This window comes from Pituophis catenifer, unplaced genomic scaffold, assembly GCF_029215685.1.
Source record: "Pituophis catenifer annectens isolate HBS135680 unplaced genomic scaffold, rPitCat1.0.hap2 SCAF_2, whole genome shotgun sequence".
Lineage (NCBI taxonomy): Eukaryota > Metazoa > Chordata > Lepidosauria > Squamata > Colubridae > Pituophis > Pituophis catenifer.
In genome coordinates, this window is record NW_027256882.1 from 225,809,143 (window position 1) to 226,097,500 (window position 288,358).

A 288,358-nucleotide genomic window follows, 5' to 3' on the forward strand; every position below is an offset into this window, starting at 1 on the left:
TAATTGTGCTAATTGTATAATGACTCAGCACTGCCGATTTCTGAAGAGTCAGCAGACTTTGGAGAATCAATATTGCCATTTTAGTTCTCTGGGAAGCAAAACAGGCTACATAGCAGCAGCTAACAATGTATTTTTCAATGCGTATGCTAGTTTAGGAAGAAAAAAAATGTACTGACCAACAGACCTGAATGAATGAACAATGCTCCATTCATGAGCACACAGTACTTCACTAATACTGAAAATGGTGCTTAAGATGACCCAGATAACCACTATAATTGTAAAATTTCTGAGGTGCTTGTTTAAACTTGAAAACCAGAACATTTCTCTCCCCCAATGAACTTCATTGAATTCCTGCTTCCCTGCCCCCACCGGTATAACCAAATTAAGGACTGAAAATATTTGTCTTCATTTTTTTAATTGAATTTTTCTTTCACGAGTTGATGAGAAGCTGATTGTGCAATGGGTTTTAATTGCTGATGTACAGCAGGCATTAATCAAAAGCAGTTCTGAATGGGGCTCCAGCCGCTCAACCAAATTTAGTTCATTTTTTTTTTTAAAAAAAAGCACATTCATGCTAGAAAACATTACAAAAAACTTAGAACTAAATTAATGTACATTAATTATAAAAAGCTAGGCAGAAAAACAACCACATGTGTGCATTTCCTGAGCTTTTGTTATAAAAATGTCTCAGTGATACATTTCCGGCACTGAAACCATCCTCGGTTTTAATGGGAGATTAAAGTATAAAATATATATTTATATTAGGGGGACAACTATGAATAGAACTATTTATAGCACAATGGGATAAATACTGTATACAATTATCTATGAATGGGATCTCTTCAATCAACCGCTTTTTGAAGTCAAGCCTCTTATATTCAGCTACACATAGTGGAATATCCAGGTTTATTATATAGACGGCTGGTTCAACTTTCAGAGATTAGCCATTGCAGTTCAGGGATTCCATAAACTCAATCCATTTCCTTCCAAAGGAATTACAATATGATTAGCACTTTAATAGCGTACTACATGGGTGTCAAACTCACAGCGTCATGTTGCTGTCACGTGACGTATTGCAACTTTTTTCCCTTTGCGGAGCTGGGATGGGAGTGGCCTGTGTGTAACACATCCAGCCATGGGCCACCAGTTTGACACCCCTGCAGTACAACAAGTTATGAATTTATACTTTCAGAGTAGGAATGGCTAGGGAATTCTGGGAGCTGAAGTCCACATCCCTTAAAGTTACTGAGGCTGAGAAATACTGGGGTAGGGGAGAGACACTGAAGTGAGGGAAGGGAAATATTTTTAAAGGCCTAACATCCTACATTTTACAATAAGAAATATTTCTTTCATTTAGTTTTGTAACCTGTTTTGTAAGGCTGCTTTTACAGGCAGTCCTTGACTTATGAACACAATTGGGACCAGAATTGATTGCTAAACAAGAGGGTTCAAAGTGAGTACCACTCAATTGTATGACCTTTTTGGCCACAGTTGCAAATGCAGTTGTTAAGTGAATAAGGTTAGTCATTAAGCAAATCCGGTTTCCCCTGTTGACTTTGCTTGCTGGGAAGGTTCTGAATGGCAATCTTGCGACCTCAGATTATCTCAACCGACATAAATGTCAGTTGCCAAGTGCATGAATTTTGTTCACATGAATGTGGGGATGCTGTGATGGTCATAAGTGTGAGAACGGGATAAAAATGATTTTTTTGAATGACTTCAAATGGTCACTAAATGGATGTTTGAAAGTCAAGGACTACCTGTAATGGGTCTCCACCTGGTCTGATATATTGGACTAGTAATTCTGCTCCTCATCAGCCCATTCTTTTCCAGCTTTTTTTTCAAGTGAATGCCATATCTGGCATGACATACTTGGCATGATGCTGCTTGTGCCCTTCTCAGAAGCAGTCTTCCCAACCAGTCTCATGACTCAGTGATGAAGCAGACCTATGCCACCACTGCCCCCATTTTGTCTCCCTTTCATATATTTTGTTCAGCATCCACAGCTGTTGTAGCTCTGCCTATTTGAGGCCCAGCAAAAGGATTAGCATGAGATCAGGTGAATAATGCCATCCTTATCTAGGGGTTGTCACAATAGATTTTAAAACACTCAGGAACAGATGTTAGTCTCATGCTCCATATGTCCCTGATTAGCAATAACCATGCAAAGGATCATAATCAGTTAGGATCAATCTTGCACAGAGGCTGTTTATTTTACTCACACCCATATAGATTCCTCATTATACAGGGTTTTGCTGCTGTTGAGATTTGATGAGTATACAATTCCACCTTGAGGATAGAGATACTGGAATAGAATGGGCCACTTGATGGATCATAACAATGATATACAATTAAATGTTTTATTGCAAAGAAGCTCCATATCAGACTCTGTTGTCATAGCCAGAGAGTCAAGGTTGTCATCTTCCAAATTAAGTATGTGTTGTTTCAATTAATTGTTCCAATTAGTCTCTATTTCTTTTCAGTTATGCCTTTCTATAACAATCTCACCTGGGATGTTACTAGAAATTGGAACTGCTCTGAGGGTCATATATATTGCAATTAAAAATCTGACTATTTCTAATTAGTTTCTCACAATAATTTCACTGTTACATTAAAAACTGGAGTCAATATAAACTTGTCCTCATTGTAATAAATGGGCTCTGCATTTAGCAATTTGGTTATTTACTAATTTTGAAACTTAAAGTATAGCAGACAATTAGCATAGCAATCCTATGCATAATTACACATTGATAATTCTATTTATTTATGCAAATGTATATGGTTGCTCATCTTAAAAAACTCTAATAAAGCTAATAAAGGCATAAAAAACAAAAATACACATAAAACCAGTAAAAGGAACAATAATCTACACTAATCAATAGAAAGTGACTTATTTCTGAATAAATTTCCATTAGAGTGGTATAGGCTGAACCCATATAGACAATCTCAAGAAATAAAGACAAACATACAGTTTTTAATCACTGTATGCCCTATACCCACATAGACTTTAACTCCCAGAATTCTCAGGCTGATATATATGATACATATGATTTTTATCACATGATACTGAAAAGGGCCTAAGCAGGAAATCTCTGGCATTACAAGGATTTATAACAGGGTATCAAACTCAAGGTCCACGGGGGTACTTATATCTGGCCCACAGGGCCGCCCTGGAAACAGCAAAGGACCAGCCCGCGGTGCCTCTGCCAACAAAAACTGAGCTTGCGCCCCCCCCCCGGCACCATTTTCGCTGGCAGAGGCTACAGGACACCATTGCAGCCTATAACAGAGCCTCAACAAGCGACATCAAGCTGGCCACACCCCCTGGCTCTGCCCCGCCAGCCCGAGGTCAAACACAACCCTGATGCAGCCCTCAATGAAATTGAGCTTGATGCCCTGATGTATAAGATGACATAGCAGGCATTTCTTTCTCTTCTCTTTCTCTTTCTATTTTATTCAAAAAAGGTTAAAATACAAAACTCAATTTTTTGAAAAAACAAACAAAAAACAAATATGACATCAAAAAAGTATATTAACAAAAGAAAAAAACCTAATACATATACACATATGATCGCCCCTAGTTACTGATTAATACGTTACTACAGGGGTGTCAGACTCAATTTCATTGAGGGCCACATCAGGATTGTGTTTGACCTCGGGGGGCTGGGGTGAGAGTGGCCAGGGTGGGCGTGGCCAGCTCAATGTCACTCGTGTTGGGGGCACCTATGGTGGCCAAGTGCTAAGGTAGGACTTCCCTCAGACCCTCCCTCACTACTCATTATAATCTCCCTTCCTTCCTTCCTTCCTTCCTTCCTTCCTTCCTTCCTTCCTTCCTTCCTTCCTTCCTTTCCTCTTCTTTCTCCTTTCTTCTTCCTTCCTCTCTTTATTTTTCCTTTCTTGTTCTCTTCCCATCTTCCCTTCTTTTTCTTTGTCTTTCCTCTTTCCCTTTCTCCTTTCCTGTACCTTCTTCTTTGCTCAAATGCAAAAGGGGAAACATTTCTCCTTTTGTTTTGTTTTTAATTTGTTTGGCTAGCCCTCTGCCAGCCGAAAATGGAGCCCGTGCGTTTTCTTGTGTGGCCCTCTTGTGTTCCATTTTCGCTGGCAGAGGCACCACGGGCTAGTCCTTTGCTGTTTTCAGGGTGGCCCTGTGGGCCAGATCTAAGCACCCCTTGGGCTGGATCCAGTCCGCAGGCCTTGAGTTTGACATCCCTGCATTACTACAATATTAGTTTCCCCCCCTTGAGAAACAGGGCCTCCAAATTTTTTAAACTACTAAATCTGTTTGCATATTATTATTAACCTGTACTCTATATACTATATTAATGACAAAATAGTTAATGAGAAGAATAAAAAAGCAAGATTAAAGTTTCAAAACCCTCTGTAAACAAACTGTTCTTGTAATCAACTTTTAAATTTACCACAGCATCTTATTTATCCCAAATCGCCCCAAGAGTTAAGAGTAATTCATCCAGACTTCGCAGGCAATTCTGTATATGGCTTAGTTATCTATAGACTGGTGAGAGGAGAAAGACACAGATAAACCCAGATTCCTTGATTTCCACACACACCCAGGCAATAGTGTATTGCTGGGGTGTCAAACTCACATCGTCACATTGTCGTCATGTGACGTATCGCAACTTTTCCCCCTTTGCTAAAATGGGGGTGGGGTGGCCAGCATGTGACGCATCTGGCCCGTGGGCCATGAGTTTGACACCCCTGGTGTATTGGGTCAAAAGATAGTTAAAATATAGGTGTCATATTGCTTGTTATGAGTACAATAGGTTTAATTGTCTAATCATACTTGTCATATGAAGGATAAATGATCTCTTTTCGCTATTGGTAAATGCTGAAAAGACTGCTTAAACCTAGCTTTAGTTCAATGCATTGTTCAACAGTGTGTACTAAAAGAGATTTGTGATGCCTTTTGAGGAGTAAGTCACTCATAAGCACCCCAAATTTAATATGAAGATAATGAGATAACATCTGGCCATGTTTAGAAATATAATTTCTGTTACTTGTTGAAAGGGATAAGACTTCTGTAGGAGTTAGGCTAAGTTCCTACCTTTTTCAATCTTGCCTATTCTGTCTGATAGGATCTAGTGGTGGAGTGAATCCTTTTTCAAAGGTCCAAAGAGCTTTTGGATAAACTTCATCCATTCTGGTTACTGGAGAGGAATGACCACTAGATGACAGCAGAATTAGAGGTCTTGTACCTCTTTGCTGTCATCTATTGGTTATATTTATTTTTGCAGGCCAGATTGGGTAGCCCTATACATAATTTTTCTTAGAAACAACAAAAGAGAGGTTAGAGGTTGATTTTCATGTAAAAATACTTCTTCAAAAGAAATAGATTGTCTATACTCATTTCTGACTTCAGACATATGATACCAAAACAATTTTGGTTATTTTGGCTGATGATTACCACTAAAAGAATTATTTTGTTGATTATCTTGAATTGTCTTGCTTAAATGCAGATGCAGGCAAAAAAAAAGTAGAAAATTAACAAGCAAAAGTAGAAAATGCTAGTTTTGATTTAAGTCCATTGCTTTTGATAGAATTTACAAGAGAATTTAGTTGTATTATTTAATTTTGAATAGTGTCAGGAGTTGAAATAGTCTAAGATTTTCCTTTTAAAAAACAGGCTGATTTCAGATTCAGCAGTCTTCATATTTCGATAAAGACAAATAAACGATTTTATAATAAATTACACATTATCATTACAGTCAAAATTTTTGCCTGCTTTCCAACAAACCTGATGCACTGAGAAATATGTGCATTCATCTATGTCAATTACCCATTAAAGTATCTGTAGACTTGCTACTATTAGCCCTATTGATTTCCCAGGAAGGAAATCTCTAATAAAATAATCTTTTGATTAAAAACTCAGTCAGTGCAAAACTGCTTAAAATTCATGAGACATCAACACAATGATGCATTGTTCCCACAAAAGTTCCTTTAAATGGATCAGTGAAGGAGCACCAAACACTTATAGTTCCACCTTAAGGCTGCAGAGCTTCAGTGACTCAGATGTCTGTATAAGATGTATACCTTAGCTGTGAAACAAATTTTATGCTCCCAGATCTCTGCTCTGCTGTACAGGCTTCCTATCCATTTTGTAATCTCAGTTATGCACATTTCCCAAATGTAACTCTGAGACTTTCTATAGTGGGATGTTTTTAAAAAGGCCCATGGCTGCCCCACTTGATCCTTGACTTAAGAAATAAAACGTAAGATAGAGAAAAAATGCTTTTAAGAATAATAAACCTGAAGATGATCCAGGTGTAATGGTTTGCTCCTGATAGGAAAACTGATATAGTGGTGGACTTCAAGGAAGTAGACAAAATTCTCTCTGATCTTTGCTGATCTCTGCCACTTGTGCATTGGCCCTTGCCCCAACGACACAGGAGGGGGTAGAAGTTGATCCAGGCCAAAGTAAATGCTTTTAGGGGAAAGGGACATTTCAGCACCCCTGACAGAGATGCTGATCCACCCATTCATCAAAAGGCCTGGTAGGATTCAGTGGGAATGAACAACTCCCATCCTAATCTCCAACCTTTTTTGTCTTGGGGAAGGCTCCTAAGGAAGGTTATGGAGGATACAAATTAACTAGACATATTGGTAGTCTGGATTCAGGCCTGGAAGCGGGACAGAAGCTGCATTGGTCACTCTCATGGATAACTATTGATGGGACTGGGATGGAAGGAGAACAAGGGTGATTGTTCTTGTCTCTTGATCTCTCAGCAGCCTTTAGTGCTGTCAATCACAGTATCCTTCTGGGCCACCTGCCAAGGTTGGGAATTGGAGGCACCATTGCAAGTGTGGAGCTAGGGCAATTGACCCATTGCTTCTGCTCCTACAAATATACCCTGCACTATGACATTGTGAGCAGGACTGACCTAAACTGTACTGTCATCAGCCAGAATATACTCTAGTCTCTTAGGTTGATATATCTGTATATATCAAATAAATAACACTGCTGTTTATTGGCAGGGCTCTTTTGGGTTTCAGGGGGCTTAGAGATAGTCTACATGTTAAAAATGAGATCATATCATGGCTCATTATATTACATAGAAAAAAATGTTCTTCGGCTTGAGAAAAAAAGACTTAAAATGCTGAGATTTTGATGGAATCTAGAATGGCCTTTAAATCACTACTGTTATTTGGTTATTTTGTGGTGCCTTCTCTTAATCTCATGTGCTACAGTTGGTCTCCATATCATATTTTCTGCACTGATTATGTATACAAATTCTAAATAACGAGAATTACATTCAATTACATGCTGTTCAATTATACTTTGTTTGCATTTCTGCACTACAACCTGTACTAAGAGTAAGTGGCACAATTGTTTCCAGGTGATAATGAACTGATTGTAACAGACTTTGTCTGGATTGTGGACAAATGGGAATTGATTATTAGCCTCAGAAAACAAACATCTATAAAGACAGCAAAATGAACAATTGGCTTCTTTATTCAAATTGGGTTGTTTAAGAAATACTTATTTCATTTTTAAAAAGCCATGGTACACAAGGAGTCCGTTAATGAAATGCATAAACTTTCTGAATCATTTAATAAACCACAAAATATACAATCAATATGAGTTAGGGAAGCTGACTATCTTTCTTAATGGGAAATTGGCATATATTCATACCTCCAGCAGTAAGCAGTCCATCAACTGAATATATGAAAGACATTTGCTGATTTCAGCACTGCCTATTGATTCTAGCAATGCCTGTCTTTGTGGAGTGCCATGAAGACTTGTCTTCAATGTAACTGCTTCATGCAATGCATTTTTGTAAGTCAGCAAAAATTTCTCATTTGTGTTCCATGAGAGCACAAGAGAAAACTTCTTGTTTATCCATAGGTTGTGCCAAGACCTAAATGTTCTAGCATTATATATTGTAAGTAATAAATAGGGAGGTGGCCTAGATATTTATCTGTTATTTTGAGAAGTAGAAAAATGCATGAAAATAAAAAAAAATTCTCTCTTGCAGCTAAGCTAGACTGCTGGCTAAACAAGTGTGTGTGAAAAGAGGAAAAAACCCACACAAGAACATTCTGCTCAGGGAACACAAGTGTAAAACGGGTGGGATCAGAAATACAATTTCCTACACATTAATCATGGCACATGGCATTGATTGGCTGACATGGGATGACAGACATATTCAGGTGCATCTGAACGTGGTGCACAACACACAGCACATCCAAAAGGAAACACTTTCTTTTGTGCTTATGTACCTTCCTAACCTGGTTTGCTCATATTATTTCCAAAACAACTATTAAAAATACTCTCACTTCCTAGCCATCAGATCTACTTTCAGGGATCATAATCAGAAAAGCATTCATTTTCTCTGTATCCTTGTGGTCCAGAAGTAACACAAATTTCCAGATCTCTTTTCTGAAGTCCCCAAAGGCCTCTGGAACTGCAATATCAAGGGAAACTCAATATTTTATGAAAAGTTGGAGAAGTTAAAGATTGTTTTCCAGCAGATTATATGTGAGGCTACGTTGCTGCAGACACCTAACTTTTGGTTTCATAGGTGATTAAAAAATAAATAAAAATTGAATTATCTTTCTGCAATGCCCTTCCAAAAGGAGTGAATCATGGCAGAAAGGATTGCATCTTGAGTAGAAGAGGATGTGATATACTGTCTCTGCCTCACTTATCCCATAGGAGCTGACATGATGCCTTAAAATATTTGCCCATCCAGTGTGCTCCAGGTATTACTTCAGATATTTTTGCATTCAATTTACCTTTGTATGGGCTCCTATGTGCAGTTAAGCAGTAATTATAACTCAACCACTAGTATTTTCCTTAATGCTGGGAAGTTTGATTGCAGAGCCAATAACAATTCAGGGCACAGGCATTCATTAATCCCACAGGCACTTTAATCTTTTCTGGATCCCTTCCAACACTGCTTTATTTGATAAAAAAGGACTGTTTACTCATTTAAATATCTTTAATTAGTGTGCATTGTTAAAGAACTATTGCAGGAGATTGCATTACCATAGATAGTTAAGAACAGCAGTTGAATATAGCAATTAAATTCACCTTCTCCCTGGCCCCTGTGCCTTGCATAAAAATAGAGGAAAATATTGGGCTCCTGTGAATTCCCTCATTTTCCACATTTCTCTCTCTCTCTCTCCCTCTCTCTCTCTCTCTTTCTCTCTCTCTCTCTCTCCCCCCAATCCTCTCACCTTTCATTTTTCATCAGGATGACATAAGTCAAGAGAAGGTAGTGATGAGGAATAGATTGCTGATATTGCTAATATGAATACTGAATAATATTACTATATCATTTTACACTGATGTGGCTATTCATAACATAAATGAATTTACAGTTAAATAATTCATCAAAATATATAGTTAGAGATTTTCATTCAGTGCATAAAAAATAGCATAATTAATTAGATGGGCTCATTAAGGATGTTCATGTACGTTATAAACATTGGCTTTATCCACTAAAGCAGCCCTGCAGCAGCCTCTTCAACTTTCTGGAGCAGCATTTTTCAATGCTGGCAACTCTAAGATGGGTGGACTTCAACTCCCATTATTTCCCAGGCAGCATGCTCCCTGGGGAATTCTGGGAGTTGAAGTCCACCCGTCTTAAAGTTGCCAATGTTGAAAATTTTTGCTGTTTTAGACAGATTTCTGCTGTCATGGAAGAAGAGCTAAGGGCAGTAGGGAACAGTGGTGAAATCAAATTTTTTTTAGTACGGGTTCTGTGGGCGTGGCTTGGTGGGTGTGGCAGGGGAAGGATACTGCAAAATCTCCATTCCCACCCCACTCTGGAGGTGGTATTTGCCGGTTCTCCGAACTACTCAAAATTTCCGCTACCAGTTCTCCAGAACCTGTCAGAACCTGCTGGATTTCACCCCTGATAGGGAAGTATTCTTTCTTAAATTGTGACCAGTTCAGCAGTGCCTGTAAGCACAGAATGTGTCTCTTACTCATTCATTTCTAGTATTTTAATAGTTCAATAAGGTTCTGAATTCAGCCTTTGTTCATTTTCTCCAAGGAGTCAGGTTTCTTCCTATTTTATCATGCCATGCAGATACTTGTTTTCCCATGATCCACAGGAAGCCTTTCATCTTGACAAAGTATTACTAACCTATCCTCCATGCCTCATTTCTCCACTGGAAGTAATGCAGCACCAATGCACGATATCTATATGGATATTTGCATACTCCGTATAGATGGTTGGCTTGAGCAGCTCTATTATGCACAATTAGGTGAGATTTAGAGAGGGCTCTTCCTTCTTTTATAATTCATAATCACCCAGTGAGCAGCTTTCCATTTTTTTATAAAGCTGGCACAAACATTGGGGGGTAAAAGCCATGCATGGACGCATTTCACATATGCTTCGTAATCCAGCATTCACTTAATAAGATTGCCTATAAAACTGGTGTGTGTGTGTGTGTGTGTGTGTGTGTGTGTTTTAGATTTCAAACAAACAAATCATAATGAGGGAGCTTACTACATTTTAGCTGGAGGGAGTTGTCATGTCACCACTGAGATCTCGTTTTATCTCTTATTCTTCCACATGAAGATACATTTCTCAAAGTTATGTTATTTTTCCAGATAACCTTACTGAACACAAGAACATTGTTACTGATTATTTGTACTTTTTTGAGGGTTTTTTTTTTTGCAATCCTTTTTTTGAAGTGCCCTGATGCCAGAGATAGTTTATATCTCTGTATTTATGATGTTCAGGATATCCATCTAATTAGTATCTCTTTCTCACTCCCAAATGTTTCCATTCCACCATATTCCATAACATATTATATATGATAATTATGGTATGGAGAGTCCTTGATTAACAGTTAGTTCCTTAGCAACCATTCAATGTTATGACGGACTTCCCTGAGCTACTTCTGATCCAGTTCCAGAGTTCTGATGCTACACACACACACACACACACACCTGTCATATGATCACATTTTGGGCACCTGACAACCGGTTCATTTTTATGGCTGTTTGGAGCATCCTGTGTGATCATGATTTTTGGGGTGGGGGGGGCAGGTTTGCCAGTTTCCAGCATTTATTTCTGGTTTCCAGGCAAAAAAATCCGCCCATTCAAGAAAATAATTCGGTTAACAACCGCCATGTTTGTAAAAAAAAGACCATAAAATTGACCACAATCACAAGGTGCTCTGCTTAACAACTGCCACAAATTATGACCATAATTCCAGGCTCAATTACTGATGTGAATTGAGGACTACCTAAAAACAGATCTAACATAATTCCCACTAAATTGTAATAGATTGGTTCTCTCAGAAAAGTCTTGTTTATTACTACTAAGTTTTATGGTTCTTCAGGCAGCTTGTAAACCTTTTCGAAGAGATAATTTCCAAATCAATTTGAATTAATTACTGAGGGATGATGCAGAAAAGTGTCAATTTAAACATATAATTATCAAACTGGAAGTCAAATTTGCGATGGTTGCTAAACATCCATCTCAGAGCCAGCGGGGTCATGATGAGATTGTTAATAAGCTCAGATGGTGGCTGATACATCGAGAGAATAAATTTCTCACACCTGACAGGTCAAGCTGAAATGAGACACTGAGAGGAATAAACAGATTTATAAGCAGAATGAAGGAAGAATGAGCAATTTATCTTGCTGAGCTCTGCAGTGAACATTCTACAAAGGAGAAAAGTATCTGAAGGTGAACTTCAGCACATGCGGGAAGACAGAAGAAAGCCATAATCAGGAGATTCCAGGAGTCTCCAGTAGATAATTATTTGGTTTTTGTTTAGAAAGATATAATAATGTTAGCAAACTACCCTTAGAAAATCTGGGAGCTGTTATGTCAATACCTTTGGAGGGTACCAGGCTGGCAAAGATGGGTGCGTGATCACCATGAAAAACCAAAAGATAGATGATTTTGAAGTGCTATTTTAATGTATATTCCCAACAATTCAAAGATATTAAAACCTTCATTAAAGGCTGCCTGACAAGTAAACTTCTTAATTGCCACAAAGAAGAAGGAGTAAACTATTCTCCAAAGCACGTGAGGGTAGAACAAGAAGCAACGGGTGGAAACTAATCAAGGAGAGGAGCAACTTAGAACTAAGGAGAAATTTCCTGACAGTTAGAACAATTAATAAGTGGAACAACTTGCCTGCAGAAGTTGTGAATGCTCCAACACTGGAAATTTTTAAGAAGATGTTGGATAACCATTTGTCTGAAGTGGTGTAGGGTTTCCTGCCTGGGCAGGGGGTTGGACTAGAAGACCTCCAAGGTCCCTTCCAACTCTGTTATTCTATTCTATTCTATTCTATTCTATTCTATTCTATTCTATTCTATTCTATTCTATTCTATTCTATTCTATTCTATTCTATTCTATTCTAATCTTCCACTGTCACATGAGTCATAAAAGATTGTCTGGGCATGTTGTAGGTGATTTCCATTTCTATGTAAAGATTAATGAGTAGGAAGAATCTCTATTGTTTTTATTTTCTCTTAGAGCCCATGTAGTATAAATTACCCAATTTTTAAATAAAATCTTCTATTGCTCTTTATTTGGGAGGGTTATTATTGAGCATGAGATGTAGTTTATGGAATTGAAAGATAGCCAGCCAAAAGAATAATCCTCAAGCTTATTTTGCCCCATTAAAAATGACTCACGCTTACTTATAAACTGCAAAGTGCAGCTTCAGGGCTGTGTGCTTCCAATTTTCTGTAGGAATAAGGTGAGGCTCTTGCCTGTTTAATATCTACATTAAACTGCTTGAGATTGAGGTCACCTGTCACTTCAGGGTTTGGTATGATCAGTATTCAGAGGACATTCAATTGTACATCTCAACACCAGGCTGTGTAGATGATGCTGTCAGTGTGCTGATCCAGAGTCGGGAGGCTGTTTGAGTTTGAATGGGGGGGGGGAACAAACTGACTCAACCCTAAAAAGATTAAAGAGTTCTGGCTGTTTGGGCCCCCTGAGTTGGACTTTTTTACCTTTGGCTTCAGATTTGGCTGCTCTTCCCCATTTAAGTCTAATTTACAACTTGTGGGTGGTTCTCCTGGGCTTGCAGTGGATCTATGACTATTCATCACCGCCAACTCGCCACGGCCAACTCGCCAATTCACTGCAGGACAACTCACTGCGGCACTAGAGTTACACCAATATCAAAGAAATAGTGGAATAGAATCATTAAAGAAAGGATGCAAAAGGAGGGACAGAAGGAAATGTGAATGGCAAAAATTAAAATATTTTTAAATTTTATTTATTTCTTTATTTCTTTATTGATTGATTGATTTGATTTGATTTATATGCCGCCCTTTTCTGGAGACTCAGGGCGGCTTACAATGCGTTAAGCAATAGCCTTCATACTTTTGTATATACCTGCTTAGTAGGGCTTTCGCCCTCTCCCCAAAGCGGTGTTCTTTTTTATACAAAGTCAGCTTATTGTCCCCACAAACAGGGTCCTCATTTTACCTACCTCGAAAGGATGGAAGGCTGAGTCAACCTTGAGCCTGGTGAGATTTGAACTTGCAGTAATTGCAGGCAGCTGGTGTTACTTAACAGTGCTTTAGTCTGCTGTGCCACCAAGGCTCATTTTAGTTTGTTTCCTTGATTGTAAGACCCTTCAAATAGTCATTGACATTGTAATCATCTCATGATTAGATTACCACAATGCCCTCTAAATGGGGCTGCCCTTCAAAACCATATAGCTGCAGCTGGCTCAAAATGAAGGCATGGGCAGTTTTTATGACCATTGTCTTACCCTGCTCCACAAACTGCATTGGTTACCAGTGGCTTCTGTGTGCAATTCAAAATATTGGTCATTATCTATAAAGCCCTTTATGGCATAGGGCCCGGTTATTTGAGGGACTGCCTGCCTCCAATGGTTTCTGCTGTCGGGTGCATTCAGGCAGAGTAGATGTGCTTTAGGTGCCCTCAGCAGATGCACCTGACAGCAGAAATCAATTAAATACTGTCATCTTACAGGGCTGAGGAACAGCATTTCCCAGAGATCCACACCAATCCCATTCTCCAAGCATTCTGGAAGTCCTTAAGGTCTGGCTCTCTTCCCAGGCCCGAGCTTTAGGGTGGCTGTGGAACACCTGTTGAGTCTTCTTTTTTTTTTTAAACGTTGCAAATTCTGCTTTAGTCTGGGTAGTCATGTTATTTTAGTTGTGTTTTTGACTTCTTGCACATATTGTAAACTTTCTTAAGAGTTGTTGTAATCTTAACAAATCTAGATAAGCAAATAAAGTCTGTCCATGTATGACTGAAACATATGTATGCAGATTTCTGAAGGACTCCAAATTCTACATTTCAGAATTGCAGAATACATGGAAATCTACATGGATAGATTTCATGTACAAAAATATTATGCCAAAAGCAGGATTTCTCAGACTGGACAACTTGAAGATGTGTGGATGGTAGCTGGGGAATTCTGGGAGTTTATTTATTTATTTATTCAATTTATATACCGCCCTTCTCCTATTGGACTCAGGGCGGTGCACAGCCAAGGATAAAAAACATACCAATACAAAATTTAAAATCAATTAAAAGAATTATACAGCTTTGACCCACAATTTGAAGTTGAAGTTGAGTTGAAGTCCACACATCTTCAAATTGGCAAAGTTGAGAAGCGCTAGCCTAAATTACAGGCAATGGTATTCTCTGAACATGCTTCTGTTCTGGTAGCCTACAAAAATAAATTAATACTTGGCAAAATCTCAGACACCATGATGATGACACTATAGGACTGTGAATGGAAGAATATATACACTATATATGGCCCCAAAATTCTTTTTGCTAGAACCTCCAAAAATTGCACTGCTAAAAATCACTACAAGGGAGGCATCATATGAAGGTTGGAGAGTTTAGATTTTTTGATACAGTGACTGAAGACAGAATACACACCATGCTATCTTTATGGGCATTATTATATGGCCATTACTGACCACATAATACAGCGTGCCATCTATAAGTCATCCTTCCATCGAAACCTGAAATACACTGAATTTTATTTTGCTGAAGCAGAAGAAAAACATTCTTTCAGCTGTCATTCAGCCTTGGACACATTTTTTTATCCAGAATGTTGGGCTGTCACCAATAAACAAAATGAGTTGGCAAACAATTCAGTGAAGCAATCCTGCAAGTATCAGCATATTTGCGGAAAAAGAAAAAGGCTGGAATCTTGGCATTGTTATTTCATCCCATTTCATGAGCAAGAGGAAATAATAAATACAGAAATCAGTCATTATATACCACTACTTGTAAGCTGACACACACCTTTGATAAATCATAAGCTAGTTTTATTAATTTCTTGTCGAGGCACAACCATATTGTTCTAGTCCAGCAAAAATAACAGACTATTGTGGCACCATAAAAATTAAAAAAACGTATATTACCGTAAATTTACAACCCTTTGAGTGTCACAATAATCCAACAAATTTTAAAATACGTGAGTGGATTTTGAAGCTGATCTCGGTATCATTTAGGGTGCATTCCAATAGACATCACATTTGTAAAAGTCAAGAGGCTTTACATGGAGTCTCTACAATTACACAAACTGCACAGCAGGAATCCTTGGTGGAATCCTTTACACAAGGAACTTGCATCGAACAATCTGCATGTTTGCCTATATACTGAAAGTTTCTTTCAGAAGGCAGAATACTGAAAATGCATTTGCAAAGCATGAGAAGAGTCTTCCACAATGCATTCACTGCTCATTAGTTCAGTTGGTAAATCTGTTCATGCAAACACAGTCCATATTTTCAAGGACACTGTTTGCAAAGTGGAATGGAAATGGACAGTGAAGTATACAGCAGATGTGAGCGTGTGAGAAATCTAAGTGATCTTTATCCGAGCTATGCAGAAGACAATCTGGGTTTTACAGAAGAGAGAAAAGGTCAATCAATACATGTATTAGGCTGGAAAATCTCTGGTCCAATTTTATCACGTTGTGCTTTTGGAGCCTGTTATTCCTACAGTTTGGATCAAGTTTTCTACAACGCTGAAAAATTATTAGGCATCCAGTTTCAGTTAACAAAACGGTAGCTGCAAGCGCAATTTCTTGAAATTAATGGCAGAAATGTGGACAGAAAGTGTGTGTGTGGGGGGGTCTTAAGGGTCCATGTCTGACATTATTAGAATTGGAACTTCACATTTAAAGTAACATTTATGATGTATTTTAAATTGCAATCTCTTAGTTCTCTTACCTAGAGGAAAGCCTCACTGAATTTTGTATGACCTATTCTTATATTCCTGTATTCCAATGAGTCTTCCTTGGGTTAAACCAACAGTCCATAAAGTTCTGACGATGGCCATCCAGAGTCATCACAAGTAATAGGGAAATGATTTACAATGTAGGGGGCAGTGATTTCCAAGGCATGAAATTTTTAGATATATAATAATAATGGCAGACTTCTATCTGCTACAGCTTCATGAAAAGCCATCAAAGAACATTAAATGTATAATTGAAATACAGGCAAATTTCTACTTTACCTTTTAAAGAAGATTCTAGTCATTGATAGTTATAATTATAACTATATCTCTGAACCCTTTGAGCAAGTGAATGAAGACCAAATTCAATGCCATATTGTACTCCCTGTATGATAAGTAAAGCCATAAAAACTCTACAAGATAAAAGGGAGAATAATTTTTGTACAGTACAATGTGTACAATATGCAAAATGTGTGGCAAGTTTCAGGGTTCAGCTTTTTTTAATTATTTCATCCAAATTATCTGGATGAAGAATTGACTATTTTTTTTTTCGTGGATTATCCAAAATCCACATTCTCAGGAAAGAATATGTGTGTTTGTGTGTATGTGTTAGAGAGAGAGGGAGGGAGGGAAGGAGAGAGAGAGAGAGAGAGAGAGAGAGAGAGAGAGAGAGAGAGAGAAGAGACCCATGCTAAATTTCACAGATATTCAACATACTAAATTCTTGACATGGTGCTGCTTCTGGCAAACAAACCAGACAGAAGCATGAATCACCATGTTCTGCTTATTAATATTCACTGACTGAAATGAATATAGATGATTTACTTGACCCTTACTCGCTAAGGGTTAAAAACAGCCTGTGTCAACAACTCTCTGAATTTTCCAGGCTCAAGACATCTGCTGACTGACCTCTGGCAGCTAGTCCATATGCTTGAAAATAAATGCTCACTTCCCCAGTTCAAGTCATCATTCTTGTGGTTGAAAGCAAATGGTAAGGAGGAAGGGAAAGTAAAAATGTTGTCAACATTTTGTTAGTTAAATGCATCATTTTAATTAATGTATACAATTAGTTCTAGACTTACCTCAGTTGAGGATGGAATTTTAGTTTTAAGTCATTGTGGCCATTAGGAGACCACAATCCCAACTCTCCATTGTTAAGTCACCGCACAGCAGGGGTGAAATCCAGCAGGTTCTGGGGAACCGGTAGTGGAAATTTTGAGCAGTTCAGAGAACTGGTAGCAGAAACTTTGAGCAGTTCAGAGAACCGGCAAATACCACCTCTGGCTGGCCCCAGAATGGGGTGGGAATGGAGATTTTGCAATATCCTTCCCCTGGAGTGGGGTGGGAATAGAGATTTTGCAGTATCCTTCCCCTGCCATGCCCACCAAGCTATGCCCTCCAAGCCACACCACGCCCACCAAGCCACGCCCACAGAACCGGTAGTAAAAAAATTTGGATTTCACCACTGCCGCATATGGTGCTTTGGGATGGGGCAGGCCCAACGGTTGCATGTCGAAACCTGCTGCTGGGCCAAGATGCCCTGGTTGGCTAGACCAACTGGCACAGGGGCCTCCTCCCTCCTCCTGCTGTCCCTCCCGAGAGGCCTGGGCCTTCTCCCTATCTCACCATGGCCCAATTCATTTCCCTTTCCCTTTAGCTGCTAATAGGCACACCCAGTCATGCGAGACTCAGTTAGAAAGCTAGCAAAGGCAATCTTGCTCAAGCCTGGCCAGGAATAGGAAGTCAGTCAGCAAAATCTGTGCTCCTGGCCAGCCTTGAAAATGCTTGCCTCTCTAGCTTTGAGGAAGATTTGCCTTTCCTAGTGTGTCTCTTTCCAGCCTTGACAAAGATCGCCTTCGCTAGCTTTCTGGCCAGAAAGATAGCATTGGCAATCTTCCTCAAGGCTAGAGAGGCAATCTTCCTCAAGGCTAGAGAGGCAATCTTTCTCAAGGCTGGCCAACAACAGGTCAACCAGGGAAGTTCCTGTTGCTGATCAGCTTTCAGAAAGGTTGCATCTCTAACCTTGAGGAAGATTGCCCTTGCTGGTTTTCTAGAAGCACCTCTCATTGGGTGGGTGTACCTGTCAGCAGCTGCAGGGAAAGGGAAAAGGAAAGACTCAGACATGGTGGAGAAGGGAGAAGGGCCCAGGTCTCTTGGGAATGGGGCAGTGGTGGGTTGCCCCCGGTTTGCACCGGTTCTATAGAACCGGTAGTAAAACTGGCGGGAGGCTCCGCCCACTGACCCCCAACATCATCAAAATGTTTCTGCGCAAGCGCAGAAGAGTGCACATGTGCGTGAGCACGCGCAAGCGTGCGCGTACGGCCCCATTGCAAACCGGATGGGGGGGGAGCGGTAGTGCTCCCACAATCATAAGGGCAGGTGTGTTACCTAGTGCCCAAATTTTGATCATGTGATCACAAGGAGTTCTGGAACGGTCAGAACTTGGGTCAAGGGTATTAAGTTCTTTTGTTCAGTGCCATTGTAATTTCGAATGGTCACTGAACAATCCGGGGTCATAAATCAAGGATTACTTTACCAGTCAGACAAAATAACAAAAACTGTTGATTTTTCCTAAAATTTCAGCTTTCCATTGTCTAATTACAACATCCTTCATAATATATTAATTACCCATCCCTTGTGGGATGTATTGTCTAGATGTTTTTCTATTGATTGACTGGATTCCCATCTTGTTTATTGTATTGTATTTTTATTATTCATATTAATATTTTATTCCACCTTTTGGTACAGGTAGTCCTCGAGTTATGACCACAATTGAGCCCAAGATTTCTGTTGTTAAGTGAGACTTTTGTTAAGTGGGTTTTGCCCCATTTTACAACCTTTCTTACCTCAGTTGGTAAGTGAATCACTGCAGTTAATAAGTTATTAACCTGGTTGTTAAGTGAATCTGGCTTCCCCATTGGCTTTGCTTCTCAGAAGGTCGCAAAAGGGGATCACATGACCTTGGAACACAGCAACTGTCATAAATATGAACCAGATTCGAAGCATCTGGTACATGATCGTGGGGGTGCTGCAAAGATCATAACTCTGAAAAACAGCCACAAGTTACTTTTTTCAGTGCTATTGCAACTTTGAATGGTCACTAAATGAACTGTGGTAAGTCGAGGACTGCCTGTATTTAACTCTATTTTAAAAATATACATACTAAGAATTTTACATGAAATAAAAGACAAACCTGAAGAAAAAAGTAAAGCAAGAAAAAGAGAAAAAGGTGCAAGAAAAGAAAGAAAAGATGAATGTCCAGAGTCTTTTGGGAATTGGATGGTACTTACATTGAATAAATAAAATTAATAAACATTGACATTTCCTCATCAAGATACAGAATAAATAATACATTTTATGTGAATATTTCATTTTTAAAAAGTGGTTTATGTATAACTCAAACTTCCTAAGTAAAAGGTCTTCTATTCTGGCTTAGTTTTTAGACCTTTAGACCTGCTGATTGGCAGGTGGATCGGCCTCCCAGAATACCCCCAATCAGCTGTTCCCAGAGGTGAATTTTAGCAACAGGTTCCTTGGTTGTGAGCTCTGTGCCTTGCTTTTTTTTTTTTTTTTTTTGCTTTTTTTCCTGCCTCTGAAACTCCTGAAACTCTGTTTCAGAAAAAACTTTTTTTCCTGCCTCCGAAACAGAGCTTCAGAAAAAAAGCCTCTGAAGCTGTTTGGGGGCTTCTTTCCTGAAGTTTCGTTTCTGATGCTTTTTTCAGCCTCTGAAACCTCCATTTGAGAAGCTGGATGGGGCTACATTCGGAGTATAAGATGCACCCAGATTTTCACCCTTTTTTGGGGGAGGGGAAAGGTGCGTATTATACTCTGAAAAATACAGGCATCTTTAAGGTTTGCATACTCTATATTTTTGCCTTTGAATCCGAATTACTGCCCTGCCTTAATGCGTATTTAGAACAGGCTTTATCTCTCTGTAAATATCTTTCATTCTGAGAAATGAAAAAGCACCTCAGGGAGGCTGTTTGGTTATTGAACCGAGATAGAGTTGACTGGCAGACTAATACAAAAGTCATGCTCCATGGAATCACTAGATATGGATATCATGCGTGTTCTCTAGGGGAGACTATCTGTCTTAAAAGGAGGGGCATTTTTTTCTATAAGGCTTTGGGTTGTTTACAGTCTTCCTCTTGGGTAGCTAGCTCGGTGGTGATCTGGCAACTTAGTAGGTATTTGCCTGTATCAGCGATATAAAATGGAAGTAACTCAGTTTAGTGCAGAAAGCTTGTTATTTTTTTTCCAGTTTTAACACCCAGAAGAAGCAGATAGATTTAATTTTTGACTTCCGTGCAAGTCTCTGAGATAATTGGTTGCACCTCTTGCTTCACTTCTCCGGCCTACCCTCAACTGCCACAGCCTGGGGCTGAGTCCTCTCATTAAAGGAGGCCCATCTGAGAGGTGTGCCTCAGAGCCTAGTGAGTTCTACTCATATCCATAAATACCTACACACTGGCATTTTTAGGTAAGCTGCAAGTACAAGTTTATTTATGCTACAAGAATTACCAAAGAAAGAAACTTGGCTATGTGAATGCAAGTTCTGCATTCCAATAATAGCCAGGTCCTTGACTTATGACCACAACTGAGCCCAAAATTTCCATTGTAAAGTGAGACATTTGTTAATTTAGTAGTGGAATTGCCCAGGCTTATAGTTTTGGGGACTTCTATCTGCCTTGTCTAGGAGTGGAATCTAAGGTAGTTCAGGAATTCATAGCTATTGTGACAGCCATGGGATTATTCCAGGTCACCCAGGGCCTGATAGGGGGCAGCAGTCTCACACAGAGGTCTGGGTTTTTATTATTATTATTATTTATTTTATTTATTTGTCAAACATGTACGAGATAACAGGTATAAGTATAAAGATGAATATGAACACAGGAAATGGATACGAATAAATGGGGACAGGGGGACAGTAGGACAGGGACGGTAGGCACGTTGGTGCGCTTATGCACGCCTCTTACAGACCTCTTAGGAATGGGGTGAGATCAACAGTAGACAGTTTAAGGTTAAAATTCTGGGGGTTTGGGGATGGAACAACAGAGTCAGGTAGTGCATTCCAGGCATTGACCACTCTGTTGCTGAAGTCGTATTTTCTGCAATCGAGTTTGGAGTGGTTTACCTTGAGTTTGTATCTATTGTGTGCTCGTGTATTATTGCTGTTGAAGCTGAAGTAGCCACTGACAGGTAGGAGGTTGTAGCAGATAAGTTTGTGTACTACACTTAGGTCAGACTGTAGGCGGCGTAGCTTTCCTGTTAGAGCAGTGGCAATGTGACCTGGAATGAGGGGAACAGCTTATCAATGGGATCCTCTCGTGCACCTATCCACTGCGGGGAGGCAGGACCTTAATCGATCCTTGGCAACTGATGGACTCTGATGGGTTTCAAAGGGAGATGGGAGGTATTCCTGCTAGTCTGCTGCATATTCCATTTGAAACCTTGGTGGCCACTAGAAACAAGAGGACCATCAAGGCTTTGGATCAGATCATGCCTATGCTACCTTTCCCCTCTCATGGATCCTGTCACACTCTAGGGTTCATAGAAGAATTGAGACAGATGATAGAAGAAAAGAGACATGTAGAGCACTGCTGACACTTGATAGCAATAGCACTTAGGCTTATATCTGCTACAGGAATACCAAAGAAAGAAACTTGGCTATGTGAATGCAAGTTCTGCATTCCAATAATAGCCAGGTCCTTGATTTATGACCACAACTAAGCCCATAATTTCTGTTGTTAAGTGAGACATTTGTTAAGTGAGTTTTGTCCCATTTTATGACCTTTCTTGTCACAGTTGTTAAGTGAATCACTGCAGCTGATAAGTTAGTAACCTGATTATTAAGTGAATCTAGCTTCCCCTTTGACCCCTTGGTCAGAAGGTTGCAAAGGATGATCCTATGACCTTGAGACACAGCAACGGTCATAAATATGAATCCATTGCCAAGCATCTGAATTTTGATCACACCATCACGGGGATACTGCAAAGGTTGTAACTGTGAAAAACGGTCATAAGTGACATTTTTTTCAGTGCTGTTGTCACTTTGAACGGTCACGAAAATGAACTGTTATAAGTCGAGGACTACCTGTACACAAAAAATGATTATTTGGACTCTTACTAAAAATGCAAGCTTATCTACCTCCTTTAATATTTTCAAAATTAGGTTTCTTGGAAGGAGGTTTTACTACATTTCCCATTAATGCTTACTGAAGGTTTCCTATTATCTAGCTGCAGTGCAAGTTTAGTGGTCCTTTTTCTAGATTCTAGATCTTGAGAGCAAATCAGAATATGGAGTAGGTCAGTGGTGAAATGTAAAATTTGTTACTACCAGTTCTGTGGGTGTGGCTTGGGGGGGGTAATGTGACTGGGTGGGCATGGCCAACTTTTTTTTTTTAACTTTTAAAACCATTTTTTCTACAACCACTTCAGTCGAAGAGGTTGTAGAAAAAATGCTTTAAAAAAAAAAAACCTCTGATGATTGCGCGGCTCAGCTGGGCATGGGGGGGTGGGCAGGGATTTTTGCTACTGGTTCTCCGAACTGGGAGCATTTCACCCCCGGAGTAGGTGCAATTATTCACTTTTCTAACATTTGCTAATGGGCTGCCTTTTGCCACTGCATAAGAAGGTGGATTGAGAAGAAGCCTCCACGCTGAGCTGTGTGGCTCTGATAGGAGCATTTCCCTTTGGTGATCTGACAGCTTTTTTTTTTTTCTTGATGAGCACTTTGAGGGATGGCTGCCTTTCAGAAACCACTTGACCTCCTTTTATTTTTAGCCTACCCTAATGAATAGAATAATGCTGGGTAGTTAATGCTTAAATGAAATTGAAGAACATATCCTAGAGGCACAAGGGCCAGTCTAGAAGACTAACACAATGTTCTCTGCCATTCATCAGCCATTAATAACTGACTTTCCCTTCTGGATATTTTTCTTTTCATGTCAATTTTAACCCTTTTTCTGACATTGAGAAATATTTGCTTTGGTTCATTTTATTAAAATTAGATGATCAGATATGGGATGGTGGTATATTTGTTTCCCCTTCCTTCTCCTCTTCAATATAAAATAAAATCAAAATGCCTGCTTGAACTGCCTTCCGACAAGTCTTCAGTGGTGTCTAACAGCATGTAGTCAAGATGGCGGATGGAGCAGCATATAGTTAAGCTGTGAATTCATTTCCACACGAGGAATGTGATTGTATTTTTAAAAAAGATTGGATAAATTTATGGAGGACAGGTCTACCAAGAGCTTTGAAGAATCAATATTATCTCTAGCTGGGTACCATATGCAAAGAAGCAATGGCAGGAGAAGGGCATTTGTTCCTATTTGTGAACAATCTAGAAGTATCTGGATGACCCACTGTGAAAAACAAAATGGTGGCCCAGAGAGTGGCTGCACCTGATTCAGGCTTTCGTAACAATCTTTTCAGTATGTTCCCAATGACTAAAAGGCCTTTGATCTGACCCAGGAAAATTATCCTAGTTCTATGCTGACCAATGGTAAAACAAGCCATTGCCAAGTTAAATATTTTCACTGTAAATATGTATAGGGAACTGAATTAAAAAAGAAAGTTGAGACAGGAAACATGTAATCTCTTTAATTCAAGAATTAGCTTCAGGAAATGTTATGTTTTATAGTTCCCCTCTGTTTGTCAATTGACAATTTGGGGGCTCTTTCTGTCACGACATTTTTAATACCTCTGCTTCTTCCAAACATAATCTGTGTAAAACCATTGTGAGGATTTTACACAAGCCAGAGCTGAGAGAGATAAAACTATTGCCTACCTTTAGATATGCTCCAATTAGATTGCAAAATTAATCAGTTTTGGTTAACTGCTTCTGAATAATTTTACTGGAACCCTTTGAAGTTTCAAAGCTGAATTTGCAGTACAAAATAACTCTTCTGCTAAAGCCAAATGTGTTTCTTTCCACTGGTATTTTCAAGCAAAAGTAAAGCTTCATATTAGAAGGTAACGCAACTGATAGCTTAACATGTATAATCAAAATAATATAACTTGCCTTATTTCAGTTCTTGAAAAGTCAAAGATTATAAATCTTTCATAAACCTTCAGTTACCAAATGAAAATATTGCCTCAATTATGTATATATAATGCTTAGTAATTTCCTCAGAAAAAGAATTAAAGGAGCTTTCCTTAATGCAATTAGATACGCAAATATGGAGAACAGTTTACTTGATATTAACACTGCAAAATTGAAAATCTCCGTTCTTGAATAGTTTTGCAGCAATTTGTAAGCAAACCAGACAGTTGGCTTATGTCTGAGTAAAAAGTCTCATGTTTTTCAATGTAGTTCATTATTTTTTTAATGTTCTGATAATTCTTTGTTTGAATTTTTGCAGCAATTTTTCAGAATTGATATACAGATGTGAATCATTTGAATCTGTATTCGTACTTCCTGACACATTGAACCAGAAAGGAGGAAGAGGAGAAAGAGAGAAGGAGGAAAAGGAATAGCAAAAAAATAGCTTTGAATTGGATAAATAAACTTTCAGACCAACAATAACTTTCCATGAAAGGAAGTACTTATAGAGGTAAAACGAATATCTGAAATTCGGATGTATCATATCGTTTATCATGCAAGATACAAATAAAGTCTCTTTAGAGTTCAGCTTAGTAGTGGAATTGCTAAGGCTTATGGTTTTGAGGACTTCAGTCTGCCTTGTCTGTCAAGGAGTGGAATCTAAGGTAGTTCAGGATTTCATAGCTACTGTGACAGCCATGGACTTATCCCAGGTCACCCAGGGCCTGATGTGGGACAGCAGTCTCACACAGAGATCTAATTTTCCTGTTAGAGAAGTGGCAATGTGATCTGGAATGAGAGGAAACTGCTTACCATGGGATTCTCTCTTGCTACGATCCCCTGCAGGAAGGCAGGACTGTTACATTAGTGGATCCTTAGCAACCGATGGACCATGATGGCTTTCAGAGGGAGTTGGGAGTTGTTCCTGCTAGTCTGCTGCACATTCAGAGGTGGAATTCAGCTGGTTCAGACCGGTTCAGGCGAACCAGTAGCACTGACAATCAGTTGGCCCAGCCCACCCGCCCCGCTCTATCCTGTCCTTTATTTCCTGCTTTGTAGCTCATCTCAATCGCGCAGCATAGCTGATTTCCCTGCCCCCTCACTGTTCTACTTACTGTTGCTGACCTGGAAGGTAAGCAGATGAGCTTCTAAATGCTCCATTTTCAGCGCTATGTGCAAGCACGCACTCACCGAACCAGCTGTTAAACTGTCACATTCCACCACTATGCACATTCAATCCAAAGCCCTGGTGGCCCTATGAAACAAGAGGACCATCAAGACTTTGAATCAGATCATGCCTATGCTACCTCTCCCCTCTGATGGAACCTTTGTGGGTTCATAGAAGAATTGAGAGAGATGATACAAGAAAAGAGACTGCTGATATTCAGTGAGGGATGAACTTGACTAAATATGCTAAAGCCTACCTCAGGTCAGCAAGGGCAGCAAAGTAGCAATACTACTTTATCCTTATTGCATCCAAAGATAGCCATTCTTTCCTCCCTTCTTTCTCTGGGATCAGTAGAAATCAATGGCGGTTTAGGAAAAGATATCTGACCATTCCTGCACAGAGTTTGATGCTCTCTCTTCTCTTCAACACTACCATGAAACTGCTGGGGGACATCATCTGCTGCCATGGAGTGTATTAATATCAGTGGTGGGTTGCTACCGGTTCACCCCAGTTCGGGCGAACCGGTAGTGGCGGTGGCGGCAGGCTCCGCCCGCCTGCCCAGACACTTCTGAACATGCACAGAAGCATTGCACGCACATGCAAGCGTGTGCGCACCCACAAGCAAACCGTTAGTGATGGGTTTTGAAACCCACCCCTGGTTAACATGCTGATGATATCCAATTACATCCAAGTATATCTTTCTTCCCTTGATGGACTAAGTGATGCTGTTGATGTTCTTTCCTGGTGCCTGGAGGCTATGAGGATCTGGCTGGAGAACAACAGGCTTCACTTGAACTCTGGCAAGATTGAGTGGCTCTGGGTTTTGTTGAGGCCCTCTGGTTTGAGGACTATGTCATCTTTGCAGTAGATGGGGTTACATCACACCAAAGAGATCTAGTGTGCAATCTGGGGATCTTCCTGGACTATGATTCCTGCTTGAAGCGTAGTTTGTAGCTGTGGCTAGAAAGGCCTTTGCACAGCTTTGTGTTGTGCATCAGTTGCGCACATTCCTGGACTGGGAGGCTCTCCTCATAGTCACTCATACCAGAGGTGGGTTTCAGCAGGTTCTGACCAGTTCTGGAGAACCAGTAGTGGAAATTTTTAGTAGTTCGGAGAACCAGTAGTAAAAATTCTGACTGGTCCCACCCCCATCTATTATCTGCCTCCTAAGTCCCAGCTGATTGGGAGGAAATGGAGATTTTGCAGTAACCTTCTCCTGGATTGGGGACAGAATGGAGATTTTACAGTATCTTTCCCCTGGAGTGGGGTGGGAATGGAGATTTTACAGTATCCTTCCCCTGCCACGCCCACCAAGCCATGCCCACCAAGCCATGCCACGCCCACCAAGCCACACCCAAAGAACCGGTAGTAAAAAATTTTGAAACCCACCACTGACTCATACCCTGATCATTTCCTAGGTAGACTACTACAAAATGTTCTACATGGGACTGTCCTTTAAGTGCATTTGGAACACTCAGCTCATACAAAATACAGCAATGCTTGTAGTTAGATGTGTCTCTAGAATGGCTTGTGTTACACCTCTGCTCTGCAAGTAGTGTCAGGTGCCAATTTGCTTCCAGATCCAGTTCAAGGTGCTGTTTTGACCTTTAAAATCTTTCCTGGCATGGGTCTGGGTTCCATAAAAGGCCGCCTCCACCCAATTACATCTGCCTGTCCCATTAAGTCTGAAAGAAGAGGTATGCTATAGGACCTACCTGCAAATAACTTACATTTGATGGGGCCTCAGAGTCAGGCCTTTTCTGCCATGGCTCCCACTCTGGAACATCATTCTCACCAAGGTGAGACTGGGCCTATCTCTGACATCCTTCTGGAAGTCCTTTAAAACAGACTTGTTGTGTCATCAGGCTTGTGATCTCAAGCAAATGGTGAATGAGATGGCTGTATTGTATCAGGATAGCTCTCCCTGCTACTCTGTTGTTGATACCTCTGACTGGTGTTTTTAAATATGGAATGCTTTTTGAATTGTTAGTTTTTATGATATGTTTTTATTGCATGCTGCCCACCCATACACATTCTGTAAGATGATATAAGTGATAGAAATGTGATAAATAAACAAATAAACTTCATTCCTGGAGAGTTTGCAGAATTATGTGCATAATGGTTCTTCTTGACAAAATGGTTGGCCATTATCTTCTTTCTGCATACTTCTTTTTTACTTCCTAGTTCGGTCTGCAGCTCTAGTATTTCCTGATAATCTCCCACGGAGTATTTTTAAGGGTAACAGCCATTAGTGGGGGACACAGAGTCATGAAATTTATCATTAGGATTTCTCCCCCTCTTGCATTTTTTCAGTACAGTAAACCTCTTTGGACAAAGTTGTAGGAAGATACCAATAAATTTATATTTGTCATATTGGATTTCTCTCTAGCAAATTTGTTTCCCTTCATAATAAATTTATAGCATGGAAGGGTTTTACAATGCTAGTATGTGTGATAGTAGATTTCCTGTCATTTTGTTCTACACAGAAGAAAGTGGATAAGGGATAAAACTTTTTCTCACTTCACTCATTTTTATTTGTACCTATCATCCATCATGTTGTACTCTGCCAGAAAGGGGTAAATCTAGAGAGCTCATCAGATGTTGCCATTGAACAATATTTGGTAAGTTATCTATGCCAGTTTACAAATTTTCTATTCCATTATTTTGGAATTTGTATCAATTAGAAATTTGTTTAATGAGAAACTTCCTCATGCCACTTCAATTTATGTCTTTGTTCTGTCCTGTTCTCATGAGAATTAAACCATCATATTTCAAGCAGGAATAAGTCAATGTAGTCCCTGACTTAAGACTATTTATTTAGCAACTGTCTGAAGTTTCAATGGAACTGAAAAAAGTGACTTATGATCAGTCTTCACACTTATGACCATCACAGCATCCCCACAGTCACATGATCAAAATCCAGGCACTTGGCAACAGGTATGTATATTTACAACACTTGCAGCATCCTGTGGACACATAATTGCCACTTACCGTATTTTTCGGAGTATAAGACACACGTTTCCCCCCCAAAAAAGAGGGTGAAAATCTGGGTGCGTCTTATACTTTGAATGCAGCCCTGCTCAGCCTCCCAAACGGAAATTTCAGAGGCTGAAAAATGCCTCTGAAAGAAGCTTCAGAAAAAAAGCCTCAGAAAGGCTTTTATCTAAAATAATATGGCAAGCAACAAAAGAAAAATCAGTAAAGGTTCTAACCAAACTATGCTAACAAATCTGGAGAATGACACAATAACCAACAGATCAGAAGAGGTTAATCTACATACCAATACCAAAGAAAGGAGATTGAACAGAGTACAGATAGTCCTTCAGAATAAAAGTCTCTGAAAGAAGCTTCAGAAAAAAAGCCTCCAAACAGAGCTTCAGAAAAAAAAGCCTTTTTTTCTGAAGCTCTGTTTCGGAGGCTTTCAGAGGCAGAAAAAAAAGTTTTCAGAGCTCACAATCAACAAACCTGTTGCTAAAATTCACCACTGGGAACAGCTGATTGGGGGTATTTCGGGAGGCCGATCCACCCACCAATCAGCTTTTTTCTTATTTTCCTCCCCAAAAACTAAGGTGCATCTTATACTCCGGAAAATACAGTACAACCTTCCCAGGGGATTTCCAACAAAGTGTGGGAAAAGATGGATTCACTTAATGAACACCTGTTTTATTTCATAATTACTGTGATTGCTTAATGACCATGGCAATATTGGGCCTAACTCATTTAATGACCAGAATGGAAGTTCTGGTCCCAAATGTGATAAATTGAGGACTACCTGTATAGATTTTCAATGAAAGACCAAAGGAGTCAAAACAAAAAGCTGTTATATTTTTCAGGACCTTGGACAGGTCCCAGAGAAGACTACTATACTGGATGGATCAGCTGCTGGAATGCTGAGCTCTCATAGTAAATGACTATGGTCTCTACCAAGGGCCCGAATTTGAATAGAATATGAAGCAAACTGGAACTCAATTGCATTTTCTTGCTCACGTTTCTGTATTTCGCATAGCAATTCGCTGATTAAATAGTACATACCAAGGAATGCATAACATGGAAAACCAAAGTGCTGGGATAGGATGAGATGGGTGAGAGGATTTAATGAGGGACTGTCCATTGGAAATTTGCATGCATATTTTTATTTATTTTTTATATTTGTATATTTTTATAAAATATATTTTATATTTTTATATTTTAATAAATAAATAAATAAATAAATAAATAAATAAATAAATAAATAAATAAATAAATGTAAAGAGGTACATAATGGGGAGAAACTTTTGCACAGTGGGAACTATTCAGAAAAGAACCTGCATGAAAATGCCGATGAATTTTGTGCATGTAAACATGCCCGTGACTTTTCAACACAACATAAGCTGATATGAAATTTAGGAAAACAAACATACTAAAAAAAAAAGGTAAATAGTATAGCAAGCCAAACAGATGGTGTCGTGCAGTTTTCCTGACTGGGTGCACATTCAGTGATTTAAAAAAAAAAAGTTTCCCTTTTTCCTCCCCCAAATACCTGGGAATAACTGAATTTTAAACATGCTCCTGAATAATAGAGCAGCTGATTGCTAAAGAAGCCAGCCATTCTTCAACATTATAAGAAAGAAAGAAAGAAAGAAAATCAATATTCTTCAAGCATTGTTCCTTCTTTTTTTTCCAGCAACTATTTTGTGTGAAAAAGGCACAAACAAGCCAGCCATTTAATTGTCTATGAATGTTCGGGCACTGTAGCATGCTAAACAAGATAGACGCTGAATGGATTCCAGCTCTCTTGTGTAAGGAACAAAATGAGCTGGGAGGAGTACAGGTCTCAAAACTGCACTCCTAGCAGCCTGCAAGATAATGTTCGGTCTTTTTTCCACGAGAGTAATAAAAGAAAAGCCACTGTTTTAACTATTCCATGAATAACATTTTTGGTCCAGTTGGCAACAAACGACAAGGACTTGTTAACTATATAAATATTTTCAGCAGGCAGTCTGCTATTAAGCCATTTTGTTCTCTGCTTGCATTGTTTGCTTTGTGTTCTGAAGCAAGTGTTAAAGACTTAATGACTGCTCTATTATGCCAGGCCTTTTCTGTCCAGCTGCCAGGAGAGGCAGGGAAGTTCCCATACTCAGGGCATCGGGCTTGCTGCTGCCCAAAAGAGCTTGCGAGTTTGCTCTTGATATAACCCGATGGAGAATAAAACGACTTGCACGTATATCTGAAAGCCTTGACAATGGGCCATCGGTCCTAGACGGCAGGCTCTTTTCTATAAAGTGTTAAAATACTTCTGTAAAGTATTAAAATAGTTTCCTGTTGGAGGCTTGCACATAGAACCTAGAAACTCCTCAGGAAAGAAGTTTGCATACTGACAAAACACAATTAAGCAGAAACGGCTTAACAGAGAACACTGGAAATGGTATTGTGGACAGCCAAGAAAAAAGAAATCAATAAAACATTGAACACATCAACTCAAGAGTTCTCATTTGAGGCATAAATGACCAGGCTTAAATTATCACATTTTGGATTTATTATGGAAAGACCTAATTCTCTGGAGAAAGCTCTAATTCTGGGAAAAGAGGAGGGAAAGAGAGGAAGAGGTGGCAGCTCAGTGGATAGACTCAGTTACAATGCGCTGCTGGAAGATCAAAAGGCCAGTTTAGGGACAGATCACCTCAAGCAGGTGTGTCCAACCTGCGGCCGCATATGTTATGTTGTTGGAAGAAATCTCCTTCTAGGTTCTGCTCCAAGTGGGGAAAAAGACACTGGAAACATGGAGACTGCTTGGAAAGATGGTTTAATGGTGGACAGGATCACATGGCTTGAGTTCCTGAACAGAAAAGGGGCAGATACAGTAAATCCTCGGGTTTTTATGCTCTCTCTGGCTCTGCATTTCTTGGGGCCCTGAAAGAGTATCCTGATTGGTTGTCAGACTCCCAGGGGGTGGGGGTCTTATCTAGCCTTGCTGGCTGATGGTCACATGTGCTTCCCCGGTCACATGTGGTGAGTTTCTGTTGCTATTGTGTAGAGGGCTAATCCTATCTTTGTTGGATCTTTATCAATTCCTACTATGGCTCTGCCTGAAGGAGGTAGATCTTTGTTATGTAGAATAGACTGGCCCAGGCCTTAATGGTCCATTGACAAAGGATGGGGGCAGGAAGATGGGAGCTGCTTCAAAATATGCTTATCCATTTCTCATCCAGGGAAATATAATATTCTGCCTTTTTCATATTTCCTAAAATATTTCACTCTTCCAGGAAAGGGGTGGGTGCTAACTTCCTACAATGTTATGTTATGTTATGTTATGTTATGTTATGTTATGTTATGTTATGTTATGTTATGTTATGTTATGTTATGTTATGTTATGTTATGTTATGTTATGTTATGTCAGTGGTTCTCAACCTGTGGGTCGGGACCCCTTTGGGGGTCGAATGACCCTTTCACAGGGGTCGCCTAAGACCATCGGAAAACACATATTTTCAGTGGTTTTAGGAATAATTTTATGGTTGGGGGTCACCACAACAGGAGGAACAGTATTAAAGGGTCGCAGCATTAGGAAGGTTGAGAACCACTGTGTTATGTTATGCTATGCTATGCTATGCTATGCTATGCTATGCTATGCTATGCTATGCTATGCTATGCTATGCTATGCTATGCTATGCTATGCTATGCTATGCTATGTTATGTTTATTATATTTGTATACCGCCCTTCTCCCGAAGGACTCGGGGCGGTGAACAGCCAGCAGATAAAATACAGAAAATACAAAATTTAAAACAATATTAAAATCCAATTAAATTAATTTGGCCCACAGTTAAAACACCCCTATATTAAAACCCATAATTTAACAATTTAAAATTAAAACCATTTAAAAAGTTAGGTCAGGTCAGCCCGGCTTGATGAAACAGAAACGTCTTTAAGGCACGGCGGAAAGTGCGCAGATCCGGGATCCGCCGTATCTCCGGGGGCAACTCATTCCAGAGGGTAGGTGCCCCCACAGAGAAGTGCTCTCCCCCTGGGGGCCGCCAGCCGACATTGTTTGGCCGACGGCACCCTGAGGAGCCCCTCCCTGTGGGAGCGTACTGGTCGGTGGGAGGCTACTGGCAGCAGAAGGCGGTCTTGTAAATATGACTATGACTCTGGACAATTAGTAATGCAACTGCATAGGATTGTAAAAAATATTAAAAAATAAAAGTTGTTATTTATATATGTAGGAAGTTAGCACCCACCCCTCTCCTAGGAAAATGAGATATTTTGGGAAATATTAAAGGGCAGAATATTTCCCCTAAAAGGGAGGTAGAAACTCAGCCTCCCCCCACCTTTGTCAATGGGCCATTAAGGCCTGAGCCAGTCTATTCTACATAACAAAGATCTACCTTCTTCAGGCAGAGCCATAGTAGGAATTGCCCAAAGCCTTTTCATTACATCATCACCCAGCAAGAGTCAATCAAGCTTGGGACTCAGGACACCCTACAGAGTTGCCCCAGCATGGCCCGATGGGAGTCTGACAACCAATCAGAATACAAGTTCAAATTCAAAAGCCCAGAGAGGGCATAAAACCAGGGCGCTCTCAGCATCTCTTCCCTTTTTTTCCCCCAGGACCTCAAACCATGTGGTCCTGTCCACCATTAAAAACCATATTTCCAAGCAGTCTCCATGTTCCCAGTGTCTTTCTTCCCTACTTGAAGAAACTGAACCCAGATGGGCATTTCTTCCAACATATACATTAACAATATTATATATTTTATATGTGGCCCAAGACAATTCTTCTTCATTCTGTGCAGCCCCACGAAGCCAAAAGGTTGGACAACCATGCAGGGTGGGGAACGATGGCCCCCTTATGACTTGTGGACTTCAACTCCCAGAATTCCTGAGCCAGCCATTCTGGGAGTTGAAGTCCACAAGTCATAAAAGGGTCATCATTCCCCACATCTGATCTAAAGCATCTGTTCTTTGGTGAAGAATACAGAGAATATCGATCGGTACAATTGCTAAGAGCTGACAATGACATGATGGCATACAATCAATCAATCAGTTGATCAATCACAGTTCTGAATCGTGTTCATACCTCTTTTGAATCTTTAGTCACATCTGGACCATGGAACTCCTGGACAGTTGAGCCCTGGTCCCTGTCTGTCTCTCTCCCCACAAGAGCCTTCTAACAGATTTGTTGGAAGAAATCTCCTTCTAGGTTCTGCTCCAAGTGGGGAAAAAGACACTGGAAACATGGAGACTGCTTGCAAAGATGGTTTAATGGTAGACAGGATCACATGGCTTGAGTTCCTGAACAGAAAAAGGGAGGAATACAGTGAGTCCACGGGTTTTTATGCTCTTTCTGGCTTTGCATTTCTTGGGGCCCCGAAAGAGTATCCTGATTGGTTGTCAGACTCCCTGGGGGTGAGGGTCTTAGCTAGCTTTGCTGGTTGATGGTCACATATGCTTCCCAGGTCACGTGGTGAGTTTTGGTTGCTAGATGGGGCCCATTGTGTTAGTTTCTGTTGCTATTGTGTTGCAAATGTCCTTTGACAAAGGATTGGGTTTCTGCCTCTGGCCCATTAACAAAGGATGGGGGGCAGGAAGGTGGGAGCTGCTTTGTCTGTAAAACATGCTTCTCCATTTTTCATACAGGGAAACATAATATTCTGCCTTTTTAATATTTCCCAAAATATTTCACTCTTCCAGGAAAGGGGTGGGTGCTCACTTCCTACAGATTGTAAAGCATTGCAGTAACTATTTGGCTAGCAAAATTATTGCTATTTTAAACTCACTGCCTTTCCCACTCATTGTTTTTCTACTGTAGTTTCCAGCATGCGTGTGTGGTTTTAAAACTGTTATTTTAAACCACTAATTTGAAAAATATTTCCAAGCCAAATTTCTGCTACATAAATACAAAAAAATACCCAGCTGTCTTAGTATTACTGACAGCTTTACCCTGGGAATTCCTAGCAAAGCTAAAATTGCATAGGATGATACCTTTTATCGGCCCAATTTCCTTTCGTTTTCCTTCCAATAAGCTCTTCTTCAAACAAATGGTATTTAATATCAGAGCAAGAGAACTGGTCTGCCTAGGGAAAGCGTTTTCAAAAATCTCATATATCAGACTATTTATTCAGAGAGATGGGAGAAACTGTCCCAGTTTGTTTAAGTTAATGCAATTATCTTACTCCTGTGCTTTGATCTAGCTGTGCTGTCAGCTTTTCAATTTTAGGTGGCACAGTTTTTCCGCCACTGTTGAGAAAAGAATTTGCAGAGATTTATTGCACCTTACCATCTATAAGCATGCGAAAGGCAGGATAAGTTGTACTTCCCTGAAAGAAAGCTAAAAACACTGGGTACGTTCCGAGCTAGATCCAATCTACAATGCAAGGCTTATATTAAATGCTGCCCTGCAAGTGATCCAAGAAATCAATCCTCAGAGGATCATCACCTGTTTCTATTGTAGAAGATCTCCTTGCTACAGAAAGTGAATTTGCTTCTGCCTGACTTACCTTGTTACTTTGAAGTAGGTCACCTGGTACCGGAGGGAACGTTGCTAAAGTAAGAACTCAGTTGCCACCAAGGGAGTGTGGGGGAAGTCATATATCTGTTCCCACTTTGTGACATTCTGTTAAATTTAATTTACGTTGTGCAATGTCACTGACAACCTGAAAAAGTCGAGAATTACCTGAGAAACCAAAGCTTCAAAAGAAGTCAAGCATGCAAGCCCAAATGACTAATGCTGACAACCTGAGTCTTCCTGTTATTATGAGTTTGAGAAAAGACTATCCTTTCCCAAATCCTGCTCTCTGGTTAACTTGGATTTATACAGGTAGTCCTTGACTTACAATAACTCATTTAATGACTGTTTGAATTTACAATGGCACCGATAAAAATGACGTGTGACTGTTTTTCCCACTTACAACCATTGCAGCATCCCCATGGTCATGTGATCAAAATTCAGATGTTTGGCAACTGACTCACATTTGTGACGGTTGCAGTGTCCTGGGGTCATGTGACCACCTTTTGCAACCTTCTGACAAGGAAAGTCAGTGGGGAAGCCAAATCCACTTAACAACCTTGTTACTAACTTAACAACTTCAGTGCTTCCCTTAATAACTAGGGCAAGAAAGGTCATAAAGTGAAGCAAAGCTCACTTAACAAACGTCTCACTTAACAGCAGAAATTTTGGGCTCAATTATGTTCTTAAATCAAGGACTGCCTGTAGATTATATTTATGGGTGCGTATTACCATGCTGATTAGAATTTTTGACGCATCATGATTTTTCTAAAGAGCATTTGTCAACTAAGAAAACTCACTATGAGAACTACCTCTATATAGCATCAGGAAATAAGAGGGCTATATTGAATATAATGAATTTGATATATGCCAGATTCAAACTACTATGTTATATTTAAAAAAAAATAATTAGATTATATTAAGGCTGGACTGTCAACAGAATTCCCCATCTTCTTCATATTCCATGGTAAACAAGTCCACAGAACTCAAGTTCTGGCAAGCTCTTTCAAGGCCATTTGCCATGAAGTAGGAAAAAATAGCATTGGGTTAGACAAATTACTCTCTTCAAATATACTTTCCGAGGGAAAATAAATTGATAGCTCAGTTTTAGAACAAGGAGAGATCTGGGAAACAAAGACACCAGATAACACTTGGGGGGAAAAAGTAGTATCTAAGCAGAAACATATTCTTAGATCCTTCTGGTCAACTCAGGAAAGCTGTTTTTTTTTAAAAAAAATGTTTTTATCTTTTAAATCTTAGTTACACCTTTTAAATCTTAGTTTACATCTTTTAAATCTTAGTTTACATCTTTTAAATCTTAGTTACACTTTTACAGCTTTCCAATACCAGCATTTTTAGTAATATCCAATTTATCTTTCAGCCAACTACTGTATATACATACACATTTTGTTTGTTACATACTTATTCATATAATCAATACATTTTATATACATACCTACTACACATTAAATATGACATTTCATTATAATATCTTCTCTTTTGCTATACACTATCCACTAATTTAAGATTCCTTTTCCAACCAATCAGACCATCTGTTCCATGTTTCATAATAAATCGTTTCCTCTCTGTCTCAGGAAAGCTATTGTACTCAGCATTACTTACCTCACCATTCAAATCTCACTAACACACGAACTATAATCCAATCAATTCAATGCTGCACTATACAACATACATTGCAATTGGTACATATGCTATCTATATAGAGTGGTTGCATCTTCTCGCCTTTTAAGCTTATTTTTTCACCTCTGTGGAAGAATAACAATCATAGCCATAGCTACTACAAAATAACATTTGTATCTAGCCTTCATGGAAACAGATCTGGCAAATCTATTCTATTGCAATAAAAACCAGTGCTGTAATAAAAGGAAACCTTGATGTTAACAGAAATAGATGTGCCTACTGATCAGTGATTTTGGTAGCAATATATGAGGAATGCAAATATCCAAGAAATGAAAATCCCAGTTTTACAGGAATCCCTCTAATGCCAGGGCTGTGTCCTGGCTTGTTGCTCACATCCAGGCAGTCTGAAAGAAACTCTTCAATTCTTTTGGACATTTCAGTTTAAACTCATCCTGTCGTAATAACAATTTCCACTTCCTTGACCTGGGGATTTCTCAAGATTACTCAATCTTATAATTATTCAGTTATGTCCAAAATGGTATTGGGTCTCCTGCCCAGGGGTGGGGACTACTTACCTTTATTACTGGTTTGCAACGGGATCGCGCAGATCACCGATGATGACATCCGGGGTAGTGGGAGGGGCCTCCCGCCAGTTTTACTACCGGTTCTTGCGAGCCAGTCCGAACTGGGGGCAACCCACCACTGCTCCTGCCTGAGCAAGGGTGTGTGTGCTGCCCCTCTCATTCACACACAGATGTAACTGTGATTTAGTGAGTTTATTAATATTCCCCAGCAATTCCCTTCACCAAAAACCCAAAACTGTCCCAATTAAGTCCAGCCACGAGCAGACCAAGGTTAGTGCACAGAGCAAGAGCCCAATAGTCCACAAAGCACTTGAAACAGAGGTGAAATGCTCCTGGTTCGGACCGGATCGCCTGATCCGGTAGCGATGGCGGTGGGTGGTTCGGAGAACCGGTAGCAAAAATCCCTGCCCCCCCATGCCCAGCTGAGCCGCACGATCATCAGAGGGTTTTTTTTTTACTTTTAAAAGCATTTTTTCTACAACTTCTTCCACCAAAAAAATGCTTTTAAAAGTAAAAAAAAAAGCCTCTGATGATCGCACAGCTCAGCTGGGATCTCAGAGGCTTTTCAAAGCATTTTTAAACCACCTCTTCCGCTGAAGAGGTTGCAGAAAAAAATGCTTTAAAAGTCTCTCTGACAATCCCAGCTGAGTTGCCTGATCCTCAGAGAGACTTTTCAAAGCATTTTTTAAAACATCAGGCAACTCAGCTGGGATCATCAGAGAGACTTTTAAAGCATTTTTTTCTGCAACCTCTTCAGCGGAAGAGGTGGTTAAAAAAAATGCTTTGAAAAGGCTCTGATGATCCCAGCTGTGTTCCTGATCGGCAGAGGCTTTTCAAAGCATTTTTTTGCATTTGCAGAAAAAATGCTTTGGAAAAAAAAAAAAAAGTTGACCACGCCCACCCAGTCACATTACCACCACCCCCACCAAGCCACGCCCACAGAACCGGTAGTAACAAATTTTACATTTCATCCCTGACTTGAAAGTTGCTCAAACAAAATAACTCCACCAGACAAACTTAAATCCACCTGGCAAAACTTAAATCCACAGACAAGAGAGCTCATGGGGCAAGAAAAGTTCAGAGTCTCCAAGGCACAATTCCAAACACGTGAAGTCAATCCAGAGTGAAGCAGGAATCATGACGATCAAACAAGCAGTAGAAAACAAACATGTTCCCAGCAACACCTCCATCTGTCTGCTGTGATAAATAGCCAGGTTCCAGTGCAGTCCATCAAGACAGGCAGAGCCCTCTCCTCTTGAATAATCTGGCTGACCTTCTCTGCTCCTGCCTTTTCTCTGCCCTATGTATTCTTGGATGAGTTCAGAAGGCAGTTCCTCCTCCTCCTCTTCACTGGCCGTCTGCCACTGCAAACTTTCCCCAGCTGAAGCGTCCTCCAAATCCCTTCCAGACAGCCCATTCAGAGCCATCAATCAACTCAGCTTCTTATGTGCCAGGAATGGGCTCATTCTTCCCTGACCTAACATCTGAGGAGGTATCTGGAGAGTCGTCCAAGGGAGACATCACAGGATGGTCTAGAAGACCTCCAAGGTTCCTTCCACTCTGTTGTTCTATGTTTTATGATCTGGGTATGTTGGTGGAGCCATCTCTAAATCAAAGAAGATAATCAACAATGAATTAGAGATCAAACACATTATTTGTCCTTGAACTCTGCTAAATTACCTTTTAGAGGGACAAGGTGGCCCAGTGGCTAAGACGCTCAGCTTGTTGATCAAAAGGTCAACAATTCAGTGGTTCGAATCCCTAGTGCCACATAACGGTGTGAGCTCCCATTACTTGTCCCTGCCAACAAATAAGCTGACTTTGTATAAATATACAGAAGTATGAAGGCTATTGCTTAACGCATTGTAAGTCGCCCTGAATCTCCAGAGAAGGGCGGCATATAAATCAAATTTAAAAAAAACAAACAAACCCTAGCAGTTCAAAAGCATGTAAAAAATGCAAGTAGAAAAATAGGGACCACCTTAGGTCGGAAGATAACAGTGTTCCATGCGCCTTTGGCATTTAGTCATGCCGGCCACATGACCATGGAGACGTCTTTGGACAGCGCTGGCTCTTCAGCTTTGAAACGGAGATGAGCCCTGTCCCCTAGAGTCAGGAACAACTAGCACATATGTGCGAGGGGAACCTTTACCTTTAAGATTTGTGGACTGAAGAATAGTAAGATCATTTATTGATGAGCTGAATATAGATTTATTGTTTAGTTCTGCAGGATCATATGAAGGTCTTATCCAAATTATCTGGACAAAAGTCAATTAATTTCTTGCTACTATCATTGGGATTCAACTTTCTGGAATACAAATTGAGACGTTGGCGCATGTGGTTTGGATATTAGCCAGTTGCGTTGATCACTTCTTATCACAGAGTATTTTTCAAAAGAATTACAGTATATTTTGTAGCCATTCACATATCTATCATTCTTTTAAACTGCCACTCGTGATCAAAAGGAAAGATCGTTTTTAAAAATCATTGTCAAATGAATGTGAATTTTCAATATTCCCATTTGAGTGTTTTGTTCTCATTTTATGAGATTGCAGCTGATTTGAAAGCAATTGCTTCCGGCAGCTGCAGATTCAAAATTAAATGACAGCTAAACAAACAATTTTATAAATAATGTCTTCATCTTTAATACATTTTGAAGAAGAGGAATTCCAGATATTTTGCAGCATCACAGTATAAGCTCTTTGGGGCTATTTGTGGATTCATTAGGAACAACTGACTAAAGGGTAACATATAGAAATTCCTTCTGTCTGGCAATGTTCCCATTTGTAAATTTCAAACCACTCAGTTTTTATGTCATTTCATTGGTAATTTTGGCTGGATTCAGGTGCCTTCCTGAATAACAATAATCTTTTTGTGATAAACAGCCAGGTGCAAGGAAAGGATAATAGGATTTGTCCTTGATGCTCTCTGAACTTGGTTATTTTGTTACAGACATTTTATTACCCAATTAGATAACATTATCAGTGCTAGAAGGATGAAGGGTTTGCTCTCTTTATGGCTTGCCAGTCAGTGTTGATAGGGATGGTTCTTGGTAGTTCTTCAATTAGACTGTTGTTTACTGTTTGATAGTTTGTCTGAGTTGATGGTTTCTTGATTGGAGTGTTGTTTTATGGAAGGTTCCACTAGTGCCACATGGCAAGTTTCTAAATATCCCAATTATGGGCTGAACATGATGGTGACAGAGAAGGGATAAAACATTGGCAAAGAGAGAAAGGATAATATATATTATGATTATTCTATATATAAGCCAATATGTAAAATCTATGAAATGAAACCAAGCTAGCTAGCACGACTGTCTGTTTAGACAAGCATTACATTATTTGTGTAGTATAAACATGGGATCTACTCATTATTTCTTCCTATAAAGATAAAGATTCTTGCCAATTTGGAAAATGTCTACGCTTGAAGTAGAATACAATGTTCTGTCCCCGTCTCCACACACACACAAACACAGCCAGCCGAGGGTTAAGAAAGCACTTGGCACGCACACAGGTAGTTATCTAAACTTGGCAACAAAACAAGCACCATCTGCCAAGAGCTTTACTTCAACAGATAACATAAAATACATACAAATTGTAAATAGTCCAGCTCAAACAATATCCCTTCGGCTGATTTACACATTGTTCAAGTGACTAGCCAGAGTTAGTTTTTCTTCGTCACAGAGTTTTCAACGGCCACCACACTCTCTTATATAGTCTATGGGGTGTGGTCCAGTGACTCAGTTATAATCCCTGGCACGCCTCCTTAACTGCTGCAACCGTTTATCACGCCTTCGTTGGCGTGGATCCAGGAACGACAGATCACCTCCCTCGCTCTCATCGGAGACACCTGGCTCCTGGCTAATCTCCTCTTCCTCGGCCGGCACTTGAGACAGTGCCAGAGGGGAGGGGCCTGGAGAGGGAGGCCTGGCCGACTCCTCTTCTTCATGTTCGGAGCCTTCTTCCTCCGATGCGATAGGCTCGGAGAGCGGGGCCACAACATACAAATGAAATCAATGAGTAGCAAAATGGACTCTTTTTTTTTGAATGACCGAAGAAATTTTAGCTACCTTTCCAAAGAGACATAAAAGCTTCCTACTTATGAAAAAAAGTTTTATAAAAATACCCTCAAGCGAGGAAAGATGGTATGAAAAAATTGGGAGGACAAGAGAGCTTTGAAGTTAAAATAAGCTGATAATCAAAGGTGAATACAGACAATAAAGGAGAAAAAGCAAGGATGTAAAAATAACAAGAGACAAACTCTAGATTTACTAGAAAGTAAATCAGTAAAAATTGCAATTTCATGATAAAAAAGAGATACAATAAAATGAGAGAGAAAATAGAGCAAATTTTAGAAATATCCGATAGAGCACTCAGTCTATTTTTTAATAAAGGGTGATTTTCATCGGCTTGTGTGTTCTGCGCTGTCAATCTGCAGCTGAAACAGATTCTTCATTTTCATAATAGAATTATCTTCCCAATTCATATCCACAAATCTGGTCCAGAGGGCTGTGGAACAGATGGGGCTATTGAGGGCAAGAGAAAGAAATCCCACTTCACAAGCATAACTTTTTGGGGAGATAGGATGTAGCTATTTGTACCTCATTCCAAAATTAATTCTGGCGGAATGATTTTGAACCACTTCCAAAAAGTCTACTTAAATGCAAAGAGCATTCCCAAGTGAGTTGCAGCATGCTTGGGACAGAAATTTCACAGCTGTGGGTCCGGCTTATCGTTCTGCCTTTCAAGGCAAGCTATGCATGTATCCTTAATGAGAAAGCAAAGCATTTAAAAATTCTTCTCCATTCCCTAAGGTTGTAGGAAAACTGTGTTTGAGCACAGTTCAGAGATTTAGCTCACTATTGCACACATTTAAACTCCATTTAAAGCCAATTCAAAGCTGTAAAAGACATCTGCTAATCCCTTCCTTCCTTCCTTCCTTCCTTCCTTCCTTCCTTCCTTCCTTCCTTCCTTCCTTCCTTCCTTCCTTTTCTTCCTTCCTTCCTTCCCTCCCTCTTCTATTTTACAATTTTTGTATATGACCTCATTTCCAGTATTTTGATGATTCAGGTATTGGCAGAATACTTTTTAAACAAACACATTTCTAACAAATATGGAAAATACAGTAGAATATTTTATATAAAGTTGGCTTCAATGATAGTGGCAGCATTAAAAACATAAATATCTAGAACTGAACAAGTTAGGGCAAAGATGACATAATGATTGTGGCCTCCAGTCTAACATGATAATAAACATTCCCAAAGAACAAAATTGTGTGTAAACTTTATGTAATGTTAACTATATCTTATTCCTGTTGTTTGCAAAGTGATAAAATAGGTTTTCTCAGAAATTTTCCTGTTTGATTTTTTTTCTAAATGAATACATATACATGTACCCTAAAATTATGATATATCATATTAGTTTTAGTAAAAAGAGGGAAAGGATATGGTATATAATAAGATGAGATTTCCTTATTAAAAAAGCAGATGAAAATGTTGGAAACTGTTGATGACATATTGGTTTTAGAAAATGACAGACATGAGGAAAAAATGAAATGGTATATTTTATTGAGATAATAACAATACAAGAGAATGAAGAGGCTTATATTCTTTAGAAAGCAAAAGATAATTAATACTCAATCATGACAGTAATACTGAACTATGATTAAAACCATAATATTCCATATAATATCCTGGTCATAATTCCTGACTACATCCTAGCAAACTGTAACAATTGCTTCATTATTTTTATTTTATTTTTTGCCTTTTATTTCTAGTATTGCTTACTACTGCTTATCTTTTCCCCCGAATGTTTATATTGTTAAGGAATATATGCATACATGTATGTATGTATGTGTATGTGTATGTGTATATGTATTCACACACACACACACATTATGTTTGTTTGAGATGGCTTTGAGTTAGTGTTGACTCCTTGGACCAGTCCCTGCAGTTTTCTTGATAGGAATTTTCAGAAGTAGTTTGCCACTGCCTGCTTTCTAGGGCTGAGAGAGACCAAGGTCAACCTGTTAGATTTGCGCCTATCAACCAGAACTCCCAGTCGCCCAGGTTCTAGCCAGTATACCACTATTCATAACTGAGTTAGATTTTTTCCCCTATCACTGAGAAAAGGAATTTAAAACAGTTCCATTAACTACTAATACTGTGGCATACACTACTGTATCTTTAAAAAAAAGTCTGAAAAAGACAACAGGACAACAACTGGAAACATGTAAAAAAAATCAGTGTTCAATGACACAGTATCTCTCCTCATTGGCCATATAGATTGAGGCAGTGAGGAATTATAGTACACTAATGTTGTAGGAAAATCCATAACATTCATAGAGTCCTCCATCTGGTGCAATCTATCTGAGAAAAGTGTGTAAAAACTAACTTACGGCACTCAGAAAATTGCATCACAGAAAATATGAATCAGTCTGAGTTCTATAAAAAATATTTTAGATTGATCTGTTTTTTGCCTTTTGGTCCACCAAGACCTTCAGATGGTCAAACTTTAGTCAAATAGAGTCTGTTTTGCCGAGTGTCAGGGCAGCGATGGGGTGCCTGGCTAAGATATAGATCTTGTAATGCAAATAAGGAGTTCTAACTATAGGTTTATGGTTTCATCCTCTACGTACATTTAAAGGTTGTTTTCTATGAAAAGCTCTGCATGTGCAGGAAAGCCTCTGTGTCCTTTCCTATTCTAAAAAAAAACACCATTCACAATGCTTAAAGAACATAACCAAAAAGCAAATATTCCTCCTTCGTTCTAAGAGGCAAAAAAAAAGGCAAACCTCCCATTTTCAAACCAAGATTAATTTCCAGACTATGAGGACAAAGGAAAAAAAAATCACATATGCTATTGCTTCTATTGGGTAATGTTAAATCAACCCTGTCTAGTTTAATTTGATTGTTGATTCTGGCTGTCTTTTATCTTTAGCATACCAAGGGCCATTTTAATTTCAAAGGGAATAAGAGCAGTATTTTTGATCGCTTTCATCAGAATAAATTTCAGCAAGGGTGGGCAGTGTCAAGAGGAACCGAAGCCCTCCAGATGTACTGGAAGCCACCTGAGTCTCTTTAACCAGGCTGGCCATGAAATCTGGAGATCCAGCATTCATTCACATGTCTAAAAGGTCAGGTTGGGGGAAGCTGGTGTAGGGGATGACCATATTGTATCTTATAGCTGAATCCTTATGCTATTAAAGTTCATTCCAATCTACAGAAAATAAGCAGGCAAGAAAAGAATCTCCTGTTAATTTCTCCATGGTAGAGTACAGTGGTGGGTTTCATAATTTTTTACTACCGGTTCTGTGGGTTTGGCTTGATGGGCGTGGCATGGCTTGCTGGGTGTGGCTTGTCGGGCGGGTCAGGGGAAGGATACTGTAAAATCTCCATTCCCACCCCAATCCAGGGGAAGGTTACTGCAAAATCCCCATTTCCTCCTGATCATCTGCGACTTGGGAGGCAGAGAATAGATGGGGGCGGGACCAGTCAGAATTTTTACTACCTGTTCTCCAAACTACTCAAAATTTCCACTACCGCTTCTCCAGAACTGGTCAGAACCTGCTGAAACCCACCTCTGGTAGAGTAATAATCAAAGCATTAGAGCAGATCCAGAGGAAAAAAATAACATCTGCCATAGCCAACCTGATGCTTTCAGATATGTCAAGGCTATAACTCTCAAGGTTTAACCAACATGTCCATATGTTAACCTGCCTGGCTGAATTCTGTGTTCTGTGATTAAACACGACTGGGGAGCTCTAGGTTAGGGAAAATATTATTATATTATATTATATTATATTATATTATATTATATTATATTATATTATATTATATTATATTATATTATATTATATTATATTATATTATATTATATTATATTATATTATATTATATTTATATTATATTATATTATATTATATTATATTATATTATATTATATTATATTATATTATATTATATTATATTATATTATTATATTACATTACATTACATTACATTACATTACATTGTCCTATCCTATCCTATCCTATCCTATCCTATCCTATAGTATAGATAACTAAAATTGCCCTTCTCTAAGGGAGATGGGCAGTTAAGAAATATGAAACATAAATATATTTTTTTAAAAACTGTTTCTTTACACAGATATTCTTTTTATTCACATTTGTCTGTCATGAAGAATTTTTTTCATAATGCAGTGGAAAAAAGATTCTTGCAAAATGACAAGAGAGAAACTAATGCAGTAAAAGATGTAAAAATAACCATAATACTGAGTGATGTCACTCTAAATTCATAACAGTGTGAATGTATAAATCTCAACTATCTTTTTTTTCTGCTGCGATATTTTTTGCTTGAGTTTGTCCAATAGATTTGATCTCATATTGTCTCTTAATTTATAGGGTTTTCATCTTGAGCTATTCAAATTAAATACTTTTCATTCTCTTATTGCTGTTTAAACCATTTAAACATGTTTACCATTAAAACAAAATACGTGAGGAGAACACGTTATATATTCTCCTGGCACAGAATTTGGCTTTCCTTTCTGCAAGCATAATATCAGTTCATTCAAACGTTTTGAGGAAAAGTAGCATCTTATTTCTAGTTCTATGGGTTTAGTAACCAAGAAACCAGATTGAGTTGGGATATCTTTTGTTAAGAATCAGGTTTTGACATACAGCATGCTGTATTCCAGGAGTGGGCAACTATGGCCCCTTTACAACCTGTGGACTTCAACTTCCAGAATTCTTGAGCCAGCATTCAGGAATTCTGGACCTTCAAGTCCACATATTATAAAGGGCCCATAATTGTCCACTCCTGCAACCTATTAAGTAGTAGTATTAAGATAATACCTACTTTAGACTATGAAGGTGTTGGAAAAATATACAGGTCCAATTCCAAGCCGGGAGAAAGGCATTGGAGACAAAATGGAGGCTGGAGGCTGATTGGAAAGAGGATCCATTTATTGATGAAACAGAACCACCAAGCACGTGTGATTCTGGGTAGCTGACCACATGAAGCTGAGAGTCTTGGGTTTTGAACTTGAGCTTCCTGTTCCTGTGCAAGAACATGTATTCTATTGGCTGTTATCAGACTCCCATGGGGCCATGTAGGGGTCATGTTTGTCTGTGTAAGTTTGGTTGAAGTTTGCTATGTGATGCAATGTCCTTAGGAGATTGTGGAATGTAGTGACCTCTGCTGCTAGATTGTAGTGGGTTAATCCTATTATGTCCTGAAAGGTCATGTCTTAATCCCATCATCCTGAAGCTGAAGGTCTTTTGTTTTGTTGGCCCAATCTTTCTCAATGGGCACAAAATATCTGCTAGGGGCAGGGAGCTGGGGCTCTGAGTTTCTGTCTCCCTTATGATTTTTATTTCTCTTTTAGGGGAAATATTTTATCCTGCCTTTTTAAATATTTCTCAAAATTCAAATTTCATTCTTCTAGGAGGGCGGGGTGGGTGCTATGTTTCTACAGAGGTATTCAGAAAAGTTAAACTATCCTCAATTCCACTACTAGGGTCAGAAATTATACAGTTTGCAGCTCAAAATATCTGGAAGGTACCAGGTTTTCCTATCCCCATTGCAGAAAAGGAAATCTATGTGGATGTACTGTATCTTCTCTGTCTCTCATTTCTAGGCCAAATAATACTTTGTCTGCTTTTGGATAAGCACATAAAGTGACCATGTGGGAAGCTGTGGCCTAGTCACACCCTAATTCTTCACAGATAATTATATTATTACACTGATGCTTGACAGCAAGCATCAGGTACTTCTGACAGAAACTCACATACTGCTACATAGATCAGCAGCAATATAATTGCTGTCAAAACATTTAGTGTGTTTGAACGCAAGGGCTCTGCATATTTCTGGGAACAGAATATTAGCAGGAATTGGGAAGAAAAATCCATACTAGCGATCCGAACATCACAGATATAGAATAATCACGTTTGCAAATGTCAGCATTGTTATGAAGATTCACTGAAAGGCCACTTAGATAATGAGAAACATAGATCCTTCTAGAAGGTTGTCTTAGTTGACCATGTATAGCTTTAGAGTCCCCTGACTCCTTCCTTTCATCACCTTCTTATTTAGTTGAAATATTTTGACCCAGCATTTTATCTTGCTTTTCTATATGAGAATAAACTAAGCAATCTATAAAGATAGAAAAGGAATAATAAGCACTATAAATACTACATTGTCCAGGATCTCCAAATAGATGATACTATATATTTGAAGACAGTTCTGCTGTTAAATATACAGGTAGTTCTCAACCTACAACCATTTGTTTAGTGACCATTCAAATTTACAATGGCTCTGGAAAAAGTGACTCATGGTCATTTTTCACACAACTGTTGCAGCATTCACATGGTCATGTGATCAAAATTTGGAAGCTTGGCAACTGGCATATATTTATGACAACTGTAGTGTCCTGAGGTCATGTGATCACCTTTTGAGACCTTCTGACAAGCAAAGACAATGGGGAAGCCAGATTCACATAATAAATCTGTTACTAACTTAACAACTGCAATCATTCACTTAAAAACTGTGGCAAGAAAATGGGACAAAATTCACTTAACAACTGTCTTGCTTAGCAACTGAAATGTTGAGTTCAATTGTGGTTGTAAGCCAAGGACTACCTGTGCTTGTGAGAAGGATGGAGAAACTGAATGGAGATTTAAATGTTATTAGCCGTCAGGTCCCATGGAACTGACAAACCAGTGAAGACCATACAACAGAGATTTTGAGATTATCTTCAAGCTGGTCTGGGATAAAAACAGATTCTTGAAAACTGAGATTGGCAATTTTACAAATAGGGGAAAAGTGACTGTAGAGGTAGGTAAATTGTCCTTGACCAAAATCCTTTAGCAAAAGTTTCCCAAATGTCCCAAATTCCTGCCTATCTGTCTCTTTGTTCGTTCATTCATTCATTCATTCATTCATTCATTCATTCATTCATTCATTCATTCATCTCAAATCAAGGCTCCTATGTAAAACATGGCCAATTGCAAAGGGCAATTGAAATAGAGAGTTCACAAGTTCTGCTACGCCATTTATGAAATCATAAATTAGACTCATTGGTTTTGTTTTTTTAAAACAAGTGGGTAAAACTCCCGGATAGCATACAAAGCTAGAAGAACTTTCTGAGCCAAGGAGGCAACAAGACAATTCAGGGAAGGAAATGCAACAGGATAATTCAAGAACAAAACAAGGGCTAAGCCATTTGCCAGAAAGCACGGTCGTGCCAAGAAAGGACCACAAAGAGCTTTTTTGCAGGCCAGGCAAAACCCAAGTTAGTCTTCCAATTTAGCTAAAACTCACGAACATGCCTGGTGCCTAGGGCGAAACCAGAGGGCATCAGGTGCCCACCCTCAAGAATAATGATACAACTCCAAACAAACACAAAAGATGAGATGGCTGTGCAATTGAAGCTGAACTCAGGGTGGAATCAGGACAAGAGATGGAAAGTATTAGTCTGGGGGTGGGGGGGTGGGGGGAGGGAGCCCCCATGGAGTCCTGGATAGCTGAGTCAATTAAGGCAATACAGCACAAACTACTTGAGAAGGAAAGCTAGTCTTGGCACAAGCCGTCCTGCCCATTCTTTCATTCTTGGCACTTGCCTTTTAAAGAGAGATTCTCTCATTTCATGAGGGTTGTAAATCCTTGAATTCACAAGAGAATGTGCCAGATCCCTTCCACTCGGATGTACTTAGAGGCCACAAATCCTCCCCCTCTGACTCTTTAACAAGGAAGGCATCCTATACACATACAGGAGTGTTAAGAGACTCATCAGAAACACCGGCTAATCAAAAATATCAAATAGGTAGAGCAGAGGTCTGCATGCATGAATACACATCACACGTAGGTGTGACTGTGTGAAAGGGGCCAGTTGGCAAAGAGGGTGGAAGAACTATCTTAACCTGTTCTAGCATGTGCCCTGCAGAGTTCACGCTACCAACTGGCCGATACTTGGCATCAGCAACATTTAGGCCAATCACATACAAATTATCTTAATTACAGAGAACTGAAATATACTTTACCCACAGCTCATTTGTCTCTGCGGTAGCACAAAGGCACATTGTTGGTTTCTGATTTGACTAGCATCCAATAATTATTGTGCAGTTTCCCAAAGGAAAATAAATATGGCAGTCGAGGCAGTAATACCTCGGAGGCTGCTCATCTCATCCCATCTGCTGTTTATTTCATTAGCAGAAAAACAACAGCCTAATCGTATATAGACTTCCCTGCCACCCCCCCCCACCCCAACTCCTTTGCCTCTTGAAGGAATCTGTCGTTGATGAGTAGACAATATATTTCCCTCAACCGTATCGTTATTTTTCAAGCATGACTTGAAATGTAGCCCACTTGGATGGCACTTAGAATTTTCCATTTAAATGGGGAGTCGTTATAATAAATAATTCCAAAATGTATTTCATCTCACTTAAGCATCTAAACCAAAGCTATGCAGGGCTGAGTTCCAGAACCTGCTTTTGTTATGCAGCTTTTAATACAAGACTAATATTCCTTCATTTGCATAGTTACCACCTACTAATAAAGAATAATTTCTTCAGCCGCATGAGCATCTCTTCTGAACGTTATTAAATCTATTCTATTGTGAATGTATTGGAGGGGAATGGGAAACAGGCAATGCAGAACAAAATCTCCCCCATTAACTAATTTCAGCAACCAGAGTATAACAAATTACGGAGTTTTTGCATCTTGTGTAAACAGTTCATACATTTTCAACGAGTGGTGGAACATGCTTCTGAATTATTAAGTTCACAGGTGCAGTGATAAGGGAACAAGGATGCATCTTCAGCCTAAATACCGGTTAAATCCAAACTGACACCATTTGCATCAATTTGTCATTTGTGATATACATATGTATGTATGTGTATATATGTATGTATGTATGTATAAATATACCATCATAAATGACATTACTTACCTCAATTTAACTCCCTATTGATACAATAAAGCCTCTATTTTAAATGAAAGTGGATCCAGATAAACATTTTTAAGATTGAACCCAGAGTCTGCTAAACTGAACTTTAAATGTATATAGGTAGTGCACTGTATATTTGAGGATATATCCAGTACTGTATGGTATTCTGATTGACATGTATGTTGTTTGCCTCCAGATAATGCAATTAATCTTTTTCAAAAAATAAATTTTAGATTTTCTTTAGATATTATAACACTACATTTTAGATTTAATGTTATAATATGTACCGGTTATTGACTTAGTTTTGCAACCATTACTTTATTTATTATTAAATTCTTTGAACATGAATAAAAATGACATTCTTTCTTACCTTTTTACATGCGTATTTTATCTTCAGAGGATATATAAAGAAGCCTATTCCTTCTCCCCAGTTTTGCAAACCTCTACACTGGATTACCACATATACTTCTCGGGTATTTTAAGCCAATATTTCTGAAGACCTCAGGGGTGGGTTCTACTTACCTTTACTACTGGTTCGCAGCGGGAGCGCACTTGCTTGCTTTGCTCGCGTGCACACATGCGCTTCTGCACATGCACAGATGACCCACGATGACGTCATGGCAGGTGGGCGGAGCCTCCCGCCGGTTTTACTACCAGTTCTACAGAACCGGACAGAACCAGGAGCAACTCACCCCTGGAAGACCTGTGAACTTCAACTCCCAGAATTCCCCAACCAGTATCCTATTACGGTCTTTCAATGTTTACTGATCGGTTAACAGTAGTAATCTATTTAACAATGGCCACATGCCAATGGCATTATCCCTGAAACTTTTTGTCAGAAATGCGTAGAGACTGCTTTTCAATCAATTTTCTCAACAGCAAAGAGGCTTCCGGAATTAATAAACAGATCTCAGATCTGCTGGTTTTCATAAAAATTTATCCATCTTCAAATTGCAGTGCTGCTAATTAATTCACCCAACTGATTTTCTGGAAAAGATCTGGCGTTAATGCAAGAATTGCAGAAGTCCTAACATCTAATTATATTGGAGTTTTCCCTGTGTGTCTGTTTCTGACTTAACAGAATAACAGAGTTGGAAGGAATGATGGAAGTCTTCCAGTCTAACTCCCGGCTCAAGCAAGAGATCCTATATACCATTTCAGACAAATGGTTGTCCAATCTCTTTTTAAAAGCCTCCAATGATGGAGCACTCACAACTTCTGAAGGCAAACCCTTCCACTGGTTTCACTGATAAATATATGTCACTTGTCAATTCAAAGAGCTGGTGTGATAAAAAAAAAAATATATGCATAGGTGCCTTTAAAAAAAAAAAAAGCATTAATGGCCACTTACAAGATTTACAGGACCAGCACTAGACTGGTTTTTATGTGTACCAATCTGATACAGAAGGGACAGAATGAAGCTTTATCTCAAGAGAAAACTAAGGATGCATTGAGAAAACTGCAAATGCTTGTGCATAACCTTGTGACCCCGAAGCAATACAGAGCATTCACAATGGTCTATTTCAGCGCTCTGCCCTCTCACTGTTGCTTATGGAAGACAGCATAACATTTCCCTTTCAGAATGACTTTACCCAGATGAAGCTTTGTAGAGGCGGCTGAAAAAGGGAGACACGTCTTTTTGCATTGTGCATTCTTTTGTGACATCCACTCTGTTCCTGTTGTCCCTTTTAGTGAATAGGCTGGCTAGATCTTCATGTGATTCATATTTAATTTCAGCCAATCTTGACACATCCGTCTCTCTCATTGTTATAAAATGCTGTCTGGCAGCCTCAGGAGAAAGTTGGCCCTTGGTTCTTGTTATTTGTTCATTCACATTCCTTAGGTAAATGAGGTTTCTGATACAAAAAAAGTGAAAGGTAATTTTCATGCTGGCTAGCTTGTTTTTACATGACTATAGGTGGTCCTTGACCAGGGGTGAAATCCAGCAGGTTCTGACAGGTTCTGGAGAACTGGTAGCGGAAATTTTGAGCAGTTCGGAGAACTGGCAAATACCACCTCTGGCTGGCCCCAGAGTGGGGTGGGAATGGAGATTTTGCAATATCTTTCCCCCAGGAGTGGGGAGAGAATGGGGATTTTGCAGTATCCTTCCCCTGGAGTGGGGTGGAAATGGAGATATTGCAGTATCCTTCCTCTGCCACACCCACCAAGCCACACCACATCCACCAAGCAACGCCCACAGAACCGGTAGTAAAAAAATTTGGATTTCACCACTGTCCTTGACCTACAACCACAAATGGGACCAGAATGTCTGTGACTAAGCAATGCCGTTGTTAAATGAGTCACAACAGATTTTAGGACTTTTTGCCACAGGTGTTAATTGAATCACCACCAATGTTAAGTGAATAATATGATCATTAAGCAAATCTGGCTTCCCCTATTGATTTTCTTTCTCAGAAACCCTGATGGGAAGGTCACAAATGGCAATCCCATGAGTCTGCAGCTGGGATAATTACATGCCAGTTGTCAAGGGCCTGAATTTTGATCATGTGACCTTGGGGATACTGCAACGGTCGTAAATGTGAGGGCCAGTTGTAAATCACTTTTTTCAGCGCCATTGTAACTTTGAACAGTCGCTAAGAAATAGTTATAAGTTACGGATTACTTATATAGGTAGTCCTCGACATACGACCACAATTGAGCCTAAAATTGATGTTGCTAAATTAATTTTGTCCAATTTTATGACCTTTCTTGCCATAATTGTTAACTGAATCACTGTAGCTGTTAATTTAGGAACACAATTGTGAAGCGAATCTGGCTTCCTTGTTGACTTTGCTTGTTGTGAACATTGTAAGTTGGTTTTGAATTTAATAACAGCTGCCAGGTTACTGGTGGCACAGTACTGGAAGAAGGAAGATCCACCTACCATTGAGGAATGGACATTAAAAGCTGTGCATCTGGCTGAGATGGCAAAAATTTCATCATATCTTAAAGATCATTCAAATGAAAGATACATATCAGAATGGAGAAGATGGATTGACTATATGCAAAAAAAGTATCCGAACAAGAAGATTCATATAGCTTATGAATGAAATATTTTTAAGTAGTTTATGTTTATAGTTCTTGAGTTATAAGGAGTTAAAGATTTAGGGAGAATATGAATGCAATAATTTGTTAGCATATCTTAGCTTTATGTTTGTGAATGCTATACCCTGTGCCTGTTCTGGGAAGTCTAGGGAGGGGGGTGGGGGGGAAGGGGGGAGGGGGAAAGGGTAGGGGGGAGAAAATGTTTGTATTTCTTATAAAACCTTTTAATTAAAAAAATGGTCTTAAGTCACTTTTTTCAGTGATGTTGTAATTTCGAGCGGTCACTAAATGAACGGTTGTTAAGTCAGGGATAGGTGGATATGCTACAGCAGTGATGATGAACGTTTTCAGCACCGAGTGCCGAAAAGGGAGCACGTGTGCAGGTGACATGGCTCCACTTCGGGCACACATGCCATAGGTTCACCATCATGGTGCCACAGTATGACATTCATCACCGTTTATGTATTGGAAGTGTGGGTTATTTGCTTAGTTGCATTGGAATCCTGTTTGTTTGGTCAAAGACCAGTGGTGGGATTCAGCCAGTTCGCACCACTTCGGGAGAACCGGTTGTTAACTTTCTGAGCAGTTTGGCAAACTGGTTGTTGAAAGAGATCATTAGGGCAGAGAACCGGTTGTTAAATTACTTAAATCCCACCACTGTCAAAGACCATTCATAAATATTTACAGCATTACACCATGAACCAACAAAAGGATCTCCTGCGCTAAGAAGGATAAAAGAGGAGCTTTGGCCCTTTGCATCCATGCATCACAAATCATTAAGATTTTCAAAATGCATTACAGAAATCTGGGAAAACTTGGAAGGAGTTCTAATGGCTTCTGCATGAAAAGAATAGGAATGGTGTCTTCTTGGAGAGTTTTCCCCAGTAGACCTTGGCTTACAACCACAATTGAGCCCAACATTTCTGTTCTTAATTGAGACATTTGTTAAGTGATTTTTCCCATTTTACAACCTTACTTGCCCCAGTTGTTAAGTGAATCACTGCAGTTGTTAAGTGAATCTGGCTTCCCCATTGACTTTGCTTGTCAGAAGGTTGCAAAAGACGATCACATGACCCCGGGACACTGCAACCCTCATAAATACGAGTCAATTACCAAACATCCAAATGTAAATCACGTGACAGTGGGGATGCTGTAGTGGTTGTAAGTGTGAAAAAAGGTCATAAGTCACTTTTTTCAGTGCCCGTGTAACTTTGAATAGTGACTAAATGAACTGTTGTAAATCAGGGACTACTTGTCAGGGTGAAATGCTCTCGGTTCGGACCAGTTCGCCCAAGGGTTTGGAGAACTGGTAGCAAAAATCCCTCCACTCCCCATGCCCAGCTGAGCCACACAATCATCAGAGACTTTTTTTTTTTTTTTACTTTTAAACGCATTTTTTCTCCAACCTCTTCGGCCAAAAAAAATGCTTTTAAAAGAAAAAAAAAAAGCCTCTGATCTCACGGCTCAGCTGGGAAAGCTGGGAAAAAAAGCCTGATGATCTCACGGCTCAGCTGGGATCATCAAAAGCTTTTAAAAGAAAAAAAGCCTTTGCTTATCAGGCAATTCAGCTTGGATCATCAGAGGCATTTAAAAGAAAAAAACCCTTTTTTTCTCTTAAATGCCTCTGACAATCCAAGCTGAGTTGCCTGATCGTCAGAGGCATTTAAAAGAAAAAAAGTCTCTACTGATCAGGCAACTCAGCTGGGATCTCAGAGCCTTTTGAAAGCATTTTTGCAGAAAAAATGGTTTTAAAAGTTAAAAAAAAAATGACCACGCCCACCATCACATTACACCCCCCAAGCCACGCCCACAGAACCGGTAGTAACAAATTTTAGATTTCACGACTGCTACTTGTATTACATTCAGAGTATTACTGAATGCTTTTTATTGGCCAATATGGTCAGTTTAATGAGACAGTGTCCTTCAAGTTGAGCTTGATTCTCACTGACTTTCAACGTGCTGTCTTCTTGAAAAAGTTTAGCCATAGGAAGGCATTAAATTAAACAAATGTGATATTTAGAGGGAAATTGATTAACAGCCATTCCTTTTCCAGGTATTGGCCTGTGCATATGGAACCGATTTATTGCTTAATGGATTTTACTTTCTTATTTTGTTTCTTCAGACACATCATGTAGAAATGTTTCCCCTCCACTGGAAATTACAATAGTTTTACCGTACTTCTACATTATTCATTTGTGTATTTTGGAATGGTTGTTTGCCAGCTCTTCTGACATTTCTAGATCAATGATTTATCGATTAAGAGATATTTAAGGTAATTAATCAGCAGAGAAAACACGTTTTCATGTCTGCTTCCTTTGGACTTCCAGGACTATAATAAAACTTAAGCCAGTGGAGGAAGAAGGGTCATCCTGAGCATTAAAATGAACAAAATGCAGTGGATATTCTCTATGCACACATATTTTACACATACATATTTCTTATTGTTATTAATAATATTAGTACTAAAATATTTCAAGTTGAGCCATGTCTTCCTGATCATTACTAAAGAGATGCAATTCATAATACATATTAACAGTATAACCTTCTTTTTCCTGGGAGAATGCTATGAATGAAGCTATGACCATACTATATATGTTTTTCTCAAATAAATGACTGAATTGCTGTTCCTAATACAAACACAACATAGCTTTCAGCAACACAACCCTCTGCTGACGTCTCTTGAGCTTTGCCGTGTGCTATTACAGCTGTCTTCAGCTGGAGTCATTTTTATAGTTCCCAGTAAACTGACATAACATCCAGATTTTCACCATGAATATATGTCAAACAATAGTTTAAAATAGTACATGTAACATTTGGATGACCAGATCTTCCAAAATGATTATATCCATTAGTGAACCTTGTGCTGGATACAAGGTTAGATTCATGTTATTTCTTTGCAGTGCTACATTGAAGACAGCTGTTCTTTATAAGGATTAAAGTTCCCATCCGTATTTAAATACACATTCACAGGCTCAGAAAGACTTCCTGCGTACAAGACACTACATAAATCACTACACTCTAAATCACGGGTATCCAACTTTGGCAACTGTAAGACTTAAGTACTTCGACTTCCAGAATTCCCCAATCAGGATGACTGGCTAGGGAATTCTGGGAGTTGAAGTCCATAGATCTTCAAATTGCCAAGGTTGGACATCCCTGTATTCAATGATATGCTCTTAGACTTTAAAAATATGTTTGTGAACATGCATTGAATATCAACCTATGACCCACTGCAGTTTCTTCTGTTCTGTTGCTTTAACACCAGTGTTTACTAGGTCACGTTCAACCTTTCATAAATCTCCCCTAGTGACATCTGAAATTAACAAAACCTTGGTGACCATTGATTTTATGCCATCTGTGATTGATCTGAACATACTGTATACAAAGACATTTGAAGCCACATGGGCCAAATACTGTCTATCACCGTATCACAAGCACACACTAGAAGAAAAGGAAGAGATGTAACTCTTGTGTCCTTACAACTGCCAATTTCAGGCTGCAAAAATCAAGACCACACTTTAGATCAGTGGTTCTTAAGCTTTTTCTGGACACTTCCCCTTTCTCGGTCTTGAATAATATCGTTAACTCCCGCTCCCCCCCAGAAAACCCCAGCTGTCCCAAAACGGATCCCCAATCATAAACAAGCAATTAGAAATTGCTCCACTATAAGTCTGTAATGTAATTACCCACACTTTAAGAACCACGTTCTAGATGGCAGGAAACCGCTATATAACATTTTTTAAAATCTCTGTTGCCATCTAGTGGTTGTCTGTATTTCTGCAGCTCAGATTTTGTAGCTCTATGTTTCTTCATTTCCTAAAGAGGAATAATGTGATTCAATATACCAATTTTATTTCCTGTATTTTCTGATTTTGTATACTGCTGAACTCAGAAATGTTTTCAGCATAATAAATGAAATTTGTAATATTGCGAGTACCCTGATAAGAATGAATATTTATGACTCTGAACAATTCCTAATCTCAAAAGATGCCAAGAAGGGCTGCTATTATATACATTATTAGTTAACCTCATTATAGAAACAGTAGTGGTAGCTCTTCTTAGCAAGAAGGAAATTACAGGGATAAAGTAAGAGACATAACTTATCTATTAAATTTATTTGTGCATGGTATATTAACTTTTTCAAATTTTGGTAACATAGCTTTGTAATTACATTAGGATGGAATTGAAGAATTTGCAAAAGTATATCAGGTTTATTAGTATATTATCAAAACGTGCAACTAATGTTGTTCCATACCTGTTCTAAAATACAAAGAGAGCTAGAATTTTAAATATTCTGGTAGAAGGCAAGGATCTAAGGAATTCGTCCCAAAGGTGCTTTTCCACAAAGCAACTGGACTGTCATGTTTTTTTTCCTTGAAAACATTTTGTTTTTCATTCAAGAAGCTGCTTCAGTTTTTGGATGACAGTGTTGTGGTCCACCAGCAGCCTCCTGAGCTGGCAGTGGAGTCAGACAGTGAGGTGGCTGGGGAGGAACATGGGCCAGTCCTGGAGTCTGGGGAAGGCCCAGATGAGGGCTCTGCGTCAGAGGCAGAGATGGGGCCAGGGCCATCTGGGAGTGATGCACAAACTCCGGAGCCTCCAGAGTTGGACAGCAGAGAGGCAGAGGAACAGGAGGAGCCTGTTCCTAGTGCATGCATGCACAGAGCTGCCAGAAGGCACGGACGGTTAAAACAAAAGGGACGACTCAGGAGTAAGGCCTGGAGATGATTGGCCCCTCCCATAAGGCTTAAAAGAGGAGCAAAGGCATGTGGGCACTTTGCAGGAAAGCAACGTTGTTAATTCTGTTCCCAGTTGGCATCTCTGTTTGATTCTGGAATCCGTGTGGCTTTGCCAAGTAGGTCTTTGGCAGAGTGTCAAAGGAAATAAAGGTTGGTGATTATCCTGAAGGACTTCTCCCGAAGGACTAATTGGGACTCAGCTGTGAATGAATGTAATTCACAGCTGTTGCAATAAAAGAGATTTTTGGGACTACTCATGTGTTTTAATGACTCAGGAAGCCTAGGTCACAACAGAGAGGCAAAACGTTTGCAAGGAAAAATCGAAGAAAATCCAGTTGCCTTTTGGAAAAGCACCTTTGGGACAACCATGACCTGGATGACTGAAAATCTCCATAGATATCTAGGAATTCATAGCACTGAAAGCTAAAACAAACTGTTTAATAATGATTTTATCCCAATATGAAAAGGAAATAAAAAGAAATAAAAATCTGGGACAAGAAATAACATGGGTTGAACTGTAGCAGCTAAAACAATTTCTTTTTAATTTTAAACTCTTCCAACAGAAGTGCCAGAGAAAATATTAATAAATTAACACTTTGACAAACAAAAATTGTACTTCATGGTTTCAACACGAAAAAACTAAGAATAGAAAGATCATATATAGATCTCAGAAACAAGGAGAATGGGAGTTCATTTTAAAAATATTATTAGTGAGCAGATTTGGGACATATTATTGCCTTCACATTAGGAGACCCAAATAAACAATGGATTTCATTAATTTAGTATAAATTGTATGTGTATATACAGTTTAGTTTAACATTTAGAATCTAAGACTGAATTTTCTGGGTTATTATCTTGCATTTTTGTTTTCCTTCACTTGTAGAATATTAAAAGTAATTAAATAAATGAATGAATTCAGTGTGATCAATGCTGTATCCATCACGACTGTGTGAATTTAACATTCTGAACCCAAATTTTTTCCCATGTTTCCAACATCACTGGTTCTGCAAAATTTTGTGCCCACTTAATCATACAATCTTTAACCAATTCAGTTTCTGAATCCCTTTCTAACAAAACATTGTAAAGCCTTTTAATATGCATTGGACCTTTTTCTTTTATATGTCTAACCAATTCTTCCTCATGCAACATAATACCAATTTTTTGGTCCTCTTTCCATCTCAATTGAAGTTGATTATACTGTAACCAAGTTAAATTAATCCCTTCGTCCAACAGTGTCTCTAATGTCTTCAGTTGCCATCTGCCCGCATCTGTAAAAAGAACCTCTTTATATAAAACCCCCCCAAGTGACATTATATTTGTATTCCACATGATATGACCAAGATCCAGCCATAGCGGTATTTTGTAATCCCATTTGAGTCGGTGCTTCTTCCAAACTCTCATCAAAGAGTCTCTAAGTATATGGTTTTTAAATACTTTATCCACTTTGTTTTCATAGAATAAGTAAGCATGCCATCCAAATTCAAGATCAAAACTTTCTATATTCAATATTCCAGTCTTTTTCCTTCCAAACCAATCGCTTGCTTGAGTCAAGGCTGCTGCTTCATAATATAACTGTAGGTTTGGAAGTTTAAGACCTCCCCTTTCTGGAACATCTTGCATAATTTTCAATTTCACTCTCGGTTTTTTCCTCGTTCCAGACAAACTTATTCACTCCACTTTGCCATTCTTTCAGTTGTTTATCACTTTTAAGCACCGGAATCATTTGAAACAAAAATCTCGCAGAATCTGAGGGAAAATTTTTATAAAATGTTTTATAGATGGCATTTAGATCCTAAGAAATTGTCGTGTATGTACCCTAATGTTCAGCCAAAATGTTGGAGATGTGATTGTTTAGATGCTACATATTATCATGTTTGGTGGACTTGTAAGAAAGTTAAGGCTTTTTGGATAAAAATTTGGTGGGTCATGCAGAATGTTTTGAAGAAAAAAATTCAATTTTCTCCACAATTGTTTTTACTGGGTATAGTTAAGGGTTTTACATTGGATGAAACAAAGTTGATATTGTATATGATAACAGCAGCGAGATTATTGATAGGTAAATACTGGAAAAATGAAGCTTTGCCCACTATCGAGGAATGGACTTTGAAGATGGCCAGCTTTGCAGAGATGGCGAAGATTTCAGCATATCTAAAAGATCGCTCACAAGAGACTTATGAATGGGAATGGAAAAAGTGGATAGATTATGTGCAGAACAAATATCAAACTAGGAAGTATCAAATAGCTTTTCACTGACAGTATTATATAAAGATAGAAATATTTGAATTTTGTGAAGATGAAAAATTATATGGGGGATGGAGGGGTTCAAGTTTTATATAAAGGGGATTCTGATGGGAGTATATTCTGTGGAAGTCCGGGGGGGAAGGGAGGGTTAGGGGAGGTTTGGGAGGGTTAGGCTGGGGAGCTTGGGGTGGGTTGTGGGGGGGAAATGGGGTGAAAATGTAATTGTAAAACTTTTGCAATAAAAAAAAATGCTGTATCCATCACATTACCAGGTCTGGGCAATGCACTTTGTCACATACCCATTTGGACCATCTCCTCCAAGATGGAGAGATAGATTACAAAATGATCTTGGTCCCAAGTGGAACACCACTGAAAAATCAAATGAATATAAAGATCTGTTGAAGTCCTTGCTTCAGATATCAATACCATTTGGATGAATAAGAAAGCGATAAAGCCAGCAAGTGAAACTGATCGGATCTAAATCCAGACTGATAATCTGCATCCGCACTACAAATTATCTATTTACCTAAATAAGACAATGCGCTTCTTGACTTGTTCCAGAAAGAAACTATTTTGCTTCTATAAAGGAATCTAGAGCTGATATTGGGAAGATATAAGTAGTGGCTCAGTGGCTAAGACACTGAGCTTATCAATCAGAAAGGTCAGCAGTTCGGAGGTTCGAATCCCTAGAATAGGTCTCCTGCGTGAGCAGGGGGTTGGACTAGATGACCTCCAAGGTCCCTTCCAACTCTGTTATTGTTACCCTTTAAAGTAGGCCTGAAGGAGCAAGTTTTTAAGGCAGGGATGAGCAACAAATGCTCTTTACAACCTGTAGACTTCAACTTCCAGAATTCCTGACCCAGCATGATTAGCTCAGGAATTCTGGGACTTGAAGTCCACAGATTGTAAAGGAACCATAGTTGCCTGCCCCTACCTTAAGGGGATTTGGGACAGAGATTAAACAGTCCTGAGATGGAAGGAAGGGCAGATAGAACAAAATTGATTTTATTCAGCCAGTGAGGAAACTGGACAGGATTTCAACTTCCGCTTTTCTATTTTACTGTAATAAAGGCAACTCCTGCTATTCCTGCTTTTACAGGCCTCACTAAGCATGGAGAAAAGGGATGAGGCAATAATCACATAGCTGTGGTTGACATTGTGACTTTTTTGACCCCAGTGGACTCCTCTGAGCTTACAGAGCTTGCAATTCACCATTTAAATAACTTCATGGCATTGACACCCTTCCTTCCTTCCTTCCTCCCTCCCTCCCTCCCTCCCTTCCTTCCTTCCTTCCTTCCTTCCTTCCTCTTGCCCATCTCAGCAAATGATTCTTGGCAGCTCTTAATTCACAACATATATTAAAACAATAAAAATAGTAAAAAAGCATTAAAACATTGTGTGAAAAACATTAAAATGTCTAATTCAAAGTACTTACTTGAAAACAACTCTCAACTCTTTATATGAAGCATCCAGGCCTTTGTCTTATGAATCACTGAAGCAAAATATTGAATTATGGACTAATAAATAAAATTGTAGCTACTCACCTCCAGCAAGGCCGAGGCCTAGTCTTAAGGGACTTCCCAAACTCCACTGCCAGGGGTGGGAGGAAGCCAGCTCCCTACAGTTGCACCTTCTTCAGTGGATTTTTTAATTCTAATTTTCCCAGTGGGTTGTACTAATGAATGCTTTAATTGCATGAATTAATCCTGCACTGCCTTGAAGGGATGGCATTTACTCACACAGATCTTGCCAATTTTATTTGTTTTATTCTCCTAGGGATATGTCTCAGGGGGAGTTTGCGACGGAGTGATGATCCAACTGAATATAAAGCAATCACAATTTTGCTAGGTGGTTCCTAGCAGAAATCCAACATCTATTCTTAGATGCTGCCTTCCTTTAGGAACACCTTTTTTTTTTTTTTTTTAATTTAATTTGTATACCGCCCTTCTCCCAGAAGGGACTCAGGGAGGTGAACAGCCAAAATTAAAAAACATACAAATGCAAAAGTTAAGATAATTAAAAGAATTAAATCATTGGCTACCCAATTTAAAACCCCAAATCCATAAAATTTAAAATCCCAATTAAAAACCATTTAGGCTAGGCCGGCTTGATGAAATAAAAACGTCTTCAGGGCTTTACGGAAGGTCCGGAGGTCCGGGATCAATCGTATTCCAGGAGGCAGCTCATTCCACAGGGCGGGTGCCCCCACAGAGAAGGCTCGCCCCCCTGGGGGCCGCCAGCCGACATTGCCTGACCGACGGCACCCCGAGGAGGCCTTCTCTGTGAGAGCGTATTGGCCGGTGGGAGGTTATCGGTAGCAGCAGGCGGTCTCGCAAATACCCTGGCCCTAAGCCATGGAGCGCTTTAAAGATGAGAACCAACACCTTAAAGCGCACCCGGAAGACCACCGGGAGCCAATGCAGCTCGCGCAGGAGAGGTGTTACGTGGGAGCGCCACGTCGCTCCCATAATCACCCGCGCAGCCGCATTCTGCACCAGTTGGAGCCTCCGGGTGCTCCTCAGGGGGAGCCCCATGTAGAGAGCGTTACAGTAGTCCAGGCGTGGCGTAACCAAGGCATGAGTGACTGTGCACAAGGAGTCCCGATCCAGAAAGAGGCGCAACTGGCGTATCAGGCGAACCTGATAAAAAGCCCCCCTGGCCACGGCCGTCATATGCTCTTCTAAAGACAGCCGTGTGTCCAGGAGGACGCCCAAGTTGCGAGCCCCCTCTGTGGGGGTCAGTGACTCGCCCCCAATAGCCAGCGATGGCACCAGCTGGCTATACCGGGACGCCGGCATCCACAGCCACTCGGTCTTGGAAGGGTTGAGCCGAAGCCTGTTCCTCCCCATCCAGACCCGCATGGCCTCCAGACACTGGGACATCACTTCGAGGGCATCATTGGGGTGGTCTGGGATGGAAATGTACAGCTGAGTGTCATCAGCGTACAGATGGCATCGCACCCCAAAACCACGGATGATCTCACCCAGCGGCTTCACATAAATGTTGAACAGGAGCGGCGAGAGGACCGACCCTTGCGGCACCCCGCAAGCAAGGCGCCTCGAGGTCGACCTCTGCCCCCCTGCCAACACAGACTGCGACCGGTCAGAGAGATAGGATCCTATCTCTATAGGATCCTATCTCTATAGGATAACCTATCCAAATGGATCAAAAATGAGTGTAAACTTTTGAGGATTTCAGAGTTCTTCATGGGAGAAAATGCTACAAAAAAGTGCGTGAAAGGAGTGAAAATTTGCACCCTCTCTGCGGTCATTTTGGTCACTATCAATCTTCAGAAAGAGAGAAGGAAAGAAGAAAGTTTATCTCAGAACCAGTTTACTGGGTTCCTTTTTTTTTAGTAACTTGACTATTTGTTGTACAAGTAGTCCTTGACTTACAACCATTTGTTTAGTGACCATTCAAAGTTACAACAGTGAAAAAGGGGACTTATGATCATTTTTCACGCTTACGACTGTTACAGCATCCACATAATCATGTAATCAAAATTTAGGTGCTTGGCAACTGGCATGTATTTATGATAGTTGCAGTGTCCTGGGAAGGCAGATTCATTTAGCAACCGTGTTACTAACTTAACAACTGCAGTGATTCAGTTAACAACTGTGGCAAGAAAGGTTGTTAAGTGAGCTTTGCCCCATTTTATAACCCTTCTTGCCACAGTTGTTAACTGAATCACTGCAGTTGTTAAGTTAACTTGCTTAGCAACAGAAATTTTGGGCTCAGTTGTGGTTGTTAAGGTGAGGACTATCTATCCAAATTGCCGGCTAGGACAGTGACCTAATGCTTCTTGAGACCACAGCTGGACACCAAGAAAATCACATTTTGTTTGGGATTTTGCGAGCGGTTTTGAATTTAGGAGAAGGCCAGCATCATTAAATTCCAGTCTCATTATGTGTTTTGTCTGATTGTTATTGGAAAATACTTTGGATATTTCTCTTGGGGCCTTTTAGGAAGGCTGTTGCAGTTGAACCTTGATAATGGCCAGCACCATTGAGGATTGGAAAGAGCGAATCTAACACTCTGCTGACATTAGGAGTGAAGGATTTTCAGGAAATGACCTTGGAGTTATTGCCTCGGAAACCATGGCAACAGCACCGGTGCCTGCAAAATAATTTCTGGTTTCAGGGTTCGCTGTTATACATCTGAGACATTTTCTTGAAACTCTGCAGTAGATTCTGTCTTTCCCCCCCCCCTTCCCTCTGTTGGAATTTATAGAGTTTGTGTTGCAGATTTCCAACTCAATTGGAGATGCCGCATGCCCAGTTCAATCTCTCCCAACTTGATCTCAAAGGAAAAGGAAAAAACCTCTGGATGGAGCTGGCAAAATACTCCTTTAACAAATGACTGGTCATTGGTTTAATTAGGAGCCAATTAATGACAGGAAGTGTGTTTTTTAGGAGTCTGATGAGAAGCTTTTTGAACTTGGTAGCAAGCAACAGGCAGCAGTGATTCACCTTTAAATACATTACGAGATTAAAATGGAAGATTTCTGTTGTTTTCTTCAGATAAGCAGTCCATAGGGGTACTTTTTCATTTCAAAGTTGTACTTTGAAGTTCACCTATTATTACCAAATCTGAGAATTCAGGAGGTTTGAACCTCCTTCATTAATAGGATTAGCCTTGCTCTGTCACTTTAAGGAAATTAAAAACATGTCCTGTGCCATTAAGAGTCAGTACACCACTTGGTCTGTTGTGTGGATGTTTGGTGGTTTAGGGGTGAGAAATTTGTGGTGAGTGGGGGGGGGTGTTTGGGGATTGTTATGTGTGTTGGACTGGTCTTTGGGTGTTAAGTGAATTTCATTGTATGGGTATACTGTGTATACACGTACAATGACAATAAAGTTATTATTATTACAGATGTTGTGCATATTGTCCCACAAAAACAAAGGGATTTGAGATGCAAATTCAGTTTATCATCACTGAGTTAGTGTTAAATATGGAAATGAGGAGGGAAACCTGAAGCTAAGATTTCCCTCTGGTCCGTCCAAATAGTGGGAGGACCAGAAGTTTAAATTGATTGGCTCCCACGATTTGGAGGGAAATTCAAGGAAGCAGAGTGGCGGAGCTGTCAGGCAGCTCCCCTTTAAAGGGAGCTGCTGAATAGCTCAGTCTCTCTCTGTTATTGAAGAAGTCTGAAATAAACAAGTTGTTATCAAGCTGGGAGTCCTGCCTCATTCTTGACCCACATTTAACAGTTAGAAAATCAACACAATTTTACCCCATAAGGATTATGTTGGATCATACCAAAGCCCCATTTTCTCCAATCTTGGCAACTTTACGATTTGTGGACTTCAGCTCCTAGCCTCTCCATGACTGACTGGGGAATCCTGGGAGTTGAAGTCCACAAATCTTAAAATTGCCAAGGTTGGACACTCCTGACTTTAGGGGTGTCAGATATTTGGGAGATATCACAAAGTATTCATCTGCTCGGTGTTATGACAGTCATATGCTGTATGCTTATAAGAGAGCGCAGGGCAAAATCCATAAGCAGAAAGGAGAGCGCTATTTGTGCATCAAAACGAACTCTCACTAAACAAATTCTATAATGTGAATGAAAGCATATGTAATATACATTAGCACAAAGCATTTTCCTGAGATAATTAGGTTCTGTTTTTTTGTGTGTTTCATTGCCTGGATCAATTTGTCTATCTGTTTAATTTATAGGCCTGTGATGGTGAACCTATGGCACGCATGCTAGAGGTGGCATGCAGAGCCCTCACTGTGGGTACGCGTGCCATCGCCAACTCCTCTTCTGGGTTCCATCGTGCGCATGCGCGCTGGCCAGCTGGTCTGTGCATGAAGATCTGGTCTGCGCAAGTGCTCCGGCACGCATGCCAATTTCGGCACTCTGTGCCAAAAAGGTTAGCCGTCACTGTTATAGGCTGTCCAACTCCATAATACAAATGCAAACTATAACAATGATAGTGTACCAGTTCTGGACAGAATGCAGCCACACAGAATAATAGAAAGATGAAGGATTTTGTTCAGAGGACTCTGGTACAGGTAGTCCTTGACTTACAACAGTATGTTTAGTGACCGTTCAAAGTTACAATGGCACTGAAAAAAGGGACTTATGGCCATTTTTCACACTTATGACTGTTGCACCATCTCCATGGTTACGTGATTTACATTTGGATGCTTGGACAGCTGGTTCATATTTATGACGGTTGCTATATCCTGGGGTTGTAATCACCTTTTGCGACCTTCTGACAAGCAAAGACAATGGGGAAGCCAGATTTACATAACAAACGTGTTACTGACTTAACAACTTCAGTGATTTACTTAACAAATGTGGCAAAAAAAGTCATAAAATGGGGCAACTTAACAAATTTGCCACATAATTTTTGGGTTCAATTGTGGTCATATTTTGAGGACTACCTGTATATATTTGGGGATGGCTTTATTAATGTGTTCTTGAATTTAAAATTAAGTAAACTAATGTTTTAAAGCATCTCCCAGGTTGAGTTATTCCTTAAATTTCTCAAATAGTGTCTCATCATCTCAGATATCTATTTCTGAAGTATATATACTTCCTTTTCCTGTAAACATTCCATGAATGGTTATTAAACAAATTTGTATTGTAAATTTTTTAGCGTTTTGACTCCTAACATTTCTACCTACAGCTGTTCATATGTGAATACGGGTACAGGCTGGTTCTTCCAGATATAATTCAACATCAGTGTTTATGTTTGGATTTTTTTTGCAGCAGATGGCAGAAGTTGGATGGGGGCCTACGAGAAAAATCCAGGACTATCTCTACAATATTGAAAAGACATTTCAGAAAGAGGTAATGGCTAATGCCTCCTGTGTTGTGGCAAGAAAACTACACACACATGGCTATGTAGTTATCAAAAATATAGCTCAATTTGACTTTTGACTTTTTAAAATTATAGCAAAATGTTGCCTTTAAAGTGAAGGTGGTTTACTAATTTTAATAAATTAATACATTCTGTGGAGAGCTGAATCTGCCGGAGTTTCTTTGGTGATTATTCTGTGTACACTATGATAGATTTTTTTTTTTAGATTCTCCCTTTTTCTAAGGAAGTTGTGATTTATTGTGTTACAGAGTTCATTATTTGGCACTAAGATTACATGATTTAGTAGTACAGATTCCCCTGAAAAGTTGATACCTCGCTTCTTCCCTCTCAAATTTCTCTCTCCCAATTCAGTTTGCTTTGTATTCCCTTGTCTGGAATTCCAGTACTACTGGTTACGGTAGTCCTTGACTTATGACCACAATTGAGCCCAAAATTTATGTTGCTAAGTGAGATATTTCTTATGTGAGTTTTGCCCCATTTTACCACCTTTTTTGCCGCAGTTGTTAAGTGAATCATTGCAGTTGTTAAGTTGGTTACAAGGTTGTTAGTGAATTTGGTTTCCCCATTGACTTTGCTTGTCAGAAGGTCACAAAAGGTGATCACATGACCCCGGGACACTGCAACCGTCATAAATATGAACCAGTGGTCAAACATCAGAATTTTGATCACGTAATCATGGAGACACTGCAATGGTTGTAGGTGTGAAAAACTGTCATAAGTCACAGTCACTTTTTTCAGTACTGTTGAAACTTTGAACAATCACTAAATGAACTGTTGTAAGTCGAGGACTGCTTATATTTTCTGCTGGTTTCCAATTAAAGAAATAAGTTTAAAACTGGGACATTGTTCATTGCCTCTTATGCTTATTTATAGGCATAAATAGGCCTCCCTTATGCTTATTTATGGAACGTTTCTTCTGGAAGGAACTGATTGCTTCCTCTTTCTTTCCTTCTAAACAAGATTTCTAAATTGCATTTCTGCCACAGAGATGCCAAAGTCAGCATAACATGTGACAAAAATATATGAGGTTAAAACCCTTAGACACTCAACAGCATTTTTACAACATTCCCTTCTGCCAGATACAAATCAATAAGTAGGAATAATAACATTGAAATAATATAATACAAAAGCCAATGGAATAAAAAGTTTCCAGGGAATGAAAAAACAATTCCTCTAATATTAGCAGAGAAAGATCACAGCAAAAATAAATTCAGAAAATCACAGAACAGCTACCCGAACAGTTCTTTTCTAGTTCACTTAAAAAAAAAAAAATTTGGAAAAAGAAGGCATTCTGTGTCCTAGGTAGATTATGGATGGATATTTACACTGAATTAGAAATTCCAAATTGAATTACTTGTATTAGAAGGTAACTAAGTTTTGAGATATTTTCCCCATGTCAAGATTCTGTTAAGGTCCACTTTAACTAACTTTATCACAGATCCAGCAATTTTATTGTATTGAATCATGTGAAGTTGGAAATCCATGGGTGATATTTCACACTATATATATGAGATGTAAGGGCAGTTCTGCAGCACCATTCTGAATGGAATTGTTGGATGTCATAAAATATACATGGGACCTGTTGCAAAATGTTGTGTAACATCATCCTTACTAAAAAGGTTGCTCCTGTGAACGTTTCATCTGTGGAGCATTTTAAGAAGAGGTTGGACAGCCATGTCCTAGGAATGATTTAATTAATTTTCCTGCATATTGCAGAAAATGGGAGTAGATTATCCTATTGGTTCCTTCCAATGCTACATATTTTTGAATCTGTGAGTCTAGTCCAGTGGTGAAGTCAAAAATTTTTTACTACCGGTTTTGCGGGCGTGGCATGGTGGGCATTGTGTGGCTTGGTGGGCGTGGCTTGGTGGGCGTGGCTTGGTGGGCATGGCAGGGGAAGGATACTGCAAAATCTCCATTCCCACCCCACTCCAGGGGAAGGATACTGCAAAATCCCCATTTCCTCCCCACACCTGGGGGAAGGATATTGCAAAATCTCCATTCCAACCCCACTCTGGGACCAGCCAGAAGTGGTATTTGCCAGTTCTCCGAACTACTCAAAATTTCCGCTACCGGTTCTTCAGAACCTGCTGGATTTCACCCCTGGTCTAGATATGGCAGCATTAATTATTTGAGGTCTGAATTTGAAAGAGTGAGGCTGGTTAAAAAAAAAGTGTAAAGCTGTAGAAATCATGGAAGGAAACCACACAGAGATTTACACACAAAGGCACACTAGCAGAAATCCTTGTAGACACAGGTGGAGAAATGACTGGCACATCACAAAAAGCAAACACCAGCTGTTCAAAGGCATGGAAAAGGGGCAGCTTATTCTCCCTGGTTCCTTTAAGCAATCTGAAAATGAAACGGACTCTGGAACCTCAGCAGTTCAATCTACTTACTTTTTTGGCTTAGTTTTATAATTTTGATGGGTTTTTAAAATTTAGCTTTTTACTGTTTTTAAGTCACCCAGAGTTACCTTATTTACCTTAAATGTAAATGGGCCGCATTTACATTTAATAAATGAATAAATAAAAATAAGCAAATAAAAACTCCAAAGCAATCTTCAAAATAAAATGCCTAATCCAGGAAGAGAACTGTTCTGATGGCAACAGATGGAAGCTTGGTCTCCTGCTGTCTCAGGAGCAATCTCAGTAGACTTTCCAGCCTCACCTGTAGGTTATAAGCAGCTTGTGTAGTCTTTGTCATCTTTTCTTTCCACTTGAAAATGACTTTTCAGTTTAAGGAAGGAGCTCTCGTCTGCCTAGGCCAGAAGTCTTCAAACTTGGCAGCTTTAAGACTTGTGGACTTCAACTCCCAGAATTCTCCAGCCAGCATAGCTGCATAGCTGAATTCTGGGAGTTGAAGTCCACAAGTCTTAAAGCTGCCAAGTTTGAAGATCTCTGGCCTAGGCAATGATTATGTCAAAACTAGACAACAGAAGAGTAGAGGAGTTCATTTGTACAGGCGTGATAAAGGTTATCCAGTAACCCTGCCTACAGCCTATTCCTCAATTTATGATCAAAATTGAGCCCAAAATTTCCATTGCTAAGAAAGGCAGTTGCTAACTCGAGTTTTGCTCGATGTTACAACCTTGTTTGCCACAGTTGCTAAGTGAATCACTGCAGTTGTTATGTAAATCATGCAGTCATTCAGAAAATCTGGCTTCCCCTATTGACTTTGCTTGTCAGAAGCCAGTTGAGAAGTGAAGGGAAACAGTAATAAGGATATAATAAATAATACTAGAATATGATATACTGGTATACTAGAATTAGTAGAAACTTGTTATTCTGTAACCATCAGGTTCCTGTAATACATATATAGACTTTGTATTTGTATAACACACATATATTGTACCTTTATATCTGTAACACAAATATGCCTTTGTATTTGTATCACATATACTATACCTTTATATTTGTATCTCCTGTAACAAACACATTCTGTTATTAGGCCTCTGTAATGTATCTGGTATTTGTCAAACATATGTTCCTGCCATTTGATCTGAACCCATATCAATCTTCTTCCTGTTTTTCTTGTGCCATCTAAGAGCATGGTACATATCTCAGTTGGAACTGCAGATACCATCCAAGGGAAAATTTACACTTCAGCCCTAATTTACACCTTTGATCTGTATAAACTCGTTCCTTGCAGAACCAGGGGGCCAAATGAGCAATTGGGAGAACAAAGGAATGCTCAAGGAAGAGATAACGCTAATTGGAAGGCTTCTATTCCTTTGTAGGGCAACAAAGAATATACAAACCTAAACTAAGAGGCCAGAACTGGGTACTAAACTGATGTCTCTGACAGCGTAAAAAGGAAGCCATATCTTCCCCAAGGTGTGGCTATCTCCTCACGTGCATTGTATCTGTATGTTCTGGATATAGTCCCACCCAGTATTTTGTTTTTGACCATAAATAAAATCTGCTTCTTTTTGCAAGCCTTGTCTTGAGTCTCTCTTTTTGGCATTCGGGTATCTCAAGTATATTTTGGGACCTTACAGAAGGTTACAGATGGTGATCGCGTGGTGCCAGGACACCGCAACTGTCGTAAATACATGCCGGCTGCCAAACGGCCACATTTTGATCACATGACCACAAGGATGCTGTAATTTGAATATGAAAAATGGCTGTAATATGAAAAATGGTCATGTCACTTTTTTCAGTGCCGTTGTTAACTTCAAATGGTTACCAAGCGAATTATACTTGTAATATTGTATAGCAGTGGCCCCCAAAATCTTTGGGCACCAGGGACCAGTTCCATGGAGAAAGGTTTTTGCAGAGACCGGAGGGGGCGTGGTTTTGCATGCTGCCTGCGTTCTGCAGATGGGGGTTCACTTGTTTGCGTGGACCGGTTGCCAGTATGCCTCAGAGTGCTGCCGCTCCACGGACCAAGAGTTGGGGATCCCAGACGTATAGATTCCTTTGTTAACTTCTGCCATCTTCCTTCTTTTCCAGTCTCCACCCCATCTCCTTCTTATGAGTGGTCTTTATGTTCAACCAGTACGGAGTCTGCAAACACTCATTGCCCACTGAGTGGCTTACTCATACGGTACAGAGACTGAGGTTATCTGTTCAACGCAGCTTCCATATCTTAGAAGTCCACACATTAACGTTGACGACAGGGATAGGATCAAGTCATCATAGGCAAGGCGAGAATTGTGGCTCTGGGCCTCTGTACTATGCCTTTACTTTGCTCCTATGCTTTGTGCTTCTTCCTTCCTCAAAATGACGGGAAACCACCTCAATGATTTCTAGCAATTTGTGCATACAGGAAGTCCTCAACTTACAACCACAACTGACCCCAAAATTTCTGTTTGTTTGTTTGTTTGTTTGTTTTATTTGTCAAGAACGTATTTGGTAATAAGTATAAGCATGGATTGGATACTTAAAATAGATACAAATAGAAGAAACATTAGGACAGGGATGGTAGGCATGCTGGTGCTCTTATACACGCCCCTTATAGACCTCTTAGGAATGGGTGAGATCAACAGTAGACAGTCTTAGGTTAAAATTTTGGGGGTTTTGGGATGAAACCACAGAGTTAGGTAGCCCGTTCCAGGCATTGACTACTCTGTTGCTGAAGACATATTTTCTGCAATCGAGTTTACCTTAAGTTTACCTTAAGTCTGTATCTATTGTGTGCTCGTGTATTGTTGTGGTTGAAGCTGAAGTAGTCATTGATAGGTAGGACATTGACAGGACATTGACAGTAGTCATTGACAGGTAGGACATTGTAGCAGATAATTTTATGAGCTAAGCTTAGGTCATACCCAAGGTGGCATAGTTCTAAGTTTTCTAGCCCAGAATTTCAAGTCTGGTGGCATAAGGTATTTTGTTGCGAGCAGAGGACTCTTCTTGTGAAATACTTCTGGTCACATTCAATTGTATTAATGTCTGATATGCAATGCGGGTTCCAGACAGATGAGCTGTATTCGAGAATTGGTCTAGCAAATGTTTTGTATGCTCTGGTTAGTAGTGTGATATTACCAGAGAAGAAGCTACGCAAGATTAGGTTTACAACTCTTAATGCCTTTTTGGCGATGTTACAGTGGGTTTTGGCACTTAGATCACTAGATATGAGTACTTCAAGGTGCTTGACAGAGTGAGGGTCATCTACAAGGTCAAGTCCACTCAGCATGTATTTTGTGTTCTGGGTTTTTTTGCCAATGTGTAAGACAGTATTTGTTGGTTGAGAGTTGGAGTTGCCAATTGTTTGACCATCCCGACACAAAGTCAAGGTCTTTTTGAAGGGTAGCAGCATTGTCGGTGGTGATAAATATTTTTACATCATCAGTGAAGAGAACATAGTTGCTTATAATATGATCATAAAGGTCATTTATGTATAGTATGAAGAGTGTTGGTCCTAGAACACTGCCTTGGAGGACACTGCTATTAACAGGTGCACGATTTGATAGGGCGCTCCCTATTTTGACTTCTTGTTGTCTGTTAAGACAGGAACGCAGCTATCCAATTATGTAGGGGTCCGGAGATGCTATAGGATTTTAATTTTAGAAGTAGTTTGTCATGTACCACTGAATCAAAGGCTTTACAGAAATCTATGTAAATTGCATCTATTGCTTTGCCCTGATCAAGATTTGTAGTCCATATGTTTTTGCGGTGTAGAAGTTGTAGATTACAGGTTATTTTTTTTCTGAAACCAAATTTTTTATTAGAGAGTAGGTTGTTTGTTTCTAGGTGGAGGGTAATGGAATGGTTATTGATTGGATTGACTGTTGCTAAGCAAGGCAGTTGTTAAGTGAATCTTTCCCCATTTTATGACCTTTCTTGCCACAGTTATTAAGTGAATCACTACAGATGTTAAGTTAGTAGCATGGTTGCTAAGGGAATGTGACCTCTCCACTGACTTTGCTTGTCAGGAGGTCACAAAAGGTAATCATGTGACCCCAAGACACTACAACCGGGACACTGCAACTGTCCTAAATATGAGTCAGTTGCCAAGTGTCTGAATTTTGATGATGTGACCATGGAGATGTTGCAATAATTGTAAGTGTGAAAAATGGCCATAAGTCCCTTTTTTCAGTGACTTTATATTGGTCTTACACATTCTTATATCTCACATTTTACCTTGTGGGAAGCAGATCTTTTCCTCCTTGTTTAAATGATGGATTCATTGGGGAAAAGACTATTAGTGTAATAAAAATGATTTTCATTCTGTTATGGATTTTAAAGGATTATTTTTTTTATTTATTTGAAATGGCGTCTGCTGAGGATATGGAGAAAAATTGCAGTTTAAATTGCAACAAATATAATCAGTCATAGAAACTGATGAGCTATTTCATCCTTTTTTATAGCTTCTATTCATTCATGGTTTATTGATTTTTGATTTAACTGAGCTATCATTGCTCCCTTATGTTCTTATTTTTTTAAAAAAACACATTCAGCATTATCCCAAAGATTAGTGGATTAGATCTGTGTAGAATTGAGGTAATTATGTTTTATAACATAAGGACAAAAATGCTGTTTGCCAACAGAACAAAATTGCAGAAGTAGCATTAAAAAGAACAGTCCTTCTAGCTAGTGTAGGAGCACCCAGGATTAATGCGTTTGAATGCAAAATTATATGCTATTAAAAGCAGTTTTAAATATAGGAACTGTTTAGTGTAGATGAATCAGGAAAATCTTATTGAATACTTAGAGAAGCCCCAATTGATTTTTTTTCCTAGCATGAATGAAATTGTGAAAACAAAAGAAATTATTTCCTAAATAGCATTGGCTAAAACACTCCCTAAACTTTTATTAGAGGCAGTAAATGGTCAATACCAATAAACTATTGTTTCTGTGATTTGAGGCAATTAATGAAAGTTACAATCCTCTGGTTCCTATCAAAAACTATCCAGATGCTGAGAATATTATCTGTTACCAGTTTTATGTATACCTAAGGGTCAATTTCAGAGGTTATTCCTCAACAAAAAAATATCCAAATCCTTCCCCAAATCTGGTTTTTCTCAATTTAGATGATAAAAAAATGAAACATATTTAAACAAAGCACAAAAGGATAGTGTGGGAGAAAAAAGGATGCAAGAGAAACTGAATTTTATCGATATGATCTTCCATGAACTCAACAGGAAACTAGAAAGTGTTATAACTCCACCTAATGGAAAAAAGGTGGCAAAAGCTGTCATGAAATTTGTGAATTGTGGTTAATAATAAAGACCAAGGATGGACAATTAATTTTTCCAAAGGGTCACCTGAGAAATTGGTACTCTTGTGGAGGGCTGAACCAATAGGGCGGTGAAGGTGCATAGGCATGCACATAAATTTGTAAATTAAAAAAAGAAACCAGTTGTTTTCAAAATAAAAGTAATGCAGATACTTTTATACTTGTATTGCATGCAGACCTGATAAATGTTATCCAGTAACCCTGTCTACAGCCTAGTCTTCAACTTATGACCACAATTGAGCCCAAAATTTTCATTGCTAAGAAAGGAAATTTCCATTGCTAAGAAAAAAAGCAGTCATCTTCACAATAAAAGTACGCTTATTTACATTTGATTTCTAATTTCCAATTGACCTTATGTGGACTGGACTGGAACAGCCAAAGGGACAGGATATGGCTTGGGGCCCATAAAATGCCCATGTCTGATATTGTCTTTCAGAAATCAATCAAATTCAACCAGTTCCTCTGCACCTTGTAACATAGACCGAGTATACATTAAGTAGCAGCGGTGTCAGGCCTGGAACCAGGGGTGAAATGCCCCCGGTTCGGACCGGATCGCCCGATCCGGTAGCGATGGCGGCGGGTGGTTCGGAGAACCGGTAGCAAAATCCCTGCGGCCCCCCCCCACCATCATGTCCAGCTGAGCCGCATCAGAGGCTTTTTTAAAAAAAAAACTTTTAAAAGCATTTTTTCTACAACCTCTTCCGATGAAAAAATGCTTTTAAAAGTAAAAAAAAAGCCTCTGATGATCGCACGGCTCAGCTGGGATCATCAGAGGCTTTTCAAAGCGCTTTTTTTTCTGCAACCTCTTGGCCGAAGAGGTGGTTAAAAAAAATGCTCTGAAAAGTCTCTGACGATCCCAGCTGAGTTCCCTGATCAGCAGAGAGGCATTTTTTAAAAAGCCTCTCTGATGATCCCAGCTGAGTTCCTGATCGGCAGAAAGGCTTTTCAAAGCATTAGAAAAAATGCTTTGAAAAGTAAAAAAAAAAAAAAAGTTGGCCACGCCCACCCAGTTACATTACCCCCACCACCACCAAGCCACGCCCACAGAACCGGTAGTAACAGATTTTACATTGCACCCCTGCCTGGAACCATCTTTTACATTGGATTTTCAGGCCTGCCACATTTACTGCTGTGGGAAACTGGGAGGGGGGATTGTATGGAGCAAGGGTGATATATAGTCATAACAACATTCCTTTCTCAGAGAGTCAAGGACATCGTGCCCTGGACCTGGAGGTCTGGAACTGGGAGGCATCTCCAGTTGGGATGGTGCTTTGATTAGACCATGTGATGGAAATGTGGGTGCTGGGCAGGGACTTGGACTTTTCTTTGGGTGGGGAAAACCTGGAAACTTTCAGATTCGGGTTTTCCCAGATGTGCCAATATGACATCTCTAATAAAATGGAACTTTGAGGAACTTCAAGCCTCGGAGTTTTTTTTTTCATTGGGGGTGTTATTTGGAACCCTGACAAGCGGCTTAATACAAAATTGCTTTATTATAATAATTATTAAAATAGTGTTTGATTTTTTTCTGTACTTTGGATTCAAAGTACAAACAAGTACTTTGGAGTTGTAAGTCATGAGTGTAGCACCTGGGTAGCACCTGACTTGACATTTCTTAAAACAAGCATGCCTTCCTTGAACCACATAGCCAGGGTCACCTTTGCAAGTCTGCTTCATGGAGCTGAAGAAGGGACTGCATATGTGCCCCCCATAATCTCCAAAGCATCTTGTTACCTTCAAAGTACTGCAGAGCCACGCTGCTTAATATTAGAAGATCACATCAATCATGATTTCAGTTCCTTATGGTGATTTAAGGATTTTAAATCTCAGTGGAGATTCTCGGTCATCCAGGTCATGGTTGTCGCAAAGGTGCTTTTTCAAGAGGCAACTGGACTTTCTGGTTTTTCTTTGAAGATGTTTTGCTTCTCATTCAAGAAGTTTCTTCAGCTCTGACTGGATGGTGGGGAATGGAAGGATTTATACTCCTTGCAGCTAGCTGGTCATTTGCATTCATTTAACAAGTCATTAAGGCCATCTGGAGATTTATCTGTGTTGTCAGGATCACCTGAGCGGTGCAAATGGGAATGGAGTATTCTTGGAATTGTTGAAAGGACTATGTTGTAGATTGGAGATAGATGATGAACAGACCACTCTCAACAGAGGGGGAGAGATATTATTATTATTATTATTATTATTATTATTATTATTATTATTATTATTATTAATAATAATAATAATAATTTATTTATTGAATTTGTATACCGTCCTACTCCTGAAGGACTCAGGGCGGTGAACAGCCAAATAAAATACATATAATACAAATGTTAAAAAACCATTAAAATGCAATTAAATAATTGGCCCGGAAAACGAAATTTAAAACACCCCAAGTTCATAAGACAAATTTAAAATTGAAGAATTTTAAAATTTTAAAAAAGTTTAAAAGAGAGGTTAGGCCAGGCCGGCCTGCTGGAAAAGAAATGTTTTGATGGCACAGCGGAAAGCGCGCAGGTCCGGGATCCTCCGTATCTCCGGGGGGAGCTCGTTCCAGATGGCGGGTGCCCCCACAGAGAAGCCTCTCCCTCTTGGGGCAGCCAGTCGACATTGTTTGGCCGACGGCACCCTGAGGAGCCCCTCTCTATGGGAGTGTACTGGTCGGTGAGAGGCTACTGGTGGCAGAAGGCGGTCTCGTAAATACCCCGGTCCTAAGCCATGGAGCACTCTAAAGGTGGTAACCAAAACCTTGAAGTGCACCCGGAAGACCACCGGGAGCCAGTGCAGCTCGCGCAGGAGGGGGGTCACATGGGAGCGCCCCGTCGCTCCCATAACCACCCGTGCGGCCGCATTCTGGACCAGCTGGAGCCTCCAGGTACTCCTCAAGGGGAGCCCCATGTAGAGACCATTGCAGTATGACATCATCTATCCCCAGTCTACAATACAGTCCTTTCAGCAGTTCCAAGAAAGCTCCATTCCCATTTGCACCGCTCAGGTGATCCTGACAACACAGATAAATCTCCAGGTGGCCTTAATGACTTGCTAAAAAGAATGCAAATGACCAGCTACCTGCAAGGAGTATAAATCCTTCCATTCCCCACCATCCGGTCAGAGCTGAAGAAGCTTCTTGGATGAGAAGCAAAACATTGTCAAAGAAAAATCAGAAAGTCCAGTTGCCTCTTGAAAAAGCACCTTTGAGACATTTAAGGATTTTCTTTGCATAAAATTTGGGGCAATTGTACTTGTCTCGGTTCGCTTCTCATCCAAGAAGCTTCTTCAGCTCTGACAGGATAATGGGAAATGGAAGGATTTATATTCCTTGCAGACAGCTGTACGTTTGCATCCTTTTAGAGGGTTGTTGAAGCACTTGGAGGTTTATCTGTGTCCTCAGGGTTACCTGAGTAGTGCTCATGGTTCCTGTAGTCTGCAGTTTTTCCTACTCCCACACCATTCAAGGGTGTTCATCCCAAATTGTATAGCTAAAAGTCTGTAGAGATTCTCAGTCATCCAGATCATGGTTGTCCCAAAGGTGCTTTTTCGGGAGGCAACTGGACTTTCTTGTTTTTTCTTTTGAAGACGTTTTGCTTCTCAACAATGATGAGAATGAGGATGAAAAGCGAAACGTCTTCAAAAGAAAAAAAAAAACTTATTTTCCAATCCTAAAGTAACAGTAGAGGGCTGTATCATTAAGGCAATACTCTAAATCAGAATGTCCAACCTTGGCAACTTTTAAGATTTGTGGACTTCAATTCCCAGAATTCCCCAGCCAGCCCTGTGATTCTGCAGTTCATTGTGATTCCAATACATCTGGAGACAAAATGGATGTTTATCAATACAGGCTAGCGATGTGTGTTAGGCTTATCTAGAAGAGAGGTCTAATCAAACCCAGTTAGTATTTTATTTCCCATATTGATGCACAAAGAGCTGGATTCATAGTTCCTGTTCCAAGACTTTTGCATAAATTCATCTGGTGCAATGGTTGTATCTGATTGGAAGGCCGTCTGGTTCTCCACACCCTAGTTGCCTTATAAATGGACTACTGTAATGCATTCTACATAGGGCTTCCCTTAAAGACCACTGGGAAAACACATCTGGTCCAGAATGCAGCAGCATGCATAGTTTTGAGCATGGACACTGGCCTGGGTCACTACTGTTGCACAAACTGCACTGGTTGCCAACAGATTTCAAAGTACTACTTCTTTTTTTCCTAATTATTATATTTTTATCCAGCCTGGACACATGGTCATGCACATCTGATACATTAATATTTAATAAGATTCCCAGGGACTTCCTTTTAAAGACAGGCCCTGCTCTAAAACGGTTGTTTTGGAGGAAAAACTAATGTGAAACAAATTACTCCTTTATAATCCTCATACAAATCCTGTGACATAGGGAAAGATGCAAGATAAACCGGATGCGTATGTGTGGTTTGGGGCATTTTAAAGCAACATGGATAGCAAATGTTGCAAACCATTGAACCCACCCTCAATCAGTTTTTCCTGTGGGCGGGAGGAAGTTGTCTACAAAGCTGAAGACATCTATTATCTTTCTTTAAACCTCTCCCATACAAAAAAGCAGAGCAGCTTATTTCAGTTCTAATGTTGCGTTATTATCTGCCAATATCTTGAATAGAATAGAATAGAATAGAATAGAATAGAATAGAATAGAATAGAATAGAATAGAATAGAATAGAATAGGAATAGGAATAGGAATAGGAATAGGAATAGGAATAGGGTAGAGTGGAGTGGAGTGGAGTGGAGTGGAGTGGAGTGGAGTAGAGTAGAGTAGAGTAGAGTAGAGCAGAGCAGAGCAGAGCAGAACAGAACAGAACAGAATAACAGAGTTGGCAAGGACCTTGGAGGCCTTTTAGTCCAAGCCCCTGCTTAGGCAGGAAACCCTATACCATTTCAGACAAATGGTTGTCCAATCTCTTTTTAAAAACTTTCAGAGTTGGAGAATTCACTTCTGGAGGCTGATTGTTCTGTCAGGAAATTTCTCCTTAGTTCTAGGTTGTTTCTTTCCTTGATTAGTTTCCATCCATTGCTTCTTGTCCAGCCCTCAGGTGCTTTGGACAGGCCTCTTAGGCCCCTCCTGGCACAGTGCCTAGCATGAACCCTGAGTAAGTTCCTATTTGGCTAAGCCCAAGGACCACAGAGAGCAATTAAGCCAGAGTTTATTCTTTATTTGCTTACACACAAGACAAAATTCCCGCCAGCCTAAATCCTAACTACTCTCACCCTAATGGAGATACCATGAGAGATTTCTACGGAATGCCTATCTTTTCTCTTTTCCTCTGTTTCCTATCCAACTTTGGGCTGGATTGGCTCCTTTGCGCCCCCCCCCTTTCTGGAATGGGCTTCCTTCTTCCTGAGAAATTGCCAGTTCACCATAGTCCATTGCACTTCCTCCCTCTCCATGGGCATCCTTTCACAGTTCTCCAACATTGGCAATACTGCTTAAACCCAGTGTGCCTAACTAATCCAGAAATAACATAATGATGTCACTCACATTTTCTTTTATTTATGGAACTCAACTTTGCCTATTGATTTATTAAGAAAATTTATTTCGCTGTCCAACCCACTCATGGTAACTTGGGCCACTTACAAAAATAAAGCACCAATACAAAACCCAATACATCCCCACTGCCCCCTGACAACAACAATCAAACCAAACACTTGATGGGCTCCATATCACTCTGGAGTACCCAGCCCCATTGGCAACACCATGTCTTGAGGACCTTTAGAAAGAGTGTCAAAGTGGGGACTCATCTTATTTCTGCAGGGATGATATTCCACAGGGAATGAGCCACCACAGAGAAGGCCCTTCTTCTTAGTCCCATCAATGGACCTCCTTAACAGAGTGGACCTGTAACATACCCTGCCTCTCCACTCTGGTGGGTTGGGTAGATATAACTGGGAAAACAGGGTCCTTCAAATAACCTGGCCTAATTGTCTAATTGGAGAATGGACGTTGGCTTACTTGAACGTCCTTTTTCAGGGCGCTGCGACTACATTCCATGGCTGGGATTTTCACTTATACGTAGCTGACCACTGGGTGTTAATTATTCAAATTTCTGCTCTGGTCTCTGCCCCCTTTTATGCTGATTACTTCAGTCTTTTCTCGAAGGAGCTAGAAACCAGGAATCTACAAGAAAAAACAAACAAACAACACAAACACCGCCAACAACAAGCCGGACAGAGCAGGAAGCCGGAACAAGGGCGGGAATGGAATGTAGTCGCAGCGCCCTGAAAAAGGACATTCAAGTAAGTCAACGTCCATTTTCCAGTGCGCTGCTTCCTACATTCCATGGCTGGGATATACCCAAGCTCAACTATAGGGTGGGAGGCTGACTGCTCTCGGCCTCCCCGGCAGAATGGACTTGTTGAAGCACTTGTCTGCCAAATGAAACCTCAGCCGAGGCAAAGGAATCAATTTTGTAATGACGGATAAACTGTGAAGCTGAAGACCAGGTAGCAGTGCGACAGATGTCAGTGATGGAAGCCTGAGTAGCCCACACAGCTGTTGTCGCTGCACTGCGGGTAGAATGAGCAAATATCCTGCCTGGAGCCGGCCTGGCCTGGCGTTCATACGCCAGCGAAATACACGCCTTGATCCAACGACCCACAGTTGAAGAGGACACCTTGCGTCCCATGGAAGCAGGATGAAAGGACACCAAGAGGGACTCAGTCTGCCGAAAAGAAGCAGTCCGTTTAAGGTATCGTCGCAGAGCCCTGCGTACATCCAACGTATGCCAGCGCTTTTCGTGAGGATGGCGAGGATCCGGGCAGAAATCAGGCAAGACTAACTCTTGAGCTCAATGAAACCATGAGTTCACCTTTGGAACAAATGATGGATCCAATCTCAATACAACTCTGTCCGCATGGAAGATGCAGAGGTCCTTGAGCGCAGATAATGCTGCAATCTCAGAAATCCTCCGCGCAGACGTAATAGCCAACAAGAAGGCCAACTTGAATGATAGAAACTTTAAACTGATGGAAGCCAAAGGTTCAAACGGGTCAGATGTAAGAGCGTGAAGAACTAAAGGTAAGTCCCAAGAAGGGTAACGATGTACAATAGGCGGCGAGATGACTGTTGCCCCCCGAAGAAAACCTCGAATCCTGGGATCATGAGACAAAGGCCAAAGAGCATCGCGAGAAAGGACTGTGGCCAGAGCTGCGACCTGTCTCTGCAGTGTTGCCAGAGCCAACCCTTTGTTCAAGCCTGCCTGAAGAAACTGCAAGACCTCCAACACATCGGCCGATGTGAGATCGACATGACGCTTAGAACACCAGACAGTGAAGGCTTTCCAAGAAGCCTCATAGATACGAATCGTCAACGGCCACCTGGACGATTGAATGGTGTGTATCACATCATCTGGAAGGCCATCCTTTTTCAGGAGCACCCGCTCAAGCGCCACACGGTTAACCGGAGCCACTGAGGGTCTGGGTGGGCGATGACACCTTGGGAGAGCGACACCTTGTGCGGAGGAAGAGTCCAAGGGGGAGCTGTGGAAAGATTCACCAAGTCTGCGTACCATGCTCTGCGCGGCCAGCAAGGGGCGACGAGAAGGAGTTCGGCTCGTTCCCTCAGGACCTTCCGGACGACTCTCGGGATCAATGGCAGAGGAGGGAATGCATAAAGCAGGCCTGAGGGCCACCGACAACGAAGAGCGTTGTGACCTTCCGCTCCCTCGCAGGGAAACCGGCAGAAGAACCTAGGGAGCTGCGTGTTTTGAGGCGTGGTGAAAAGATCCACCAGGGGTGTCCCGAACCTCTGAATTATGTCCTGAAATGTCCCTGGGTGAAGGCGCCACTCCGCCGGATCGAGCTGTTCTCTGCTGAGCCAGTCCGCCCGAACGTTGGCTTCTCCAGAAATGTGATCTGCCCGAATCGACCTTGTGTGGCGTACTGCCCAAGACAACAGTTTCTCCGCCTCCATCATCAAGGGTTTGGATCGAGTCCCCTCTTCTCGATTCACATGGGCCTTCGTTGTTATGTTGTCCGTGAGTAATAGGACATGTTGAACTTCCAAGAGGGGACGAAACTGTCGAAGGGCCAGATGCGCCGCTCTCAGCTCCAACCAATTGATGTTGTGCATCTTCTCCTCTGGAGACCAAAGACCTTGGACAACCTCGTTCAGTAGGTGAGCACCCCACCCTTGTAGCTCGCGTCTGATGTTACAACGAGCCGGTCTGGTTCCAGAAAGGTGCACCCCTTCAACAACGCTGGCGAAAGCCACCATAGGAGCGATGCTTGAACTTGAGCTGGGAGAAACACAGGCGTCGTGGACGTGCCTCTCCCCAACTTCTGGAACTGCAGAAGAAACCATTGCAGCTGACGGGAGTGTCTGTGTGCCCAAGGAACGATGGCTATGCATGACACCATCTTCCCCAGAAGTTGGGAAAGCAGCAGGGGGGACACCGCTCTGTGTGATCTCACCTGAGACACCAGACTCCAGAGGCTGCGGATCCGTTCTGGCGAAAGAAACACCTGACCCTTTTTGGAGTCTATGATCGCCCCCAGGTGAAGAATGCGATTGGTGGGTGAGATGACTTTTCTGCAAGTTGATGGTGAAGCCCTGCTGTTGGAACACAGTGGTCACAGCTGTTATGTCGCGAGTCGCCTGTTGTGGAGAAGAGGAAAGTACAAGAATGTCGTCGAGGTAACACAGGATTCGTATTGGTATCAGGCGGATCTGTGCTGCGACTACTGCCACTAATTTGGTAAATGTTCTTGGAGCAGAAGATAGACCGAAGGGCATTGCGCAGTATTGGAAATGACGGCCATTGTACTCGAAACGCAGGAACCTGCGATGTGCTGGATGGATGGGCACATGTAGATAGGCCTCTTTGAGATCCACCGACTGCAGAAAGTCGCCCTGTCTTACGCACGCCAGAATTGACTTCAAGGACTGCATCTTGAACCTTCGATAAAGTATGAATTGGTTTAGAAATTTCAAGTTCAAAATGCCCGATGCCTCCCGAGGACTTGGGCACCAGAAACACTGTGGAATAAAAGCCCGTCCCTTCCTGGGACGTGGGAATTGGTTCGATGGCATTGATGGAGACGAGATGACGGATTTCTGCCTCCATCAGTTGTCTTCTTGCGGGAAGCGGTGATACCTGACAATGAATGAAATGGCTTGGAGGGGTGGAGAGAAATTCTAGACAGAGACCGAAGGTTACCGTGCGAAGGATCCATTGCTCGCACGTGGAGGACTCCCATTGATGATGAAAACCTTGGAGACGACCACCAATGGGAGCCAATGGCCTTGAGCCACTTGCCTCGTCTGTACGGTCTGTATCCGGATCCCCGGAAAGGGCGTTTAGATTGGACATGCGGCCGGCCTCTGTCCCGAAAGGACTGTCTGTCCGAGGGACGATCCAATCCTTGAGAATAAGGTCTTTGTTGATAGGCCATCCCTGATCCAGTGAACGGACGAAAGGATTGTCGCTGCCCGTATGGCGCATACCTGCGCTCGTGTCTTCTGTAGGATGACGGAAGGATCTTGCGTTTACCCTTGTCCTCTACTAGCAATGGCTCTAGTGCTGCTCCAAACAACTTCGAGGCTGTGTAGGGCGCCGACGCCAGCTTCCATTTGGTCTTAGCATTGGCTCTCCAATTACGTAACCAAAACATCCTACGAGAAGTCACTGCTGATGTCAAAGCGCGTGAGGCAAACTTAGCAGCATTCAGAGAAGCGTCTGCTGAATATTCCACAGCCGCCACCAGTTTGTTGACATCATGATGTAGTCTGATGTCATCAGGAGGCAATCTCTCTTGTAATTGGCGCAACCAGAGTAAGGAAGCTCTAGTGAAGAAGGAGGTGGAAGTGGCTACTTTGACCGCCCAGGCAGCCGCCTGGTGCATCTTCCTGAAAGCCAATTCTGCCTTCCGATCCTCTGCTTTAAGTCCATCCACAATGTCAGTTGTAATGACAGACGATGAGGTGAGAGCTGCAACTGGGGCGTCAACCGAGGGCAAGGCCAGAATGTTCTCCAATTCGGGAGCCGAACAATAAAGTTTCTTGTCAAGGGCACTGGGAGTGGTCAAAGAGCCGGGTTGAGCCCAACCACTTTGTACAACTTCGGCAAACAAGGGTGGACAAGGGATAATATCCTTGTCCGGTTTGGACACCTGAAACAAGGGATCATGTAGAGAAGACTCCCTGGAGGTGTCAGCAGGAGCAGAGGACAAGCCAAACTTTGTGGTCACCTTGGCCTTGTGAAGGAGAGATCGGAAAACAGACTGTCTGAAGAGGCCTGTGAAAACTGGCTGCTCAGGAACGAAGTCCTCATCTTCTGACAATTCCATCTCCTCAGGAATATCTTCCTCCACCTCAGACTCATCACTGGAATCATAGCCATGATGCGTAGATGTAGAAGGTCTTTCAGACAAATGACCCTTCCGCCCAGGAAGTGGCACGGGTTGTAGGCCAGGTTGCCCACCTTACTGCAGGCCTGTGGACAGAATCCTTGCCAAGACATCTGACAAGATAGCCTGAATATTAAGTTGTGGCTCAGTCACAGCAGAAGGCCCCGCAGAAACAGTTTGAAGAGGTTCAGTATGAGAAGCAGCGGATTCCGCTTCCACCTCAGGATCAGCTTCCTGAGCTTGATGGACCAAAACAGGGACTTCAATGGTAGGAGGTCTGGTCACTTCTTGTTGACTAACACAAGTTTCTTGGGCCACACCAGACATCTCTGGAGGAAGATGATGAGGCAAATTCCCAAAGACTGGAAGAGAAGAGACTACAGGATCAGGAGAGATTTCAGAAGGAGATCTCACTTGAGAAGATTGTCTAGCCCTGTTATATTGGCGTTCTAAGGCATTGTGCCTCCTAAGAGCATATCTATCCTTAGCAGGAGCCTTTCTTTGAGAAGATTTGCGAGACTTGATCCCTTTACTCCTGTCTTTGGCTTTAGAGCCCCTGGGGGGGGATGCTGGTAAATCTCTGGGTGGACTGCATTCCTCTTCCAATTCAGAAGAAATGCCAGGATCAGCCATGCCAGCAGAACAATTGCAATTCTGTAAAATAGTGAGGCAAAATAATCATTAATATATATAAGGCCCAAAGACCAGACAATAACCCAGGGATCCTAGCCTATCCCCTAATAGGTTTAAGAACAAGATAAGTCACAAGCTGGCAAGGCTTAATATAATGCCCAGAAACAGACTCCAGTCCCACAAACAGCTCCAGGAGCCAGGGTGAAATGCAATAAATTATTAATTCTATTTTTGGCAGTGACAACATGGCAGCCGCCATGAGGGCAAAACAAAATGGCGCCCGCCACGAGGGAGAGTCAAAATGGCGGCCACCAATAATTGCAGTCAAAACGGCTCTCTATGGGCGCTCCCGTAATGAAACGGCACTCCCCAAATCAATATTTCTTCAATCCGGTCCCCTCAGGGAACACCGGTCCTCAATTAACAACTTCTGGCTTGCTGCTGCTTCGTAGCGTGCAAGCCACCCAAACCGCTCCAAAATGGTGGCCGCCATCCTTCCGTACCTCAGAGTATGCCTGGAGCCTAGACATGGACTCCGGAGCCGCTCTGAAGGTTTCTTTAACGAAACCCAGCTGGGACTGAGGCGGGAGCGGATGAACCGGCTCACCAGTTGCCCAGCAGCACCGCCTGCGGCAAATTGCATGCACATAGCAGCCCAACAGGGCTGACTCCGAATGGCTTCTGAATTAAAGGAATTCAAGAAAAATTCAAAGGTCTGGGACACAGAAACTCCAAACCTGTAAGCAGCAGTTGCAAATTGTCCAATACAAGAATAATACAGTCCCAGCATAACTAGAAATGAATTATTAAATCAACTTAAATTAAAAGAACTTAAATTAAATCAATCAATTAATTAATCAAGTGAATTAAATTAACTTAAATAAATTAAATAAATTAATTAAATTAAATTAAACCGAAATTAATGCAATAACTCATGAAGTAGAACACAAAGAAAACCAAAACACCAGTGTACTCAGCTACTGAGTGAAAAAGACTGAAGTAATCAGCATAAAAGGGGGCGGAGACCAGAGCAGAAATTTGAATAATTAACACCCAGCGGTCAGTTACGTATAAGTGAAAATCCCAGCCATGGAATGTAGGAAGGAGCGCACTGGAAAAATGATGAATTCCCATTGAGTGCTTTCAACATGGGATTTCAACATGGGATCCTCCCTTTGATGTGGTTTCTTAACAGTTATTCTTGCTGTTATAAAAATCATTTGTTTTGTTTTAAAATATATTTTTATTTTATTTCACTTACCACGGACAAGGTATTTGTGAAAAGCCCTCGGAATAACAACAACAACAACAAAATGTAATGTTGAAAAGTATGTAAGATATAGTAAGTGTAATTAGGGACACATCTTCTGGAACAGAGCAGCAGCAATAATGAATGTCTGTGAGGTTGACCCAATCTCAGCACCTTGGTTATCTCTCAGTACTTGCAAATGGAGATGGGGATCATGGGCACTGCCTCTTCCTCCCCAGCCCTGCCCTGGTAAAGAAAAGGAAGGACTCTTGCTTCAAAATTACTGGAATTTTATTTGCCTCAGGCTTATGAATTGCAACCAAAGACATTGTGCAAAGAAAGCAAAGATAAGTACACTTTGAGGAAAGGTAACAAACCATAAATGGTAGCGCAAAAGAATCTGATGAAAAAAGCCATTCATTATACTATAATCGCAATATTTAACAGCATTTTAAATCCAACTTTTTATAATCGGGGAAAAAAGAGGAGGGGGGGAAAAGTAAAGTTTACAGTAGACATAAATTTCATGTATACAGTTCAAAAAGCATTTCTTTTTCAAGAGATTATGGAGCATAAACTGAAGCAACAAATGGTATAGGGTGGGCGAGAGACTAGCTACTGTACATTTAGAAGCTATTAAACAAAACTGCATATTATGTAGCACAATGTAAAACAGATACAGAACTAATAAAACTTGGAAAATTGCCTGATGAAAAATAAAATCACCAGTTGCTTTTAATGGCTCCTGGTTAGCAATGCTACAAAAGACTTTTTTTTTTTTAACGTTCTTGATGCCGGTTGAGAGCATCTAATCAAATATCGAACCCAGGAATTGTCAAATCATTAGTTAGCTAAATCCAACCCATAGAAATATACTATCCACCCATGTTTTTCCCATCAAAAGGGGTTTTTTGTTTTTCCTTTGAGGCCTTTTTGGTCACAGTATGTTACATTTTTTTTACACCACAAAATATGTTTGTCTGATACTAACCCTAAAGTTAATTTATAGATGATATAAATACAGAAGCACCCCGATGCCTCTCTGACCAAGTGAATTCACTGGGTGTAAACCGAGAGAAGAAATTTTGTCTTTACGAATATTTAACTGTGTGGATCACTCGTCGTCACTTCCACTTACTTCCGACTGGTCCTAAATGTAAGAGGAACAGGGAAAAAGTTAGAATATTCTCAAAATAATAATGAGCAAAGGAATGGCAATAAAGAAACGAGGTGGAAATCTAAGTGGGCATGCAGGTTCTACTGAACTAAATGTATTTAACTCCTTATGACTACTTCAGAATAATTTTGTTGGGTCCTTACAACCATCTCAAGGCAGAGAGCTAGGGGAGCCGCTAAAGGTTATATGTTGTCCATGCCACTAAGCCAGTGGTTAAACCAAATACAAACCTACGCTCACACAGGAATGTGAAGGAGATTATACCTGGCACTGTCATGAATTACAAAGTTACTGGATGGAGCTGATCTGCAAGAAGGAATCTTGTTTCTGTTAGTGATTCGAGGATTCAAGAAGCACCACAACTGCAGGATTCAGAGCAGGGGCTGCTATTCCACTTCCATCTTTCAGAAAGCCTGTCTTGTAATGCAGGAGTTGGCTGAACATAAAATGGGATCTTTAGTGGAGCACCAAATATTCTTGGCTCCCATTCATTAACAGCAACAAGACAGTTTGATTTCCCTTCCCCTTATAAAACAGGATGCCAACACAGAATCAATTTTGGAGGAAAAGCTAAGAATAGTTTCAATTGCGACTTGGTGTGTTTTCAGTTCTAGAATTGAACATAAATCCCAGGCTTGTGCTTGTATTTAATGGTAACCTGATTTCTTAATTACAAAATATGATATACTGTATATATGTTGCTGCATCTTGGAATAGATTAATTAATTTAGAAGATGCTTGACTCCAATTGTGAGCGTCATACACTAGTAAGCTGTAATCTAATAAAGCATAGTAAAAATATAACCTCCCGCTCACCTCTATTTCTTACAGCAGTGAGTTCTTAATACTTAGCTTTTGTACTGACAGACTGAGATTAGAGAGCTATTTTATGTAAACTCAAGGCTTGGTCATACTCCATAGGATTTTTGAAAAAATACATTGAGATATAATCCCCTGGGTGATTTGCTGTCGGCTTGAGAACTACAATCTATTTTGGTGTTCAGGACAAGCTGCACATCACTTTTGATATTTTGTCCAAATATGCCATAAATGGATAGAAAGCAGACTGCAAACTTTACTGCTTACTTCTTTTTTTAAAATTTCGATACCCCCCCCCCAATAATATTAACATGCAAAGATTAGTATGTGTAAGACCGATTGCAGTGAAGAGTAAAGAAGAGAAAGGAAAAGAAAAGAAAAGGTATCAGTGATTCAGTAAGGCCATACTTACATTTTCATCTTGATCCTCATCAGTATCATCATCACTCACAACCGGTTTGGCTTTGACCCGAACCTGGCGTTTCTTGCCTTTCCCTTTATCTCGGTTTTTGTCCTCTTTCTTGTTTAGCTTAATTTTCACTTTCACAGATTTTGCTGAGAAAGCAGAAAAAATTGTTGAGAACTTGAATGCCAAAATTTATACTCTTAAAACAAACATGTATGTCCCACTCTGTAAGGGATTTCCTCACTATTCCTTTTTCTGACCCATAGATTTACAAAAACCACAGCTAAGCCATAAAAATATATTACTTAGCTTGAAATAATCTGAATGGTAAAAATTCTCTTTTTATTGTTATTTTATTGGCCCAAGTGGCACTTTCTCTAGTTAGGTCTTGAATGGCAAAGACGGTCCGTTTGCCAAAAAGACAGATTGCTTGTTCTTGCTTTTGAATGAAAGACTTACATTCAGATTCTGACTCGTCTTCCTCATCTTCGTCTTCCTCGTTGCTGTCTTCCTCGCTTTCATCTTCTTTGGCAAGCTTCTGCCGTGCACTTTTGAAGACGGACTGAAGAACAATGGAGTCCTCATAGATCTGGAGCATGAAAGCAAATGTGTGTCAGAAATGCAAGCTGCGCTTCATCAAAAATCCACAGCATGGAAGGTTGTTTTCCATTCAAACCCACAGAGAGCATGGCCTCTTCTCTCTCTGAACAAGACATCATTCTTCTTACATGCATTTTATAAGAAATAGCAGTGTTAATTTTTTATGCACTAAATTAAGTGAGCTTCCATATTATAGTGCTTTTCACATTTCCAACCTATTTTTATGCCTAAATTATTTAATCGTGCAGTACTAATGCTATTAAAGTCTTCCATGGAAAGCTCTAATTAAGATTTAGATTATAGTCTATATTCAACATGAAATAGGCGCAGTTCTTGGGTGCTAATTATGGCAGAAAAATAAAATGGCTCTTATTTGCTGGTAACAGAATCTTTATGATATAAACTGTAAGTATCTAAAGTGCTCAGCCATAGTTGCTGTAAAAGGTTATAAAGTATTGCAGTATCCTAACTCCAGTTCCCCTCCCGAAAATTCTTTTGGCTTATCCAGCAAGACCCTGAATCACTATTTAAGATTTATATCTCTAATGATTTCAACCTAGTTAATGGCCAATTGCTGGCTGGGGAATTCTGGGAATTAAAATCCACAGATCTTAAAATTGCCAACATTGGACACCCCCTAATCTAGGTAATTACACAAAGGAAAAAAATGATTTTTATGCACAGAACCTGTGGGGCTAGAGGGAACAAGTACTTGATCTTACAGTCAATTCCTGATCTCTCAAATTTTTCAAAGGATTTAAAAAAAAAATTATTTTACTTTATCAGCTCATATCACTAAATGACTTAAAGATCACCTTTGGAAAAAAACCCCTGAGTTCTGCATTAGATTACTTTTTTGTATAACGGTATTTGCAAAAGAAGGTTTGAACATTAATCTTCCTTCTCAAATGAACTGGTACTATTGCGATGATTAATATGACTACAATAACTCAAAGCCATTTTATAAATATGAGGTCACTTAACTTGCATTTCAGATGATCACAGATAATAGGTGTAAACTATATGGTTTATTGCTTTTAAAAGTAGTTTGGGATTCTTATTACTTTTAGGCTTCCTTGTACAATAAACATGCAAGCTATAGTACTAAGACTATAGAATATTCATTAGGAATGATATAGTGTCCCCACTGTCAATAGCATTGGACAATAGTCTTCTTTGAAGACTATAAGATTTATAAGATTTCTCTTTGGAATTCAGCATTATTCCTGAAGAATAGCAATGGCAGGTTGAGAACTGGCTATTCTAAATCTCCCTTTTGTAATACATGTTGGGTAGTTGCATATAAAACAGTGTTCCAGGGATTCTCAAACTGGTCACTTCAAGGGATAATTTGCTCTTTTCTGAACATAAATCTTTCAAAAGTGTTGATTGTGTTCCAGTGTTGGAGAACTCTTATAGTTCTCCAATCAGTCCAGGAAGTTGAGTTGCATCTTTAAACAAAACAAAACAAAACAAAACAAAACAAAACAAAACAAAACAAAACAAAACAAAACAAAACAAAACAAAACAAAACAAAACAACCCCCCCAAACTTTCCACTACAATTTAAAGAATTAAATGAACAAATCATTCCCTTTCACACTGTTTTTCAACTAAACAGAAGCAAGATATAAGATGCTTGATTCTGGGGAAGTCTACATCCTGCTCTAATTTTGCAAAATGAAAGCAGCATGCATATATGCAGTTCCCAGCCCTGCCAGCTTTAGATTCTCCCTTAACCTTCTTTATCCTCTAGGATTGTGTCCTCTTCCTGGCATCATGTGCTCAACTGATGATCTGCAATGCAACTTCACAAGGATTCTGAGGCCTTCTAAAAACCTTGCGAGAAGGCCCTGACCTTCATTCTCCAAATTGTACATGCTATTCTTGCGATGTTTCAGAAGACCTGTGGAAAGTTCCAGTGCCTTAGAAGCCTTCCAGAGCATTGTGAGAATGGGGTGTGTTATTTGGACAACTGCAAAAACAGTCTTGGAAAGAAGACTCATAGTCAGCGGCTGCTTCTCATAGGGCCAGACTGGTCCTATCTTGTCAGCAGTGGGAGGAAGATGGCAAAGGTTAACTAGGCATGGCTGTGGCCTGTAAAACACAGGATGGCAAGGACTTTGTGTTGTGGCAGCTGGTTGTGGCAGAGGCCATGGAAGCCAGCTGAGACTGCTGAGGGCTGTTGCTGCCAATGAGGAGTGCCATTGTGCAGAGTGGCCAAAAGGGCAGAGATGGGAAGAGTTGAAGTATCCCTGCAGTTATAAGTGCAGATGAGTTGCCCAGCCTCCAACTTTGATTGGACACTACAATGGTTGTAATTTTGGGGACTGGGCATAAGTACCATTCATTCAGCACACTGTAACTTTGAACAGCTGCTGAATGAATGGCCGTTAAATGAGGCCCACCTCTAAGTTAAAACAGAAAAAAATAGATCTAAAATTATTTTATATGAAATTATTATGCACAATATAGACCTAAGGTAACATTTTTAGTGCCAGTATTTCCTACTCACATGCCCACTGAATAGCAGAGTGTGGCAATCCAGCACCCTTCAAGTGTACTGACTTCAGATCCCACTAAGAATTGGAAGTTGAAATTTCAAATTGAATGGCCCAGATTGGCGAAAGGAGCCAAATTGTATACTGTATTCAATGCAAACACATACATCAATGACCCTAGAATCAGAAATTATTTGACTCAAACCTGTGATCCTTCTAAGTTGAAGGTCTGGGCATTGTGACACAACAACATGACATCCTTCTCCAAGTCACTGAGACTCCGATATTTATGATTACGAATTCTTTCCTAGAAAGAGTAGATTTTTAAAAAGAAAGGGCAGAGGAAAAGATTGAAAGGGGATAAATCACACATAAAATTAATAAATTAGCAACATAACTCAGAATAAAACAGATGCAGTTTTGTTCTAAATGATTTAAGTACTATACTCTGTCAACTAATTAAATAGCACAAACATAGCAGCCCTTATTCAGAAAAAGCCAAAACTCTCCACACGTTGGATGAAGAACAGAGAATAACATTGAATGAAAAGAAGACTCACAAATGATACTTCAAGAAGCTATGTGTCTAATTCAGGTAAAAATTTATACATGCTGGAAAAATAAAAATACTAGAAACTTTAGTGGCACATACCCCATTGATGTACCTAAAGCTGCTATGTACTACAAGGAATTTAATAACCTTATAAAGAATATTTATGTCGTTACTGTTTACATATACATCACAATGTGAGAAAATACAACATTCAAATTCACTAAAACGAAATGTAGCTATAATGAAATCCATGGGTTAAATGCAATGTTTATTCCATCAGTAAAAGCAGTATCTGAGTTTTGTTGGTTATTTTCCATCTCACATACTTCAGCAACGCAAGTACTAGCTTCATTTCAATTGTTGAAGGCTCTCCAATTATAAATTTCAGGGGCCTCTCAGAAATGGGAGAAAGTGATAAACCATTGAAGATAACACCACTCCTTTTCTGTCAATGTAATTTTCCTGATTGAGTAGAAGCTTCAGAAGAACCATCTGCTTCCCAGAAGGCTTATGCTGGATACTATGTTTAAGATAACTGAAATATTCTGCGAAGTTGGCTCTTGTTTTATGCTCCATCATTCATCTCAATAAAGGTTTTTAATTAAAAAAAAATGGATTTATTATTAATAACCTGGCCATTTTAAAAAATCAAACTTCTAGAGTTTGTGCAGATGCTGTCAGGAACAAACAATCAGACCCATACATGTAGAATTCAAGTTATCTACTTTATTGTTCTTTGCCTATAGTACAGGAATCTCCTCAGGCTGGCAGCTTTCGCCTGGGAGGCTCTAAGGCGTTCGGGGGTGGCATGTCAGACCTAGACCTCTTGTGTCAATCAATCAATCAATCTTTAGTATAGTCAAAGACTAGCAAATAAAAACATTAAAACAATAATAGTAAAAAATAAAACAAACAGAGTAATATATTGCGATCGGTGGTGGATTAACAGTGTGCAGTTAAAATTTGCCTAATTTTACAAACAGCATATCATTATTTGGCCATATTCAGAGAAACTACTTCATACAGATCCGATAACCTCTTGTGTTTACATAATGAGTCTAGGCTGATTCCTCGCTTGAGCCCTACTCCCATCTGGGATGGCTGGTCTCCAATAGATGCCTTCAACAACTTGTTAGGCTAAGTTATATTCTCAAAAATTTGTTTTCAATAACTTATTCACAATTTAATATTACATATGAAGATTCATAGCAAGCAATATTTTTATGTTCATTGTATGGAAATATTTACATAATAATTTTAATTAATGACAGAAACACATTCAAATGCAATCAAAATTATACTGACCTTAATTTTTTTGAAGTCCACTGGTTTTCTAATTAACTCATAATATTCTGGGTATTCTTTTCGAGAAGGCAGCTGAATGAAGACTTCACTTAACTGCCGTCCTGAACTGTAGAAAGGAAGGAAGCAAAACATCAATACAGACGAGAAGCAATGCACTGATTCTATTCTCCATGGGCATTCTTAGACCGTGTCCTGATAGGGATGAGAGCCAAGACAAATACTGGGAATTTAAACTACCAATTACTAGGGCCCCATTCAAAAGTAATTTTCCCTGGGAAATTGCCAGACTTGGCATTTAATATGCAAAATATCTTTTTAAAAACATTTTCAATGCAATTATCATTAAGAAAAGATCCTGCTGTTTGGCATTTCAGAAGCATGGTAGCTTTTCAGTCATAATATTCATAATTTACCTCATGGATTTGTATCCCAGCAGAAACAAATAATCATTTTTAGCATCTGAAGTCACATCCAAACTATCCAGAAATGGCAGGTTTTAATGAATTTCAATGCAAGTGCAGCACAGCTGTACATCTTTATTATTTTGGCAACAGGACATAACTGCAGACTACAGTGCCAGTCTGGGATATTTTATCTGCAATTCTTTTGCTTATTTACATAACACACTTTGCCAATAAGCCGGATCTGTGCATGAAACAATCGTAGTCTAACAATTCCTAATGAAGTCAATTTGGGACAATCTTCATTCAGTCAAGTTTTAGGTGTTTTCTGTTGTGGTGTTACTTTGTGAGCTCTTTATGCTTAAAAAAAGGATGGTTCTTATGTTTTAATGTTCAAGAAATATATTATCAATGCAATTCTTTTGTAAGGAGGAACCTGAATTTGCCATAGGCTAGTTTTGTTTAATAATGTTTTCAAAAGCGCTGAACAAAGGTATTTTGTGAAAGATACAGTAGTGCCTTCCTTAATGTATGTTCTTACACCAGCATCAAAATATTGAATTATGTCCTTAAGGGAGAACCCCCTCCCCACATCCATTGATTTCTGTGCTTCACAAAAAAGATGTTATATCTGTCTTTGTGTGTAAATGTATATAAAGGTTGAAAAAATAAATCTATTAAGCATTCTTCTAAGAAGAAAAATGTAATGGTTGCAATCAAGGATATGCTAATCAAATTACGATTAATATGCAGGCTAATCCTATTTTAATATGTACATTTCTGTTTCAAATAACATCTTTTAGACACACACATGCACACATGAAAGAGGCAGAGAGATCTACCAAACATAAAAAATCACGTTCACTATTTCTCTTTTGGTTGCCTAGCAACTACCAGATTATATGCTGAAAAGCAATAGGACCTGCATAAATTAATGGAATGTACAGAAATATGAGTGGCATTTCAGTGTTATAATTGCAGTGGGTCCCACTATTTTTCCACACAAACAAATAGAGACTGTGACTTATATATTTATGTGTATTTATATATACTATACAAATGTCTTGCCATTCCGGAAGGCAATTCTCTTATTTCAAAAACACCCTATGGGATAAACAGGAATAAATTTGAAGTTAAAATGTAGACGCCTCTCACAACTGTGCACTCAAAGGGCCTATCAGATTATTTTTACTGAAAACTCTGGTAGAATTCCATTATTAATAATTCAGTATCAATTCAAAATTTAAAAGGAAACAAATACAAATAAATATGATGTGTTTATGGCTTTGTAGCGATTAGTCCCATAGCACTAGCTAGATACAGGTAGTCCCCAATTTACAACAGTTTATTTAGTGACCATTAGAAGTTACAATGACACTCAAAAAAGTGACATGACATTTTTCACACTTATGACTGCTGCAGCATCCCTGTGGTCACATGATCAAAATTCAGACGCTTGGCAATTTTATGACAGTTGCTGTGTCCCTACCTTATGTGATCCCCTTTTGTGACCTTCTGACAAGCAAAATCAATGGGGAAACAGATTGACTTAACAGCTATTTTACTAATTGAACAACTGCAGTGATTTACTTAACAAGAAAGATCGCAAAATTGGGAAAAACTCAACAAATGTCTCACTTAGCAACAGAACTTTTGAGCTCAGTTGTGGTTGTTAAGTCAAAGACTACTTGTACCTCATCAAAGAGAGATTTTCAGATTACGCTACACTGATATTAAATGAAATGTTCAATATTGTTAATTATGATCAATGCATCATTAACTTTCTAGGTTGCTACAGAACTGGCAATAAGCAAGTGTAGAAGCAAAATTCTGAAGCAAAGTATGAATCTAAAATGCACATTTCTTATTTGCTAAGTTCAACAAAGGAACGGCTTTAACAAGTGGCATCTCCGCCTGAGATTTGAGGATTCCTGAAACTATCTTTCTCCATTTTCTTAATACATGCTGAGATGTGGAATAACTGTCCACATAGTTATCCTCAGTCTGGAATTAAATGAATTCCTAAGCAAAATCTATCAACCTGTGTCAACAATTGGGAAGCATGGGATACCTAAACACAGAGAATACACCAAGAATAATACTTAACTACAAAACAAACACCAACACTTAGGAACCACCTGATTCTGCAATCTCTAGAAAAAGTAGAGAGAGAAAAATGGAAATATTTTTTACTGTTATGAACAAACCCACATGGATCCAAGCTATTAAGATAGGAAAATTATTTTACTAAGTAACAATTTACTGTATAATCTGTCCTCATTAATGTAATTATGGTATTACAAAATTATTTTCCTCATGAGAAGTTCTAGCATAGATGAGCAATCATAAAAAAATCAAATTCTACACTATATGCATTTGATAATTTTGGCTTCGGACTGTACTAACACAGGATTCATATTCTTGTAACCACAATCTGAAAGGCAAAGTCAGACAGAGATCTGAATTTTACAATTGATGGATAACAGAACAAGGATCTTTTACATCTAAGTCTTATTCCTAGGAAAGGCATGCTTGACAAAGCATTAAATGCAGTGAAGTGTGAGGTGCAATCAGGCACCATTAATGCCAATGGACATCCTATAATAAAAAGGAATGCTTTGATGTATGAAATGTGACCTACTCACTGTGCTAAGTGGAATGAGAAAAAAGAAATGGGGAACGGATCAATCCCTATCTTGATGAAGTTGCTTAAGCCTGAAATTTAGTTTACAATGTTCAAAGGTTAGAGAGCATTAGCTACCAAGTATTTTTGTTCAAAACGTTGCAACATTTGTCCTCTTTAAAGCACTTGTGAAAATTTATTTATGTATAAGTATCATATCCTCAGACATTAATGTTCACTGGGTAACTTTGGGTTAGTCAATCCACTTCCACCCAACCTCAGATTGCTGTTGTGGTAATCAAAATGGAAATAGCAATAGCCTTCTAAAATAGGTGGAGATCCACAAAGGAATGAGACAACTTGCCTCAACCCCTCTCCACAGCCACAATCAACTCACCACAGCTAACTCTCCATGGCCAACTCACCACAGGACAACTTGCCATAGCCAAGGTACCACAGGACAACTCGGTGCAGGACAATTCAATTTAATTATTTAAAATAATTTTAAAAATATTTTAATTTTTGTCATTCACATTTTATTTTGTCTCTCCTTTGGCATCCTTTCTTTAATGGTTCTATTTGACTATTTCTTCGATATTAGTGTAACTTGTCCTGTGGCAAGTTGGCGGTAGCGAGATGTCTGAGGCGAGATAACTGTGGGGAGTTGTCGAAGAACCTATGTACTATGTCTGAGCAACTGCTTGAAAGTGACAGTTTATGGGACTTGCAAGGCTGAATAGGTTTTTCTATTTTTTATTTTCTATTCTATTTTTTTTATTATTTCTATCTCAATCTTTATACTTTAATTTTGTGTCCATTATACTGAAAATTACTGGGAACTATGACAATATCTAAGTTGTCCCAATATAATACTGCTTAAATCATGTACTTTCTAGATTTGAGAATTATTGGCTGGCAGGTAGGCAATTTTACAAAGATCCTAAACCACAACAAGATCATTTCTTTTTGAGAATTTGTGCACATATTCCTCTGCAAAGGAAGCTTAAGAAGAAAACCAGTTATGTGGCTGTATTGCCTGAAAAACTCTCTTTCTCCATGTCTATGGAGATTCTCAGTCATCCAGATCATGGTTGTCCCAAAGGTGCTTCTTCAAAAGGCAACTGGACCTTGTTTTTCCTTGAAGACGTTTCGCTTCTCATCCAAGAAGTCAATCAGAACTGAAGAAACTTCTTGGATGAAAAGTGAAATGCCTTTTGAAAAAGCACCTTTGGGTCTCTTTCCCCCCCCTTCTCTCTTTGTTTAATATAGTTTTATAACATTCAATATATCTTTTCATACCATTCTAGTAAACCATCCTTAGTTGCACCACATCAGTAAAGTGATTCATTCATTGCCTTTTCCTATTTTAGCTTCTCACCACTTTCTTTTCAAGGAACTCATAAAAGTCCATCCACCCACCTCTTTCTTAGACTTCTCCTTCCTCTTGACCTACTCACTCTTTGTTTATTTGGTTTGCGATGTCATTCTTTTGTGGTATATTATCAAATCAATAAACGTCTTTTGTACTGGTTGTTCAGTTTTATACTTAATCCACATTCATTCAGCCCCCATCGTTCTTTATCCTATTTCTTCTCCCTTTACCACATAGAATTCTGAAGTACTCCATTGCAACTGTATTAATATTTATATTTCTCACAATACACGCAACTCTCACTTCTAGAAACACTCTCATAATGAGCAAATGAGCAGAAACAGGGTGGCATGCCTGTTTATTTTATCCTCTTGTAACAATTCCTTACCGGAAATCACACACATATTTTTATTAGTGTTTATATTTCTTAACATCTCCATTAATTCGCCCTTCTTTAATAAAAATTCTACAAAGGGACACACATTCAACAACTTGCTCTTTGTTGCCATTTATGTATAACTTGTAATCGATCACTATATTTTTCCTATCAAACAGTATTATCTTGGTCTTTCATGTAAGATACATGATTGTCATTGAATTATATAAGCTAATCTAACATTTTCTGCACATTATTTGGATTCTCAGACAAAAATACATCATAGGTATATAATGTACACATACCACATTTTCCGGAGTATAAGACGCACCTTAGTTTTTGGGGAGGAAAATAAGAAAAAAGCTGATTGGCAGATGGATCAGCCTACCGGAATACCCCCAATCACCTGTTCCCAGAGGTGAATTTTAGCAAAAGGTTCCTTGGTTGTGAGCTCTGTGCCTTGCTTTTTTTTTTTTTTTTGCTTTTTTTCCTGCCTCTGAAAGCTTCCGAAACAGAGCTTCAGAAAAAAAGCCTCTGAAGCTCTGTTTGGGGGCTTCTTTTCTGAAGCTTTGTTTCTGATGCTTTTTTCAGCTTCTGAAACCTCCATTTGAGAAGCTGGACGGGGCTACATTCGGAGTATAAAACGCACCCAGATTTTCACCCTCTTGTTTTGGGAAAAAAGGTGTGTCTTATACTCCGAATAATACGGTATTTCCATTATCAACCAACATATGTTTAAGACAGCTGTTCCTTATAAATTCATACATAAATACATTAGACAACCAAGGAGACTTCACATCCTTATCTTACTACCTGCTCCCATTTGCTAGACATTTCATCTATTTTTGAAAGCATACTTCTTTATTTCAACCATATATTACTTATAACATCCAGCAGAATTTTAAACAAAATTTTAAAAGAATTTTAAACAAATTTCTGCCCAAGTATTTTCCTAGGGCACTTAACAAACAGTCTTTCCATATACTCTTCCTGACTTTCCCTTTGTATAGATGAACAAGCATTATTTCATTCATCAGGCATAGGTGAAATCTTCATGCACACATTAGCAAGTTGTAAATCATTCCATAAGAAAACCATTTCCATATTTAATGTTTCTTCAGTTACACTAGCTACACCGGCAGCCTTACTATTTTTGACAATCACACATTTATAATTGCCTTTTTATAATTTTTTCTTGAACACTAATATTTAAAGCAACTGCTTAATTTCTAGACTTGAAATCGCTATCCTTCATATTATAAATCTCTAAAACACTCTACCCAGCTTTCCCTCAATTGTGTTTCATCACTTTTATTTTTAATTCCATTCACTCTTCTGAAAGCTTCTTGTTTAACCCTCTTCGCTCACTTCCAAAACAATAGTTATTTCTATCATGGCAAGTTCTTTTTTCAGTTTCTCTTAATTGTTCCTTGCTCTCTTTAACTATGTTCTTATATCCTCATTTTTCACAGCAGTCTCTCTCTTTTGTGTATTTTTTTTTGTTCATCTACAATCTATTTTCATTCTCTTCAGCACAAAACATGCATTTCATATTTTCCATTAGTATAATTCTATAAGATTATTTTGCGGCTTTTGTAATATAATTCTTTTCACTGTGTGGCAAGCAGATTTCACGCCCTGTTTTCTTAGCTCCATAACTTTACCAAAAAGTCCCTGACCACTCAACCCAATACAGCACAACCAACACAAGCCCTAAAAAAGAATTACACTGCCATATATCAAGAATATCTCAGAAACCATCAACAGATTACTACAATCACATGGAATCAGCATAGCACACAAGCCAACTAAAGCCTTTCAAAACATCCTAAGCAGACCAAAAGACCCAACAACCCCAGAAGAAAAAACAGGAGTCATCTACAACATACAATGTAAGGACTACAACAACAACTATGTAGGACAAAATAGGCAGAAGACTGGCAGAATGCATCCATGAACACTAGCTAGCAATCAGAAGACATGATGAAAAATTTTTAATTTCACAACATATAGACAGATTTAACCATAGTTTCAATTGGGAAGATGTGACCATTCTAGACAAGCCAAGTCCAAATATGCCAGGGAATTTCTAAAAACCTGGCAATCTGACAAATCAGCCATCAATAGACACATAAGCATTAACATCTATACACTCTGCAAAAGAGACACTCACCCAGCCCAAAAAAGAACAAAAAACCCCAAGCACCTCTCCACCAGCAATCAGCATCGATTAACTCCAAGGTTAACATCAGATCAACAATCAAATAAATAATATACCCCAATCAAGAAGCTGCCAAAAAAGCCAACAGTAAACAGCTCAACCAAAAACTCTCTCAGACCACCCCCACCAACACTGACAGGGCAAGCCACCAGATTATAAACTGACAGCAAACCCCACTCCTTACTAGCACTGTTGATGTTACCTAGTTAGGGTAATGAAACTTCTGCAAGAAAACAAGCAAGCTCAGAGAGCACCAAGGACCCTTTGTTTCTCACATTTAAAACCTCTCATAATAATTAGAGATTTCACTCATTCTCTAAATCTTTCAGCATAAATAATCAAATCCATCATGCTTCCTTATTTATTTTCATTCTTGTAAATTATGCTTTAATCATGTATTTCAAACAAGATTGTTTCCTAACCAGATATTCACTAACCATTCTCATTCCCACTTGGACCTCTGAATGGTCGTAACTTTTTCTGTAATTATCTTGTTCATTTAAGTTATCCAAAGAATTTTTCCCTTGGATTACACTTGCTCAAACATTGAACCATTTTCCCTAAATTCATATTTGATTTTTCCACTGGAGCATAACATGCATCTGTCATTATCCTACAAATTACTAGTTTTGTATATAGCCACAACAACCTATATTACAATAATTTGAACTTCTGATTTGCATTTTAGGCCTTCTATTCATAACTAAAACTCCAGCTATATTTCTCTTAATGAATTCAACTATTCCTCTCCATTAGATCATATTACTTTTATTCATATATATTATATTATATTATATTATATTATATTATATTGTGTTGTGTTGTGTTGTGTTGTGTTGTGTTGTGTTGTGTTGTATTGTATTGTATTGTATTGTATTGTATTGTATTTATTTATTTATTTATTTTAATTTGATTTATATGCCGCCCTTCTCCAGAGACTCAGGGTGGCTTACAATGCGTTAAGCAATTGCCTTCATACTTTTGTATATTTATACAAAGTCAGCTTATTGCCCCCACAAACTGGGTCCTCATTCCACCTACCTTAGAAAGGATGGAAGGCTGAGTCAACCTTGACCCTGGTGAGATTCGAACTTATAGTAATTGCAGACAGCTGGTGTTAATCACAATGCTATTAGTCTGCTGAGCCACCAGGACCTTGTTCCCTTTTAAGTTTCAAAGACGTGCAATACATACACACACATACACACACACACAATGTATGTTATATATATATATATATATTTGTGTGTGTGTGTGTGTGTGTGTGTGTGTGTGTGTGTGTGTGTGCGTGCGTGTGTACACACACACACTAGCAAAATTTGAGGACTGGAACATCACTGAGAGACTGCCTGTTCTGAATTCTGCAATGCAGTTCCTAGGCAAACAACTTGTGTTACAGTTCTAGCACACACACACACACACACACACACACATGTATGTATGTATGTATGTATGTATGTATGTAATTTACATAAACTATGAAAACTATACATAAAATAGACAGAGACAGAAATCAGACAAAGCAAACTTGTAACTAAATAAATATGAAATGGTCACATGCCAAACATATGCTGATTTGTCCACCCCTGTTGATTCTCTTTAGGATTGCAGCTAAAATTGGTTTAATAATTTCACACGGAGTCATTCTTCAACTTGTGAAAACTACGAGTTCAATGTACTGATTTATTATTTTATATTATGGAAAATATTGTTTGCAATATCAGGCACCTTTAAACACTTATTCAAGTCATTTCACCAGAATTATTGAAAGGTTTTGCCAAAAAGCTCTTATTTGGAGAACTTTACTCTACAATAGAACTGCAAGAGTTAGCCCACTGAGTGAAGTTTTGTCCTCACAAAAACTAGCAGAAATCCCCTGGAAAAACACTTACTAATTCAACAGAACAAATTGAGTTATTTCACTCACAGTTAATTTTTGTGGATCCATACCTAGTGGCACCATTTTTTAAAGTTTCTATGGAAAAAAAGTAAAGTCCAAGAATATCTATTTCTTAAATACATATAAATAACCTTTGTAATATTATCTCAAAAAATGGATTTTGGAGAATCTCAAACAAAAGCCAACTTAAAGAAATGCAGTTAGTTCATTCTGGCAAATATCTATATTAATATGAATGTTTTAAATACATAGCATGAAATGTATAAAATAATATTTTATGATTTCTGTCTCTGTGATATCTAAGGTCAGAAAACTGACCAAATGACTATGGTCAGAAGACTGCATTAGCAATGAAGTTACTAATAGAAAACAAAGTTCCCTCAACGGCAATAAAACCATTGTTAGAGTGTGTGTGTGTGTGTGTGTGTGTGTGTGTGTGTGTGTGTGTGTGTGTGTGTGTACACACATACATATGCACACACACATGTATACACACACACACACACATACACACAAGTACTGTCTGTTTTCTTGGGTTTAAATTAGGTTGTGATGTCCAACAGGTCTGCACAGTTTATATTGTAGTTTGTTCAGCCTTGAACATAACCCAGAAATGCCTGCAACATGCTTTGCCACCAGAGTAAACATTCTTTTTGATTTTCTGAAAAATCAATGTGAAAGGTTTAAAATTCACTGTATAAACTCTACAGGTAAGAGTCATGTATTTAGGGGCGCAGTGGCTCAGTGGCTAAGACGCTGAGCTTGTTGATCGAAAGGTCGGTAGTTCAGTGGTTCAAATCCCTAGTGCCGTGTAACGGGGTGAGCTCCTGTTACTTGTCCTAGCTTCTGCCAATGTAGCAGTTCTAAAGTACGTAAAAAATGCAAGTAGAAAAATAGGGACCACCTTTGGTGGGAAGGTAACAGCATTCCGTGCGCCTTTGGCGTTTAGTCATGCCGGCCACATGACCACGGAGACGTCTTCGGACAGCGCTGGCTCTTCAGCTTTGAAAAGGAGATGAGCACCGCCCCCTAGAGTCGGGAATGACTAGCACATATGTGCGAGGGGAACCTTTACCTTCACCTTAAAAGTCGTGTAGGTAAACAGAAGGTTTAGCAAATATATCGTTGAAAATCCTGAACCATGCCATTATTTCTGTGTCAGTTAAAAAAGGTTCTTACTAAGTAAACTTGAACAAAATAAGAAAGGGAGCTACAGGGTTTCTAGTCTTACATTAAAAACCCATGCACTTCACCCTCTGTAGAAGGCTGCTTGAATAGTGCGCAAAGCACAAAACGTGCCAGGCATTACGTTAAGTCCTCAACTTAAGGAGTTCATTTAGGGACAGTTTAAAGTTACAATGGCACTGAAAAAAAATGACTTATGACCATTTTTCATTCTTACAACATTGCAGCAGCCCCATAATCCCATGATCAAAAGCCAGACCCTTGGCAACTGACTCATATTTGTGACGATTGCAGTGTTCCATGATCACGTGATCCCCTTTTGCAACCTTCTCACAAGCAAAGTGAATGGGGAAGCCAGATTCACTTAACTTTGATACAAACTTAACAACTGCAGTGATTTACTTGACAAGTGTGGCAAGAAGGATCGTAAAATGGAGCGAAGCTCATTTAACAAATGTCTCAGGTACAGAAATTTTGAGTTTGATTGGGGTCGTAAGTCGAGGACTACCTGCATTTAGAAAAGAGCATGGATAGTCTACAGAGGTTTTCCCTAAAAGCTTCCCTTCTTCAACACCCAATTTGACAGAGATCTGTTGAAAAAACCCACATCAGACCTATCTCTAGCTTTTGCATAGGACACTTTGAGGAATACCTCAAGAAGAAAGAGCGGAAAGGACCTGTTTGGGCTGAAATTTAGCTACTGTCCCAAACATTATCGCCCTAGAACTGTATTTAAATGGGGCAGTTTTATTAGCTTGCATCCTAAGAATCATCCTCTTATAGCCAAATACAGGGGATTGGTTCCTTTGCATCCTGCCTTAATTTTGCCCTGCTATTTTCCTTTATTGCAATGTACGTATGTAAAATAGCTGTAGGCGATGGGCAGCCCCTCACCACCCTTTAGTGTCCGTGAGGCGTGCCATGCTACTTCAAGATACCATTCAGTTGGCTAAAGCATCACAGCAGTTTCTTCAGTTATGAGAGAATTCCTAAGTCAATGCTCAAAAGAAAATAATGCAATTCTATGCGAAGTATCATTCTTCAGTACTGAAGAGCTGTTTGCAGATATGCAATGATTACTGAAAATGTACCAGCTCTTGAAGAATGGGAGAAGGGCCAATTCTTTTCCCAGCCAAGTGACAGTGTTTCAGAAGCTTCTGAACTAGCCTCACAATTAAAAGATTAAAAATATGTCTCTAAATAATTCTGAGAGAATTTGTTTTTAAAAGTAAAACAAACAAACAAACAAACTTTGTTAGGTGATCCCAAGATTACTTTAAAACGTGTCAGACTAGTCTACTTTCCTTGAGAGGGAAAGTAGAATTCACTATTTGGACCAAGAATACGCAACCTTGGTGGGGTTTATTGAAGGCCACATCCAATGGGGGAGTTAAGGGTGAAATGATTGCCTGCCTTGCAAAAAATAAAGAAAAAAATGGCATCATCCTTTTGTGTGAGAGTCTGATGGTGACATTTGGGCTACCTTTTAAATTACATCCGTTTGTGGGAACAAACACAGAGCCCGGGAAAGTCTTGATATCTTGCTGGAATAAATAAATTGAAAGCCTGACTATTGTGTTCAAGATACAGTAATATAACCAAAAAGGGCAATTCTTTTATCTGTGTTCTTTGTTGCAGTTATTTTATTTATTTATTTGAACTCTTGTTTACTTGCGCAGTTTCCAAAACAGGATAATCATCCCACAAGGAACCTACTAAATCTACTGCTAGCTATGCAAAAGTTCCAAGTTTTTCTTTATGAAGTCTCCAGAAGAAGCTTTAACATTAACTTTCTGAAGCACTACTATAGGACAGAGAGTTTCTTATTTTTTTAAGAAAAGTTTTTATCTGGATGAAATATGAAACTATTATTTAAGTTATACAATTTTTCTGTACAACTTTATATATATGGCAGACTGCTTATATTGATTGAAACAAACAAACTTTCTTCTTTATCTATCCATCCACAAGCATATATGCAGCGTGCACATATGTACATACATACACACCTGCACCTATTTATACTCTCATTTTAGGACAATACTACAAATATTTATCTTGAATTCATAAGCAGAGATACAAGAATATGCACAAATGTTTGTCTTTCCATTATGTTTGTGTGTGTTTGTATGTGTCAGTTTATGCATGTGGGTCTGTTTGTGTGTGTGTGTGTCTCTCTCTCTCTGTGTATACACACAAATTCAAATTTGATGAAAGTTTTATATGAAACAAATTTCTAGAATTCTATGCAAACTGTGGCATGATGAAAATTTGGTAACTGCAATTTGCTCCAAAGAAACTAAAGCGATGATTAGGAAAAACAGTACCTTACCTGTCCTTATAGTTGATCACGGTATCAATTATGGCATTCATTTGCTTTGTCAGTTTAGGTGGATTGGGTGACAATTTTTCAGCTGGAGGCCTTCCTCTCCTCTTTTTTGCCTTCTCACCGTCTTCTTTGCCTGAATCCTTGTCCACATTTCTTCTCCTTTTACGTTTTTTAAGCCGAACCTCCTCTTCCATTTCTTCCAAATTGCCGTCTTCAATTGCCTATTAATTAGGAAAACAAGAAAATATATACAAATATGTAAAGATGCGTAGAATAAATATATATTCAATGAAGTCTAAATGTCACAAACAACTTTGTAGTGTTTTGTGAGCTGAACAGTTTATAAGTTCAAGTTGAACAAAAGAATTTTAGGAACCATCAACTGTCTTTAGAAACACAGCAATATCATTGTTCATAAGTACTCTGATAGGAAAGTCAACCCCAAAAGGCATTTGTTGCTGCAACTGTATACACTCAATTAAGTAATGATCTATTGTAGTCTTTAAAACAATTACCCTCAGACATCATTTTAAAGGTATCTTTATATACAGGGCAATTTTAACAAAGCCAAACAAAAATTCCTTCAAAATATATTCACACACATTCCTCTTTTTGCAAAGGAGTTTACAAACAATTTCAAAAAAAATGTTTCAGTATTATACATCTAAAACAACGTGCTTTTCCTTAATACAATGCCTACTCACAATGCAGAATAGCAAACAATGCATTGTTTGATATCTAAAGAATAGTAGCGTTATGGGGTGAGGAAGAAACAACACAATTCAAACACATTCAAGCAACATTTACTAGTTTAAAATTTACCTGCAAATATGAACCTTAAATCACAGCCAACAACACTATACAATGACAGAATGAAAAATGCTGCAAAACCAGATCTGATTTAAAAAAAAAATTATTCACACTCTCAGAAATATATGTGACAATCAGGGAATTTGAACTTCAAAAAAATAATAATAAATAAACAGAAGAAAAAGGCAAAGATGTGAGTAGTTCTGCTTTACAAACAGCTTAAAATTAACAATGTGTTGAAGAGAAAAAGAAAAAGGCAACCCTGCTTTTTAAAAATAAATTACATCAGCCTTTATGATGCTTTCTCAAATCATAAATGTTGACACTGTCCCTTCTGCTCCCCTTTAATACCTAAGATACATGCAAATGTGAATCAATCTTTTTCTGAGCTGAAACAGCTCTAATCGTAAGGCAATTACCTTCATTTTTCCACAGCACCAAACATGGCTAATATTTATGATCATGTGAGTGTAACAATCAATATACAAAGAGTGATTACATCCCAGACACAATTCCTTTCACTGGGTTATGTTGCTTGCAAAACATTTTGTGAATAAACCTGGTACATCAGACAAAACAGGCTGGCATGTTAAAAATGCCAGGGAGATTTCAGTCTCTGTTTCTTATTCATCCTTCGATGTGCAAATCCAACGAACAAACATGAACACAGAATCCTGAGGGAGAGACGCTAACCCAGGCCTTAATAATCAAAAGACAATTTCCACCATGCTTCCACAGCGTTCAGCAAACCACTATGAAGGAGCTTAAGATCTGATGAGTTAGGTGGGAGAAAAGAGAATATGAATATATCTATACATATCTATCTATATATGTATGTATATATCTGCACACACATTCATTAATATTCATTTGACTAAAGCAGGACACCCACTACACATCACAGCAGCTTCCGAAGATTATGCAAAAGAAACTGTTCTGCAAATCTGGGAAGCTAGAAATTCTAATAATAAATACAGCATGCAGGGCTGTCAACAGTTAATGTTATCGCTTCTCCTTAAGCACTCATTTGTACACAGAAAAACACAGAGAACATCAGCTTTTGATGTGTTACACACCTACACATGCCTGCGATGTAGTTCTACTGAATCTTCAAGACGGCAATGAAAAAGGATATTTACCTTACCACTATCAGCAGGCCGGCTATCGGAAATCACAGTTAGTGGGGATAAAATTAACAAGCCAGCAAAGCAGCGAGCTGCTAGTCTCTTCATCAGCTGATCAGGAAAAAAAAGAGAGCTGGGGAAAGGCTATGTTTTCATATACAAGTAATTTTATTTTACTGAAAAGGCAACACTGAAAGGAATGTAGATACTCAAATCTGCCGTTTCATTCTACTACCTTCCACAAGGCCCAAAGCCTTCTCCCTTCAAGCCTCTTTAATAATGACAACTACTTATCATATTTCCCTATTATTATTCCAGGAATACAAATAAAAATTATTTTTCAGCAGACTAGTTACTGATTCCTGGAAGCATTTTAATTATAGTATCAATATTTTAAAAACCCAGATATATAAATATATATATATATATTTTAAAAAGAGAAACAGTGAAGTCTGTATTTTAAGGCTGTATAGCACCCAAGGCTGCTTCATTATTCACAGATAATTTTAATTTACTGGGATTACTTTAAATACCAATTCCCTCCCCCACTCCACTAATTTTTTTAACCTTGGTTTAACATGCTTCTGAAAATGATTTTTTTAAATTAAACAAATCAAATGGTCTATTTTTTTCTCTCTCTCTCTGCTCACAGATAAGCACACCACTGGTCTATTAATTTTCACATGCCGCACCTGCTTGAATTTGCCTCTTACAATATTTTTTTTGTAAAAATGATATTGCAATGGAGATTACAGATTTTCATAAATATTTCCATTGTACATTTGTGTGTGTTTTATAATTTTGTGAATAGCAGACAAATGCTGCTAAATTATGAAACATTATTTTTTTTAAAAAAAACCCAACAATTTGAATAAAAATATATTCTCTGCATTTTGTGAAACATTCGTGAAAATTCATACATTTGCGTTCATCAAATTAAAATGCTGATGTACCAAGTGTATAATTTTAATCAGATGAGGTGGCACCCAGTTTTAATTTGTGATTTGTATTAATTACGTGAACAGTCAATTTAAACCTTTTAAAATTGACAGTAAAGGAGCATATGTAGTTTTCTAGATATGTGACAACATTTCATGTATTTCAGTCTCCAAAACCTATATTTATTAATGAGTCTCAGCAGAATCTAGATTTTCTCTGAAATAGATGCCATTGTACCTAATTACAAATTTCTATAAAATAGATGCTATAGTACCTAATTACAATTTTTTAATAACACTAACTTTCCATCCAGCACCCTGTGAGCAAGTGTCTACCTTTTTCTCCAAATCTTTCCCAGATCATTTAATACAGTTCTCCAAAGCAGACTCCAATGATGTATAAGACTGACAATGCTGGACTTCACTAATATTAATAAAACCAGTCCTAGAAGTACTTATATCAGATACAATGATATGTAACCAACATCAGTAAATATAGTTGCAGCACACTTCCCAGTTCTACTGTTTCAATGTAACACAAAGAAATCAGTGATGTCAGTGTGACAAAGTCCTACCAGGCTGAGATAATACTGTATATCTCACAGAAAGCAGTAAAAAGCAGCAAACCATCACTTATTTACTTTTGACTGGAAAGGGATGGAAACTGCCATTTGAATTTTTTCACTTGAGCTCAAAAATGTCTGTAGTTATAGAAAGCAAATTGGTTGCAAGCACTAAACCAACCCTTCCCTAAATCCCTTCCCTTTTACATTAGCAACCTTTTTGTTAAAATGGGGGAGGCAAAAATGATACCTTGGGTGCTTCATAGCACAAACACATATTGCTAAATTGATCTCTCTGTTTATCTAACTTTATTCCCGCAATACCAATCTCACAAAAGTTGGTTGGTTAGTTGACAGAAAGTTAAGGGACTCCAAATTATATAGTGTTATGTTGAAACTTGAACTCGAGTCTCCTTTGCCCAAATTCTATATTGGTTTTTAATATAATTAGATTAACTCATTTTTTTAAAAAAAACAAAGTAATCAAAAGTCAAAAATCCAGAATCTTTCACATTTATGAACTGCTAGGAGCCTATCAGCTCTTTCAGGTAGACCAGGTCAAAAACAAATTCCACAAAGACTACCAAAACTCTACTTTATTGCTTTAGAGTACAAAAAGAGAATCTTGGATGTCTGGTAAAGTTTTTTTCTCTCTTTCTCTCCCCAAATACATACCAAAGAAAATCAGGGTAAATCTTGAGTTTCTTTCTCTTAACACCTTCTATAATCTGTCAAGCGATTAAATCACTCCCCATCTTGCTTTACTATACAATACCATAACTTATTTATGTTAGATATGCAAAAGCCTCTTCCAAAAATATGGAATATGTTCTCTTGTAATCTAAATATAATCCCCAATCTCTGTGTTTTTAATCTAATTTTGCAACATAGTAGCCTACGTGTATTTTATATACCTAGGTGTATATGAAATCATCAAGATAGTAAAAGAATTGAAATGGAAATGGGCTCGTCACATAGAAGAGCTGATGGCAGGTGGACCAAGGCAGTCATAGAATGGATCCCACTTGATAAAAAGCGTCCACAAAAGAGACCAAAAACAAGATGGATCGATGACATCAGCAAGGACTGCGGGCCCAATTGGCAAAAGAAAGCTCAGGACCATATAGGTTGGAAACAAGAGGACTTCATCCTTCTGCAGTGGACAGACAATGACTAAAATGATGGTGATGATGATGATGATATACCTACATAGAATATGCATTTTAATTATTTTGCTACCTTTTAAAAATATTTATTAGATGGTAGTACTCCTGTAGGTGAGTATAAATAATTTATTTTCCTGAAAGTATACATGATTTGTGATTAGACTATTATGTGATGATAATGATGATGGTGATTATCTGAAATTTTCTCAGATTATTGCATTGTTGGTTCCAGTCAGCCAGATGTTTAGATTGGATTGGGCTTTATCCACCTATAGTATTATTTATTATTAGCACCACCACTAGCAGCAGCATGCTATCTTTCTCATAGTTAATGTATCACAAGACATATACAAGTTGTTTTGATTCCACAAGCATATACAGGTAACATCAAGTGAAGAAATTTGGCATCTGTTTACTTGTATATCAAATTTCTAAGGCAGCCCAATTCCATAAGGATTCTGGGTGATGTACAGCATTAAAAATAGTTTTACTTTGTTGTTCTGAGGCTAAGCACACACTTTTCACATAAATCTCCCAAGTACAATCCCTCATTTCTCCAGAGTAAGGGCAAGAAAGACTGAGTTCTTCAAAACAAACTGCAAGAAATCTTAGTGGAGGTGATGTATAGTCCAGCAATGAAGGGAGGGATAACCGTGAAGTAGAAATACCACAATTTAATTTTTTAAAAGGCAGCTTCCTATGTGCCTAAGGGATGAGAGGAATCACAAGTATTAGCTGAGCTTGCAAGCAGCTATTTTCAAATCATTTTGGATTCACTACTTCTGGAATGCTGCCATGTAGGTCAGTTCTGTTTATATGGCAAGTAAAAACACTGCTTTTTGCTTCTGCGCATATATCCCAACTTCTATTTTATTTTAATAGCTAGCATTTCTTTGTCTTTTACTCAGTCTCTGATAAAACCACCTTTTTTAGACTTGTAATTTGGGTTGAAATTCTCCCCATATCAATCATGCAATCTACATCAAGCACCAGATCGACCCCAAGCAAGTAAGTCCCAGATGTTCCATCACAGAATGCAATTGACAGGCAAGAGCATTTGGGCATATTCCAAATGACAAAGATTCTCAGAAGAATTAAAACATCTGGTGAGACAAGGATATAAATCTTCATGGCTCATTGCAAATGTTCATATTTTTGGATTTCAGGATTGTTTAGCAGGGATAAGAAAATGGAAATACGGAAAGAATGCGTTTTCCAACTTCTAGGGATATATAGATAGTCCTCGACTTACGATCATAATTGAGCCCAGAATTCCCATTGCTAAGAGAGACAGTTATTAAGAGAGTTTTGCCACATTTTACGACCTTTCTCACCACAGTTGTTCACTGCAGTTATTAAGTTAGTAACACGGTTGTTAAGTGAATCTGGCTTCCCGTTTGAGTTTGCTCATTTGGTTGCACACTGCAACTGTCATAAATATGAGTCAGTTGCCAAGCATCTGAATTTTGATCATGTGACCACAGTAATCCTGCAGTGGTCAAAAGGGTGAAAAATGGTCTTAAGACACTTTTTTCAGCAGTATTTTAACTTAAAACAGTTACTAAACAAACTATTGTAAATTGAGGACTATCTGTATTTATTCATTTCCCCAAGAAGTGATATTGTAACAATGGTTTTTTATATCACAAGAAATTGCATCCACTTAAGAGATGTAACTTATTACACATGATATAGTACACAATCCGAACAGAAACATTTACAATGCAGACAATATAAATACCACCCCGTATCTTTGCCCAAAAGCTTCCTCGTTCACCTCTGAGCAACTATGTGAACTACTTGAAAACTACTGAACTTAACTGCAGTAAAAAAAACTTCTTCCTGGATCAAGTTATTTATTCATCAGCATAATTACAGCTAACAAAAATTTCTTCCCATCAGCAATACAACAAAATGGACCATCCAAAGGCAAGAGAATCGTTTCTTTATATCTGCGTCCATATGCACACAAACACGCAAACAAACACACATAAAGGAAGGGAATTAATATGAAAATATTTGCATCCGGAAACACACCTGCCTGACTCTCTCTCCCTAAAAAAAATGTGAGGCACATTTACATCCTCTAGTCATTCTGGTGCTCTACATTCTAGTGCAGAACAAAAGAAATGGGAAAACATTCCTCCAATCCTAATTCATCATTCCTTTATCAACTCTTTAAATTACTGAAGAGGCAAAGTCCCTAACAGAATGAGTATGTTGAAGTAAAGGTAAACTCGTACTCCATCAGCTCAAATGTCTCCTTCCCAATCATCCTGTGCAGTTCTTCAACACCACTCAATTTAAAGTTCTTCAGTTCCACTCAATTTAAAGTTAGACGAGCAAGTTTCTACTATTAAATCCAAAACCTCAAAGGTCAACAATTTTAGTAGTATCTGATAGGGAGGTACCTCCAATTACTCGTTCACCTCAGAGGGCAATTTCATTTTATTCTCCAGTTTGTATTCTTGTATCTTATAATTAATACTGAAAAGAATAAGTTTTACATACCCTTAACCACTGTTTCTCTGTCAAAGCATCACTGTAGTCCACATCCCGACGCTGACGGGACCCTCTCCCAAATATTTTTTCCTCCTCCTCTTCGCATGTAAGTCTTTCCACTTCAGCATCGTCTTTGATGATCCAAGATGGCAAATCGTCTTCCTCCATCAAGCGCGGTTTGCGTTTTGGGTTTCGAGCATCCTCCCTACGCCTATCCAGGTCCATTCGCTGGAGAGGTGATAAATATGATATTTAAGAAAGGTGATGGCAAAACAAATGCTGGCTTTGTATTTTCTCAATAAAATTATCTGCCATGCATACTTTAGCAAATGACAAACCTGGATTCTGCAACACCACCATGAACTAGAAATATTTGCTGAACAGGAAATGCAATTAAACATCCACTCTAAGAAGCATATCTTAAATATAGTAAGCTATATACATCAGCTGTTCTAATATTGGATTTTAGCCAAAATGCAAGCACCAAGAAACAAGAGGAAATTATCAGGATGACTGAGAAATAGAGTTTGCAGAAGTACAAAGACCCTTCAACAACAAATTTAATTTATTTATATATCTTAATAGTTTTAAGCATCAGTTCTTCCACAATAATCTTCTTTTAAAGTAATATCAAAGCTAAGAGCTACGACAGCTTTTGCTATCACCCAGCTTTTCAGCAATCTTTTCTATAACCTGATTTCCAAGTAAATTAGGCTACAATTTAGTAGGACACCAAGTGTACTCCTTCGCTTTCCTTTTCCTGATTTAGCTGACACTCAATTTGGCAACAATTTGGCATCAATTTAGCTGATGCTCAATTTGGCAATAAATGAAAATTGGGAATTACCATTTAAAAAGAAATATAAGTTTATTAAGCAAAAAAAATCTCAAAGCAATAATTGCTTAATCTGATTTGTTTCCTACCATTTTTGTTTCCATACAATAGTAAATTAAAGTTTAACCACAGTAAATTCTGTTCTTGAAGTTAGGTGCAAGGCAGAGGGGTTTTGGGTGCACATATTTCTGCCTATGCACAAATTAGCGTTTACATACTAATTACCTGAACACAATATGAAAAACCATATGGATGTATTCCATTCTAACCATTGTGAATTTTGACTTCAATTCCTTTTAATCAGCAAAATAATCAGCACAGACTGCACACAAACTCCTAATGTGTCATTGTCATAAGATCTACACATAAGTAAATTACAGAATGTTATTTTTCTACTGACATTTCTATAGCAACATCACAAATGATGAGCTTAGCTTTAAAAGTTTTAATCACATCCATTCCTGAAGAAATGTTTGAGAGTAATATCAATCACTCAGCCTAAGACATTGGTCAATTAAAGTGTGACATTTTCATTAATAATGAAGGTGAGAGACTCTTTTATTTTAATGAAAAATATTTACCCAAAACACTCTATGATAATATTACATCATTGCCCTGGGTCTTCGGAGAGGGGCAGCATATAAATTGAATAAATATAAATATATATACACACACATATATACATATACACATATATACATATATACATATTACTTTTTTTCTATTAAAGATAAGAGTTTTTAACCCATGTATCTGCATGGATCAATACACTCCTAACTCACTGGGATTATATTACTATCCTAAAATTTTATTCAGTTTATTTTGTCCCAATATACCATAACATTGGCCTTTTAGAGGGCTTTGGAGGCGGGGGTTGTCTGATTACAAGAGTTCACAATAGGACACATGGAAGAGGAGGGGATCTCCAATAATTTTGGTGAAAAAGAAGACTCTAGCTTAATGTGAAAATGGGCCAAAACTCCCAGTATGACTACAGTCTGTGATATTATTAAGCTATACAGGCTTCTATATACATCCCAAGTCTACCTTCAATTAAATCTAAAAAATATATTGGCTTTAGAGAAACTGAGTATGTTCTTCACTTCTGACTAATCCATCAGTCTTAAAGTATTTCCTGTATTTATAACTAATAAAAAATCCATAAACATTAGGTTTCTAATCATATAGAGCCTTCGTTTTTAAAAATATTTTTTTATTACTGTCGATGGTCTAATATTACTATGTTGGAACGTTCTTTTAATCTGCATGTTTTTAATAGCGCTGTATAAATTTAGTAAACAAAAAAAGTATATAGATAACAAACACACTTCAAAGAAGCCTCATTGCTTTTCTACTGTTGCTCCCTCTTGCTTTCATTACTTCTGATCAAGATCTGTCAATAAGAATGAGGAGAAAGACTAAAAGGCAGCCAACAAATAGAACAGGTGAAGAAGAGGGACCAGTTGGATTAGCAGCAAGTATCATAGCAGCCTCTTGTGGCACACATAGAGAAATGCATTTCAAGACTAGTTATTAATCTAATAGAGAGATTAGTGTTTTTTAATCCAATAAATAGATAAGTGTTGTATTTCATTCAGGTTTTGTAGAAAGACATAAAAAGAATTAATTTAGTTTATGTTGACTGATATATATTGAAAAATAGCATGATTTGTTTCTTTTCAACTTGGTCAATGTATATAGGTCCAAAATTCACAGAGGGATGAATAATAATTTTGCTAGTTAAAACAATGTTTCAATCTATTCTGTGTTGAAATGCTAGAAATGGCATCCACACTTATTATTTAGCATAAAGAAGCAGTTATAATGTTTGATTATGGAAATGGACATCTTCGATAGGACATAAAAGATGCAATTTGTTAGTGTCCTTTTGTTTCATACATTCCGATGTATTAGGGATTTCACAATTTTCTACCTTAATGAATTCATCCCTAGATTAAAAAGTGAGCTATAAAGGTTATCAAGGCAACAATTCAATCCACAATTAGAAACATGCATCACTACCATGAAAAGATCGAATTCCTCTTCATTTCGTGCAATCATCTGATTCAGAGTCTCATCATCAGGAACTTCATCTTCTTCCTAAAGATGGAAACAAAAATGTTTACAATTTTGTTTTCATTCATTCATTCATTCATTCATTCATTCATTCATTCATTCATTCATTCAATCATGTCTGAAAATCAAGAGACTGACTGGAAAAGTCTGTGCAGTTTTCTTGACATCCTGTGGGAGAGATTTGGGGAAGCAAGCTTCCGGGATGCTCCTTCCTGGCAGCCCTGGGCGACCAGATTAGAAGCCCCAGCGACTTGGCAGGGAGGGGGACTGCCCAGGAGTACAGACACTCATTTTCATTTGGCTAGCCCAAAATTGCGCATAGCCAAAAGTCGGCCCTGGCCATCTGAACAACTCGCAACGACGCCTACCACCACGTTGCTGGGGGATGCCCTAATGGGGGTAGACCAGGAGGTCCCTAGTAGGCAGGGTCTAGTAGTTACTGGTTACGATGGTGCCCGGAAACAGGAGGATTCAAGTAGAGGGGATGGGAGGGATACACAGAAATTGTGCCAGAACCATGCTGTGAACAGAACCCCGCTATCTGAGATGATTCGTTGTGGGACACCATGCAGGTGATACACGTGTTGGATGAACATCTTTGAGAGTTTCCTAGCTGATGGCAACTCGTTACATGGGACAAAATGAGCCTGCTTTGAAAAGAGGTCGATTATGGTCCAGATTACGGTATGTCCATTGCGTTCAGGGAGGTCCACCACCATAGCGATCTCCTCCCAAGGTTCCTTAGGATTAGCCACTGACTGCAAGAGGCCCAAGGGCCGCCCAGACCATGGTTTAGACATCGCACACATTGAGCATTCCTTCACATATTGTTTGATGCCCTTACGCATTTGTGGCCACCAAAACTGGCGTCTAGTCAAATGTAACATTTTGAGGAAACTGAAATGACTGGCCAGCTTTGAGTCATAACACCGCCGTAACACTGACTGGCGTAATGCCGCTGGCACATAGATTCAAGACCCCATCCATGCGATTCCATTTCGGTGCATTAAGATTGACTTATGTGTGTTAAACCAAGGGTCCCTGCCTGTTTCGTGACATAGGTCCGTTTGCCATAAGTGTTCCTTCGTATGTAGGCAGTCTTCGCCTGGGTCCTTAAGTATCATAGCTTGGACAACCTCCTCTCTCTTGCTATGAAACTGAGGCATTTGCGATAAGGTGTCCGCTAGGAAGTTCTTTCCTCCAGGCACATATTTCAGGTCGAAGTTGAATTGCTGGAAATATTGTGCCCAACGTACCTGTTTTGGGGATAATTTCCTTGGAGTTTGGAGGGCCTGCAGGTTTTTATGATTGGTCCTTACTTCAAATTTGCTACCAATCCCTTCTAAAAGGTGTTGCCAGGTCAGTAACGCCCACCGGACCGCGAAGACCTCTTTCTCCCAAATCGCCCATCCTCTCTCTGTCGATGTTAATTTCCGGGATGTATAGGCACAAGGATACAACACCTCATCCTTCACTTTCTGCAACAGCACAGCACCCACAGCAACATCGCTGGCATCTGCTTGTACGATGAACATGAGGTTCGGCTCCCGAGAGAACAGAGCTTTCAAATGTTCGAATGCTTGTTGACATTCAATCGTCCACCTCAGAGCTTGGCCGGGTCTCGCCCTTACTCCAGTATGTTTGGTGCGTAAGAGGTCTGTTAGAAGCAAGGCTACCTGTGCAAACGCTGGAATAAACTGCCTGTAAAAGCTGGCAAAGCCAAGGAAACTCTGTAGTTACTTCCTTGTTGTGGGCGCTTGCCACTCCAGGACTGTTTTCACTTTATTCGGATCCATCTCCACCCCGACCCCCAAAATGCGATATCCTAAATAGTCCAATTGTGTACGATGGAATTCACATTTCGACAAGTTAACGAAGAGGTGTGCAGTCAACAGTTTGCTCAGCACTTGGCGTACCAACTGCACGTTCTTCCATTGTTTTAGTGTATATCAAGATATCATCTAGATATACCAGCACTCCTCGATAGAGATGCTCATGCAACACCTCGTTAATGACCTGCATGAACACGGCCGGGGCACCCTGTAGTCCAAACGGCACCACCCTGAACTTATAACTACCCAATGGGCAGTTAAAGGTGGTTTTCCATTCATCGCCTTGTTTTATGCGTACCCGGTAGTAGGCTTCACGCAGGTCGAGTTTTGTGGATACCCTTCCGGTGGACAACACTGCCAGGAGGTCTTTGATTAAAGGTAGGGGGTATAGGTATTCTACACACACAGAATTCAAACCTCGGAAATCCACACAGAGACGTAGCCCCCCGTCTTTCTTTTTTCTGAATAGCACAGGCGCAGCCATCCGTGACCTGCTGGATTCGATAAAACCTCTTGCCAGATTTTTATCGATATACCGTCGAAGTTCCTCCATCTCGGGTTGTGTCATGGTGTACATTCGGGGTTTTGGTAGTTTGGCCCCTGGGACCAGTTCAATCGTGCAATCTGTTGTTCTATGGGGGGGGCAATACCTCACTCTCCTCTTCGTTAAATACCGTGCTTAACTCCCTATACACATCAGGGAACCCCCCGAGCCCTTCCCCCTGCCCTCCGGCTCGCTCAGTCTGTTCCTCTGGTTCTGGCTCTGGGCCTACGAGAAGCCGTAATTTTCGATACCCCCCTTCCCACCATATGTGGGGTTTCAATTTGTCCAGCCATGCCAACCCCAGGATAAGGGGCTCGACCATCCAGTCTACTATAACAAACCGTAAGGTTTCTTTATGCTCCCCTATCCGTAATTGCACGAGTTCGGTGATGAGTTTGGACGGGGGGGCCCCCCAGAACAGAGCCGTCCATTTGTTCGAATCTTATTGGAGTTTTCAATTGTACTGTACGTAATCCCAGGTCATCCACTATTGCTCTGCTCATTAAACACCGGGTGCAACCGGAATCTATCAATGGCCCCCGGTGACTCGCCTGGGACATACGTGGGTTCCGCACAACGACTGGTATGACAAATGGGTGTACCGGTGCACTTACCATGGGGTCATTTGGGTCGCTTTCTTCATCATCATTCGTGGTTATGGACCCTCCTTCCGGTACGATGGGACTCTTCACCTCCTGTGGAGTAGGATGTGGGCTGCCACGTGGGGTTTGAGCGGCTAAGCGGGATTGGTCTGCGCTTAAACGAGCTCGGCCCCTCGGTGTGCGGCCCGTTGCTGTCGGCTGTGCCTTGGCCTGGACGGGAGGTAAAGGGCAATCAAGGGCTCGATGACCTGGTTGGTCGCACCGGAAACAGCGGAATGCACCTCTGCCTGCTGTTTCTGGAGGGTGAGTGGGAAAAGAGGTGTTCCATCCAGGACCCCTAACAGTGGGTGGATTCTCCACCTGACGTCGTTGCGGTGCAGTGTCTCCCTCCCGGGGTTTGAACTCCCGCAAACCCACATCCAGGTCTACAGCTGCTTTAAACCACTCTGTTAGACAGGGTGGCAAGCCTCTATAAACACAGGCTTGTCTAATCTCCTTATCCAACCCCAGTCGAAAATGGTGCACTAACAGACGTTCCGGCCAGGCCCGGAGCCGTCCTGCAAGGGCCTGAAACTCTTTTATATACTCTCGGATGGATCGTCCTTTTTGTTTTAGTGACACTAACTCCCCCTCCACCACTTGGGTATGGGTGTCATCCTCAAATCGGCTTCTTAATGCTTCCAAAAGCAGACCAATGTCTACTAGCTCCCTCGCGTGATCGCTATGGAGGTCTGCAACCCAGTCGGCAGCCTCCCCTATCAACACATTAGTTATCGCAACCACCATGGACCATTGGAAGGGATACAGGCATCCATAGAGGTCTAAATAACTAAGCACCTGGCTCAAAAAAAGGGATACCCGATCAGCACTACCAACAAATGTGGTCTGTATTGGAGGGGGCCCCCAAACCTGTTGCTGAGGCCAATGTCCTGACACCCATATAGGGGATGGTCCAGGTGGTGGCCGGGCTTCCTGTGTATCCCTCCCGTCCCCTCTACGTGAACCCTCCTGTTTCCGGGAACCATCGTAACCGGTAACTACTAGACCCTGCCTACTAGGGACCTCCTGGTTTACCCCCTTAGGGCATCCCCCAGCGACGTGGTGGTAGGCGTCGTTGTGAGTTGTTCAGATGGCCGGGGCCGACTTTTGGCTATGCGCAATTTCGGGCTAGCCAAATGAAAACGAGTGTCCGTATTCCTGGGCAGCCCCCCTCCCTGCCAGGTCGCTGGGGCTTCTAATCCGGTCGCCCAGGGCTGCCAGGAAGGAGCATCCCGGAAGCTTGCTTCCCCAAATCTCTCCCGCAGGATGTCAAGCATTGTGGACCCTAGGCCAGTGGAGTAACTCCACTCCCCGTCGTCCTCTTCTATCCAGCGTCGCTCCCACCAACCTTGAAAAGTGGCTTCCAAGGTTTGCAGAAGTGGTTTGCTATTGTCTCCTTTCTATGTTTGAGAGAAAGTGGCTGGCCCAAGGTCATCTAGCTGGTTTTGTGCCTAAGACAGGACTAGAAATCACAATCTCCCACTTTCTAGTCCGATGCGTTAACCATTACACCAAACTGGCTGTGATGACCTGGAGCACGGCACAGAGATAACACAGCTGGCAATCCAAACTGCCCCTTTATTGCTGCAAATTTCCCCACGTTTCTGGCAAGTCCCAGATCAAAGTGATGACAAACTCCCACACACACCTCAAGCAGCCTCTGGCTGCAAATAGTCCAGCCCAGTGCTGTATACACCATGGCTGCACAGCAATAAAACCAGCAGGGCAAATCAAGGAATTCAGAAGCAAAGGATCCAGGTAATTAGTCCAGAAAGCCAGAAAGAATGCAAGCACTCTTGGAAAGTTCAAACGTCGGCACTCAACATTTCAGGAATTCAGAGTTGTTCCCGACAAATGCCCTTCCCCAGTGTCTCCTTAAGTCTCATTCTCCAGGTGTGCCTTGTGAAGAGGGGCGGGGGACTCTTCTCCTGAGTAGTCTGTGCTGTTCTCGCCTTCTCTCCGATCAGGAGGGGGTGGTCTTTGCTCCCTGCCTGAGCTCTGTCTCTCATGTTCCCTGCTTAGCCTCTTTTGGTCATCCTGCCCATTCCTCCCTGCCTACAAACTGTCCTAATTCTGAAAGGCCCTGGCCTGACTGGCCCTGCCCTTCCCCATTTTCCTCCAAAGCCAATGAAGCCGCCCCCTCAACCTCTGTCGGCTCCAGTTCCAGCTCATCTTCCCCCACAGATTCAGGCTCCGACGGGGGCATGACACTGGTCCTCTACTATAAAAAACCACTAGAGAGAGTCTATTAGAGAATATAAGCATGTGCCTATACGGGTAGTCCTCAGGTTACAATGGCAATTGGGATTGGGATTGCTCTCGCTAAGTGATATACAGGTAGTTCTCGACTAATGACCACAATTGGGCTCAAAACTTTTGTTGCTAAGTAAAACAGTTCTTAAGCGAATTTTGCCCCATTGTACAACCTTTCCTGCCACAGTGGTTAAGTGAATCACTGCTGTTGCTAAATTAGTAATACGGTTAAGTGAATCTAGCTTCCCCATTGACTTTCCTTGTCAGTTGGTCGCAAAAGGGGATCACGTGACCCAGGGACACTGCAACCATCATAAATATAAGTCAGTTGTCAAGTGTCTGAATTTTGATCAAATGACCACGGGGATGCTGCAATGCCCGTAAGTGTGAAAAATGGTCATAAGTCACTTTTTTTCCAGTGCTGTTGTAACTTCAGTGTCACTAAATGAACTGTTGTAAGTCAAGGACTACCTGTAGACATATAGGGCAATGTCATGGGATTGCTGGGGTAACTCCAAAATACATGAGTCAATAAGTGAGTAGTAGCCAGAGAACCACCTAAGGAGCATGGGGATGTTGCAGGGAGGCCCTAGGAGACAGAGACTGTGCACAGGCTGGAGTCTGAAGGAGCAGCTGTATATGAATGCAGGAAGGAGGGCACGGTTAAGTGTGACCCCAGGGAGGCTGAGGGAAGGAGGCCATGGTGAGAAGAAGGCCATGGTGAGAAGGAAGCCGTGGTGGTGGTGGGACTTACCAGACTTGCAACTTCCCTGCTGCCTTCTCCATTGAGTTGTGATAAGCCAGCAGGGAGGGTTGCAAATGTCAATCATTTGACTATGGGATGCTGCAATCATTCTAAGTGGGAGCTGGTTGCCAAATTGCAGTCATGTGACCGCAGGTGTGCCTGGATGGCCAGAACTTCAAGGACCCATCATAAGTACCATTCATTCAGCATCGTTGCAACTTTGAATGGTCACTGAACAAGTGTTAAATGAGGGTTACTTGCTTGTTTTACATCACAAATGGCCAACATTTTAAGGGTTTGATACAGCTTCGATTCAGTCAAGTCTTTTGACTTCATTTTTATTTACAGCTACAAAACAACTGTTGTAACAAGAATAAAGACTCAACTCAAAGCTATAATAAACCTCATCACCTTTAACCAGTGAGTCTCTTGAGAAATGACATATCTATGTTCCAAATATGTGCCATTTTCATAATCCATTAATTAGATTTCACACATCTCTTTCTGCAGTTTCTGTCAATGGTTAGAGCTATCAAACCTGGATTGCAAAAATATATGTGGCCACCAGAGGGCTGCCACATAACATCATAAAGTTTAATATTTTGCTGCCTTCTAGGGGTCATCCAGATTCTTGCAGCATGGTTATTTCAAATCTGGTGCTGGTAGTCTGCTTTGCTGGGATGGCCCCACCTCTTTGTTCTGATTGGTTGGGAGTCCCAGTCTGTGTCTATTGGCTTGGCTTCGGGTGTATGGTTGGTTTTTCTCCACCAGGTGGCAGGGCTTCATCTTTGTGGCTGGCTGGAATGTGATTTCCCTGAAGGTCTCGGGGTGTGTGTGTCTGGCTTCTGGGGTGTAGATCTTTCTGTCTGTGGGTACTGGGACTCATTTGTTGACAAGGGCTAGTTTCCAGATGTCTGATAGGCGGGAGGTATCATCACGTTTATTCATGTTATGGGGGCATTTTTCTATTTCAATGGCTTCCATAATTATTCTCTTGTTGAGGTGTTCAGTTTTGGAGATTAATTTGGTTCCTTCAAAATCAATTTCATGTCCTGTTGCTTTAAGGTGCTGGAAAAGGGAGGAAGTTTTTTCTTCTTTTCTGACTGCATTCTTGTGTTCTGCAATGCATGCATTTATTCTATTAGTTTGTCCAATGTATGTGGCCACTCCCAACCAATCAGAATGAAGAGGTGGGGCCATCCCAGCAAAGCAGACTACCAGCACCAGATTTGAAATAGTAACGGCAGTTGCTGCAGAAGACCCCTTGCATGATGGCAGATGAGATTCTGCCGAAACGTTGCCAAAGTGCTCTCAATCTTACACGGGAGAAGACCCGAATACATCAAGACTTGCATACCTGTACCCGTGAAAATCTACGAAAACAAATATATATATATATATAATATGGATATATATAATAATATATCCATAAACTTGGATGCTTAATCTAATCCTTTAAATCATAGATCTTTCTGAACAGCAATATTAACAACAGATGTTCTGTGATTTTCTTTTATCACCATTTTGTATGCTCTAGGGAAGCTCAATTTCTCTCCTAAGAAGGAAGATCCCACACCAAGGACACATAGAAGGATGATATATAGCATAAGACAGAACATACAGTCTAAGTTGTATCAGAACATACTGTAGAATACCGTTTATTTTATTTTAATACCCTGAATCCTTTTGATTAAAAACACTTAAAATTAGAAGACTCCATTTGATAATGCCTTCCGTTTAATCAGAAGACTTTTATTATTCAGTTTCTTAACCATGAAATCTTGCTATAAGGTTTTAAGGAGAATGAAAGGAACCTTGCAGAATGGCCTGCTCTCTTTTCCACAAGTTACAGTTCAACTTGTAGCTCTTACAATTGTTCCAATTGTAAGTTCCAATTAATGAATTCCTGGATCCATAATACAATGATTTAAAGGAAGATGAGTGTCTTATTATACCAACATCTCCCAACTGCACGGCTTAAGGGCAACTGCATCACTTGACAAGCCTCGGATTTCCTTCCACTCTGACAGTACCTAGCAGAACAACAGCCACTTCTGGGTTTATAGGGGTCTGGGGCTTCTGCCAATTCAGAGTCTACCCCTTCTGTTTCTGTTGGTAAAGCCTCATTCCTTTTCCACTTTTGGTGGAACTAATTGTGTTTCTTCAGCTCTGGCTAAGATTGATGGTCAGGGATGTTCCTGGGCATGATTCAATATTCTCTTATGAACTAGAGCAAACTTGTGTCGTCACAGCATCGTCACGTGACATATTGTGACTCCCCCCTTTGCTAAACTGGGCGTGGCCAGCGCGTGACGCATCCAGCTTGCAGGCCGCGAGTTTGACACCCCTGAACTAGAGCATGAATCAGGAACTAAGTGAATTAAGTGTAGAAATACTGGAATTGGGAAGAGTAAGAATGCAATGCACATCTATTTTTAACAGAGATTTTTGTATAATACCTCATTTTCTTCTTCATGTTCCAATATGGCTTGGAGAAAAGCTCTTCGTTCATGGCTTGAAGATTTTTGGTCAAACATGCCAGCCTGAATAACCTTCTGATCCACATTCAGTTTATATTTTGCGGCTGCCAAGATTTTCTCCTCGACACTGTTCACTGTGCACAATCGTAAGACTCGAACTTCGTTCTGCTGCCCGATTCGATGAGCTCTGTCTTGTGCTTGCAAATCCTGTAGAAAATACGTTTGGTACACTTCTAATATTGGAATAATTGGGCAAAGCAAAACAACATCATCAACATTTTACATTCAGAAAAGCACTACAGACTATAATCAATATTCCTAAATCTAGAGCTTCTTATACATTAAGCTCTTTAAAGTTCCAATTAATGAATTCCTGGATCCATAATACAATGATTTAAAGGAAGATGAGTGTCTTATTATACCAACATCTCCCAACTGCCAGCATAAATCACACAATCAGATTGTGATACAGTTACTTGAATGTTATTCTATCATAACTGGTTTGCACTTGTTCTTCAATTTTAATTTTAATTAATTTATGGTTAATATATCAGATTGATGACTGATGTATTTTAGAGCTCATCTATGTTATATTATTAACCTCAAGAAAAGATACCTCAACTATTAGTATTTTAAAAAATCTTTCTCTGGAGTTTGGCTGTAATACTCAACTATCATCACCAGAATATAGTTTGCCAAGGGGGCATCCTAATCCATGGTCATTGTATAAGAACTTAAAATATAATTTTCTCAGATCCTGAATTTGGAGCTCTCCTTCATAAATGTCTATGGAAATTCTCAGTCATTCAGGCCATGGTTGTCGCAAAGGTGCTTTTTCAAGAGGCAACTGGACTTTCTGGTTTTTCTTTGAAGATGTTTCGCTTCTCATCCAAGAAGCTTTTTCATTTCTTCAGCTGAAGAAGCTTCTTGGATGAGAAGCGAAACATCTTCGAAGAAAAACCAGAAAGTCCAGTTGCCTCTTGCAAAAACATCTGTGGGACCTCTTCTTCATAACTTCCATTTCCTTGCTATCAGAATGTTCTGCTTTCCCACCGGTTTGAGAAAATTTGATGTTGAGTATATCATTAATTAAAATGTAAGCATTTAGCTCATTCTTTCTCACTAATTTCAATCCATTACATATATGCCTGTTCATACAGCATTCCACAATAGTTTATATTAATATCATAATTTGCATAGCACTTTTAGGGATTTCAGTAAAAACTATTTATTAAGTAAACAAAATAAATAAACAGTAAAAATTAATATTTTTCAATAAGCATTTTAAAACCAAAAATCTATGACAACTTTGATGGCCTAGCAGACTATTTAGAACAATAGTAATAATCAGCTTGCTTTCCTTTGAATACTATTTTCATCTCTGATTTTGAGGAAAAGCCAAAGATGAAGCAATATGACATTTTATGTGATCAGGCGGAGATATGAAGCTTTTTATTGGCTAAATTATGGGTACTTAATCTCAAATTGGCTTCATATTTATAAAAATAGGATTAAAATTTATAAAATTCATCTCTAACAAATGGTATTAGTGACAGTCCTTGACTTATGACAGCAACTAGGAAAGGATTTTCCCTCACTAAGCGATGCAATTGTAAAACATGACTGCATTGCTTAGTGACATCAATGCCTGCAGTCTCAGTTATCCTAAGTGGTGGGAACCATAGCAAATTTTATTTCACAACCCGCAGCCAAATTGATAGTGGTTGGAAAAGAAATCAAAGAGGATGAATCCAGAAAAACTTAGTTTGATGGGAAATGCCTCAGCATCTTTGATGTACTCTAACACATTACTATTCACAGAAAGCTTTGTTTTATTACTAGTGATTTAAAACAACATAGAACAATGAATCATAAATTACCTGGTGAGGATTCCAATCACTGTCAAAAATTATAACAGTATCAGCTGCCTGAAGGTTCAAACCCAGACCTCCTGCTCTTGTGCTCAGCAGAAAAATAAAGTATTGGGAATTGGGCTCATTGAATTTCTTCAGCAGAGTTGCTCGATCTTCTGACTTTGTTGTTCCTAAAAAAAAAAAAATTGTAAATAAAAAAGAATTCAGGAATTCCTAGCCTGCAAATATCTGCTTATTATCCAGACTTTCAAACATCTGCAATATTGATCCCAGGATTTAGTTATACTGGGGACTCATCCCTTTTATCTGCAATACAGAATGAATTTGGAGGCAAGAATATATGTTTTTTTAATGTATTAACCCAGGGCTGCCAAATTCGCGGCCTGCAGGCAGGATGCATCACGGGCTGGCCATGCCCATATCTGGTTTAGCAAAGGGGGGAAAAGTCCCAAAACATCACATGACACCACCGTGATGATGTGGATTTGACAGCCCTGTACTAACCAATAGTTCTCTTCTTATGCTTTGCTTGGATAAAGCTTCAGGAACAACTATTTTTAAGATTGTTGGCATCTTAATTGAAGAATTACAATTGTTCTTGGTGAAGAAGCTGACTCTAATGAATTTGTTAAGTAATTACATGAAGATAAAATCAGCAAAGTTCATTTCTAAGCCATCATATTTGAGAGTCAGTCTGAAGTAGTGGTTAAAATGTTGGTCTGGGGGTGAGGAGTGCCATGGTCCAGTCTACTTTCAGCCTTAAAAACTTCGGTGACTTTGGACCAATCACTTTCTCACTCTAACCTATTTTACAGTATTCTTTAGAGGAAAAGGAGGAGGAGGAGAGAGCAGTATGGATGGTGCTTCAAGTTCATGAATGAAAGACTGGACATTAAAAACATTTGCTATTGCTGATTCTGGAATTATTTTAACAGATTAACAGAGTTGGAAGGGATCTTGTAGGTCATCTAGTCCAACCCCCCACCCAGGCAGGAGATCCTACACCATTTCTAACAGATGGCAGTCCGTTCTCTTCTTGAAAGCTTCCAGTGATGAAGCTCCCATAACTTCTGAAGACAAGCTGTTCCATTGGTTGATTGTGCTATGTAATATTTATTTATTGATTATTGATAACACCTCCCAATAACAAGTTCTCAAAAGTGGCTTACTTATTTACATAATAACTTTCAGCCATTTGTATGTCACCTTTGCTTATTGTTTGGGAAACAACATTAAAGTGAATTACAATATTTTTATGGTTGTTCGCATAGTAAGCAGAGGCAAGTTACTCAGATGTTCTGCTCATAAGAAAGTGGAACATCTATTTGAAACAAATCCAGGTGATTTCAAATAAATTTTATTATTTACCCAAGTTCTGATTGTCCTGAAGAATAACCACACTGCAGGAATAGCTGTTCCCCTTCCCCACAAATGGCTATAATCAGGAGTGACTCAGACGGGTCAGGTAATGTTGGGCTAGGACAGGGGTCAGCCACCTGAGGCTCTGGAGTCGCATATGGCTCTTTCACCCCTCTGCTGCGGCTCCCTATCACTCAAAATACGTGTCGCAACTGCCAATGTGTGACACCTGCCAGCACGCGATTAATTGAGCTTTTCAACCTCCGGTAGGCCAACCATAGATAAATCCAAGAAAAGAAAAGTTTCAGAAGAAAACAGAATGTTTAATTCAACTATACAGTACATATGCTAGTTTTGTGGCTGCTCAAGAAATAGTCAGGCACGGGGAGGCTTTTGTGGCTCCTGGTATTTTCTTTTCTGTGGAAAACGGGTCCAAATGACTCTTAGAGTGTTTAAAGTTGCAGACCCCTGGGCTAGGAGGACAAGATTGCTTTTGCAGTTCACATCTTTCCTCAAAGAGCTGACTTGATAGAATCCTCCTATTCAATAATCCCGCTACCTCCAATGTCAGCGGCAGTTTGTCTAACTCCCTTTTAGGGAAGAGTTAATTTTCATTTTTCTAAGAGTTTTGTTTTGCTAAACATGCTTCTCAGAAATATGTTTTTTTCTTGAAAAAAACTTCACTTTCAGCCAGTGACTAAATAGAGGGAGAGTATTTAATTGAAATTTTATCTTTATACATATTCATATAACTATAACCCCCCAAAAACTCTCTTCTGCCATGGAAGATCTGTAGAGACATACTATACTTTGTGCAATTAACTTTAAACCTTTTAATAAACTTCTCCCCTCAATCCTTTATTTAGTTAAGAATATCACCTCCTATGATGGAAGTAAGTGTTAATCAATGTTAATGACAAAGAAGAATCCAAACTGAAACAGAAATATCAAGGATATTTTAACTTGACAATACAGTTGTTTAGAGAACTGGAGAAATAAATGTAAACACTTCAGCGAAATTCCTAGATTTCTGCCATATTATTATTTTGAAAGACAGCCTTAAAATAATGAATGAATGAAAGGAACATGATATTTGAAGCATTTGTGACCTTTGTCTTGATTGTAAGATCCCTGTAAAGTATCTCAACATCGTTTATAGGAAGCTAACAAGTTGAAACACCATTCCAGAAGCTGACAGTACTGTCTGTTTTACCGTAATAATAGGGTATCAGAAAATAAAGAATGTTCCCAATCACTGAATGACAATGGCAATAAAAGTCAAGAATTTTAGACATGGCTTTCCCAGCCAAAATTTAGAGCCTTTGTTACAATAATACAAAATAGACCTTAATTTATTAACAGCATGTTAATTAATGAGAGGTATTCCTATTGTAATCTTTAAATGAACTCTAGATTCAAAATGGACATTACCATCAAGTCGCAAGTAAGCAAAGTTTCGAAAGGCAAAGTAATCTTCCATAATAGTCATAAGGGATGTCATTTGACAGAAAAGAAGCACACGATGATTAGTGGCTCGCAACTTTGGTAGAATTCGATCAAGTAGCTCAAACTTTCCAGAAGCCCGATAAAGCTCAGCTCTGAGACAAAAAACAAAAACAAAAAATCACACAAGAATTACTTTTATTAATCCAGAAAAAGCAAAAGCAAACAGACTAAATATGGTCTGGGAGGGAGGGAGGGAGGGAGGGAGGGAGGGAGGGAGGAAAGAAGGAAGGAAGGAAGGAAGGAAGGAAGGAAGGAAGGAAGGAAGGAAGGAAGGAAGGAAGGACTAGTTTTAGAAGGAAAGATACCTTATGTCTGGAAATAATCTTTAATATATAGTTTTTATTAACAAAATGTTTAACAAAATAAACCCATAGGGCAAAATAAATAGAATAAAGAAAAATAATGAATGACGAGAAAAGAAGATAGTAAAGTAACATAAAGTAAAATAAAGATTATAAAGAAGCACCCTTCAATCTCCTTGACAGCAATTATAAATGCATTTATATTTTAACCTCTCTCTCTTCTCAGGTTGCATCGAAATTTTATTCTTTCCCTAAGCTACCCTTTCCAATCTTCAAATCCATAAATCACATTTGTCTGAAAGTTTTTTTCACCTAGCTGGTTTGGGGGGCTTCTAACAGAGTAAAACTTCAGAATTCCAATATTGAAATACTTCAGTATTCAGTACAAATAGAAGGAATGGAAATTTATATTTTATTTGTTATCCGCAGATTTTCTAAGTGTTCAAAAGATTGTTTCTTCAACACCTTTAACTATTACCTTTTGGTAGTTTGGATTTTTCTGAGGACATATTTGACCCTCTATTTTCATGCTTTACACACAATATGTTATTTCTTATTCTTCTAAAATTTGTAGACATAAAAAAAGGCCATTTTCTTTGTATAATTTGAGTGTGACCTGACAAACTAATTTAAGCTTATACTTTGCAATTAATCTCATTTTACCGAAGTGATATATTTCTGAGTAAACATATCCATAATTAATTGAAGGACCATCCCTCCTGCTGTGAATCTGCATAGGTCAGCAGAAGTAACCCTTCTGAAAATATTTCATAGCGCTATCTAGCATGTGGGAGAGGGCTTTTCTTATGTGACCCCTAGACTATGGAATGTACTCCTCAGGGTGTAGGTTTGTCTCCCTAAATGTCTCACAATTTAGGAAATCCATCTCTTCCAGTCTTGAAATGTGAATTGAGTAGCATTTTGATTTTTTGATTCAAATTTTAAGTTTCTTTTGATTTTAATTGTATTATTTTATTTTTATGTTTTTTTAGTTTGTATTGTTAATTGCTGTAAACAATTTTGGATGTTTAAAGTCAGAAACAGTCGATCAGTGCCTTAAAGTTTTCTTTACTTTCAGGGAAAAATATGAAACATATGTCTCCACTGGAAAATAAAGGAATATAATAGGGATCTAATGTGCAGTCATGCAAAATTGGAATTTTCATCCACTTAACTGATAGATCACACAGTATCTCCAAAAGAGATACTTCCTTGCTATTACTATTGCTTCTAAATATTTAATTGGCTAAGAGTTCTAATAACTTGTTTCCCCTTAAGCTGGTTCGCATTTTACTTTTGTCTTATAACATAACTTTTTCTAATATATATGATTCTTTTGGTATTTTGATCTCTAATTATAACATCAATAAATAATGCCAATAACCCTGGGATTTATTTGGCACTTAACAGTACAGTTTATTAATTTTATTTACTTTTTTCATTTATTTATTTAAAGATTTATATTGCTGCCCATCTTAAACAACTCTGGGCGATTCAATTTCTTTTATCAATATAATATTAATTTGGTGCTTTAGAAGTGTTTGCCTAAATCATGTCTTATTCTAATTTTTTATGTCAACGTATTTTCTGAATGGTTTATGTTTTAATTTGAAATAACCCCATTTATTAATACATTGGTCACAAATAAATGAAAAAAATTACCCATTGATAACACCACTGGAATAACCCAAATGTTCAGCAAAGGATTCCTGCAAAATGATAACAATGAATTATTTAGCTTTTCCATATTAAAAGTTCCCTAAAATCCATCAGAAGAAATGCTTTACAATGCATAGGACCATGTTAAAACATCTCTTCTAATAATTGAAACATCCACATCCTGTTCTAGGCTTCCACTTCGATACCCAACAAAAAACATGGACAGTAAATCAAAGGGAAGTACACAAACACACAGGGACAATGGGAATCAACTTACAAAGCAGCAACATCAGCTGCAAAAAAAAAAAAAAAAAAACCCGGCTTCTGAACTGAACTGAACAGAGTACTTGTACTTATTTCTCACATTATGAAATACCATTTGAATTCTTTGCTTAGCTCTAGAAAAGAATCACTTAAAATGCATAAATTCAGCTTTCTAGTTCCAATGTTATTTAAAACAATGGATTTCAGAAGTTATATTTTTCTTAAAAATATAAAGGCATACTTAAGTTACATAAATTAGCTGGCAAGCTACATGCGATTATTAAAGTGGTGGGTTAAATAAATAACAAGCAACTAATTGATTAAATCCCAAAGGTGCTTTTTTGAGAGGCAACTGGACTTTGTTTTTCCTTGAAGATCTTTCGTTTCTCATCCAAGAAGCTTTTTCACTTCTGTAATTGATTAAATGATTGCAACTAATCATTTTCTTGGTAATCTATGAACAAGTGTATGTTTCATAGAAAATAATGATTCATAACTGGACGTGTATTTGTTTGACTGCATTTATTTATAACTTCTATTTCCGTGGCTGCCAACTACTCTAATGATTTGTACTAATACAACTTTAAGCTACAATTGCTGGGTTGTTGCAAGTGAATGCAAGGGGACATGCACTTCTGCTCTTTTTTGGTTAGATGTCAAGTTGTGTATGATAACTGAACCTTGATTTTCAGTTCCTTACTCCCAAATGAGTCAAGGTTCAAAACTGGAATAAATCAAAACATATTGAATTACCACATCCTAGCTTTCAGGGAAGCAAGAAGGAAACCAGAAGTCCCATTTGCAATTACTAGTTCATTATATACCTCTGTGCAAAGCAGGAATAAACAGCAGCTCACCAACAGTAAATTAGGATAAGCCAGCAATTTTTGCTCAGTGGAATTTGCACAATGGGGGTATTTTCATATTCATGTGATTAAAAAAAGGTGTAAAATATTTCATGTCAGTCAGGATGACGAAAGCCCCTTGACTATATGAAAAAGTCAGTCATTTGATGATAGGCAGGGAATTTAATTAGTCATCATCAAAAACAAAGTTTCTCATGTCAAGTAATTGTTCAGAAATTCCAACATTTAGTTGATCTATACTGAAACTGTTTTCAAAAGATCTCACTGAAAGAATAGAAAAATTATACTTTAAGTGTGAACAGCAACTGTGTAGAATGAAATGATAAGATTAATTTACCTCAATATGTTGGAACATATATGGGTGATTGCATATTTTCCTCAGCTGCATGATGGTATTCATGAGTGTTTTGGCTCCACCTTTTCCCTGAGGAAGTGACACAAAGGTAGTTAAGAATTAATAAAATCTGAAAAAACATTGTTCGCTTAATATATGGTATATTTACCATATTACCATATTCACAGTATAGTATATGCTTGTTCTAATATGTTATCTAGAGCCTTTGAAAGAGGTGCTTTGTAACAAAAAAAATTAGTAAAAGAACACTCAACATAACTCTGTGATATTCCCAAATTGGTGAAGTTTACAGATGCTGTATTTGTGACAGCTGCTGCCAGCTGAAGGGACCATTTTATGAATCTTTTAAAGCAGCTGTGTCTTCTTCAAAATCTCATGGCTATTTTGGAATACATTCTAAAATGTATTTTTCAGACAATTACTTAGGCTTGATATTTTTTTATCCAAATTCTAAAGTATCTTTTGTAACTAGTCATCTATTCGTGTTAATTCACAGTGCTGGTTGTCCTCAGTTTAAAGCATTACAGATTCCCTCCATTTCTTTTTTAATCCACCATCTGTTTGCAACAATCTAGGTCTCATATATAATGAATTCTATTTTTTTTTTTTTTAGTAATGTTTGGTTTTTCCCTAGTTATACTCAAGAAGGCTCAAATCATTTATTCGTTAGAATTACTTTTTTTGTATAGGGGAGTTTAGTTCTAGAAAAGACAAGATGCCAGGAGTCTTCTCACCTTCTTGTCTTTCTCCGAGCCATCAGTAAGGAGGATTCCCTTGGCTTGCATGTGGCGATACAAAATCTTCTGCAGGGCTGACATATCACACTTTATCACGTATTCAACCTTGTATAAAAACAGACAATAAATATTAAATAATGCAGCTTTTTCAAAACTTTTTAATAAATTTAAACAGTTTTGAATTTTGACACCTCTGTATTAAAACATAGGTGTCAAAATCACATTGTCAAGGTGTCGTCATGTGACGTATTGCAACTTTTTCCCCTTTGCTAAACTGGGCATGGGTATGGCCAGAGTGTGACGCAACTGACCTGCGGGTTTGACAGCCCTGTATTAAAATGTCTGCGCTTTTTAATATAAAAATCATATTTACATAAAGATTTACAAAACAACCTATTCAAAGTTATAAATAAGAATGCTAGCAAAACTAGATTACACTGGTTCTCAACAACTGACTTCAGGGAAAAAATAATACAAAAAAGGTTAATTCTCTTGCTACGTCACAAATATATCGCCTGATCTATCCTATCTGTTTACTCTTACTTATTCCAAAAGTTAATTATTTTCTATATAAACAATGGAATAGTGATTGATGATCTTTGGAAGATTATTAATCCTTGAGATTATTATAATCAATAGTACTATGCTATATTCACATATACTGGATTTCAGCTAAAAGGGCAGCAGGAAAGTTTGTAGAAAATGTGTAAGAATACACTAAAGACACACATATGCACACATTATGACATGGTAAATTGAACCAGTAAAGAACTCAAAAACAGTCCTCCTTTAATGACAGGAATTGGGACCAGGAATTCCATCACCAATGGCACGGCTGTAAAATATTTCCCATGTGATCCTTAGGAGTGACATCACATTGATTTTGCTGCAACTTTGAGGACCGGCTATAAGTCTCCTCATTCAGCAGCTTCATAAATTCAAATGTGACTGAACAAATGGTTGTTAACTGAGGAACTACCTATATTGTTTTTAAATGGATGGATCTAGCTCTAAATTATTTACTATTTTACATTACTTATATTATTGATAGTTAGATAAAGGAAGATTCACAACCAAGCTCAACCTTCTGTAGTTTCAGGCAGAGTTGAATAAGTTCCAACAGAGGTATATTTTGCATTATATGGCACCTGGATTTATTACTACAAGTAATTCAACAGAGCTTCTTCTTCACAAACCTTTTCTGGTAACTGAGATTCAACCTCTTTCTTCAACCTTCTTAACAAGAAAGGTCTTAGCACTTTATGGAGACGCCGAATAATCAGAATAGTTTCCTCCTCATTTAAATCCACCTAAATGGAAAGATTAAAAAGAGAAAAAAAGCACTTTAAAAACAACACATACATATTTCATTATTTGCAACAGTACTACAAAATCAACTGTAACCATTGCAACCAATTATACGTGGGATAAACATCACGTCAATTAAAAACCGGGATCCACGAACACCAGCTGGCAATCAAACGACACGATCCCAAATCCTTAATCTCTACCCACACTGACAGCAAACAACACCAGTTCGATTGGAGCAACACAAAAATCATCAGCCACGCTACCACCCATCATACTCGTGAGTTCATCGAAGCCTGGCACTCCACAAGCAATTCCATCAACAGACGCATTGACCTACAACCAGCCTACGAACTCCTCAGAATCCAAATCAATTGCACAGCCAACCAGAGACAGCATCGACCCTCAACCAACCCATGCAAGCCCCCCCAAACAGCACTTCATCTCCCAATGAGCCTCACATGATGTAACTTCCCCATCACAAGACTCTCACTGATGACTCACAGCTGACTTATCGTAAAACCTATTACAAGACCCTCACTTGATACACCCACACTGAAGCCCTTATAAACAAAAGAACATTGACATTCCCTAAACTCTGCTGAAGATGTTACCTAGCCTGGTAATGCAACATTCAGAAACCAACCCACAAGCTCAGAGAATAAACCTTCACCCCCCACACCCTCATATTTCATTAATTTTTAATGCTAACAAACACTTTAAGCCTTTTTATATACTAATACAATTTAGTAGATTAAGAGTGCATTAATTAGAAAGTTCACTGTATCAATATACTATACCAGTTGCTATGAAACAGACTGTCCATTTAATATAATGTGTTACTATAGCATTTTAAAATAAATTGCCCAGTACCCTTTCTCCAGTCATGGCAAAAGGAGCATTGAACCATTGTTCAAAAGTGCTGCAACTCTTGAAAATTGTTGGGAGGAGAAAATTAAGGAGAGCCCAAAGTTCAGGTAATTTGTTCTGCAATGGCGTTCCAGTCAAGAGAATCCTTCTTGGTGCCACATAATGAGTATTTAGCACCTGAGTCAGCTTACAGTGATGGTTCTTCATTCGATGACCTTCATCTACAATCATATATTTCCATCGAATCTATGAAATAAAGAAACAATTGGTAGGAAACTATATTGAGATTCCAACCTATGAAATCGTTACAATTAAATACAACTGAAGCCTTCAAAACTCATATTTCATTTCAAAGTATGCAATAATTAGTACATATTTTGCACAATATTAACCGCCACTAAAATTGGAGTGCATCAAGTGTACATCATAATGTCCACCTTCAAAGGCATATTGGATTAATACAATTCTATATAATAGATAATAGTCAATAAAATTTAGACTGAATTTGTATGATTTTATTTTATTCATTTATTCGTCCAACTCCAACTCTGAGTGGCTTCACAAAGTTAAAAGAACAAAAGCTCAATAAAAATGAGCAACATCCATAAAATGAAAACTCAAGGGAACAAGAATCTTAGTTACAGCTAGATAGGAGCCTATCCATCCATCCTAAACCAGGTTAACCCTTAAGGGTTAAATCCTTTAACTAAAGCCTAAGACAAAAACAGGGTTTTAAAGAGTGCTCTGATACAAATTTGCAAGGGGGATGCTATTCTGTAGGGATATGTGCAGTAATAGAAACATATAATGAGAGAAAATAAAAATACTGGCTTCACATCCTTTAATTAAACATTTTTATATATACACAAAATGCAGAGTAAGTTCATCACTGAAAGAAAATTCCAGAAGGTGAATTGATACAATTTAATGCATTCAACTATATAAAAAAATATCAACCCAGTAAACTTTAGTTCACAAGATAGCCTCATAGGACAGAAGGCTGAAACTTGATCCATTTATTCTTACTATCACTTTGTAAGAGAAGAGGAACAATGTAAGGAAGTGAGAAACAGAGTCAATGAATGGATGAAACCATACCCTTAATATTTTATTGAGGAATCTTGAAAATCATTATCAGGAGCTTTATGTGTCCAATAACATACATATTTAATTCCAGACAATCTTTTTAGCCTTCCCTTCATGTGCACTAACATTCTCCACAGTAAATTCAACTGATTGAACTGGCAGGAAAAATCTTTCTTAAAACTGATTTGAGAGGATTGAGAGCCTCCCAATTTTCTCTCAACGCAAATGTAGGAAGAGAAGGAAGTGCAAAAAAGCGGATTACAGGTAGTCCTCGATTTATGACCACAATTGAGCCCAAAATGTCTGTTGCTAAGTGAGACAGTTGTTAAGTGAATTTTGCTCCATTTTACAACTTTTCTTGCCAGACTTGTTAAGTGAATTGCTGCAGTTGTTAGGTGAGTAACATGGTTATTAAATGAAGCTGGCTTCTCTATTGACTTTGCTTGTCAGAAGGTTGCAAAAGGCAATCACATGATCCTGGGACACTGTGACCGTCATAAATATGAACCACTTTCCAAGCATTTAAATTCTGATCATGTGACCATGAGGATTCTGCAATGGTCATAAGTGTGAAAAACGGTCATAAGTCACTTTTTTCAGTGATGTCGTAACTTTTCACTAAATGATTTTTTGTAAGTTGAGAAATATCCGTATTTTGTGGGGTGCATTGATAGTCTATTTACAAAGTGCCTATACTGGGTCCCAGAAAGGGAAAAAAAATAGCTTGAAATTTTTGGAAGCTTACTAAAGCAAACACCTCTCGTTAAAAAATGTACACATTCTGAAATGCAGCAAAGTGAATTGAAGAAAGATATAACAAATTACAATGGATTCCATTATTTAATTACCTTTACTTTAACAAAATAATTCTGGGAAGTACTGAAGTATTTTCCAAAGAAGGACTCCCATGTTTTAGTGTCTATTCAGTTACCGTGTCTTAATGCATAAATGAAATGAACGGTACAAATTTCAATCTGGTCTCTGTTATCTTTCCACATCTGGAAAATGTTAACAAAGCCTGATTCTCTTTTCCCCCCTTTCACTGTATTCATCTCTGCTCAGAAACAAAGAACCGGAGAAGAGCTGCAGATAAAAATGGAATAGCAGGGTTCCCAGGTAAATGGGATTCAGCAGAGGGATGAGGAGGTGGCTATTCTGCTTGACAAAGAGCAACGGTGTGGAATTTATGGGATCCACAGGTAGCAAAATCTTTTCCCTCACCAGCAATCCTGAAAGGACTCAGCAGGAACAGAGACAGTGAATGGGATGGGAAAAGGCAAAAGCAATTCAGAAAAGCACAGAACTTTTAAAGACAATAGCAATTATGGATATTGTACCTGGACCCTTCAGGTTTGGTATAATTCTTGCTAACTGGGAGTGGAGGAAGCCAAAAAAGAAAAGAAAAGAAAAGCTAGCCATCAAGAAAAGTCCCAAATATAATAGTACCTTAGCAAGAATGTGTTTGTCCTTTATGATGTATTCATATGTAGTCAAAAGAACGTTAAATTTCCCACTACGTAGCTGAGGTACAAGCGATCGACGCATAGCAGGTGTACCCTGAAAAAAAAAAAGGAAAAGACAAAAAAATGCATCAAGATGTTGTTCACTAAAAAAGGATAGTTGTGAAGTGGATTAAAAAAAAGGGAAGCACAGCGTGCCTAATATATTATTAATATTTCCAGTCCATTCAAGAGGAAGCCATAGACAAAAAGAAACATGGATTGAATCTTTACAAATGAATTCAATAGATCTGCTGTAAGGAGGAAAAACTAAGTTCCTCCTGTCTTTCGTTGACAGAACCCCTCAATGAATCTTTTCATCAGCAAGTGATACCCCGTTGATAAACAGCAACTGGAAAAGCATTGCTCAGATAGCGGTCTCATGCTGCAGTCAATCTCATGCCTGTCACTCCAGCCTGTTTTATAACAGCAACTGTAACTAAAGTACTCTGGTGTGGACTAATTCATTATAGGTAGATTGCCATGCTACAATCTGGTATCTACATTATTTATATTTAAAAAAAGAATATACTAATGTATTGTAATTACGATCGCGATTACTTGGAACAGAACATATTGGAATGAGTATTCGTAATTTTCTTATGCATTTCAATTCCTGAAAGTACTTGTGAGACGTTACAAATCAGGGGACAGAGTTCTATAGAACAGCCAACACTTTACGATTGAATAAAATTGCTCAGTGAATCTGAAGTTACATCTTTACATTCATATATAAAATATCCAAACCTTGTAAGAAATTTTCACCACAGAAGGGGCCCATTTGTCAAATTCATATGTCCAGTTGGATAAAGTCCTATATAAAAGATTAAGATTGCAAAGTATATTAAAACTGCATCAAACAAAATTCTGCAACCTGATTTTAACAAAATGAAACCTGTAAACCATGTTGCACCTCTTCACTGTTAACAGTAGATTGCTCTCCCATCATGTCAAAAGTGCTGTCTGGGTTTCAGATCAGAACTTGACCATGTTTCTGAAACCTTATTATACGTGTACATAAACTTGTCTAGTCTGTATCCACCAAACTGATTTTTAGTGGATTTTATGAATTTCAATTTCACTTTTAAGGACCTGTTCACAAAACTGAAAGAAACAATGACATAACATATATTCCTATTGTATTTTTATGCTTGGATCCTTGCTTCCCAGTTCTCTTTAAAAGGCAGAAACCCCAAGTCACACATACAGAAAATGTGCACACTGGTCCTATATAGTCAACATACAAATAAAGCAAAGTGGATGAATTGGGTGTCTTAATACATATACTAACACCCCCAGCAGTATTCCTATTTGCATGGAATAGATCAGTACATATTTAATGCAAAGATCAAAAGTATTTTGACAAATGAAGAAATTTGAAAATGTATTAGGTTAAAAAAACAACAACCAGAGTCAAGCCTAGGAAGAAATTTTTATTTTACTTTTCTTGATATTTCTATTTCTTTATTTCAAAGACAGATAATTTGCAATTCTACTGCTTTCTCTCCACCAATGGATACACCAAACGTATGCCTAATTGTTCAATAATATAATTGCTGCAGCCTCAATAACCATAATATGGTTCACTGACAAGTTATTTACTCTTCTGCAGAATCTGAGCTGATATGTTTGATTTGGGAGGCAGGGAAGGCTATAAAACAAAACCTGCAGACATATTGCAGCACATGTATAAACAGATATCTGACTTTAAAGTGGCATTGCTGATTTTAATTAAAATCACTGGCCTTAACAAGAATCTTTTCGAAGTTAAGAAGAAGATAACTGAGCAAAACAGAGTTTAAGCATTTCTGTCAAATCCTATTTTATACTAACACTGGATTAACCGCAAAGATGGATTAGTTAAGGAAGAAAAATGATAATCACTACAATCACCAAATGAGCAGCATTGCAATTCCACAATTCTCATTCAGCCTAAGTTCACTGGGAATTTGTAGAGTTGGAGCTCCAGGACATCCAAAAATTGTGGCTGGTGGAAGCCAAAAGATTTAAGCAACTCTCCAGAAGAATGTGAGAATCCTCAAAGGAGGACATTTTGGAATCTAAAAGGGCATCCTATGCAACCAATCTCAGCTAAAAAACACATTTTCCGCCTTGTGAATCACAATAGGGGCTAACTAGGGGGACTAAAAGATACAATAAATTTCAACTGCTCTAAGCCATCTGTCCCAAAGGTGCTTTTTCAGGAGGCAACTGGATGTCCTTGTTTTTTCTTTGAAGACGTTTTGCTTCTCACCCAAGAAGCTTCTTCAGCTCTTACAGGATAGTGGAGAATGGAAGGATTTATATTTCTTGCATATAGCTGGTCATTTGCAACCTTTTAGACCTCTAAGCAATTTGGTTTCCAATCTCACAGAATCCATACTTAAGGAAGGAAAGACAATCAAAGATTAAATCAGCAACATGCAGGCAGCATACTCCTGGTGTGTGCTTTATCCAGTCATTAAAGGTAAAGAAAAAAAGTACACGTTGTTAATGAACCAATCACAGAAAATATCATTAGGAAAAATCTGCCTACTTACGAGAGGGGAACAATGATGAGATAGGGTCCATTAAGCCTTTTGTGATCCATCAGGTAAGTGATGAGTGCTATCGTCTGTATGGTCTTTCCTAGCCCCATTTCGTCAGCTAAAATTCCATTTAAATTGTTATTATACAAGGAAACCATCCATTCCAGGCCCTGGACCTGAAATACAATAAAATTCCCTCGGTTATCCGTAACAGTTATATTTTACTATTTTAACATCTCTGCTTTGGAGTCGAGTGCCTTGGTGCTGACAATAAGTAGCATAATAATAAAGAAAACATCAAAAATCTCCCATACAAGAATCACATTCCATGTATAGTAGTAGTGGTATTCTTTTGCTCTGAAAACCAATCTCTATTTTAGGCAGTGTTAAATATTAATACTGCTCATATTGTGACATAGCTCAAGTTTTTAGCAATCAGTACAAACTTCAAATTTATATTTTCACGGTGCTATAGATCTATTTGATAGCATTTAGAGCAATAAAGTACATTTCCTAATCACCAACTTGCACATTACAATGAAACTGTCCTGAATATTGTTTGAAAATAAATTATGAATGATAAATTGATTCAATATTGCTGTGTTGCAATAAAACACAGTTAATTTAACATTTTAACTGGTAGAAGTAGTGAGCAAAACACTGCAGCTAAATGAAGTGGATTTAGAAAATAACAATTAGTCCAATACAAAGTCAGACTTCAGAAAATATGTTCTCGCATACTTCCCTTCCCTAGTTTGATTTTCCATTCATGTTTCCCAGAAGAGCTAAGCAATTTTCAAACCTAGAGCTGCACTTGGCATTTGAACAGTGTACTAGAAGTTGCCCTCCAAAAGGGGACAATCCAAAAAATAAAAATAACAATGATATTCCAGGTCATTAGGTAGGACTCGATTGGTAGATAAAAATGCCACATCCAGTCTGATGTATACAGATAATAACATTAAAAAAAACCCAAATGATTTATTACCTATTTAAATTTAATAAAAATTAACTGAAATGTTGTATGTTATAATCATACCTCATGCATTTCATAATTTTTCTCACCCATCTGACTAAAAACGCCATTTTTGGAAGAGCTCCATCAAGGAGTTCTAAGGCTGCCTGGGAGCCTGTGGATTTAGCTGGTGCACCTTTTACATATCCTATCGGTCTATTTTATTGTTTAGATTCAATTCAGATTGTGATTGCACATCACAATCTGAAAGTTTGTGCTAAACTTTATATCTCTGGAAACACAGCAAAACATAGTTGGAGCAATTTAGCAACTGGGACAGATTATATTCACCAAAGTGAATATAAAGAGAATGCCATTATGCAATTGTATAGCATGTTGCCAGTTCAAGCCCCGAAAATCTCAGACAACACTTTTATATTCAGTCTTGATAACAGCAGTCTAATGGAGCATTACCTTTGCTTGGTAAAGCAGTTTTCTGAATTCCGATATTTTTGATATTACAGTTATGACTAATAGAACAACTGTAATGCCAATCTGCAGTAATGCTACTCACTGGCTTTATTAACTGCTGCTTCAACAATAATAGGTGAAAACTTATTTTAAAAAAAAAATAGCTAAACAAAAGATTAGCACTGGTATCAATGTAAAATGTTTGTTTATAAGAACAGCCTTAGGAAACTGGAAGAAAAGCTGGACAATTGAATAAAGATTCCTCAGCCCACAGAAGGAGAGGAGGTGTCAAAGGCACTTCAGAAGGGACCCTCCCTAGTTTTCCAGAGAGTAAAAGAAAAGGATGGGAGAAATATTTTCAGATTTGCAAGATTCTATTAATTCAACCTTACAATATGATACAACTTCTTTAGCAATTTATGTTCAGATGGAAAGAAACATCTGTTTGTAGCATCACTAGGCATATATAATGCCTATGCTTCTTGTATAGCAATAGCACTTAAGACTTATATAGTGCTTTACAGCCCTCTCTAAGCCGTTTACAGAGTCAGCATATTGCCCACAACAATTTGGGTCCTCATTTTACCCACCTCGGAAGGATGGAAGGCTGTACCTGCACCAAATCAAAGATTATGGATATCCAAGAAAGAAGAAAGCAGATAAGCTTGAGCCTGGTCCATAACATAATTTGCATGATCCCTGGGCTGAAATCTGCATGATATATATATATTGTTGCACAAAATGATTTTTGGCATGCTACTAGGACAGAAGTATGAATTCATACAACCATCGCAATAAGAAGAATGGGCACTGAAGCTCTGACCAGTTTTCCAAGGAACTGTCAAAGGCAAAATGTTTTCAAACCCTGTCCTAATAAAAACTTAATAAATAAAGGAAGTCTTACTATCAGTCAAAGTTAAGACTTACGCGGGCAATTCAGTGAAGAAAGGGGCAGAATCTGGTATGCTTCAAAATATGGACCAGACAATGGAGAAAGGGAGTCATGTTTTTTATTGTGTTATATATCCTAAAATATTCAAGGGTAGAATTCAAGAATCGGGCCATATCTAAACAGAATGATTTGGTAAATCTGAAATAGTCCAGCTTTTTAAAGGAGACTAATTATGGTACAGTTTAAGGATCCGTGGCACGAAGCTCCTGTTGGAGCAATTTCCAGCTAGTATGCTTGCCTGGTAATGTTTCAGGGTGCCGTTGATAAGAAGAGAGGACTGCTTATCCACTCTCTCAGCGATTGCATGAGCCACTGTATAGTAAGACTGAGAGCCTCTTGCACTGTACTGCATGCTGTATTCGTCATCCACATCTTGTTTGGCTGTCCTATAAAGCAAGGAATGGTTCATTTTTAATTTCGCATTGATGACTTGTTTGCCATTTTATTTCTTAAAACGTGCAGAAATCCGATCTAGAAAGGGGAGCATGCTAAATGCTTTGCTGTCTCTGCTCTCCCAAATTACTCACTCGATGATTTGCTTAGCGTCTTTTTCTGAAACATCTTCAGTGTTGGGATCCAGATGTATCTTTTCATCTAATTCTTGTCTACTTGATTCATCTTCATCTTCCTGCAAGGTTGAGGGGAAAGAACAACAACCCTTGAAGTCAATCCCACATGAAATGTTTATCAGCAAGAACTCCAAAGGCCGGCTACAATTTTCCATTATGTTTTGCTTCCCTCCCCAATTTCCTCTCCCTCGTAAAACAAGAAACTGCCCCACTGAGATTTATAGAGAAGTAGCTTTTGTTAGTAAAAAAAAAAAAAAAAGTTTAGCCTGATTATAGGAAATTGGTTTTATAATTTTGCAATATGAATAAATAAGTTTGCAACATACAAGTTCTGATGCTTTTAAAATAACCAGTGGAGGTGAACATTCTGTTTTGTGGGATTGTTTTTTTTTTAAATTATTCTGACTTTATTTTTATTAATAACGTAAGGTGGCAAACATAATACTCTTTCCTCTTCCTATTAGAAAAACAATTTCCCTGTGAAGTAGATTGGGCTGAGAGAGAGTGACTGGCCCAAAGTCACCCAGCCAATTTTTCATGCTAAAGGCAGGACTAGAACTCAGAACTAGTCCAAGTCACTGTACATGACACCAGCAGAATATCTGACATGTATTCCATGTGTGGCATTTCTCACACAGTTTTTTCACTATATATACCTCAGGTGAGTTAAACTTTTTCTACTTTTAACCATAATTGGGAAGAATTCAAAGCTTTGTAGGTGGGATAGGTCTCATCTATTGCTCTTCTTGTCTCCTTAGTCCCTAAAATAAATTATTCTGCTGGGTCAGAACCATAAGCCTCTGTAATGGACAGAAAAGATTAGCAAATATAAGACTGGGACATTGAGATTCCAAAGCAAAAGCCAAAAAAAAAAAAAAGGGTACAGTATATAAATCTTACAGATTTAATAAAAACTCAAAGCACTTGCCCTTGTGTTGCTCTATAGCCGTGATGGTGAACCTATGGTAAGCGTGCCACAGGTGGCACGCGGAGCCATATCTCTGGACACGCAAGCGTTGCCCTACCTCAGCTCCAGCATGCATGTGCGCGCTGGCCAGCTAATTTTCGGGCCTTCCAGGCCCACCGGAAGTCAGGAAATGGGCTGTTTCCGGTCTTCGGAGGGCCCCCGGGGGATGGGAAACGCCGTTTTTGCCCTCCCCAGGCTCTAAGAAAGCCTCTGGAGCCTGGGGAGGGTGAAAAATGGGCCTACTGGGCCCGCCGTGCCAAACAGGCACATTGAATTATGGGTGTGGGCACACACGTGCGCTCCCCCCCTGCACTCTCCCTCGCTTTTGGCACGTGATGGCAAAAATGTTAGCCATCACTGTTCTATAGCAATGCATATTTACTTCCCTAGCTATTGGCAGTAGTTTTAATGGCAGTTTTAAAAATTACTCAATACATCCTTGGCTGCAAATATCACAAAGCAAACACAAAAAAGCCTCTCCCCCTCAAAAAAAAAAATCCTCACACACTACTTTTCCACTTCTAAACCATTTAATGAGAAACTGATTAAAATATAATAGTTTTCAGACAAGCTGTATGAAGGAAAAAATATCCAAGAAGATGTATTACCGATTATATTAAAAATTAACAATCTATATCCATTTTGATGAACTGCAATATCTTTAAAACTAAACCCATATTACTTACTGTGATTAACAACCATCAGTAATCAAAAAGAAATCTGGCATCCTTCGTTGCTTAAAGATTTATAACTAGGTATTTTTCCAGTTAGTTAATTAGGTTATAGTACAGTAATTTATGACCCAATTGAAACATTTTATTTAGACAAGAAAAGTCACACAAATTAGTATTATTATGGCTTATTATTGTTATGCTACAAGGAAACTGGGAGACTGGATGATACACGGTGGATTTTATTTTAATTAGGTTCTTTGTTTCTTTATTTATTGGCATTTCTATTCCTGCTCTAAATTATACAACCTCATGGCAAATTAAAACAGTAAATTAAAATAATATATAACACACCATAATAAAATAAATAAACCTGATCATTCATAAAACCAAAGAAACAATATGATGCCTAAATAAACTGACCATGGACACCATCAACTTGGAGAACTTCCAACTACTAAATTCCCTATGGAACAGCCGCTTTCCAGAAGAATTGTGTTTGTTTGTGATAGTGGTGAATATCTATAGCTTGGGTGTAAGATGAGGGTGGAGGTTCGTTCTCTGAGCTTGTGGATTGGTTTCTGAATGTTTTGTTACTAGGCTAGGTAACATCTTCAGCGGAATTGAGGGGATGTCAGTGTCGGTGTTTTTCTGCTTATAAGGGCTTTGTGCGGTCACAAGACCTACTGACCACACAAAGCCCTTATAAGCAGAAGAACACCTACAGTAGCCTGGTAATGAAACATTCAATCTACAAGCTCAGAGAATGAACCTCCACCCTCAATTGTGTTTGCACTGTTTAGCCTCAGTAGGCAGATTGTGTAAACTGGAGTTCATGACTAAGAAACATTACGCTTGGGCCTTCCAGCCTCAACCTTACAGATATTGGGGATAGGTAACCAGGATAAACTAATGCAATGAGTTCTACCTGAGGCTACCTTTGAATATTATTCCGTAGCTACCACTGATACAAAACACAGCTGCCACACCACACCACACAGAATGGCTCTACCTGGAAAAGGTAGTCTTGAAGATACCTTGGATCCAGGACAATGAAGAGTTGTAAAAGCACTCTGAATGGTACCCTGAAGCCCTCTGGCAACCGAGAGTGGCCACTGTCAATGAAGCTGGATGAAGATGCTCTCATCCCTTAGCATGTAGGCAGCTGAGTTTTCTACCAATTGTAGCTTTTTAATGGTATGCAAAGGTAACTCAAAGGTAACATGCACAATACACTGTGGAAGTCTATTCAGGTACTTATTTCGCAGTATTACATAGTTGTACCTATAACTTCAATAGTTAAGATTTATTTTTTGCATGCTTATTTTTACTCTGTTATCAAAAATATTCTTCTAGATAAAGAGCTACATCAAGAGAGAGTGTTCACTTACATCTTCTTCATATTCTGAGCCACTTTCATCTTCACTGTCTGACCTGGGAGCAACTTCATAGCTGGTCAGGAAGAAGCAGGTGAAACAGTATGAGTAAGGGAACTCCTCCAAAATAGCAACCCTTTAAAAATATTTCTAAGAAAAAAGTATTTCAGAGAAGTACAAAAATAACATTAAAGTTATCAAAGAAATCCAGTATGGGAGAAATCATTCATCGACTTCCAGAGGAAACAAATTGGCTCACAGTGCTAAAATTATTGCTCCACAATAACTAGTCACAATGGGCAGAGCTTACTTACATCCATTGTGTTCTGCTCAAAAATGTGCTCAGAGTTGACTTTCCTCAGAAAAATGCACCCCTCCATAAGTAAATATTTAAGAAAGATCCATAGAAGCTTGTGCATTTAGAAATAAATAGATTTTAATAAACATATAGTAATAAAGCTGCATATTAAAGCACGTTGCAGATAACAAAAGCTGCAAATTTTTGAGCAAACCGTGACCAAACACAATACAAGAGCCATGGTGGCACAGTGGTTAGAGTGCAGTACTGCAGGCTATTTCTGCTGATCACTAGCTGTCAGTAGTTTGACAGATCGAATCTCACCAGGCTCAAGGTTGACTCAGCCTTCGATCCTTCCAAGGTCGGTAAAATGAGGACCCAGATTGTGGGGGGCAATATGCTGACTCTGTAAACCGCTTAGAGAGGGCTGTAAAGCTATTGCTACTGCTATACATAAAAAAACCCTACAATGCTAATATGGATGGGGTTTAGAACCATTTACATATGTGTAAATTAAAATAAAAAAATCTGCAAATACTTAGGCTGCATGACTGTAATGCAAAAGCATTGGGTTATGCATTAGGAGGTAAACATTACTTACCCTGGGTTCATTTCTAACCAAGCATCCAATTGACTTGCTTTAGGAGCTTCTGGTCCAAGGAGAACTTTGCCTGTTTCTGTATGAGTTACCTTGACCGGGAGATCGCTCATCTGACTGCTCTCATCTATGAGCTAAATATGAAGGAGAAGCATATATTTGAATTTGTGCAGAGAATAGGATTCTGTGAGACAAAGAGTGAAAATAGGTTCTAGTAAATTCAAAGTTCTTAATATCACACCATTTATTTATTTAGCCCCACGCAGAGAACCCCAAAAAAGGAAGGATTTAAGAGGAAAAAAATGTGCCTACTCAAAAAACACTTGGGACTTACTCCCTTTCAAACTAAACCCTGTATAATTTATGTTATCACATGATGCAACCTGACTGGAGGTACCCCGTGTGCAACCCTGAATCTTCATAAAGTATGTAGCTCGATGAGGGAGAAAGTATGCCAGGTCACACAGTAACATAGATAGATAAAGAAATTAAACAATTTATATTTCGGTGGAAACACTGTCATAACTTTAAATGTCTTCATTTAAAGGAGATAGGTTTAATAGGGTAAGTTTAAAGGTTAGAACTGAATTGCTGCCTTGTTGTGGAAGGGAGTGCTCCTGGAAGAGGTGAGTAAAGAGCATCAGGACTGGATGCCAGGAGTTATACTCCCAGTAGTATGAACTCAGTGTGAACTCATCCCATCTGTTCAGATAAAGGAAGCAGGCATCTATATCAAGGACTATAGCAGGCATCAAGAAATCAAGGACCGCTTGGAAGAAGACAATGATGTTGATAAATGGCAGATTATGGGCCCCTCAGACTGGTTGTCGCTAAAGGCCTTTTAGAGTACTACAGACAATCCCTGACTTATGACTGATCATTTAGCAACAGTTCAAAGTTATAAGAAGCCTCCTAAAAGGGATGTAAAACCTGGTTTCCAAGTTTTGACATCAGACCCCCTTCCTGCATTCATGTGACTGCATTTTGGGCACTTAGCAAGTGGTCCGCATTTGCAGTGCCCATGATTTACAGTTTCTGGCAAAACACAGGCCCATAGTGAACACTGGGTTCACTTAACAATCACTGCAAAAAAAAAAAAAGAGGCCCAGTTGCATGGTGACCTGTTTTACGAGCATCATGGGTTTTGCTAGGACTACCACTCCCGGGGGGGAGTGCGGGAAGATCCCTTGCAAGGCCGCGCTGAGGATTTTGTGCAATTCCTGCATGATAAAGTCGCTCGGATTCGGGATGGCTTGGACTCCGATTGGATGAGTCCAGGGGAGGAGACAGGAGCAGGCCTTGAGAATATTATCTGGGAGGAGTTTGATCCTGTGGCTCCCGAGGATGTGGACAGGGTTCTGGGTAGGATTAGTGCCGCCACATGTTTATTGGACCCGTGTCCCTCCTGGTTGGTACTGGCCTCCCGGGAGGTTACACGAGGCTGGCTCCAGGGGATTATAACTGCTTCTCTGAGTGAGGGTGCCTTTCCCGCCTTGAAAGAGGCGGTGGTGAGGCCCCTCCTCAAGAAGCCTTCCCTGGACCCGGCTGAATTAGCTAACTACCGTCCGGTCTCCAACCTTCGTTTTGTGGCGAAGGTTGTTGAGAGTGTGGTGGCACGACAACTGCCCGGGCACCTGGATGAAGCTATCTATCTAGACCCGTGCCAGTCGGGCTTCAGGCGGGGGCACAGCACAGAAACGGCATTGGTCGCGTTGGTGGATGATCTCTGGAGGGCTCGGGACAGGGGTTGCTCCTCTGTCCTAGTCCTATTAGATCTCTCAGCGGCTTTTGATACCATCGACCATGGTATCATGCTGCGGCGGTTAAGAGGGTTAGGAATAGGGGGCACCGTTCTGCGGTGGTTCTCCTCCTTCCTCTCTGACCGCTCGCAGTTTGTGTTGGCAGGGGGGCAGAGGTCGACCTCGAGGCATCTCGCATGGGGAGTGCCACAAGGGTCGGTCCTCTCGCCCCTTCTGTTCAACATTTATGTGAAGCCACTGGGTGAGATCATCCGTGGTTTTGGGGTGAAGTGTCATCTGTACGCTGATGATACTCAGCTGTACATTTCCACCCCAGACCACCCCAACGATGCCCTTGCTGTGATGTCTCGCTGCCTGGAGGCCGTGCGGGTCTGGATGGGGAGGAACAGGCTCAGACTCAACCCGTCCAAGACCGAGTGGCTGTGGCTGCCGGCGTCCCGATATAGTCAGCAGGTGCCATCGCTGACTATTGGGGGTGAATCTTTGCCCCCCACAGAGAGGGCTCGCAATCTGGGTGTCCTCCTGGATGCACGGCTGTCTTTAGAAGAGCATATGACGGCCGTGGCCAGGGGGGCCTTTTATCAGGTTCGCCTGATCCGCCAGTTGCAGCCCTTTCTGGACCGGGACGCCTTGCGCACGGTCACTCATGCCCTTGTCACCTCCCGGCTGGACTATTGTAATGCTCTCTACATGGGGCTCCCCTTGAAGAGCACTCGGAGGCTCCAACTGGTCCAGAATGCGGCCGCGCGGGTGGTTATGGGCGCAACCCGTTGTGCCCGTGTGACACCCCTCCTGCGCGAGCTGCACTGGCTCCCAGTGGTCTTCCGGGTGCGATTCAAGGTGTTGGTTACCACCTTTAAAGCGCTCCATGGCATAGGACCCGGGTACCTTCGAGACCGTCTTCTGCCACCAATAGCCTCCCACCGACCAGTCCGCTCCCACAGAGAGGGTCTCCTCAGGGTGCCATCAGCCAAGTTATGTCGGCTGGCGACACCAAGGGGGAGGGCCTTCTCTGTGGGAGCCCCAGCCCTGTGGAATGAACTGCCCCCAGAAATACGCAAGATCTCCGACCTCCGGGTGTTTCGTTGCGCATTGAAGACCCTGTTGTTCCGCCAGGCCGGGCTATCGACTTAATAATTTTAAATTGGGGTATTTTAAATTTTTGGGGTTTTAAATCGGCCAAATTTATTTAATTATTTTAATTTTTAATTATTGTTGTGTCTTGTGTTTTTAAATTGGCTGTACACCGCCCTGAGTCCTTCGGGAGAAGGGCGGTATAGAAATAAAATTATTATTATTATTATTAATGTTTAGGATGTGGCTAAATTAAAGCTTTTGCACTGTCTAGTCGCTGCTATTACCATGAAAGAAAAGAAAACATGAAGCTGCAAATGGAATTATAGTTTGAACTTGGAACTATAGTAGAAAGCATGAAGATGGGAAAGCTCAAATCGGTGAAAAATGAAATGAACACACTACACATTGACATCTTGGACATCTGCAAATTGACATTGATAGGAATTGACATTTTAAATCAGAAGATCATACTGTTTACTACTCAGGACAAAAAAAATAAAATAAAAAGAAATTTCATAGCCAGGAAGGATATAGCAAAAATAGTGTAGGCTACACCCAAGTAACATCAGTAAGTTTTCATAATCAATCCTTTAATATTACAGTTATTCAGGTTTAAATCCGAACCACAGATGCAGACAAAGAAAAAAAGTGTAGGTGTTTTATGGTCAAATTCAATCTGAAATTGACAGAATAGGCAAGCAAGATCTGGAAACAATCTGCAGTTTGGAGATTGCAATGCCAAAGTTAAAATAGTAAGGAGGAAAACACAGCTGTCTTGTTCAGCCTAGGAAACAGAAATGAAGAAGTAAAGTGAATTATCTATTTTTGCCAATTTAATGATGCCTTTATTATTAATAAATTCTTCAGACAACAAAACAACAGTTATGTACATGGTTTTCGCCAGGAGCACACAGAAATCAAGGTACAAGGAAATAAAAGAGCTCAGTTATAACAGCAAAGACATCATCAAAGGCTTTGAAACAGACCATGTGAACTGCTTATGTGCAAGTTCCAAATCAAAGTAAAGCCGAAGAACAAAGCCAACCAGTTTCCAACACAGGAGCTTGACCACAGATGCATCATTTTCAATAACAACATTGGGAACTTCAACGAAGGCCTGAAGCACATTTATAGGGAGCCAAGGAATGAAATCTAAGACATCAAGAATGAATATGAAAAGAGACTGCCAAATACCAAGAAACAGAAGAAATCAAACTGGATATCAGAACAGATGGTGAACACTGCCAGGAAGAGAAGAGAAGCCAAGAAAGACAAAGATCTCAGGAAGGAAATTAACAATTTCAGAGAACTGTTAAAAGAGACAAAGGAGCTGTATTACAATTTTGGTAGAGGAATATAATGTGGAGAGAGACCAAAAACAAGGGAAGTCCTTTGAAAGATGTCTGAAGGAGCTTCCAACCTTAAATTGGACACCAATGAATAGATAGTGACCAATCCAAAGAGGAACAAACAGATGGAAGTAGTACACTGAAACTGAGTGTAACCAGATGCCAACATCTAAAAATACTTTGGAAGATATTCTGAATTTATAAGAACTTCTAATGGCAGAAGATGAAATTAGCACTACAGCAATCACCAAGCTGGAAAGCTACAGGAACTGATGGAATATCTACAGAAATATTACAAGCAACAGAAGAATCAATAATGGTTGTAACCAAACTATGCCAGCAAATCTGGACAAAAGCTGGACATTGGCCCACAAATTAGAAGAGTTACCAGTAGCAAAGAAAGGAGATTTACGCGATTGCATAAAATTCTCTATTTCACATGTTAGCAAAGTACTTGTTAGGATCATCTAATCATGCAATCTTGCTCAGAAAAGGGAACGCCAGATGTTCAAGCTGGTTTTAGAAAAGACAGAGGACCAAGATTCATTATTGCTGATGCACCCTGGATAATTGAGAAAGCCAAAGAATGCGCAAAATAAATTGACATGTAGTTCATCCATTCTAGAAAGACCTTGAATGAATCGATCCGAATTGTGGAATGTCTTCAAGAAACTGGGATTCCTAGAATATATTATTGTCTTCATATGAAACGTACACAAAGGATAGGGACACACCAACCAAATAGAAAAGTGGCTCCAGCTTGGCAAAAGGATGAGAAGGTACTCCTTCCTTCCTTCCTTCCTTCCTTCCTTCCTTCCTTCCTTCCTTCCTTCCTTCCTTCTTTCCTCCCTCCCTCCCCATCTCCTTTTATTCTTTATTCAATCTATATGCTGAATATATAATGAGGGAAACAGTACTGGAAGAAGATTTTAAGATTGGATAACATCAATAACCAGTTCGCTCCCATAGAGAGGGACTCCTCAGGGTGCCGTCGGCCAAACAATGTCGACTGACGGCCCCCAGGGGGAGAGCCTTTTCTGTGGGGGCACCTACCATCTGGAACGGGCTTCCCCCGGAGTTACGAAACATCCAAGACTTACGCATATTCCGCCGTGCCCTGAAAACATTTCTATTCCAACAAGCTGGTCTGGCCTAACTCCCTTTTTAATTGGCTTTTAAACTGGCTTTTAAATTGGGTTTTAAACCTCTTTAGATAAATTTGGATGTTTTTTAATCTTTGAGCCTAAATTACTTAATCTGTTTCTTAATAGTTTTTAACTTCTATATGTATTTGTATTTATTATGGCTGTTCACCGCCCTGAGTCCTTCGGGAGTAGGGCGGTATACAAATATGAAAAATAAATAAATAAATAAATAAATAAATAACCTGCCCTACGTTGATGACGCTACTTTGATAACTGAAAATGCAAATGATGTACAAAATCAAGGAACACAGGAAAAAACATGAGATTACATGTTGTCTTCCTTAAAATAAGGAAGACTACACTAATGTTAATTGTAAAATAATCAACCTGTGAAGTGACTAGATACTGAACTAGTGCACCATTTTTGCCTTTTAATATCAACTATCAACATTAACAATTTAAAAAATGCCATATGCTAGGATTGGGTAAGGTTTTCCTTGTGCACATTCTATGGAAGTGGAAGTTGGATTTTGAAAGCAAGACACTTTTGGATTTTGGTGTTGGAGAAGACTCTTGAGAATAACAGGAAAACAAACAAATAGATCGTTGAACAAATCAATCCAAAATTCTCCCTTGGGAGAATGTTGTTTTGGAAATAATGTTTTCAAAATATGACAGGCTCAAACTGTCATATTTTGGAAACATTATGCAAAGAATAAGCTTCCTTAAGAATGCTAGGAACATTAATAATGTTAATAACGCTAGGGCAAGTGGAAGGAAAAGGAAAATGATCAGCAGCATGGTGGATGGACCGAATTACAACAGCAATATGAATTACAACAGCAATATGATTGCAACATTGAGAGATATAATAGGCTGGGTTGAGAACAGATCATGTTGAAGAAAGTTTATCTATGCAGTTGCTAAGAGTCTATCTTAACTTGATGGCACTTCATCAATTCAACCCTATGAGCTTACTATTGACCTTTAAGTTAGTCTCACTGATTTCAGTGAGACTTTCTAAGGAAACATGCAATGTCTTTGACTGCAGTGGGATTACTTTCAGATATAACTGTACACCAGATTATCTCAATGGCTTATAAAAACATCTCAGTCATTTTAAGTAATCTTGGAGCAAAGTTTCAAATAATAATGTGTGTCATATTTCTAGCATAAGACATCAGCATAGAAACTTTATGGTTATTATAGTGCATTCTAGCACGCTCATTAGTGAGATAGCTCATTAAGTAGAAGTGTACTCATTAAAAACTTCAATTAGATGTGTTGGACAAAGTGTCTTGCATTAAACCAATTTACTAGACATCTTATTGCATATGACAAAAGAAAGCATACGGTAAATCTACTAATGTTAATGTGCCTGATTAGATAGACTGTAATAATCCAATTTACTGATGAAGGGCAAAGCTAAAACTGTGTTTTTTCATGTTGCAAAAGCAAAATATTTTGTAGCTGATTCCAAAATATAATTTTAAATGATGCCAACTGTATGGATGTTAATATGAAATATACTATTACCTAGCCTATATAACTGTAACCTCCAAATTATATATTAAGAAATCATGATCATTAGGATTTTCTTTAAAGTTTTCCTTATTTATGCTGCATCTATATAAATGGTAACCTCATGCTTCAATCTATCATTTACAATCAATAGAAGGCAACATCTAAGCAATTAAGCTAATGTTAATTTACATCCATCTTTTTCTACATTCTAACCTTGTATTTACAACCTCCTTTAAATATGATGAGGGAGGAAAATAATGATATCAAAAATACATACAATTTTAAAATAAATACAGCATATACAAGCCTAGACATAGTAAGTAAAACTGAATATACAAGATGCTTCTGCCGATGAGAAATTAAAGGCAAGTTAGTTTTCTCAGTTCTCACTTCCCCTTGCAAATCCAATAAAGAGCATGTTAGATGAGAAAGTGATTCCAAGGCCAAGGGAGAACTATATGGATTGAAGTTCCTTTGTTGAAGAACTTTTAAAATTTAGGATCTTATTTTGTATAATTGGTTTTACTACTATTGACAAAAGATGTTACATAGAGGCTTCATTATCTGTAATATAATTTATAAACAGGATTATTGCTTTCTAAAAATATCTATAATTCATGCTGAGGAAAATAGTTCTTTGTGTTAACCTTGTTGCCCCACTGCTCCCAAATTTATTGAAATATAAAATGTGACATTTTGTTTAGCATTATAGTAAAAGTAACAGCTAACACTTTTGAAATGCTTCCTCAGAGGAAAATAGAATTCTTACTTCTCCATCAGGACCAAGTCCAGATCCTATTCCTTCCATGTTGTCTTCTACCTTCTGAAATAAAAACACATGGATAGTTAATATTTCAGCAGAAGTTCTGTTTAAAAATATTTAAATTGTAATTTTCTTAAGTGATGGCGGAAAGCAAATGCCCCAGTTGAGAAGATGGCTCAAGGGGCGATTAGCTTGGACTTTTGCTACACAAACTGAAGAGGGCAAGGTCTAACTCCATCCCCACCCCACTCCAAAAATTGAGCCTTATCTAGTCTTTCCCAGCTGAAAGACGCCAGTCTGAGTAGATTCCTGTGAAATGGTCACAGAAAAATAAAGTAGCTAGTTTGAACTCTACATGTATGGATCTGTTTCTTCACACCTAACACTTTACTGAATTTTGTGCAATTAGACAGGTCCTTTCAGAGTCACACTGAAGTCACACTGATTACATATTTAAGTATAAACAAAATGATACATTTTCCAACTGCATACTGTCTCTAGACTAGTCCCCTTATTTAAAGCAGGAAATGAAATGCTATAATTACATCATGCCTTAGAAACTGGAACTTGTTCATAATTTAATTATATCCAAAAATGAATCCAGTTTATCATTTATTTCATCATTTATATTCCACTTCTAATTCAACAGACCCTGGATAGTCATACACAATATACAGGAAGTCCTCGATTTACAACCACAACTGAGCCCAGAATTTATGTTGCTAAGTGAGAAATTTGTTAAGTGAATTTTCTCCCATTTTACGACTTTTCTTGCCACATTTGTTGAGTGGATCACTGCAGTCGTTAAATTAGCAACACGGTTGTTAAGTGAATCTGGTTTCCCCATTGACTTTGCTTGTCAGAAGGTCGCAAAAGGTGATCACATGACCCTTGGGTACTGCAACCGTCATAAGTATGAACCAGTTGCCAAGCATCCAAATGTAAATCACGTGACTATGGGGTTGCTGCAATGGTTGTACATGTGAAAAATGGTCATAAGTCACTTTTTTTAGTGACACTGTATCTTTGAATGGTCACTAAGCAAACTGTTTTAAGTCAAGGACTGCCTGTATGTTTTAAAACCAATATATTTAGGAGTAGTTCAAAAAAATCCTCTAAGTTCCAAATGGCCTGTTTCCTTTCCAAACGCCAAGACAGCAGGACCTGACAACATCTCAGGGATAGGTAATTCCAGAAAGTCAGGGCCAACACCAAAAAGGCCTGCTTTCAGCTACTTTCTGAATGGAAACTGCAATATCCACTTGCAAGCCAATCACACAAAATAAGCAGACCTCCATTTGAAGAATATGGTTCCATAGTATGACACAAGGACCCAAGCCATACAGCTTTAGAAGTAATAAACGCACTCTGAATTATAGCTGAAGATAAAATGGCAACCAGTGCAGCAGCCATAATCTAGATGTCCCATTGCTAAAGTGAATCTCCCCCACCTTCAGAGTACCACACTCCGTACCAAATGGAAGCTTCGGAGATGTCTCCAAGTAGAGAGGACACTGCAGTAATGCAAATTTTATCAGCTTCTAGCTCTGAAAACTTTTCCCAGCAATTCCTGCTGTTATCCGTGCCTTGGGATGCGTTTTCCTTCTACTCAATTTCATTTCTAGATGTGCCCACGTTGGGAAGTGAAGAAGCCAGGATGGGAGGAAGAATGTTACTAATGCTCCCTACCTCTACTCATCGGTCAGCAGGACTTAACTCCTAATAAATGTGCAGAAAAAGGAATTATAAGTGTCAGGAACCTTTTCTGCTGAGTTGGGAAAAGATTATCATTTGATTTTAAAGATGGATTTGGGGTTGAGAGGCGGGCACATGTTGATGCATACTCTGCAAACGAGTTGCTTTTAGCAATGGATGGAGGAGAAATAATTTCTATGGAACGAAAATCAATTGATTTTAAAAAGAGGTGGGGGCCAATGATTTAAATGTGTAAGCAATCCTCAAATAATCATCTTAGTAACACTGAATTAATTTTTAGCCGGCTCTACCCCTTTTTGGGGAATGCAGTGCTTCCTATCACAACTGTGGCTCTTAAGCTTCTTTGTAGGAGGATGCCAATTGCTGGTACTATATTGGTGAGTTTGAGTAGAAGTTCCATTTCAGTCATACCTCCTAAAGGTATGGAGGTTTGAAACAAGAAGGAAGTGTGTTTCCATCCCATTGTTTCTCCCCACTGAGCTCTTCCTGCATTCAGGCAAATACCTGAACAAGCATTTTGCTTCTTCTTGCAAAATTCTAACCAGAGATCCTACTCAGGAGCACCCTCTGGTATGGAGAGAAATCTATGATTTGCTGGACCTCACTGAAGTGGACCCCATCAAGAAGTTGGTAGGGGCAGCAAAGGCTGCAATTGTAATTAGTTGGGCAGTGACAGGCAAATAGGAAGGAGAGTTGTGGTCATCTGTGTTGCATCAAAGACTTTAGAGTCTTTGACACACCTGAAAGGTGGCAGGTGTGTGTCTCTAGCCTAACTGCTAAAACCCTGTTCTGGCTTTTATTTACCTTGTTTTCTTCTTTTCCTGGTAGTGGTACAAAATATAGAAAACTATTTACACAAAACCTGGCAGAAAGCCAACGTCAAGCAAATCCTGGTGGCAGGCAGATGCAGAAAGCAGATAGCTCTTTATTTTATTATTATTATTATTATTATTTATTAGATTTCTATACCGCCCTACTCCCGAAGGACTCAGGGCGGTGCACAGCCAAACAATAAAAACACATACAATACAAAATTTAAAAAATAGAATAAAATCAAATTAAATAATTTTGGCCCCGACAAATTTAAAACCCCAAACTTTTAAAACCAATTTAAAATTGAATATATAAATACTAAAAGATATTTAAAATTTTAAAAATCTTTTATAAAAGAGGGGGAAAATTAGGCCAGGCCGGCCTGGTGAAATAGTAAGGTCTTTAAGGCGCGGCGGAAGGTGCGCAGATCCGGGATCCTCCGTATCTCTGGGGGGAGCTCGTTCCAGATAGTACATTGCCTAAAAGCTTATTTTAACAGCAAGCAGTCTCAGCAACTAAGAGGAGGCCTTCTATATATTAAAAAGGGCCTGTAATGTCACACCTCCTCTTAATTAGCTCTGTTAAAGAGCTGCTCAGAAATGAGAGTTTAAACAGGACTTCACATGCAGGATGTTAAGCACAAAGGAGCCACGTATTATCCTACGTATGAATAATGCCCAAGCATATAAAATTGCAACGGAAGACCATTAAGCCTTTGATGAAAAAATAGCAAAGAAAAGGTGAAAACAAACAAGATGAGGAAATATTTGTAACAGATAGGCTAGATAACACATTTACAATTCTTTAAAGGTTTATCAGACCAGAATACTGTAATTTTACAAAAAGAAACACCTTGCTTTGAATTGCTTATAATTCTTAGACATTACCTTACCTTGGTTAGGACCTGAATTATTAAGTTTCTACCAGTGTTAGACTGTGAATCTAACTGTCAATTACCCACATATAATAAGGATTATGTATTAGGCATCATGTTATATTTGTGTTTCAATGAGTTAGAACACTTCATATTATCAAGTTCCTTATCACAGATATTCCTAACTATAGTTCTAATTAGCAAGAGGGATTTGTTCTGATAAAAACATTTCATTAGTTAGACAGTAGTGTTACCATTTAATGATTCTAAGTTCAATCAAATATACGTCACCCTAAAGAATGTTAAAAACAACTTTAAGTATACCTTACATCTCTTTTTATTAAAGAAAAATCAATTTTACGATATGAAAGGATAAGGGCTAACTTAAAAAGGAGTCATTTTTGCATATTAATCCATTTTAAATATTGAAAACACAGTAAAATGCTTCTTTCAGGAGCCTATTTAAAAATATGTACGGTAATTTATAAAATGAGCCAGGGTCAGATTTTAACGGAACATGAGCATGTACAGTATACTGAAATGTGGGTCATTTCATTTCCATTTTTTCCCTTGCCATTAGAATTGCCCAGCTTATTAAGGTCCCTTCCCCAAGGTACAGGGATATAACAAGCAGCATTCAGAAGTGGGAGACTCCAAAAATCTATCTACCAAGAAGATAAAAGCAAAAGCCTCTAATATGGATTCAACAACAAACATTTATGCTTATATCACCTCAGGTTTTAACTATTTTACCCCTATTTTCAGAAGACTGTTTGGAAAGTATAGAGTACATACCTCCCTTGAGTGTCCTTTTCTTTCTCTATGTCAAATATTTTTCAACCACAGCAACATTAAGATGTGCAGACTTCAACTCCCATAATTCCCCAGCCCATATACAGGTAGTCCTCTACTTACAACAGTTCACTTAGTGACTGCTCAAAGTTACGACGACACTGAAAAAAGTGACTCATGACCATTTTTTACACTTATGACCGTTGCAGCATCCCCATGGTCACATGATTTACATTCGGATGCTTGACAACTGACTCATATTTATGACGTTTGCATTGTCCCAGGATCGTGTGATCATCTTTTGCAATTTTCTGACAAGCAAGCAAAGTCAATGAGGAAACCAGATTCACTTAACAACCATGTTACTAATTTAACAACTGCAGCGATTCACTTCACAAAAGTGGCAAGAAAAGTCGTAAAATGTGGCAAAATTCACTTAAAGGTTTCTCACTTAGCAACATAAATTTTGCGGTCAATTGTGGTCGTAAATTGAGGACTACCTGTACTAGGTTGACACACCTCAAACCTGCTGAGGTTGAGAAACACTGGGCTATGTGCATGAAAAGAACGGAGAAAACCTTCTATGAAAATGCCTTGGAAGAAAGCAAGTGCATAACAGGTGATTTCTTTAAAAGACTTTTGGTAACAACTGAACTCTATTACTTGCCTTCTTTCTTCTTCTCCTCTTCTTTTTTTCTTTGGCAGCTTGTGCTTGCTTGTGTTCCCACACCAAATTTGTCAGATTGGCCACATATTCATCAGTTTGCTGCAGCAGATAGGCTAGACGTCTGTCTTTTTTCTGATCAATGAGTTTGCGATAGCCTTCTTCATCTTCAGCCTAGTGGCATGAGCAAATGAAAATTCACGTAACGTCAAAACTTACTGCCTGATCAGCATAAAACAGTTCAAAAGGAGAGGATCAATTTGTATGTTTTAGTTTAAATCAGGCATATCCAACCTGTGGTCTATGGTCCGTGTATAGTCCTGGATGGCTAGTATTGCAGCCCAACAAGGGTGTATAAAAATATTTTTAAAAAGTAAGTTTGTTATTTAAATACATTAGTTATATATTTTACATGTGGTCCAAGACAATTCCTCTTCCCTCAAAGTGGCCCAGGCAAGCCAAAAGGTTACACTCCAATGGTTTCAATGGTTATGGGAAATGAAGTTACAAATCAGGTCTACAAATTAGACTGTACTTCCTAATCTAGGGGTATCAACTGATCACTTTATTGTTATTTAAGACATACAACATGGTGATGATTCTCAAAGCACCAGTGGAGAGTCTAGCGAGACATTTGTTTTCTACTGTTTTTAGAGAAGAGATGGGTAATATGAGGGCATCCAAATGTTTATGAACTTCAGCTTCCACAATTCCTAGCAGTAATCAAACGAAGCTTTGATTTGGGATTTGAAGTTCAATAATATTTGGAGAGAATAAACGTACCAGGTAAAACTATCAATATACTTCTTTCCTCTCACTGTGTGGAGTTTACAGTAAACACTCTCGGAAAATCTTGATTTGGGTTGAAAATTCAATTAAACATACGTCACTGATAACAATGACATTCCAAAGTTTATCATGATCAAACTACTGTTTTGATATACTATTCATTTTCAAAACATGCCTGAGAATAGCAAATAGCCGAAACATTTAATTTTTAGTATGATTCAAATATATCTGAAAGGGAAGGAAAATAATAGAGTTTGAAGAATTTGAAAGAAAGGCTATGGTATGACAAAAATTTCTACTGAGCAACAATCAATCTCTAAATATATCAGATTATCATTTTAGTATGTCTGGGAACCAGGTTCAGATAACTGTATAATAAACATTTCCCCATTTATTTTCTTCATGTAATCCAACATAAAGATGGAAATGTGTTGGGGAGACATAGATTCCCACTAACAAAGCTGTCCTTGGGGTACACTCCCTTGAATCTTTCTTTGATAACTGGAAGGCACCAGAATACATTTTTATTGCCAGGATTTTTAAAACACAAGGCATACTGGAACTGTCATGAACTGCTGCACCTATGTTCATTTTATTTTTTTGAGGCCATCTTCCGCAAAAATTAACTTGCCTCTAAATCATTGGTGTCAAACTCGTGGCTGTCACGTGATTTTTGCGACATTTCCCCCCTTTACGGAGCTGGGGTGGGCGTAGCCTGTGCGGGCCGCCAGTTTGACACCCCAGCTCTAAATCCAGGTGTATCATCTGCTTTTCTCCTGTAATTTTGATTGAATATTTTAAGGGATTCTAAAGGAACATGGTTAATATAATTTTTCCTTTAAGCTTTCTCCTCTGATCCCCAAAACAAGAACTAATTTTGCCAGTCTCCATGATTGGTTACATCACATCTTACCATCAGCCTTCTCATTCGTTCTTTCTCAATCCTCTCTGTTTCTTTCTTCTGTTCCCGTTCTGTGTTGGCATGCCAAGTAGCCACAGCTTTGGAAAGCTTCTGAATTTTTCCAGCCACTGACCGATGGTATTCTTTAAAATCTTTAGCATGCTGTAAAATGCTATTGAGATATTCCTGTTAAAATAATAGTAATAACTGTCAACTGAGGGCAGGAAACCAACAAACTTAGCAAAATCATTTAAGTACACGAGAGCAGTATTTTTTTATTCAATTTTTTATTCAATGCAGAACAGCAGTAAGTAGCAAGCAGTATTCTATGTGAGGATGAACTGAAACTCTAACAGTCTTCAGTATCAGCCATACTGGTTACGTCTAATGGGATTTGAAGTACTATGCTGTTTCTATCTTGAGAACTGAAAAGACAAATGGCTACATATGGTTTCTCAGAAGTATGCTTCTGGTTGCATGCCAAACATTACTGAACATAGAACTAATAAAAAGTAGGGGGAATAAAACTAAATTTATCTTAACTAAGTTCAATTAATAGGATTATAACTCATGTATTTAGTATTATTCCTCTTTCAATTTTAGCAATGTAATTTGGAATGGGTTTGAAGATTTGGGGTTGCACATATAATCTTGAGGATTTGCAGGCTGCAAAAAAAATTGGCAAGTTTAGGTAGATGGATGGATGGATGAAGTTAGGATGGATACTCAAAGATAGGAAGGCTAAATTACATGTCTATTTTTTTAAAAAAAGCCCTCTTTTTTGCAGTTTAAGTAAATCTAGAATAACTGCTGAATTGCCTATAATTGCCTATTAAAAGCTCATTGTAGTTTATATTTTAACAGAACTGTCAAAGACAAAAGTCTGCTATTCAATTCGTTGCAGAAAGCCAGTTCAGTTCAGTGGCTAAAAACAGTGGACTAAAAACTGGAAAACTGAGTTCTATTCCTGTTTTAGGTACAAAACCTGCTAGATTATTTCTGAGCCAATCTCTCTCTCTTAGCCCCTAGGATGCAGAAATGGCAAATCACTTCCAAAAGTCTTGCCAAGAATATTTTAAACTCCAGCGACTCATCCAATCAGTTGCCACAAGTCAAGATGACTTGAAAGACTTGATGCATAGATAGGCATATATGTACATACATATTGGGAGGTGAAATCTGTCTCATGGCAATTTTTAGGTTTTTGATGCAGTCTTTTAGGATTACCATATTAAGTTTGCAAAAATTTAGATAATCATCACATGCCAGCAAAGAGATGAAGCAAACTTGAATTCTTTGCTGGCATTTAGTAGTCATTGGGATTTATGAAGCCCAGTTATGGCAGCCTGAATGCAACCTTTCCTCCTTAATTTTCCTGCCTCTCTTGATATATAGTTATTTCAGCAGCTGCCAGTTTCTTGAAAGGCAATTTCTTGAAAGCAGAGACCCTACAGATTTTTCTTACTGCAGAAGCTAAAGTAGCTGACCCTCTGGTTTCTGTACTGAGCAGATTCTGTGGTAACAATTTCTTGTGAAAAACAGGGCTTTTAAAAAAAAATAGTCTCTTTCTTCAAGGGCCAGTGGCTTTTAAACCTTTTCAATACAAAAGTTACAAGCTATGATATTCTGCACTTGGATTCAGTGTTTCCTGGATAGTAGTTAATAGGCTGTAACCATAATGAGGAGAGATGTTCTCTTTGATGTGGGACAAGGAAGAGGCTCTAGGTGGATCTGAATATATCTGCACATGTGGCCCAGATCTACCATTCAGCACTTCCTGCGACTGTTTGGCTCAAAGCTTATCCAGCCTGGTGAGTATCTGAACCTCCATTCTCTAAGGGCTGAATCCAAGGAAGTGGTTTCTAATCCAGCTAAAAAACATTGTTAAGAACTATTTTTAGTCATTGTTTCTGGAATTATAATTCTCAATGAAGATCTCAAAATTCAATTCAGATATATCTAAAATGCAGAAGAGGAAATTGTTAAAACCTTTAACAATCTCTGTTAAAACCTTCTAATGGACACAAGCTATTTAGCATTTGTGAGATCAACTATAGATTGATTATTTCAGAAAGAGGACATAGCTTGTGTAAAAAAACCCCAAAGTTCAGTTCCTGATATTTCCATTTTTAAAAAAGTCATAAAAAGTTACCAAGTAATGTCTTCCAACATGCCAATCAATGGAAATAGTATTAATTCCATTAGATACAATTCTAAATCATAATTTCTCATTAAAAGACTTCAAATATTGAATCCACCAAAAAGAACCAGAAGTATAAAGTGGCCTCATTTCCTGAAATGTATATCAGGACAAGCCACAACTTGGCGCTTTACCCAAAGAATATTTCCAATCCAATATCTGATACTTCCTCATAGATTTGGGAGAGACTAAAAGCCTAGATATTCACTTCCTGCCAGGTTTGGAAGAACTGAGCTTCTGCATCTATCCATTTGTTACATATCAATAACTAAAAAACACAGAATGACCCATTCTGTCATTTGGGTCCAAGGAAGAGTATTTTTTAATACGATTTATGACAATGAAGTAGGAATGGTAGGAACAAATGTGAACTTTCACAAAAAAAGCTGACAGATTTTCAAACAACCGGGAATGGGTTTCCGTGCAGCAGCATATGCGGGGGACCCTGGCAAAATGACAAAAAGCGTTGTGCCAATGCTACGCAAGCTCCGCCCCTTTTGTACGTGCATTGTGTTCTCGCATGCATGGGTGAATGGGATGGAGCTCGCCTCACAATGGCACAACAGTTTCATTTTGATGAAAGCACCGGATCCTGTGGACATCTCTGTATCAGCAAATTCCAACTCTTTCAGATTTTTCCAACTTATGTATTGAGCTGCCAATTCATTGTGGCTCCTTCTCATTATGTTAATACATTAGACACAAAAGAAGCAGCTGGATCTTCCTCCAAACTCTGCATGAGCATTCACTGACAAATGGATTGCGGAGTAATGAAAGCCAAGCCAGCATATCTAGCAGGATATAAAACCTGTAAGTGGGCCCTTGACAGATTATTCCATCCACTTGTAGAGGGGAAAAAACATACAAACCGAACAGTCCCAAAGTCACCAAAGGGTACCTGGTGCTTCTGTCTACGTTTTCTCTCCTGCTCTATTTTCTGTTGTTTCTCAAGTTTCTCGGTCATTCGGGCTTCCCTCAGGGTCTGCCGCTTGCTCCGTTTGTATGCCTTAGAGTTCAGAGCAGTCTCCAAAGTTGTGTCCCGACGCATGCATGCCACTACTTCTTGTCGCAGCTGTGAACCAGAAGAGATAGCATTTTAAAAGGAAATCAGGTCAGAAAAATTGCACTGATAAAAAACGGAAACAAAGAAAAAAAAGCATTTCAAAGTGTTCTTTCCATTTTGTTCTAGATGTCTAATATAAATGCGATTGGACTTCCAGATTCTAAAACAAGTTTGTTGATCAAATAAAGCGAGTTAATTTGAATTTGAGAAATCTAACCAGGCAGGTTTAAAAGAAAACAGATTTTATCAATTCAATCCTGGCATTTATATGAAAAGTGGATCTGCAGTGTCAAATTAATTTCTTTCTTGATTTTAGTTTCATAAACTAGGTCTGCATTTATTGTTCTGTTTTTGTTTTGCTTTTTGTTTTAGTTTTAGCTGTACTGCTGTTTGTTGTGATTGGGTTGCTTTGTAAAAAGAAAAAAGAAAAGTTAATAAAATTATTCTATACCCTTGCAGGACAGGGAATTATGTAAGAGACAAAACAGGAATGGCAATAAATCTTAGCACTTAGATTTATATTCGCTCCATAGTGCTTTATAGCACTCTCTGAACGATATACAGTGTCAGCATATTGCCCCCAACAATTTGGCTCCTCATTTTACCAACCTCGGAAGGACAGAAGGCTGAGTCAACCTTGAGCTTATCAGGATTGAACTCCTGGTTGTGGGCAGAGTTACTTGCAATAGTGCATTCTAACCATTGCGCCACCATGGCTCAACTGCAGCTGCTTTGCTTCTCTTCTATAGGTTGAGCTCACATGAGACACATGAAATTCATTGGTACACCAATTACTCTTTAGCTTTAAAATAGAATGACTGGCATATAAAGGCCCTAAGTGTCTAATCACAAATATACCTTTCCCTCCAGTATAATGCATTACCTGGCGCTGGAAATTCAGTAGCCTAAGCGCTTTCAACTCCACTGTGGCTTTAGTCCTCAGATCTGGAGGTAAAGAACCAGGCAAATTTTCTAATTCTTGAATTCTGTGTGCAATTCGAGCCTGAAGCCTATGTAGGTAAGGACACAAGAATTAAAAAAAAATAAAAATGAACTTATCAGTTCCAAGTCTCTTTCACTATCTCTTGGCCTCTCTAGTTTGCTTTATGCATGCATATCAGCAGACCCTGTGTTTTAAAACAAATAAAGTGAACTGAGCCATAGTTTTTTTTTTACTGTTGAATAACACCCCCCCCCCCCCAACACACACAGGTGTGCAAACATTTTGTGCAAAGGAATCTGGAGTTTTCAAATGCTGCTGTTGTCAAGCCCCACAAAACTGGCCAATTCAAGAATGGAGAACCATTCAGATTTCAAAAAAACCCTTCCTTGACTGGTTAAAAACTGTAAAAGTTCTCAGGTAGACTTATAACAAACCACTCAAGGTGGAGTCTCTTTTAAACCATGCCCCTACCCTAATACCCCTGCACCTCTCTCTCCTTCAGTATCAAGGCATGCAGCCAAGCCCGTTATCAATGGCCAGAATTCCTGGGAACAGGGATATCATATTAGTGGTGGCTGGAGCAGTTGCAAAAGCTCTCTTTTTAACATCTGCGGGAAATGTAAAAACAACTTGAACTACCATAAGGACTATTTTAAGGCTACTGGACCATGAACTGTGTAATATCAATATATATAATCAAAGAATGAAAATGCAGGAACCCATAGTTTGACGTAAACACGAAGAAATTCAAAACTGGATCTCCAGGCCTTTGTTGCCTCACAAAAACCTTATATTAAGAACTCTATATGATCACACTGTCAGCATTCTGAGTAATGCACCCATTGAAAGCAGAACTCCGAGGCATGTGGATTCCTCAAAGAACAGGTTTATTGGATACATCATATTGGCACAGCCGGTGAAAACCAACTCTAACAGTTCCTGCGGTTTTCACCTAATTAAAAAAATAAAAATTCCCCCTCTCAGGTGTCATCGGTCACATCCCAAGCCTCTGAAGGGAGCCCTGGCGTCTGAGGTCTTCCTCAGCCTGGTACAAATCCCCGGTGGTCGTCGCCTCCACTTGGACCTTGGGCTGGGTCACCACCAGGAGGGCGGCTTCTGTCAGCATTGCTATGGTCTTCAGGACCTCTGTAGGGGTCTGCAGGCTCTCCATGGGGGTCATGCTGGTGCGGTGGCTTCTTGCCCCTGCTTCTCCATCTCCAAGGTCTTCCCTGAGTCTTCTCTGCTCCTCTCAATAGATCAGGTAAGCAGCCAGGGCTTAGGACCCTGGAGAGCAGTTCCGGACAGTTTGGAGAGTTGGTTTAATGTCAGCGTTCAGAGTAATGCACCCATTGAAAGCAGAACTCCAGTAGATTCCTCAAAGAACAGGTTTATTGGCACAGCCGGTGTAAACCAACTCTAACAGTTCCCATGGTTTTCACCTAATTAAAAGAGTAAAAATCCCCCCCCCAGGTGTCACTGGTCACATTGTCCAATGAAGATGGATGGCAGGCTCCTCTCCTCCTTCAACAGCCACCTGTTTCAATGACCTTGGTTCCCACAGGAAAACTTTATTTTGACTGTAGCCAGGCTATCTACTTCCCCCCTCCCTTCCCCCTCTGAGGCGTCATGGCAACTATGAGGCAGCACAAGATGGCTTCAGCCAGGCTCGTTTCAGAATTGACACACACTTCTAACACACTGAGCTAGTGAAGATGAAGTGACATTTATCTGTTATCTAGCATTGACAAACCAAGCATACAGCCTCCAGAAAGTTTTCCCTATTCACAGAGTCCTTTTTTTCCCAGTTATCCTTCATGGAACTTAAGCAGTTCAAGACCATCATCCTTGGCTAAATGTAATGTTCAGCCTACAATCTGAAAGCTGTTTCAAATGGTGTATTGAGATTCTAATTAAATGGGGAGCAACTAACCCTCAACTGTGGTTAAGATCCTTGCTAAAAGATTCTTTAACTGTGTTAGCAGCAAAGAGGCAAAATTGACAAGTAGCTATAGTGAGGAAATACACATCTTTCAGGGTAATTTCTAGGCCGTTAAAATGGTGTTACAGCCACAATGGGTCATTTGTCTTAATAGCTGCTATCAATATAAAGAATATGTTTAAACTAGCTGAAGCATGTGCACTGGAAGAAACTACCAACAATACCAAATTATCACCACTGCCATTAATTTGAAACCAAGTTTAAAATCTGTAGTCTTATTTAGCATTTCCAAAATAAAAATAAATAGAAGTGAAATGGTCTTCATTATGACATTTAAAACAAAAAGGCTCAGAATTGCTTTTATTTAATTACTATGGCATTGTATCAGACACGGAATTATAATTTATGTGGCATCTTGGAATACTTTATGGCAATCTACTTTGTCCTAAAATGTAGGTATCTAATACTTAAATCATCTTCACTGCCTAATCTTTAAAACAGATGGGGAGAAAGGCTATTTTTATCTTATGGGGGAAATATTAAAAGCCATTAAGTCCTAAAATCGAGACAAAGAGGAAAGCAGTTTTCTGAAGCCGCCAGTTAAAGGGCTTTGGGGATTTAAGCTAACCCTGTCCAAAATTTGTTTAATTAATCTCCACAGTGTAGTTATTTGTCTTTTTCTAAGCAGAATGAGAATTCTTAAAGGGATGATAAAGATCTTCTTGCAAAAGGGCCCCATCCCCTTGAACCAACTGAGCACAACTACAGATGTTATTGGATTCTAGAGTAGGTGCCACAACTGCAGAATGATAGCTCAAGGAGCACGGAGAGGCAATTAAAAAGATCCATTTGATATAATCCACTCTGCTCATCATTTCAGGACAATAACATATGCAATTTTTTAATGAGTAGTAGAAGAAAAGTAGCTTTGCTCATAGTGGAATGACATTAAATTACACTGTACATTAGTCATTTCAGAGGAATTCATTAAGATTAGAGAAGAACAAGTACTTTGTTTTGTTAAGTGTTAGGAGGGCTGTTTAAGAACTTGTGCATAAATTTATCAAACTGGCCCAGCTTTAAACAGCAAATCGAGTTGTTATCAACATGTTAAATATGTGAAGGGTTTATAGGTATTTTTTCACAATATCTGTTGCTGTTCCCATAAAAGGATAGTACTTAAGAAGACACTGTATAAACCTGTGTATGTTAAGCACAATGAATTTGACAAGAGGCATCGTACTGCACTTTGACCTGCGGGAAATGGCTGCAAAAAAAGCATGTGAAATATTAAGCAACATCAAATACGCAGGGTAACTTTTAGAACATGAGAATTTATTTTTTTTCGTTTTTCTGTTTTCATCAGAAGGATGAACAGAAATTAGAATACAATTACTCGAATTAGACATAAAGAATGGCAGCAAGGATGATCAGGGACTAGAAATTAAATTCTGTGAAAAGAGACTGAAGGAGCTGGGTATATTTAGCTCTGGGGTAAAATCTGAGTTGGGGCGATATGATAGCATTCTTCAAATACCTGAAAGAATGTCACACTTGAAGAAGGTCAAGACCTGTTCTCTCTTGTTCAGAAGTGCAGGACAGGGAATAATGGATTTAAAGTTACAGGAAAGCGGATTCTAATGGTGGGTTAGAAAAAAAACTTTCTGACAGTAGGAGTACTTTCACAGTGGAACCAATTACTGTATTCAGAGAAGTAATGGTCTTGCCTTCATTACATGCCTGTAACTAGAAGGTATCTGGGATACTTTAGTTTGGATTCCCCCACTGAATAAGGAGTTGGATTCAATAAGCCAAATGGCTCCTTTTGCCTATATGTTTTTAAGACATTCTTAAAACATTAAAGCTTGCCCAAACAAAAATCAAATGTATTAACTAGAGACACTATCGGGATTTATTCCAATTTTAATCTCACTTAAATGTAGTTCCTTTTTCCCATTACTGAAATACAAAGTTCCAGATTTTTATTTTTTTGCTTTAGAGGTTTCTTTTTGTTTGTGTTTGTTTTTGTTTTGCTTTAGAGTAAAATTGTTTTCAGTATAAAGCTTGGCAAATAAAAAATGCCTTCTACTGAATCAGAAACACACATATATTGTATACATACTCAGAGATTTAAGGAAAGGAAATGAAAAGATAGAGGGAAATGTAAATATTTATACAACATGCACATAAACCAAATCTGCACAACTCTTGAGCACCAAGACCAAAAATGCCAACTTGGACTAGAGAAAAAAACTAAAAGGAAAGAGCTGCTCAATCAATGGGCTATATCATTTAGAAAAATTATAAATTACATAAACTGGATGGCAAACAAATTTTGATCTTGAAAAATTAATAAAGAATCTCCTATATTAGACTACTGAATGGATAGAAGTCACTTTGAATAAGAGGCAAATGAGTACTCTCATGTAGAGAGATCTATTTTTTCCTATTAATCTTTCCAAATACACATATAAATACTTTTTTCATTCTGTCATTCTAATGTGCCCAACTCATGAAAAACTTTTTCCGGGATATAACTGACTGCAATAGAAAAAATAGAAGAGGTTCTGAATAGCACAATTTTATCATTTCCATATATATATATATATTTTACAGTAATTGATTTTACTTAAACCTGGTTGAAAAACTCATTTTTTAAAAAACTATCAAAATTTTGAAGATTTCTGTTTAAATCCAAACTCCAATCCCAAACTGACTGGCAATTGTTAAGCCTAGCCTATTTTATTCCAGGATTGGAAAAATTTCCTGTAGCAATCGTTTGTGGTTATGCCCATAAAATTTTCTCTAGTTTTGAAATGTTTACAATAGGATGCCAAAGGTTAGGGATTAAAAATTTGATTCAACCTTCCTATCCCCTTTATTCCCCAGCCCTACTTCCCAGCTGATTTTCAATTCTTTTCCAAAAAAAAAAAAAAAATGTTATGAAGTTTAATTTAAAAAACTGAAATGACAATAAAAATCATAATTCACAAAGCAAGCTAATCTGAAATACTCCAGTTTGGCTATTACCTATATTCCCGTTCCTGAAGAATTTCAACAGGATCCAGCCCCTGAGGCTTTTGGATGGGGCTGATACGGTTCTGTTTTTGCTGCAGCTGAACAATAGGCGAAGGCTGACCAGCTGCAGGCTGTGGTACAGAAGGACCTGGCATTACAGCTGTGGGTTGGGTAGCAGCAGGGGCAGGTGATGGTCTTCCACTTGGAGGAGGAACAGCCAACTTTTGGGGTGTATTTGAGACATTTATATCCACTCCTTGCCCTGAAAAATAAAAAGTGAGATAGAAGAAATACTGGTTAAAATCTAAGCATCTTAATATAAAATTATTTTGTTGAGCATCTAGATTAGGGGTGTCAAACATGCGGCCCATGAGCTGCGTACAGCCCACGTAGGCCACGCCCACCACGGCTCCACAAGGGCAAAAAAATCTCGATATATCACGATACAGCCCGCAATGCGATTGGGTTTGACACCCGTAATCTAGATCAAATGATATCAACTTCAAAACTTCTACAGTACTTACAGGCATTCACATGTACATACTAACAGAAGCATGAATAACACAATTGTGTTATGTTTAGGTTTTTAATGTTTAGTTTTATGCCTAAAAAAAACATCCCTCGTGAAACTAATATCTCTGCCCTAATCTATGATTACATTCATTATTTTCAATTTACTCTGATTCTCAAATTATGGTTTTAGTCTCTTAATTATCCCTGTAATGATGTTTGTAAAACTGCAATATGGGGGGGGAGGGGGAAAGAAGGAGGGGGTGTCAAAGGAATAATGTTAAAGGGATTTCAGATGCAAAACAACAAAAGCAGGGGAACACCTTCTATTCATTACAGACAATTAAATTATTTTTCAGTCAAGAACCTGGAAATGCATCAGAAAAAGGTAAATAGGTTTTGAAACTTTCTATCTGTTATTCACACATCTGATAGACAACACAAATATTTTTGCCTGGGATTCCAGAAACCGAGCAAGTGTGATTTTCTAAATGTTATTCAGCTAGAAAGCAGGGAAGACTCTTTCATATTCTAAAAAGAAAGGCAACAGTAGAATAGATAACTGGAAGCTAATTAAAACCAAGCTAGGAAGAAAAAAATGTAAGAAAAATATTTTTCAGAGATTACTGCCACCTTAAAGTCTTGTCAAAATCTTAGATCAGTATCTCTAGAAGCAGAATATTGTGATGACTCCTTGAAATGAAAACTTGTTCTTTTCCACTAGAACTATCATTAAACCTCACTTCCCATGTGGGCATAGCATAGAAGAGTGATGGCTAACCTTTTTGCCATCATGTGCCAAAAGTGGGGGGAGCACGGGGGGAGGGGTTGTGTGTGCACATGCCCTCACCCGTAATTCTATGCACCCCACCCCTTGCGCATGCGTGTGTGACCCCCCCATGCTCCCCCCGCTTTTGACATGCAATGGCCTGGTGGGCCTGGTAGGCCCATTTTTTTGCCCTTCCCAGGCTCGAGAGGCTTTCTAGGAGCCTGGGGAGGGCAAAAATGGTCTTCGGAGGCTGGAAATGACCCATTTGCCGGCTTCTGGTGGGACCGGAAGGCCTGAAAATCAGTTGGCCAGCGCCCGCAAGCACGCTGGAGCTGAGCTTGTGTGCCCACCAATATGGCTCCGTGAGCCACCTGTGGCACGCGTGCCATAGGTTCGCCTTCACGGGCATAGAACATTGAATAATAGGATTGGAAGGGACCTTGGAGGTTTCCTAGACCAAGTCTCTGCTCAACCAGCAGAGCCTATGCTGTCCAGTCTCTTCTTGATAACCTCCAGTGATGGAGCACCCACAACCTCTGCAGGTAAACCATTTCACTTGATTAATTATTCCCATGTCAGAACATTTCTCCTTAGTTCTAGGTTGGATCCCTCTTTAATCATCTCCCACCTCAAGTGCTTTGGAGAATAGGTTGACTCCATCTTCTCTGTGACAGCCATTGTTAGACAGGTCTTCACAAGAAGAAACTTTTGTCTGTTGGAGATACTTTACAAAAGGAGCTTTGGGAGGAGAAAAAAGGGGAAAACAGAACTAAAACGTATCATGGTTATCTCTGTTCTCTTATATCTTCTCTTATATCTTGGGAGAAAACTACCAGCTATTGTGAAGATGTGCCATTAAGACAATATAGAAAGGAAAGGATTTGAAAAGACCTTTTTTGCTGCTTCTTTCCCCTCCTCTTCTCAGATCACGACTATCATGGTTAACTGCACATGAACTGCTGGTAGTTTTGGGTTATGGTACTGCAATTTTACCTTCTGGCCAAGTTTTTGGAGCCATGGCAGCTGTATGTCCTGGCATTCCTGAAGCAACTCCGTGTCCAGGCATGGGAACAACTCCTGCAAGGAAAAATGCACATGACCTCTTATCAGAAGGTACCAAGAACTTTTATGCAAAACAGCTTCTGTGCCTTAGAGGTGATTTTCGGGAAATTCCTTCATATGAATTTGTGTGTGTGTGTGTGTGTGTGTGTGTGTGTGTGTGTGTGTGTGTGTTGTTAATTAAACATTTACATTTTACATTTCAGCTGAGGTTTTTAAATAGAAATGTGATGTTTCCTTTTTTTTTTTTTTTTGCTCCATTTACCTAGTTCATACTAAAAGTAAACACATACAAGGAAATCGACCCCAATTTTTATTTGAGGGCAGACTCTTTATTTCATTTCAGGGATCTCTATGGAATTCAATACAGTTCTGTTTCCTTCTTTCTCTGCTCTGAGGTAAACGTATAGAAAATCTCTCACCAGGACATTACACGAAATGATATTCCACCACCCCACATAGAAGTTGTTTTTTCTAGTGTTCAAATTACTCAGGATCCCATAATGCCTCTGTTTTCTGCGCTACTCGGCCACATTGCTTCTACATGCATCTATGCACTGAAGCAAAAGGGGAAAAAAGAACAGAACTCCCTTTTATTCCTTTTCTCACAAATCACTCTTTGAATTCCGATTTACACGTAATTGAGAAAAGGACACAATTTTGTCCTCAGTCTTACGTAGGTATTATAATATAGAAGGTAGCCGTTTTACCAGATGGTTTGTAAAGAGCCTGTTGCTGCTGAATCCCAGGCAGTGACCTTTTTCCTTGTACAGCAAGCTGAATGTTTTCAGGAATTGGCTGTCCTCTAGCCAGCATTTTGTATGCTAAAATCTGAGCTCGGAGCTGATGCAATTGAACAGGACTGAAAGGTGAAGGGCCTCTACTGGGTTGACTCATCACTTGTGGGTCCACAGGCATCATGGGTCCTGGCTGGCTCGGTTGCATTTGGGGTGGAGTTGGACCTCCTCCAGACATTGGACTAGACACGTGCTCAGGTGCTCCCAGGGGAGACGGATGCGGAGACATATAGCCTGTAGCCGAAAACAAAAGAAGCAGAAAATTCATGATTATTTGGTTTCCAACTAATAAACCCTAACAACTGAGTACTGCCATTAGCTGCAATAATCATATTTTTGTATGCAAAACTATTCTTCCAAAAGACATTCCTAATTCTCGAGGGAAAAAAGGAGTTATTAGGCACATTTCCCTTAGGCACATTTAAACTGAGCTCTTATCGCAAATAACTTTGTTCTCCATGTTTTAAAAAAAACCCTATTAAACCAAAGAGTGGTCAAAACAATAGAAAGAAAAATGAAGATGTCACATTATTTCCTCCCATTGAGATTCAGTTGGAAATGTCACCCTTACAGATATAACTAGTTTGATTTTGTTTCAGGATGTATATCCTGTCTTTTTTATAAGTGACCTTTTAAGACTAATTACTAAATAAAACCAAATGAAAAACCTACCAAATCAAATAAAAACACTTTTAATGCTGCTTGCATTAAGGTTTTATTGCCCATCTAAGGAAGATAACATATTCAAGCATATACATATGTGCGTATTTTAACATGTAGTTATTTAGTAGTGATCACTCTTCTACTATTCTTCAAGTGAATAATAAATTGGGAAGAGGTTTTGATGTCTTGTGAAACTTACCCATTATAAATGTATGTAATTGAAATTTCAAATGAAACATAACACACACACTTTTCTCTCATGCACACTAAGCATTTACCACTGAAGAACAGAAGCTGGAGTCACACAAAGTACAGACTGAGCATCAATGACCTTTTCAGAAGAGCAAAGGTAGCAATGTCTTCCATAACATAGCTACAGCATGCGAGCTAGGAGCTTAAATATGGTGCAAACAGAATGGACAAAGGGAGATTCACGAACCACCAAGTTTGGAAATGATTGATTACACAAAAATTGAAGCTGCAGGTGATTTAGAGAATTTTGTCTCTGAGAAAACCAAAGCTTAAAAACAAGAAAATAAAGGAAATAACCAGAACATAAATCTTAAAATAAGGGGATTCTTGACAGTGAGTGATAGTCTAAAATGCTCTAGGTATGGAAACTGACAAATACATGTTGTAAATATTATGGACTGTATCTGGGCTTGAGGGGAGGAGAACAAAACCCCCAACAAATAGACTGTGTAAAGCATTCTAAGAAATGGAGCCTTGGACACGTGAAGACCAGTGAATGACCCATTTTTTTTTAAAAAAAAAATTTGATTTATATGCCGCCCTTCTCCGGAGACTCAGGGCGGCTTACAATGCGCTAAGCAATAGCCTTCATTCTTTTGTATATTTATACAAAGTCAGCTTATTGCCCCCACAACTGGGTCCTCAATTTACCTACCTTAGAAAGGATGGAAAGCTGAATCAACCTTGAGCCTTGGCGAGATTCGAACCTGCAGTAATTGCAGGCAGCTGGTCTTAATAACAGGGTGCTTTAGACCACTGTACTACCAAGGCTCTTTGAATTTGAAACCAGAGCTGCCTGGAAGCCGGTCACTGCGTGAAAACTACTCATGATGCAAGACTTAGGGATCTCAATAATAATAGCAGCAACTCATGAGACACAGCTGAGATGGAAAAGTAATGCAGTGCTATAAAAAGCAAGAGCACACAGGAAGCTGACTGGAAGAAAACAACTCATGTACACATATCTACCCACCAGACTCCTTGATCAGTTTGGCGAAGATTCAGTGGGTCTGCGAGTGAAAGCGGATCTGCATGAATGTACTTAAGCAAAACCTGGCTACATGGTGCTCAGTACAGCTGGGATCCTTTGTAAACAGGCTTGCCACTTGCTAACTTACTTCAATCTGAGATTATTATCTCACCAAATGATATGTGAGTCTGGTCCCCAGATAAAATGCCAGACTGCTGCCCTGGGCTAATAAAATAAACCTCAAGACATCCGTTCCTGGCCATTCACGAGCTGTGCACAACAGCCTGTGAAGAGAACTGGTTATCTCCGCTCAAACAGTGATTGTTTACAATATGAGTGAAATGATACAACATGCTTTACTTATCCCAGAGCAGGCAACTATGGCCCTTTTATGACTTGTGGACTTCAACTCCCAGAATTCCTGAACCAGCCATGCTGGCTCGAGAATTCTGGGAGTTGAAGTGCACAGGTCATAAAGGGCCCATATTTGCCCACCCCTGCCTTGTACAATACATGCTCCCACAAATAAATCCACCAATCTGTTTATTCTGCTAGGTTCCAGCTTTACCTCTCTCAGTCACTGCTTGAAATGTTACTGCACGATGCATTTTTTAAAGTTTATTTTTATCCCACCTTTATTACTTTTATAAATAACTCAACAGACATACTCAAATGCTCCTTCCTTCTCCTATTTTTCCCACAACAACCACCCTGTGAGGTGAGTTGGGCTGAGGAGAGAGCAACTAGCCCAAAGTTACCCAACTGGTTTTCACATCAGTGAAACTAGAATTCATAGTCTCCTGATCTCTAGCCTTGTGTCTTAACCACTAAATCAAACAGGTGCAAGAACAAAAAAATGTGTATTATAGAAAATGGCAGGCTGTACTCAGCTGTGCGTATCCAATGGCAGAACAATATGGGCAAAGGTACTCACTTCCTCCACATGTATCTGCTCAGTTTCCAAGAATTTCCGTTCTACAACTTTCCCGTATTGTAGAACTTTCCAATCATGATGTTCCAGTCCATAATGTTCCTCAAGAAAATTTCCATTTAAACCATTTTATTCTAGTTTTCCAGATGAGAAGTTGAAAGACAATTACTGTTTGTCTCCTATGGTTGTTGCAAAGTGAAGAGATATTCTATGCCTCAGAAATTATGACCATACATAACACAATCCTTTAATCAGGCAGGCATGTTGCATTGAAATGAACAGAACTTTTACATGCACCAGTGTTATGCAGAGCCACAAAGTTGTTATCAATGTGCAAACACTGGTAACTGTGACAAACTCTTTAGTTCTTCAGCCATGCAAGCAATTATCTACAATAGGCATATATTGTATAAATGTAATTCTTTCTACTGAGCAGAGTAATTATGGGCTATATAGCAACATAGACACCAAAACGAAATACAATATTTTAACATTTAATCCACAAACATTTAACCCAATCACTTTATAGACTTTGTTTTGAACTTCCAGAAAGTACAATAATCCACCCCTACATCTATTCTACAATGGATATAAGTCCTACTTCTAGAACTGCAGTAATCTCCATTAGCTTTCTTTTAATCAGTGCCTTCTATGGGCAATGGACTTCAAGTCTATAAATACCTAGCCAACCCAGAGGACATCAGATTAGGCAATGCTGATCTTAAATGTTCACTTTTGTCCTGGAATCTTAAGATCTGGTATCAAACCTGTCTGGCATTTTTATAAACTCTCTTCCACATTTATTTCCATTCAGAACCAACACTGACTGTACCTCAGATCCCTCTGTTACTCCTTTCCTTCCTAAGCACAGTAAGTTGCCAAAATTCCTTACAGTTTAATTGCTTCTAAACAGCAATCCTCTGAGCACAAGCTGGAATTAATATAGTACTAAACCAGCAATGTTTTAATGCATGAAAAACATTATTGCTAAAGCAGTGCAAAGGTAAAATTAAATATATAAAATAACAATGGTTAATTAGTAAAAAAAAAAATCTAAATTCAATTGCACTCATTTTACATTTTTAACTATTCAAGCCTTACGTTTAATCAGGCCTATACGTGTACCATATGTATTTAATCTTTTAAAGAATTAATTAATTCAGATAGAACAGAAGGGAGGAAGATTGAAAAACAGCTGAACAAAAATCCTGCAACTTCTATTCTGCAATGCTTACTCTAATGTCACACCTTCAGAGAATCGTCACAATACTCCCTGTACTTAAAATGCTCTATTACATAACTGAAGGCAACAAAGATTTTGATATGAATATCTTTTCATAATAACTGCAAGAAACGCTCATACTCTAAGTTGTCTAAATAGCACAATTATCTTCTATTTTAGAAAGGCAACAACACTTAGACTTATATCCACTTCGTAGTGATTTACAGCCCTCTCTAAGCAGTTTATAGTAAGCATATTGCCCTCAACAATCTGGGTCCTCATTTTACCAACCTCAGAAGGATGGAAGGCTGGGTCAACCTTGAGCCAGTGAGAATCGAACTGCTGGCATCAGTAGAATTAGCCTGCAATACTCCATTCCAAAACTCCTCTTCAATCACCAGCCTTAATTCCTCAAACCCTTTCACTTTTGGAAAGGGGGGAGGCATGCAGATAGTAAGTACGTCAAATTTGGTCTATTCTCTCCCATCTTTCACACATCCAGCACACCACCAAAAATAGCTCTACTAAGAGAGATGAAAGTAAAATGAATTTGAATCACTCTAAAAACAAGCTGAGCTTTTCTCAGATTGTGGGAAGAGCGAGATAACTTATCATAACAAGCTGTAAAGAGGAGAAATTCCTGATGAATTGTATCCCATATATAATGAGTCATTTGGATTTTCTGCTTCTGGACCAAACTGTCTTGTGTTACATGTACTATAGCAATTTTACTGCACAATTATTAGACCTGTGATACCATTCCAGTTTGCACAACTCCAAACAATCAATGTGCAACCCAAGGTAACTATTATGTCAAAGATTATGGGATTTGTGTTTTATGTGCTAGCCACATAAAACACATTTTTGTTTGTTGTAACTATGTATGTGACTGCAATTAATCTACCGGTCTCAAAGTCACTCCCATTTGTTGTTTTTTCTTGAGAAGAACAAAAAAGAGCATTACAACAGAGTCAGATAAATAATCGGGGGAGGGGGGGAGGGAGGGAGGGAGGGAGAGAGAGAGAGAGAGAGAGAGAGAGAGAGAGAGAGAGAGAGAGAGAGAAATGAAAATTTAAAAAACAGTAAGTCATAGAAATCTCCTTATGGAGCCCAGCAACACTGTCATATTTTAAAATAAATGTCTGTCACCCTGTTCTGTGGAGCTTCTGGAATACTAGATAGCTGTTTAAATCATGGAACATTTGTGAATATTATATAAATATCCAAAATGTATTGCAAATGAATGGTTTCAAATATGAATTCCTTGGGGAAAGGACCATGAAGGGTGTGCTCCTGTAAGTGCTCATTTGTTTTTTAAAATTGCCAGAGATTATTTTATACTAACCTTCTGAAGTTCTGAAAGCTTAACCAGGCAGCATATGCTGCTACAAGAAAATTTGACCTTTCAGAGGCCTTCCTTGTCTTCCATAAGCATCTGAAAACAAACATCTGCAGAGACACTGGGGGATTGCGACATGAAGCTTTAGGAAAGGCAGGCAGCATTATTAACATATGGCCCAAAGAAAGGAACTGTGGAAAAGGTTGCATATCTAGCTTGAAATGCATTTTTAAGTCCGCCAAAGCCACACCGTTTTTAGATAAGTTAACACCTGCATCATTGCTTTGAGGAGGGAAAACAAAGGCCCCTAACTATGCCCTTCAAACTGCCAGATGCCCGATATATCCACATCTAAATTTCTGAAGAGCCAAACACAAAACCGGACACTTGAATAAGCCACAAATGATTTATATTATATTTGGTGACCTATAATTTGCACATACCCAATTATTGGAAGTATTTCAGTTATTACAGCACCATGAAACAATAACCAAATTACTCACCATTTCCTTAATAAATAACAAATTATAATGCCAAATATTGATCTAATCTTAATAATTGTATTCAATTACTTAATTTGCAAAAATAACTCTCTGTGAAATAGAGCTGGGAAAATAAATGTTAGTAAGAAAAAAAACATGGGTGCAATAAAATTACAATAGAAGAAAATATAAGTAGGTTAGGGTTGAATTCAATTCAATTCAAATTCAATTCAAACCTTTATTGTCAGAGTACAACATGTATACAATGAGATTGGCTGAGCCTCCCTCCGTGCACCCCCCCTCAACACAATACAACTCACAGTGAAAGAACTGGGGAGTCCTTGGTACTCTCTGAATTTGGTTGTTTGCTTGCAGACATTTCTTTACCTAACTAGGTAACATCATCAATGCTAATGAGTGTGGAATTTTCTTCCTGTTCATATACAATAACTTGCCCTGCCAGTATGATAAGGATGTGGTTTTCTTCTTGGTAGTTTCTTGTTTAGGGCACATAAGCTGAATGAATGAATGAATGAATGAATGAATGAATGAATGAATGAATGAATGAATGAATGAATGAATGGAGTTGCTTTCTGCAAGTGTTTGTTTGGTGTTAATTCCTGCTTATCTGGGTGTTGATTGGTGGAGAGGATGTGTTCTGGTCTTTTTTATTTCCTTTTTAGTTTTTTAATTGTCTCTTTTGAATGGCATAATTTATCTCTATGATTACTGATTTATCTGAAGTTTCCAGGAATTCCCTAGCATTTTTAGATTTAGCTTGGTCTGGATTCTCAGTTTCCAAGTTGAAACTAGGTGATGCTGCTGCTGCTGCTGCTGTTATGCATTCAGTCGAGTCCAACTCATAGCGATTCTATGGGCCAGGTCTCTCCACATCTTCTGATCTTGCACTATTTTGAAACTATGTAGCAGAGTGCATTTATGAAGACATGATTAAACATCCTTAATCTCAAAACACATGGACAGACTCAACCATAGTTTCAACTTGCCAGAAATAACAACACTTAATTAGCATTCAGAACCAAATAACAGCAATGGTATTTAATTACACCATCATTATTTGGCTGTGGAGAACACGTTTTCCTTAGGAAGTGCACTTCTTCTTCTCCCTGTTCATTTGAGCAGAGATGTTTACTGTCTTCATCCTCCCCTTGGCACCATCAATACACCAAGTCATGATAAACTACATCCCTGAAGAATCTAAGGACAGTTATGTGTGCAAATTGCTAAAACCTATTCATCTTGGTGTTAATTTTATTTCCAAATCATCAATGCAGCTTAAACATCCCTGAATATTTAGTATTACATTCTACCATTTGATTTAGAACAAAGAAGCAATGACAAAGCTTGGGAGTTATTCACTGACATAAGAAAAATGTCCTCCCACTATCCACAGGAATGTGGATTATGAAGTAAATCAGATTCAGCTTCTACCAAGCTAACAAAAAAAAAAAAAAAAATTGTGGCCCAGATCTGTGAAAGTCCATCTGTATGACTGAAATCAGCCAAATACATGCTCCTTAATGAGGCACTGGAATTCTGTTGTTGATGTATTTTATGATTGGAAGGTGTTATTTACTCCAAGTGCCACAGGTTATTAGGTTATCAGTTGTTGGATTTTAAGCATTGTACACCACCCAGGGTCAGTCTTGTGAGACTGGCCAGCCATATGATTTATTTAAATAAATTTTAAAAAATTATAAAAATAAAAATGCTAGAAGTGGGAAATAGATGAAAATTATCCTCCTTAAAAACCAAGGTACATGAGTAATGAATATATACTGAAAGTCTAGGTTTGAACTTTAGATGGGGGGGGGGGGGGTCAAACCTAAGCCTGAGCATCAATAGTATTGTGTTTTTAGAAAGTCAGCAAGGATAAAAACAAAGGTATTTTTTTTCCTTTATATTTTTCACTTTGATGCTGGAATATGAAAAATTTTGAAGCAACTTCTTTACTTTTTTTAATCTCCAGAAATGGGGAGTGGGGCGTAGGGAGACAAATAACCTTTAGTCTGGAAATCAACTAAGTAGTTTATTATTACTGATAATTTTAGCATTTTTAAATTGGCCAAGTTTCATTTCCCACCCTCCATAAAAAATGCATCCTAACCCAGCTGAATCTCACAGTAAAGTCAGTCTCCAAAGCTTCATCTCTAAGGATTACCCAGGTGATATGATGTAGTATTTATACTAAATCCAAACTGGAAAGAGCCCATGGCAGTCTTATAATATACGTACTTTTGGCAGAGTTCAGATTGTTAACTATAAATATGACTCCAAAATCACCCTTGGTAAGTTGAGAAGGTGAGCACAGGGAGCTACAGCTCAGTCCTTGCTTAAATCCCTTTCAGAACTAATTTGAGAGAAGCCCAGGACTGGGAAGAGCTTCTGTCCTGTTCCTTAAGTCTCAAGGGAGGAGTGTGTGTGTATGTTTCAGCTTCTTTACGAAGGGACTGTGGAAAGGAGGTGAATTTTTCTCTGAAATGCAGGATTGATCTCAAAGTCAAAAAGCTTTTGCTGCTGGGACCAAGAACTGCCAAAGAAGAGTTATGCTGAAGGACATGGATGAGGATCAAAGAAAAAATATACACTGCAGACCTAAATCATATAACTGAAATCGTATTTCTAATTCTTACATTTCACATCTTCCCCCCTCAAGGAAGCTGTACAGTGTTATCTTTCCATCTTAACAATTGAGTTTGGCTTATACGTGTAATTGTCTTTTGAATTTCCTTTTTTAAAATTAATTTGTATATAATTCATTTTTCTTTTAATATTGTTGGTATTGTATCACCTCTGACAAATTGGAAAATGTACATGTTCAGCTACAATGGTTGGTTTTATTATGGTTGGCTGCAGAGTCGGTGAGATGTTGATTGGATTTGGCATTTTTATCCACCTACTGAGTCCTTCCCAAGAACCTAGGATAGGCAAATGTTGTTGTTGTTTGATGGTGTTACGAGGTATGCTTGCAGGATATAAGCTGCTCTGAGTAAAGTTGCCTTTTGCAATTGATTGATGATAAATTTGTCAATGCCCATGGTGTTCAAGTGACATTGTTTTGGCATTCCATCCAAGGCATCTATTACTTTTGGTACTACCATTGCCTTTTTCTTGTTATTATTATTAGATACAAGTATTTGTGGATAGTAGTATTGTGATAAAAAAATAAAGTGTCCTTCAAGTCAAACTCAATCACGTGCAGTTTTTAGCAAAAAACAAAAACAACAACAAAACAAAAAACAAAAGCCACTGTCTTCTCAGATATAAGGAGCCCTGCTGGCACAGTGCTTAGTGCAGTATTGCAGGCAAACTCAGTCCACATGCTGGAATTCGATCCTGATGGGACTCAAGACTGACTTAACCTTCCATCCTTCTGAGGTCAATAAAATGAGGATTCAAGGTTGTTGGGGACCATATGCTGACATTGTAAACCACTTAGAGAGGGCTGTAAAGCAGAGGTCCCCAACCCCACTACCAGGCGGTGGCCTATTTGGAACCAGACCCAGTGAGTGGCAGGCCAGTGTGCAGCTCTATTTGCACAAGTGGTGGGTCAGCGCCCGTACATGGGTGCACAATTCAACTTGCGTAAATTGAGCTGCTCATGCGAACTGCTTCTGTAAAGCACTATGGGGCAGTATATCAGCCTAAATGCTAGTGCTATTAATATATTTTCCAATTTTCCAGTCAAGCCTGCAGCCATAGTCAACCTTACTCCAATATAAGCATGTGGCTTTCCTTATTCAAAGCAATGAGCAAACCACATATTATTTTCTCTAGATCTTAAAGTACTTGACATTGATGAATACTTAAGAAAAACAAAAGTTTCAATTTTTCATTTTCTGCATCACTTTGAATTTATCGCTTCAAGCAAACATCCTCTACCAGGTATTATTTATACTTTTAAAGGTTTATCTGTAACACAAACGCAACAAGGCTTAAAAGCTATCAGTTCTCATGTCAAAAAAGATATATAATTTCACAATTTTATGAATAATCTAAAATAGGACAAAACTATAAACCTTGACTGTGTTGATCCATTGGACTCTGAGGTGGTCCCATGCCAGGAAGAGGTGGTCGCATGTTTGCAGCCTTCATGGAGCTGTTGTGTAGGTCTTCAACTATCCCTTTTTCATGCAAACCATCAATAGGCTGTAAGAGCAAAACAATTTTTTTAAAAAAAATCTTATTATGTTTCTTGGATTTACATCCTGCCTTTCCTCCAGTCTCTTTCCTGCCTCTAATAAGGCTTAAGCAATGTGCTGCTTTGGCTTGCTCCATTTGAAGATTTATAGTAAATTACAATACTTAAAACACACTCATACAAATAAGCAAGCACAAAATAGTATTAAAATCAGACCAAAATGTGCATGAAAACATCAAAGAAAATAAAAAACACAGTCAGCATTAGTAGGAAATGAAACTGACCTTAATATGCAATAGCAGTAATATTTTCTGAAATTACATAATTTTATCTTTTTTTTTAATACTGGCTGGGATCTATGAGAGTTATAACCACCACACTTCTGGAAGTGGCAAGGGAAGGCTGAGCTATTGATATTTTAAATACATGCCCTAACATTCTTCTGTTTCTCTTCCCCCAATCATTTATTATATGTAGACACTTGTAGTGAGCTATATTTTGGCAGCAATATCAACAATAATCTGTGTTCTTAACTACAGAGCATTACTAACCAGATTTTTTTTTTTAAAAAAAGTTACCCTTTCCCAACCTTACTATCCTCCATGTGAATAGTCCAGTTTCCAGAATTTACAGCAATGGTTGTGTTGTGTTATCTGGATGAATCTGGGAATGAAGCTTAATTTTTATATGTAATAGTTACTACCATGCTGTAAAAAAAAGTGTTTTCTCTCATTACAGCAGTCAATCTTTTTTTCAGGTACCCAAGGGACCAAAAGAAGTTACAGGTAGTGCTCGACTTACAACCATTTATTTAGTAACAGTTCAAAGTAACAACTGAAAAAAGTGAGTTACGGCCATTGCAGCATCCCCGTGGTCACGTGATCAAAATTCAGATGCTTGGCAACTGGCATGTATTAATGCCAGTTGTATTGTCCCAGGGTTATGTGATCACCTTTCATGACCTTCTGACAAGCAAAGTCAATGGGGAAACTGGATTCATTGAACAACCGTATGACTAACCTAAGAGCTGCAGTGATTCACTTAACAACAAGAGAGGTCATGAAATGGGGGGAAGCTCACTTGACAACTATCTTGCTTAGCAATGGAAATATTGGGTTCAATTGTGGCCGTAAGTCGAGGACTACCTGTAGGTAACTTCACAAAGCACTTTTCAGTTGTCACGTAACTCCAGCAAAAGCCATTCTTTACAAGCAAAGCAAGGCTGTATTCAAGAATCAGTTATCAGTGAAGGGAAAGACGAGGAAGAAGCTGAGCCATCAGAGGAAAAAATGAAAGGTCAGCTGCACGAGGCAGGAGAGGCTGCCATGTGAGGACAAGGTGAAGCCCACCCTGCATTCAAAGAGAAAAAAGGAGGAGGAGGGAGCCAGGAAAGAAACCTGAAGGCTTCTGAATTGAATCATCAACAGAGGGTAAAATAAAAAAGATTTTCCTCACTTGTGAGGGGAGAGCCCAGGGGAAATGCTATTTCAGGGGAAGAAACATTTAATAGTTGCTCTGAGAGTGTCTAAACAAACATTATGTGCAGCTCTCTAAAGACTGTCTCCTCTCCATACATGCAAAGCTGAAGGGCTCAGGTTTCTCACAACAACTCTCAGCCAAGCCCATATCAGGTTTTAGATCCCAAAATGTGTGTGTGTACATGTGAGCACAAGCGTGCACCCAGGCACACACATACAGACTGACTGCTAGGGAAGGAATTGGAAAGTGGAAAAGGGAAGGATAGGAAAAGATAAGAGAGAGATTTAAAGGAATAAAAATTAAAGAAATTTAAAAACTTAGGAGAAAAAACACAAGAATTCCAGATTTCTGGGGTGCAACTCAGAATTTACTGATTTTTGATCTGCCACAAACACTCTTCATACAAAATTGCCATTTTTAAATGTATCTGTTCCAGTGGGTTATTTAATACCCTTTTTTCCACTTAGAATGGCAGAGTATTGTTTTTTTTCCCCCAAAAAAACCCTCCCCACTTGTAGTTAAAGCTACAGAGCTAGCAATGTACAAAAACTGGATAAGCTTTGATCCTTAAAACAGACTGAGGAAAGTACTCATAGTTATCAAGAAAATAACAGAGGAATTCTTTCAGGAAGTCCACTTAGCTAGTTACAATGGAGACCTATCAAAGGTGAATCTGGGACAAGATATTCTAAAGTTACAAGCACTACATGTCTATTTCCTGTTTTAAAGTTGAGCTGAGATACAAAGAAAATTGAATGGCTGTATCTGTAGGGCATAAAACACTCAACCGTATATTATTCTCTGATGCAAGGAGTTTTATTCCCTTGTTTAATATGGACTCTTAAAGATTCAGAAAGTTCCGTGACAGTTAAGTAGATCAGTTAAGAACTGAAAAGAAGCCAGAAGGTGGAATGAGGAAACCCTGAGAGATTAATTACAGGAGAGAAACTGATGCATATTAATCATCTCTTAATAGTCTTGAGCAGTTACAAAAACAGGATTAATATATCAAAAAATCAAGAGACAAGCAGGCTGTTACTCAATCCAATACCCAAGTGCTAAATTAAAGAATTAAAACTGCAGTATATTTGAGCACGTGGCGCTGCGCAGCACAGAAATACAAAACATTAATTCCTATTTATTTAATATTTCGGGTTTAATCAACTTCAACAACTGGGAACAAAAGGCTGCCACCAATAATCAGTGTTGCCCTCTATCAATATTTTCTATTGTTTTCTAAATCATAATGGATGCCTGTTGTGCATGAGACATCTCAAAATAATTTAATTCAAAGTCATCCTGGAAAAGAGTTGATGTAAAGGAAAAGAAAAAGAAAAAGAAACAGTGCTTCAGAAAGTTTACAAGATCATGAACATTGTATTAGGGATAATCCATCTAAAATTAAGCAAATTAAAATTCCATTGATTTCAACAAAAGGTGTTTTTTTTAATTAAAATCACATTGATTTTTTAAAAATACTTCATTCTTATTGCAAAACACATATTAATTATCTGCACAGTTGATAGAAGTATTATGGAAGAAAAATTCTATCCCCAATCAAGGTCATATTTTATCCATCCCATCCTTCTAATGGAGGGGAAAAAAATACCAAATCACAGATTATAAAAGCAGTTTGAGGCACAGCGAATACATCTTTAGAAGTGATAAATGAACTGTCTGCTAAATGCAAATGATAAAGTTAACAGACAGTTTCCAAGAGATAGTTAAATCCTAAAACAATTGAGGTGATTATAAGAATTTTGAAAGATTATTTTTGTCCTTAGTCTTTCCCAGAGACATATACTGTATTTAATATTTTTGGGAGAAGTAAGAAAAGAGTTGTAACTAGAATAAAGCCATTTAAAAATTACTATTTTTATAATGCTGGTTTCAGCTTTTATACTAGAGTTTTTGTGTTATTTCCCATTCAGATCAGCAAGAAATTGTGCTGTTAAGGGTTCAACAATCATGGTCAGAAGAGGTTCCAAGAGCCATTTAAAAAGGTTTAAATTCCTCAAACCAGGAAGGATGGATTGGCAAAAACTGAATAGACAAAGAAGACTTCAATGCTACTATGCTGGCATTCATTTGGGACAATGAATCTACAAAGGAGGGCATCTACAAGGCATCTACACTTAAATCTTCCATATCCTGCTGTGTTGAAAAACAAAACTTCTAAGCAACACTTATGCTTTATTGGTCTTTCAGGAGAGCTGCCTGTTTATCTTTATAAACTTATCAAAGGGAAAAAAAGGAAAAGGTTCCACATTGATCAATGTGTTCAGTTCTTGAATGCAGACAAGACTTCCCTTGAGGCTGTTGATTGTTGATGAAGTAGGCACCCGCCTGTCGAATTGCAGACCTAAAAGAATGCCAAAACCTTCATGATGACAGTGAGAAAATGGAAAAGAATCAACTGTTATTGTCTCAGCAAAAGAAATGATGCACAAGGAATATCCTGACCATAACCAAATTAATAGGACATCCGATGACCAGAATACTGCTTATACCCTTTATTAGAGTATTTCTGTTGCTAAGACAGTAATTATTGATTCAATGCCCCTGTCATCTGGTAGTACCTTATTATTAAGTGCCTCCATACCAAGAAAAGTATGGGTGTTTAGATCTCCAGTCATCAAAGATTCTACAAATTTGGAGGCAGCAAAAGGAAGAGACTGAAAGTGGACTGGAAAGTGACTTGTGGGTAAACTGTTTTTATTGCTACTGTCTTTTTTTCTTAGAACAAGAGAAGGAATCTAAGGATGACTCCCATATAGCATTTTCTGTTGCTTTTCTTGTCACCATAATGAGCCATTGAGTTTGCTAATTAATGTCTTGTTGATTCTTATTAAAAAAAAAAATGGTTCTCCAGGCAAGAGGGATGTGTTCTGACCTAGGCTTCCTTAGAAATTAAACAGCACAAACTTAGTCCCTACGGCTGTAAATTACTTTCATTTACAGTCCACAAGGCTTGATAAACAGCCGTTCATAGGAAGGTTATCAACACCCACCTATCTCACGTGGAACGCTGCCAAAGAGCTAATTTCCAGACGCAGGGCAAGGCCAAACTTGGCACAGAGTCACAAACAGAATTTTCAAATCTTGAATCGGCCAGATGAACTAATTGCTTCCTGCAAAAGCGCATGTCCCGTTCGCTTCTCTTTTATGTCTTATAGGAGGGGCCAATCATCTCCAAGCCTTACTCCCAAGTCGACCCTGTTTCCTTAATTGTTCCTGTCTCCTGGCAGCTCTGCACATGCACACACTGGGAACAGGCTCACGCTGTTCTTCTGCCTCGCTGATGTCAGACCCAGAGACTCCAGAGGCAGCAAAGAACTACCAGATGGCTTTGGCCCCCCCTCTGACTCAGAGCCATCATCCAAGCCTTCCCCAGACTCCAGGACTGGCCCATGTTCCTCCCCAGCCTCCTCACTGTCCGAACCTGCTACCAGCTCTGCTGGCCGCTGGTGGGCCACAACAGGATGAGCGAGAAGCCACAGTGAAAGATGCCTGCTAACTATAGTTTGTAAGCATACTCTCTGGCTATTGAGGAAGAAAATGCACTTGAGCAGACAATGGGTGGTCCATACAGAGCAGATACCCCCTCCAGATATACTCTATTTGCAGTCCAGGCTGACAAGCCAAACTTGCAGACTTTATTTTAAATTTGGGAATGAGGATTTTGAGAAGCAAATGAATGCCATTTAAAACTCCAACTGTACACCATATCAAGCACTCTTCTGTTTTGGAAGGGCAACATTTTATTCTTTAACTATCACCCCAAGCTCCTCTATGGGAAAAAGTGGATTTGAAAATTTTAGTTCAGCCCACTAATTAATATCACATCAATAGCTATGACACTTGTGAACCACCTTGGCAAGTAAGAAGAAAAAATATAGCTCCTAAAATAAAAAAAAATGTTCCCTACTGTGCTGGAATTATAAGTTATTCTTTACATTATAACAATTGTTTAATTACATTTTATTACATTACATCTTAAGAAGGATGAACTTTGCTTGTCACAAGTGGATATTTATGAAAAGATTCCTATCTGTACTAGAGAACAAAAATCAGAAAATGCGTAAGTCTTGGATGTTTCGTAACTCCGGGGGAAGCCCGTTCCAGATGGTAGGTGCCCCCACAGAAAAGGCTCTCCCCCTGGGGGCCGTCAGTCGACATTGTTTGGCCGATGGCACCCTGAGGAGTCCCTCTCTATGGGAGCGAACTGGTCGGTGAGAGGCTATTGGTGGCAGGAGGCGGTCTCGTAAGTACCCTGGTCCTGAGCCATGGAGCGCTCTAAAGATAGTAACCAAAACCTTGAAGCGCACCCGGAAGACCACTGGGAGCCAGTGCAGCTCGCGCAGGAGGGGGGTTACATGAGAGCGCCACATTGCTCCCATTACCACCCGCGCGGCCGCATTCTGGACCAGTTGGAGCCTTCGGGTGCTTCTCAAGGGGAGCCCCATGTAGACAGCATTACAATAATCCAGGCGTGAGGTTACAAGGGCGTGAGTGACCGTGCGTAACGAGTCCCGATCCAGAAAGGGATGCAACTGGCGAATCAGGCGGACCTGATAAAGTCCTCCTGGCTACGGCCGTCATATGCTCTTCAAAAGACAGCCGTGAGTCCAGGAGGATGCCCAAGTTGCGAACCCCATCTGTGGGGGCCAACGACTCGCCCCCAATAGTCAGAGATGGCGCCAACTGACTATATCGGGACGACGGAAACCACAGCCACTCGGTCTTGGATGGGTTGAGTCTGAGTTTGTTCCTCCCCATCCAGATATACAATCCTATGTATACTCTTAGTTGACCTATTGGCAGTTAAGCCTAGTATATGAAAGATTCTGAACATCTCAAAAAATCTTGACAATTTAGTATCACAGAAAGCTATTTTTTGTTTGATCTTGACCACCTGAACATTTAGTTATGGTTAAGTCTAACTGGTCTTTTGAGCTTTATAACTTTAATATAATTTGATATGTCTTTTAATTATTGATTGGAAGCCATCCAGAGTTGGTTGAAAAATGGGTGGCTATATAAATGTTTTAAATAAATAAATAAAATAAATCTTATATAACTATAATAGAAATTTATACTGAAACAAGAGAGAACACCAAATAAAGAAGGAAAAGAAAATCTCCAATTTAATTATGATACCATTCTACATTATTGGATACGGTCTTATTTTCCTAAGGCACTACGGCATTCATAAACCTATATTATGAGCAGAATACTGCACTGTTCTAATTCCTGGATCTTAAATATTGTTACACTAAAATCCCATAGGGTATTAAGAAACTAGTGCCTATTTGAAGTAAGTCTTAAAAATGAAATATTCTGTTTTTACCTTCTAAAATATTATCCTTCTTCCAAAAAAAAATTATGGTGAATCATATACACGTTCACTTCAAAGAATGCTGTACTGAATTTAAACATATGTACTCCAACGTATGCTAACTTATCTCATTGAGGAACATTAACCACAACTGCCACAAGCAAGTCTTAATTTATGCTCTGGAATTCACACCTCAAGATCACAGTCTTAATGAATGACTTGCATATATAAAACTGATAGCAATATTTAGGATGACAAAATGATCGTTTTAGTTTTTCAGCACAACTGTTCATAGAAAACATTTGGTAGTAATACTTACTTTGTGCATTTGGTGCATGCCTTCCTGTGAATAATCACCCGGTCCCATAGATGGCATTGGATGTGGTACACTTGGAGGTCCAGGACTTGGTCCCATCATGCTATGTACTGAGCTTGGTGATGGCCCAGGTCCTGGGCTGGGACCTAGGATAGGTCCTGGAGATGGCCCTGGCCCTGGTGAAGGGCCTGGATGAGGCATTGTAGAAGGATCAGTTGGTGTAGACATCTACACTGTCTCTCTTGGAATCAGTGATTGAGCTGTAGTGAAGGGAAAAAAGAACACATCTAAATTTAAGTTGTTCGCCATTAGGAAAGAAAGATATACGACATTTAAAGAAATAATTTGTGCATGATTCATCTTGAAACATAAGAACTTCAAGTGGTTCTATATCAAAATAAAGTACATGTCAAAGTGAAGTTACTCATTTGTATCGGGAGTCCACTATGAAACATGGCTAAAATAAATTGAGTCTTTTGGAAGAAAATTATAATACATGGTTTGTTTGCTTTTTAAATTGAGTATCCCCTTGGGAGTCTTGCATTGAAAGGAAGATTATATAAAGTATATACCCAAATAAATAAGAATTATCAGGTTTTCAAAAGAAAGTCACTAAATTCCTTTTTATTTAAAGTAGCTATTATAAATACCATGATTCTCAAATTCGCTATCTCCCTATTAACAATTAACTATACAGGATAATAAATACAAGGATAAACAAACAATAACAATGTCATTCAGAGTGTATATTTGTGTCTGTCAGAAAAAGTAATTGTCTAGACAAAAACAATTAATGCCAAAGCGCATGCTATTGCCTTTTTACATCAAGCAATATAAAGACATGCTACAAACTTAATATTTGATACGCCTTGTTATACATTCCCAAAGACTGCAATTGTATACCATTTATTTATTTGGGCCTGGTGGCTCAGCAGACTGATAGCATTGTGATTAACACCAGCTGTCTGCAATTACTGTAAGTTCGAATCTCACCAGGCTCAAGGTTGACTCAGCCTTCCATCCTTTCTAAGGTAGGTAAATTGAGGACCCAGTTTGTGGGGGCAATAAGCTGACTTTGTATAAATATACAAAAGTATGAAGGCTATTGCTTAACGCATTGTAAGCCGCCCTGAGTCTCCGGAGAAGGGCGGCATATAAATCAAATTTTTTAAAAAATTATTTATTTAGAGATTGATCCCATCTTTATTATTTTTATAAACAATTCAAGGTGAACATACTTAATATGCCTTCCTTCTCCTACCAAACCAAATTTCAATTGAGAGCAAACTCTCCTAAAAGGTAAGCAGACCATCTCTTCTCTCAATGGGACATATTTTTGCTCAGACTAACTCATTTTACAAATATTCTGCTTCTTACAAATATGCCCATCGTGTAAAATTTAGCATTCCCCATTTTGGAGCCCCCCAGATGCATTGACTTTCAAGTCATGCAAGTTAATGACTGAATTAGCAGAGATGCTTTGATTAGAGAAAATGGACTAGATAGTTTTATAAGAGACTGGAAGCCATCTGTGGACATGTCAAATACAATAACAGATGGTTAACAGAAGGATTTGAAGATTAGTGTAATGTTTGGGTTAACCTGTTGACTTGGGTTTTTTTTTCATATATATTATGATTAGAGGTTGAGTCGATTTGATTATCAGATAGAGATCCCCTCACTTGGAACATTTGTTTATTTAATATAGTATTTTTGTTAAGTCAATCAAAAATCAAATAATTGTAGACCCATTATGTAAAGAGGAGAATTTATCAGTTTTCTTGGGGTTTTGTTCCTTTCTCAGCATCCAGCTGGGGTGGGTTCTATCTGTTTAATGTTACATTTATTTGATATTTGGGTTTTTTTCTTTTTGTACACATTTTTTTTCTTTTTTTTTTGCAGTTGTTAGTGTTGGATGTATGTTTCTCTTTTTTTCTGTTTTGCATTTTTTCTTGTTGATAAAACAAAATAAATATATAAAAAACCAAAAGACATGCAAGTTAAGAGGTGATGGGAGTTGAAATCCAACATATCTGTAAATTACCGCATCTTTGCTGCCACATATACTAAGCCAAGTATGCAATATTTGCAGCCTAAAAGCTGCAGGTGGCATCACTGAAAGGTGATGATATTTCAAGGGTTTTACGGGAGGAAATGGAAAATGACATTTTCAGAGGCTGCATGCAGCCTAAAGGTTGCCCCCTCTGCTCTAACCCTGAAGTGAGAGGCAAGCAAATTTATAACATGGCATACAAGTTATGGAAAGGGAAATAATTATTAGCTGGAAGTTCCTACAACTGCTAAGTGCAAAGAGTTATTTTTGCCCCAAAGTTTCAGGTCGAAAGCTACTTAATAAAATCCAATCTAGCAATAGCAGGTTCTTAGCAAGCACCCTGTCAGACCAAGCACCCCATTGTTATTTTCAGAAGTGACCTCTGACCTAGTTATGGGGTCCTCACTATTTGGGAACTAATTCCCCCAAAGCTGACAAGACATGCACCCACTATCTGAATTTTTAAGATCAGGATTAGTGTCTTAAGAGAGCGCCTGAATATGCAACAATACTCAACAGTTTTACTAAATTTTTCTAAAACTTCATATTCTTATGGCTTAATATGCTTTTCTCTGATAAGGCAGAAAAGAGTGGTCATTCACTTCACATTAAAGAGAAACTCACTTGAAATAAATGGCCTTGGGAGCTCATTCCTTGCAGGGCAAGATATGGAAATACCTCTGAAGCTTTAAACAAAGATACAGAACACCCCAGGGGCTAATCTGTGCCACCCAATACTAACCACTGTCACAAAAGGATCTGCTTTATATGTACATAACTATAGCTACTAGGTCATTTACATGGTACCTACAAGGACATTTTGGAGGGGAGGGGCACTGTAAAACAACTATGTTCTTTGGCTCACAAAAGAACACCTCCTAGCAATCCCACTCAGCCTAGCAGTGGTGAGGGTTGCTGGAAGTTATTGTACAGTAACTTCTGGAGGGCCACCAGGTTTCCTTTTCTGTGTATCAAAATGCCCACATTCTGGGGAAAAAAGTAAAGCAAAAAATGGCCCTGCTATCAGTTTAAATTTAAATAACCCCTTTCATAGTACTATCCTGAGAAGCAGCATGCGGTGTTTCAACTAAAGCTGCAATCGGCTTCGCATTCTTGGCAAACAGTATGCTACTGCAAACTTACTCTATTGTTTTGGTAAATGTTAACCACAGTTAAAAACTGCTTCAGCATAACAGCTAAAACTACCACATTAGATGGCCAAAAAGTGTGAACATCTTTCCAACTGTTACAATTGTGCTAGAATTGTATTCTGGGGTCAACTCTTCAATCTGTCCTGTCACATAAGCCCCTTGAGTAGAATTCCTTGTATAATTGTTTCAATATTCTTTTTGTTCATCCTCATAGGATAACATTATTTCAGTGAATAATGAATTATTCTGTGAACAATAAGGGTAAACTTACTCTTACTTTATTTAAAGAACTACTTCATATTCCAGAGGCATCTGCAAAGGGATCTTGGCAGGGTCATATTACTGCGGCACACAATATTTGTGTGACACGAATTTGTACAGACATGATGCCACTGCACACAATATAGAGCAGGAAAGATATTTGTACAACAAACACCCAACACTGCTTCTGTCATTTGGATGAATGCACTGGATCCTGGAGATACCTCTAAGACTACAGCAATAGCAGTAATACTTAGGTTTATATATCACTTCATAGTGCTTTACCCCACCCTCTGAGCAGTTTACAAGGTCAGCATATTGACCATGACCCCAACAATATGGGTCCTCAGAAGGATGAGTCACCCTTGAGCTAGTTAGGATCGAACTCTTGGCTGTGAGCAGAGTTAGCTTGCAATATTGCATTTTAACCACTGTGCCACCACATGCAAGATTATCCATAAAAAAATATTGGGGACCATCTACTGCAAGCTTGGAGACATAATACTGTTTTATGTTCTATACACAGAGTTTTGTTCTTTTTCTTCCCAAATTGGATCTGCTGACCCAGTGTCATGCTTGGGGACAGGTCTGAATTGCACATAAATCTTAAATGAAAGGCATTTTTCTTGTGAAAAGTAGCATTCAGCACACAAATGGGCACTGACAACACATTGATACGGTGTCAGGGTTCCAAGTAACACCCCCAACAAAAGAAAACTCCAAGGTTTGAATTTCCCCAAAGTTACATTTTATTAGAGATATCTTATTGGCACATCTGGGGAAACCCGAATCTGAAAGCTTCCAGGGTTTCCCCACCCAAAGGAAAGTTTAAGTCCCTGCTCAACACCCATAAGTTTATCACACGGTCCAATCAAAGCACCATCTCAACTGGAGATGCCTCCCAGTTCCAGCATCCCAGGTACAGGGCAAGATGTCCTTGAACCTCTGAGAAAGGAATGTTATTATGACTATATATCACCCATGCTCCATACAATCACCCCTCCCAATTTCCCACAGTAGTAAATGTGGCAGGTCTGAAGGCCCAATACAAAAGATGGTTTCCAGGCCTGACATTCAGTATCAGGAAGTGCAAAATCTGCCTGTATTTACATAAAATGGAACCACTGCAGTCAGAACTGCTGTAATCCTTTTAATGGAGTGACTGAATTCTGAGCTTCAGTCTTTTCCTGCAAACCATGCCTACAATATAAGTTACATTACTTTCATGCAGTGCCAGCCGGCATTGCTCCCAGCACTTACGTCTCACCATGTGCTCTTTCTAGTGTTCCCAGCACATGTTATAACCACATCTGTTAGATTATTCTGGGGAAATTGGCCCATCTCTCAGGGATAGAGAGATTTGGATGGTTTTCATTATGTTCCAGAAACCCTCCTAATACAGACATAGAGGAGTAGTAAAAAAATACCTATACAAATATAGCAATTGCTCCCACTTGTGAAAATCTCCCAAGTTTCATCTGACAAGTTATTATTGCAAGTGCAGATGAGAAAAAAATAGAAGCCAGATAAAAAAGAAGTCAGATGAAAATGAAGAGATAAATGTAATGGCCGGAATCACTTTCTTTTAAACACATTTTAAATTAAGATTCTTTTTTTCTTGCACACATTTAGTCTACAGTGGCATGTCTCCCGTTGAAATAGAGACTGAAAAACAATGTCTCAAATTATGAACAATTCATGAGAAAGGCCTGGTACACGTGGGGAAGCCTATCAATGCCAAAATGCCAGCATAATTTGTATTACTGATATGTTGCCAAAATTATAAAATAAAACCGATTGGCAAAAGACCAAAAGGGCTATCTAAAACAAGGTAGACATATACATATACAGGTACTCAACATACGACCACAATTGAGCCTAACATTTCTATTGCTGAAACATTTGTTGATTTTCGCCCTATTTTATAACCTTTCTTGCCCCTGTTGTTAAGTGAATTGCTGCAGTTGTTAAGTTAGTAACATTGGTGGCACAGCGACTCTGGCTTCCCCATTGATTCTGCTTGTCAAAAGGTTGCTAAAGGTGATCACATGACCCTAGGACACTGCAACTGTCATAAATACATGCCAGTTGTCAAGCGTCCAAATTTTGATCATGTGACCATGAGGATTCTGCAATGGTTCTAAGTGTGAAAAATGATAGAGTCACTTTTTTCAGTGCTGCTGTAGGTTTGACAAATTGTTTTAAGTTGAGGGCAATCTGTATCCATGATGTTTGGGTATAATAACCAAGAGAGTCATTATTAAGCATTACATGTGGTCCTTGTTTTATGACAAATCATTCAACACTGAACTTGTACCAGTGTTACCTTTGGTGACTTACTATCGGTTCTCGAAGTTCCAACCATCACAGAATCCCTGTAGTCACATGGTCACCATCTGTGACCTTCTTTGTTGGCTTCTTACAGGGAAATCAGCAGGAAGTTGCAAATGGCAATGATGTGAATTCCTCATTTAACAACATGTGATTTGTTTAACAATTACAACTGGGAAGTGCAGGAATTGCTATCACTAAGCAACAAGTCAATATAATCACACTTCACAACCGCATTGCTTAGCAATGGAAATTGCCATAGTTAACCAAAGACTACCTGTACTATGCTACATATAGTAACTTATGGAGTCTTACATTCATAAATTGGCATTTAACAATGCCACATGAGTACAACTTTCAGACTTTTTAAATAGCATGTAGAAGTTGTATCACAGGAGAAGACTGAAAAAACATTTATTAGATTTGGCTCTTTGGGGGACCGAAAAGCACTTTGTGTAATGGCTATTTCCCATTATTAACCATATTCTGTATATTTAAGCCTATTCCAAAAATCTCATCCATCAGATTTTTAAAAACAGAGATACTCTAGCAAGTAGTTGTAATGAGAATGGAGATAGCAATAGCACTTAGACTTATATAGTGCTTCATAGTGCTTTTACAGCCCTCTCTAAGAGGTTTACAGAGTCAGCATATTGCTCCCAACAATCTGGGTCCTCATTTTACTGACTTCAGAAGGATGGAAGGCTGAGTCAACCTTGAGCCAGTGAGATTTGAACTGCTGAACTGCAGCTAGTAGTCAGCTGAAGTAGCCTGCAGTGCTGCACTCTAACCACTGCGCCACCTTGGCTCTTGTAATAAAAATTGTTTTCTTTCTTAGTTTCCCCACCCCCTTCTCTCTCTCACACACACACAAAACAAAGCCAGAGACACCATATGACTTATTAGCTTACTGTACAGCTAGTTCTTGACTTACAACCACTGTTCGAAGTTACAATGGTTTTGACTGTTCTTCACACTTACAATTGTTGCAGCATCCCCATGGTCACGTGATCAAAATTCAAATGCTTGGCAACTGATATGTATTTATTTAGGACAGTGTCCCAGGGTCATATGATCACCTTTTGTGACCTTCTGACACACAAAGTCAATGGGGTAGCCAGATTCACCGTACAACCATGTTACTAACTTAACTACAGCAAGAATGGTTGTAAAATCGTGCAAAACTCACTTAACAACTGCCTCTCTTAGCAACAGAAAATTTTGGCCCAATTATGGTTGTAGATCAAGGACTACTTGTATTATTAGCCTTTCTTTTTGATAGGCCAATCCCATTCTCTCCCTTTCTTCTATGTACAATCCTAGTCAAGTACTTTTGTAGCAATTGCAAATAAAATAGCCTCCAATAAAGGAAAAATAGGCAATAAGCCACAAAGATTTTCCCCACTTCCTTTAAATAACCCCTTGTTACATGATATGGTCAAGAGAAGCTGTTTCCATGCTAGGACCTAACAATAGAGTCCAGATGCAATTTCACTTTTCCTTCTTGTCGTACAAAATCATCCCTTTGCCACTTCCCAAAATAAAGGCCTAGTGACATCCTCTATCGAGGAAAAATAAGAAGTGTAACTGTAAAGGATTCAAGATAAATTAGCTCTAAGGCAGGAGACGGGATGCAGTGACTCTCTACTGAATTACAGTTCAGCAATACAAGGAGGAGAAGCAGGCTCTCGGCCTAGGTGATTACAGGCCCAGTTTTGGGAAATCTACAACACTCAGATAGATAAACTCTACAGCCTGAGAGTTAAAACCCAATATAATATGGAAAGTGACACAATTGGGAACACTGGTTTATAAGTTTAAACCCTAACTAAGGACTGGGTTGTAATTAAAAAATGGAATATAGAAGAAGGGGTGGGGGGGTTAACGTAATTACTGCTGGCTTGAAGGAATGGAAGAGGGGACAAATCTAAGGCATGCTACTGCAGCAGATGTATATTCATAAAAAGGTAGGTCATTTATAATATAGATTCCATTCCATGTAGAATGCCATTGCAATTATGTCAGTAGAATTGCAATGATTGTACATTATTTCCCTGCCAAACCTAGAAAGTTGGTGGTTTACTATAAATCTCCACTAGTCAAGAATTAGCCTTAAATCTGAGACCTGTAATCTTTAGATAACAAAGGGCACTTGCAGCCAATTAGGATGTGATAGCAACTTGTGTCATTGATTTCTGTCATTAATGTTTCAGATTTTAATTCACTTTTGAAAACTGCTCTAAAAAGAATCACTTGAAGCTGTAATTCAAAGTTTCTCCAAGTATTTCCCTTTCAGCTGACCCTTCATCTACATCCTGATATCAGTACATATTGAAATACAGGGGGTTGACATCTGAAAGAGTTTTCCATTTTCTTACTTTGAAATGTTCTTTTTCAAAAGAACGGGATTGTTTGCACTTAAATTGAATAGCAGACTTCTAACAGTCAATGTCTTCTTGTTCTTCAGTGAATACATCAAATAGTCTAATCCATAAGGATACTTTTGTGTAGTCTGACACAGGACTTTCAAGACCTGCATCAACATTGAATATGTGAGTTGTTACAGTGTATCGCTGAAGAACATAGGTGAAGGTACTCTCAATATAGTCCAGAGAAATAGTTAATTGAATTCAAAAGTGTGTTCATTTCTCTAGCTGCATAAAGACCAGCCACTAGGAGTAAACTTATGCTACAAGTATAATTTTATACTTGTATAAAGGTACAAGTAGGAGGTGAGGAATAAATCTTTCCAAGTGAATAATTGGCAAGATTCACTATACAAGCAATCTCAGGAAACAAAGCAGTATTTTGACCAAGACAGAACATCTTGCTGCAAAACTATGCATGCAATCCCAAAGCTTTCTAGTAAAATTATGTGAAAAACGAAGAAAAAACATTAAACACATGGAAAGCTATCCTATTAACTGTTCCTACACGTCTTTAATTCTGAATTTAAAGGCATGCCTAGTATCTCTGTCTCCACTTTAATAGCAAACTGGTTGAATATCCACTAAGAGAACACTAATTACTGTCAATCTTAAATCACAAAAGGGATAAAATAATCATTGTTTTTGAAAGCAATCCACGTATTTTTTTCAAATTGTAGAGAAGGCCCCTAGGGGGAGCATGAAACACCATGAACTAAGGTACAACATTTTGCACGTGTTATTGGCAGTAGGCAAGATTCAAATTTCCAGCATATGTGGGCTATAATCTACCTTGGGAATTGCCAAAAGGAATGAATTACAGTATACTTCTCTGCTCAACTATAACGCCAATTACTTAAGCACTGTATTATGGCTCATGTGTATCTGTGAGAGCAGGAAGGAAAACAACTAGCGATGCAAAACATAGTGTGGACAGGTGTAGAAGAAACAGAACAAAACAGCACCAGTATCTGGTAAATATACTTAAATATAAAGGTTTTTGGTTAAATTGGTCTGAGAAGGGCAAAATAACTTTAAAAGATGATACATCTGAATAATGCTCAATACCTCATTAAGGAATTAAAAATTTGCTCCCTTCTGCTTTTATTCAGAAACACATAGGTAATGTTTACAATCTACAGTTTCTAGGACATAAGCAGTATTTACACTCTATAGTTTCCAGTGTCCTGCAGCAAAACAACGAAGAATATTTTGGCACCTTAAAGACTTAACCAGTTATTATCGCATAAGCTCATCTGTTGCCTATATCCCCAGGCCCATCAAATCCCTTAAGAGTCACCTGGGAGGCATAAGGGTGAGTTACAGGGGGATTTGGGGAGAGAAACAGTCTGCTCACATTACATTAGATGTGGCCCATAATATTAGAAGGACTTACAGTATTTATAGTCTATTAATTTTTGTTTCTAATAAAAACCTGAAGTTTGCCTAACACAAAATAAAAAAATCCCACTGGAATATAATAAATATACTACAGTGCAGTCTTCTCCTGTCTGGATTCCTTCCTCTAATTCTTGTTTGTGAAGGCTGTATAGGCTGGGAATGTGAGGAGTTGCAACCCAACTGGGAGTCATTATCAAGCTGGGAAAAGCTGCTTTACTGAATGTCAGTGTACACAAAAAAAATTCCAGTCTGCAAAGTGTCCTTGGATCACTGAGATTACAGCAGTAATGTTCAGAAACATAGTTCAAGAGAAAAATTAAAAAGTGCAAAACATCCACCCACACCTATTTGTTGTGTTATCTGAAGTTCAACATCTGTTTTGTGTCAAGAGAGTATTAATTTTCATTCCATTTTTGGAAAGAAAATACTATATATATTTTCAGCCCTAACCATGTAAAAATGTTACAATATTTCTTTTCTTCTCAGTTGTCAGCATCAAGGGTTGGTCAAAGCACTGACTAACAGGGAATGCTCAGCAACCTTTTCAGAAGTTAACAGAAGACTTGAGGTCATTTTGAAAATGCTGTTGTGGTGCAAGCTATATGAAGCCTATAAAATAACCAGTCCTGAAGCTCAATCAAAACTCAGAAAACACTCTTATTTAAGGAAGCATTATCTTCAACTCCCTTAAGCTTACCTTTCTTTGCCAACTGATACACTTAACTACAAATTTGCTTTAAAATGCCCATAACTGATAAAACTGGATCGTTGTTATTAATATTATTAGGTTTCAGAGTTTGATGAATTGCAGATGGACATAAAAATCTGTATCCAATTTAGTCCTTCTGTTACATTATTTTTTCCTCTCTGCAGTAACAAAGGGATTCTAGAGGAAGGGGGAAAGGGGGGATAGGCAAATGGGAATAATAGGGCAATTAGATTCACAAAAGAAAGTGTGCCTAAATTAGCATGACAATAGGTGGACTCCTAAAGCAAAGGCTGCCCCACCTCCAAACATGTAGCTGTTATAGTACTAAAGGAATGGAAGGCTGGCTCTCCATTCATTTGCAGACCTCAGGAGTTAGTGGCTGGAACTAAAGGGGACTGAAGGGAAGGAACTAAAGCACACAATACACAAAAGAAAAAAGGCCAGAGAACAAGACTGCAAATGTCAAATACAATGTTAACCGCAGAGCCCCCCGTGCCGTCTCCACCTTCACACACAACACACACACACACACAAAGTAACCTCAGGGGGAAAAATGGCTCACAAACTTCGGCGACTGCAGTTACTGATGCAAATGGCCCACATTTCAAATCTGCAACATTTCCCAACTTTCAAATAGTTGTGGGATGTGGGTTTTTTTCCCCTTATTTTTAAAAAAGAAAACACAATTGTCCCAATCACATTAAAATGCAAGTACAGAAATCAGTTTGGTTTTTTTTTTTAAAAAAGCAGCAACTACCCAGCGGAGTTAATCAGTTCCTCTTGTCTGTTGCAAATTGCCGATAATCTCACGGAGCTGAAACAGTTTGCTAACCGACGCTCTGAATCGCGCCTGGAAGAAATGCAGGATTCGGGCCTTCTGGCTGGCCCGCTCCGTACTCGGGAGGAGGAGGAAGCGAGCAGGCAAAACGCGCCATGTGTTCTGTAACTTCGGGTTTAAAACATCTGAACCCGGAGAAGCCTGTCGCCCCCGACTCCCCCCCCCCTTCCCCACGTTGACATACAAAACCCGATCGGCAGCTAGGAAACGCGGCTTTGCGCGAGGCAAAGAGGGACTCTTTTGCCGGAGTTTGATTAGAGTCGATAGGCCTCAAGTTTCCGTTTGCCAACATGCCCGGCCGCCTCCATCCGCACCCGCCTGAAAGGAGAGTCACGAGCGGCGGGGCGCCCATCTAGCTAAGCCGATTTGAAAGTTTGCGACCCTCCCCGGTGGGCGATCCCGAGTCCATGTTGGAAAGAGCCTCCCCCACGCCGTCTCTCTCTCTCTCTCTCTCTCTCTCTCTCTCCCTTCCTCCCACACCCGGTTCCCACAGCAACGGCTGCAGAGACCTTTACCTTTCTGGAGTGACACCCGAAGAAGATCTAGGCACGCCCGCCGTGGGTGAGATGCCAGACGCGCCGATCGCGAGCTTTCATGGCAGATCAGGGCCTATCTCTCCCCCGTCATCATGTCACCACGATCAAACATGTCTGTGTGAGTCCTATTTGGCTGCGGTGACTTCCTGATTCTCTGCATTGCTGAGCACAGACAGGAAAAAAAAAATCCACCCCAACCAGCGCGAAACCTCGCCTCTTCCTCTCTCCCAGCAGCGAGAGAGGCTGGCTCCAGCCACCCTCCTACTTCTCCAGCCTGGCTCGCATGCTCAGCCACCAGTAGCGAGCGGCACCAGTCGGGCGGAATCCTCCTCCTCCTCCTCCTCTTCTAGGCACTTAATCATCAACCCCCTCCCCCTAAACCCCACAACTTTTTCCCTCTTTCTCGGCCGAATCTTAACCAAATTCATGCCCGGTGGTTAAAAGACTTCCCCCGCGCCAATCACGGGGTGCGGGACGACGCCTCCTTGCCCCCCCCCAGCCCCAGCCCCAAAGATTGAGACTGGCACTCAGCAACTTTCGAAATCAATAAATACTCGGTGGTTTCTCCCACCCCTCGGAGGAAATAAGGGATGGAAAAAGAGGGGAAACCTTCGTCGCACAACAGAGGAGAGAGCCCGCTTTCGGGCGAGAGCAAAAGGACGACGCAAACACGGGCAATGCCAGACACTTTCGGGGGAGGGGGGCCCGCACCGCGACGGCGGCTACGGTGCAAAAGAAAGCAAAGGGGGCTGTGGACTTTTCAGACACTAATAAACCCCGGATATTTGGAAGAGGCCCGAACTGGGAGGAGAAAAGCGCACCGATCTCTGGTTTCATCACTCCCGGCTTCTCAACACCCCCCTTTTCCCGAGGCTCTCCGATCTCGCGTGGGCACTCTCGGCCGGCCATTCAAGGCAAGCGAGACCGTCCGGAGCTGGGCCTGCCCGGTTTTGACGGGTCTACCGCTCCCTTTCGCAAACCAATCGCATTCCCATTCCCTTCTCCTGCTCTCACGACCGCAGTGGGAAACTCTGCGGCGGAGCTGGGCGAAGAAGGCGGCCGGGATCTTCTGCAGCGAAGCGCCTCCGCCTTTTCTCTTCCCCGGGGCAGGACGCGGCGCGAACTTCCAGCACTCCCAGCCGGCCACATGCCTCGATTTTCCCCCAGCAGAGCCTTAATGCAGCTTCTGGAGCGGGGTGGGGGAGTAAAGACGGACTTTCCCCCTCCAGCCTTGCTTCTACTCCCCAAAGACAGCTCAGCGCATCCAAGAGAAGGAGGCAAAGCTAACCTACCGGCTCCATCGCACCGGACCTGCATATACCTGCTCGCAATCCGTCCCTGGCTCCTTCCCTTGGTCTATCTCTCTTCGCCTCTTTCTCTTCCTCCCCTCCCTGTTTAGGAGCCAAATCCCGTAAGCAGCTGATTCCACGCCGGAGGCTTCTGGCTTCTCCCGCCGCCTGCCGTTGCCAGAGCCCGGGCTTGCAACGGGCAAGCCAGCCCTCCTCCCTCGCCCGACTTTCTCCCCAGGTTCAGCTGACTCACAAAGTCAGCGCCTATCATCCTCTCACTCCCCTCCCCTCCCTTCCCCCAGGAAATGTTCTTCACCCAGCCGCTTTTTTTCAAATGAGGTTTATTAGGATTATTAAGAAGGATCAGGAAAACTTTCTTCCGTTCGCTTTTTCGATCTGCAAAGGAGATCGAGACTTGTTTGCGGCCGGAGGAAATGAAAGGGGAGAGGGGGGTGTCTGTTTGGATATTATATTTTTGGTAGGGGCGAACGGAGGATGCACAGGCTAAATTCTTCTCTTCCCCTCCCTTCCTTAAGCCTCCCCCCCCCATACCAACAACTACATGGCAGGCAAATCAAAACGACGGATGATGATTAGGAAAGGAAGGGAGGAGTTGCAAGCGATCTTTACCTTGCTGGGGGAGAGTGGCGGGCTAGATCTCTCCCGCTCTATGAGTCACTCAGAGTACAGATCCAGCCAGCCAGGGGAACTAGATTATGAATATGACTTCACTGATGACAGCCATTCCCTCCTCTTCCTAAACTCCCGCCCCGCCTCTCGGCTCGGCTCGGCCGCTTTCTCCCATTCCGACGCTCCGTACTAGAGAAGAGGGAAGCTTGTGACTGGACGAACCGAGTCTCGGGCTCCCGTCCGGAAGAGGAAACGGAAAGGCGGATTCGCTACTGCGCGCCGTCACTCAAGCTGCAGCTTGGGGGAAGGCGGAGCTTACCGCTGCTCAAAAATGTGGAGAGAGCGAGGGAGCCTGGTCGGAGTGCGCGAGCGCGGCTGCCCTTTCCCTCCCCTCGCCATCCCCTCAGGGCAGGCGCGTGCATGCGTGTGAAACGCTTCTGGGTGTTTTTTTTTTCCTCTCTCTCTCTCTCTCTTTCTCGGTTCAGCTGTTTGGATCCAGAGGGGAATCTTTGGAACGTGTTGGCCCCTTTCGAAAGAGAGGGAGAGGAGAGAGAGAGAGAAGCCCAGGAGTTGAGGGAGGGGTCGGTGGAAGAAGGTGCTGGAATTTAACCGTGCCTGCTGGTGCAAGCTTGTCGGGGGAAGAAGGAAAAAAGGGAGGGGGGGGGACAAACCAAGGCGACTGGGAGAAACAAGCTGACTTCAGCCCAGTGGTGGTTTTCTAGCAGTTGTTTATCTGTGGCTTAGGGCAGGGGGAAGGTTAATAGGGAAGGTCATCGTGGAGTCCTCTATGCTCTCTTGAGCTTGGTGTTTTTGCTTGCACTTTTCTGATAAAGCCCCAAGGTGCTTTTTTAAGACTCAACTGGACTTTCTGGTTTTTCTTTGAAGACATTTCGCCTCTCATCCAAGAAGCTTGGTAGTACAGTGGTCTAAGGCACCCTGTTATTAAGCTGGTTATTAAGACCAGCTGCCTGCAATTACTGCAGGTTCGAATCTCGCCAAGGCTCAAGGTTGACTCAGCCTTCCATCCTTTCTAAGGTAGGTAAATTGAGGACCCAGTTGTGGGGGCAATAAGCTGACTTTGTATAAATATACAAAAGGATGAAGGCTATTGCTGAGCACATTGTAAGCCGCCCTGAGTCTCCGGAGAAGGGCGGCATATAAATCAAATTAAAAAAAAAAAAAGTTTCCTTCAGCTCTGACTAAATGGTGGGGAATGGAAGGCACCATCCGGTCAGAGCTGAAGAAGCTTCTTGGATGAGAAGCGAAATGTCTTCAAAGAAAAACCAGAAAGTCCAGCTGCCTCTTGAAAAGCACCTGGGGACAACCGTGACCTGGATGATTGAGAATCTCCACAGACATTACCTGATAAGCTAACATCAGTGCTAGTGAGTGTGGAGGTAGGTCCCTGAATGTTCTCTGTACTTGCTCTTGGCATAAAGGAAAATACCAGGCTTGCAAATAAAATGAGGGGGCAGGAAGTTTTAGTATTCATTACAGTTATCTTCTCTTCCAAAGAGAATATAGGCAGGCGAGGGTTGAACTGTGGAATCCTTGCTGCTGAGCTTGGCTGTATGCTTGCTTTTCATTATCACGGTAGGTAACATTGTCATTGCTAGTGAGTATGGATTTTGCTGCCTGTTTATATATACAGGTAGTCCTCGACTTGCAACCACAATTGAGTGTGAAAAAAGGTCATGTCACTTTTTCCAGTGCTGTTGTAACTTTGAATGGTCATAAAACGAACTGTTGTAAGTCGAGGACTATCTGTAGTAGCAGGCCCAGCCAGTGTTAGTGGGAGTGGGAGTGGTTTTCTCCTTGATAATCTCTTGATTAGGGTATTGTTATCTGCTTGTCTGGTATTAATTATTGACACTGATGGATCTCTTGGCTGCTAGTTGTCTTTAATTTCTGCACTATACTGTGTTTTACTGGTTTTATGATTGCTTGCCATCCAGAGTTAACGATTTGACATGGGTGGCTATACAAAATGAATAAATAATAAAAGTTAATCCCTAATTATTTGGTTGTTGGAGAGGATGTATTTTGTTCTTTTTTATTTCCTTCTTAGATTTTTTTGTATTGCTTCTTTTGAATGGTTTGTAAATGTGGTTTATCCTTGTGTGTCTGTTGAGGGCTGATTTGTCTGAATTCCAGGCTTCCAGGAATTAGTGTCTCTGGATTTAGCTTGGTCTAGGATGTTCAGTTTCCCCATTAAAACTATGGTTAAGTCTGTCCATCTGTTGCGAGATTAAGAAGTTTTCATTGTGTCTTCTGACAGCTAGTTGGTATTCATGGATGTGCTGTAGTAATCTTCTGCCTGTCCTGTAGATGAGTTGTAGATGCCACACTTTGCAACACAAATTGTAGTCACACTTACCTAGATGAAGTTACCTAATCAGATAAGGAAAAATAAGCAAACAGCCTAGCTCAGCACCAATGACTCCACAGTTCAATCCTGAGCTGCATATATTTTCTTTGATTGGAAGAGAAGATAATTGTAATGAATAATAAAACTTTTATCTGCATTTTCCCTTATGCTGAGAATGAGTGAAGTACAGACAACAATTCAGGTCAATTTGTCTGCCAGCCTTGTATGTCAAATCTTTCAACTTCAGCCAGAGAGTAACATTTTACCAAGCAGACGTTCAAAAACATACTCTCAGCAACGAAGATATAGAAGACTGTAAAGCTATCATAGAAATATAAGGCATAATCAAAATAGTTGCTAGATACTGTAGCTGTTAACAGTTTCTGGGGGGGGGGGACATCCAATGTTTAGGGCTAGCATAAGTAAGGAATACAATTTTGTAAATGTCTTCCTGCGTTGCTCTCATTGTTATTCCCAATATATTTGAATGTCTCCTTGGCTTAGCAAAGCAGTTGGACAATAGGAGAGCTACATCTGACTCTACCTGTGTCCCTAAGTAATGCAAGCCTCAAGGCAAAATAAAAGTTAGCAAATTCTCTGAAAGTTAAACAATATTTATCAGGGAATCCTCTTCAGTTCAGGATCATTAATAGAAGGGCCCAGCAGAGATTATACCACCTGAGACTTCTCAGGAAACAACTGAATGAAAAATTGCTGGTGACCTTCTACCGCTGCACTATAGAGAGTATCTTAACTTCCTGCACCTGTGTATGATTTGCTAATTGCACAGTGGCAGATAGGACAGCGCTCCAGAGGGTCAATATCATTGCCCAGAGGATCATTGGTTGCCCTCCCCCCTCCTTGGAAGAGCTTTATAGCTCCCGCTGCCTTAAGAAAGCTCAAAACGTTCTGAAAGATCCATCTCATTCTGGGCACCCTTTTTTTGAACTATTGCCATCTGGCAGATGGTACAGGACAATAAAAACAAGGACCAATAGGCTGAAAAGCAGCTTCTATCCCAGAGCAGTAACTATGTTGAATTCTACTGTATAGTGCAATATTAATGCAGTATCAGGTTTTCAGTTCAATTGTGTAGAATGCGAAGGATGTGTGTGGTCTTTTTTTATAGTTTTCTTATGTATGATGTACATTGAAGATGGCATTTAATTTCATTGTAGGAGGTGCAATGACAATAAAGTAAACTTAAACTTAAGACCCTTCGCATCAGCAGGCATATCTATACGAATCCTGAGAGGCTTGTGTGACTCAAAAACTTCTCCCATCATTCAAGTCAAAGCTGGTCATTCCCTCTTGGCTAGAACACTTGTGACTTAAACCCTTTTGATATTCTCCCAATTCATGGTGGGACTTTGTGACAATGGCCTGTCAAAGGATTTAGATAACAAATGCTTAAAATATGGGAGGAGAAAATTTTAGGGTTGTAGGGGGAGGCGATTTTAGACTTAATGCACCAACAGATGAAGTATGACACACAGTCTGGATTGGAGGCTTTATTTGCCAAGCGTGCAAATTTTCTTGATGATTGCCTCCATCATGGGAGTATACAAGTATGGCAGAACACTTATAAAAGACAGAAGAGGACCCATCAAATAACTCATTCACTTTCAGAAAATCGCTGGCAGCAGAACTGATGATTCTAAGAATTGTTAGCATTGAAAACAGAAAACCCGAATAATTTTTTTTACAATGTGCATGTGATCCTTTTCAACCCTTTTATAATTTAAGTCTACCACACTATGGGTGGTTACTGTTATAATTTTTCATGCAATGGTAACAGCTAATATAAATTGGGAGGTGGATTACTTTGAAAGTTTCCTAATGTCTAATAAATTACAGACCTGCTGCTATAACTTAAAATAAGGGTGGGCAATTTTCCTTTGGCTGATTTTTCTTCTTCTTATGCTAGACATCATGAAGGGGATAGTTTTCTTAGGGTCCAATAAATTTAGAGTTTAGAATCAGCAAAAAGAGAATATTAGCATAGCTCTAATCCTGCTCCATGCATCTGCTAAGTACTGAAAGGAAATGCAAAGAGAATAGAATTGTATGTACAATGTATGTATGTAGGTAGATTTCCCCAAACCAAATGGAGTCTCAGATACATGCTATATGCAAATTAAACAGACTCCAGCAGGCCTTATATTCATTTTTTAAGTAATGGTTTCAAAATGTATTTCTTGATTAAATAAAAGGAAGGAAACACTAAGCCTCTGCATGAGATGACTTTTAAAACCAAAGATTTGACCTGAAACTTATGTACGGACATGTATGATCTAATACATTTCATGGATTTTCAATCGCTGACCCATTATGTTAATGGGAAGACTTTCAATTTTAAATCAAATTTGTGGTTTCTGAATTTTAGCGACATAATGAACATGCCCAAATGTGTTGTTAATGCAAGTTATTATCTATATTCACTCTTGATTTTCTCATAGCAATTCCATTCCAGCCTGATTGCCTCATGCTTATTTCATAAATGCTTTTAACTACCAAAAATTAGCATGAAAAATGCTGGTGTTGTGAAGGAATTCAATTCCTTGTGAAGGAATTGAACAAGATGTTCAGATTATTAAAAACAAGTTACATGAATATGAAAGATCAATCAAATTGTATTGACAGAGAATCTTAACCCCTATAAGAATCCTAGAGACCAATAATGAACGAACTCATTTCACAAGTGTCAAATCTAACTATAATATACTATCATGAAGTATTTGCAGAAGCACAAGAACAGGAGCATTAAATATGACATGATTTTTTTAAAAAAAACACTCAAAAGTACCCAACGAGAACTGAATCTGGAACATCAAATATCTATTGAGAGGTAATAATACAATAAAGTAATTTCAATATTTGGAAAAGGGTGAAGTTGGCAAGCTGGAATCCTGACCTGGAATACAATATCAAGTCTTGGTTATAGATCATACTTGAGGTCCCATAGCAACTTTTGATTGTAGTATAATCAGGCCTGACAGATTCAGATTTGTCCAACATTTTGATCTGTTATCTCTCTCAGAGGGCACAAATAGAAAATGAAGGTCATCCCCATTTGTTTATATTCAACATGTAGTATGTTGCCTCTTGTCATGTTTTGCCAAATCTCTTGGAAAGCATCGATGCTCCCTGACAAATCTTAATTTGTGTGGGAGAAACATTAGAACATAAGTAGTAGAAAACTTTAGGGATCTTAAGATTTAATCAGTTCCAGTTGTGGAACAAAAAGTTTCAGGTGATAAGACTGAAATCCCACCATATTGTAAAAAGCATACGTATCTACAGATGAAAACCCCAAAAATATAGAAGAAAGGCTGCTTCAAAGTATTTTGGGCTTGATTGTCACAACTAAGATTGAACAGAACTCCTGGGACTGTGGCCTCCATCAATTTTAGTCTCTTGATTTTAGGAGCATTTTCTCAACCCTGAATTTGCACTTCTCGATTCCTTGATTCCTCTTTGATTCCATGAATTCTGAACAATTTTACATTTCTCCATTATTCCTCTGCCTTGGTAGACTATAATACTGAACCTGCAAGTCAGACTTCTTTACTGACCCAGAAATCTGCTCTTGCTTCCAATTTTGGGATTGGGCTCAGGTGCATAACTATAGTTGGACCTTCTAGTAGATACTGTATGACCTTAGAAGTCTAGAATATTTACAAAGAATGGAAAAATGCATTCCTCTACATTAGACTTAGGTGAGTCTTTATTCTACCAGAATCAGGAACATTTCCAGTTACCATTCTGAGGTAGTGGTCCTACGCTGTTTCCCCCCAAATAAGACATCCCCTGATAATAAGCCCAATCAGGCTTTTGAGCACATGGCAATAAGGCCAAGCACTTATTTCAGGGTTCAAAAAAATATAAGACTGTCTTATTTTCAGGGAAATGCAGTATATTTTAGGCACTGTCTTTTGCAAGTCTATGTGGTTAAATAAACTGTTCGTCGTATTCTAATTATTATGGTTTTATAAGAGTTTAGGCCTGACTTTTACAGCTGGTCCTTGATTTACAACCACCATTGGGACCAGAATTTCGCTAAGTCGCTAAGCAAGTCACTTGTTAAGTGAGGCAGGTCTAATTTTACAACCTATTTTGCCTTGGTTGTTAAGTGAATCACTGCAGTTGTTAAGTGACTCCTGCTGCTGTTCAGCTCCCCACTGTACATTGTTTGTTGCAAGCCAGTGGGAAGGTCACAAATGGAGATCACATACCCACTCAATGGTAGTAAATACATTTCCATATTTTGAACATGTGACCATGGGGATGTTGTGATGGTTGTAAATGTGTGGACCGGTCATAAATCATTTTTTCCAGTGCCATCGTAACTTGAAATGGTCACTAAATGAATGGTTGTAAGGGAAGGACTACCTGTATATTTTCAAACTAAATGGTACAGATGTGTTTGAAGGAACTGATCTGGCAACCTATTTTCTTTGTGAGGTTGTGATGACTAGAGAAATCACACAATTACTGAGCTTCTATCTGATACAAAATAGGCCTACTAAAAATGAGATAATGGCTGTGATAGTGTATGATGAGATTAATAAACAAGACAGGATTCTACATAATTTCCACTAGTTTTGATGTCTGAAAATCAACATTTGTGTTTTCATTAGGGTTATTTGTACCATTCTGCTAATGCTTTATTTTATTAAAAAGCAGCAGTTTCCAGAGACTGCAGTAGGAAGAGGAACATAGCTTAGGTAGCACTGGAGCTTTTCCCTACCAGCTGTTTATTTATTTATTTATTTTTGCCTTTGAAAGTGCCTTTCACCAACTGCTTTTCTTCCCAAGTGGAAAAAATACTGTCACTTTTCTGCTTAGAAACAAAACAGCTTGGGAAAGATCATTTTGAGTGGCTAGAGGTAAAGAGAATTAAGAACCTTTTCCCTTTGCTACTGACTCATTTCTGATTATAGCTTCCCAAGGCTGCTTTTCATTTAATAAACAACAATAACCCATCAGGGGGATTGTTAAGTGCAATTATGCATATCATCTGGTTTCAGCCTGGAGATTTGCCTACGCTGTCAGATTTCTTATGTTTATGGGTAAATATTAACAAATGCATGTATAAATTATGAATATTGTGTATTATTGGATGTATACAAGATGTTGAGGGATGATATGGCCAATGATTAGTGGCTAATTTGTTGAGCTTTTTAGATCACTTTGTCTAATGATATACATTAATGAACTGCCCATTTCTTCAACAAAGCAGAGTAGCATTTCAACAAATCTTTATCATATATTTGTAAGCTTACAGATCAGCCCATGCAATGCTTTGAAGAAATGGTTAGATTTTTAACAATGGCAATTGTCAGTCAGTTTGATCTAGTGGTTAAGGCACCAGGTTAGAAACCAGGAGACAAAGTTCTAATTCCACCGTAGCCATAAAGCCAGCTGGGTGACTTTGGGCAAGTCAATCTCTCTCAACCCAACTTACCTCACAGGGTTGTTGTTGTGAGGAAAATAGGAGGAAGAAGGAGTATTGTGTGTGTTCATTACACACACAATGAAGAGGAGAGGTGTATATCATAAAAAGGCACCCAAAATTTCACTATTTTATATGCCTCACATAAAAGGAATATACCCAACTGTTAACATGGCTAAGCTTTGAGTTCACATACCATATCTTTGGGTAAGGGAAGGACTGCAAGTTAGAAGAGCAGCATTGCCTATTAATGCTAGGAGACTAAGGGAAATTGAAGCCACCAAGCAGCTATTAAGAGCTCTAAAATGTACAAGAACTTTGAACGGCCATTTGTAGCTGTGCATTATGAGGAAGCTGGAATGCTGGTAGTTGCCAAATATAATGCCAAATATAATGCTAATGTCAAAAATAGCCCTGGACAAAGAACTTTCATAGCACAATTGGGAATGGTATTAGTATTGTTAATAGCACTATTTAATAATTATTTCACACTGCTGTTGGAAACAATTATTCAAAAGAAATTAAAGTACAGCAAATGCCAACCCTAAATTATTTACTGCTTGAAGAAGGACCAGATAATGTCCTCTTCTAGGGAGGGATTTTTTTTAAAAAAAATCTTATATCATTCAGCTGCTTGACTTTTACTTATCCCCAGCTTAGGATATACCTAAGGTATGAAATTTATTTTTTTATTTTATTATATTTCTATACCGCCCTTCTCCTGCGGGACTCAGGACGGTGTACAGCCAGGATAAAACATAGCGTATAAAATTTAAAAACATTTTTAAAAAACAATTAAATAATTTTGGCCCAAATTTAAAACAACCCAATTAAAACCGAATTCGATTAAAAAACTGAGAGGATGGGATCAAGCCAGCCCAGCTAGATGGAACAAGTGTGTCTTCAGGGCCCAACAAAAAGTCCGGAGGTCTGATATCGTGCGTATCTCAGGGGGCAGGTCATTCCAGAGGGCAGGTGCTGCCACAGAGAAGGCTCTCCCCCTGGGGGTCGCCAGCCGGCACTGCCTGGCCGACAGCACCCTGAGGAGGCCCTCTCTGTGTGAGCGAACCAGTCGGCGGGAGGCTATTGGCGGCAGAAGGCGGTCTCGCAAATACCCCGGCCCTAAGCCATGGAGTGCTTTAAAGGTGGTCACCAACACCTTGAAGCGCACCCGGAAGACCACAGGAAGCCAGTGCAGCTCACGCAGGAGAGGTGTTATATGTGAGCGCCCCGTCGCTCCCATAATCCCCCGCGCGGCCACATTCTGGACCAACTGCAGCCTCCGGGTGCACCCCAAGGGGAGCCCCATGTAGAGAGCATTGCAGAAGTCCAGGCGGGAAGTGACGAGTGCTTGAGTGACCATGCGTAGCGAGTCTCGATCCAGAAAGGGACACAACTGGCATATCAGGCGAACCTGATAAAAAGGTCCCCTGGCCACGGCCGTCATATGCTCTTCTAAAGACAGCCGTGTGTCCAGGAGGACGCCTAAGTTGCAAACCCTCTCCGTGGGGGCTAGTGATTCGCCCCCAATAGCCAGCGATGGCACCAGCTGGCTATATCGGGACGCCGGAAACCACAGCCACTCGGTCTTGGAAGGGTTGAGTCGGAGCCTGTTTCTCCCCATCCAGGCCCGCACGGCCTCCAGGCACTGGGACATCACTTCAAGGGCATCATTGGGGTGGCCTGGGGTGGAGATGTACAGCTGAGTGTTGTCAGCGTACTGATGGAACTCCACCCGAAAGCCATAGATGATCTCACCCAGCGGCTTTACATAAATGTTGAACAGAAGGGGTGAGAGGACCGACCCTTGTGGCACCCCACAAACAAGGCGCCTCGGGGTCGACCGCTGCCCCCGTCAACACGGATTGCGACCAGTCAGAGTGGTAGGAGAACCACCGTAGGACGGTGCCCCCCACCCCCAGCCCCTTCAACCGGTGCAACATACCATGGTCGATGGTATCAAAAGCCGCTGAGAGATCTAACAGGATCAGGATAGAGGAACAACCCCTATCCCGAGCCCTTCAGAGATCATCCACCAACGCGACCAATGCCGTTTCCGTGCTGTGCCCAGGCCGGAAACCGGACTGGAGCGGGTCTAGATAGACAGCTTCATCCAGGTACTGGGGAAGCTGCCGCACCACCACACTCTCAACAACCTTCGCAATGAAGCGAAGGTTGGAGACTGGACAATAGTTAGCCAAAATAGTCAGATCCAGGGAGGGCTTCTTGAGGAGGGGCCCTCACCACCACTTCTTTCAAAGCGGCCAGCAGGACCCCCTCACTCAGAGAAGCGTTAACAATCCCCTGGAGCCAGCCTCGTGTAACCTCCCGGGAAGCCAGTACCAACCAGGAGGGACACAGGTCCAATAAACATGTGGTCGCGTTCAGCCGTCCCAGGATCCTGTCCACGTCCTCGGGAGCAACAGGATCAAACTCCTCCCAGATAACACTCTCAAGACCTGCCTCAGTCATCCCGTCCGGACTTACCCAGTCAGAGGCCAGGCCTTCCCGAATCTGAGCGATCTTGTCATACAGATACTGCACAAAGTCCTCAGCTCGACCCTGCAAGGGATCATCCCACGCTTCCAGTTGGAGGAGGAAGCGGGTCACCCTAAACAGGGCGGCTGGGCGATTATCTGATGACGCGATAAGAGTGGCAAAATAGCTAGATTTCGCCGCTTTTATCACCACTAGCCACTTCAGGCCACTGTTAAGTCTTCTAATTCTGGATCAATCTGATGGTAAAATAATGTGCGCCCTTAATCATTTTGAGAGACTTTCATGCAAAGCAATGACAGAAACCAAGAAAAACATTTTTTTTCTTGCAGTTGATAAATAAGTTAGCCTATTTCTCAAGCCAGTGGTAAGATGGGTATGGGAAGTCTTTTGGTTCTTATCCCAATATATTAATAATAAAAACAGTACTGGCTAACAGTACATAATCCCACACTGAATTCATATTGAAATATAACAAATTTCAGCATTGGCCCCTCTTTTTTGCAGGATATTTATATTCTGATGAAGCTTAATTATATTTCCTAAAAATGACCTTAACAAGATTCTCAAAAGCTGTTATTATATAGGAATCAGGAATTAAATAAAATCAAGTTTTATTTGTGGAATCCTGTGGACATCATCTGGCATCATTGTAGTTAGTTCTTGACTTATGACCACAATTGACCCCCAAATTTCTCTTGCTAAGTGAGACACTTAAGAAAATATTGTCCCATTTTATGACTTTTCTTAGCACAATTGTTAAGTGAATCTCTGCAATTGTGGATTGGAAGAAAATTCTAAGAAAAGCTTAGAATTCCTCAGTGGACAGTTAAAGAGGAGACAGCAGATACAAACCTCCTTGTGACAAATGGGGTGCTCTTAAATATAAGTTTATATCAGTAGAGAAACAAGGATGCATGTTTTTCCAATCCTTAATACCCTGATTATTCAAATGTTTAGAAAGCACTGACTCAATGAAAAATATAAGTCAATAAACTCCCAACATATCTCTCTTAATAATGTTGCAACAAGTTTGGAATTTGTGTGCATTATTTAATTGATATTGTTTTTCACTGAAACATAACATTAAGGTTAGGGAGATAACCGGTGGTTTTCTTCATGGAGGAACAGTGCAGTCCTACCCAGTGCTTAAGTCAATCCTCTCCTCTGTAAGCATGCATATATGGAATTACAGAATTAAAATTCTCCTGGTGCCAAAGCATGAAAAGAAGGAATTGAAGACTTTATTCATTATTTGAATCAAATTAATTTAAATGAAGAATCAATTTTATTGAATAGAAAGCTGGACGCATTGAAATAGTTTTAATCGCTTGATTTAATGTTGGCTGCAATTGCCTCAATAAACAGGGGAGAGAGAAAATGCCATCAAGTATATGCATTGTCAAGCTCTTTTTCCAAATAACTATACATGTGGTTGGAATACCACATGTATAGTTCTTTGGAAAACTGTGTTTGGAATACCATGCTCTCTTTCAAATCAATCTTTTTCAATAATGAATTATAAATACATAAAAACTACAATTAAAGTTATTTGTGTATTAATTAGTATTATTGATCAACAACTTAAGAGTTGCTGTGGAATCCCAGAAAACACATTTTGATCTGGAATTTTAAATGTCTTTTTATTGTACCAATGGAGAATATTTATAGCTCAGGTTGAAATGAGGGGTCTTGCAAACGTTTCCCAAACTAGCATTGATGATGTTACCTAATTTGGGTAATAAAACATCTGCAAGAAAACAACAATGTTCAGAACGCCAAGGACCTCTCTCTTTATTGTCCAATTTTATTTTATTCAAGAGATTTAAACACAAAATCCAAAAGAAAAAAATTAAGCACAAATCTAGACAAAAACACAAAAAAAATGTGAATAAAAAAGGACAAAAACAATTATCTCTCCAGTTGAACATTGACAAATCTATTGTAACAATAATACCTTCCCCCTATTGCAAAGGAGATCTAACATTTATAAGCTTGTACATCTATTTGCAACCCAAATGACCTGTCACACATTATGTATATGAAGGAAAAACTAGTTAAGAGGTCAAACAACAGCAAAGTTGAAACTCAAAGCATTCTGTTAACAATGTTATTGTAATTTACTTGTAGAACATCTACATGGTTTATTTACCACATCACCCCAACCATTACCTCTGAGTCAAATATCAGGGTATTTGGTCAAATACCCTTATTTGGTTCTTAATATGAAACCTTTCCTTAGGTTTTTAATTGGGAACTTTTCCAACAATTGCAACTCATTTCCAAAGTTCATTGTATCTTTGCAACATATGTTGTTGAATAATTCTCTTTGAGAACACAACATTCCTCTTGCCAAAGAGTCCAGTCCATCCTTCATTATATCCATTGTCTCAGAATTTCTTATATTCATATTCTTTTCAATCTTTTCTGGCAGATCTATATTTTTCAAACCAAACACTTTCTTTTCATATCTAATGACAACACACCAGATTTCAATTCCTCAGACTGCAAATTGAGTCCAACTGTTGTTTCCTGCTTTCGGATATCATCTTGAGACTGCACAACTGTTTACTACAACATAAATTGTGGAATTTTAAATGTCTTGAGCTGAACATTTAAAAATTAAATGGTATTGTCCAACTTCAACATCAGCCAGTTTCAGATTTGCTTTTAAACAGAAGCGATTTCAGATACTTATTAGAGGAAGCCGTTTGATTTTCCAAAGCATCTTGGATCTAAATGTCAGAGTAAAAATAATCATTTTTCAGGCAAGCTGGACTCTTTGGGACTTCTATGGGATATCCATGAAAAGCCTACTTTTTTATGGGCAGAGAATAAAAGCGATTTGCTATGGCCTTCTTGGATGATTCTCCAGTCCCAGATGGTCCACCATCCAGCTGCTAATCCTGACTCTGTTTGGCTTTCTAGATGAGCCAAGACAAAAACATTGAACGAACACACACACACACACACACACACACACACACACACACACACACACACATAGAGAGAGAGAGATCCAAAAATAATTTATCATTATAAATTTCAGGTGCTTGTTATTCTAGCAGGTAAGCTCACTTCAAGATAGTGAAAGCACTTTGAACAATTAAATTTCTCTAAAACCATAGATTTTAGTATTGTGAAGACTCTCCTTGGTCAAGGAATTTCAGCTGGTGGGGTCTAGTAGAACCTTTTCTGCTGTGGCCCCAATCCTTTGAAGGACTTTGTCTCTGGAGGTGAGATCTGCCCCCACTCTTCGGCTTTACTCAAGAGCCTTAAAACTTGTCTCTGCCAGTTGGCTTGGGGCTCCAATGGGGGCGCTCCATGCTGGAGAAGTCTGCTGGAGGGATAGAGGAGATTCCATCACCATACTATTTTACTTTTGGTATAGTTTCTTATCTATGCCCTATTATTTTATGAATTTATGATAATTGTAAGCCACTCAAAATTGCTATGGAAAGGGAGATGAGTAGCGCACAAATTTAATAAGTACATTTCTGACAACACTTTTGGATCTCTCTCTCTCTCTATATATATATATATGTTCAATGTTTTTGTCTTGCTCATCTAGAAAGCCAAACAGAATTAGGATTAGCAGCTGGATGGTGGACCATCTGGGACTGGAGATAAAAAAGTAGGCTTTTCACGGATATCCCATAGAAGTCCCAAAGAGTCCAGCTTGCCTGAAAAATGACTATTTTTAATCTGACGTTTAGATCCAAGATGCTAGTAATTGTAACAAGAATCAGTTTGGTTTAGTGGCTAAAGGCAGCAGGCTAAAAACGACGAGATGGTGAATTCTAGTGCCAAAGTTTTTCAGGATTTACATGCAACAGGTTATCCCTCTGAAAACAGAATTGTATATGACATCATGTTCAAGTCAAGTTGCCTCATATGATCAACCACACTGGATGCTGCACCTTGTTGAACAGAATAATTAACACCAGTCTGGAGATTTTGAACATATTGATCAACCCAAGCATCAACAATAGCCCTTCGTGATATAGTCATATTTTTCAATCCCTGGTATTGTTTAAGAGACTGAACTCCTCCTGCCAAAATTTGAAGGCGAATGGCAGTGTAAAGAATGTTTGGAAATTGCTTATTTGCATTATATCCTGGCTGGGCAGTATTAAAAGCAAAAGTCCATCCAATCCAATGGGAATTGTTAACAGTATCTCCAAATGCAGCTGCTGCTGCCATCTCATCTTTTCCAGTAGTTCCTTTTATACATTCATTTAACTCTGCCCAGGGAAAATCTTCATATGTTCTAATTGCTTGATTAACAGTTACTATTCCAGTCAACATTTTGTTTCTTGTTTGTTCAACCATAGTCCCAAGTATCAATGAGGTTTTAGTAACTTCTGCTTTAAGATTAGTAAACATCTCTTCAAAGTTTTGTCCAGTGGTCTGCCCATCCCAAATGGTACGAAGACAATGGAAACCCTCAATCACAGCATCTCGATCTACTTCAATATCCTGAGATCCTGTCTCTTGACAGATTTGTCTCAGAGTATTGTTCAGTCTAGCTTGAGTAATATTTCCCGCACAGGTTACTATTAATACAGCTGTGGTCAAATTTGCTAAGATTTTTTCTTTAAATCGGTTTCCCTGGGGTGACATTACCATAATCCGAGCCACTAGTTCAAAAGACCACAGAGGACTGTCTTGAAGAATAGCTGTATTGTCAGTTCCATCAGCAAGGTTCACATTAAGAAGCCCTCCGAACAACCAAGGATGAATTTCCCCGGCTACAGGTGCAGGTTTAGCCGCTGCAGGTGGACCCTGAGGACAATTGTTTTGGGAACGCGCAGGATTGTTGGCATCAAAAACTTGTCCCATCCAAGCATCAAATCGTTCAGCATTGAAAACAAAATTGCCCTGAGCATTAGGCACAATCAGGGCTGCATCTGGACCAAATATGAATGAATTTTGTTCAAGCTGAGTATCGTTTCTTAAGATGGCTGGGTCAACTGGCTTGGCAAATATCGATCTAATCAATTTTTCCAAATCCAAATCACTGAAACAAAATTCTGGGGCAATTTGAAGATGGGATCCAATGATGCTCAAACTGGCAATAGCAGCATTATGAGAATCGTTCTTAATCAGTCTTTCCTCGTCGAGTTTTTTTTTAATAACTACCGATAGAATCCCACGACTCATGAAAGCACCAGCAGCCTGGGTAACAACTTTATTCCACCGACTACATCTTGCATTAGAAAATGCTGCTAGTTCTGATATATGGAAAGATTTTTTCATTTTTGTGATTTAAATACTCCTAGCAGCAAACTTTTAAAGCAATTCGTGTTTGTTTTTCCACCCAGTCAGGGCAACGTTCTCAAGGAAGCTCATGCCACGCATAAATTAGCTCATCGAACACCTTCAAATGAAAAGGCAATTTCTGAAAATACATTTGCTAACCCCCAAGTTCAATGATTATATAAATAGCATTCTTTTAACACAGAATTTGGGTATGAGACTAGGTCAAAAACAAATTCCTTATTTGTCAAGTACAATAGCAAATATAAAGACAAGCCAACTGCTAGACCAATTTCTGCTGCAAACCACTCCCGCTGTGCTTATTTTTGCATTTAAAAAGTTCTAGTGGGCTTTTCTCCAAGCAAGCTGTGACTGCAGTAACAGCTCAAGCCCATTTGGCACACAAGCTGCATTGCTGAAAATACAAATTTTTCTGTTTTTGACTGTCCATTGTCTTCAAATGATCAAAGCAAGTCTTAACATGATATAATCCTCCTAATGTTGATTATAAGTAATCTCTCTAATTTTCAATATGATATTACCAAAGGGTTTTATCCAACATTAGGTGAATGTGTGCTTGGGCTACAGTCAGGGATATCTAAAAGTAAAACTCCTTTGGAAGTTACAACGAAAACAGGTTTAAAAGATGAGACAGATGACCAGGCCAGGAGGAATATTGATGACACCTAGCCAGCTTCTTAGCTAAGTGCCAGCATGATGCTTAGAAGATTTTGGCTGAAGACTGCTGGATGAGAGAAAAGGAAGAAGAGAGGTAGGTCAGATTAGAAGGTGAAAACAACTTTTAAGCAGAAATGTCAACGATGAGAGAAGAGAAATAATTAATCATGTTCCAACTATAGACTTAATGACTATTCAGAGAAAAATGCAAAATAATAGCCTCCCAATGGAGGCCTAAAACTGCCATGCTTATAATAACTATGGCATATTAAATATTAAGGCACTTCAGGCATTAGAAGATCATATACACTTCTTCTATACCTTCTCCATCCCCCACTACCACCAAAAAGAGGCTTTGGGATTTATCTTGGTTCCTATACTCTACCGGAGTTCTTATTTTGTGAAATGAAAGTTCAGCCCTAAAATTCTGCTAATGTCTTTTTCATGCCCATTTTTAACCGAAGTCACACCACTGATGCACAAATGAAAGGTATTGGCATGCTCCAGTAATTCCAAGATCTGCAGTTATTAAAAACGGACATGGAGACAGAAGAGAAGAAAAAATGGCTAAAATTCTAATAGAAGCTGTTTCTCCCTGCTGCAACTTACTTGCAGAACCTCCAACTTGTTTGGATTTTTTGTTATCTGATTGAGTTTAAAAAGTGGCATTAGTACTTTTAAAGCCTACAATTTGCATTTATTTAATATCTTAAACTTAAATGACTCTGTACAAGTTAATTTTCAAACATTTTAATTAGGGAAAGAAACTAAGCATTTATTTACAATAAAATTAAATTATATGACCTCAAGCAGTTGAGAGTCAGCTTGGTATAGTGATTAAGGCATCAGGCTGGAAAACAGGAGCCTGTGAGTTCTAGACCTGCCTTAAGCACAGTCAAGCCTTTTCTCTTTGGGCCACTCCCTCTTTCTCGGCCCTAAGAAGCAGACAATGACAAACCATTTCTGAAATCTTACCAAGAAAACTGCAGGGACTTGTCCAGATAGTTGCCAGGAGTCAACACTTGACTTAAAAGCACAAACAAAAAACAAGTAGTTACCAAATGCCAGCCAAACGCTTTTGAAAGAATTATGAGAAAAGGCGTATGAGAAAAAGAAATATATAATATTGATAGTCTAGTCTAGTCTCTGATATAAACATTTAAATATTGCTTTGGAAGCTTTCTGTTTTAAAAAAACAGGGCTACAATTTATACTGGATTCAACCAAACATAAATGGAAAGGGGCGAGGGAGTCCTTGATGCTCTCTGAGTTTATTTTCTTGCAGCCATCTCATTACCCAAACTATGTAAAATCATCAGTCTAATAAGGAATGAGGTTTGCTGGCAATTTATATTCTAGTGACTTGCCCTCTCAGTGTTGGTAGGAGTGATCTTGGATGTTCTTTGGTTGGGCTGTTTATTGTTAGTTTGTTTAGCAGTTCCTTGATTGGGATATTGTTTATTTCTTGATTGTTGGTCTGATGTTAATGTTGATGTTAGTCTATGCTCATCTATGTGTTGATTGCTAGTGAGACGGTGTTTTGGTCTTTTTTGTTCCCTTTGGGAGTTGTTGTCTCTTTTGCACAGTATGTAAATGTTGTTTATGTCTGTGGGCTTACTGATGGCTGATTTGTCAGAGTGCCAGGCTTCCAAGAATTCTTTTAACATTTTTGGACTTGGCTTGGTCTAGAGTGGTCACAGTGGTCATAGTTTCCAGCTGAAACTATGATCAAATCTCTTCATGTGTTGTGAGATTAAGAGTTTTTTCATCAACTGCTAGTTGGTTGGAAGAAATTTCTTGGATGAGAAACGAAACATCTTTAAACAAACCCAAGAAAGTCCAGTTGCCTCTTGAAAAAAACCAAGCTCCGATAACACCAAGGACCCCTCATTTCAACTCTGATCTACAAACATTCTCCTATATTGGTATAATTGGAAAGGGGCAGACAGATCCCAAACCACAAAAGTGGCTTGTCTACATGACTCAAATTGAACTTTGAGACTGAATGAAGAATTTGATTGCTTGATGCCCTACAGAAACTGCCACACTTTCTAATTTTATTTAAAATGTTAGAATGGAAAGAATATGAAGAAATATAAAGTCAAACAATAACTTTATCTCCTCGCTTATAAGCAATGTTCATCAAGAGTGTTTTAGTTATAGTGCTTTATAAGAGACCTTTGTCTATAATGTATGGAGGACATAGTAAAATGGAATTTACTTGTTCACAGAACTCATATAACTACTGAAAGGTGCATTGATTGCCAATTGATTTTAGGTGGAATTCAAGATGCTGGTTATCAATTTTAAAGACCTTAATGTATCAGGGCCTAGATTATCTGTGAGAGTAGTTTCTCCTGATAACATCTGTCCAACCTGCAACATCTAGCAGAGTACACATTCCCTCTATTGGAGATTGCCAACAACAGAGACCAGGGAAACATGTTTTAAATTAGTGCCCTCCTTCATTGGAATACCATCTCCAGACATTCAAATGCTCTCCTCTCTCCTAATTAGAAAGTTTGTGAAGACTGGGCTATTTCAATAGGGACAAAGTTGCGACAACTATCTCTCAAGTGATTATTTTAAATTTAAAATAAAGTATCTGATTTTAGTACATGTGGTTTTCAACATTTGAGGCTATGGTTTAACTGTATTATGATTTTTAAAATCCAAATTATAGATTTGGAACTTGTATGGTCCTCATTTCATTGTAAGAAACTAAATATTTTTTTTAAAAAAATCTACTTTTCCTGGAAATGTTATTTCATGTGGTTGAAGGATTAAAAAGTTAGTTATTTGTGGTTTTTCCATGCTAGTGAATAGGAAGCACAAATCTTACTTCAAATTAGATTCCAAGTTGAAATGAGCAGTTTTAACCAAGTGGCCAATATTTTGAAGGTTCAAATCAATCCTCTGAATCACAACTAGTGGACAATGTAGTACCTAAAAGTGAAAAGAAGTAAAATATGTCAGCATGTAAAGAATTTCAGCACTGTTTTCATTCCCCAGTCCCTCCAAAAATATTTGAAGCTTATATTCATCTCATCTCAACGGATTAGCAAATACTAAGCATTTTCTGAGATCACAACAGGTGCTTCCACAGGAGGACAAAACCAGTGTGAAAGCAATTCCATTTCTGCGATCCTATTGCAGAGGTGGGAGAGCTGAATCAATTTATTTTGACTTAGGTGTGATGCATTTGAAACACAGTAAATTTTTCTTTGAAAAATTTGTGAAGAGTCCCATCCTCCATGTGTTTCCATCATGAAAAAAGATGATTTTATACGTTTTCAGCATATTTTATTAAGAACAGCTGGATTTTTGTTTACAAATGCAAATACCTGTAACATGATGGCTGTAGATCGGATGTATGTGTTGGTGCAATAAGTTTACTTCTATTCCATAAAGAGGGATGGATTTTCTGGTACACTAGCATCTATGATTTTGGTCACAGTAATATATTTCTCTTATCCCACTTCTCACAAGAGTAACAATATAAACTGTAATCCGCTCTCCATTTTAAATTTGTTTTATAAGTATTTTGAAGCCATTTCCAAAAAAAGAAAATCTGAGCAGTAGAAGCCTTTGGCTGCAAAGTTGTATTCCCTCCTGTTTTAGCTTTTTCTGCAATGACTAGACCAGAGCAGATATAAGTAGTCCTCAATTTACAACAGTTCATTTATGACTGTTCAAAGTTACTGAACGGTATTGAAAAGGGTGACTTATGACAATTTTTCACGCTTATGACCATTACAGCATCGCCATGGTCACATAATTTACATTTCGATGCTTGACAACTGACTCACATTTATGACGGTAGCAATGTCCCATAGTAATGTGATCTCCTTTTGCGATCTTCTGACAAACAAAGTCAAGGAGGAAATCAGATTCACTTAACAACCGTGTTACTAATTTAAGAACTGCAATGATTCACTGGGAAAGCTGCCTGGGAAAGTCAAGGGAAATCATCAAAACCATAAAAAAGCATGAGTTAGAATATTTTGGACATATGATATGACACCTGGAAAAATACGTCATACTTTACTTAATCCTCCAAGGAAAAATTGAAGGCAAATAAGATCCAGGCAGAAGATGATGATCATGGCTTCAAAATCTAAGGAACTGGTTTGGACAAAACTCAGCAGCACTTTTTCATGCGGCTGTTGATAAAAATAGGATCGCCAATATGATCGCCGATGTCTGATAACGGATATGGAAGGAGGAGGAAGAGGAGGAGGAGGAGGAGGAGGAGGAGGAGGAGGAGGAGGAGGAGGAGGAGGAAGGCGAGAAAAGTTATAAAACGGGGCAAAACTCACTTAACTAATTTCTCACTTAGCAACATAAATTTGGGGCTCAATTGTGGTTGTAAATTGAGGACTACCTGTATTCTAAACAATGCTTATGAAAGACTCTAGGAACAGTTCCACAAGCAACATTGAAAAAAGACCAACTTTACTCCTGTTTTTAAAAATGACTTAATTTTCCAAACCAGCCAATGTTATTTGATTGCAGAGTTGATTCCAATCTAGTATAAGCCTTTGCATAATGATGATAAGAATTAGTAAAAAAAAAAAAAAACTTTAGACAATTTAAAGTAATATTTCACATAGAATGTTACACCCTGGTTTTCCCAACAACCTACATTTGAAACTTATTTAAAATAAAGCTTAAGTTTGTAAGTCTCTGAAAATAAAAAGGCAGATTTAATTATAGCAATTATATTTTATGCCGCCTTTCTCCATACTTCAGCAAGTAACTCTTACTAATATCATATCCAAGTAGATTTATTTATTTCATCGGTATTATTCTCTTTTTGCAAGGTTTTTTTTTACAGATTTTTTATTACTTTTTGATGTTTTTATTGTTTTGTGAACTGCCCAGGATTATGATATATGAGATGGGCAGTCACAGAGGTCTTATAAATAAGGCTTTTACAATAGCATACACAACTGCAAGTTATAAAAGTTTGTGGGGCTGATTATTAATACATATGTAAATGTCATAGCTTATTCCAAAAGTTCATTTTCTTTATAACAATTTTATGTAATATTGAGTTAACTGAAATTCAGGTAAAGTTAAACAGCTGTTAGTTAAAAAAAGAACTTTTCAAACATCATAGTGAGATGGCAAGATAGCAAATTTAGGGTGGGGTTCTGTTTTTGTTTGGGGCGGGGGTTATTGCTGGCCTGTTCCTTTCTGAAAATATCACATTTTAATGATTTGCCCCAAATGCTCTGTTATTATTTATTTATTTATTTATTATTTATTATTCGAATTTCTATACCGCCCTTCTCCTTTCGGACTCAGGGCGGTGAACAGCCAAAATAAAAAACATTTATACATAAGTGCGATTAAAAAATAGATTTAAAATAATTAAATTTGGCCCATAGTTTAAAATTTATCAATTTAATAGCCACCATTAAACAAAGAGGTTTCAAGAAAAAAATAGGCAAGTTAAAGATACAGAAAACAGGTGCAAAGCTCAAGTGATAAGGGGGTGGGAGAGGGGTAGGCTTCCCACTGGCTTTGCAGGATTTCTCCACCCATTAATAGATATTTATTTAAGTGCACTATCAAGTGTACCAAGTAATTAATTGCTGCCTTTTTTTCTCTGAGCACATTCTATCAGGCAGTAAGCTTTGTTCTGGTTAGAAAAATACAAATGAGCTCTCCAGCTAATTTATTGTCGGAAAGTATAAAAATCATCCTTCTAACTTGCGGCACTAATAGCTCATGCCCATTTTATGCAAGCAAGCTCTCCGAGGACTACTCTACCAGGCAAGAAAATATTTGTCTTTCTTTACAGGTTTAAATAGCCTTTTCCTGTTTTAAATTGTCATTCTGAGCCGAGTATTGTAATAACATCTTTGTCAAGCAAAATTGCCCTACTGCGTTTTGTTTTTGTTTTGGAAGGGAAAAGCCTTAGGGAATAATTTTATTATAATAAATATATAAGAAATTTATTAATTTTATTATCTCACAGCGACCCATCTATTCCGTTCTAAAAGGAGAGCAGACTGCGCTATGAGTTCCTACGTTCCAGGAGTCTCCTCTCCCAAATAGACCCTCTATTTCGGCTTGGTAAATCCTGGCTTCAATTTCTCCCTGAAAGCTATGGGTGGGTCCATTCAGTCCTTTGGAAATGATTAGTTCCTCTCCCCGTCGAAGGCAACGGAGAAAGGCGAGGAGAGTCCCGAGATGCAGAAAAGCGGCGACCAAGATTTTGAGCGCCGCTCCCACCTCTCTCGTCTGGTCCCTCCTCGCTCTTTTTCCAGCTGACTCCGAGCAGCAGCGACGGCGGCGGCGCAGGCGCCTCTTCCGCTACACCCCTGCAGAGCAGTCTAGGCGCACCAGAGAAGACAAGAAACGGCCTCGGCGGCTTGCGGCACTTTTTTTTTTTTGCAGCCAAGCAGCAGCCGGTGCCGTACCTCCTTCCGGTTTCCGCCCCAGCCCTCGTCGCCCCGCCCCCTTTGGCAAATTGGGTTCTTCCTGGAGGGGCGGGGCTTATCCGATCCTGGAGGTGACGGGGAAGAGGCCGGTTGCTTTTTGAAAAAAAAAAAAAATGGTGGGCCAGAGTGTGGGGCTTATGTATTTATTTATTAAATTAACATGCCGCCCATTCACCTAAAGGCAACTTTAAAAGGCGACTCTTGGCAACCAGGTAAAAGCAACCGGATAAAACAATAAAATATTAAAATAATACATATTAACTTTAAAATTCACCTAAAGTTAACAAAGTCGGCAAGGAAGGCAGCAAGATACACAAGAGCTGGAGCTTTCTGCCTGTTAACATTCTGTCCTGGGATCTTCTTTTTCTAGGAAGATGGTTTACTTTTCAACCCGGGTGACATATTAATGCCAGCACCTGGATAGCATTTCATTACTAATTTTATTTATTGTGATTTGGTCTTGTGGTCAAGGTACTGTTGGAAGATATGATTCACTCTTCTCCTAGAAAAAGGAAAAGAAACTCAAAAAATATTAAAAGAGCAGGAAAATTCCCCTAAAAGAAAATAAGCAGAAACTCAGGCAGAGTTTCAGCCCCCACCTTTGTCAATGGGCCATTAAGAAGCTGAAGCCACCCTATTTTCCACAACAAAAGGAAGGACAAAATTACAGGGGCCTGCAACATCCAAACAGGCATGGGACACAGAAAAAAGCAAACACCCAAAAAAGAAAAGAAATCAAGCCAAAGTAATTAGAATTTTAAACACATGAGAAAAGGAGATATTCACTAAAACACAATAATAACAAACTGATTAATTATAGGGAAGGAACAACTACAAAGGGCTAGGAAAAACAGAGATGGGACTATAAAACAATTACTTATTTGCCAGATCCAGGACGGAAGAACCCAATCACAAAAAAGCAGGATTTAAACACCATAAAACAATCACACACACAAATCAAAGGATTCACATGCCAAATCAAAAGAATTTCAAAAGACTTTAAAGGGTCGCATAGAAAAATCAAAAGACCTTTTAGGATATAAAAAAGGGGTTTTTCTTACAGCTCAAACAGGCTAGCCTCTGAACGCTGTGCTTGTATTTGTTTTGTTAGAAGAAATATCCTTCTGGGTTCAGCTCCAAGTGGGGAAAAAGACACTGGAAACATGGAGACTGCTTGGAAAGATGGTTTAATGGTGGACAGGATCACATGGCTTGGGTTCCTGAACAGAAAAGGGGTGAGATACAGGGAGTCCCCGGGTTTTATGCTTTCTCTGGCTTTGAACTTCCTGGGGCCCCGAAAGAGTATCCTGATTGGTTGTCAGACTCCCAGGGGGTGGGAGTCTTAGCTAGCCTTGCTGGTTGATGTAATCTTCCCAGGTGCCATGTGGTGAGTTTCTGTCCTATTGTGTTGCAGATGGGTCCTATTGTCAAAGATTGAGTTTCTGCCTCTGGCCCATTAACAAAGGGGGGGAGGTAGGAAGGTGGGAGTTGCTTTGTCTTTAAAATAAGGTGACCAGATTTTAATATTGGTAAAGAGGGACACCATTGTGGCGTGGCTTGGAGGTCATGTGACTGGTGGGCATGGCTAGTTGGTCATGTGACTGGGTGGCCACGGCTATGTGTATAGGGACTACCCAGAGGGCTGGAAAAAGTCATTTCTGACAGGTCCTCGCACTTTTGACTGGTCCTCACACTTATGACCATCCATATTTATTCCTCATCTATTTTTGTAAAAAACCAATATTACCCTTCATCCTCAATGGATCAATGGGGACTAAAATTCCCTGGGCAATGAGCTTATCGAGCTCCTTATCCACCCGCGGCCGCAAGGCCAGCGGCACCCTTCTAGGCTTGAGGCGAACTGGCATTACTTGAGGGTCCAGATTAAATGATATAGGTCGGCCTGTGTACTTGCCAAGCTGATCAGAAAAGACATCAGCAAACTCCCTAGCCAGGGTGGACGAAACATCAAGGGACACTGAATGCACGCCGGAGATAGTTAAGTTTAAGGCGGCAAACCAATCTAGCCCGAGCAGGCTAGGCAAATTGTCCCTCACAACGATCAAAGGCAGCGAGCCAGTGAATGATTGATAGGACACTTTGAAAGTGTCATACCCCAAAGTGGGGATAGACTTCCCTTGATAGTCCTTTAAAAGGACGGGGCACGGCTTAAGCCGGCGGCGGGACACCCTCGGCAGTAATTTAGTAAGAGTGGACCATGCTATGAGGGACTTGGAAGAGCCGATGTCGCCCTCCATCCGACACGCCGCTCCTTCCAGGACTACTGTGAGGAAAAGTTTGTTGGCAGAAGAGGGGGAAGTGGTGTGGCTCACAGCAACATCAAGCGGGTCATCGTAGTGGGTCACGGCAAAACACTCGCCGCGGCGGACAGCAGTTTTCCGGGCCTGGCGACGATCCATCAGTGGAGCGGTCGGAGCCTCAGACATGGGGTTTGGCGCTCTGCAGACCCTCGAAAGGTGACCCCTTTTTCCGCAGCGGCGGCATACGACCGATTTGAAACGGCAGTCGGATCTGCGATGGTCACCGCCTTGTGCGAGCTGTTTGGGCTTGATTGGTGTTCCAAGCTTTCGACGGGTTGCCTTGAGGCGGCTCACTGCCCCATCCTCGTCAGAGGAGTCGACTGGGTCTGAGTCTTTGTAATGGACAGACAAGGGCTTTGCGGTGGTCGTTGAGGGCGACTGGAATCTTTGAATCTCTGCGGCTGAACGACCAGACATTTCAGCAGCCCTCGCTTCATCCAGGGCTACCTGGAGGGTCAGTTCAGACCGGGCCAGCAGGCGCCGTTGTAATTTCAGGTCCTTGATCCCGCACACCAACTGATCCAGCAGCATTTCATCTAAGTCACGAAATTCACAATGGATAGCTGCGGACCGCAGGGACGCCATGTAGTCATTTACGGTTTCACCCTCAGTTTGTGTGCACTGCAAAAAGGCATGTTGGCGCGCGATGCGGGACGGAGCAGGGGAGAAGTGGTTTTTCAATCTGTCCAGCAACGTCTCCCATGGAACATCGAAAACTTGCTGACGCCCTGGCAGTGCCGAATATCTCGCTCCCACAGGAGCTGAGAAAATAGCCTCGTTTGCGAGCGCTGGAGAGATCCGTCAGCGCATTCGCCTGTAAAAAACATTCGAAACGTTCCATATACGTGTCCCATGTCTCGGACGCTGGCACGAACGGCGAAAACACCGGCAGAAATGTTGACATGGTCGAAGTTGGCGGGTGAGTATGGAACAGAGTTAGGTAGCCGTCGCCTCAGGATCCCACCTTCGTCGCCAATGCTCTATTTGAAGAACAAGGCGTGGAGACAAGGCTAGGCAAATAACTCTTTATTAATACAACTCCAAAACAGCACAACAGGTGCCTCAGAACAACTCTCCAAACTCAGCCCTTTGACAGCTGCTTAAATACCAAGCTGTAAGATGGTCGACCAATGGCGCGGCTCAGATTCTCCCGCTTCCAGTCTGCCGCGTCTTAGCCAATCGCGGCAGGGCAGTAACAAGGCAGTCTCTGCCGGGTCGTAACTTCCGAGGACTTAACAATACCCCTTCCCATTGTCATCTATTTTTATATCCATCCTCACATTGGTTAATTATGTAATTATGTAATACAGTTGTTTAATATAAATTCAACATTTTAATATAAATCAATTAGTTATATAACTATCTTTTTTGTATATTAATCAATATGAACATGAATATTCCAATTATTTCCATGCAATCCAATTTCTTACAAATCAATTACTTATATTTACCAATAATAATAAACCAAATAATTTCCCCCATATATTCCTCCAAACCACAACTTAACCATTTCTGCTTTCAACACAATATACAATTAATAGTATCTCAATTATTACAATTCCCTAGTTAAATAGAGCTTTTTTTCTTTTGTGTTTTAAAATCTTGAACTCTCCTCTTTGCCCTAAATTTCCCATTGTTTGCAGTTTTGCACCTATCTTTTTTGGAGAGGAAAAGGAAAAAAAAAAAGAAATCTCTCTCTGCCTCATTTTGTCACGTTGCAGCTTTACTTTCGCTTTCGCTTTTTCAGCATAGCTAGGAGAAAAAAAATCTGCTCCAGGAACTCTTTGCAGCCAATTAATCTATGCGGAAGCTGTAAGGGGCTGTTTTTTCTATTTTTGCAGGCATGGGTCTACTCATTTGTTTTCTTTTAACACTGATCAGCTGTAGGTCGGCCCTTTGAAGCCCCACGGCAAGAGTTTAAACAGTTTTTTTTCCTCTAGCCATCAGCTGGGACTCAGGAGGCAGCCGGGACTCAGGAGGCAGAATGAAAAATCGGGACTTTTTTAAAACGCCGCAGGACGCGGGACTGTCCCGCCAAAAGCGGGACGTCTGGTCACCTTACTTTAAAACATGTTTCTCCATTTCTCAACCAGGGGAACATAATATTCTGTCTTTTTAATATTTCCTAAAATATTTTATTCTTCCAGGAAAGGGTGCTAACCTTTTCCTGGAAAGGGTGCTAACTTCCTACAGTTTCTTGCCTGCCTTCCTATAAACAATAAACTAATTCTGCTCTCAAGCAGCTGACCTCCAATCATTTCGAAGTAATCTCCCAGCCGGGAGTTTTGAATTCAAGAAGGGAAAGCTCTGCCTTCCAACGATCCTTAAAGGGAAAGGCTTCTTTTTTCCTTCCAACAGTATTAATGCCAGCACCTGGATAGCATTTCATTACTAATTTTATACATCGTGATTTGGTCTAATGGTCAAGGTACCAGACTGGAAACCTGGAGATGATGAACTTTAGTCCAGCCTCAAGCATGAAAGCCAGCTGAGTGGCTTTGGGCTAGTCACTCTCAGTCCAGCCCACCTCAAAGAGTTGTTGATGTGAGGGAAAACAGGAGGAGGAAGGAATATTGTGTGTGTTCACCTTGAGTTACTTGTAAACATAATAAAGTGGGATATAAATAAATATCCTTTGACTTGTCTTCCAAGGAATGACTTCTGTGGACAGTAGCATTCTTCACTGTTTACTCTCTTCTCCACTGGAAAGCTTGACAGGACATCTACATGAAATTACATAAGTGTTTGTCACTTAACACTAATGTTTCTGGCATGTGCTAGTTCCTAGGACTGGATCCTGATGCCTAATGACAAATGAAAGAGGCCATATTGGACTTTGTGAAAATGCAGAAGGTTCTCATATATTATCTCACTAAATCCTATTCATTCAAAAGTTTCTTTGAGTTAGTTTCCATGGCCTGGTCATTTATTATTCCAAAGTATATAGAACTCTCCTTTTCTAAGGCTATTGATGACCTCAAAACATAGAGGCAGTCTAGCTTCTGGGGTTCATAAGCTCAGTAGTAGTTCTTACCTGGTGCTGTTCATATATATTAGTACAGATAGTCCTTGACATACAACCAGGGGTGAAATGCTCCCGGTTGGGACCGGATTGCCCGATCCGGTAGCGATGACGGGTGGCTCGGAGAACCGGTAGCAAAAATCCCTGCCCACCCCCCCATGCCAACTGAGCTGCGCGATCATCAGAGGCTTTTTTTTTTCTTTTAAAAACATTTTTTCTTCCACCGAAAAAATACTTTTAAAAGTTAAAAAAAAAGCCTCTGATGATCGTGCGGCTCAGCTGGGATCATCAGAGCCTTTTAAAGCATTTTTTCTACAATCTCTTTGGCTGAAGAGGTTTTTACTTTTAAAAGTAAAAAAAAAAAAAATTTGGCCATGCCCACCCAGTCACATTACCCCCCCCCAAGCCACCCCCACAGAACCGGTAATACCAAATTACATTTCACCACTGCGTACAACAGTTCATTTAGTTACAACAGCACTGAAAAAAGCAACTTATAATTGTTTTTCACACAACCATTGCAACATCTCCATAGTCACGTGATCAAAATTTGGATGCTTGGCAACTGGTTCATATTTGTGATGGTTGCAATATCCCAAGGTCTTGTGATCACCTTTTGCAATCTTCTGACAAGTAAAGTCAATGGGGAAGTCAGATTCACTTAATAACCGGGTTACTAACCTCACAACTGCAATGAATCATTTAACAACTGTGGCAAGAAAAGTCATAAAATGGGGCAAACCTCACTTAATAAATGTCTCACTTAGTAACATAAATTTGGGGCTCAATTATGGTCATAAGTCAAGGACTACCTGTACTGGAAGGCTGCAGGTCCCTCACCCAGTCATTCTGTAACTAAGCTTCCATAAGTATAATCGAAATACGCATCACTGTCCCATTTACTGTGTCTTTCTTTCTACTTCACCTGTATCTCCCTTTATTTCTTGCTACATTACAAGCCTCCTATCCATTCTGTTCCAAATACTGAGAATAATGACCAATTTTGTAATTAATTTAAAAGTTGTACATGGGTATCCATCTTAAAAAAACAACTCTGGAGCCTCCTCATTTATATACCTTTCCTTTAAGCCCTGGGGGATAGCTTACTTTGCTAATGCAGCCACTATATATTTTATTATATGTATTCTTAACTCTATCCATTTTTTTTCTGTAAATGAACTGAATAGGGGATGTGTGAACTACTGTTAAAATCCTTGTAGACTGAAGTAGACTAAGAGCCGAGGTGGCGCAGTGGTTAGAGTGCAATACTGCAGCTATTTTAGCTGACTGCTAGTTCAGCAGATCACCGGATCAAATCTCACTGGCTCAAGGTTGACTCAGCCTTCCATCCTTCCGAGGTGGGTAAAATGAGGACCCAGATTGTTAGGGGGCAATATGCTATTTAGTATACTGTCTTTGGTGCAAGCCACCCAGAGTCCTCAGAGAGTGGGCGGCATAGAAATATGACTAATAATAAATAAATAAAATAAATAAAGTTGATTCACTAAGAAATGCAAATATTTATTATAGATATCAAGGTAAGGAATTAATAAGAGCTGAAAGCCATAGAGCAAACTGAAAACAAAAGAAGTCATTCACATTTGCAGAATTCATTTCAGTGACTGCTCTAGAAAGGACTACAACTCAGATAATTTTGTATAAAACAAAATTAAGATTTTAATTCATATCAAGCTTCCTGAATCTCTAAACCCCAGACTTCATAGAGAAATTTAACACTACTTGGCTTGGAGTCAGCTAGGAGAGGCATTTCTCCCCCACCCCACCCCCCAAAAAAGCTTGAAATAAAGACAAAATGGATTTGTCATTTCTCCATCCCCATATCCTTTTTGAGGTATCTTGTTGCTTTTGACGTACTCTTTTACCTTAATCCAGAGGTGGTTTTGTTAGTTTTCTCTCAGGAGAGGTCATATTCCCCTTAAACACCTGAATTTCTAGGGGAGATGAAGCTTATATCTTCTATGATGAACCTTGCCATTCATAGGGCAGTGAACCATGTGGGATCTCAAAATGAATTAGCAATACATCTCCCAAACAAATGGGAAAATATTTGTAATTACATTAGGACATAACGGTAAGGCCAACAATCTATTTTATAACAAAACCATTGCTAATACAGACATACACACTTGCAATTTACCAGAAAGACTCTTTTATTTAATTCTGTTCCAGACTGCTTATATATTGAACAATTCTTACTAAAAGTCTCAAGGATTCTTGCATCAACTTTGTGTGTTTGAAAGGCATAAATATTTTGCAGAATTCACCCACGACAGAATTTTGAGACATGTCAAATATATAGTGTGGTTTGGTGTTTGGATTAATATTCACAACAAACCTGATCATGTGTATCATCTTGTAAATCGTAGTTTTTTTTTCCGAGCATTGTGGACAATAATGATGAAATTATTTTGTTACCACACAATGACTTAACCACAGAATAAGAGTTCTGCCAGAGAAGGAATAGGGAAGGGAGACTATTGTTGGTTATTGGAAATGAAGAACTATGTAGCTTTAAGAATAGATTCTTTCTTCTATTCTTAAGAAACAGAATGCACTACCAAGGTCACTTTAAAAAAAAAATAGTATATCAACTGCTCCCTACCACCTTACAATTGCAGTATGTCTATACATAATATGAATGGCATATTGTAGACTATTTTGATTAAAGTGTTTCACTACTTACATAATAATTATTTCTTTCACAGAGGTCTTGACATTCAAAATAAAAATAGGAAAAATATATGTGTCAAGTTTACCTTCATTTTTTGTAATATTCTTCAGCTAAATCGAATGAAATACAAAAGTTACTTTTTAAATGAAAATTATAAAACGTATTTGTATTTAACATAAAAGCATTAGCCTGTAGTGCAGGGGTGTCAAACTCATGTCACGGCAGTGTCACATGACGTACTGGAACTCCCCCCACACACTTTACTAAACCAGGCATGGGCGGGCCAGCATGTGGCACATCTGGCCCATGGGCTGGAAGTTTGACAGCCTGCTGTAGTGACTGATGCCATTGGAAGCCATGGCCAATGATAACAGAATCACCCTCCCAACGTCTTACCTAGCAATATCAATAATCATCAAGTGTAGCAATAACATTCTTTAAGCTACCTAAGAAAAATCTCCACTTTGCTTCAATAATTTTACATTCTGAATTCTCTATTAAATTCTCTGTTAAGGATTCTCTGTTAGGGGGAAATGAGTTTTTTTAAATCTTTATTTTTAGCCTTCCCTGTCTTCTAATTAGGCCATTGTGAAAAGCCAGGTTGTAGAGTATTTTGATTAAAATTAGGACTGCATCAAAAACATCTGTTCTGATGGGAGATGACCCTCCTCGCCCCACTCTTAGGTACCATCTCCTAAACAAGTGGATGACTTATTCTCTTCTTGGTCATCTGGCATATGGATTCATTATACTCCTGCTTGATGTTGATGTATAGCACTGAATGGTTGCTTCCTGATCTTTCCTTCATTTCTGTGTGAAAGCCCAAGCCACAGCAGCCTTAGAGGGAAGGAGTTGCCAGGTCTCAATCATAGAGGAGAGATAGCATCTGTTACCATGAGAAGGAAACTGAAATTTTAAGAATGAGAAAAGATAATGTTCATCAATTTCTCTATACCTATGGAATCCTGAGTTTGTCAGAAAAAAGCAAACAAACATTATTAGGTCATTCTCTTACTAGAGAATAATAGCATTTTCTAGTTCCACATCCATTGTCATGACGATATGAAGCCTGTTCTCACTGTTATTATAGTGGCCCAATGAAAGTTGGATGATATAAGTAAGTATAAATTACTTACAGTGAGGAAAGGCCTCTTTTGGAAGAAAATCACTAAGCTAGGAAGTTCATTTTTGTTCTGAAATCCTACTATTTTCTATTCAGAAAGGATCTCTGATTCTACGCCCTTTGTTTTTGCTGGGTATACATACACATAACAATAATCTTTCTTCTTCTAACTTCTACCTCTCATATCTAACCACTGATAAAACCTATTCCATGTTGAGTAATACTCTGTATCTCCTTTATCTTTTATTTTTAATGTCAGTCTATCCATCTCTACACAGTCCAATATTTTGCGAATTATGTTTTTGTCTGATGAGATGTTCTCATTTTTCCAATATTGTGCAAATACAATTCTTGCTGCTGTCAATACATGAAGTATTAAGTATATAGTCCCTTTATCAAAATTTTCTGGTATTATGCCTAACAAAAATATTTCTGGCTTTAAATCTATGTGCAGTTTAATCATCTTTTCCAACCACGTATGTATTTTAGTCCAATATTTTCTTGCCCTTATACATGTCCACCACATATGATAATAAGTACCTGGTATCTGATTGCATTTCCAACATTTGGCAGACATATTTCTAGATATCTTTGTTAATCTTGCCAATATGCAGATGCCACCCATAGAACATTTTATATAAGTTTTCCTTATATGCAGTGGCCATTGTCATTTTATAATTTCTATCCCAAAGCTTTTGCCATTTATCTAATTCTATAGTGTAGCCAATATTCTGGTTTCTATTCAGATCAATGTAAATCTTACATCCATTTACATTGAACATGCAATTTTCTAGCTCATTGACCACAGCAAAGCATTTTGCTGCTCTTTTGGTGAACATTTTCAACAAGGACATATTGGCCAAGCCTTTTCTTCCTTCCTCTGTTGCTCCTCTTCCTTTTGGGATTTCTACATGGAAAGAGGTTAACACTGCCCTTCATTTGTATCTTTGAAGGGAGAAAGTACCTTGTTGCCTAAAACTGTGTATGGGGTAGTATAAGGTGACCAGATTTTAAGATTGGTAAAGAGGGACATTGTGGGCGTGGCTTATTTTGTGGGCGTGGCTAGCTGGTCATGTGACTGGGTGGGCGTGGCTAGCTGGTCATGTGACCGGGTGGCCATGGCTATGTCTATAGGGTAAGGTGAACAGATTTTAACATTGGTAAGAAGGACACCATTGTGGGCGTGGCTTATTGTGTGGGCGTGGCTTAGAGGCCATGTGACTGGGTGGGCGTGGCTATGTGTATAGGGACTACTCAGAGGGCTGAAAAGTCATTTCTGACAGGTCCTCACACTTTTGACTGGTCCTCACACTTATGACCATCCTCACATTTATGCCCGTGCAGCATTCTTAACAACCATGTCACTCATTTCACAACTGCTTCTCTTCAACAAGGTGACAAGATAGGGCAAAAATGTAAAATGTGAGGACAGTTGTAAGTTCGAGGACTGGTCAAAAGTGTGAGGACCAGTCAAAAATAACTTTTTCAGCCCTCTGAGTAGTCCATATGCACAAAAGGACTAACCAGAGGGCTGAAAAAAGTCATTTCTGACAGGTCCTCACACTTTTGACTGGTCCTCACACTTATGACCATCCTCACATTTATGCCCGTGCAGCATTCTTAACAACCATGTCACTCATTTCACAACTGCTTCTCTTCAACATGGTGACAAGATAGGGCAAAAATGTAAAATGTGAGGACAGTCGTAAGTTCGAGGACTGGTCAAAAGTGTGAGGACCAGTCAAAAATAACTTTTTCAGCCCTCTGAGTAGTCCATATGCACAAAAGGACTAACCAGAGAGCTGAAAAAAGTCATTTCTGACAGGTCCTCGCACTTTTGACTGGTCCTCACACTTATGACCATCCTCACATTTATGCCCATGCAGCATTCTTAACAACCATGTCACTCATTTCACAACTGCTTCTCTTCACCATGATGACAAGATAGGGCAAAAATGTAAAATGTGAGGACAGTCATAAGTTCGAGAACTGGTCAAAAGTGTGAGGACCAGTCAAAAATAACTTTTTCAGCCCTCTGAGTAGTCCATATGCATTAAAGGATTACAGCAATAGAGAGGGATGAAGGAATGGAAATTAGAGTAGGAGTGAGGGTAAGAGAGGGAGGAAGAGAGGAGGAGAAGGAGAAAGAAAGAGGAAGTAGGGAGGAGAAAAAGAGGGTGGGGGGAAGAGAAAGTAAGAAGGAAAGAAAAGAGAGAGGTGGTAGGTTTGAGGAGAAAGATTGCTGTACAATAAAAAAGATGAAAGGGAAGAAAGCCAACCCCAAGCAAATATAAAGATATTAAGATAAAGAATGAATTGTTAAACTTTAAAGAATAAAAGAGAACAAATATGAATAAATAGCAATAATTAGAAACACACATACAAACATACAATGTATTTTCTTTGAACAGAATATTTGGCTGGTTCACAAATTTAAACAGCATTTAGTCATTTCAATTAAATTTACAATTTCTATATTTCCTTTTTGCCATATTTATTCCTCATCTATTTTTTAAAAAAACCAATATTACCCTTCATCCTCATCTCTAATCTTAATCAAATTCAATTTTTCCCTTCTATTCTATATTATACCCCTTCCCATTGTCATCTATTTTTATATCCATCCTCACATTGTTTAATTATGTAATTATGTAATACAGTTGTTTAATACAAATTCAACATTTTAATATAAATCAATTAGTTATAAAACTATCTTTTTTGTATATTAATCAATATGAACATGAATATTCCAATTATTTCCATGCAATCCAATTTCTTACAAATCAATTAATTATATTTACCAATAATAATAAACCAAATAATTTCTCCCATATATTCCTCCGAACCACAACTTAACCATTTCTGCTTTCAACACAATATACAATTAATAGTATCTCAATTATTACAATTCCCTAGTTAAATACAGCTTTTTTTCCTTTGTGTTTTAAAATCTTGAACTCTCCTCCTAAATTTCCCATTGTTTGCAGTTTTTCACCTACCTTTTTTGGGGAGGAAAAATAAAAATAAAAATAAATCTCTCTCTGCCTCATTTTGTCACGCTGCACCAAAGACCCTGGTTTCGGTTTCGTTTCTGAAGCTTAGCTAGGGGAAAAAAAAACTGCTTTACACTGATTGCCTGTAGGGCGGCCCTTTGAAGCCCCGGGCAAGAGTTTAAACAGTTTTTTTTTCTTCTAGCCATCAGCTGGGGCTCAAGAAAAATCGGGACTTTTTTGAAATGCCGCGGGACGCGGGACAAATTGCTCAAAAGCGGGACTGTCCCGCCAAAAGCGGGACGTCTGGTCACCTTAGGGTAGTACCTAAAAAAGAGGGAAGGATTAACTTTGAGGTTTATCACATCACCCTTGGCTAAATTAAAAATAAGCTAAGAAAAATCAAGTCACTCTCATTTCACCTCCTCTCAACTGTGACATGAAAGAGCAAAGTAGAATGTTCCTCACTGGGTGGAGAATGGAAGTTTTGCAGAAAGCTGAAAAGTATGTCATTCACAAAGCCGATGAGCAACAGTAAAATGATATTGAACTTATTCAGTTCTTGTCCTGTTTCTCCCCCTCCCCCAACTAGAGGGAGCTGACATTTTTAAGTATTTTCATGGGACTCTTTGCTTGAGCATAAGACTTGCTTCCTCTTATGATTATTGTCACTTCCTAGGGCTTAATCTTTATTGATTGGGAGATAAGTCACAGAAGTTTAGAGATGTTAGGCCTGACCCATTCTTATTTCATTGTAGTGATTTATGGATATGTGGGGTCCTTGGTACTCTCTGAGTTTGGTTGTTTTCTTGCACACATTTCATTACTCAACTATGTAACATCACCAGTGCTAGAAGGGAATGGTGTTTGCTCTCTGTTTATATACAAATGGCTTGCCCTGTCAGTGTTGGTGGGAATGATCTTGGTGGGTCCTCAATTAGGCTGTGGCTTACTGTTACTGTTAACCCTGTGTTACAAATGTTCTCTTCTATTGTCTATGGAGATTCTCAGTCATCCAGGTCATGGTTGCCCCATACCCAAAGGTGCTTTTTCAGGAAGCAACTGGACTTTCTTGTTTTTCTTTGAAGACGTTTCTCTTCTCAACCAAGAAGCTTCTTCAGCTCTGACTGGATGGTGGGGAATGGAAGGATTTATATTCCTTGCAGATAGTTGGTCATTTGCATTCTTTTAGAGTCACTGAGGCTATTGGAGGTTTATCTCTGTCCTCAGGGTCACCTGAGTAGTGCTAATCTATGTGGAGCCTTCTTGGCTACAGGATGTTTTCTGCCCGGTGTCCCTTCACTGTGGGATGAGTCTGTGTGGTCTGCATCTCAAACTGAAGTGCAAACGGTTCCTATAGTCTGCAATTTTTTTTCTGGAAATCCATTCATACTCCCGCATCATTTAGTGCATAGCTAAACATCTATGGAGATTCTCAGTCACCCAGGTCTATGGAGATTCTCAGTCATCCAGGTCCCAAAGGTGCTTTTTCAGGAGGCAACTAGACTTCGTTTTTCTCTTCGTAGTTCTCTTCTATTGGCATTTATGGATATTTTCCCACTAGTTGGCAATGTCTGGAGGGGGAGGGCAGCACAGCAAGAATGTTAAACCAGTTACTTTATTTAACATGACTTGTAGGTACCTGATCAGGAGAGCAATGCGTTACAACAGATGCAAGGCAAGCAGGCTGGAGATCAGCAGTGGCAACAGCAAATGTCACTCCAGTGTTTTCTGCTGACTCATGGATGGTTGGAAAGCATTTAAACTCAGCAGTAGGAAAAGGCCCAGAGAATGACTAAGGGACATTGCTGTAATAGGAAATATAAATAAAGGAGGAGATTAACTGGGACAGATTGAGGAGCACTGCTCCCCCATAGATCAACTGTATTGAGACTTTGAGATTATACCTACCAAACACAAACATGTCCTGGCAACATTTTGTATGTGTGTGTTGTAGTCCCATGACTTTGCTTAGTCTTGGGAGAAGTCACCCCACCTGGAAGAATGAAATATTTTGAGAAATATTTAAAAAGGCAGAATATTATATTTACCCTAAAAGAGAAATGGAAACTCAGCCCCAGCTCCCTGCCCCCAGCAGATAATGGTGCCCATTAAGAAGGACTGAGCCAGCCTATCTACAAGGCAAAAGACCTTCAGCTCCAGGGTGATGGAATTAAGATATGACCCTCCAAGATATAATAGCAGAGCTCACCACATCACACAGCACAATCATCCAGGGACATTGCATCACCCTCCAGGCTTCAACCAAACTTGATTCAGACAAACATGTCCACACAGGGCCCCATGGGAGCCAATAGAATACATTTCTTGCACAGGAACAGGAAGCTCAAGGGCAAGGCCCAAAAGATGGTATAAATACCTCTCTCTCTACTCAGTCAGCTGCCTAGAACCATGTGATTGATGGTTCTGCTTCACCATTAAACCATCTTTCAATCAGCCTCCATGTTTCTAGGGTCTTTCTTCCCACTTGGAACTGAACCAGTTGGATATTTCTTCCAACAGTCTCCTCTCAGACCATAAGACACAGGTTTAAGGCATTCTTTGTTTCTTTGAAGAAGACAATTAAGATCCTTTTACTCAGTTCATACCATCTGCTTATCTGAAAGGAACAACCTTGTGCTTATGTGACCTTCCCAAAGAAGATTCTACCCAATATTTATAATGGTGTCTGTAAAACTTTTGTTGGAATTTTTAAGGAAAGCACTTAGGGGAATTTAGGGGAAAGTTAGAAAAAATGGGCTTTATGGTAGTTGTTTTGTAAACCCAAGGTATCATAAACAAGGTGTCTACTGAAATTTTGGCTTGGCAATAAAGCTAATGGCAGATACCCAATCATCTGAAGATGGAATTATTTGCTGCTTATTTAATTAGTAAACTTAATTTTAACTTTGTGTCTGGACATTGAGTATTGTTTGCTCTGTTTGTTTACATGTTTTCTTTATTTGCAATGACTAATGATTTTTCAGAATAAATGATACCAGTTGACTAGTACAATTAAGAGCTGAACAGTATAAGAAAGCAGTTCTCCAGGTTTTATAGAAATATTTCTTTCTATTTACATTTCAGAAATTCCTGAAGCAGAAGAACGGAATGACTGCTGTGAATGCTGTTTTGTTAATAAAGCACCTGTCTGTGCTTTTCCCCTTTCATATTTTAGGAAGGTTACATTTTATCTGCATGTGTTTCTCATCTATCAGTGCATCAGTAAGTTTTCCATCAGCATTTGAAGAAGGCAAATGAATGAAAACCCTATTATATATGTTTTTTTTCCTTATAAAACATTACTGGCTGTTCCATTACATTAAAAAAAAACCTCTCACATATAGACAATAGAATAAAGGCTGATTTCAGCAGATGGTAATTCACAGTTGTCTATCTTGGAATATATTTATTAAGTGTTTGGCATGTACCATTTCAAGTGTTCTCCATATGTAGTCAGAGTTTACATTTATTATTGAAAACCCTCATATGGAAGCATTTAATTAGTATTTTTGTCATCTTGATCTTATAGGACAGTAAAGATAGTTTGAGGCATTTATTATCCTCTTCACTTCTTTCTCACATTATCTGGGAATGAGCAGATTTATTTGATAATTAAATGTTTACAGTATATAAAGACTCTGGATCCACATGTAAAAGAGAGTTTCAACTAGAATCCTGTGAATCAATCAGCCTGTTCACAGAACCCAAGTGAGTTGAGCAGATCTTGGTTGGTTTCAGTATGTACTTAAGTGATATTAAATAAAATGAATGCAAGGGGAAAGTAACAAGTCCTGGTGTGTGACAATAATATAGCAATCTCACAAGTAACAATTTGGTCTTTTCGGTTGACCTTTGATATAGGATCTAGAAATCTCTTTTTTTTTTAGTTTTTCTATGAGAATTTATCATAGCGGCTTTTTTGGAAAAGTTGATCTCTTGCCACAAAAATAAATCCAAGGGACAAGGGTTTATATGCCACAGAGTGTTTTCTAATGCAGTTATAATAAATTTGATGTACTGGCCTTTTTATCATCATTCCTATTTCTTAAGCTCTTGCTTATAGTAACTTTTAATATTTATTTCTGTCACTAAGAACTTAATATTGGCCTCTGGAACAGTATTCTTCCAGAGCTTTGTATGACATCTACCTTGACCTTATTTTAAACCTGGCTCTTCCCCCAGACTTTGGCTAGAGTGGGTTGTGGACCCTTTGAAGGATAATTGTTAGACTGCTGACTTTCTCCAGATGTTTTTTTGTATTGTTTGATAGTGTACTGTTTGCCTTATATTGTATTCTACCCAAAGTCATGATATAGCTTAAAGTTAAATAAATACTTGGAATGTAAATATAATCAAGACTTTTGAGTCGGCATGAAAGTGCTGACACTATACGGTCATGGCTTTTGTACTTTATGCACAACACAATGATATTGAAGTATTTATAAAGGACATATCTAATATTGCAAAACTGTGAAGGTCAAAGCACTTTAAACCAAGCAGTGCTATAGGAAAATAGCAGCTTAATGCAGAGAATCAAAGAGAGTCTATTCTAAACTAGATGACAGAATAACCAACTGATGACCAGTTCAGTACTACTTTAGGAAAGCAACTTTGCTTTTTATTTTTCTACTTGGTTTGCTGCAAAATATCAACAGTACTTTGCTAGAGAGTTGAAAATTTGCTAGTCAGCCCTTACAGGTACGGTAATCCCTTAATCCAAAGGCATTGCAATACTGACAAATATAGATGTACTTAAGTCCCACTGAAATAAATATAAGACTGACTGACATGCACTTAATCAATCTTTCAGTTGAATCCAGAGCAATTTGCTAAAGAAGTAAGAGCCACACAACAAACTAACATGGGTCTGGACCATTGCTAGGGTTAGTTCAAAACAGTATCAAAGTAATGATGGGGGGGAGGATTGTTCGGTGATATAAAAGATAAAGGGGAAATATGATTTATAAGAATGTTATTTCCTCTTTCAGTAACGTCTCATTACAAACTAAAGATCACTGAGAAAATTGGTTTTCTCCTTTTTTCTATTGCTTTTATCCTTAAAGGGTTAATCCTGAAAGCGTAAACAGTACTTTGAGGATTCCTTTTTTGTTCTCTTGGCAAATAATTATTTATTGGCAAATAATTGCCAATAATGAAGTAAAGGTTTTTCTTTTTTCTTTAGCAACTCTGAGTTGTGGATTTGTATCATATTGGCAAATGATTCTGAAAAAGAAGAAGGGAGAACTCGGGTTGGCCTAAAAAGCTGAAACATCTGCTGGAGTTATTAACCGCCTTTTGGCTGAGTTCAGCGGCAGGGCACCTTGCAGTTGATAGATTCTTCCCTCAGCAATTCAAAACAATGCCATTAAAGCAAATTTCTCCTTTGCTGAGACTGAGGCAACCTAATGAGGCACAAACAATTTCAAAACGAGTTTCACTTTAAAAAGATGGCTAAGCACACTAAGGGCAATCAGTGGATATCTTTTTTTTTTTTGGCCATATATTATCATTAGTCTGTCAAAGTGAGCTAACTCTGATAACTAGTGCTAGACCATTGTAAGAATGTAGCCTTGTTTACACAGAGGAATGAGATCAAGGCTGGAGACATTACTAAAGGTCTCTCATCTCTATTCCACATTTTGGACTACGTCTTTTGCCAGGCTGTTTACCCAGTAAATAGTCTAGGAAGTCTGCCATCTATAATTCTTTCAGCTAACTGCTGATTTTCAGTCAGGCTGGAGACTAACAAGCAAACCATGATAGAAAGTGGGGTTGAAGTGAATACCAAATAGAGATTACATGGTGATGATTGCCTGGTGATATTTTTTAATACAACTGCATATACACAATGGATCTTTTTTTAAAAGTCCTAAATAGTCTCAGTTAGAATAGAGCAGCTTCTCTTTTCCTTCCCTGGCATTTCCTTTGTTTTTTGCTTTGCAAAATACTGGTGAGAAACCTTTTTAAAAAATGACTCAAAGTTGTAGAGAGCCAGTATGGTGTTGTAACTAAAATATCATTTAGAAACCACAGAGCTTAATATCTAGTCTCATCTTAGGTATGAAGTTGGCTCGGGGTTTTGGGCCAGTCACTCTCTCTCAGCCTTAGGAAGAAGGCAATGGCAAACCACTTCTGAAAATCAGAGGGAACTAATCATCAAAAGTCAAGACTAATTGAAGGTACGCTGTGTAGAAAAAGATAAATAACCAAGGTAGAAATAAGCATCAAGCCATCAATCAGAACCAGACATTAAAAAACAACAACAACCATGAGTGATTTTTAAAATATCTAAGATGACAGAGAAACAATACAGATGGAGCCAGATAAGATTCCCTTTGAACTAAATTCCTAAAGTAAGGTTTCCATAACAGACAAGGCCCTATCATTTTCTTGAATTTAATATAGATGGAACAGTGACTTACAGTTGATATTTGGAATAGTTTGTATGCAATGAGGCAGTCCATGAAACATCCTGTCTTTTTTACCTAGCTATTACTTGAACATTGGTTTATATTTATTTTAAGAAGTGCAAAGGTAAGTGCAAAGTAAATAAAGTTTAAATAATTGCTTATATTGCATTCTCACATATATGCATTACTAATTGAATTATTCTCAGTTGAAACATACATTCACATAAAAGAAAACCAGAGTAATATAGTGGCTACCATGTTGAAAATAGCATCAGAAGACTTGAGTTTCATTTCTTATTTCATTAGGACTAAGTTCACATGCCATACTAAGTCATAATGTGATTTATTTGGTCTTGCTCAGCCTGGTATTTGGACTCAGTCACTATGCTGTCTAAACCATAGTTTATGGTAAAGAATTATGTGCAAAACCAGCATGTACATGGACATAGGTGTTTATTTTATAAGAATTAAATGAATCTTTCTGTGCCCAGATCCAACTGAGGTCATTTCAAGATATTTGTATGTTGAAATTTTTGGTTATCTAACAAAAAAGTGCTTATTAGTGATTAAGGAAACACAACTATTGTGATTAGCTTGACTGCAATTCCTGCCTCTTCCAGCTTCTCCAAAGCTTTGCTGGGATGAAGGAAAAAAGCCAAAAATGGCCTTTGGTTTTTAAAAACCATATACTATTCAGAAGCATTTCTTCTTTTCTCGAGTTCCAGCTTGTAGTGTCCCTACAGTCATGTGATGGTGATTTCCAATGTTCCCTACCACCTTCCCACAAACTATGTTAGTGGGGAAGCTGGTAGGAAGTCAGAAGTTACGATCACATGAGGCCCTCACTTAATGACTCACACAGTCCTCATTTAACAATAGCAACTGTGACTGCCGGAATTGCCATTGCCAAGCAATGTGGTCATGTGATGGTATGCTTTACGACTGCATTGCTTAGTGAAAGAAATTCCAATCCCAGTTGCCATTGTAACCTGAGGACTCCATGTAGCATTACCCAATACCTCAATCTTAGATAATGTGTAATGTAGTCATATTGGTAAGTGCCAGAGGTAGATTTCTCCAAAAGAAAGGGCTCATTTACTTATAAAACATGATCTGAAAAGGGAATTTAGTTAAATGTTCTATTTTTCATTCTGCAGAATGTGTTTTTCTTCCTGAATTTCTTTGTTTACACAATAGTCTACTGTAGTAGCATCCATTTTTCTCTGGTGGCCCATATCATTCCATATAAACAACCCTATACTCCTACTCCAGATTCAAATAGAGAGATGGAAAGCCAAGCCACTTTGCCACGTGTGGCAGTGGCCTCTAGTGGTTAATAGAGATACTGGGAAACCCAGCAGTTCTTTTGTAAAAACAAAGAAAAAATGCTTCAGATTAATTAACCAAAGATAACAAATCCTAATTCTGTATTTACAAGTATATATGCCTTTCTAATGGTATTGTAATAAGCCAAACTGGTGGGGTAGGAGATAAATTTATTGTAGCTTAACAGATACAATAAATGCCTCAGTATTTGTACTTCAATGTTATATATGAATTTTAATCCAGTTTCATTATTTTCCTAAGAAACCTAATAATTTCAGGTTAGAAAACACAGCTAACAGCTAAGTAAGCAGTTGAGAGAAAAAAAAATAGCAGAAAAAGTAAAATAATATTTATTGGAGCTGTCTCAGTTTCATGGGCCTCCAATATATTTTCTGTTTGAAGATAAATCAGTTCTGATCTCAAAAGAGATCTAAGAACCTAAAACAGCCATTTGTGGCCAGCAATTTGTGATCAAGACACCTGCACAGCAGCTAATGTTATTTCTCTTCCAATAATAAAACTTCATAAAACAAACACCACCACCACTACTACTACTACTACTACTGCTACTACTACTACTACTACTACTATTACTTCTTCTTCTTCTTCTTCTTCTTCTTCTTCTTCTTCTTCTTCTTCTTCTTCTTCTTCTTCTTCTTCTTCTTCTTCTTCTTCTTCTTCTTCTTCTTCTTCTTCTTCCTCCTCCTCCTCCTCCTCTTCTTCCTCTTCTTCTTCATGCAATATCATGTTTTCTACCATGTGTTCAGTGTGTTTAGAAGAGTATAAGCCTAGTAACTGTAGATACGGTTGCAAGGTCAGGGATATCACAGGTTCTTCTAGAAAAAGTAGAGTGAAACTACTTATCAATGGAGGTACTTGTATCCATTTCAACCCCTTTTCTTTCATAACCACCTTTCTACAAACATTCCCAACCTCTATGAGTAGCCTAAATTCTAGTGTGCATCAAACTATTACTGAAACTTGGAGAGATCACAGGTGGCCATAGACATTGTGCAGGAAGGGTCTTATTCAGAGGTGTCAAACTCAAGGCCCGTGGGCTGGATCTGATGCATGGGGTGCTTAGATCTGGCCCAAAGGCCCACCCTGGAAACAGCAAAGAACCAGCCTGTGGTGCCTCTGCCAGCGAAAATGGAGCTCAGGAGGGCCGCATGCCCAACCCAGCCCACCAAACTCAAACACAACTCTGATGTGGCCTTCAATGAAATAGAGTTTGAACCCCTAGTCTTATTGCTGCCTCAAGTGCAAATCTCACCATGCATTCTCCTGGGAGGCTTCTGATTTCTGTGGTGTGCAAACCAGTAATATATTTTCAAGTGTGATGGGTTCAACAAGTTCAGTGAATTCAGGGTTGCCTCCTCCCTGGCAATGGACCTCTTGGAAGTGAATCCACACAAGAAGTGTTTCCATCTATGCCTTTGTGAGATTGGAAAGAATACTGGATAGCTAAGCAGGTTGGCTATAATGTCACTTTGGATGACACCTTGTCTTACTGGCATAGTTCCACCTTACACAGGGACACCCTTCAATCCAGATGTAGCCCTGGCACATTCCACAGACCAAATTGAGAATTAAGGTTATCCCTATCCAATGTTGAACTCCTCTGGCAGGCTTGCAACCAACAAATAGGGTTGGACTACGTGTTGAGTCTTTATGAAGATGACAGGTGCTTCTGAGGGATGCAGGGATGCTTCTTTCTCAATTTTGATTAAGCCTTAGCACTCCTTGGGGCACCTATTGTAGTAAAAGAACTACCTTCTGCAAGCATAGGTAGTACAATGCTCCTTCTTTCCCCTGATTCCCACACAGAAATGCTGGAATCCAACAAAATCAATTGAAAAGCAAGTGAAAATGCCAGGGCTCAGTCCCTATTTAACCCTAAAAGCAGACCATGGAGCTGCATGGAGGATGGACAAAATAATTGTATGTAATGCCTGAGATGTTAAAAGGGAAGCCTTTCTGAGTTCAATTGGATTTACCTTCTAGTACAGTTGATCCAGAGATCAGATTTATTTTAGCTCTGATTTAGCTAAGACACACTGCTGATCGATCAGATTCTGAAATTGGTGGGAAGCCAAGAATTTTTATTTTACATAGAACACAATCTTGCTGGTACTGTATAAAAAACTATTCCCAGTAATTGCTTTCATTAGTGTTAAGAAGGTGTTAACCATTAATGCATTAATGGGTCAATGTCCTGTATCAGCAAAATCACGTAACTATTTCTTTGGGAAAGGAAAATAAAATCCAAGATGAAGTTTTTCCTGGATGGATGAATATACTGTATTCAAATTGCCATCTTAATGAAGCTATTATCTGAAATAAGTACAATAAATATATATCATTAAACAACAAAATGTAGCATGTTAATAGCTTACTATTCCTACCATAGCCTTACTATTTCTAATTGAGCATCCTGTATGTGAATTAGGATTATAGATCCCCAGCTAACACAACCAAAATGCATGTTAGTTGGGAATTTGGGGAGTTGTAGTCTGAACACATTTGAAGAACATCAAGTTAGAAAAGGTTGGCCCACAAAGCAAACATTATGGGAAATGCTGTATGTCTTCAGAGAGGCAGATCTTGCTTTGTAAATGTTTGCAATTGCTTTCATATGACAAACCAGAACTGTTGGGGGAAAGAAACAGTTGTCATGTATTCGAAAATTTCAGAAATAGATTTGAGAACTTCAGAGCAGTGTACAAGGTTGAGATGTAACTTGGCAGTTCAATGCACAAGATCTGCATGGCTTATATTATTCAGTCAGAGACTCGTATGTGTTGAAAACAGATCAGGAAAGGAAATACTAGTAATTTAATAGTCACACAGGGCTCATTGGCTGAAAAGTCACACATTTGCAATATGTCAATCATCTTTTTTTTTTATGGCTGTAGACCCAAAGCTGACAAGTTTATAAATGGGTGATAATTAATCATAAAATATAATAGGGAAATGAGTGATGGGAGTCCCAAGTTGCCATTTTAAGCTAGGGGTGAGTCACTACCACTCCCTTGGCTCTTTTTCATTTGTAGAATACATCTTACTTACAGAAACAGAACCTGGCCCTTTTATTACTTCTGGTATCTAGGGATACATCTTTTGGTATCAAGGGATATGACTTTTGGTATCTAGCATCCAAAAGTTATAGATCTGGAAATGACTCAGAGACCTGCTACAAAGGAAAACACTTTACTTTCTAATCTTGTCTTTCCTTCTGCATAATCGAAAGCACCAAATTCAGATCACTCCATGTCACACTTATGAGAGGTTCTCCCTTGCCTGGAGCTGACATGGAAGATCTGAGCTCCATTCCTGCACCCTGAAGGAGTTCTCTTCTATGCATGGAGGGGAGCTGACATCCTTCGGCATGCCTCTCTTTCAGCCTAGAGAGGAGAGCGAGTGGAAATTCAAAGAGAGAGGCAGCTTGGTAAGGTAAGACGGCTCTCAGATGGCTAAGAGGCCCAGGGGAGCCTGGCACAGGCCAACATGCAAGTGTCTCTTTGCTCAGGGACTGAAAATCCTTCTTAGGATTTTGGGAGGGAAGATTTTTAACTCCTGAGCAGAGAGGCACCATGGTAAGAGAAAGAGTGCGTGTGCCTCAGGATTTTGGGGGAGGCCCAGGGAGGCCTGACACAGGCTGCTTGTGAGTGTCTCCTTCAGGGGCTGAAAATCCTGCTTAGATTTCAGCATGGAGGATTTTCAGTTCCTAAGTGAAGCCATCCAGGCTCTCGCCCCCCAGAGTCCACTCTGTCCACTCTGTAACTGAGATTCCATTGGCTTAATGATCCACACAACTGCTTAACAACTGCAACTGGGACTGTTGGTGTCAGGGAATTGCACAGCAGATGTCCAAATGTAGTTCAGAGATGCTGACACAAAATTGTAGTTTTATATAAATAAATATATTTTACATTAATATGTACAGCAAACTAGCTAGTCAAGCAAAGAGGAGCATCATGAGGTAAATCACAGAGCACACAGGGCGCACGGAAGAAAAAGACGGGAAAAAAGGGAAACTCCCCCTCCACACCCACCACAGCCAATCACAGTGCAGATTGCCTCACGCAGGGAGCCAGCACTTTCCAATCAATCAACTATAACTGTGTGTTCTGGCTCATTGTACAACCCCATTGTTTCAGCTGCTAAATGTAAATATCTTCTTAACAGTCGGGATTGGGATTGTTGAGTGAAGCGGTTACATGGGAGTCATGTGACATCTTGATTACTGACCACTTCACTCAGTGACCAAGATTCTAATCCCAATTGGGGTAATGAAGAAGGGGACTACCTGTAACATGGTCCAATTTCTGCATTGAGATGCTGGGTAATGGTTGCTTTTTGTGCTCCCATCTATTGGTTAGCTAGAAGAAGTGCCAGTTCATTCAGAGTCAAGAGATGGTTTGATTACGGCAGTTTACTAAAGAAATGCAACCACAAAGCATGAATGATGGTGGTGAGGACTATCACAGGTGGATGGGATTTGATTTTTAGAAGACGAGGAGGGCAAAAATGCTGGCTGTGTGGAAGTGATTGCTTCACTGACAATTGCTGCAGCTAATTCTTAGGGCAAGTCCTTCCCTGTCATGGCTTCAATATCCCATTTGAGATTCTGATCCTGTTAGCTTTGTGGAAAGCCTTGAACTTTGCCCTCAGGCGTTGAGACTAAGCTGTTAATGGAATCCAACATGCCTGGGATTTTGATTGTGAGACAGTTTTTTTAAGGCCATTGGCTACACTGTAATGTTGCTTTTGTGATATCACATGTTTTTATGTGTTTTGTATAGTGAGTTGTCTGGGGTCAAAAGGCTGATTTTGGCAGAAATCAATACATCTTACAGCCAAAGGTGCAAGAACAAGTCTCAGATCATAGATATTGCCTAGGTCAGGAAGGTGACTGGTAATTTTGGGTAAATTTTTGAAAAGTATGCATAATAACAACAACAACAACAACAACAACAACAACAACAACAACAACAACAACAACAACAACAACAGCTTTATTGTCATTGTACATATATACACAGTATACCCATACAATGAAATTGTATGTATAAAATATACCCATACAACGAAATAACACTTAAAAGGGAGATATTGTGGAAGCACAATTTGTTTCAAGGTTGTGGCCATTTTACTTCACTGCTGCTGAAGATTATTGGGTTTAGTACAAAATCAGATACTGATTCTAGTATTCTTTTTTTCAATCAATCCAATAGAGCTGGAAGGGATGGTGGAGATTTTCTAATCCAACCCCCTGCTCAACCAGGAGAGCCTATACCATTTCAGAGAGGTGGTTGTCCAGTCTTTTCTTATAAACCTCCAGTGATGAAGCACCCACCACTTCTTGAAGGCAAGCTGTTCCACCAGTTAATTGTCCTCACTGTTATGAAGTTTCTCCTTAATTTCAGGTTGCTTCTCTCCTTGATTGGTTTCCCTCCATTGGTTCTTGTCTTGCCTTCTGGTGCTTTGGAAAATATATTGACCCCCTCTTCTTTGTGGCAGCCCCTCAAATACTGGAATATTGCTATCATGTCACCCCTAGTCCTTAACTGCATAGGATAGAGCAGCTCAAAGTGGTGGTGTCTTAATTAAATTAAAAAGTTATATGGATATTTGCTAGAGGTAAAATTGGAAGAAGAACAAGTTAAAGAATCAATGATAGCATGGGGGAAAATTTTTGGTTATGGTATTGATTTAGAGAAATGGCAAAAATTGTGGTTATATAATTACAAAATGACAATGTCTATAGCATATAAGGAGAATTTGTATAAGATGTTTTACAGGTGGCATTTACCCCCGACAAGGATAGCCAGAATGTTCAAGAACAAATCGGAGAAGTGTTGGAAGTGTCATCAGACCCCAGGATCTTATTACCATATGTGGTGGACATGCGTAGATGCAAGGAGATTTTGGATTAAGATACACACGTGGTTGAAAAAAATGACAAAGAGACATATTGACTTTAAACCAGAGATATTTTTATTAGGGATCTTACCAGAGACATTTAATAAAGAATTGCAATATTTAATTGTGAGTATTTTAACAGCGGCCAGAATTGTATTTGCAAAAAACTGGAAAGGAGAGAAGCAAATTACTGATGAAGAAATTATTAAGAAAATGTTGGACTGTGCTGAAATGAGTAGACTGACACTTGAAATAAGAGAACAGGAAGATAAATAATATTATTTGATATGGGAGCTATTTTATCAATGGGTAGATAATAAAGCATGGAGATGAAATATTATATATGAAATGAAATTTGGATAAAATGTTTAAATATTTGTTTTCTGCTAGAGGAAAGAACATTTGTCATATAATGAGACTGAAAATTCTTTGAGAGCACGAAATGATTCTAACCGATCGAAACACTGTCTGTAATTGTTTGGAAGGATGATGTTTTTATGTTGTTTTTGTTTAAAAAATAAAAAACTTTCTGCAAAAAAAAAAAAAGTGGTGTCTTGTCTTCAGTCCCGAGGCTCCAAAATCTGATGTTCTGATAAGGCATACGTCTTGACAGAGAAAACAATTGCAATTCCATCTCTCTCTTTGTTTCTCAGAAAGAAATATTCCCTTCTTATCTCTCTGGGTGGTCTGTGTCTTCCTCAGTCTTGGATGCTCAACCAGAGGCCTGGGAGTTTGAGGGCTCAGTGCAGAATCTTAATTGTTCCTAGCATGGCGCTCTTCTGGGGATGGTATTAATGTTTTATTCCAGTGCCAGGAAACTGTGCAGGTTTGAACCCAAGAAAGACATGAAGCAATGGATGGAAATTAATCAAGAGAAGAGCCAAGCTAGAAAAAGGAAAAAAAATCCTGACAGTTAGAACATTTCATCAGTGAAATGGCTTGCCTTCAGAAATTGTGGAGGTTTTTAAGAAGAGATTGGACAGCCATTTGTCTGAAATAGTATAGGGTCTCCTGTTCAAATGGGGGGGATGGATTAGAAGACCTCCAAGGTCCCTTCCAAATCTGCTATTCTGTTAAAGACAGAGATGCTATTTATGCATTGGGTAATTCTTTGGTACTGTCTTTCTGAACTCCTGGTGACTCCTTCCTGAACACTAAGTGACGCCATGACAAGATTGGGGGTGGGGGGAAGCTTTGCTGGTCCTCAGTAGATGCACTAATTATATCTTTACCGGGTGCAGGAGAAATTAGTAACAGTAGCTCATTCCTATAAACTTCTGCAGCGTGTTTTACATGGGGCTGTCTTTAGAGAATATCTGCAAATTACAATCAGTCGTACAATAATATACCTTTATTTATTTATTTGAATTTATGTATCACCCATATTTTATTTATTTATTTATTGGTTCGATTTATATGCCGCCCTTTTCCGGAGACTCAGGGCGGCTTACAATGCGTTAAGCAATAGTTAAGCAATAATATTCAACAGACTCTTACCAGTTCCGTTCTGAGTACATTTGAAGGGTTGGTGACACCCTGTGAATGCCTTCTTGGCTTAGCAGCTACAGTTGGATTCAGCCTGGCATGTTAGATTATGTTGCTGACCAATATTTCCAGATGGCTTGGGGGAGGGAGACAAAGCAAGAAGGTGCTGCCCCTGTATAGAAGTGCCATTGCTATGAAATAGGCTCCCCACTGAGATCAGGGTGGTCCCCTGCTTGGTAATGTTTAGAAAGTTATTAAAAACTGAGCTTTTCCGTAGAGCCTTTCAATAGCATTTTTCTTTCTTCTATTTTATTTTTCCCTACTGTAATTTTTTCACTTTTCAATTAGAATTCATTTCTATTCCTAACACTAGCAATGTCCTCTTCCTCCATATTATGATATTCTCTCTATTATAGTGCTCTTAGCCTGACTAATCTGTAGTTTTATCTGGACCAGCTTTTCAAATACAGGTAATCGATTTATGACCACGATTGAGCCCCAAATTTCCAATGCTAAGCAGGGCAGTTATTAAGTGAGTTTTGCCCCATTTTATGACTTTTTGCCACAGCTTTTAAGCGAATTACTATGATTGTTAAATGAATCATGTGGCCATTAAGCAAATCTGGCTTCCCCCATTTATTTTGCTTGTGGGCAGCAGGCTGAGTGAGTAGGTTACAAATGATGATCACATGATCCTGGGACAGTTCAAGTGTCATAAATATATGCCTATTGACAAGTGCCCAAATTTTGATCATGTGACTATGGAGTTGCTGTGATGGTCATAAGTATGAAAACCTATAAATCACTTTTTACCTATAAATCACCTATAAATCATAAATCACTTTTTTCAGGGCTGTTATAACTTCAAACAGTCACTAAATGAATGGTTGTAAAATGAGGATTATCTGTACTAGATATGAACTAGGGTGTTTATCTTGGTTCTTAAAACAGAAAACTTCCCTTACTTCATCTTATGTATGAATTTACATAACATTTCAAGAATAATCCAATCTATTCTTTTCCCTTTCAGATTCATTATCTTTATATTTTCTCCCTCTGCCTAGGCTCTTTGCAAAATATACACAGCTGTTTATTCCTGAATTTGTGGAATCCAGAAATATTGGAGCATATAGTAGAAACAGATTTATTCAATATTAACAGCAGCACAGGCATTACAATTATAAAACACGCTATGATTAATATAGTATAAGCATCAAGTTAATTCGTGGAATTACACCAGGCAATTTTTTTGGGGGGGGAGAAAAACTATGAAAAGATTACTGTTTCCCCTTAATTTAGAATTATAAATTATAATTTATAACTCTATATTTCATACATAAATCTCTCCAATAGTAAACACCCTATTCAGTTCTCATGAATCCACCCTAAATGCATTTTAAAAAACAGTCCCCATTTCTTACTCATGAGAATAAAGCGGGATGTTGGGAGTGGGACATTTGCAATGACTTTGGAAGGTGGCAGGTTGCAAATTCCTTAGTATGGACCTCACAAAAGTCTACCATGATACTATTGACCTATGATTTTGCATTTTCTCTTCCTTGTTTGTATCCATAAACTTCCCAAACAGATCAAGTGACATTGCACCATTGAGTCCACATGAAAATATGTGAATGATCAGAACCTGTTTCCATATCTTTTTTGTTTTCCATCTCATATCCAAGAGTCACTCAGAATTTGGACTTCTGCAGAATACTTATTTTAGTGGTCTCTAGTAGGCAGATTCGGATGAAATTATATTAGGCACATCAGCTGTCAGCTATCTGGCTCACCGTAGGACTCCCACTCTAGAGATATGTCATTTCATTCCTGGATACAATTTTTTTTTCCTGGCAACATTTTCTATTATAACTGAAACTGCAATGTTCTGAATGCAGGTCTGCCTCAATTTGAGGCAAGCTTTGCCTACAATTTGCTACAGTGTATGAGTCTGACCTACAGAATAAAATGCATTTATTTCATATATTACAGTATCCCAAATAGGTTTTTATATTCTTCATCAGACTATAGAAAACAAGCAAATAAAGCCCAAACAAAAAACAAATACCAATTCAAAAATGCCTATGTTTGGCTATGTTTTTCTTCCCCTGAAATCTCTCTCTCCCTCTCTCTCTCTTTCTCTTTCTTTCTCTCTCTCTCTCTCTCTCTCTCTCTCTCTCTCTCTCTCTCTCTCTCTCTCTCTCTCTCTCTCTCTCTCTCTCTCTCTCTCTTCTCTTTCTTTCTCTCTCTCTCTTTAAAAAAAGATTTTTGGTGGTTTCTTCTTTACCATCTTATTTGGTAAAGAATTCTCAAAATTCCACAACTTTGTACACTGATTTATTGAGCTAATAAAATAATTGAAATAAGGGTACAATAAATATTCCTATCTACTAGTCAATTTGAATTACAATATATTTAAAAACATACTCAAACTTAAAAATATCATTTTTAATTATTCTTATAATTAAATCAGGATATATCTAGAAACTATCTTGTAGTTCTCAGAAAATACTGAGGCTGTTTCCTACCATTTTCAGGTGGAAATTTTAAAACTTAGCAATAAGCTAATATTGACGTAATATTATGAAAAACAAGGGGTAAAAACAATTTGAATTTTTATCCACCTATCAAGTTCCTTCCCAAGGACCTGAGATAGGCAAAAATTGTTTGATGGTATTAGATATATTATTATGGTTTGTTGCACAATCAGCCAGATGTTTAGGCTGTTATTATTATTTCATTTCTGTTGTATGCCATCGAGAGTACAACTAACATTATTTGAGATGAGCAGCTTTATAAAATCCTTGACATCAAACAAATAAATGTATGGCATAGCGAACTTGCATTATCAACCCCTTACTATATTCCTTTTTTCCTCTTCCATTTCCAACAAATATTAAATGCTTGAATGGTTATCTAAATCTTGTACCCTTATGGATAATATAATGCATGTGTTTTACTCAGTGCAAAATTATAATTGAAAATTATTGCTCTAGCTTACAATAATAAGCCTTTGCAACAAACATGCAGCTTTGGTTTTAGCGAGCATTGGAAGAATGGAGGCTTCATAAATAAAGTAATTTTCAAGAGACAGAAGAGTTGCTAGGTGAAGATGCCCGCAAGAAAGAGGAAATGAATTCCTATCAGAAAAAAGCAGCTAAAATGACCAATCATATGTAATGATAGAACTAGGTTTCTAAGATCTAAGCACGAAGACTGGATTAAAGCTCATGTTAGAAATCAGTATCTCAAATGAACTGTAGACTCATAAATGAAGTAAGTGCATTTTCAGAAATTCTCAGTAGACAGGAAAATAAATACAGGGTGATGAAACATTCGTCTTAACACTTTTATGGATCTCCTGAATTACACCCATGATTTACACATGTCTCAGCATGCATCTATCTGAAAGAACAGGGTTATGCAGGGGGGGAAAATGAAAGCTGTATTAGTATGTCGGCATTCTGATATGGCATCAAGAAGAGAGGACTGATCAAGGCTAGGTAACAGCTTTAAACAACTGAAAATGCCATCAAATGCAGGCAACCAGGAATGTGGGGAGTGTTTCATAAAGACAGTAAACCAGAAACATAATGATAGAAGTGACAATGACCAGCATGTTTCAGCACAGAAGCAATTGTTCCAGGGGCTCTTGTTTGTTAGAGCTGTTTCCCAGAATGAAATCTGAGAATAGGAGTGGAGAGATGGGGGTGAAGGGCAGCTGCATACAAAACAGAGGTACGAAGGGTCTCGGCTGTAACAACCATGGAGTGGGAGCCGTACATTTTAATGACCTTAAAGCACCATTTTACACACCTTGCCTACCTGGCGCCTGTTTACAGTAATCTGTTCTCAAGGGTTATCATAAGAATGCATCAAAGTATAATTTATCTTTATGGAAATGCATGTACCTTGATTACTTAGCTGATCATCTTTTACCTGAATCAGGGGGGCTTGCCAGAAGAAAAGATGTGACAGTAGAAAAGGAAATAATGTGTTTCAGTCGTGCCGTTGTCTGACTGAAGATGTATGTGTGTGGCTGAGATATTATATTCAGAAAAGAAATGCAGGCGTGCATGCATAGAGTTTACAAATCTCTGCACGAGAGAAACAGAAATCCCACTCCCAGGCTTGATTTAAAATTGAGCTTTTTTTGGAAAATACTTAAGAGAAGCTCCCATCTCCTAAAATTAGCACACGTATATGGACAGTGCTGCATATGAACAAAATTATAGACTTATTCATTCATGCACTAAGCTATATTTTAATGCCAGATACTTGCATTCATGCATACAGTAGGGCTAAGTCATTTATACATTCACAGTGTCTGGGGTCACACTTGTCTAGCTTGGCTTGATTGAAAGGGTTGTGTGAACTCAGCCATTTTATCTTGAAATGTGACTCTACAAAATAGGATCAAATGAGAGGTTCACAAAGCAAAAGATTACTTTACCAGGTTACCGAGCAGTTAAACATCATTTGTACCTTCAATTTGCATTTAATCTTGAGTAAGGATTTAATGGTAAAGAATTTCAATATCTACAGTATGAAGCAATCAACAAGTGTTTCAGTGAGAATAAGAGGCTAAAAGGTAAGGGTCTTATTTCTTTCTGCTTCTAGAAATAGCTGACCAGAATTTTAATCTGTTAAAACATATGCAACTCATTTTACATTCTAAAAAATCAGAAGATTCATGGGAGAAATGATGCTCAATTTATATCCTTCTAATATTACAAGGGAAGTAAATTAGTATTCAAAACCAGGCAATTATGCATTTTGGCAATTACCTTTCTTGAAAAGCAGAGGTGCTGTGCAATTCTATGATCTCACTAAGTTCAGTCTGGTACTGAAGGCGTCAATCTTTCAGAAGACTAATAAACCGAAGTCTCTTCAGAAAGGGATATGGGTAATGAACAATTCAGAAAAAAAGCAATGTGAGTAACATATGAGTGGGGGGTAAAGGTAAAAAGATCGTGAAATCAAGAAATGGAGGATGAAGAAGCTATTTTGATACATTTAAACGTTGAAGATTTTAGAGATATTTTTCCTCTATGCAGCCGAGTATAATGAAGCAAAATATTTCCCCAAAATATAGAGAGAACGGGATAGTTTTAAGAAAGATTTAACAAATGTGAATCTAGGAAGCTTCAGGGAAAGGAGAATCTTCTTTTTCTCTTTCTTTTCTCTTTCAATTTTGCTTTAGCCCAATTATTATTTCTACAATAATAGTTTATTGCAACTTCTGCTATTGGTTTGTTTGTTTATTACATTTTACAACATAATTTATGTAATTTGCAAGGTGGCAGACTTCAAAATATGTGAAGTAAGACTTTTCCCATCAGTTTTGTAAATCAGAAACTTTCACTGTCTGGGCAATTACTATTCATCAGATGGTCTTAGTTATTCCCAAACTCCGTTCAACAGTAAATCCCTTTATTTCTGCAGTGCTTTCTGACTATGCCAACATTCTTTTAAAAAGAGCAAACAAATGTGTAGGTTGTGTTAGAAAGAAAGTGGAAAAGAAGAGTGATTTATAAAGTTGGTGCAAATTGAACAGTCTCTGGTATTGTGGTATGCTCTATGAACTACGTAGACATCATTCTTTGGCACTAATTTTTGTAATTTAGAATCTGCTGACTTGATTTCACAGATAGTAATCAAAACTTGAGCTGAATATACCACTAGCATTTCAGTTTCAATACAACAACATTTGAAAGGATTCAGAAAGTAATAGGTCTGTTGTATACAATGGATCTAACATTGGTCATAATACAGGAATTAAGTCTTAGTAATGAAGAACAGAAAAAGCACCTGTCAAGCAAAAAACTTGAGGTTATGAACAAACTGGCAAACTGGGGTTCAAACAGGGTTAGGTAAGCTAATTTGACCTAAATGTACTTATGATGTATTCATAAAGCATCAGGTAATTCCTTAACTATGTTAAGATATTTTAATATATCATAAACTGTAGCTCTCATTTTTTGTCTCATTGATTTCTTCTAATTCTGATTTTAATTCCTTTTGCATATTGCTGACCAGTGCTGCCTGCATATTTATTCGTACTGTAACAGCATGTATTTAGAGACCAAAGCTGGCTAAATAAACAAGGCTCTGGACTGAAGATTTATTATGTTTTTCGGTGTACTAGTCCTCCTCCAGAAAGTTATTTAAGAGTAACATAATTGTTAGCTAAAGGCTTTCTTATTAGGTAATGTATCCGAAGGCCCAACTCGCTTCTTTTGATAATAATTCAGACCCCTGAGCCCAGGAAAATAGGTTATTAATCAGAGCTACAAGAAGGTGAGGGGATTAAATTGTATCACAATAGCCCGTAAGATGCCTCCTGGGAGGTTGGCAACCAAACACAAGGTAATGGCCCTCTGCTGATGTACTTTCCCTGGAGCTCATCATCAGGACTATTATGTTGTAGTTCAAATCAATACTTAGCCAAGAGCCTAGTAGGTGGCCTTGGGTCCATAACTCTTTGGGGGATGACTGTGAGGAAAATGATATATCCCTACTATATGCTGATTGAATGCTGCTTTTAAACTCTCCTTGTAAAAACCTTGGGCTCCGTCTATTTTAGATCATGGTAGTTACGGTAATTGATCAACCTGAGCCGTGGTGGTGCAGTGGTTAGAATGCAGTATTGCAGTTCGATTTTCACAGGCTCAAGGTTGACTCAACCTTCCATCCTTCCGAGGTGGGTAAAATGAGGATCCAGATTGTTGGGGGCAATATGTTGACTCTGTAAACTGCTTAGAGAGGGCTGTAAAGCATTGTGAAGTGGTATATCAGTCTAAGTGCTATTGCTATTGCTCTCTCCGTTAGCTAATATTATCTTCCAATTATTTCAATCAAGGACTTTTTCCAGCCAAAAGTGGAAACGTTTGCATGGGGACAATGCGCTCCAGCAACCGAGTTGGAAACCTCTTCTCTGAATTGGTTTACTTAAGAGACATGAAATATGGATGGAATTATAGCTTGAGAAAGAGGACCAAAGCCCTTGTGGGTATAGATGATGGTATGTTAGCATGGATTGGTGCCAGATTTTTGTTGTTTTTAATGTTTAATGTTTTAATTTACTGTGTTTTATAATTTTTAAAAATGTTTTCATTTTTTTTTAACCACTGATTGGGAGCCGCTTAGAGTTGGCTGAAAGATGGGTGGCTATACAAATGCTTTAAATCAATAAACAAATACTATATTTACCTGAAAAGAAGATGATTCAGATTTTGAACCCATCCCTTCCCCAAAAATAAATTAGATTAAACTGAAAAAAATTGCTTTTTTCCTAGTGCTGAGCGAAAGTGACTGACCCAAAGTCATGCACCTGGCTTTGTGCCTAAGGCAGGACTAGAATTCATGGGCTCTTGGTTACTAACCTTGACTACTGCATTAAACTGGCTTTTGATACCTTATGTAGTATTATAAACTGGGCATGAGATAATACATATGACACGTTTGGAAAGCAGTATATTACCAGCCTTTCTCAACTAGAGGCCATCCACATCTCTGGACTCTTAGATATCTGCAGCCAGCAAATTTTTGCTGTGAGTTGAAGTTCACAGCTTGGAATGAAAAGCACCAGACTTCACCAGAATGAAAAACACTATACAAATGTTTACAAAGTGTTATGTCAGCAGAGCCACCATCATAATTATTTATGGCTACATCTTATTTCCATTGGGATCTTCTGGCGTTTTACATTTCACCTGATACTTCTTCAAAGTCTTTTGAACTAATAGATATCTCATCTTTGGAGTCATTTCATCTCTACGATTCTGTATTATGGCTGAACAGTTCCAAGGCATTTGAGTCGGAATCGATTATGTGTGATAAGTAGAGTGAAGAAAACTGAAAAATGGTAATACAGTCCCGGAGACATTTCTTGCCTCTCTTTTTTGTTTCATAACTTATAATTATGCTACAGAGATAGCTGCCAAGATGCTTGAAAAGGATTCATCTAAACAAAACTTTTCCATATATTCCCTCATGGGAAGAAAATCTAACAAGATTTCATTTTATGTGTTAAATGTGCCAGCAAAGCTGAGCAATAAATAAACTAATTTTTAGAAACAAATCTTCTTTAACATTCATTGCTAAGCCCTGAAGAGAAAAAATGGCTCATTTTGAAGAAATACTCAGCACCTGTTTTTGAGTGAACACAAGCTGCAAACACTGAACACCTTGTTGGAACATTTCATAGTTTTAAAGATTTCAAAATACATTACTCTTATTTTCCATTTTAAAATTATTTTTAACATCCTTTTATACTGACTTGAAAAACCCAGGGGAGCTGAAGGCTGTACTCCATCTGTGAACATTTCTCACTTATCTATTGGTTTACTGTTATTGGTTATCAAGTACCATTTTAACAAAAAAATAGAATATATAGGTTGTTCCCATGCTAGCCTTTTTCTTTTTTAAAAAAAAATAACCTCACTTAATTTTGCTCATTTTCCCTGTATATGGACTCCTTATCACATTGCTACTTCATTCCTAGGATGAATGTTATATCTTGCGCACCTTTAACTTGATTTTGGCAATCATTACAACTGTGACTCAAATGACACATTTGATGTTATGTATAGTTTTCTTTCCTCCCAATGTTTTCTCGTTTAATCTAAATCAACTGCCCAAATGACAATCTCCAAAGGAATTCTTTGGTGACAGAAGAGCCTATTCACTCTGCTAATTTTTCACTTCCAGATTAATTCCCCACTATTGCTTTTAGCCCACTGGAAGAAAAAAACACAGATGTTTATTCTTTTTTCTCCTATTTTGCTCAAAAAAGGAAGTGGCACATTGCTAGGGGCAGCCAAAAATATTTAGCTTCCTGAGGCAGTGCATAAGGTATGTAAGATTCCATGTCACATATAAAAGCCAATGTGTAGAAGGGCAGGCAGAGGTGGGGTGGAGAGTTAAATGCATCATCAGTTTAGAATCCTTGCAATGCGACAAAAGACCCAAGTCTAGCCCCCCCCAGTTAACTCCATTGACCCTTGTGGGAAGAAATTTCTTCCAACAATTTGGCGACCAATGAAGGGACTCCCAGCCAACCCAGCTACCAAACAGGGCCTGGAGGACCACTACCTAGCCAGCTAGACTATTTGTCCCAGGGTGGAAGCCCACGGACCCTGCCAGGAGCTAACGGGTAATAAAGGGATATTCTAAGTCTTATGCCCCCAGTTCGCACCGGTTCTATAGAACTGGTAGTAAAACCATCAGGAGGCTCTGCCCACCGACCCTGATGTCATCAGAACACTTCTGCGCATGCACAGAAGCTTCTGCACATGTGCAGAAGAGCGTGCGCATGCACGCGGCCCTGTTGCGAACCAGTAGTAAAGATAAGTAGAACCCACCCCTGAAATAAACTCATCAAGCTATAAGAGCTTTAAAGGGGAATTAAGCATAAAAGGCTCAGGGTCACAATTCCAAGTTTGCTTGCAAGCCAGGAACGTTCGAGTCTTCCTGAATTAAAGGATCCCTTTTCTGGCAGCTGGCTTCCATGTCTATTCCTTCTCAGCATCGGTGACTGTTTCCCAGCTGGGAAACAAAATGGAAATTTCTTCCATCACCCCTAACTAGCACCAATTCAGTGCTGACCACTAGTTGATTAGATTCTTGTGCATAGGTTTGAATAATCTTTTATGCTGCAACTTTGTGCCTGAAACAATGGGACTGGGAGACAGATGTCCAACAAAGAAGCCCTAGCCCTACCTCTGCTTCATTGGATGGCAGGAGGTGGTCCAGAGAAGAAAAGTAAGACAAGCTATTAAAATGTGTTTCTCTTTTTCTTGCAAGCTGCAGACTTATGCTGCTTAAGGTGATTACACCCCCACATTGCCTAATGGTAGAGCCATCCCTGCACATTGCTAAGGTCATGCATATTTTGATCCTATCAGGCTTTTGAAGAAAAGGGCTTTTCTTTTTTCTTTTTTTCTTTTTTTTAATTTGATTTATATGCCGCTCTTCTCCGGAGACTCAGGGCGGCTTACAATGCGCTAAGCAATAGCCTTCATTCTTTTTGTATATTTATACAAAGTCAGCTTATTGCCCCCACAACTGGGTCCTCAATTTTCTTGTCCTTCTACAGAAGTTAGTTGGCTATTTATTATCTGTGTTTCCATTTAGACACAACAACAAACACATGCTTGGAAGTTTTAAGTCAGCAATCTCCAACCTTTTCAACTTGGTGGTCTGTGCCACCCCAAGGGGGGCATGTGAGAAGCAGGCACACACATGCGTGCACGTGCATATCTCCATTTGTGCTTGCCCATTTCTCCTGTGGCCTGGTTTCAAACAGGCCACGACCCAATAGTGGGCTGTGGCCTGGGGGTTGGGGACCTCTGTTTTAAGTTGTTATCATATGCATGCATATCCAGTAGGAAGCTCAAGTGACACAGTGGAAAGTTGGTGGTATTTAAAAGGGATTAAATACCATTTTGGATCAGTGGATTAATGTAGGATCTGGTTATTTCACCTTATTCTTGTTTACCTGGCAGTTCCAAGATAATATCTGTATACTATCAGGGGTGGGCAAATGTGGCTCTTTTACAACCTGTGGACTTCAACTCCCAGAATTCCTAAGCCAGCTGGCTCAGGAATTCTGGGAGTTGAAGTCCACAGGTTGTAAAAGAGCCACATTTGCCCACCCTGGTCTATCCTATGGCATTGTTTTCAGTGTATTGTTTTTGTGATTATTGTTTTTGTGTTAATATTTATTTACTGGGTTCTGAGTTAATGTTATTTGATTTGTAGATATGTGTTGCTGGTTTGGTGTGCCTTGATGCTGTATTAATCATTTCATGCAGTTACTCTTATTACTGGTGATCATGTGTTCATTGAAATTATTATAACTCTTGTATTTCTGGTTTGACTTTCTTAATTTTATTATTATTGACCATGGTTCCATCAAAATCAATTTAACTTTTGTATTTGTTGAATTATCCCAGTGCCAGTTGTCCCTTGGTGAATTGGCTCCAGCACTGTGAGTTATCCCATTCCAGCTGCAACTGACCCATTGAATCCAATGAAACTTCTGAAAAAAAAGACATTGGGCTGAGTAAATAAAATAACATCTGTTTTATGTCAGATGCAACTAAATCCAAGACTTTGGTGCCTTCCGCCGTGCCCTTAAAACTTTATTTTTTCATCAAGCCGGGCTGGCTTAACATATTTTTAAATTTTAAATTTTTAATTGGTTTGTCATTTTAAACTGGGGCCAAATTAATATATATTCTTTTAATTGTTCTTAATGTTTGTATTGTATGTTTTTATCTGGCTGTACACTGCCCTGACTCCCTTGGGAGAAGGTGCGGTATATAAATTTGAAATAAAATAAAATAAAAATAAATGAGAAAGTTAAGAAAAGAATCGGTGACATGTCCTGAGAGACCTGATAATAACTAATGTGAAAAAATATAGCTTGTTACCTGACAGTTGCTGAAGTCTTTCTTCTTCTGACGTGCTGAACATATGTAAGATGTCAGAATCATACAAATAATTTATTTATTTATTATTTATTAAATGTATTTATATGCCGCCATTCTCCCAAAGGACTCAGGGCGGCGAACACAAGTTAAGAAACAAGTACAATAAAATCATAATTTAATCCAAATAATTAATTAGTAGTAAATAATAAAGCCCGGAATCAGTCTCAGCTATTTGTTTGAAAAGCCAAGTCTTCAAGTCCCGACGGAAGGAGCGGAGATTAGGAGCCGTCCGGAGCTCAGTAGGCAATTCATTCCATAATGATTGCTTGCTGAAAGGTACAGTCCTCTCTTAGCTCTTGTTTTGTAGCTTGACTTCCTAATTATGCCTGCAAACTTATGTACACTTGTATTAATCAAGTATAGAAAATGACTTGCATAGAGATACAATTTTCTTGGTGGAATCCAATGCACCAGAAAAAAAGAGAGCCATCACTTTTTCTACATCCCTTTCTCTCCTCACAGGTGTAGGGATCATTTATGCACTATAAGGCAACCTGGGATATTAGCCTTGTGAAAGAATTGTATGTGTCCTGAATTTTGCCTCTTTTTACACTGTCTTGTCAGGAGACATGTTATAAATACCATTTGGGGAATGGCAGTAATTGATGCCTCTTTCAATTTTGTCAGGCATTCAGCAAAAAATTACAACAGTCAGCGATACCTGTTATTCCATTGGTTGTAGCTGCCTTCTAGCCAGAAATGCTCTGATATTGGAGAAGTGGGATCCACCCACCTAGGAAGACAATTCCTGCAGAACAAGCAGAACTTTAGTACATATAATCTAATCTCCTTAATTTTTTTAATTCCATTTCATTGTCAAATGAATATTCGGTTAATAAATTGCAAAAAAATGCTAAAATAAGGTCCTATTGCTTATTTTTTTATTTCTAATTTACTTTTTAGAAACTAAACTAATAGAATAGCACAGAATTGCTTTGGATAGTGAGATGGGGGAACATATAAATTTATTAAAAATGGAATGCGATGGAATGTAGAATAAAATGGAATGGGACAGAACAGAACAGAACAGAACAGAACAGAACAGAACAGAACAACAGAACAGAATAAACTCCTTAGGTCTAACAAATGAAAGTACAGAAGAGAATAGAGATATTTGCTGTGGCAATATTTGTGCCTCCTTGGTGTTGCCTGTGGTATTCTGAAAAGAAACTGTAACTGTACTATTTCCCTCTTTTCCCTCCATGATGGTTATGAAGGAGGCTATCTTCATACTGTACTTTCCTTTATATACCCACAATGGAACACCTTATTTATAGTAATGAAATCACTGATTTTAATGAACATTCAGAAGAGACCAGAAATCATCCTGAGCAAGCTATCCAGTGGTTATAGATTTGCTTCTAGACCGACTAAGACTTTGGAAAAGAACAAGAGAAATTGTTCATTCAGCAGACAGTAACAATAACCTGGGCCTTCTTTCAGTTTCTACTACAGAAGAGTACTGGATTTTACAATCTATGCTTTGGGGTGGGGGAGGTGCTATGTTCAGGGCAAATCTACAATTAATCACTGTAATACGACGAGCATTTTATGCCATTGCTGTGGCATCTGGTTCAATAATTATTTATGTGATGCGTGCCCACATCTGTGCTTTTAGTGCTCTTTCCATCGCTAGCCCAGTTTTTTGGGAGAAGGCATTTCTGATATTTTTGGTTGTGGCAATTTCTAGAGGCTACAGAGTTAAAAAAAAATCTAATAGGGGACAAGAACACATATCTACCTAAAAGTGTTCTAGATGGAGACTGAAGGGTGATGACAGGAAAGATGGCATCAGCTGGGTAGGTAAAATGGACCGATCCTCCCAAATGGAAGTTTCCACTTATCTCTCTGTTTCAAAAAACGCCATTGCCACTACAATATTTCCAGCATAATTAAGAGCCATGGTGGCACAGTGCTTAGAGTGGAGTATTGCAGGCTAACTCTGCCCACTGCCAGCAGTTTGATCCTGACTAGCTCAAGGTTGACTCAGCCTTCCATCTTTCCAAAGTCGGTAATATGAGGACCCAGATAGTTGGGGACAATATGCTGACTCTGTAAACCGCTTAGAGAGGACTGTGAAGCACTATGAAACGGAATATAAGTCTAAGGGCTATTGCTATTTTTATTAAAGTCAAATAGGACTTAACTTTCAGACAAAGCAACAAACCTGTTTACAAATATGAAATAACCAACACAGCAGATAGAATAGATAATTGTAGGTTGTAAATCAATCTATGATTTATGTAGTATCTCCTGCTTCTCTCCCACTTGCAATGCTTTGTCTTGGTGCATATTTAAAAAACAAACAAACACATTGGATTCTGTGATGTGTTTGATGCACATTACTATTAAGTATCACTTGTGTTTTGAAGAAATAGAGCTAGAAATATGTCCAGCAAATACAACATATCCTTTGCAAAACAAAAATGAGACAAGTGTTTCCCACAAAATCTTTCTCTTCTTTGTACAATGGGATTCATATGCTGGTGGTTTTTTTTTCAAATTTATTATTATTTTTAGGAACCCAAGAAACTATTCATTCCTTTTTTCTTAATCTCAGCTGCAAAGAGCCATATAGCTTTTCAGCTTTCCCACAATCCAAAGAGAATCTCAGATGGGGTCTGAAAGACAAAAGGGGGGAAAAAAGCAACCATGTAATTCTGCACAGTGTGGCATGATTAAAATGAACTCTATCATGTGTCTTGCCCCTCTGGAGGAATTGACTTCTTGTTGGGGCAAGAGATAATTCACTCTCTGTGCTGGCTTGCTCCTGGGTCTTGGTGGAGGAGAAGCTGTAAACTGTGTCAACCTTAAGTGAATTATTTATGATGAGATTTGAGGATATTTTTTGTATGTTTGTGGTGGTGGACTGCCATTCAGCAGGGATGGAGACCAGGAAACTCATTTTCACTCTAGGAGACACCACATTTATACACTAGTGCACTGCTTAGCTGTCTTCCTGCCCCCTCCCAATATTGCAGCTAGATCCTCACCTGTATCATATCACTTGAATATAAACTAAGCTCTCTCTCTCTCTCTCTCTCTCTCTCTCTCTCTCTCTCTCTGTGTGTGTGTGTGTATGTGTGTGTGTGTGTGTGTGAGAGAGAGAGAGAGAGAGAGAGAGAGAGAGAGAGAGAGAGAGAGAGAGAGTTCCATTGCAGTAGAAAGAAAAGCCACACCATTTATTACATTCCTGTCTAAAATGAATCTCAAAGCAAGCATTTCATCCTCTCATGTAATCATCATAAGGTAGAAAATGAAATTTCCCAAACCTAAAAGCATGCAGGAGAGTGCTTCAGGGCACTGCATGTCAGTATTTTACTTTGATGTATGGCATTTTTTTTTTAAAAAAAAAAGAAGGAAAAGGAAAAAAGATGTAGCAAGCCTTTTGTGATTTTGGTGCTGGCACTTAACTCTTTCATGGCGGGCAGACAGGTGGAAGAAGGAAGCTTCTAAAAGGATTTTTAAAAAAGGCTCATATGATGGCTTGAGAAGCCATGTGATACCATAATGCAGATGTTACAACTTGCAGCCAGTAGCTTCTATTATTATGGTGCTCTTTGCCTGGACAAAGCCCCTGGACATTGTATTGGAGCTTGATAAAAGAAGGACCTTTTGTTTAGTGACTGTTCATAGTTACAACAGCATTGAAAAAAGTGGCTTATATATGTTTTTCATAGTTAACGACCATTGCAGCATCTCTATAGTCACATAATCAAAATTTGGACTTTGGCAAATGGTTCGTATTTATGACAGTTGTAGCATCCTGGGGTCCCTTTAGTGACCTTCTGATAAGCAAAGTCAATGGGGAAGCCAGATTCACTTCACAACCATGTTACTAACTTAACATCGGTAATTCATTTAACAATTGTGGCAAGATAGGTAGTAAAATGCGGCAAATCTCACTTAACAACAGAAATTGTGGTTGTGAAACGTATGCCAAGTTTCAATAGAATACACAAATTCTAAGGCATTTCTTATTTGAGTGTGTATTTGTGTATGTATATGTGTTATGCATCTATAATTTAGAATATCTAGTGTTGCCTGATTCCTAAATCAGAGCAATAGAAAATACTTTTCCCTTGGGTTTGCTTAATCTTCTGTTGATTAATATATTTCTTCCCTAGAGATGCAAGCTCCAAAATTTGATTTCACCTGATTTTTGGCCACCACAAAGCCTTTTTCTATCCTGTTTTATTCTCCTGTACTTCCCTCGTGAAATTTGCTCTTTACAGACTCAGTGGTCCTTGTATATGCCAAAATTTCTTTACTATCCCGTGTTGCTGCCTATTTACACTTACTGTTACAGTCGCCATCAGCAGGGCTTGCCATCTGCTTCTAGCACTGAGATTAGATCATATTTTTTATGATTTATTCATACAAGCCAGAAAAATAATTATGTCAATTAGTGTTGTCCTTGATTTTAGATTTGGAAAAATGCGAGTGTCTCGAAGTCTATAATCTTTTCAAATGCTGCATAGTACAAATGCAGACTAATCTTCCAGCCTCATTTTAGTCACAACAGGGTCTCTTCCTCTTCCACTGCCATTTAAGAAATGATAGTCTAAGTAACTCTTTTTGTCTGCCGTTGTGTCTCCCTGCAAGATGCAACATGTGGGTTAGGATTTCCACACAATTCCTTGGTATTAATAGGCATCTAATGTTCTGCAAGGCATTTCTATAAAAATAGTCAGTGGCTTCTCTGAAATGATTTACTAGCTATACACATGATTTAATGTAACCTTATTGTGTCCTAGAATCTTTGAATGCTGTTCCTCATAGACAAGATTCTTCTATAATGGTTCCTCCTGTTTGCCCCAAACAATAATAATAGTGATGTCTCTATCCCTTTTACCCAGAACTCCTCAAATTTTTGTGATCTCTCTCTTTTTTGGTAACTTGTAGCTTTTGCTGTAGGAAAACAGCTGACCAGCAATGCTAAGTGGAATGGAAAATGGCAGCTGTAGCCTTAGTGGATTACAAAAACAACTGAAACAAAGGCAAGAGGTAGTGGATCTTGCAGGTGGTGCCGAACTGCAATTCCTATCATCAATCACCATTGATTATGCTGATTCTGATTATAGGGTGTTGTAGTGCAACAGTATCTACTACAGTATCTATCACAAATTACCAATCCTATTCTTTTTTAAAAAAACATCCTTGATTATGAGATCAATTAAACCAATATCAAGTCTCATTACTTTCTTAAGAAGGAATTAGAGAGATTGGGGGACAAATTTGCAGAACAGGGCTGTGCAAAATATTTAAAACAGGCCCCTTAAGAAAGGGTATTAAGCTGAGAATAATACCTCTCCTTCCAGGATTAAAACAACAGCATCCTTTAGAAGACTCTCACAGTGATTTTAAAGATAGGTCCAAATACAGGTAGTCTTTGACTTAGCACTATTCATTTAGTGACCGTTTGAAGTTATAATGGCACTGAAAAAGGGACTTATGGCCGTTTTTCACTCTTACAACCATTGCAGCATCCCCATGCAGTGGTGGGTTCCTCCCGGTTCCTCCCGGTTCCGCCGAGCCGGTAGCAGTGATGATATGACGTCACCAAACCGGTTCTGCCCCCCCGCCCCCCCGCGTTATTCTTACCTTTTATTTGGCCCCACCCCCAATCTATTGCTGCCTCCTGAGTCCCAGCTGATGGCTAGAGGGAAAAAAACTGTTTAAACTCTTGCCGCGGGGCTTCAAAGGGCTGCCCTACAGCTGATCAGTGTTAAAAGAAAACAAATGACCGATGCCTGCAAAAATAAATGGGTAGACCAGTCCCTGCAAAAAATACATGAGTAGACTGGTGCCTGCAAAAATAAATGGGTAGACCAGTGCCTGCAAAAGTACATAAGTAGATCAGTGCCTGCAAAAATAAATGGGTAGACCAGTGCCTGCAAAAAATACATGAGTAGACCGGTGCCTGCAAAAATAAATGGGTAGACCAGTGCCTGCAAAAGTACATGAGTAGATCAGCGCCTGCAAAAATAAATAGGTAGACCAGTGCCTGCAAAAATAAATGGGTAGATCGGTACAGCTCTGCAAGCAGTTAAAAGCCTGGTAGACCAGTACCTCTGCTAAATCCTAAATAATTGTCACATGACCATCAAGCCGTGCCCACAAAATAAGCCTCACCCACAGAACCGGTAGTAAAAAATTTTAGAACCCACCCCTGTCCCCGTGGTTATGTGATTCAGATGCTTGGCAGTTGACTCATATTTATGGTTGTTGCAGTGTCGTGGGGTCATGTGATCACCTTTTGAGACCTTCTGACAAGCAAAGACAATGAGGAAATCAGATTCACTTAACCACCGTGCTACTAAAGCAACCGCTGCAGTGATTCACTTAACAATTTGGACAAGAAAAGTTGTAAAATGGTGCAAGATTCACTTAACAACTGCCTTGCTTAGTTGTGGGCTCAGCTGTGATCGTACGTCTAGGACTGCCTGTAGTTGAATATACAAAGGGACTGAGGCAGGGAAGAAGGAAAGAAGAAAAACAAGGGAAAACTCATCAAGGCCAACAGAAAAAGAAAAGGCGAAAGTACATATTTCTTGTACTTTATTTGTATTCAAATAAAATTCAGCACGGTTAAAAATAAAGTAATGATAATAATAATACTAATTCATTAAACTTGCATGGTGGTCCATTCTCAGTGACTCTGCATAGGATTTATGTGGATCTCTATAGTATTCATTTTGTTTATTTCATGTCTATCTAGCCTTTCTACTCAACTGAGCACCCAAAGCAGCTAAGTCTCGGCTTGTCGTTCGTTCAGAACTGCGATAGGAAATAATCACCAGTAACACACAGAGAATCAGGGTTTACTTTGGCAATGATAAGCTTGCAGTCAAAAGTAAAGTACAAGTCGGTGTTTTGGTTCAAAGTCAGCGCTGGGTGTAATCACACCACAGCGCTATTTAACAAAAACTCAGCCCCTTAAACATACATCCGGTGATTATCAATCAAGCACCCCCCACTCCCTTAACAGTAACAGCTGTGAGCAGCGAGGACAGCAGAATCGGAGAGGCCCAGCAACGTCATCAATCATTGCCCTGAATGCTGCTATCCAGGAACTGTTTGTGTGTTCGCTGCGGCTGCTTATCTCCACTCCTTCGTCTCCCACACCCCCCATCAATGGCGAGCTCCGGCAGGACTCGACAGGCGGCCCCCCCTACCAGGAGCTCACCTATAAATAGAAAGCATACAGATGTTAGTCACTGTTACGATCCTGCATTAGGTTTGTCTGGGTATTTCCGATGGAACCGTTGTATCAATCGGGCAGCGTGAACATCGGGTGCTGCCACCCACGAGGCCTGTGTTACAGGGTATCCTTTCCACCGCACAAGATATTGTAACATCCCCCTACGAACCCTGGAGTCCAATATTCGGTCTATCTCATATTGGTTGGTATGCACGGGACCCGATGGAGTAGTTGAGGTACCTGGCCTTTCTATCGTCACCGGTTTCACCAAACTGCTATGGAATACGGGATGTATCCTACTGAACAGAGGGGGAAGTTTAAGAGCTACGGTTACAGGATTGATGACTTGTGTTATGGGAAATGGTCCTATATATTTAGGTCCTAATTTTTTACTGGGCAGTCGGAGTTTAAGGTATTTCGTAGATAAGTATACTTTGTCTCCTATCCAGAATGGTTTTGGATCAGCTCTTTTCTTGTCTGCATATTTTTTGTACTCGTCTGCTGCCTTTTGTAATGCTGTTTTTACACTTGGCCATACATTACTAATTTTATCGGCCCAACTGCGTGGCGTGTCACCGTCTGTCATAGGGGGATCTAACTCTGGAATGGCTGAAAACTCTCGGCCATATATTACTTGGAAAGGGGAGAATCCAGTACTGCGGTGGGGTATGTTGTTATATGCCACTTCGGCGAAAGGCAGGAGTCCTGACCAATTCGTCTGCTGGTATGAAACGTAGCATCTGATATATCTTTCGACCATGGCATTGGCCCGTTCAGCCGCCCCGTTAGTGCTCGGGTGGAATGCTGAACTTAACCCTTGAGAGGACCAATTAAACGGACAAATCGTCTCCAAAACTTAGAGGTGAATTGAACACCGCGGTCGGATATAATCCTCTTAGGTGCTCCATGGAGACGATAGATATGTTGCAAAAAGAGTTCGGTTAATTGTCGCGCGGATGGTATGCTTTTACATGGCACAAAGTGGGCCTGTTTCGAAAACAGATCTACCACCGTCCAAATTACAGTGTGGCCATGGCTAGGGGGGAGATCGACTATGAAATCCATAGCGATCTCTTCCCAAGGCCTGCTAGGATTCGCGACTGTCTGTAATAGTCCTAACGGTCGTCCAGACCAGGGTTTGGCGGTTGCACAGGTTGTGCAACCTTTTACGTATGTTTCTATGTCCTTACGCATTCGTGGCCACCAGAATTGCCTCCTCACAAGGTGTAGAGTTTTTAAATACCCAAAATGGCCTGCTGATTTGGCATCATGGCACCTGCATAACACTACGTTCCGTAAACGTTCTGGAACATATATTCTATTCTCCCTCCACGCTATTCCATCATTATAGCTAACCATAGAGGGGTTTTGGATTACCCATTGATCCTGTTGTAAAGCTGTTTTAAACTCGGTACGTAAGTGACCATCTACTTCTGTAAGTCTTAATAGGGTTTGGGAAGGTGCAATTAGAGGTTCTATCACTTCCTCTCGCTTGCTATTATACTGTGGCATCCGGGACAGCGCATCAGCCAGGAAGTTTTTCCCAGCAGGAACATACCGCAACCGGAAAGAGAAACGCTGAAAATATTGTGCCCACCTTATCTGTTTGGGAGATAGTCGCCTGGGCGTTTGTAAGGCTTCTAAGTTTTTATGGTCCGTCCATACCTCAAAAGGATGAGACGCCCCCTCCAAGAGATGTCGCCATGTCATCAACGCCCAACGGACCGCGAATGCCTCTTTTTCCCAGATCGCCCATGCCCGCTCTGTCGTGGTTAACTTTTTAGACGTATAGGCACAAGGTTGTAACCCTCCCTGCTGTGTTCTTTGTAGGAGTACTGCTCCTACAGCCACGTCGCTAGCATCTGCTTGGACTACGAATGCCTGCGTTGGGTCTGGATGCTTGAGTACTGGTTCTTGAGCAAAGAGTGTTTTTAACTGCTCGAAAGCCATTTGACACGCTGACGACCACGTCAACGCTTGTCCCGGCTTTGGTTTAGCTGTGGCCGGTTTGGTCCGTAACAGATCCGTTAGTGGTAGGGCTATTTCAGCAAATCTGGGAATGAACTGCCGATAGAAGTTTGCAAAGCCTAGAAAGCTCTGTAATTGCTTTCTGGTTCTAGGGGCCTGCCATTCAAGCACTGCCTGGACTTTTCTGGGATCCATCTCTACCCCGCTCTCTGATATTCTATAGCCTAGATAATCTATCCTCTTTTTGTGAAACTCACATTTGGATAGTTTCACATACAGCTTAGCAGCTAATAATTTGTCTAAGACCTGTCGGACCAGAGATATATGTTCCTCTTCAGTTTGCGTGTAAATTAAGATGTCATCCAAATATACAAGGACACCCCTGTACAGATGTTCATGCAGCACTTCATTGATGAACTGCATGAACACCGCAGGGGCGCCCTGTAGTCCGAACGGCATGACCTGGAACTGATAGCTTCCCAAGGGACAATTGAATGTTGTTTTCCACTCATCCCCTGGTTTGATTCGTATCCTATAATACGCTTCGCATAGGTCGAGTTTCGTAAAGATACGACCGGTGGCTAGGGCAGCTAACAGGTCCTTCATTAAGGGAAGTGGATAGAGGGGCTCCACACACACTGCATTGAGACCCCTGAAGTCAACGCATAAGTGTAAACCCCCGTCTTTCTTCCCACGAAACAGGACAGGGGCAGCCATCTTTGATCGACTAGGTGTGATAAAACCCCGGGCCAAGTTCTTGTCTATATATTTTCGTAATTCTTTTAGTTCGGGTTGTGTCATTGAATACATCCGGGGCTTGGGTAGCTTCGCCCCGGGTATTAACTCAATACTGCAATCCGTAGGCCGGTGAGGGGGCAGGGTCTCACATTCCTCTTCACTAAAGACTCTGGCGAGATCCCTATACACATCAGGATACGTCGTGTCTACTGGTGGGCTCTCTGCTTCTATTCCCCCTGCTGGCTCCTTTTCCTCCTTGGTAGGGGGAGGTCCCAACGGTAATCGAAGTTTGCGAAAACCCCCTTCCCACCATATCGTAGGAGCCCACTTGTCCAACCATGCTAATCCTAAAATCACTGGTTCTAACATTTTCTCCACTATAATAAACCGAATAGTTTCGGTGTGCTCCCCAATATCGAGGTGCACCTTTTCTGTTATATGAGTCACTGGTGCCCCTCCCAGCAATGAACCATCCATTTGTTCAAAGGTAATAGGGGTTCTCAACCGCATAACCCGCAGCCCAAGTTCGTCAACTATCGCCCTACGAATTAAACAACGAGTACACCCTGAATCAATCAATGCCTCATATCGGCGTCCAGTGGTGGCCCGTGGGTTTCGGAGTACGACTGGTACCACAAAAGGTCGGATGGGGTCGCTCACCATCGGGTCATGTGGGTCCTCATCGTCGTCATCACTATCCCCAGCCACAATCGGGAACTTTTCCGCCACCACTTTCTTAGTATCTGTAGCCAGGGGATCCCTCTCCATACAGGATGTTCGAGTCATTTGGGACCGTTCGGATGTTGGTCGGCCTCTGCCTCTCAACACAGCTCTAGGAGGGGGGTTTTGGTCCAAGTTGCGGGGCATGGGATGAGGACAGTCGGCTGCTCGATGACCAAGGCGATTACATCTGAAGCAACGAAACGCAGGCCGCTGGATCCTTTCACCCAAGCCAGAGCCAGCATTCGGTTTAGTCTCCTTGGGTGTTTGTGTGCGTTCTGCTGGTCGTCTTCCTTGACTTGCAACCCCTTCACCCCATATACGGAATTCTCGGAGACCGACGTCCAATTCGATGGCTGCCTTGTACCACACACTCAACTTGGGGGGCAAGCCCCGGTACACGCAGGCTTGCCGTAAATCACGGTCTAGTCCTTTATGGAATTGGTGCACCAGAAGACGTTCTGGCCACCCCACCAACCGAGCCGCAATCTTTCGGAACTCCTGTACATATTCCTTTGCTGGTACGCCCCGTTGCTTAAGCGCAAACAAATCCCCCTCTGCAACCTGGGCGCTTGTTTCGTCTTCAAATCTGGCACGAAGAGCCTCCAGAAATCGTCCCAGGTCCACGAGTTCCCTTGCATGTTTAGCATGGAGGCCTGCCACCCACTCAGCCGCTTCTCCCATCAGGACCCCCGTAACAGCAACCACCATAGCCCACTGGGAGGGATACCACTGTCCATATTGGTCCATATGGCTTATCACCTGGCTTAAGAAAATAGCCACTCGTTCAGGGTTTCCGTCAAAGGAAGTCTGCAGGGCAGGTGGTCCCCAAACAGCCTGCGGGACCCACAGCCCCGGCGGGGCCCCCGGAGGCCAAGGCATGGGGCCTGGGGTCCTCGCTGCTCCAGTCGCTCTCCTGTCCTGCCTAGGTTGGTCCCTCGTCGCCCTGCGACCCCCAACAGGTAAGCCCCCTGCCAATTGCGTTGGTTGGGGCTCAGGACCGGCTCCAAGGTCTCCCGACGAGGCACCTTGGTCTTGTTCTGGAGGGGGTTGGTCCATGGATCGTCTAGAGGTCCGCTCCATCCTCAATTTAGGACTTGTGAGCCGGAATTGGGTCTCCGAAGCAGTCACCCCTGTATCCTGCCAAGAAGAACCTGGAGGCTCCAGCCCTGCAACCCAGGGCTGCCAGGATGGGGCGTCACGAAATCCAGATTCCCCAAAACGCTCACGTAGCGTATCCATGGTGCTGGGACCGGATGAGGCAGGATACCCCCAATCCCCTTCATCCTCCTCAGTCCATCGTCTTTCCCTCCAGCCCTGGAAAGATGCTCCCAAGCGAGGGGGTGTTGGCATCCGTGGCCCGAGGAGAACAGAGCTGTGCCACCAATCCCCCGTCCGAGCCCGTTGTCCTGGAAAACTCTCCTCCTCCAGTCGGGGCGGGGCGCTCTTGGGTTGCTTGACTTTTGGTTTCACTGCCAACTGTTCCACACTCTCCTTCACCTCCTCTATCAGTGGTTCCTCCCCCTCCACATCTCCACCACACTCCTGCTCTTCCAAGGCCGTCCCTTCTGCCATATCCCCCTTTGCTGCAAAGCCACAGGGACTCCTCACCTCTTGCGAAAAGGAACCAAGCGCTGACTTTCTCTCGGCTTGTCGTTCGTTCAGAACTGCGATAGGAAATAATCACCAGTAACACACAGAGAATCAGGGTTTACTTTGGCAATGATAAGCTTGCAGTCAAAAGTAAAGTACAAGTCGGTGTTTTGGTTCAAAGTCAGCGCTGGGTGTAATCACACCACAGCGCTATTTAACAAAAACTCAGCCCCTTAAACATACATCCGGTGATTATCAATCAAGCACCCCCCACTCCCTTAACAGTAACAGCTGTGAGCAGCGAGGACAGCAGAATCGGAGAGGCCCAGCAACGTCATCAATCATTGCCCTGAATGCTGCTATCCAGGAACTGTTTGTGTGTTCGCTGCGGCTGCTTATCTCCACTCCTTCGTCTCCCACACCCCCCATCAATGGCGAGCTCCGGCAGGACTCGACACTAAGACAGTTAAATGCAGAAAAAAAATATTGAAATGAATCAGTGGTGAAATCCAATTTTTTTTACTACCGGTTCTGTGGGCATGGCTTGTTGGGCGTGGTGTGGCTTGTTGGGTGTGGTGTGGCTTGTTGGGCGTGGCAGGGGAAGGATATTGCAAAATCTCCATTCCCACACCACTCTGGGGCCAGCCAGAGGTGGCATTTGCTGGTTCTCCGAACTGCTCAAAATTTCTACTACCGGTTCTCCAGAACCTGTCAGAACCTGCTGGATTTCACCCCTGAAATTAATGTTCAGATTTATACTCTTGCAAAAAAAAAAAAAACTATCTTCCTTAACTGCTCTTTTAAAGCCAGATGTAGAGGTGAGGACAAACATTTCTGTCAAGTGCATTCTACAACCTTATGCTATAAGTAATATTATAGCACCTTTGTGAGCTATATTCAGGCACAATGATAATGTTGTCTTTCCATATTTACACTATGCTTAATGGACCCTATTGCCAGGTAAGAGTCCCTTGGGAGAGTTTGCATGAATCCCCTTAAGTACTATCCAGTCTCCATATTCTCCATCTGTTTCTTCCCTTGGACTCAGAGGCATCTAACTGCAATCTAACATTCAGAGACCTGCCAGAAAGCTAAATATAGCTGTGTTGAATAAACCTGATAATGAATCACACCTAGGTGGACATTAATGAGTAATCAAAATGCAACAAACAATCCATCTTGGCTGCCTCTTTTTTCTTGCTTGAGTTTTGGCCTTATTCTCTCCCCTCTCCTGGAGATTTGAAGAGCAAACAATAAAATGAATTTAGCGACTTATGAGTTTTGGACATTCTCAGCAGCTATCTTGGCCTGTCAAAGAGACAGCTTTTAAAATATGAATGGGAGCTAGGCTCTTTGAAAAATACATGCCCTTCCTTTGTTTCTAAAGATTTCTTTTAAATTTCCAAAATAATATGGCTCCCCTCACCCACCCTGGTTTGTTTGTTTAATTGTATTTTGAGATAGTTGTTATTGATTTTAGCTAATTAGCTGGACAACTAACTAGCTGAGTTTAAATATTGCACTGTAACCATTTGCGCAGTTTAGGGCCATGATTCCGCAGGAAGGCTGCGTTTGAGGCAAAGTTAAGCCTGTTGAGATGAATGGCCACTTTATTTTTTATTTGTTCTAAAGTGGCTTAGTGTAAAACATGCAAGGGTGGGCAAGTATTTGAACAATAACGTGTTTGTGGCAGCCATTCCTAGATTCTTCTCAAAGTTGGCCAGACAGTGGTCTGAGCTTTCTACTGTGGGTTGGGCAACGGCTAAAATAAATCACTGCACAGTCACTTCTATCCTTGGATCACTTCAAACATCCACTCATTTCAACAGTTATAGCATTGGTCTCGTGAACCTGACTTCCTTCCTCTTGATGGGAAAGAGACTGGAATAGAAAGATTAGTTTTCCTAAATATTCTCACAAAATATGGGGGTGGGGGTGTCTTCCTTGGCTCCCTCATTTTCTTATGAGTGATGAAGAGCGATGAAAGTGCAGCCACGGTGGCGCAGTGGTTAGAGTGCAGTACTTCAGGTTACTTCTGTTGACTGCCGTCTGCTTGCAATTTGGCAGTTCAGATCTCACAAGGCTCAAGGTTGACTCAGCCTTCCATCCTTCTGAGGTGGGTAAAATGAGGAGCCAGATTGTTGGGGGCAATATGCTGACTCTGTAAGCCGCTTAGAGAGGGCTGTAAAAGCACTGTAAAGCAGTATAAAAGTCTAAGGGCTATTGCTATTGCTATCCTCAGTTTTTAGAAGCCCAAAGGCACTCCTGGGATCTTTGAAGAAAAGGAAGGAAAGATAAAAGCAACTCCTTTGCCTAGCATGACAGCTGGGAAGGAACTGAAATCTGTTGTCAGTCATGCAGAGCAAGGATGAATGACACCACAGACCATATTTCAGAAATAACTTTGACTACCTGTTTTCTTCCTATATGTGTGCAGAAGAATGTCTCCACTGAACAGCATAAGATCAATCTCCATACATATGGGCAACATTCTGAAACAAGGATTTTATGAGGATCATTTTCAAACAAACAAATGATAAATTTAGCACATCTGGCCTTAATTACAGTACAAGCATGATATTCGCTTCTCTTTTCCTCTCTCTCTCATATTCTCCCCTCTCCCCAGTGAAATAAAAGATAATAAAAGATTTCGCTTTTAATGTTTTTTCCAGATCAGAGAGAGATCTTATAAACCAGTAATAGCTATTTCTACATTGCCATGCCATGAAGGAGGAGGAACCAGGACCTATTGTAGAATAATTACTCAGGAAAAAATATCACGCACACACTTCATATCTATTATTAATACTATTAAGCAGTGGGGACTGTGTTTCACACTGGATAATGAGCAATCTGTTTAGATCATCCCTAAAATCTACTGCTAACCCTACTGTAATGCTTCAGCTTTTTTGTTTTATTCTGTTCAATCGTGTCAATCTTCGAAAGATTGCCTGGATTAGTTCCTGCAGTTTTCTTGGCAAGTTTTTCAAAAGTGGTTTACTGTAGCCTCTTTTCTATGGGTGAAAGAAGATGACCAGCCCAAGGTCACCCAGCTGGTTCATGCCCATTGCAGGACTAGAATTCACAGTCTCCTGGTTTCTAGCCTGATGTTTTAATCACCATTCCAAACTGGCTCTCTAATTCCTCAGCTCTATTAAGTATAAATGAATTATCTGTTTACCTATTAAGGTATTCCATGGAATTAAACAAGAGTGGCCTTTATCTCCTCTTATACATAACTTGATCATTGGCCTGTCTTATTAGGCAATCAAGAAATATTATAAATATGAATATTGCTTTAAGACCCATAGCTTTCTTAACAACATAGAAAAACCTCAAAACTTTTATAGGTGAACCCCAGGATGTTAGGATGATCACACAATTTTTAGTTTTATTATTAGGCTTATTTTCTGAAGTCTTTATAAAATTCAAGTGAACTAGTTCAAAAATCTCTGTGGGTATTATTAAGAAAGTTATTAAGATAAAAAAAACATTTTAATTCTATTTCAGAAGATAAACTTACATTGGCAGATAATCCTTCTGAAAATTGCAAGTAATTTTGTAAAATTAATAAACCAAAGTATTAATATTTTAGATAAACATATTACTTAATAAATTTTAATAGATTTGAGTTATTGCAAGGGGAATTTGGTTTGTCTAACACTGGTAATATAAACAATTGAAACATCCAGATTTTGATCCTCACCATTAAAGTTTTTCTGAGTAATGTTGGTTTAATTTTCTATTTAATTTTCTTAGTTTGAAATGGCAATTACTTGTTTTGCAAGCTTTTCTTTTGGTCAGCTGATAGAGTGAAAACAGGGAAACAAACAAGTAATTAGGCAAGTTTGACAAATACAGGAGCTACACCCAACTAACTCTTATCCACAGATTTCAATAGAAATAAAAACCATCCAACTCATCAGGCTCTGCTCTGTTGCGCCCATCACCGGTCAAGTGAGTGAGCTGTTGCAGCTGCCGAGGAACGCTGGAGCCTTTGCTGCTGAGCAGCTGATTGGCAGTATTCTGGGAGGCCAATCCAACCGCCAATCAGCTGCTCAGCAGCGAAGGCTCTAGCGTTCCCTAGCAGCTGCAGCAACTCAGCTCACTTGACCAGTGGTGGGCGCAACAGAGCAGAGCCCTGATGAACCACGTGCTGGGGCTGCGATAACTTGCTGAAACTGACCAGGCTGTTTGCTGTTTGCTGCAAGGATGCTAGCCAGATGAATACCAGATGGATGCTGGGAGGCAGAGGCAGATTTTTTCCCCTTGTTTTCCTCCTCTAAACTAATGTGCGTCGTATGGTCTGGTGCCTCTTATAGTGTGAAAAATACAGTATTTTGCAACATCTGACTCTCCTGCAAATTGTTGCTTAAGGAATCCTGAAAACTGCTGTCTTTTTTATTCTAGGTTAATTAGCATTCTTTTTTTTTTTTTTTTTGCCCAAAGAACTACAAAGAAGTAAAACCACCAATTTACACCACCCATTAAGATAGGTCCTTGAGGTCACAAAATCATGCTTAAAGGACCCATTTTCCCAGTTGAGTTTAACTTTACTAAACAGTTTAAGAGGACCTTTAACAATTGCATTTCAAATGAATTATATTCATAAGTTGCTTATTGTAATTAATAGGAATGCTTCTACATATCTGAAAACATTTAGCAGCTGAAGAAGGGAGGAATGGGAAGACAGGAGAGTTCTAGACTGAAGATAATATGTAAAATTCTGTGAATAATGCAAGTGCAATAAATATTTATTCTAGAAATATCGGAAGTAAAAGAATATGTGATTATCTAGACATTCTCACAATCTTTGATAATTATGAGTTGGTCGTTCCAATCAGGCAGTACAACTACATCATAGTAATGGTTTGTAAATAAACTTAGTAATAAATTAGAACAGTAATCAAAGCATTTCTTCAAAATATGGGGAAACTGCCTTTTACAGTGTTATTGAACTAAAGAGAACATAGGAATACTAGGATATCACTACTCAGGAACTATATAATGTACATATGTCCCTACAGATATTCTTTTTTAAAAGGATTATTTAAAGTTTTTTTTTTTTTGCTCCAAGCATTTTATATCAACAAATGTACATTTGCTGTGTTATGTACATGAACAAAGGAGACATGATTTAAAGCAAGCAATTCACCTACAGTAGCAATTGTGGATTTCTTGAATGCAACATCATATTCAACCCTGTATGTAAAAAGACATACCTGATAAGAATATGGGGCAATCTGTGTTAGTCTGAATGTGGTATGAACCTACAGAGTTATGCTAATGAGTCCAGATAAAGCAGGTTCAAATCTGCAAATAGGTTTGTCCATGATGACGGTGGTGTAGTGCGCTAAAACAACTTTACCGCAGGACTCCGGGGTGCTGGATTTTTCTCCTCTGATGGTCTATTATTTCTCTCCACAGAAACCTTGTCGAGGCTGAGGCAGCAAAAGGATAGCAGCATGGGGCTCGCTGAGACAATTTTAATTCATGGACCATTCACAGTGGTTACTGCTCAGTACAGTGCACAATGTACTTTGCATTCAAGGACAAGAAAGGAGTGCATTAGGGAAGAAAAGAGATTTGCGGGCATCTCTTCCCTGTTCCCCTTTCCCTCTTTCAACGTCTATTTAAAAGAATGGACTGAGATTTGAGCTTGCATGCACCATTACTTTGCCAAAAGTTACGTGCAAATTTAATGCACACGTTAACCTTTGTGCTTCTGTGGGGTTTATTTGGAATCAAGGTCATTGGTTAGTAAATCACCATAGCCCTAGATCAGGGGTGGACAAATATGGGCCCTTTACAACCTGTGGACTTCAACTCCCAGAATTCCTGAGCCAGGCTGGCTCAGGAATTCTGGGAGTTGAAGTCCACAGATTGTAAAGGGGCCATAGTTGCCCACCTCTGCCCTAGGTGGATATGTATAAATGTTTACATTATATTTGGTCTAATCATTTATGCACACTTGGATGCTTTTCTTGTTGATAGTGGAACTATCAGTGCATTCTGGATACTTAAAATGTCTTAAATAAGCATTATTATTTTTTTTTGCCTCACCCATTATTTCAACTTTGCATGATTAAATTGTTCCTATGGCCTTTGGAGAAATTTCTACCAACTTGCCTTTTCTTTCTGGATTAATGGGACAGCTATTCATGTAGTGTACTTAATGCCACTTTTGTTCAGGAGTTAAAAACATCTTCCAAATTTTGAGTATTTGGTAGAGCAATATTTAGTTACTGATCAGGTTCTGAAAAGGTTATTTGTGTTTCAGAGTAATGCATATTTGGGGTTACGTACCTTTTTCCAAGACTACGAGCCTGCATGAGCTTTTGCTGGTCACTTTTTCCTTATAGTCCAGAACCATCTTTATCCTTACCCACAGATATAGTATGAATCTGAGCTTCGTTCTCCCCATATGCAGTTATACTCAAATTTGTTCTCCCAGTGGATTATCTCCTTGAATACATGCATACATGTGTTTATGCAAACCTACAGGTGCTCCTACCAGCACTGGGACCATTTTGGCTTTTACTTTCCACTTCTTCTCCAGTTCCTCTTTTAGATCCTGGTACTTCTCCAGTTTCTCATACTGGTTCTTCCTGATCGTGCTGTCACTTGGCACCACTAAAGTTATCAATCACCACCTCTATCTTCTGGTCCTTGACTATTTTCACAATGTCTGATTGACTGCCTGGTACCTGCCCATCTGTCTGGATCTGGAAGTCCCACAGGATCTTAGCTTGCTTATTCTCCATGATCTGCTGTGATTATCTCCCACCTGGACATAGGAGGGGCTAGCCCATGTTCTGTGCAGATGTTCCTGTACACAAAGCCAGATACTTGATTGTGCCACTCAGTGTATACTTCTGTCTGTCTGTCTGTCTGTCTGTCTGTCTGTCTGTCTGTCTCCTTCTCTTTCATTTATCTCGCACCTTAACCCAGCAGTCCCCTTTACAGCATGGTGGCCTGGGGTGGGGGGTGGGAACTGGCCTGCTTGTGCAAGTCGAGCTGTGCATGTATGCACTGGCTAGCTGCTCACGTGATCCAGTTCCAAACAGGCCATAGCCCGGTAGTGTGCTGGTGCCCAAGGCTTGAGGACCCCTGCCTTAACTTATTCACATATAGTAAACTTCACTGGGAGGTTTAGAGATCTTTTTGTTCTCGGCAAAGGAAGGCACTGACAGATTTGGAGGCAGTAGCCCAGATGCCCTTTCTCCTCTTCGATGCTGCCACCTGTTCCTCCAGTGCTCTTGCTGAAATCTCATGTTGCTCCAAACCGAACTGCAAAGACTTTTTGAGACCATTTTTTTTTTCATTAGCCAAATGAGCATTCAAAGTACTTTTGATTGCACAAGTTTTAGATAAGAAAGCTGCTTATGTCAGTAGAATGTGTTGCTAGTGGTTGGTCACTTCTAGCTCTTTGTGACCTGATAGATTTGACTTTACTCAGATAGTCTGTCTATATTCTTCTGAGCATTCTTAAAGCTACAGGAACCTGGTAGCTCAGCAGACTAAAAGCATTGTGATTAACATCAGCTGTCTGCAATTACTGTAAATTTGAATCTCACCAGGGTCAAGGTTGACTCAGCCTTCCATCCTTTCTAAGGTAGGTAAATTGAGGACCCAGTTTGTGGGGGCAATAAGCTGACTTTGTATAAATATACAAAAGTATGAAGGCTATTGCTTAACGCATTGTAAGCCGCCCTGACTCTCCGGAGAACGGCGGCATATAAATCAAATTAAAAAAAAAAAGTCGTGCATTTGTCATCTATAAAAGCATATATTTGCCTTATCTTCTGTCAACTTTTTTGATTGCTTGCCATTTTTTTCAACCCTCAGGGAGTTTGGAATCCAGTGATTTTTGCACTCACATTAGGTGTGCATGCAAGATATTTAACATTGTTTATTTTTCCTGTATTCTCAACTATTCCGTATTCTCAACTATTTTCCTCAGCAGCATAATTCAAAGCCTTCACCCACCCCCACCCCACCCCTTCAGCATTTCTGAGCTCCTGCATCAGAAAGAAGGTCTTTCTAGGCTTTTGTTCTTTGCAGCAATGTTAAATGACATGACTTTCTCATTAACTGTGTTTCCTAAGAGCATTTGACAATAAGTTATAGTGGGTGGGGGTGGAAGGGGGGACAAGTATCTTCTTTATTTGTTGCTGATAAAAATAGATGTCTGCTGTAGATTTTAAATAACTAATTTCCTTTTGTAACACACTTGCTCTGTAACACATTCCATGAGAATTAAGATCCATAGTAGCAATCTAGAAGCTGACATTCCTATTTATAAATACCAATAACTTAACTATAAGGGCATACATAGACGTAATTTATACAGTCTCATTCAGCACCTGAAAGATATCCTAACATATCACGGTAGTTTTGCCTTCTTAGTGGTAAGAATGATAAAAAAAAAAAAAAAGTGAAAGTACTTAGTCCCTTGTATTGCAGCCTGAGACAAACAATTTGGGGAAAATTCAGATAATTAACTGGAAAATTAAGATGATTCTCTTAAATGCAAACATCTTTCCTTCTCAGTGCTGCTCCAGAAAAAAAAAAAGGCTACTTGTTATGCTTGATTTATGTCATCTTGATCATGTCGTATCATGCTGGTATGACAGACAATATTATCTGAGTGTAAATAAGTTTATATTTTTACTTTGCACATTATTATTATTATTATTATTATTATTATTATTATTATTATTATTATTATTAATAATAATAATAATATTTCTATGCTGCCCACTCTCCGAGGACTCTGGGCGGCTTACACCAAAGACAGTATACTAAATAGCATATTGTCCCCAACAATCTGGGTCCTCATTTTACCCATCTCGGAAGGATGGAAGGCTGAGTCAACCTTGAGCCGGTGAGATTTGATCCGCTGATCTGCTGAACTAGCAGTCAGCTGAAATAGCTGCAGTACTGCACTCTAACCACTGCGCCACCTTGGCTCATCAGGTAACCAAAACTAACTTATATCTCAACCATTTCATTCCAAAATTGACTGATGTGTAGTGATGAAATTGAGTAGGTTATGGTCACACTGAAGGACAGCAAAATGTATGTAGGTCAGGACAGAAATCAACAGTGTAGTCAGAGCCTAGGGGGTTGCAATATGTCCAGTTATCTAGTCTTATCTTCACTTAGTAAATTTGAATATTGCCATAGTTAAGAAAAAAAAACATTCTTAGTTAACCTGATCTTC

The 288,358-nt window shown here is 39.3% G+C and overlaps 1 protein-coding gene and 1 long non-coding RNA gene across 6 annotated transcripts; both read right to left on the reverse strand.

The window, feature by feature from the left end:
- Positions 1-87,092: 87,092 nt before the first annotated feature.
- SMARCA2 (SWI/SNF related BAF chromatin remodeling complex subunit ATPase 2) lies at positions 87,093-205,469 on the reverse strand. Of its 5 annotated transcripts, none has more exons than XM_070938625.1 (35): positions 205,410-205,469; positions 191,788-192,044; positions 184,530-184,659; positions 174,544-174,864; positions 173,768-173,851; positions 171,508-171,757; positions 166,479-166,605; positions 165,431-165,604; positions 162,345-162,518; positions 160,646-160,816; positions 155,790-155,843; positions 148,169-148,299; positions 147,285-147,345; positions 144,214-144,314; positions 143,925-144,072; positions 141,321-141,484; positions 139,528-139,594; positions 138,728-138,838; positions 136,199-136,441; positions 135,214-135,327; positions 134,015-134,122; positions 133,263-133,349; positions 131,799-131,845; positions 129,760-129,926; positions 126,976-127,139; positions 125,075-125,302; positions 119,591-119,788; positions 116,547-116,624; positions 113,699-113,917; positions 106,590-106,807; positions 94,180-94,285; positions 92,527-92,628; positions 89,681-89,810; positions 89,228-89,370; positions 87,093-87,969 (listed from the first exon to the last, which is right to left on the reverse strand). In XM_070938625.1, exons 2-35 carry the CDS (start codon positions 192,010-192,012, stop codon positions 87,934-87,936), a joined length of 4,881 nt encoding a protein of 1,626 aa, XP_070794726.1. In that variant the 5' UTR covers positions 192,013-192,044; positions 205,410-205,469; the 3' UTR covers positions 87,093-87,933. The 5 variants fall into 5 exon arrangements, with proteins under 5 accessions (XP_070794726.1, XP_070794727.1, XP_070794725.1 ...); XM_070938626.1 differs by lacking the exon at positions 205,410-205,469 and adding an exon at positions 204,783-205,000; XM_070938624.1 differs by lacking the exon at positions 205,410-205,469 and adding an exon at positions 203,470-203,613.
- Positions 205,470-221,283: 15,814 nt separating this feature from the next.
- On the reverse strand, positions 221,284-224,605 carry LOC139311197 (uncharacterized). Its single transcript, XR_011599921.1, has 3 exons — positions 224,508-224,605; positions 222,641-222,691; positions 221,284-221,732 (listed from the first exon to the last, which is right to left on the reverse strand). It is a non-coding gene; the product is annotated as an uncharacterized lncRNA (long non-coding RNA).
- Positions 224,606-288,358: the final 63,753 nt, after the last annotated feature.

Bases quoted from the DNA above. Each gene is read 5' to 3' on its own strand.
- SMARCA2 (XM_070938625.1), bottom strand. From the start codon at position 192,012: ATGTCTACACCAACTGATCCTTCTACAATGCCTCATCCAGGCCCTTCA. The intron at 141,485-143,924 runs GCAAGCATACTA...ATTGTATTTCAG, and splicing joins GCACCCTGAAACATTACCAG to GTCCAGGGCCTGGAATGGAT. The intron at 135,328-136,198 runs GTACTGGGCAAT...CTTTCCATTTAG, and splicing joins TTGCCATGACTGGAGAAAGG to GTGGATTTAAATGAGGAGGA.